Raw genomic sequence first — 247,111 nt, forward strand, 5'->3', positions numbered from 1 at the left:
TGGGTTTCTGGGAAAACTAATTTTTCTATTTCTTCAGTGATATAATGACCCTAAGAACTACATGGCTTTAGATTAGAAAAAGGTAAAAAAAACACAAAAAAACACAAACCCACCCTGACTGATGTGGTTTAATGGTTAGAGCATTGGCCCATGCACCAAAGACTCTTGGGTTTGGTTGCAGGTCAAGGGCATCTTCCATCCATGGCCTGGTCAGGGGCGAGTGCGGGAGGCAACCAACTGATGTGCCTCTCTTACATCCATGTTTCTCTCTCTCTACCCTCTAGACCCCTTCCCCTCTCTCTCTCAAAAAAAAAAAAAAATCAATGGAAAATATCCTCAGGTGAGGATTAACAACAATAAAGGTTAAACAAAAAAAAAAGTAAGTACTAGAAATTTATACAAACATAGCTTTAGTCCTATTTTTGTCCTGTAGGAAATAGACAAATTTGGTTTGCTGGGACCATGGCATTGGGCTGGGCAGGACACTGCTTTGCCCTAAGTTTATTGGTCTCCCGGGACTTGCTGATCTGAACAAACAACCACAAGAATGTCAGAAAAACCAAAGAAACAGGATCAGGATGCCATATTGTAGGAAGTGAGAGCAGGACAGATATGTACATTCATCAAATATTTCTGGTTCAGTTGACTTCCTACTGGGTATCTGATTAGAATAGCATCTCTCAGTTTGACGGGGTCGTGTGAGTCTTCCTGGCCATTGAGGTGTGGGCACACAGGAGGCAAGTCTATCTGTCTGGAGTAGTATATGACATTCCAGATATTCCTGAGTCCTTTTTCCTTATGACATAGTAATCAGCAACACTTGAGATATGGTATCTCCATCATTCTGAATGTATAAGTGACGACTATGAGCAGAATCCTCTGCTGAACCAGGATGGGTATGTAGCACTTGTTTTAAGCCATTGGTAAACATCTGGAAAGAATGAGACAGTAGCCCAGTCTGGTGTGGCTCAGTGGTTGAGCATTGACCCAGGAACCAGGAGGTTACCAGTTCGATCCTGGTCAAGGGCATATGCCTAGGTTGTGGGCTGGATTCCAGTTGATCAATGATTCTCTCTCATCATTGATGTTTCTGTCTCTCTCTCCCTCTCCCTTCCTCTCTAAAATCAATTAAAATTATAATAAACAGTGTTTTAGGTATTGCACATCATAGTGTCTCTGTCACAACTACTCAACTCTGCTCTCCTGTGGCACAAAAACAGTGGTAATACTATATAATAAAAGCCTAATATGCTAAGTGTCTGGTCGTCTGTTCAACCAAACAAAGCGTAATATGCTAATGATATGCTGAGGCCGCTCAACCGCTCGCTATGACGTGCACTGACCACCAGGGGGTAGATGCTCTGTCCGGTAGGTTATCTTACTGCTGGGGTCTGGCTGATTGAGACTGAGTGAGATGGGCTGGATACAACCTGAAGCCCTCCCACGGTTACTCCCCTCCCTGGTTGGCCAACCTCCCATATCCCTCCATGGCCCCGATTGTGCACCAGTGGGGTCCCTCGGCCTGGTCTGCGCCCTCTCACAATCCGGGACCCCTTGGGGGATGTCGGAGAGCCGGTTTTGGTCTGATCCTGCAGGCCAGGCTGAGGGACCCCACTGGTGCATGAATTCATGCAACAGACCTCTAGTATGTACATAAATTCATATGGCTGTGTCCCCCCAAAACATTATTTACACAAACTGATGGTCACTTGGCCCAGGGACTATAGTTTTCAAATCCCTGTTTTAAGTCACAGAGTTTTCAGGATTGTTACTGCAGTACAACTTAATCTATGTTGATATACTGGGCTGTGAGATGGACACCCCCAAATGAGATTCTTGGTTGTGTGTGTTAGCTATCCTGCTCCCTCTCAACAATCTTTCCTTTTTCTTGAAAAGCCTAATCTAGCTGACCCTGAGACTTTATGCTGTATAACTGCTACTGCATCGTAATGTGCCAAGTAAAGGCAGGTCTTTCTTAACCCGGATCAATAGAGGTCTCCAAGTCCATGGTTCTCATATATTAGCATGCATCGGAGGCCCCTGGCGGGCTTGTTAACAAAGGTTGCTGGGTTCCACCCCCAAGAGTTTAATTCTGTAGGTTGTAGGTCTGGGGAGAATCTGCCTGCTAGAGTATTTCATGTCTGATCTGAAAGATACTGGTCAAGTCCTAAGGAATAAAGAAGTGCTTCTCCCCTTCCCCTCCAAAACAAAACAAAACAAAAAAAACAACCACCACCACACACCAAACTTTAGTATGCCTATAAATCAGCTGGGGATCTTGTTAAAATGCAGATTCTGTAAGTCTGGTGGGGTCTGAGATTTTGATAGTGATAGTGGTCAGTATGAGTACACTAAAAGCTGCAAGGAGCTAAACAATTCTGGTCTTTTCTAGCCTCTGGGCTTGCAGACAGTTCAGGTGCTTAAATCTTGAATAATCTTAGATCAACTTTGGCTTCTCTCACACTTAACATACAACTTGTTAGCAAACCCTATCCATCCTAGAGTCACAATGTATAAAGCATCCAAGGACCTGTCAGCACCTTTTCTGTAACATAATGACATTGACCACCACTATCTCCGGGCTATATTGTTTCAACAGCCTCCAAATTGGGCTCCCAGGGTCTGCTCTTGCTCTACCCTGCCTCTCTAATGCACACTCTAAATTCTTTATATTGCAGCAAGAGGATTTCTTTAAAACACAGGTTGGTCATGTCACTCCTCGCTTAAAACTATGCATGCAGCCCCAACCGGTTTGGCTCAGTGGATAGAGCGTGGCCTGGGGACTGACGGGTCCCAGGTTCGATTCTGATCAAGGGCATGTACCTTGGTTGCGGGCACATCCCCAGTAGGGGGTGTGCAGGAGGCGGCTGATCGATGTTTCTCTCTCATCGATGTTTCTAACTCTCTATCCCTCTCCCTTCCTCTCTGTAAAAAAATCAATAAAATATATTTTAAAACTATGCATGCAGTGACTCCCCATTTCACTAGGCAAAAGCCGAAGCCCTTACAATGGCCTAGCAGGCTTTTCAAGACTGGGCTCCTTTTAAGTCTTTAACCTCAACTCCTACTCTTGTTGTAGCCGCTGTTGCCTCCTGGCTGTTCAACCCACCACACACACACACACACACACACACACACACACACACACACACACACACACTGGTGTCAGACCTGGCCCTTGGTGCTCCCTTTGCCCGGAAAATGCTTCCTTCAAGATAACTGCTTGGCCTTCCTCACTTCCTTCAGTGTTAGCTTGCGTGTCACTCTACTGCAAGGCTATTCCTAACCGCCCTGTTTATTTTTTCTGCCGCTTCGCTATCTCACATGCATTTACTTAGCTTCTCCCCGCGTGGAATGTAAGCTCCGTGAAGATATTTTTGTTTTGTTCCCAATCCCTAGCAGTGAAGCCTTCTTAACACAGAGTCATGTGACAGCACAGGTTTGAATGAATGGACAGACTTTGCAGCTGAAGTATCTTGAGGCCACGGGCTTGCGGTGGCTTCTCCAGGCTCCCGCAGCATGTACTGCTGCCAGCCGGTATTACTCATTTCAGTCTCCAAACAACGGGTTTGGTAGAATCCTGTTTAAATTCTTTTTTTTTCCATGGGATTTTTCATTTACTGCTGTCATACATTATGCTGCTTAATTTCCCACTGTTTATATTCCTTTTAATACATTTCCTTCCAAGCACTAGGCTCAGTTTCTGTTCACTGTCCTCAACCACACCCACCCCGCTCCTGGGTTAATTACAAGACTGTAGTAATTCTCTTGGAGGAAAAAAAAAATTGCTTATTTCATTAAACATGCTCTTAAAAGTTTCTGGTGCATTTAAAACAAGGGAAAAGGTCTACATCGCAATACTCGGGCCGACTGGATAAATGTCTTCTTAAGGCAGCTGACAATTATTTTTAATGAGCCTGGAGTTTTAAGACTTTTAAAAAGCCACCCATGTTGCTCATTTCCAACGTGTTCTAGAGAATTCCTAGGTTACTGGGTGACTGTTTTGTAGGGAAAGTTGTGTTTTCTCAAGACCTTTTGGGGTGTGGGAGTTGGCTTGGTCTGCACACACAAGGAATTCTAGGCGCTGGGATTGCACCACCCACCCCACGCACCCCTTAGTCGCAGAAACCTCTGCCACCCCACCCCACCCCCACCCAATAAGGGCTTTACACTCGACAGTAGCGGCCTCAGATCCAGCTGCTTGACACCTATTGTCCCCGTTTGGACGTCAAGCGATTTCGCCTGAAGGACCCCAGCTTCGATTTCGTTCAAAACTCAAGGCACCGCTCCGGTAGCCTCCCGGAGCCGTCCAGACCGGCCGCTTCCCTGAGCCGGCACCTGGGCAGGGCTGGTTGGCGGCCCGGGCGGGCGGAGGGGAGGGAGCTTCCCCACAGGCGTTCGCGCAGGGCAGCCGGGGCAGTCGCGAAGGACCCCGCCCGCTGCCTCCCCCGCCCCCTCGGCCCCAGAGGGCTGGCTGGCTAAGTCCCGCCCGCTCCCGGCTCTCCGTCTCACTAGCAGCGGCTCTTGGTGGAGCGGGGACGGGGCGAAGCGGCCTGCGCCCTCGGAGCGCACGACACAGCCCGGAACGCACCGCAACCCTTGCCCGCTCGGGATCTCCAGCGGCCTCCTCGCGCGCACGGTGAGCGCCACCCCGGACCGAGGCGTAGAAGGGGCAGAGGGCTGCTGCCCCGGGTGCCCTGTACCTCCGGCCCCGCTAGACCTTCGCCAGGAGCTTGGTCTTCTAGTCTCCTCCCCATCCCTGCCCCGCGGTCATTGCCGGGGCCCTTCTCCACCCTTCTCCGCCTCCTAGCCCCACGCTCTCTCCCCTCCCTGCCTCGGAAGGCGACGGTGCCCGCCGCCCTGCCCCGGGGAGACCGTTGCATCGGCCGTTGGCCCCGCCCCCAGCGCGAGCCCGGGTGGCCCGGGGCGGGTAGGCCGAGCCGGCGGCCCGCGCGGGGCGGGGCGGGGCGGGGGGGGGGCGGCGCGAGGCCGGGCCGGGCGCCCCGCTGGCGGGTCGCGCGCGCGCCTGCCGTCCCTTCCTGCCCTCGCGGCGTGCGCCGCCGCCCCGCCCCCACCGCGCGCGCAGGCTCCCGCCCGCTGCGCGTTTTGTCCCGCGTCTCGCCCCGTCCGCCGCCTGACTCGCCGCCCTGTCCTTCCTCCCGCTTTTTCTTCTCTCCCCTTACGGTCTCAAGATGCCCTCGGCCACCAGCCACAGCGGAAGCGGCAGCAAGTCGTCCGGACCGCCGCCCCCGTCGGGGTCCTCCGGGAGCGAGGCTGCGGCGGGGGCCGGGGCCGCCGCACCGGCTTCTCAGCACCCCGCAACCGGCACCGGGACCGGCGCCGTCCAGACCGAGGCCATGAAACAGATTCTCGGGGTGATCGACAAGAAACTTCGGAACCTGGAGAAGAAAAAGGTGCTGAGAGTTGGCGGGGGAGGGAGGGTTTGATGCTCCGACCCTGACTGCTCTACCCTTCCGTCTCGGTCTCCGGCGTTGCCCCTCCGCTTGCTCCCCCCCCCCCCCCGCTCCCCGCTTCCAGTTCACAGTCAATGGGAGCTTCGTGCCCAGAAAACGGGCTGGCAGGGGCGGTGCTTGTCACCTGACTCGTGGACTCTGGCTACTGCCCCCCTGCCGTGGGCCAGGCCTCGGGGCCTCGGAGCCTTTGGGAGTGGACAGTGTTAGGGTGGGGATCTGCCCTGTCGCCAGATGTAACTGAGGCCCTTTTCCCGGTCACCGAGGCCCGAATTCTTGGAGTAGGGCCAGCGGGGAGAGCGCGATCCCGGGCTGGGGGCTCAGGACTCGGCAGGCGGCCTGCCTCGTGGAGTCGGGCGGCCTGCCTCCTCCGGCCGGGGGTGTCCACTCCGTTACTGTGCACTCGAGGCCTGCTCAGTGCCCCCCGTCCCCCGAGGGAGGGAGTGTGCTTAGGATGGTGAACTAGAATAGCTTTTCGTCCAGCCCCTGGTGAGCGGGTCCCCGTCTGCTCCCCCGCCCCCATCGGATGGGCTCCCCTACGCTTCCTTCTTTGTTTCAATTGTCTAGGTGCCCCCTGAGCCTCCCGCTCAACTGGGTCCCGAGAACGCGGCCGGGGGCGGCGTTCTGTCCCCTGGGGACCCTGAGGAGGGGCGGGAGGGAGACGGCACCGCTTGGGATCCGTTGGGGGGTGGGCCTGGGTGTCCAGGGGATCGTTAGGTCTCTGGGCACATGGAGACGCGGCTAACATGGCGGCGGCTGCGGGGAGAGGGAAGCGCTTTGCTGGAGCTGCATTGTGAGCACAAAGCGAAAGCGGAGGGGGAGGGAGAGACCGGCAGCCGCCCGGCTGGCCTCCTCGACCCCCTCCGAAAACAAAACAAAAAAACAAGAAAAAAAACCCCAGAGCCACTCCGACAGTATTTTGGATTCAATATTTAGTCATTCTAGAGCACACCATGAGCTTCATCTTCAAGGCAACCTTTTGTTTTATGCTTTCAGCCCAGGACAGTGTATCAACTGTTTCAGGGGGACACACGTGTGTGCATGTGTCTATAGAGGGAAGGTTTAGGCGGAGGGAATGCAGTTCACCCCTCGTACGATTGGAGGTGAAAAGGGAGAAACAGATTCAGTACAGAAAAGGGGTAATTACATCAGTGACTGTTTTGCAAACTTTTTGTCTTTTACCTTAAAAAGAAAAATAACTTTGATTTGATAACTTATGCTGGTCTGTCTCTAGTAAAACTGATTATGACCTTGAATTTTGAGGAAGTCATTTAAAAATGTTTATTTTGCTAGCCATCTAATAGTGTTACTTAAGATGATGAGGCTAAAATTTGGGCTGTGGGAAATTTGGGCTTGAAGAAAGCTGATGATATATAGGTCTTATTTTAATGGCTCATTTAATGATTCATTTTACTTTTTTGAATTTTAAAACAATATTTTTATATTTGATACTTTGTCTCATCAGTATTGGGAATTTTACTTGGATTTCTTGGACATTATATTCAATTGAGAGATGCTCTCTAATTATGGATTTCTATCTTTTTTTCTGACCCTTTGTTTTGTCAAACAAGTGTTTATTATAAATGATTGCAGTCATAGATTTATGAATAGCAATAAGGCAACAAAAGTATTTTAATTGTAAAGTAGCTACATTCAAATATGTAATAGAATAACCATGGCCAAGGCCAGTATTGGTCTGAGTCGGCCATCTGATTTAGTTTTTGGCATTCTATTTGAAATTGAGACTTAGATATCTCTTAAAAACCCCTTAAAGCAGTAAATCTGTTAATATGGTTGATGCTTGAATGATTTCATTTTCAGATTTCCTAGGAAATCTTGATTCCTTTTAGGAATCAAAAGATAAATATTAATGATGTAATATTTTAAGTATAGACATTTATATTTTAATGACTAAAAATAATTCTTCAAAGGTATTAATATAAAGGTGCAAATAAACAGCTAGCTTAGTTGTGAAGTGACTGTTAGAGACTAGTGTTCAAGTGTATTGGAAAAAAATAGAAATCTAGTTTATAAGCCTTAGGAGTGCCTGAACCATGACAGGTCACTCCTGCATAGGCTGATATTACTATATGCTGTACATTGCCCACCTCTCTGCCCCTCCTCCCAAGTTACAAAGGAAAAAGTAATGTAAATATTACGGCGGTTATAGACTAGGCTAGTAAGTACTGAAAAATTCCCTTGAATGGGGATTTAAGAAAGTATACAAAGTAACAAATGTATTTCATATCTTTTCTGGTCTTAAGTGTTTTGGGTGCTAGATATCGGAAAGGTCAAATTACAGTTAAGTGAGGCTTTTTGATAACTCACAGACTTGGAGCTACGTATTTGTGAAATAAATTGTCAGTATTGATGTGACTTAATTACTATTAAAACTTGACGCTTTACTTTTGAGAAACTCAATACTTTTTTATATCTAGATGTTTTGGTGTATGAAAGGACTGAAGTGATTCATTTTTGTAATAGGGAGTGAGCATTCTTAATACACCTAAAATAGGATTTACTTTACAAACTGGTTTTGAACTTCGTTTAGAAACTGTTAGGGGATAAAGTAAGATACTGTGTATAACTGGATTTCTTTTTACTTCAGTCTACTTAGCAACTGATATTTGAGCTGTATTTGTCTTCTGGACAAAATGACTTTTTCCATGGGTTCTAAAAATCAAGTATCCTGACAAAAATGACTACCAGATATGTAGTATCACTTACATTAAGGCATAATTGCAATTTTTATTTCACTTTACTTAAAAAAGAAAGTTATTTGTTAATGTCCTAGTAAGCCCAGTCATTAGAGGAAACCCCAAGCATCTGTTCAGTGAGAACGCAAACTTAACATTGATGAAATACCATCCTATTATGTAATGCAACTAAATGGCCTGGTAGTTTTTGAAATTTGGGCTTATAATAATTACATGAATGTTTAGCAGAGAGAAGAAACGCAGCTATAAATTAATCTAGTGTAACACTCCATTTACAAATCTTTTAACTGATTAAAGTATAAATAATAATGAATTTTGAGTGATTGCCTAGTTTTCATCAGTTTATTGGTATAAAATTGGGCCCTAGGCTGTGAATGTTGATTTTTTATATAACTTTAATTATTATTTTTTAAAAAATATATTTTTATTGATTTCAGAGAGGAAGGGAGAGAGGGAAGTAGAAACATCGATGATGAGAGGGAATCATTGAGTGGCTGCCTCCCGCACGCCCCCTACTGGGTATCGATCCCGCAACTGGGGCATATGCCCTTGACTGGAATCGAACCTGGGACTCTTCAGTCCGAAGGCCGAGGCTCTGTCCACTGAGCGAAACCAGCTAAGGCTGCAAGATGATATTTTGAAATCAAGTCTTAATTTTAACTGTAGAGAGAAATCATTTATATGGTGAGATGTAATCAAATATGATGCAGAATAAAGGGTGTTTTAATAGATAATATTTACAATTGCTATACACTTTGTAAATATAATGGGATTAATATACATTAGTGACTTTGGTAGATGAAAGATTAACCAATGTTCTCTTGCAAAACAGCCTGACATCTATGTAACCAATATGTGACCAGATGTGTTGGCTAAAGTGTGCTGATTTTCATGCCACTCCCTAAAGTCTCCTTGATCTTTATATCTTTGCAGTTAAATAATAATCAGAAAAAGGATGCTTTTGTTAGGCTAACATTTCTTACCAGAGCATGCAGTGTATCTCTACTTAGAATTTTCAGTGCAGCTGTTGTACAGAGTTTCTTTTAAGTATTTGAAATAAAAACATTAACCATTTTGTAGGTAAAATCTTTTTTTGGGGGCTAACATCTGAAGTTTTTCTTGACAGTTAAGTCTCTGATGTGTTCTTCATTGATTGCATGAACTATTCCTCTGCAATGCAGAGGACAAGATTACTTGGTTTTGCATTTATCTTGTCTTAGAAAAAACAGGCATTTATAATGCCTAATTTGTTCTTCTTTGCCTGCCTGTGTGTGTGCCATACGGAAGTATTTAAATTTGAATTTGAAAAGAAGATGTGAATTCCCTCATGTGATAATAGGGGTATCTTTTTCTGGGATCAAGGCAGAATCCTAAATATTACAAGGAGAATGGGTTGTTTTAACCTAGCCACAATATTGTACGGTAGGATAATTCCTATGTGGCAGATACTGGTATAAAAATACATTTTGTGTGACTTAGATTAAACATACACTTTGTCATAATTTTATGTAATTTCTTAAATTACAGTTAGAATTAAAGATTAGTAGTGTTTCATCTTTTAAAAAATTAGTAAATACTTTTGAAAGGTTAACCTAAAACAATATGGCCATTATTTTATTACCATTCTGTTACAGAATTTAAGACTTTTTTAAAAAGCTTAAAGCCATCTTACAATTTAATCCAATTCATTTACAGGAGAGGAAATTGAGATACTTGTGTGAAATGGCCTGGCTTGGAATGGGTGAATATTAAGGTGTCTTGTAATGTTTTATGGGGGAATTAGAATTGTAATGCTCTGCAGCATAAATTTACTTTTTTAAAAAAAATATATTTTATTGATTATTTAGAGAGGAAAGGAGAGGGATAGAGAGCTTGAAACATCGATGAGAGAGAAACATCGACCAGCTGCCTGCCTCCTGCACACCCCCTACTGGGGATGTGCCCACAACCAAGGTACATGCCCTTGACCGGAATCGAACCTGGGACCTTTCAGTCCGCAGGCCGACGCTCTATCCACTGAGCCAAACCGGTTAGGGCAAATTTATGTAGAACCAAGTAAAGTAAAGCCTTTTACTTCAAATCCTTCAATTTTAGAGTTCTTTTGTTTTAAAAGCTGAAAGTAAAAGAAAAAGCTTCTCATTTCTTCATTGTTAGACCTTTATTAACACCTCATTGTTAAATTAGTGCAGTGGTTCTCAACCTTCTGGCCCTTTAAATACAGTTCCTCATGTTGTGACCCAACCATAAAATTATTTTTGTTGCTACTTCATAACTGTAATGTTGCTACTGTTATGAATCGTCATGTAAATACCTGATATGCAGGATGGTCTTAGGCGACCCCTGTGAAAGGGTCGTTTGACCCCCAAAGGGGTTGCGACCCACAGGTTGAGAACCGCTGAATTAGTGTTTGTAGGCTGTCCAGATAATGAGGTCCTCAGACTAGCAGTACAGGTAACGTCCTGTATTGTTGGGACTTTGTGTAATGAAATGAACTTTTTTAAGTTGAACTCTGAAGTTTCTCTTTATGCATAGGTAAGCCCCAAATGAACATTTACTAGTCTTTACTCAAGCTTGGTATGTTGTAGAGCAGAAAATTTGGGGAAAGCCTTACCAGTAAAAAGTAGGAGGAGGCATGTCAATTTTCCTATCTTAATTCTTATATTCAAGCCTCTGGATAATTTTTAGTAATTGGTTCCTTTTTCTGGAGTAAATGAGTAGTATGTATGTTGCAGAGAAGAATGCGAGGAGTAGTCGGAGAGTTTAGCTCAAGTTGGAATTGTAAATTGCTTGGCTTCTGCATATTTATTTTTAACACTAGCTATACCAGTGTTTTTGGTGGGTAGAATATAAGTGTAAAAACATAGATGGGCCGGCCCACAGGGCTCAGTGGTTGAGCCTTGACCTATGAACCAGGAGGTCACAGTTCGATTCCTAGTCGGGCCATATTCTTGGGTTGCAGGCTTGTTCCCCAGTAGGGGGCATGGAGGAGGCAGCCATCAGTGATTCTCTCTCATCATTGATGTTTCTATATCTCCCTCTCCCTTCCTCTCTGAAATCAATCAAAATATATTTTAAAAAACCATAGATGAAATAGACTTTATTGGGCAGAATTCAGAATTTCATATCTCCCGAGGAAAGGGGCAGGTGTGCTTTTTGACCATGCCCAGCTAAATTAGTCTGTTTCCTTTAACTTCCTTTGCTACCTATCGTCTGTATATTTCTTTGACATTTTTATATTGCCTCATGTTCTTCAAAATAGGTAAAGGTAGAGACTATTAATAGCATAGTGTGTCTCATGGCATATGATAAATATTTGCTATTTGATGAAGTCACATAGAAATATTTGTAGCTTCACCAGCAAAACCCTGTTAAAATGGATTAATCTATGAGGGGGAAATGCTTTTTGTATAGAGCTATTTATTGTTTCTCTACCCCCCATCCCTCATCTTCACTCTTAAATCTTTATTGTTGAACTTGTGTGTGTGTTTTTAAATGTATTTTATTGATTTCAGAGAGAAAGAGAAACATCAATGATAGAGAATCTATGATTGGCTGCTTCCTTCAAGCCCCCTACTGTGGTTTAAGCCCTCAACTCAGGCATATGCCCTTGACTGGAATTGAACCCGGGACCCTTCAGTCTGCAAGCCAACGCTCTATCCACTGAGTCAAACGGCTTAGGGCAACTTGTGTTTTTTTTTTTTTTTTTTTTTAATCAAAACAGCATTTTTTCCTAAAGGATTTTTTTTCTTTTTTTTTTTATTGCTTCAAGTATTACAAAGGGTATTACATATGTGTCCTTTTTCCCCCCCGCCCTTGACAGTCCCCTAGCCTCCCCTATCCCCCAGTGTCTTATGTCCGTTGGTTATGCTTATATGCATGCATACAAGTCCTTTGGTTGATCTCTTACCCCCCCTCCCTCCTGCCCCCCAACCCTCCCCGGCCTTCCCGCTGCAGTTTGACAATCTGTTTGAGGCAGCTCTGCCTCTGTATCTATTATTGTTCAAAAGTTTATAATGGTCTCTATTATCCATGAATGAGTGAGATCATGTGTGAGTAGGTGAGCAGAGCACACTTATTTTAAAATCTAGGTAGTGTGCCTGGCCTGTGTGGCTGAGCATTGACCAGGAGGTCATGGTTCCATTCCCAGTTAGGGTACAAGCCCGGGTTATGAGTTCATTCCCCCAGTGGGGTCATGCAGGAGGCAGCTGATCAATGATTCTCTTTCATCATTAATGTTTATATCTCTCTCTCCCTCTTTCTTTCTGAAATTAGTATATACATACATATTTTTAAAAAGCTAACAGTGTAAGCAAGATTTGTGAATAGCCTTAGGAAGAAAGAAATTGCCAATTCTTGGTATCTGCACAATTATAAATTACTAGAAATTTCATTGCTTGCCCCTTAATGCTGTTATCCAAATAGAAATAACTGAAATATACTTTATTCATTGGGAAAAAACCTTTTGGTATTAATTTTAAATAAATTGCAACTCACACCTTTTTACAGTGAGAGTAAATCATTTGGTTGTACTGACTTATTCAAATGAGTAGCTGGATTGAAGCAACTAATTAAAAAGATTATATAACCTTTAAGATTATAAATGATTATTTGCTTTTCAAATGCACAGCTTTAGACTTTACACACACACACACACACACACACACACTCACACTCACACTCTATACTAGTGGGCTGGTGGCACGGATTTGTCACTTTGAAAGGAAATTAATATGAAATATTTTAATATTGCTATTTACCCTTTCTCTATAATAGAAGTGTCAGAGGTGAAAGAAAATTAGTAAAATGTATATGAAAATAATACATAAATTGATTAATAAATAATATATAGCAACAGACATGATATTAAAAACAACAAAAACATGATATAAAAAAACAACACTGATAAAAAACAGTGACTGATAAATTGATTAAACTTATTCTAATAGTTCCCTGTATACCACATTAAGAGTAAAAACATTTTCAGAGTGCTTGACTAATTTCCCTTGTGAAGTATTTACAACGTTAACGTCACATGCTCTTTGAATTTGAAAGAAAGCAACATATAACTAACTGACCATGTCTGAAAACGGGTTCAGCTAGGAATATTCCTACCCTATCTAGAGTTTGTCCTTGTGATTTACTAATAGTTATCGCAAATGCTGGCATCATGGTACACTGTCTTTGAATTAACTTAGATGGGAGGCCAATGTCAGATGCCAATAGTTGGTCTTCAGACATGTTCTGTTGATGATGCTGCTTTCTTTCAGCTTCAGAATGTCAACAAAAACAACCAAATTCATGATCGACAATGATAGATCGAAACACGTACGGTTGGCGCCAGCAGGAGCTTTATATGTATCGTGCATGTGTGAGTCAACATTTATTTTTGTTTCTAGTGTGTATTATATGTACTGGCTGGCCAGCCAGTCAGTCACTTAGCCTTTTATATATATGCTAGAGTCCAGGTGCACGACATTCTGGGGGGAGCGGGCCTAAGCCAGCAGTTGGACATCCCCCAAGGGGTCCTTAGTGCTCCTGTGGAGGCAGGAGAGACTCCCGCCATTGCTGCTGTGCTCCCAGCTGTGAGCCTGGCTTCTGGCTGAGCGGTGCTCCCCCTTTGGGAGCGCACTGACCACCAGGGGGCAACTCCTGCATCGAGCATCTGCCCCCTGGTGGTCAGTGCAAGTCATAGCGACTGGTCTTTGTGCCATTCGGTCGATTTGCATATTAGCCTTTTATATAGGATATAGACACTCTCACCTGAGGATATTTTTCCCATTGATTATTTATTTATTTATTTATTTATTTATTTATTTATTTATTTTAGAGTGAGAGTGGAGGGGAGAGGGAGAGAGAAATATTAATGTGAGAGAGACATAGTGACCCTTTCAGTCTATGGCTCCGATGCTCTAAACTACTGAACCAAACCAGCCAGGGTATGCTTTAGACTTTTAAAATATAATTCAAAGTAGATGATGCTGAGACTCTTTAACATTGAACTTTTTGTTTTCCTGCTAGGGTCAGCTGCTTCCATTCATTCACACTTAACTGCATAATTACAGCCATGGACAAGGAATAAGGGTTTTTACGGGATTATTTTATATCATTTTTTCCTTTTTTTTTTTTGTTGGACAAAAAAGTCTTGTCAGATTAAACTCCTTGTTACTTACCAGCTTGAAAAATTATCTTACTGTTGGACCTTAGGTAGCTTCTAACTTGGCATCCTTTTACTGTTTTTAGTATTCAGAAATCCTGCTATCTGGATAGGTAGGTGTTCATTCAGCTTCTGCATTAATAAGTTTTCTAGGGCATGTGGAATGCTCATTTCTCAATGAAAATCTTTCAATTTTGGACACTTTTTTTTTTTTAAAGTTCAAAGAGAGGAAGGGAGAGTGAGAGAGAGATAGAAACATCAGTGATGAGAGAGAATCATCCATTGGCTGCCTCCTGCACAACCCCTAATGAGGAATAGAGCCTGACCCAGGCATTTGCCTTGCCCGGGAATCTAACCGTGACTTTCTGGTTCATGGGTTGACCTGCTGAGCTGTACATGTTCTTAATGTTTGAGGTATACCACCACTGTTTAATATATACTTTGTTTCCTGGAACAACTTAGACTTCTGCTCCATGATAGGACTTCAGCATTTGAAGATAGCTGGTATGGATCTTCTATGGATTGTATTATATGTTCTCTCTCCGGTTCTTTTAAAAATTGAGGAAACATTTGTTTCCTGACTTCTAATGAATTTTACCAGCAACTAATTTTTAATTGGTGGAGAGTGGACAGGCGGCACAGCCAGCTGCCTACTGATATGTGGACAAAGTCAAAACTAATGTTTCTAGGTGAAGAACAGGGAGTACAAGAAGTGGGGACTTGAAATGGTATCCAGAAAAGCCACTGAATGTTATGGAAAGTTGAAAGGAAAAGAAATATTTATCTTTTGTGTTTGTATTTCTTTCTACAGGTTCTTTCAGTACTGTAGAAGTGATTTATTTGAATGAAGACAAAATACAAAGTGTAGCTAGGTGCGCTTACTACTTTCGTTATTTTAGACTTCATTTTTAAGTATCTCTTGTATCCCAATTTGGAGATTTTCTCCCTCCTTAATTGAAAATAGGATTTACATATTTTCCTGGATAGCCAAATTTTCAGAGTTGTCTCTTTTTCCTAAATCTTGTTATGACGATTTACAGTTGTCTAGCTGAAGAATTATTTTTGGTCTCTCATCTCTGTTACTTCGTTTTATTTGTCAACTATTAAAGGTAATGAAAAAACGATAGATTGGGACTGGGCAGCACTTGTTGGGGTAATCATTTCTTAGTACCACATGAGGATGTAGTGTTTTGACATTTACCGGGTATAGTCACATCTCTATCAGATGGTTCCCTGCTTCAGAATCTTTGGGTAATCAGGGAAATGACCTGATCTTTGTCTTGCTCACATGTGGTGGTGTAAATGAATTTTTAATACATTCTGGACACTAAGTAGTTGAAAAAGGAACCGTAAGTTGAATTTTCACCCCTAGAGTGCTGGGGAGCGCGATTGCACTCCTGTTTTTCGCCAAAAGTGCGGGGAGCGCTATCGCTCTGCTCCTGCAGTGTCACTATTAGATGCTAGTAGTTCACTCTTTATTGACAGATGGCACCTAAGAGCAGAGAACTTATGATGCCGAATGTTTGTAGTTCTAAAATTGACCACTGCCTAATTTTTTACAGATCCTACGATTTTATGAAGTTTACTCAGATGTTGTAGCCCTAAATCTTCAAAATGGCGTCCAGTTCTAAGTCTGCTTTTATTAGTGATGATGATATTGCTAAATATATCAATTCTTGCTGTGAAGATGACAATTTTGTGGAAGATATTGGAGAAGGGTGTCCCTCTATTTTAACATTATATGTCTTGTTCAATTTTTTTTTCTACTAGTATTTTATAATACAATCAGCAAACAATATATGTTAAAGATGAAAACAAATGTAGTAAAGGTTTCCTTAAGTTTTTGAATATGTAACTTCATTTACTTGCGATTCATAATTTTTTTCCTAAACTGCTATAAAATCAGCAAAAATGCCTTGGCAATTTTAGCATAGTTCCTAGGATATTGGTTGGCACGCAAAGGGTTAAGATAGACTCTAAGAGGGCAGGTTTTGATTATCAGTATTATGGTAGTCTTTCTGATGAAGTTCTCTCTTTATGCTAGGAAAACAGCCCTTCTCCAAAAAAAAAAAAAAAAATGCTTAATATATATTTTATGTGGATGATATGAGTAGTTAACCCATCCGTCTAATGCCACCTACTGGGGTTCGAGTTCACAACCCAGGCATGTGCCCCAACTGGGAATTGAACTGTGACCTCCTGGTTCGTGGGTTGACACTCAACCACTGAGCCACACTGGGTTTTAAATTATGAAATGCCCTGGTCGGTTTGACTCAGGGTTTAGAGCATTGGCCCATGCTTCATTCCTAGTCAAGGGCACGTACCTGGGTTGCAGGTTGTATCCCGGGCCCCAGTCAGGGTGCATGCGGGAGGCGACCAATCTGTCACATCATGTTTCTCTCACATCACATATCTCTCTCACATCAATGTCCCTCCCTCCCTCCCTAAGAAAATCAATTGGAAACTGTCCTTGGGTGAGGATTGACAAAATAAAATCAATAAAAAAGTAAATTATAATGAAAAAACTAGAAACATGGTACAGTAACATAAAATCACAATAAGTTGATGTATGAGCTTTAATAGAATCATACATCTTTATTTTGGCTGCACAGAGGTCTTTTTACATACTTTTCTAATGATGGTATTCCATGAAGATTTACGTCGAAGCTTGAGTTTCACATAGTAAACTGCTTTTCATTTCCTTTTTAACCTTGTTCCCAGTTACTGCTGTATGAGAGATTGCTTTAAAACTTAACATCATTATATCATGCATCTGGATTCTGCCTTTCAGTGATTCAGACACACTGGGGTTGGTATCTTCTCCATGATGGCTGGGTTCTCAACTGGGGAACTAAGGCTTGTTTACTCACATGTCTGGTGCCTGGTCTAGGATGACTCCTAACACTAGCATTGTTGACCAGATTCTTGTACAAGACCTCTCTTCATGGCTTGGCTTCTTCATAGTATGGCAACCTCAGGCTTATTGAACTTATATAATAACTTGGGCTCTAAACATGATTGTTTTTAGTGACCAGCAAAGAAACACTGCTTTTATAACTCAGTCTTGGAAGTCATACAGGATCACTTTTACTGTACTGTTTTGTTTGAAGCCCACTCAATTCAATGACAGGAGAATTGGACTAGTTCTTAATGGGGTGGTGCCAACACCACATTGTAGGAAAGTATGTGGGACTGCAGATATGGTAGCCATCTTTGGAAAATGGGATCTGCCACAGACCTCTGGATTGGATGAATATTAACATTATTATGTAGAAAATTGGAGCTTTTCTATCACAGGATAGCTTGTCCTACTAGAGGTTAGTATAGATTCATATTTAAGAATTTTTATAGGTGTAAGTCTTGACACTATCCTGAAATGTGTCAATCTTAACATTTTATGTAGCATGAAATTAAAATTTTATAATACAAATTATATGTTCGTTGCAGAATATCTAAGTATACAAAACAAGGAAAAGTAAAGTAGTTCTACTTACAATTCTATCATTCAGGTATCATATTTGTTTTTATATATATACTAGAGGCCCGGTGCACGAATTCATGCACAGGTGGGGTCACATAGGGTGGCCTGTGGGGATCAGGCCCCAGCTCGTGCCCCCAGCCCCACAGCCCTGCCTGGCACCCCACCTTGGCCTGGTGCTGCCCCCTTACCTGCTCCACCATCCCGCCTGCTGGGAGATTGACCAGAGCTGGGCCCCCTGCCCAGCTCCCTCAGCACCAGGGAGCCGGGTGGCGGCCCCGTCCCCTCCCCCTCACGCTGCCGCTGGTTGCTGTCTTGGGGCGATAGGGCCCCCACTTGCACCTGCCTTGGTTTGGCTCCGCCCGCTCACCTGTTCCACCATCCTGCTGTGGTCCTGTTCTCGTTGGGGCCCATTGGGGCTGGCAGCACCTCCACTGCTGCCTGCTGCCAGCGCCACATTGCCGACGCCTGCCATGTTCCGTGCTGCCCCATGGTGGTCAGCGCATGTCATAGCGAGTGGTCAAACTCCAGGTTGAACAATTTGCATATTAGGCTTTTATTATTATAGGATAAGTATTTTTTTTTTTAGGAGTTTGATTTGACATCTATTTTGATTGGCATATATGTTTGAAGTTCTCAAAACATCTATATATATACTACAGGGCTGATGCACGAAATTCGTGCAAGGGGCTTGGCCCTTGTAGCCATGGCCTTCGCAGTCCTGGCTTTGTCAAGACTGGTTTGGCTCAGTGGATAGAGCGTCGGCCTGTGGACGCAAAGGTCCCAGGTTTGATTCCGGTCAAGGGCATGTACCTTGGTTGCGGGCACATCCCCAGTAGGGGGTGTGCAGGAGGCAGCTGATCGATGTTTGTCTCTCATCGATGTTTCTAACTCTCTATCCCTCTCCCTTCCTCTCTGTAAAAAAATCAATAAAATATATTAAAAAAAAAAAAAAAAGGTCGTCTGGCCGGCCAGTCTAATTAGCATATTACACTTATTATTATAGAAAAGGCTAAGTGACCCACCCACCCACTGACCGGCCGGTACATACGATGTGCACTGGCAGCTTAAAAATAAACGTTGACTCGCTCATGCGCAATACATAGAAAGCTCTGGCGGGCGCTAATCATATGCGCGTTTTAATTTTATAATACTATATTATATATACTGTTTTGATATGTAATTTTTTGCAGTAACGTAATTATCACATGAATCTTCTAATTAATTTTTTTCAATGTGCATGAATCTGTGCACCGGGCTCCTAGTTCAATGATAAAGTTAAGCTTAGGTATATAAAACTCTACCCTATGAGGGATATAGAGTACACTCAGTGTGAATTAATTTCTAGATTCAGCAACAATTTCCATGAAAAATGTATAATACCATAAAAAGGGAAGATAATAAATGCCAGGTAACAGTTTTCCTTCTCCCTCGTATTTTAACTGTGTACTTGTACTAAATTTCAGGGACTCCGTCTATGGGCATATGTTATATTATCCATATATTTTTAAATAGAAGAATTCTGATTATAATACTGTTACATCCTAAGTTGAAATTAAAAGCAAATCTTAACTAGCTTAGTTTTTTATTTCTTAAAAGTAACCTACCCTTTTAAAAACGAAAAAATATGGTTCAGGGTCAGAGGAGAGGGAATAAGTAGAAATCTAGATGAAGGGGGAGAATTTTAAAATTTTTATTTAAATTATATTATTTTGAATTGTTTTTAGAGTATTTTGAGGTAGCTGAGCATATCTTTTGTACCTGGGGTTAGGCTTGTCAGATCAGTGTAAAAAAACTTGATTTTTCACCTAATAAACTTGATTTTATACCTGTTTATCTGGAGGCTTATTGACTATGTGAAATAAAATAGTCCATAAAAGAATAAAATTAGACACTTTCATCTTCCTTTAAGTTTTGATGATCATCTTGGTTTTATTTACCTCCAGTAAAACTAACAAATTGTGGTAGACTTTTTAATTTGGGGTAAAATGGTTATGGTATTTTCTCTTTTCACCCATAAAACAATAATTGAATTCTTGACTAGGCTACATTACTTGAATATCTTTTCCTTGGGATTTTTACTAACAGTAGTAGCCTGGGAAACCTCCAGAGTTTTCATCTTAGCAAAAAAAAAAAAAAAATGATGACCAGAGGTTAATTTTCTGCCCCCACTCTCGCACATTTAATTCCATTTTTTGAGAAAATGACAAAGGAAAGCTGCTGACTAGTGTACTGCCTACAGATGATATGATAGCTTGAAGTATCTGATGTTTTTAAGGAAAATGGATGAGGCACATCGACAATAATAGGTACACGGGTCTATTCAGAAAAATACAACTTTATATTACTCGTGAATTCTTTTTATATCACTTATGTAAATTCTTTGGCAGGGGGAGGGAGGGACAAAAAATTTTAACACTTATAAAATATCTGATAGGCTCACTTGGGTATAAGTGGTTCCTAAGCAAATTGTGGCCCTCACCCATGTGGGCTGGAGGAACCATGTGTCTGGGTCGTCTGATCTATACTTTTTTTTTTTTTTAGAAACCTAAAGAATAAACAATGTTGTCAATGGCTTATGATATAATATTTGATACCATTTAGCAGTGGCTGGAGTATTTCTATTCATTTTTAGCTCACTTATGTACTAATTCAAACGAATATATCGAAAAAGCATATTTAGGGCAAGATTTGAGACAGACTTAGGATTATGTGGGTTTTGTTATTTTAAGCTAGTATATACTTCCAATATGGAATATACTTTTTTTTTTTTTTAATACAGGGCAAGCTTGATGATTACCAGGAGCGAATGAACAAAGGGGAACGGCTTAATCAAGATCAGTTGGTAAAGATGCTACATTTTATTTAAGATTATGTGTCCAATATTTTTAACAACAAAATTAATTTTGTGTTTGTGTTTCCAGTAAAGTTGTGTTTTGTCTTTGTTATTTTAGGATGCTGTATCTAAGTACCAGGAAGTCACAAATAACTTGGAGTTTGCAAAAGAATTACAGAGGAGTTTCATGGCATTAAGTCAAGATGTAAGTAAAAGGTGGTATATGTGTATGAAATACTAAAAATATGGAAGGCAGAAAATTTTGTTTCTCTGTTTTTAGTCTTTGTCATTACTATTGATAAGCTCTTCAAAGTGAAAAGGTTGGATCCAATTATATCTAAGATGCTTTCCAGTTTTGTAAAGTTTAACACATGAAAGGTAGATGCCTTTTTAAAAGGACTGACTTTCAGATATGACAAACTTGTGTAATAGTTACCCTAAGGTTTTCATTGGTTTAAAAAATATATAAGCATGGTAGGGATTTATTTTATATATTCCTTCATGTTTAATGACCATCTTACAAGTTCCTTAAGTATCAGAAAATGGGCTTGTTTATATAGTTGGTAACTATTTTTCCCATTAGGGATCTTAAGGAATGTGGCAGACTGATACATTGCTCTTGATCCAACAAAATGGTGTTTACCCCCAAACATCTTTTGATATGATAAAAGCCTTTAGGAACAGGACAAAAATGAAATACAAAGTCAAATAATGTGTTCAGAGTTGAGACCAGAAAATTAATCTTTCTGAGTTTGTGTTAACGTATTTGGACAAAGGCTAAGTGTTAGAATATAAAGTTGTCCCTAATTTGATGAAATGAATAAACAATTTATTATGTGACTAGAGGCCCAGTGCATGAGATTTGGGCACTTGGGGGTTGTCCCTCAGCCCAGTCTGCACCCTCTCGCAGTCCAGGAGCCCTCGGGGAATGTCCAGCTGCCGCCACTGTGCTCGCCAGCTATGAGCCTGGCTTCTGGCTGAGCGCACTGACCACCAGGGGGCAGCTCCTGTGTTGAGTGTCTGCCCCCTGGTGGTCAGTGTATGTCATAGTGACCAGTCATTTCGCCGTTTGGCCCATTTGCATATTACCCTATTATTATTATAAGAGGACCAAAGGCCCGGTGCATGCAATTTGTGCACAGGGGGGTGGGGGTTGTGGGGGACAATACCCGTCAGCCCAGCCTGCACCCTCTCCAATCCGGGACTGCTGGCTCCTAACTGTTCACCTGCCTTCCTGCCTGATCATCCCTAACTGCCCCCCCCCCCCCCCTGCCAGCCTGACCATCCCTAACCGCCTCTGCCTGCTAGCCTGGTCACTCCGAACTGGCGACCCCCCCCCCCTCCCCCCGCTGGTGTGGCTGCCCCACACAGCCTGCTGTTCAGTCATTTGGTCATTCCTCACTAACTCCCCTGCTGGCCTTCTCGCCCCACGCAGCCTGCTGTTTGGTCGTTACTACTACTGTGATGGTGTCCTGGACAATTGGCATATTCCTCTATTATTAGTATAGATAGGATGAGAGGCAGTACAGTACAAAGATTATGAGTTCTGATTCTGGAACCAGACTGGTTTGACTACTGATCCTGCCATTTTTATTTAATAATTGTATGATTTGGAATGGGTTACTTAATTTTTCTATTCCTTGATCAGTCTGGATTTTCCAGAGAAACAGAACCAGTAGGATAAAAAGAGAAGAATGAGACAAGGGGGAGGAGAGGGAAAAGACTCTCACTCTGCTTCTGTTTTCTAATCTATAAAATGGCAGTAATAATACTACTACCTACCTCATCAGAAGGTTGTGCTTAGAATAGTATTTGATGCATAACTAATAAATTTCATGCAAAACTAATGTATTTCATGTACTTAATATTCTTATTAAATTCAATTAAAGTTTGATGATATCTTTCAGAACCGAAGGAAATTTAATTTACATTCAAGTAGGGATTTGTTCCCCTTAGCTTAGGTCAGAGCCTCAGTCTTGATGAACCATGAACTCTGCCCAACTTGTTTTTCTGATACTATACAATTTAATAAATAATCTATTTCTGAAGCTACTATCACTATGCAAATGAAAATACTTGTGTCCTCCTTTGCTTTTATTTTAACTGGTGTTTTTAGCAATTATGTTTGGTACAGTATACGCACACCTACTTCCCTACTCCCTGTTTGCTGGATTATTATGAAGCAACTTCCAAATATATCATTTTATTGGTAACATTTCAGTAGCATAATACCTTCAGTAATATAAAAGATGTGTTCTGAAATTCTAACAACTGCTTAAAGTAGATCATGTATTAAACTCTCTTTGTTAGATGGGGTCACATTTAACTCATTGAGTGAAATACATCTTATGTACATTGGACCTGAAATGGATTGAATTAAAAGAGTCTTTAAGAAAACTTCTTTTGATGTCTTACGTTTATATTCCTATGCAGATTCAGAAAACAATAAAGAAAACAGCACGACGGGAGCAACTTATGAGAGAAGAAGCTGAACAAAAACGTTTAAAAACTGTACTTGAGCTGCAGTACGTTTTGGACAAATTGGGAGATGAAGAAGTGCGAACTGACCTGAAACAGGGTTTGAATGGTGTGCCAATACTGTCTGAGGAGGAATTGTCATTGTTGGATGAATTCTACAAGTTAGCAGACCCTGAACGGGACATGAGCTTGAGGTATGGTGGTATTTGATAGAAGTTTCTAAATGTTATTTTAAATTGACAATTGAAAGGTAATTAATTAGCTATTTATTATTATAAGGTTGAATGAACAGTATGAACATGCCTCCATTCATCTGTGGGACTTGCTGGAAGGCAAAGAAAAATCTGTATGTGGAACAACCTGTGAGTATTGCTGACACTTTATCTTCTATAACAATAAAAGTGTAATATGCTAATTAGACCAACAGCCGAATGACCTCCTGGATGAAGCCAGGGCTGCGAGGGTCTAGCCCCTTGCACGATTGAAATTTCTTTTGAGAGCCAAATTTTTTAAACTTAAACTATTTAGGTAGATACATTGCTATTAACTTAATTAGGGTACTCCTAAGGCTTAGGAAGAGCCACACTCAAGGGGCCACAGAGCCGCATGTGGCTCGCGAGCCGCAGTTTGCCGACCACTGGCCTAGAGTACCAAATTCTGACAATTTAGCCTTTTAAATATCTTGAATCTGTCTACTTCTCTTTCTCTTCTACTTTCCTGCCTTTCTCTTACCTAATGCAGTCTTCTAACTGAATCCACCCCCTATGCCTCATTAAAATCTTATACTGGCTTTATTTTAATTACATTTTATATACATTTATTTTAAGACCTTGTATCATAGGGCCCTTACCAGTCTCTCTAGACTCAAAGTTTCTTGAGCTTTTTCTTATTCCCTGTGGTTCAGCCACAGTGCATACTTGCATTTTTTTTTTTTTGTATTTGGCACGCTTCTTCTTTGTACAGGGCTTTGTAAATGCTGTTGCTTCTGCCTTGAAACACTTCTCTACTACTCATCTTCCAGATCTCAGCTCTTCCAGCACCTATACCAGGGAAGCCTCTGGTGGTCTCTCTTAGTAGGTCCAATCCATTGTACTTCGGTGTAGTACTTTTCACAGATGTAATTTGACTGTTTTTTGTGTTTGATAACTCTTCTTTATTGGGCTGTAAAGTTAGGGAGGGCAGATACGGTATCTTTTTTACATATCTTTTTCTAGCCCCAGTGCCTACCATGTTGACTAAAATTAATTAGATGCTATATTGAATGAATAAATGACAATTATCAGCTATTTAAAAAACTAACACAAAATCCATGAAGTTTAATACAAATAGGAGCTTTTGTTCCCTGTCCTATAATAAATTTCTGTTCTTGATGGGATTTAATGTTTTTATATGTTTTAGTAACAGTTGGTGAGATTTTTTTCTTACAATATTTTGTAGGATGTTGAATCTTCAAGTCAGGCAACCTCAAATAGTCTTAACATTATAATATTCTAATTTTAGATAAAGCTCTAAAGGAAATTGTCGAGCGTGTTTTCCAGTCAAACTACTTTGATAGCACCCACAACCACCAGAACGGGCTATGTGAGGAGGAAGAGGCAGCCTCAGCACCCGCTGTTGAAGACCAGGTAGCTGAAGCTGGTGAGTACTGAGGGGGAATGAGGTTTAGTTTACAGTCCTGGTTTTACTTTCCTTTGCCACCACCATAATCTGTATGCTGCTTTATAACATGAATTCTAAGAACAGGAGGAAGTTTTAACATAGTAGCTCTTAATTGACATTATACCTGACCCAGAAGTAAAACTGAAACTGAAGTAATTTATTAAAACTGAAATAATTTTTTCTGGAATAAATAGTAAAGAAAGTTCTTCCTAAATACATTATTGTAAGAATGATAAAGTATAGAAACTTATTGTTAACTATAAGTTTATAAATAAATTCAGATTAAGTGATGGTAAACTGTTAAAAAGGTTCCTTATACTCTTGTATCTTTAGAACCTGAGCCAGCAGAGGAATACACTGAACCAAGTGAAGTTGAATCCACAGAGGTATGATTTTTATATAATGCTGGTTTTCCCTTTCTGCCTTTCAAACAGAGGTCTCAAACATTTACTTTGCTTTGCAGTATGTAAATAGACAATTTATGGCCGAAACACAGTTCAGCAGTGGTGAGAAGGAACAGGTAGATGAGTGGACAGTTGAAACAGTCGAGGTAAGAGTTCTGTTACAAGATTGATTCATTTTTATGTCTCCTAAGAGCAAATTAAGATTGTTAGTCTTAGTACATTTATTGTAATAACCTCTTTACACAAGACTGTTAGGTTTAAAAGGTGATTTGTTTATCCCTGTTGAAGTTTAATAGAATCACTGATGCTGATCCAGTTTCAAAAAATTATAACCATGTATAACTTAAGGTTAGTGTATTAAAGTATGTGATTTGTTATTAGGTTGCTCTATAAAAACCTGGGTTCCCACATGGATAACGTTTAGAAAAATCCTACTCACAGGGGCTATATTGAAATGTCATCTTAGACTCCTCCTCTCCTTCACCTTAAGGTTGTTTGGTTACCAGGTTCTATTATCTCAATATTCCTTATAAAGGAAGATTATGACTTGCTCAGGCTTAACAGGTATGACTTCCCCTGGCTTAAAAAAGTCAAACAGAAGAATATATAAAAATTTGTAATCCTCACCTGAGGATATGTTAATTGATTTATTTTTTAAGAGAGGGAGAGAGAGAAAGAAAAAAGAAAGACTGATTGTGAGAGAGAAACGTTAATCAGTTGCTTCTCATAAGTGTCCTGGCGGGGAATCAAACCTGCAGCCCTTTGGTGCATGAGCCACCTGGCCAGGCAGAATATACATTTGATGTAATAAAGTTTAGTGATTTTTTCCAGTAGAGCAGGGAACTATTAAAAATGATAACCAGGAGAAATTATTAGAGCTAGGAAAAGGACACAGAGGGAAAGTGAGGTTTGGCTTTTGTTGCAGTTTAAGTGAAGTGATGGACCTTGACCTGTAATATTGGTTGAGAGGATGGAACGGTGGGAACTCAAAGCTTGATAATAATAACATTTTTTGAGTGCGGACTACACATTGGTTACTGAGATATGTATTTAATATAGGTATATAGGTTTACTTAATATAGAAGGCTTAGCAGTTTACACAAAAGGCATTCTTTTAGGAAATAAATAACTGGTAGTCTTTCTTTGAAACCAGTCTATAAAGTAATTGTGAAATGCTACATGGTAATCATGTGGAATGACAGCACATTAGAATTTTAATATTGATCAGAATGTTAAATTTGACATAATTGTGATCAGTTTGAATAACTACATTAAAATCTATTCTGTTTATAGTATAGATAGCGTATGTAGTTTAGGGATCTGTCCTGATGGTAATGAATGGAGCGCTTTCCTTCTACCAATCCACTCCCCTCCCCTTCTCCCTTTAGGTGGTAAATTCGCTCCAGCAGCAACCTCAGGCTGTGTCTCCTTCAGTACCAGAGCCCCACTCTTTGACACCCGTGGCTCAGGCAGATCCCCTTGTGAGAAGACAGCGAGTACAGGACCTTATGGCACAAATGCAGGGGCCTTATAATTTCATACAGGTATGTGCAGTTTAATGAAACACTAACAGAGTACCTAAGTGCTTACATTATTTAACTTAATTCCATTGTATTCTCCCTTGTAGGATTCAATGTTGGATTTTGAAAATCAGACACTTGATCCTGCCATTGTATCTGCACAGCCTATGAATCCAACACAAAACATGGACATGCCCCAGCTGGTTTGTCCTCCAGGTGAGTAATGACATATTTTTATGTGAGAAATAAATATAGGGTCAATGCTTTCAGGTTTTGTAAAGTTTGTAAAATTATTTTTTTCCTTTTAATGCTTGCTTAACTTTTAGATCTACCTTTTAATTTGATAAGAAACATTTTTTCCTATAATGCAAATGATATCTGTAGTTCTATATTTTTTTTAATACTTTTAAAAATCTATATATTTTATTGATTTCAGAGACATAGGGAGGGGGGAGAGAGAGAAAAACATCAATGATGCACATCCCCTACTGGGGATCGAGCGTACAACTCTGGCATGTGCCCTGACCAGAAATCTAACCGGGAACCTGGTTCATAGGTTGATGCTCAACCACTGAGCCACGCCGCTGGGCTTTTTTATTACTTTTTATTGGTATATAAAAATAGAAAAGTACATACAAATGTACATTTTGACGAGTTTTCATAAACTGAAGACATCAACACTCAAAAATGGAACATTATCAGTACCCAGAAGCCTATTTTTGTCACCTTTCAGTCACTGGCTACCCTTCCCCCTAGCTCCATGGTAATTACTTCCTGACTTATAAATCTATAGACCAGTTTTTCCTGTTTCTGTAATTTTTTTTTTAAATATTTTATTGATTTTTTACAGAGAGGAAGGGAGAGAGATAGAGAGTCAGAAACATCGATGAGAGAGAAACATCGGTCAGCTGCCTCCTGCACATTTCCCACTGGGGACGTGCCCGCAACCCAGGTACATGCCCTTGACCGGAATCGAACCTGGGACCCTTCAGTCCGCAGGCTGACGCTCTATCCACTGAGCCAAACCGGTTTCGGCCTGTTTCTGTAATTTATGTAAATGAAATTTTGCTTGGACTTTTTAAGTGTCAAGATTAATCTCAGAATAAAAAATAATAGAGGTGTTTTTTTCTGAAGAATGTTTGCAGCTTTTTGAAAATGAGCTTTAACAGTCAAGTGGGTAAGGGAATGCTTAAGAGAAAAGGTGAAGATAAAAAGACAGTTGAAGTTTCAGACTCAACACTAATCTTACACCATTATTTGAAACAGCAGCACTAAGTAGAGTTGGTACCTTTATTGGGTTAAGTGGATTGTTAGTGATTTTTAGTCTTGTTTTCTTCCCAGAGCATGTCAGCATTAAGGGCACAAAAGTGGAACTATGCAAAGTAACACATTTAATGTATAATTTTAAACGTTATATAAAAAGCATTGCTGAGTAAAAGCATTGTTTAATGACAGTTAATCTGGTAAGGTCGTTGGGATTTTTCCCAAGCAAAGGGAGCTCATCTTGGTCACATTTCTTTCTTTTTTTTTTTTTTAAATATATTTTATTGATTTTTGACAGAGAGGAAGGGAGAGAAATAGTCAGAAACATCGATGAGAGAGAAACATCGATCAGCCGCCTCCTGCACATCTCCTACTGGGGATGTGCCCGCAACCCAGATACATGCCCCTGACCGGAATCGAACCTGGGACCCTTGAGTCCACAGACCGACGCTCTATCCACTGAGCCAAACCGGTTTTAGCTTGGTCACATTTCTACCAAGAGTTAGAAAAAAGATGAAGGTTAGGTGTTAGGCCTGCTAGAAAGGAATTAGAGTTATTGGCATTCATTTTCTGAGCTCCACCGGAGGAAGAAAATACAGAGTTTTCTAAGCTAGTAAGTTGTGCTGAAGCACTCATGTAACTCAGGTAGATAAATGCTGAGTCCATTAGATCAGTGGTCGCCAACCTTTCGAACCTCATGGACCACCAGTAGTCTACGGACCACCGGTAGTGCACCGACCACTGGTTGGTGGCCGCTGCATTAGATTCTCCAGTAAGAACAGGCAATTTTAAATGACTAACCAAAGATCCTGTATTTTTTATTTAATTAATGTATTTAAATATGCTTCATTGATTTTTTTTTTTAAGGGAGGAAGGGAGGGAAGGAGGGAGGGAGGGAGAAAGAAACATCAGTAGGCTCCCTCCTGCCCACCTCCTACTGGGGATTGAGCCCAAAACTCAGGCACATGGCCTGACTGGTAATCAAACTGGGTGACTCCCAGTGCACGGGATAACACTCAACCAGGCAGGGTGAGATCCTGTATTTTTTATTTATAATCATGTTTGGTAGGGGAATGGAAAGATGGTGGAGTTGGCAATATGTACACTGAATTGAATATAGGCTTTTTAAAAGTATACTTACACTTTGACTTTTTGTGCCGAAACATTTGAGAGATTATATTGAAACTTGATAATCCTACATAATAAAAGCCTAATATGCTAAGTGTCCAATCGTCTGATCAGCCAATGTGTCCAATCGTCTGATCAACCAATCAAAGCATAAGATGCTAAAAATATGCTAAGGCCACTTAACCGCTCGCTCTGATGTGCATTGACCACCAGGGGGCAGATGCTCTGACCCGTACATTAGCTTGCTGCTGGGGTCCAGCTGATCTGGACTGAGCGAGATGGGCCGGGCACACCTTGGAGCTGTCCTCAGTCCCTCCTCGGCCCCGATCGTGCACCGGTGGGGTCCCTTGGCCTGGCCTGAGCCCTCTCGAAATCCGGGACCCCTCAGGGGATGTCGGAGAACCAGTGTCAGCCTGATCCCGCAGGCCAGGCCTAGGGACCCCACTGGTGCACTAATTCGTGCACTGGGCCTCTAGTGTTAAAATAATACTGAATATTATCTAAGGTCTTAAGAGTAATACTACTTTATAGTTAATGCTTTATAAGCATTTTTCATGGATAACACTGGTACTGATTCTTACCTATTCTGCTCTCTACCTTTTTTTTCTTTTAATTTTTATTGATTTCAGAGAAGAAGGGGGAGGTAGAGAGAGATAGAAACATCAATGATGAGAGAATCATTGATTGGCTGCCTCCTCCATGCCCACAACCCGGGCATGTGCCCTTGACCAGAATCGAACCTGGGACCCTTTAGTCTGCAGGACGATGCTCTTTCCACTGAGCCAAACCAGCTAGGGCTGCTCTCTACCTCTTTGTTAATATTTATTACTAACATCTTTACCTTTGTAAAACAGAATGAAAACCATTGTGAGAGTTGATTAATAATGACTATCAGTAAACACAATACTAAATTGTGTTTGAAATTGAAAGCTAAAATTCAAAGTATCTTCATGATTGCTAAGCAGTTTATTTAGAATCTGGCTATAGAATTTTGCCTTTTGCTACGAAGTAAAAGGTATTTAGACATCTTTGAAAAAATTTAATTTTGTATAACGATTATTTTTTTGGTCAATTTTTCAGTTCATTCTGAATCTAGACTTGCTCAGCCTAATCAAGTTCCCGTACAACCCGAAGCTACACAGGTGAGAGTGATAGAAATATTTTTGCAGGTTTGTTTTTAGCCAGTTCTTTAGTCAGTTTCTTAGCTTATGAAAGTCAGGTATGAATTTTATGAGTGTCCAAATCGGGCATGTGTAGCTTTATTTCCATGACTACATTTATTTTTCTTGGTGATGTATAAAATTTTTTTCTAATTCTTGTTTCTTTAGAATAGTTTATTATAATGAAAGAAGATGCTTTTAGACATAATTCTAAAATTTAGTGCAGATATTACCATTTTAGAAGCATTTGTGGGGACCTTACAACTGGACTAATGTTTAACTTTGAGCTCTAATAATACATGTATTTTTTGTAGTGGTTAGGTTTTATAGTCTACTTACGTGCATTTTTTTAGCCTTGCATGTATCTGAGTTGGCTTATAACACAAAGAAGCTTTGATTACTTTATCTCTGTGTAGGTTCCTTTGGTATCATCCACAAGTGAAGGGTATACAGCATCTCAACCCTTGTACCAGCCTTCTCATGCTACAGAGCAACGACCACAAAAGGAACCACTTGATCAGATTCAGGCAAGTTCTGTTACCAGGTCATATAAACTTGATGAGATGTTTATTCATGAATTGGGCAGAGGTAAATGACTTTTAATATAGTGACTTTCATTTTGGACCTAATGCATGTACTACAGCATTTTTATTTCATGAAATGGTTGAGTTTGTTAATACACATATGGGCAGTAGCCTTGGCTAAGTGTAGTTTATCACTAAAGTGCATCTATTCACTTTGTGTTTAGGCAACAATCTCTTTAAATGCAGACCAGACTACAGCATCCTCATCCCTTCCTGCTGCCTCTCAGCCCCAAGTGTTCCAGGCTGGGACAAGCAAACCTTTACATAGCAGTGGAATCAATGTAAATGCAGCTCCATTCCAATCCATGCAAACGGTAGGCAAATTAATTCAACCAACATTGAGTACCTAGTGTGTACTATTATGCTAGAGTTTCAACAAAAAGTCTTTATTTAACTTTGTGCTTGAGTCTGCATCTACCCTAACTGTAGGGTATATTTAATTGAACCTAAACTCTGATTTTCCTGCTTCCAGTGGTAGATTTGAGTCTTAGGAGTTATGTGTTTTACAGCTGCACCCTTTTGATTTGATTAACAAAATTTTAAACATGCAGAAAAACAGACCAAAATAATATCTATATATAAACATTGTTACGTAAATTTAACAGTTGTTTAAATTTTGCTATATTTACTTAATTGTTTACTGAAGCATATCAAAGTAAATTTCAGGCAGTCTGATACTTCACCCTATTTCTTCAGTAAACATCTCTAAATTGTAGTTTGTAGAAAATGATGATAATGGAAAATAATCAGTGGGATAGAGTTAAATCAGTGCTCATAGGAAAATTCATAGTGTTACATACTTAAAAATATTAACTTGTGATTGAAAATATCATAAAAATAAAATAACAAGTAAATATTCAACTAAAGTTGAAGTTTATAGAATTAATTTGTATAACTGATATTGTATCAGGGGTTTATGTCTTTATACAGATTTATCATTTATAATAGCATTTCCAAGGCTATTGATTATATGTCTTTAGATTTTTAAAATCCCCATTCATAATTCTCTTCTTTAAGTGCTGGATGGCATATATTTTTCCCCACATTGAAGTGCATTAAATGAAAGGTGTGTGTGTGTGTGTGTGTGTGTGTGTGTGTGTGTGTGTGTGATGTTTGAGACTTTTTTACATTTGAGGTAAAACCAGCATTAAAGTCTGCCATGTTAAAAGTGAGGAAATTATTAGCATAACTGGATGAACTAATCATTTATTTACTTACAGGTGTTCAATATGAATGCCCCAGTTCCTCCTGTTAATGAACCAGAAACTTTAAAACAGCAGAATCAGTACCAGGCCAGCTATAACCAGAGCTTTACCAGTCAGCCTCACCAAGTAGAGCAAACAGAGCTTCAGCAAGAACAGCTTCAAACAGGTAGGGTACCCCGCATCACGTCCTGGATGTTTCCCAATGCAGGTGTTGACAGTGTAGGACAGTTCAGACTTCAGAGTGGCCGCATCCAGGAAGTTTTGTGTTAGCATTAGACCTTACGGATTTTGGATTTTTGGCCCTGAGTTAAATTGAGTATGTATTTGCTATATGTGAATAACGTGCAGTATTATACCCATTTTCCTTTGGTCAGTGAGCTTTCATAGTATCTTTTTTATTATATGATTTTAGTGGAATTAAACTTGTTACTCAAATTATGATTAAATTTGCTTTTAATTGCTAATTTATTAAAGCCTGTTGGCATGATACTCAGCACTCAGTTATACAAAGCCAGAAAGCAGTAAGGAGTTAGTGGTGGCTGCATTTGGTTGATTGGTTGAAACAAAAGTCCTTGTTGGAAAGTATGGTTGTAATTTGGCCTGTTATCATACCTGTCACAGTAATAAAGTAGATAAAGATATTTTAGACTTGTTAAATTTGTAACACATGAAATATCTTTTTAGGTCTATGGTTATTTAATTTCTAGGACTTTAATTGGGATCCCACAACAAACTATAGCAAACCCTGCTAAAATCATAGGAGTTGTTATTACTTCGATTTTAGTAACTGAAATTTTCTTGTTATACCTGGATCAACATGGTAGATTTTTCAGTAATAAATCCTTACATAGCCCTATAGTACTCAGCATTTACTAATCAGCAGGGAGGTTAAGTCAGTCATAATCTGATAGAAATTTGCCAGTTATGCTATATGTGCTCAGCTTCTGAATAACTGGGCTTCTTGCTCTCAGGCTCCTTTAATTATTTCATTGCCATGCATTCATAAGTTGGTTTGGAGCAGGTAAATTTGGGGCCTTTTGACATTGTGCTGACATGCTTGCTATTTTGCCATTTTTTTCAGATGGTGTGATGAAATGAAAAGTAATTACTACATATTATTTGATTTGCTTAATTTTACCCCTTGTGCCAGTTCATTTCAAACTCCCTTGCTCTTACATTGTAACTTGCCTTCACTGACTGAAGCACTTGAGCTAGATAACCTTTCGTTAGCATTTTAAAAGACATTATTTATAAAGATTAACTGCATAACATTCAGACATTTTCAATAAAAAAGCAAAATCAGCCCATATATTTTGCTTATTTAAACTTAAACCTCTAGCCCAGTCTGTTCTTCACACAGTAGCCCAGAGTGATTATTTTAAAATGTAAATCAGATATCTTTCTCTTGTTCAAAACCTTTCAGTGACTTCCCATTTTATTTAGAAAAGAAATCCAAAGTCCTTGGTTTATAAGGTCCTTTATGACTTGGTCCCTGCCTTGATCCTGTGTACAGTAGGTCCTCGGGTTACGTCCGAGATACGTTTCTATGGTGCGACGTAACGCGATTTTCGCCTAAGTTGGAGCCCACCAACATAAGCACCTACATCACTCACATGGAGCACATACACAGCAGCAATGAAGTGAAACAGTAAAAAAAATTTAAAAGAAAGATAACAATTCCTTACCTTTACTTGTGGTAAATAAATAATAAAAATCATAAAGCACATATGTTGAAATGATGGAACCACGAAACGACGTACGTCGAGTCCGTCGTAACCCGAGGACTGTCTGTACATCCTGTTTCCTTCCATACCAACCACAAACACAGCAGGTTCTCTGCTCTTTCACAGCCTGTACACTTTCCTCCTTATTGCCTGAAACTTTCTTCCACTCATGTTTATGGGGCTTTGTTTATTGACCTTTATTAGGTTTTTGCTCAGATAGCACCTTACAGAGACCTCCCTTCATTGCCCTGTCTAAATATTTCACACTCACTTTAGTCACTTATTTATCCTACTATGGTTTAGTCTTCATCACTTATTACCTGATACTATATAGATGTTTTCACTTGTAAGTGTATTTTATTCACTTATCTCCCATTATTAAAATGTCCATCTGGGCAAAGGTTGTGCGTTAGTAACTGATACATCCCTGATGTCTAGGACATGTTTGGCATGTTGAGAGCACTCGATAGTTGTTGAACAAATCAGTGTGTCCCATCATTCCAGAAGTGTTGTTAATTTGAATTAAAGGAGAAAAGGAGTCCTGGTATTTTTAAATAAAGATCACTCTTTAATTGTTTTGCTTTGAGTTTCTTACAGTGAGATTTGACCAACATTAATTCTTAGTGATAAAAAGTGAGTCGAAAATTTGGTTCTTTGACCTACTTTCTACCCACATAAAAATGAATCTTTTTAGATAGACAATGTTACTTGTACTGGTGATAATTTGCTTGTAATTTTAAATTTTGGGAATGCAGTAAAAGGTAATTAATCTAAAGATCACATTGTAAATAACAGTGTATTTGTTCCATTCCATAATTGAAAAAGGAGTCATGATCCTTCCTTCCTTAGACATTTCCTACCCTTTTAATTGAAAAATACAATTCTATAAACTAAAATGTACTTAGGGTTTCTTGAGTATATAAAATAAGTCAGGTAAAGATGTTTGAGAGTCACGCCACCTTTGTGCCCAAGCAAGGGAGGTTTGGGCTAGCTAGAGGCTGTTGTTTTTGTTCCTGGGTGTAGGCCTTCCTGTGGTCTCTACTTTCCTCATCTCCCAAAGGTTTAGTTAGCACCCCGTTTTTTGCCTCCCCCACCCCGTGAATTATGAAAATTATGAACATTGGCATAATAGCAGAGATGTGCCTCAGTATTTAACATTGGAAGGTTCCTAGATCCCCCACTGTAGAGAGGGAGGAGGACGGGTGCAGAGTAGTGGGCCTTCTAAGACCTTTCATTCTAGCTGACTGCATGCTGGTGTATCATTTAACTGTCTTCAGAATTGGCTGCACTCAAAAGTGCTTGAAATGAATCAAGAATTAAGGGGGTACAGGTTAAAGGCCTCTGCTGGTTTATCTTTGTAATTGACTGAATATTGTAGCTTAGCTATGGAAACAGTTTTTTGTAAGTTGTCAGTAAATTTGAGGGAGATTTAAAAGAATGAAAGCTTCAACTACGAAGGAACTTTATAATGAAAAGAAATCATTAAATGCTATAAAATGATAATTTTACTGTTTCTGTATGTGAGATCTTCTGAATTAGTCTCTTGTGCTAATAGGCGATGCCTTTCAGATGTTTAATGAGATAGCTTTTTAAATCATTTGGAAGGATAGAATTGTGTGCTCACACAGTTGTGTGCTTTCAGAGATAAGGAATTGTTGGAGATTTTTATTCTGTTGTAGGAGCAAGGCAGGGACTTATTAATATGTAGTTTTCCCTATTAATATGCAAATTTATTTAAAGACAGAATTAAACTTTGAGGAGATTGTATAAGACACTTCTTAAGCCAGAAAGCATGTGGGAGAACAAATTGTAATGAGCTGTGTGTAGTGTATGTGTGTATACATGTTTTTTCCCTCTCTTTTATTATAGTGGTTGGCACTTACCATGGTTCCCAGGACCAACCCCATCAAGTGACTGGTAACCACCAGCAGCCTCCCCAGCAGAACGCGGGGTTTCCTCGGAGCAGTCAGCCCTATTACAACAGTCGTGGTGTGTCTCGTGGAGGCTCTCGTGGTGCTAGAGGCTTGATGAACGGATACAGGGGCCCTGCCAATGGATTCAGAGGTAAAAATTAACAACACAAGTTCATGCCCTTTCCTGATTTGTAAAATACGTAGAAATAGTCATGTTTTTGGGAAAGATATGTATCTCTCTGTATTAATCTCCTTTATAATTTAAAAACTTGTATATTTTGATACAGTCATTTAAATTGACATTGAGTTTTTTATGTGTCAGACCCATGCCTACTATTGTCCAATAAGGGATAATTGCTTTTCATATATTATCAGACCTTAGGGATATTTTTCTGGTTGTTTTTTTTTGTCTTTTCATGTGTGTATGTGCATGGATGAGAGAAAATTTCATCTTCTAATTCAGCGGTTCTCAACCTGTGGGTCGTGACCCCTGGGGCGGGGTTGGGTCGAACGACCCTTTAACAGGGGTCACCTAAGACCATTGGAAAACACATATATAATTATATTGTTTTTGTGATTAATCACTATGCTTTAATTATGTCCAATTTGTAACAATGAAAATACATCCTGCATATCAGATATTTACGTTATGATTCATAACAGTAGCAAAATTACAGTTATGAAGTAGCAATGAAAATAATTTAATGGTTGGGGGTCACCACAACATGAGGAACTGTATTAAAGGGTTGTGGCATTAGGAAGGTTGAGAACCACTGATCTAATTACTGCTCATAGAAATATATAAACAGATTGGGTCAAGTTAGTGATTAGAAATTAGAGAAGAAAATTATTCTCTTGTCCTAAATTTTAGGAGGATATGATGGTTACCGCCCTTCATTCTCTAACACTCCAAACAGTGGTTACACACAGTCTCAGTTCAGTGCTCCCCGGGACTACTCTGGCTATCAGCGGGTAGGTAAAGTTGTTTTAAAATATAAACCTGACTGAAATATACCAATGGAAGTGATTGATTTAGTTTCTTTTTAAAATATATTTTTATTGGTTTCAGAGAGGAGAAGGGAGCGAGAGGGGCATTGATTGGCTGCCTCTTGTGCGGGCGTGCACGTGCGCCCCCCCCCCCCCCGCCCCCCCGCCCCCCATCAAACCAGGCATGTACCTTGACCCGGCATTGAACCTCAACCTCCTGGTTCATAGGTCGATGCTTAACCACTGAGTCATACTGGCTTGGCTGTAGTTTCTTGATGGACTTGATTAACTAATTTGGGCTGATTTTTATACCTGTGGGTTTTTTTTTATTAAATTATTTTTATTGATTTCAGAGAGGAAGGAGAGGGAGAGATAGAAACATCAATGATGAGAGAGAATCATTGATTGGCTGCCTCCTACACACCCCCTACCGGGGATTGAGCCCACAACTCAGGCATCTGCCCTTGATCAGAATCGAACCCAGGACTCTTCAGTCTACAGGCTGACACTCTATCCACTGAGCCAAACCAGCTAGGGCTGATTTTATACCTTTGTACAAGGTAAAGATAGTTCATTATGGAGAATGACGACTTTTGCTTTTTTTAGTACTCAGTGTAGGTACTCATTTTAAGAACATCTGTTAAAAACGATTTTTAAGAGCAGAGAAAATATTTCATTGAACATTCTTAAGAATAATAGGAGTATAACAATACAGAATAATAATTATATTGAAATGTCTAAAAGAATAAGGAGTTCTATATTTTGCAAGTATCTGACTAAGAATCTAGATGGCTGAGGATTTAAAAATTACCGTCTCTTCTCTTCAGTACTAACTAGCATGTCTTTTAGGATGGATATCAGCAGAATTTCAAGCGAGGCTCTGGGCAGAATGGACCACGGGGAGCCCCACGAGGTAATATTTTGTGGTGGTGATCCTAGTTCCTAAGTGGAGCTTCTGTTCTGGCCTTGGAAGAGCTGTTCATAATCTGCATGTAGGTTACTTGTTAGGAATACATTTATCATTTCCAGACTTGTTGCAAGGATTAAATGAAATGCTCTGTTTCTAAAATTTATCTTGAACCCAAATTTAATTTTTTGAATGACTGTCCCTGTTACTATAAACTGTCTCAAAAACTAGAACATTTTTCCTCCTCAGAAGAAAATGTTTTTCCAACTGCAAATTATTTTTCAGGTCCTAAAACCTGCTAAATGTTTTTAGGAAGTACTTACTGAAACATTTTGTAAGACATTTTTGGAATGAGATTGAACATTTATATAAATTTATTATTCCTCTTTTATTTTTGAAACATGCATATTATATTTTAGGGCCAGAGACCCTCTAATGGCCAGATAAGCCATAGTTACATTTAGAGAACCATTTAGAAGTCATAGAACTAATTAAAATTTCAATGCCTTTTGGACCACTATTATATAAATACCCATTAGTTTCTGACTTAAACAAAACCTCCAAATTCCTAACTAATTAAATCATATTTAAAAATACAGCTTTTAAGAGTTTTTGGTTTTGTCTATTACTGTAGGAAAACTACTTCGTACTATTTGGGCAGGAAGTCAACCTATGTAACAGAAGTAGCATTTCATCTGATCTGAAGTTCTAAATGGTTCTCTTATTGGAAGGATGTAAATTGAATAGGTTTCCTCTAGATTTTGGCCATCACATGTATAAAATGTATATTTCGGAGGAATTATAAAGTACTTTGATTTTAATGCTAATAGAAACTGGCCAGCAAAAGGTGCATTTTTAAAAAATTAATGGATCACTGGGAAATTATTGACTTGAAATATCAAAGGATATTTGCATGTGAATGTGCGTTATGTTCATTTTCACCTTGTAGCATATTCTATGAAAGTTGAGTTTACTGGTAGCTAAAAATCTGTTTTAACAGCATGTAAAAAGTTACTTTATCTGTTACAAGTCATTATACAATTTTCAATGTTATGTAGTTTCTTTTTAAAAGTTTAGGTAATAAGGTCTGTTTTTCATTCTGGTGCTTTTATTAATTTTGATAGTATGATGTTACTTACTACTGAAATGTAATAAGCTAGAGTGTACACTAGAATGTAAGCTCCATGAGAGCCAGGTACCTTGTCTGTTTTCACTGCTGTATCTATTTCCAACGCCTGATGACAGTGCCTGGCACATAGTAGGCACTCAATAAATACTTGTTGAATGAATGAATGAATGAGTACTGGTGGAATACTCCATTAGCTCTACTCTCCTTTTAGCCAGAAAACATGAGCAGATTTGGGCATGACAACTTCCAGGACAGGTGAAACTTGAACACTGAAGAATTGACCTCTTAAACCTAATAATGTGGTGACAAGCTCCCCACATGCTTCTTGACTTCAGATGAAAATCTGCTTGAAGGCGAAACAAAAAGTATTTGAAAGAAAAACCAAATGCCATTTTTGTCTTCTAGGTCGTGGAGGGCCCCCAAGACCCAACAGAGGGATGCCGCAAATGAACACTCAGCAAGTGAATTAATCTGAGTCACAGGATTATGTTTAATCGCCAAAAACACACTGGCCAGTGTACCATAATATGTTACCAGAAGAGTTATTATCTATTTGTTCTCCCTTTCAGAAAACTTATTGTAAAGGGACTGTTTTCATCCCATAAAGACAGGACTACAATTGTCAGCTTTATATTACCTGGATATGGAAGGAAACTATTTTTACTCTGCATGTTCTGTCCTAAGCGTCATCTTGAGCCTTGCACATGATACTCAGATTCCTCACCCTTGCTTAGGAGTAAAACATAATATACTTTACAGGGTGATAATATCTCCATAGTTAACCGAAGTGGCTTGGAAAAAGCAAGATTGACTTGTGACATTGGATAAAGTCTACAAATCAGCCCTAGCATTATTCAGTGGTAATTGACAAAAACATTTCCCATGAAAGGAAGATGGAAGGAGGAGTTTGGTTTGGCAAAAAAACTGCACTTCACAACTTTTCCAGTTAAATGGAGCATTGAACGTTTAGATGCACATCAAATCACGCATGGGCCCTTAATCACATATATAAGGTTGGCTACCAGCTTTGACACAGCACTATTCATCCTTGGCCAAATGACTGTGGTTAAAAACACATGTAAATTGCTTCCTAACAGCTGACACTGTATAAGACAAAGCCGAAATGCAATATTAGGCTTTGATTGGCACTTTTTGAAAAATATGCAACAAATATGGGATGTAATCTGGATCGCCGCTTCTGTACTTACTGTGAAGTATTTAGATACCTTTTGAACACATAACATTTTCTTTGACAATGACTTTTGTAAGGATTGGTAATATATATCATTCCTTACGATGCTCATTGTCTGTCACTAATCCCTGGATCTTGCTGTTTTGTCACCTGAAGTGGTACAGGTACTGATGGAAATCTGTAATGGATAATCATAACACTCTTGGCCGTTTCCCTGCAGCCTGAAGGTTTTTAAAAGATAACAAATGCCTGCTGCTACCACCCTTTTAAATTGCTATCTTTTGAAAAGCACCAGTATGTGTTAGATTGATTTCCCTATTTTAGGGAAATGACAGTCAGTAGTTTCAGTTCTGATGGTATAAGCAAAACAAATAAAACATGTTTATAAAAGTTGCATCTTGAAACACTGGTGTTCAACAGCTAGCAGCTGTTCAGTCATGCATTGTGTTTCAAATTTTATGGTCATCTCCAGCAACTATTTCAATAGTACTTGTACTTAAATTTGTCTAACCCTAATTATCCTTTTCTCCTGGAGGAATTTATATTCAAAGTGGTGATTCCTTCCCTTAGATGCACAGGGAGAGTCACAGATTTCGGTGGAGATTGACAGTTTAGTAGTTTATGTACCATGCTGGAATATGTGCTAGCAGTTTGAGCACTAGTTCTGTGTGCCTGTGAACAGTGCTGCTTGTCATATCCCACTTTGACTTCATGGGGAACTAAGCCCACCTATTGAGCAAAGGCTACTAAGTTAATGGTATTTTCTGTGCGGACGTTACATTTTGTTTTCAGCCTTTAGCTAAGGAATTTTTTTCAGTAGGTGCTCAGCACAAAACTATTCTCAAACATTCATCATTAGACAACTGGAGTTTTTGCTGGTTTTAACCTACTAAAATGGATAGGCTCTTGAACATTCCACATGCAAAAGTTTTGTAGGGTGGTGGGAAGTGGGGGGGATCTTCAATGTTTATTTTAAAATAAAGTAAGTTCTTGACTTTTCTCTTGTGGTTGTGGTACATCATATTGGAGGGTTATCTGTTTACATTTGCAAATGAGTATTTATTTTGTTGGCACCTCCCCTTGTGTGCTTTAAAATGACATCTGCCTGGGATGTACCACAACCATATGTTAGGTGTATTTTAGAGGGATTATATAAAATATTTGTGGTTTATTGGGTAATCCCTAGATGTATGCTTACAGTCCTCTATAAAACTAAATTTGCTATCTGTGTAGAAAACAATTTCATGATATTTACAATCAAAATTGAAGTAAATAAGTTCTTTATACAGTGATCTCAATCAGTTCAGACATGGGATGGGGAGAAACTTTCTAGATTTCAAAGTTCTATGCATTAGTGTAGATGTGAATATGTAAAGGTGTTTGTTTATTTATATGTTTTTTAAAGAATTGTTTTTTTGAAATACTGTGTATTTTTTTTGGCATTCTACCATTGCAGTGTAAATGTAAAGCGTTTATGCTTCAATTCAGACTATATTTTTTAATTTGTTTTTTTATTGATTTTTTTTGGAGAGGGAGAGGGATAGAAACATGGATGAGAGAGGAACATCATCGATTGGCTGCTCCTGCACTGCCCCTACTGATGATGGAGCCCGCAACCTCTTGGTTTCTGGGTTGATGTTCAACCGCTGAGCCACACTGGCTGGGGCCAGGCTATATGTTATAAAGGAATTCCTATATAAAGGAATACCTCAGTATGAGGCAGAGAACTTTGTAAAGGTTTCATTAAGATCTGAGTTTTAGTTCTAAGTATTCTGTCTTAATATATTAATATACTTGTCCTGTCTGCAGAAAGCCTTTTGTTTGGTCAAATGCATATATTAGCAGAGTTGCAAGGAAATGATTGTCACATGAGTCATTGTAGTTTCTTGGTATAGCAAGACTCCATACATAGAATTTTTGTAAATGCACAGATACAGCCATCTCACATGGATAATGTGACCTTTTTAAAGCTTTAAGGTAGAATGTCATGGATTGCCTCCGTTAGGGCAGTTTAACTTTCAGATCCTAATATCCTTAAAGAATAGGGAAGAGTTTTTCCTGATCATTGTTGTCTTGATACTAAAATAAGTATCCTTTCAATATTCTTTTGATCAGTTAGCTTGTATAGTTGTTTTGCCTCATATATGCAACATGGGAGACTTACCCACTTACAGGAGACATGAGAATGTGTTTTATCAGAAGGCTCATGAACTGAGGTGCTTTGTTGACAACCAATTCATAAAATGTAGAAGGGAGTTGAGTAGTCAATCTTCTAATTGTCTTAGGAAATTTGTATTGTTCATTTTATTTTCAATAATATATCTAATTAGGGAGAAATGGGATACAGAGAAGCACTGAGTTCAAACCCTTCATTTCATCTTTAAGCTCCTGAATTCCCAACTCACTGAGTTCTTGTTAAGCCTCGTAAGTTTTGTTAACTATATTTAAAAGAGTCGGTGTTGCCCTTGCGCTTGTCCCTTCTAAAGAGGTAATGGGGAAGGAAAACCCTCAGGAAACTGAAAGTAAATTGTTAAGGCTCATCTCCACACCTTTTCCAATTTTGAATTCTACAAAAATACTGGAGAAGACTAGTGAATGTTTTAATTACATTAGGTTAAATCATTAAAGTCTGATTCCTTATTGTCCTTGAGTGAAGTCTGCCTTAGTTGTATATACCATTCAGCAAACCTTTAAGTAAAGATGTAATCCTTACACTTAGGAGAGGAAAAGCTAAAGACATCTCTTTGGTAGCTTTGATTTCTAAGAGGGCAGAACTACATTATTCTCAACAGGCTTTCAATACTTTTGACAGCTGCTCTGAAGCCTAATCGTCTCATGCAGAAGACTGGTTGTTTTGAGTTTACATAGTGAAGGTTCACCTAATCTATTAAGCCAATTTTTACTATTGTGTTATTTCTAAGTACTAGTTTTCTTTAAGTCCTGTGTTTATATTAGGAAGCCACTGAACTAAATCTTCATTGAGAAAATTGGGGTAGCCTTTGACTGGCATGCCAAACACTGAGCACTCATGGCAACAAAATCACTGTGGTTCCTTCTTTCACTGAACTGTCTAAAGATACTGATGTGGCATTGAAGTGTAGCAAATGCCACGATGGAGGAGCATGGTTGATGGTAGATTTTAAGGCCACGACTGATAGGATATAACCTAGTCAAAACCATCAGGCAAGACTTCATTGAAAGGGATGTTGAACTAAGACTTGAAGAATAAGGCAAAGAAGGTGAGAGGAAAACATGTCCAAAGGTCCAATCTCCAGTGACTGAGAATGCTGTCTGGCTCAAGTGAATACAGAGTTAGTTGAGAGATGGAAGAAGCACACAAGCCACTATAGATGTCTTCATAGTTACATGCCATGTTAAGTTTTATTTTGTAAGAATAGGTGGGGATTATTGAAGATTTTTGAGCTGTGTGTATAGGGGGAAGGATGGTGGGCCTCCTAATAAATGCCATTTTAAAGAACACTCAGTGCAGTGTTGAGAACAAAATGTACGGGTCAAGAGATGCCTGTTAACGTAACTCTTGTACTAAATGGACACAGTGTGGAGGGTGGTGAATGGATTCTACATATTTTATATCTGTACTTTGCTGAGTTCTCTGGGCCTTGGTTATCAGACATCATCTCTAGCTAATATTTTTTCCTAGATGACCTTTTAATTTCATGATTTTGACACAATTAGCATTTTAGTGTGAAATATGTCTAGGTCCCAAAACTCTCAAGACCATTCACAGTGTCTTCATTTGAATGTGGTGAGTATGCCAACTTGATCTCTTGATTAGCCCACATTCATCCAGTTGCTCAGAGCAAATACATCTCGGGACATCGTCTTTGATTTCCTTTCATACCCTATACCTAGTCCTTACGCAAATCCACATGGTTCTACCTTGAAAATATATCGAGTCACCTAGCACTTGTGACTATCACCGATACCAGTTTAGAAGTTAGCTGCAGTAGCTTGTAATGGTTTTCCCTGCTTCTACTCTTGCTATGGTTTTTGCATAGTGGCCAGAGCGAGCCTTTTAGGACAGATTGTCACTTCCGGTATCCCAAACTGCAGTGGTTTCCTGTCACACCTGGAGTTAAGCCTAAATCTGGCCCACATGCCCATTACCTGGCCTGATCTATCATTTTCTTTTTGCTCACTGGCCACACTGGCTGCTTTGCCAAGATGTTCACCAAGTTTGGGTCTTCACTTCATGTCCACCTTTAAAGCAGTACCTTTAATCACTTTACTCAATGTATAGTTTTAATACCACTTAAAACCTACCGGAAGCTTCACGAGGGACAGGACAGTGGTTACTGTCCCTTGTGCCTGGCATGGTGACTTCGCTGAGTAAAGAAGTCGGACTGATGGGTGATGGCGCTGACTGCATCGGCTTTAGAAGTGTCGATCTGGGGAACGTTTCAGGGAACAAGGGAAACGAGCCCGGCTTCAGACAATGAATTTGAGGTGTCCGAAGAGAAGTATCAAGCAGTTGAACTTGTTAAGTTCAACGACCTGGCCCAAGGAAGGCACGGGTGACCCTTGTAGCCATGTGCTTGGGCGAGTGGTGGGAGCTGCACCCGGGAGCTGGTTTCCGCAGAGCGCCCGCGTTAGGTGGCCGCGGGCCTCGAGGGAGCCGGCGAAGGAGCGGCCGCCGAGGGTGTGAAACAAGTCCAGGCTGAGGTCATCGGCGGGGGCTGGGTTACGTGAGATGGATGGGAAAGGTCTGCGGATGGAGTTTCCTCATCTTGTCAGTAAAATGCGAAGGTATTTAAATAAGAGGGTCGGTAAATTACGCAGATTCCAGAAACCAGAAGGTCTCGCATAACCAGGCTGTTAGGCAAACCCGGGGCTACTTACCAAGTGGAGTCCCGGACCTGCCCGGCACCAGCTGCCGGCACAGGGCAGCGCCGCGGGCGCGGCATCTGAGGGCAGGTTACCGTATCTACCGCGCCATAGCCGCCACTGGCAGAGGGAAGAGCCGCGCTCGCCAACGAGGTGGTAGCGCCGCCTCCCGGGCCTGACGTCATCACGCAGGGACAGGTCGGAGAAAGGCCCCCTCGGGCACGCGCCGCCTCCCGGCGCCGGCGGGGCGGGGCGGGGCGCGTCGCGGAGCCCGGCGAACGCGGGGGGCGGTCCCTGCGCCGTCCTCGGAAGCTGCTCGGGAGCACGTCCTCCTCCACGTGCTTCCGCCTCGCCGCTATTTGGGGTTCGCCAGACTCGGGACGCAGGTACTCCTCGCGGGGCGGCCGGGCTTGGGTGCCGAGGCCGGTGTCCGTGGGCCGGAGGAGACCCTGCCTCTGCCCGGCCCGGCGCTCCTGGATGACAGGAGCCTCCTCCCCAACAGGCAGCCACGGCGCGCTTCTCGGGGGCTGCCGGGCTCGCTCTCCACCTGCTGGGGACCTCTGGCCGGGGGAGTCGAGGTGATGGGGTGGGGGAGTCGAGGTGATCGGGTGGGGGCAGCCCGTCGGCCTCCGCGGACCCGCCCACAGGCCCTGACGCCCGCACGGGCGGACCTGGTTGCCGCGCTGGGCGCTGAGCGGAGGCAGTGTGAGTCCACGGCCTCCCACGCTTAGCTGCTCGCCGGTGCTCAGTCATTTCATGCTCCGCGCTCAGCAGTCGCATTCGGGACTTGGACTTGTTTACTAGCGCTCCTTGAAGGTGCCTGGCATATGGATGCCGTGCGTATGTGTCAGACGACAGATGAGTGAATGAAAAATAATCACCTTTTCCTCCTCCAAGGCCTTCCTCCTCCATTAAGCCTTTCATGGCAACAGCAATCTCAGACTTTAATCAGAAGTCAAGACTTTGGTACTGTTCTGGGCCTCCCAGGTAACGAGCAAAAAGCAGTCCCAATAACTATTATTGATGGATTATAACTCAGCAGTCCACATGGGCAGGTTAGAAAAACTGGAATGACCTCAGGCTTCCGAGTCAGGCAGGCAGACTTGAGTGTGCGTCCTGTCGCCACAGCTTTTCTTCCTTGGGATACTTGCTCCTTTCCTTGTCAAATGGGAACCACTGATTGCGACATAGGTTTATAGTAAAATAGAACTGCTAATGTCTATGTTTGGATTGGGGAATTACAAGGACAGTAAAGGCATGGTTAAGGTTCCATTAATGAGCTTTACATTTAGAATGTAGCAGACACTGGAGTTTCTAAGTAACATTTAAAATTTCATGTTATAAATGTGATTAACATATCCGATGTTTCTTTGGTGAATTTATTATGGTAATGATGTGATATTTTATTATATGTAATTACAGTAACTTTTGAGGTCTGCCTGGCATGTGCATTTTAAAAAGCAAAACTCAAAAAAAAAAAAAGAACAAAATAAGAATCACCCGCCATCGCAAATTTAGAAATAGCTACTTTATGTTTTGGTGTTTTCTTCCAGTCTTTTTCTTTCTTTTCTCTTTTTAAAAAATAATGCTTTTATTTATCGATTTCAGAGAGGAAAGGAGAGGGGAAGAGAGATAGAAACATGAATGATGAGAATCATTGATCAGCTGCCTCCTGCATGCCTCCCACTGGTCAAGCCTTCAGCAGCAACCCTGGGCCTGTTCTCTGACTGGGAATCCAACCGTGACCTCTTGGTTCAACCACTGAACTACACTGGCCAGGCATTTTTTACCCCCTCTATGTATTATGTATATGCATAAAAAACGCAGTATCATACTTAATCCTGCCATGTTATTCTGTCATGAGAATCTATATCCATATCTATAATAATAAAAGCTTAATATGCTAATTAGACCAGGCATCCTTCTGGCTATCCTTCAGGACGACCTTCCAGACAAAGCTGGGGCTGTGAGGGAAGCCGGGTCCCATGAGCTGGAGGGAAGCTGGTGCCTGCAGCCAGGGGAAGGAAGGCCTGATCTTGCACAAATTTCATGCATTGGGCCTCTAGTTTGTAGATAATTTTAATGATTTTGAAAAAGTTTTATTGAAAACTGCTTTATTATATCCCATAGATATACCATTATATAGTATAGTCACTATTTTTTTGAACATTGTTTTTGATTTTTAAAAAATATATATTTTTATTGATTTCAGAGAGAGGAAGGCAGAGGTAGAGTTAGAAACATCAATGATGAGAGAGAATCATTGATTGCCTGCCTCCTGCACGCCCCCACTGGGGATCTAGCCTGCAACCCAGGCATGTACCCCAGTAGACTGGAGTTGAACCTGGGACCCTTCAGTCCGCAGGCAAACACTCTATCCACTGAGCCAAACCAGCTAGGGCTGTTTCTGATTTTTTAAAATGCTCCTCCATATACTTGTAAATTACAGCTTTCCTGTTGATTTCCACGTTGAGGGAACATTTTCTTCACCTCCCAAGCCTCAGTTTCCTAATTTTAAAAAAATGAGGGTGATGTCTTCCCTAGAGAGCTGTTTAAGGGTTAAGATGTTACCTATAAATATATGTGCTGCCGAAGCGAGCACAATGTTACCTATAAATAAATGTGCCTAGTACAGTCCCTGGCCCCACGGGAGGCAGCAGCTAATGTTCCTCACCCAGAATCTGGTGCTCATGCCAGTGTGCTTCCTTCCATTCTGTTTTAGTGATAGTACTCACCATGCATCGGAAGAAAGTAGATAACCGAATCCGGATTCTCATAGAGAATGGGGTAGCTGAGCGGCAAAGGTCTCTCTTTGTTGTGGTTGGAGATCGAGGAAAAGATCAGGTAAGACCTGGTACATGCTTCTGACTTGCTGTGCAGTCCCCAAGAGTCAGCATGTTACAGGCCCTCTGGGGTTTTAGCACACAGTGACATTAAGGTCCCTTGACTTTCTTTAAAAAAAGTTTTTTTGTTGATTTCAGAGAGGAATGGGGAGGGATAGAGATAGAAACATCAATGATGAGAGACAATCATTGACCAGCTGCCTCCTGCACACCTCTTACTGGGGATTGAGCCCACAACCCGGGCATGTGACCTGACCAAAAATCGAACCCTGACCTCCTGGTTCATAGGTTGATATTCAACCACTGAGCCACACTGGTCTGGCTTGATTGGTTTTCTTTTTTTTTTTTTTTTTTTAATATATTTTTTATTGATTTCAGAGAGGAAGGGAGAGGGAGAGAGAGATAGAAACATCAATGAGAGAGAATCATTGATCGGCTACCTCCTACACGCCCCCTACTGGGGATCGAGCCCGCAACCCAGGCATGTGCCCTTGACTGTAATTGAACCCGTGACGCTTAGGTCCACAGGCCAATGCTCTATCCACTGAGACAAACCGGCTAGGGGCTTGACTGGTTTTCTTTAAGTAAAACGCCAACTGGGGAATCTTTCTTTCTTTATTTGTAAGTGATGAATACTCTATAGTTAGAATTATTAGCAGACAGGTTAACGACTTTAGATGCTTTGGGTGGTGGACTGAGCACAAGGTTAAGGGTGTGAGGCTTCTAGTCCCATCTTGAGCACTACTTGCCTTGTGACCTTGGGCACTTCCCTGGCCCTCAGTTTAGTTTCCACATCTGTCAAATGAGTTCTTGGGCCCGGCAGACTCAAAGGTCACTTTTGGTTCTGAGATTCTGTGACTTTTTCCTTTGGCAGGTGGTCATACTCCATCACATGTTGTCCAAAGCAACCGTGAAGGCTCGGCCTTCGGTGCTGTGGTGTTACAAGAAAGAGCTGGGCTTTAGCAGGTAAGCTCGGCCCTTTGATGCCCGGTGCTCCTTACGATTCCTGCTCCTTAGTTAAGTGCCAGGAAATGATTTCTTTACTTTTTTTTTTTTTTTGAGCCTTTTGATTGTTTCTATTACTCAAAAAAGCTCCGTTTTTAAAATTTATTTAGCTTTCTGACTCTGTGCTTGTGCCTTCAACACTTTCACAACGGTTTTCTGCTCCTCAGTAAGGAAAGCACGCTTGATCCTGTCATGGGCGCATTTAGCACACGTGGATCCACCGCGGACCCTGCTGACGTGCTTTTCGTGTTAGACAGCCCCATTAGAACGTTAGGGCTCACGGCACGCACCACAGCAGACGTTGGTGCTTTCCCAACCTTCTTGACGTAAAGTAAACAATTGTGTTACAGCCTCGTTTTGTTAGAGGCTGTCTTGTCAGACAGCCTCCGACGGTGTGTCAAATGCTGGACCACGGTGAGCACCTGAAGTCACCATCCCCGGAAGAGCAGGAAATGATTTCTTGAGTTTTACTGGGATTGTTAGTGGAGGTGCTGTCTCTGAGGACATTTCCAACTAGAGAAAATACTAGAGCTGGTGTCTGCCTTCAGTCCTGACAATAAGTTTCAAATCATTTTCATGCTCTTTTAAGTCCCCAGTGCAGATCCTTGCTTTCTGCATGTGATTTTTCTTCCTACTTTCCTAAGCCCATGTAATGCAAGCTCCCTTAATTGCCTTTTCTTACCTCAATTTTTCGCTCTCCCTCTTCCTTCCCTTTTGCTTCTAAGGGTGTCCCTCATCCCATGTTTAAAGCAAACCCCTTGGTCTACTCTGGATCTCTTCTCACACTGCTCTCCGGACCTGCACTTCGTTTCCTCTCCTGGACACTCTATCCCCCTTTGAAACTTTCTCCTTTTTCCTGTTAAACATGCTCAGCTTTCTCCATTATATATATATAAAAAGCTACATACCCAGCTTTATCCCTCGGTTTAGCATTTTTTCTCATTCTTATTGCCAAACAGCTTGAAACAGAGCCTGTTGCACTTCCTGGCCACCCTCGTGATCAAATTGTGCTCTTGGATATCATTGATGACCCGACGCCCAATGCGATAACGTTTCTTCCTCCTTCTCCTTCTTTTCAGAGCTCTTCCTCCGCTAGTTTACTGCTGTATTTGACCTGGTACTGCCTAATCTTGTTTTTTTGAAGCTGTGAACTTAAGACTTGGGGCTGTAAATAGCAGACCTCCAGCACAAACACACTTAGGTACCAAGGGAGTGTATTGGAGAAGAGGGGACAGCTCATGACCCTCAGGGGATGAGACCTCTGCTCTGCTTCGGGCTGGAGAGCCACCGTGCTCCCAGCCTTTGCTCATTCTCTCATCTCTGCATGTCTGCTCTGTTTTTTCCCACTTTAGCTCAGCTTTCTGTTTTCTTTCTTTTAAAAAAAAATGTTTATCTTGATTTGAGAGAGAGAGAGAGAGAGAGAAACATTGATTGGCTGCCTCCTGCATGCCCCCTACTAGGAAGCAAGCCTGAAACCTGGGCCTGTGTCTTGACTGGGAATCAAACCTGCAAACCTCTTGGTGCATGGGACAGCGCTCAACCAACTGAGCCACGCTGTCCAGGGCAGCTTTCTGTTTTCTGTTGTCCCTGTTGCAGACACAGACTTGAGTTTTATATGTAGAATCAGTCTTTCTCCCTAATTCTTGTGGAAAGACCCCGCTCCCCCCAGCCACAGGCAGGGGAGGTGGGTCGGTTACCTAGTAGAAACTTGGCAGTTCTACCAACAGCTCTGTGTGTGGAGGAGTCCGGGGTGCAGAATGCTGTCACTTGGCAGATAACCTCAGAAATGCCCTTCTTTTCTTACTCAGACCACCTTCCTGTGCTCGTCTCTTCCCTTTGATCTTTTTAAAAAAATATATATTTTATTGATTTTTTTACAGAGAGGAAGGGAGAGGGACAGAGAGTTAGAAACATTGATGAGAGAGAAACATCGATCAGCTGCCTCCTGCACACCCCGTACTGGGGATGTGCCCGCAACCAAGGTACATGCCCTTGAGCAGAATCGAACCTGGGACCCTCGAGTCCGCAGGCCGACGCTCTATCCACTGAGCCACACCGGTCAGGGCCCTTTGATCTTACTTTCTCCTGTGCTGAGCCCAGCCAGCATGTGTGTGTGATTCCGTCCTTGGGCCTCTTCCTTTATTCCCAAGTCTGCTTGTCTGATGCTGACTCTGAAGTCCTGTCTCCAGCTCTGGCTGCTCTCTGCTGTGGTGGAACTTCCTGCCTTCGCACCTGCTGCCACCGCTGCCTCTGCCATCGCCCGGGAATGCTGCCCCCTTCCCGGAGCTTTTCCTCGGTCCCGCAGCCCCGCCTCTTCAGCGCCTGTCTCCTCTTGCACTGCCTGTCCCCCTGACAGTGTTGTCTTCGGTTAGAACTGCCCTTGGGGACTTGCTCCCACGGTGTGGGAAGGAAGTATGGGTTCATTCAGGAAAGCTGAAGACATGGGCCGGCCCTCACCACGCCTTCCCAGGTGTTCTGGGGAGGGCAGCCTGTAGCTGAAGCAGTAACAAGGCCACTGAGGTTGGTTTCAAGCTCTGGCTCTGGCCAAAAGGTTTCGGTGCTCTCACCGCCGTGCTTTTAAAGTGACAGAGCAGGACGGCCGAGTTCACACACAGGCTTGCCTCTGTCTCCCTCCGAAGCCCAGCTTCTAAACCGCTCTGCTGCAGTGCGGCTCCGGTTTTCTTCCCCTTTCAGGGGCGGGGATCCGCCCTGGATTTCCAGGTTCCCTCCCAGCTCTGAGGGTCTAAGCCCGTGATCATTCGCTCCCAATTCTCTAGCCCCTCTGGTTAACTGGCTCTCCTGGGGTGGGGGGTGATTGCAGTCACCGGAAGAAAAGAATGCGTCAGCTACAGAAAAAAATAAAGAACGGAACACTGAACATAAAGCAAGACGACCCCTTTGAACTCTTTGTCGCCGCCACAAACATTCGCTACTGCTACTACAATGAGACCCACAAGATCCTGGGCAATACCTTCGGCATGTGTGTTCTCCAGGTGGGTGGCATCCTCCGGCCTGGCCTGGAGGCAGCATGGGGGGTGGGGGCTGCCTGGTTCCCCAGGAGGGCAGTGGGCAGCAAGAGAGAAGATTCACATGAACCCTCCTCCCCCAAGTATTATCAGCGGAACACTTGGCCACTTTCAAACAAACGATAATTCGTCCCGTATTAAGAGAACAGTTTCTACTTAAAGTGGCACTTGTCTAGTGATACCAAAACTGGCAGTGATGTTCTGTCACAACTGATTCTAACAGGCTAAAAAGCTGATAAAGAAAGCCCTGTGACCTTCAAGTGACTCCAGGTCTTTATGGGAAATAACTGAAAATTTTGGTGACAAGTTGGACTTGTTTTAACCAACTGGGTACAGACCTGTGCGCTCATGTCCTGTCCAGAGTGCTTGACTGGCATAACCCCCACCAACTCTCTCCTGCCCCTTCTAGTCCTTAAACTCCCCTACACACACACACACACACACACACACACACACACACACAGAACTACCTGGTGAATTTCTTCACTGGTATGTATTATTTTGTCTGGCAAGTTAATAGACTTTCACATTTGTCTTTGTTTTGAGCTCTCATGGTCTTTGTTTTATTCTTTGATTCACATGCACAAAAAAGACATTTAAGCACAAATCCCCACATTTTGGTATCTATTTGTTTACAAGTACTATTATGATTACATACATTATAAAGCAGACCTTACAAAATATAAACTAAGAAAATCATGACTAGAAGTTCTAATTTCCCCCCCTCTGCCTTCCAGTGGGTTGTGCCACCCATTGCTGGCTTGCATCCCACCTTGGAGGCCAGGAAAAAGCATTTTGCCTCATACTCTTGATTACTGACGCATAGGGAGTGTTAAGCTCACCACTGTAACAGTGTTACCAGTGGCAGTGACTATGGCTCCTTTAAGCAATGGCTCCCCCATGTGGTGTAGTTGAGTTTTGTCAGTTACAGTTTCCATCTAGAAACATCAAAATGAATGAGATGTTTCTGAAATTCAAGTTTGAATCAGTGAGGACTGGAGGATGGCTGTCCAAAACGTATGTTATCAGAGATTATTAGAAATACTTTTGACATATAAAACCAGGTACCCCTATTCTCCAGGGCTGGGCTCTCTTCTGTGGTCCCCCTAAGTAAGGGTAAGGGTGTGTGTGTGTGTGTGTGTGTCTGTCGGCGAGTTGAGTGAGGGGTGTGATCCTGAGCCTGTACTCTGAAGCCCTCCTCCTACTTCAGCACCTGGCCCTTGGTTAAGCTTCCGTGTGGGTACAACTCTGCATGACCAGCCCTTTCTAAAATCTCTTTCTTCCAGGATTTTGAAGCTTTAACTCCAAACTTGCTGGCCAGGACTGTAGAAACAGTGGAAGGTGGTGGGCTGGTGGTTATTCTCCTACGGACCATGAACTCCCTCAAGCAGTTGTACACGATGACCATGGTAAGTATCTGTTTTGTAATCGTGGAGGGTTCAAATCAATCATTTTTACTGTAGACCACTTTGAAGAATTCCTGTTGAGCAGCTAACTCCAGTCTCTGAATTTTGCATTTGCTGCTGGGCATTTGCAAATTCTATTCCAGTGAGATTCAGAGGCAATGCAGCTGTCAGAGAGTTAAATTTCTGAAATAGTAATAGCAGACTCATGCCAGTGACTAAATCTGTGTGTTACAAAAAAGGGGGCTGTGGACAGAGTTCTTCACTGGCCCTTATCCTAGTGGAGAATGAAGGACCATTTGCCAGTGTCCCCCCCCCCCCCCCCCTTGTTAAGAAGAACTTTGACTCTGGGAGGGGTAGTTTACTCCCAAAGCAGAGGACGTGGTCGGGGGCGGGATACGTCTCATCGGATGCCACGTGGGTGTTCCGAGCAGCAGGTTTGGAGTCCTGCTCACTGCCCAGCTGTTCGGAAATGGTGTTAGGATTGGCCTCAGGGTTTTGTGAGCTGCATTCATCCGGTGAAATGACTTTGCGCAAATCGTAGTACCTGCTTCCTGTCACCACTCCTCCTCCCTTACTTGTCACTATAGCCCCTCTGGCCGCCTTGAAAGTCCTCAGACATGCCCAGCACACTCTCACCTCCAGGCCTTTGCACTTACTGTTCCCAGGCGATGTCTGCATGGCTCACTTCCTCACTCCTTCAGGTCCCTGCTCAAATATCACCTCCCCAGTGTGGTCTCTTCTCACACCCTGTTGAGAATAGGGGGTTTTGTCAGTCCTCCTTTAACCTGCGTTCTTTGTCTTTAAACTGCATAAGAGCAGGGCCTTCCTTTTCTTCCTGGAAGCGTGCCTGGTCTGTAGTAAGCACTCATTAAATATTTGTGAATGAACAAATCACTCTGTGCCCACTTACTTGGCTGCCTGCTTATCACCTCAGAGGCCCTTCCCTTACTACCCCATTAAGTAGTATCCCCCGCCCCCTTTTGCTATCATTGCACCCCGTTTGCTCATTTGTAGCGTTTGCCAAAACTTGTATCTGTTTGCTCATTTGTCTCCCTCCAATCATGGGCTGTAAGCTCCAGAACAGAGGTCATGCTTACTAAACACTAGTGTGTGCCCAGCATGTCTGGCCATGGCTGGCATTGTTCGTATGTATTTTTAGTGAACGAATGGATGCATTTTTTGATGCTGGATAAAATGTGGACAGGGTCAGAGATGAGGTGAGGGGCAGTTTGTTGGAATAAGGAGCATGGCGCTTGGTGTCTGATCCCAGTTCCAGCAGAGAGCTTTGGCCAGTTCAGCGCATCGGGCTATGGAGAAGTGGGTTTGGTTTCCAGCAGCATCGCCGGCGCCTCCTTTCCCCCAGGGCTGCTCGACGGAGCTTCTTCCCGTGTGGACCCTGCGCCTCGGCCTCTGCGGATGCCTTTGTTAATGGATGTTCTCTCCTAGGACGTGCATTCAAGATACAGGACGGAGGCTCATCAGGACGTGGTGGGAAGGTTTAATGAGAGGTAGGTCTTTCGCATATTTCTCAGGCCTCTATTGTGGGGAGCCACCGTGGGAGGGATGTTTTATCTTGGACCCAACTGAGAGTTGGGCTTCTGTCTGAGGGGAGGTGGTACCGGAGCCCAAATGGTGAGACTTTGGACAGCAGCAGCCGTGAAACTAATGGAAAGCAGTGCAAGCGAGTGCGAAGCTGGGCCAGGAGGCCTGGATTCTGTCTCGCTCCGGCCGTCACCGAGTCCCTCTCCCTCTCCCCCTCTCCAGCTCTTAGCTAGCTCATCTGTCAAAGGGGTGATCTGTCTGGGTCACTGTTTCCCGAAATGCGTTTTGCAGAACACTAGTGTTTGTTTTTTTTAATTTTATTGATTTCAGAGAGGAAGGGAGAGGGAGAGATAGAAACATCAGTGATGAGAGAGAATCACTGATTGGCTGCCTCTTGCATGCCCCCTACTGGGATTGAGCCTGCAACCGGGGCATGTGCCCTTGACCAGAATCGAACCCAAGATCCTTGAGTCCACAGGCCGAGGCTCTATCCACTGAGCCAAACCAGCCAGGGTGAACACTGGTGTTTTGAGAGGGACCTTCTGACAAAAGGGTTTTGTGGTCCAGTATGTCTGGGGAATGCTCACACTGCTTCTCCTTTATGAAGAGTCACATTAGCCTGTTGTAGCCTCGGCCAGTCTTGCAGCAGCAGGGACCTTTTTAACGGATGCTTGCGGATGCTTTCCCACGTTTATTTGGCCACAGGGCCCTTTTACAGGGAACACGGGCTGCTGGCCACAGGGCCCTTTTACAGGGAACACGTTAGCAGCCCGTGAGACACCTTGAGAAACACGGTGGCCCCGAGCATTAGTTCTCAACCAAGCAGTAGTTCCCAAAGCCGTTTTGCCCGGGGGGATTTGGCAACGCCTGGAGCCATTTTGATTGTCATTTCTTGGGGGAGGGGTGTGTGGTAGAGGTGCTGCTGGCATTTAGAGGGTAGAGGCCAGGGATGCTGCTAAACAGCTTAAGCCACAGAGCAACAAAGAATGATCTGGTCTAAAATGTCGGTAGTGCTGAGGTTGAGAAATCCTGGCCTCGATGAACCCCGGGGCCTCCTGAGACTGACTCCTAGGAGGACAGGAAGTTATGCTGTGCTCCCCCGAAGCCTGTGAAAGTAGCGCGTGAGGCCTTTTTCTTGCGTTTGTGGGAGAAGTTTCAGTTTCATAGCCAAGCACGTGTTTTCCTACATGCAGGAATGTTTAGTTCTGTTTCTTTCTTTTTTTTTTTTTAATATTTTTTATTGATTAAGATATTACATATGTGTACCCTCTACCCCCCCCCTCTCCCCGCTCACCCCCTCACCCCCCCGTTGTCCGTGTCCATTGGTTAGGCCTATATGCTTGCATATAAGTCCTTTGGTTGATCTTTCCCCCTTGCCCCCACCCTCCCCTACCTTCCCTCCAAGGCCCGACAGTCCAATCAATGCCTCTCCGTCTCTGGATCAGTCCTTGTTCATCAGTTTATGTTGTTCGTTATATTCCACAAATAAGTGAGATCTTGTGGTATTTATCCGCTCTCCAGTTCCATCCATGCTGTGGCAAATGGTAAGAGTTCCTTTTTCTTCTTCCTCTTCTTAAAGAATACCTTTCAGCATTTCATATAATGCTGGTTTGGTGGTGATGAACTCCTTTAGCTTTTTCTTATCCGTGAAGCTCTTTATCTGACCTTCCATTCTGAATGATAGCTTTGCTGGATAAAGTAATCTTGGTTGCAGGTTCTTGCTATTCATCTCTTTGAATATTTCTTGCCACTCTCTTCTGGCCTGCATGGTTTCTGTTGAGAAATCAGCTGACAGTCGGATGGGTACTCCCTTGTAGGTAACTGACTGTCTTTCTCTTGCTGCTTTTAAGATTCTCTCTTTATCTTTTGCTCTTGGCATTTTAATTATGATGTGTCTTGGTGTGGTCCTCTTTGGATTCCTTTTGTTTGGGGTTCTCTGCGCTTCCTGGACTTGTAAGTCCATTTCTTTCACCAGGTGGGGGAAGTTTTCTGTCATTATTTCTTCAAAAAGGTTTTCAATATCTTGCCCTCTCTCTCCTTCTGGTACCCCTATAATTCTGATGTTGGTACGCTTGAAGTTGTCCCAGAGGTTCCTTACACTATCTTCATATTTTTTGAATCTCTTTTCTTTTTTCTTTTTCGGTTGGGTATTTTTTGTTTCTTTGCATTTCAAATCTTTGACTTGATTCTTGGGATCCTCTTGTCTGCTGTTGGAGCTCTGTAAAGTATTCTTTATTTCAGTCAGTGTATGCATAATTTCTAATTGGTCCTTTTTCATGACCTCCATGGTCTCACCATATTCCTTGAGGGATTCATTAAATTTATCGGCGGTTTCCATAAAATTCTTGACAAACCTTATAAACGTGGCCTTGAACTCTATATCCAGTCGTCTGGCCTCCTCCGTTTCTGCCAATTGTGACCTGTTTCTTTGTCTCCGCATTTTGGCTGCTTCCCTGTGTTGATAGAGTGGCCTGCGCGCCAGGTGTCCTGTAGGGCCCAGTGGCTCAGCCTCCCCAGTTACCTGGGGTGGACACTCTTGGTGCACTCTTGGTGCCTGGCTTGTTGTAGGATCACTGGGAGGAATTGACCTCCAGGCCAATTGGCTGTGGGAAGCAGCTGTGTCTGAAGTGGGAGAATGGACCCCCTCTGACCACTGGGTACAGTGGCTCCTGGATCTAAGGAGGTGCTAATTCAGCCCCTGCCTGAGGCCACACAGCAGGAACTTCGAAGAGGCTCAGCTGTGAAGCAATGCAAGCCGCTGCGGGGCCTTGGGCCTTCTCTTGGAAGTTCCGGGTCTGGCTGGCCCGGCTGCAGTTAGGTAATTATCAGGTTGCAAAGTTCTGGGGCATTCACATGCAAAAGCCTCTGCCGCAGCCCGGGTGGGGCGGGGTCTCAGGGAGTCAAAGGCCGTAGAAAGAAGCAATGGCTGATTCTCCGCGCCCGGAGTCGCGCGTCTCAGTGTCCCGGCAATGGCTGCAAGCACCTCCGAGGGAAATCTGCCCCCAAGTTCGCCCGCTGCCGCCTGAGAGAGCAGCCTCTCCCCGTATGAGTCCTGGGTCCCCAGAGACTTCGCAGAACCGGAGATCAGAGCAGTTGGGAGCTTGTGATTCAAAAAGACAGCCGCGTCCTCAGGTGCCACCCCCTTTCCGCGCGCGCGAGCCGCCGCGTACCTCTGCACTCAGCCTCCGCAGCTCCTCTGGCTCTCAGCGTGCTTTTCTTTTCTTCTAGTTGTAGAAATTACACTCAGCCAGCCTTCCTGTTGTTTTGGACGATGTTTGCTCCGTCCTTTGGGCTAATTTTCAATTGTTATGTGGGGCGACTATTTCCCGGTGTTTATCTATGCCGCCATCTTAGTTTTCTCCTTTAGTTCTGTTTCTTAAGGGAGCTTCCTGTCTTCCCTTTTCTTTATTTTTTCCTCCTGTGACAGCAGGTAAATCCATTTGTGCATGTTTCTCTGTGAGCGGTGAGCACAGGGCAGTGGGTTTGGAGGACCCCATTTAAGGGAGCCCTGGGACACCATAGTGTTAAAGGGTGAGGGGATGTGGGAAGGGCCAAATGGCACAGGGAACGGTGGCGGCTGTGCACAGAGGAATGCTTGTAAGCAGTCTCTCTCGAGAGAGTTCTCGGCTTTCTCTGCTGCAGGAAGCGTGTTCAGGCCCTGGCTGGTGTGGCTCAGTTGGTTGGGCCGAAGGGTTGTCAGTTGATCCCAGCTGGGTACATGGCCAGGTTGCAGGCTCAATCCCCAGGGGCATGCAGGGGCAGCTGATCGAGGTTTATCTCTCTGCCTCTCCGAAAACCAATTAAGAAAATAAAAAGAAGTATGTTCAGGTGCCCTGGAGAGGAGCTCTCTTCCCATTGCTGTCCGACTGGGTTTTGACTTTCTCAGATCCTGGTGCCAAATGATTAGCCACACTTTGCTGTGTAGACATTGTCCTCTCCCCCCAGCACCTCACTGTGGTGGTTTGCTCCTCAGGTTTATTCTTTCTCTGGCCTCCTGTAAGAAGTGTCTCGTCATTGATGACCAGCTCAACATCCTGCCCATCTCCTCCCACGCAGCCAGTATTGAGGCCCTCCCTCCCCAGGCCCCGGTGAGTAGGCCAGGGTCTGAGAATCTGGGGAGGCCGCCTTGTCTGTCAAACTCTCCTGGGGCAGCGGCAAACCTTGTCTCCTCTGGTAGGATGAGAGTCTCGGTCCTTCTGATCTGGAGCTGAAGGAGCTGAAGGAGAGCTTGCAGGACACGCAGCCTGTGGGCGTGTTGGTGGACTGCTGCAGAACCCTAGACCAGGTGCGTGGCATCCAGACGTTCCCTGTCCCCGAATAATTAGCACAGAGGGTAACTAATTCGCAGAAAGCAACACGCCAAGTCAAGGCCTGGCTCCTTCCTGGGGAAGGCGCTTTCTCTTGCTCAGACTCAGCAGGGCTGTTCCGTCTTGTCTGGGTTCACAACAGAAGTCCAGGGTTACTCTGCCCCCAGCCCCCCAGGAACAGTTGAGGCCTGTGAGAACTGCCCCCTTTTATTTGGCCTTGGCATCAGCCTGATTCTGCAGGGGCTGGGGGTTGATGGCTGGAACTCCGCCTTTCTCAGCTCACCTAATGCTGTCTTTCCACAGGCCAAAGCCGTCCTGAAATTCATCGAGGGGATCTCTGAAAAGACCCTGAGGAGTACCGTGGCTCTCACGGCTGCCCGAGGGAGGGGGAAATCGGCAGCCCTGGGACTGGCTATTGCTGGGGCAGTGGCTTTTGGGTAAGGGCGCCCGAGTCCCCACCTTTAGGAACTCTGGGCTCCGGGGAGCAGTGTGCGGGTTAGGTAGGGCTCAGCGGGCTCCTGGTGATTTCTCTGGGGGTTGGGCTCCTGCCTGGAAACAGCAGCACATCCCCGACTCTCAGCGGCGCAAACACACATGTGCAGGCAGACAGACACACTCCAGGGCCTCTGTGGTCACTTTAAAGTTGAACAAACAGTAAAGCAAAGGACTGCTGGTGAGAAGCTTTAAACTTCCCAGGACATGAGAATGTGTATGACCAGCGTTGCTGACTGAGGAAAGTACAGGTTTGACATTTTAATGATTTTGATCAATAGAGGATCTTGTTTGCTTCTGAGGAGCTGCCTTGCGTGCGATGTTACTTCTGTCTTTTGCCCTGAGTGGGAGGCTCATGCAGCTGCCAGCAGAGTACCTGCTTCCGGCTTCACAGACATCAGCAGTGGACCTAGGAGACGGTGTTCTCCGAACGCACCATCTTCTGTGGTGCTCCCAGTCGCTCTGAGCGTGGCATAGATGGAGAAACGTCCCAGTGGCTGCCAAGATCCTGAGCAAGTCAGAGCCAGCAGCCCTGGGCTGAACTCAGCTCCTGACTCCGAGTCCTTTGTTCCTCTTGCTGCTCCCAGGGTACCTGTCGGCCCCGTAGTTGTTAGCACCTGTACAGCCACAGGACACCCTCAGGTGTGCTGCGGCCTCGGCCCGAGTGCCAGTGCAGCTCCCTGGCCTCCCAGTTGGCAACGCGCTCAGCACAGCTAGTGGTCAGTGTGGTGCCGTCCCTCTCACCCCAGGGCATGGACCGGGAGGGGTTGCAGTCTGAGGGATTGTCCGCACAGCGCCTCTTAGTGCGTTTTCACGTGGCGGTAGCTAATTGCGGGACATGCTGCCTTCAGACTTCGTGGTTTCCTTCGTTTGGGAGGAAAAAATCCTCATGTCCGGAGTTGCTTTACTTTCCTCCTGATTCTCCCTCCCGGCCACCCCTACCTCCCACCCCCATCTCCATCATTGTTTGATTATTACCTGTGTGACTTGGGCAAACGAAAATGTGTTCTTTTTTTCTTAAGTTCCCCAAACAGTTCTTAGATTTCCTAGTTACTTAAATGCCTTCTTCTTTTGTTCACTAGGTACTCCAATATCTTTGTTACCTCCCCAAGCCCCGATAACCTCCACACTCTGTTTGAGTTTGTATTTAAAGGATTTGACGCGCTACAGTATCAGGTAGGAAGTCAGGATAAGAATGAATTTGGGCTGAGTGCCGAGTTTAAATCCAGGGGAGTCTTTAGAATGCATGCTTCTTTCTTACGGTTCCATTTCTAAAGCTTGTTCCCGACGCTTGCCGTTGGTTTCACTCTTCCCCATCAGGAGCATCTGGATTATGAGATCATTCAGTCTTTAAATCCCGAATTCAACAAAGCAGTGATCAGAGTGAACGTATTCCGAGAACACAGGCAGACCGTTCAGGTGAGGCTCGCTCCCCAACTCTGCTGTGTGGGGGTGCCCTGCTGGCTTCAATGGCTCCAGGGTGTTTCCTGGTATGGTCATTTATGTCCTGGGTAACCCATGTCTTTTAGACGGTGGTTGTTTTAGGGTAAACCTGTTGCAGATTTTTAGCCTCTTCTAAAGAAAAACTTTCAAACAAACTAACACAGCGGTTCTCAGCCTCGGCTGCACATTAGAGTCACCTGGGAATCTTTTTAAAAACCTGGTTTCTGGGCCTCATCCTCCGGAAATTCTGTTTCTTTGTCATGGGGTGGGGCCACAACATTAGTAACAAAGAAACAGAATTTCTGGAGGATGAGGCCCAGAAATCAGGATTTTAAAAAGATTCCCAGGTGATTCTCATGTGCAGCCAAGGTTGAGAACCACTGGACTAACATATGTGTGTAGCCAGATTGGAAAGTTGCAGTTTGACCCATGAAAATTGAGTGAGTGGGATGAAGATGCTGATCTGCTGAAAGAAGTACAATTGTTCTGACAGCAGTTCTGATTTTGCTTCGTTACAGCAGATTTTGAAATGGTGCATCAGTAGCTAGAACAGCAACCTTACCATTTCAAAGAAAAAGAACTTTGCAAAAATGGACTCTGAGTCTTAGTGAGTGGCCTATTTTCCCTTTTAAACTGTTTCACTGGAAGCTCTATAAACCTCCAGGGCTTTGCAAGCCTGAGTGGTCGGCACTTGTCTGGAGGCCGCAGTTTTGTTAAATCGCAGAGAAGCATCAGTGTGACTGGCTTGCAGAAGGGATGGAGGCCCACAGGCCCCTGGTGGAGGAGGTTCTTTGGTTATCGCTGGGGCTGGGTGGGTGGGAAGCAGGCAGGCAAACTTGGCAGTTTATGCCCTTGACCTTTCTGCCTGTTAGGGAGCTATGCCCGTGAAGGAGGCGTGCCTTTAAAAAAAATATATTTTGTTGATTTTAGAGAGGAAGGGAGAGGGAGATAGAAACATCAATGATGAGAGAGAATCATTGATTGGCTGCCTCCTGGACACCCCCTACTGGGGATGGAGCCCGCAACCCAGGCATATGCCCTTGGGCAGGGACCCTTCAGTCCGCAGGCCAATGCTCTATCCACTGAGCCAAACCAGCTGGCTGGCATGCCTTTTTATCAGAGTCCAGATTATAAATGATGTTAAGTGTTTCTGCCTTTTACCTAAGGATCTTAATTTTTTCGTAGAAGGTCTCTTTCTAGAATCTCTCATTCTGTACATTTCTTCCCATTTTGCCTGATTCCCTCAGCTGAGAGGAGGAAAGACTGATGTTGGGGTGGAGGACGGGCTGCAGGCAATGAAAATGCAGAGCCCTGTTAAAACTGAAGAAAAACACACAAACCAAAGAAGGAAAACCTCTCCCTAAAATGCCCTGGCTCAGCCCTTGCCGGTCCTTGGATTTTTAATCACAGGCCCTCTTGCGTTACCAGAGACCTTTGTCTCCAGACGGGAGTTTAAACACAGAATTGGTGACCTAACTTTATGAGGCTCCGTTTACATCCCTGTGAGGCCTCCTCCTTTGTGCTGGAAATTGGGGGGGAAAGCCACAAAAAACAAAAACACCAAAATGACAAAAAAACAAAAAACCAACCCACAAAGAATATTAGATTTAAGTCTGCTATGCCTCCTCTAGGGGACTGCTTTCTGCCTTTACAAATCCAAGACATGGGGCCCTGTTGGGGATGTGTATCCTGCTATTAGAAATGAGTGGGGTCACTGCCTCCCTGACCCGTCAACTTGTCATCTTCGAGCCAAGCAGTTACCGAATGTTACTTGTAATGAAATACCTCAGACGTACAGAAAAACACGGAGACCAACATAACACTCAGATGCCCGGCAATCCGGCTTAAGAAATGTTGACGGTTTCCTGTTTGCTGTGTTTGTTTCATATTTTAAAAGCCATTTATATATATATTTTTAAAGATCTAAAACATCACAGACATAGTTGATGTCCCTCTTGTACCCTTCCCCCTCCCGTTCTCTTCTGTCTCGCCCCTTAGTGACTATTCTGAGACTGGTGTGTTTCCTTTCAATTCATGTGTTTATACTTTACTACATAATTATGTATCCATAAATGGTAACATGCTATACTTGTCCTTTTTCAGCTTGCCTTTTTTACTCAACATTTGTTTTTAAGATTTGTCCAGATCGAAGCTTGTAGGTCTGGTTGATGTTAAGCACTGTGTGTATACACTGCAGTTTATTTATGTTTCTACAAGTGGGATGGTTGGGTTTTAGGGGTTATGTAGCTTTCCAGCTTTCTTGGATTTTGCCAAATTCTTCTTTAAATTTACCTTCACACCAGGCTTTTAAAAAAAATATCTTTTTATTGATTTCAGAGAGGAAGGGAGAGGCAGAGAGAGAAACATCAGTGATGAGAGAGAATTATTGATTGGCTGCCTCCTGCATGCCACCCACTGGGGATCGAGCCTGCAACCTGGGCATTTGCCCTTGATGGGAATCGAACCCGGGACCCTTTAGTCTGCAAGCCGACGCTCTATCCACTGAGCCAAACCAGCTGGGGCACCAGGAATTTTTTTTTTTTAGTTCTTGTTTCCCCAAGTCCTCACAAACACTGGGTGCTTACAGCTGTTTAAGTTTACCTGTGCCTGTGGAATGGGATCTCTGTTGCCTTCAGCATTGCCCTGATCGCCAGTGCTGCCGACTGCCTTTGTTTATGTTAATTGGTTATGCAGGTTCTCTCCTCATGCCCGTTTGCAAACTAAAAATAGCAGGAAGCCCTGATAAGACTGAAGGAAGGATATCAAGCTTATGGCAAGTTTGTGGCATTATGTGGCCAAGCTAATAATATAAATAAACGTGTGAATGTGTGTGTGTGTGTTAAGATAGGGATAAGTCTTAGAAGTATCCTGTTAGTGCAAGGAGATGTGGCCTTTATGATGATGGTGTCAGCCTGGTGCACGGTACCCAGCCCATAGTGGGTGCTTGAGAAATCAACATCCTCCCATTGGCCACCGCTAGGGCCGAGCAGTGCCTCTGGCTCACTGACCAGAGAGAGGCTTGGGGGAGGCATGAGAAGACAGGAAAGGGAGGCACCACCTACCACACTAGGCCAGGCCCTGGGCAAAGACTCCCACAGATTTACCTGACTTTCCTCTCCAGCAGCCATCAGCTAGGTGTCGCCTCCATTTTGCAGGGGAGGAATCAGGCTGCCTGTGAGTAAGTAGCCTGTCTGGGGTCACACAATTGGGCGTTGAACTGTTTGAACCCAGATGACCGATTCCAAGCCCAGTACATTTTTGCCTGGCCAAGGAAATGAGGGAACGAGGAACGAAAGAAAGGAGTGGGAAGGGGGAGAGGAAAGAGAGGCCTTCATGATGCCTCACCAGGGACCACCGCTGCGACACGAGGTGGCCAGGCTAATGATACAAACGTGTCTTTCCCCCAGTATATACATCCCGCAGACGCCGTGAAACTGGGCCAGGCTGAACTTGTTGTGATTGATGAAGCTGCTGCCATCCCCCTCCCCCTGGTGAAAAGCCTCCTGGGCCCCTACCTTGTTTTCATGGCATCCACCATCAACGGGTAAGGCACCTTGGGGTGCAGCCATCGCTCTTGATGTAGGTTCTTGCAGTGGCCCGAAACGAATGTGGCCCGGTGGGTAAGTCTGTTCCCGATGCCAGAGTCTTTGGGGCTGCTTCAGTCTCCTAGGACTCTTGCGAATGGGAGCTGACCTCTTAGTAATCTGCAGTAGCTCACTCTGGTCGGACATGAAAGGGGCCGCACACGTCTGAAGAACTCGGGTGCGAGTGTCTCCTCCTGTCTGTAGGCCTGATCAGGTTTTTAGTATATGGATGGCAACACCAATGTCTTATAGCTTAGAGCAGCCGTGGGCAAACTACGGCCCACGGGCCGGATCCGGCCCATTTGAAATGAATAAAACTAAAAAAAAAAAAAGACTGTACCCTTTTATGTAATGATGTTTACTTTGAATTTATATTAGTTCACACAAACACTCCATCCATGCTTTTGTTCTGGCCCTCCGGTCCAGTTTAAGAACCCATTGTGGCCCTCGAGTCAAAAAGTTTGCCCACCCCTGCCTTAGAGTCATAGCAAAACGTGGTGTTAAAGTAGCTACAATCAGCATAAGCCAGTGGGCTTATGATGGCTCGGGAGATTTTTTTTTTTAATTTTGAAATACTTAGTTCATGTTTGCTATAGAAAATTTAGGGAAAACAGGGAGGCAACAAGAAAAACCGCCAGCGACCTGGCCGTCTGGAGAGAGCGTCTGTCAGACTTTCCGTGTGCATTTCCTGTGCCTTTATTTTACCTTTGCGTTTGAACAAGCACGTAAACATAGTTTACATGTTGTTTTTAGTTTGCTTTTTTCCATAACTGAAATTTTCCAGGTCAGTAAATACATAACTTTAATATTGGAAATATTTTGACATGTTAGTCACATCTTGCAAAGATAATTCTATTATAGATTTATTATTGTGACTGCTTTACTGACACTGAAAATATTTAAATAAAGTGGACTTTACTTTTTTTGATAACAGCTTTGTTGAGATATAATTAATATACCACACAATTTACCCATTTAAAGTGTATAACTCAGTTGTTTTTTAGTATATTCACAGAGTTGTACAATCATTACCAGTCAGAATTAGAATGTTTTCATTAGCCCAGAAAGAAACCCCATGCTCTATAGCTGTCAACCTCCAACCCTCCCTCCCCTCTCCCAGCCCTAGGGAACCACGAATCTACTTTCTGTCTCTGTAGATTTGCCTGTGCTGGACATGGCTTATAAATGGCATCCTACAATCTGTGGTCTTTTGTGCCTGGCTTCTTTCACTTAGCGTAATGCTTTTAAGGTTCATCCTTAAAAGGTTTGTATCAGTATTTCATTCCTTTTTATGGCCAAATCATATTCCATTGTGTGTTTATAAACATCTTGTTTTGATGGACACTCGGGTGGTTTCTATCGTTTGGCTGTGAGGACTAATGCTGCTCTGAACGTTGCTGTACAGGCTTTTGTGTGGACATGTTTTCAGTTTTCCTGGGCATCTACCTCAGGAGTGGAGTGACTGAGTAAAATGGTAACTTTCTGTTTAACCATTTGAGGAACTGCCAGACTGTTTTCCAAAGCAGCTGTACCGTTTTACACTCTCACCAGCAGGGTATGAAGGTCCCAGTTTGTCCATATCCTAGCCAGCATCTGTCCTACGTCCTTTTTATTACAGCCATCTTAGTGCGAAGAGGTGTCCATAGGGTCTTCAGTGCGTTTCCTGTGGCTGGCGATGTGGGCGGCTTAGGCGCTGATTAGCCTTTGGATATCTTTGAAGAAATAGCTATTCAGGTCCTCTGCTCATTTCTAATTCTGTGTTTTTTAATTAGTTGTAAGGGTTTCTTATATATTCTAGACACAAGTCCCTCATCAGATATATGATTGACAGAATTTTTCTCCCATTCTGTGGTTTTTTTTTTTGTGTGTGTCACTTTCTTTATAATGTCCTTTGAAGCACAAAAGTTTTTAGTTTTGTTATGTTTATTCTTGTTTTTGTTTTTAGTAAATGGAATTCTTTTAAGAAAGTTTTGCTATGTGGAGTGTAGAGGGTGAAAAAATACTTCACAATTCCAATTTCTTGGTCATTCTTTAAAAGTAGCATTTGAGTAAGAGGAAGTGTGTGTATATACACAGTACTAAGCATTATAATAATGAGTACTACAAAATCTACACTAATAAAAGAGAAAAATGGTAATTGGCGTACGGCGATACCCTTTTCATTGGCTAATCAGGGCTATATGCAAATTAACTGCCAACTAAGATTGGCAGTTAACTGCTAACAAGATGGCGGCTAATTTGCATATGTAGGCACAATGCAGGGAGGCGAAAGGGAAAGCAGGAAGAAGCCCCCTGCCACTGACAGTGATCGGAAACCCAGGGGGGAGCTAAGAGCTGGGGGGCAGGGCAAAGGTGGCCCTGGGGCCGCTTTTGCCCTGCCCCCCAGCCGTGATCAGAGAATCAGGTGCCTTTGCCGCCCTGGCCAGTGATAGCAGGAAGTAGGGGTGGAGCCAGCGATGGGAGCTGGGCACGGTCGAAGCTGGCAGTCCCAGGAGCTAGGGGTCCCTTGCCTGGGCCTAAAGCGAAGCCCACGATCGCGGCGCCCCCCGCTGCCACTGCAGGTCCCCGCTGCCTGGGCCGGACGCCTAGGCCAGAGGCGTTAGGCCTGGGCAGGGGCGGAGCCTGCAACCGCGGGGAGCTGGGGGTCCCCTGCCCAGGCCTGACACCTCTGCCAGAGGCCTCAGGCCTGGTCAAGGGGCCGATCCGGTGATTGGTGATGGGAGGGTGATGAGGGTCAACTCCTCTGGCTGAGGCATCAGGCCTGGGTGGGGGGCGGAGCCGGGGATTGGGGGGATATGATGGTCCCCTTGCCCAGGCCTGAAGCCTGGGTCAGAGGCATCAGGCTTGGGCGGGGGGTGGAGCAAGCGATCAGAGGGAGATGGGGGTCCCCTGCCCAGGCATGATTCCTGGGCCAGAGGCCTCAGGCCTGGGCTGGGGCCAGAGCCAGTGATCGGGGGGAGATGGAGGTCCCCTGTCCAAGCCTGACACCTCTGGCGGAGGCGTCAGGCCTGGGCAAGGGGCCGATCAGGTGATCGGAGGGTGATGGGGGTCAACGCCTGAGGGCTCCCAGTATGTGAGAGGGGGCAGGCTGGGCTGAGGGACACTCCCCCCCCCCCCCCACACACACACCCAGTGCACGAATTTCGTGCACCGGGCCCCTAGTGTAATAATAAGAAAGAAAGCCTGCTGAGCCGTCTGTACTCTGGTCACTTGTGCTTGCGACGAAAGGCAAGGAGGAAATAGGATTGAAAAGTGCTGGTTCTGTGATCAGTTTGTAGATGATTTCTCCCCCCACCCCCAATTTTCTTCAAGTTGTTTCATGTCACCTTTTAAGTAAAAGCAGTAATCAGAAGAATGGCTTGGGTGGTGGGTTTGTTTAATCTTGATTTTCCAAACTGGATGTTCTCTTCGTTCCTTCAGGCTGTTACTTCTCACAGCAGCTCTGAGTAATTGACCATTTAACAGCCTTGGTTTCATTATGCCAGAGGCTTTACTCACATAGCTTTTCCAGTCCTTATTTAATCCATAGCCCGTCCTGTGCGGTGTGTAGCATAGTCCCCTGTGAGGACGAGGCTAACAGAGTACTTACTAAGTAGATGTGCCAGGACGGGAGCCACTGTGCCACCCGCCTCCTTGGGTGCCCTGTGCTGTCCAGGAGGTTCAGAGGTGAGCAGGGCCGTCCTTGGGGAGCAGGAGTCTGCTGTTCCTGCAGGATGAGGAAAGTGGTCCTTGTTCCCCCCCGGAGAACGGATTTGGGACCTTGTGCCTGATGGCCTTTGCTTTTGCTCCTAGCTACGAGGGCACTGGTCGGTCACTGTCCCTCAAGCTAATCCAGCAGCTCCGGCAGCAGAGTGCCCAGAGCCAGATCAGCACCACGGCTGAGAACAAGACCACAACCACGGCCAGGCTGGCCTCAGGTACCTGCAGCTTGAATGCCCTGCAGCGCACAGCAAGTCCTTTTCATTCTCGCTGGGCCCTTCCCCTTGTGACGTCATGGGTGGTGCCAAACCCTCCCACAATCAGGTTCACTCCCCAAGGCTGGAGGTGCTTTTCTCCATAGCGTGGCCAGCCAGTGACCAGATGGGAGCCTCGCGGGCCTTCTGGTGGCTGGGCCCGTGTTTGTCCCCATCTCGGGGCAAGGCTGCATTGATTTAGCGAGAGCCTTTGGGACTGTGTATGGCAAAGCTGCACATCCGCCAGAAAAGCTTAAAACCACTCAGTTCACATTCTCCAGCCAGGTTTGCGTGGGCGCGCTGTGACAAAGATAAAGTAGAACATTTGCCCCGCTCTTTTAGACAAAGCGTATTTAATCATTGTTTCTCACTGTGTGTGTTTCGGGAGCAGCGCGAACGCTGCATGAGGTTTCCCTGCAGGAGTCGATCCGATACGCCCCTGGGGACGCGGTGGAGAAGTGGCTGACCGACCTGCTGTGCCTGGACTGCCTCAACATCACTCGGATCGTGTCGGGCTGCCCCTTGCCGGAAGCCTGCGAGCTGTATCCTCCGGGGCCCTTTGCCCTGCAGAGGGGAGGGGGCGATGAAAGAACCACACGGGTTTTGGCCCTTCGTTTCGTGGGCTGCTGCTCTAGGGAACACTCTCAGTTTCCTGCTTTCCTTCCCTAACGTGTTTCTGCTCAGGACACGGGTTCCTCTTCCCAGGTGACCCTCGGAAGTGGGATGTCCGGTTTGGGGCTCTCTTTGCTTTGTTTTGGTTGCTTAACTCCTGTCCCAGCTACTATGTTAACAGAGACACCCTCTTCTGCTACCACAAGGCCTCCGAGGTGTTCCTGCAGCGGCTGATGGCCCTGTACGTGGCTTCTCACTATAAGGTAGCTGCAGCCGCCCCCGGGCGAACTTCAGCCCCGACAGTCCCCTCTCCCCTGGCTTTCCACGCCTTCTGTTACCCAGTGGAGTGCTCAGGTGACCATTCCACCCGACTTCACTGTCCTGACCTTGGCAAGGGCCGGCGACCTTGCTGGAGGGCGGCAGCGCCACTGTGGTTGACCTGGGGAGGTGGGAAGCAGTGCCCGTTTCAGCAGGGGCTTCTGTTTCTTGCCGTCTGCTCAGCTGACGGGCTCACGTGACAGCGCTTGGGACCTGCTGGTGCTGTCTGACCTGAGACCAGTCTTGTGTGCCTCTGGGCTATTTTTAAGGAGCAGTGAGTGAGAAGGCGGGATATTTGAATGCCATATAAACTAAAGGGCACGTTGGAAGTGTTTTGAGGGTCTAGGTGTCATTTCTATGAACCCCCTTTCACGGAAGGCTGAAGAGTTGGTGTTAGAAGTGGTGACAGGCTCTCTCAGGAGGAAGTTCCCTTCCCATCTGAGAAACAGTGCCAGCTAGGCAGTTCTTCGCCCCCCTGCAGCCTCAGCGCTCGTGGAAGGTGACAGCAGACACTGGAGGCTGAGTCCCATTCGGGCCATTTCGAAGGGTCTCGGGCTGGCTGCCCAAGACACGCGGGGGGCGCTGTGCTGGGTCTGGCCGGTCACTGGCTTAGGGAAGGTCGTTGACCCCGAGTAAAGGACATGCAGAGGAGCGGTTCTCCCTGACCCGTGCTTTGCCCACAGAACTCCCCCAACGATCTCCAGATGCTCTCCGATGCACCTGCTCACCATCTCTTCTGCCTCCTGCCCCCCGTGCCCCCTACCCAGAACGCCCTTCCCGAGGTGCTGGCCGTCATCCAGGTACAGAGCGGAGGCGTCCTGGGGCATTGAATGTGGGCAGCGCTCAGGTGTGGGGGTCAGTGGCTCAGTAACCGCGGTGGGAGCTGTCGCTTGCTGGGTGTATGGGGCAGGCGATGAGGGGGCATCGAAAGAAAGCACCACAGACAGAGCCAAGGCCCCGCGGTTCATGGGCGGTGACAGTCGGCACTGGCTCCTCCTGGGACAGAACTTGTTTGTGTTCCTCCTTCGGTACAAAGCGCATGGCGCTTATAACGTTAGAAGGCAGGTTGGGAAAACCGGTGTTCTGAATGCCTGGCATGTGTTCATGCGTTTCTGTACCGTTTTTCCTTCCCATAAACATGGGATCATAGTGCTTGGTAATCTGCCTTTATTTTCTTGCAGCGTGTCAAATATCTATAATTTGTAGACTTTTAAAAGGCTGCATTGTATTTCATTATATGCACATACCATGTTGTGTGTGACCGTCCTCCTGGCAGATACCCGAGTCACGGGGAACTTGCACTCTCTGTGCAGAGCTGCGTGAGCTGTGTCTTGGTGGGTGTGTGCACACACACACCAGGAAGATGTCGGTACTCTGCCTGGTTAGTGTCAGGCACCCACGGGTGTAGTGATGAAGCTTCCATTGGAAGTGGATGAGCCAGTTACAGGGTCAAGCCTGACCTGGAGTGGAAACAGCTGGCCTGGTCAGACCAGCGGACGCTGATGCTGTTCTGTGAGTGGGCTGTGGGCGGGGGCCGGCCTTCCTGTCTGCACTGCCCTGCTTCCCCCGCAGGTGTGCCTGGAGGGAGAGATTTCTCGCCAGTCCATCTTGAACAGCCTGTCTCGAGGCAAGAAGGCTTCGGGAGACCTGATTCCCTGGACAGTGTCCGAACAGGTGATGCGCTTCCCCTGGCCTGTCGGTGTGAGCGAAGCCGGCCCTGTCGGAGGGGGTGTTGTGTCGCTAAGGTGCTGGCTTGTGTCTCCCACACAGTTCCAAGATCCAGACTTCGGTGGCCTTTCCGGTGGAAGGGTGGTTCGCATTGCTGTTCACCCGGATTATCAAGGGGTAACGTGTCCTCCCTCCTCTCGGCAGCTGTGCTGCGGCTTGTTAGGGCAGGTGTACGTGGCTGTGTGAATGGGAAGCTGGTCAAGGGGCAGGCAGTCCAGTGCTGTGGGGTGTGTCGGCTGGGGCTGGGGGCAGACAGGATGATTGTATGTGCTCGCTCTTCCTTTGTTGTGAGGACAGGGGACCTGAGAACCAGATCTTTTTGTAATCACTTCCCGTCTCTTAGAAATCCCCACTGAGGAGGTAGCTCAGGGGTCCTTAGACTATGGCCTGCGGGCCACATGCAAATACAAATATTGTATTTGTTCCCGTTTTGTTTTTTTACTTCAAAATAAGATATGTGCAGTGTGCATAGGAATTTGTTCATAGTTTTTTTTTAAAAAAACTATAATCCGGCCCTCCAACGGTCTGAGGGACAGTGAACTGGCCCCCTGTTTGAGGACCCCTGAGTTAGCTGGGGAGACATCAGGTTTGGGCTTGCTGATCTGTGGGCCAGAAATCCCAGCCAGCCTTCTTCATGCTCGGATGGCTAATGGGCTGTTCTTTTTTTTTTTTTTAATATATTTTACTGATTTTTTACAGAGAGGAAGGGAGAGGGATAGAGAGTTAGAAACATCGATGAGAGAGAAACATCGATCAGCTGCCTCCTGCACATTCCCCACTGGGGATGTGCCCGCAACCAAGGTACATGCCCTTGATCGGAATTGAACCTGGGACCCTTGAGTCCACAGGCTGACGCTCTATCCACTGAGCCAAACCGGTCAGGGCTAATGGGCTGTTCTTGATGGGCTTAGGCCAGTGGTTACCATCCAGTGTTCTGCAGACCACTGGTGGTGTGTGAGGTCCGAAAGATTGTCGACCACTGGACTAGAACCTCTCTTCCTTGCCCGTTTCCCTCCGTGCTTACTCACAGATGGGCTACGGCAGCCGAGCTCTGCAGCTGCTGCAGATGTACTACGAAGGCAGATTCCCTTGTCTGGAGGAGAAGGTCGTTGAGACGGCGCAAGAAATTCACACCGTCAGCAGCGAGGTAAGCAGCTCTGGGCTGAGCTGGTTCCTGGAGGCCTCCCGGGTCTGCAGAAGCACCGTCGAGGCTAGTGAGTGGCCTGGGCCTGTGCGTGGAGCAGGCACATAGAGCTTTGGAGGAGCTGCTGCTTGCTTGAGCCTTACGGTTGCGATCTTCAGATCAGCACCATTAGCATCAGCTGGAAACGTGTTAAAAATGCAAATTCTAGAGTCCTGCCCAGACCTCCTGAGTCAGACGCTCGGGCGAGGCCCCGTAACGTGGTCTTAACAAGCTCCCAGGTGATGCTGATGCAGGTTCAGCTTCAAACGACCCCTCCCGGGTCTCAGTCCTAGGCCCGGCCTCGGAATCTGTCCTTCTTGGTGAGCGTGATTAACCCGGAGCTGGAACGCTTTCTGCACACACGCGTTGGAATTTCACATGTGCCCTTTGCGGGTGTGGGGCAGGGGTTATATTTATGGTCAGGCTCAGAGGTGTGTCACTTCCCAGTGACAGGCCTGGACCTTCAGCCCCACCTCCAGGACCTACCTTGTCTGTCTGTGAACCTGCTGGCGTGTCTAGGCCGAGTGGCTCTTCTGCATGCTGAGCAGTGCATGCTTACAGGGGCCGGTGAACTCAGGATGAGCCCTGGGCTCACTGGTGCTCCTCTATTTTGAGAACCTTGGGAACAAGCCAGGCAGCCTGTCCTGCTGTTCCCGCTCCGTCTAGAGCCCGGAGTGCAGTGCTCGGGGAGGTCACTGACCTTGCCCCCCTCCGCCGGGCGGCTCCCCTGCCTCCTCCAGGCCGTCAGCTTGTTGGAAGAGGTCGTCACTCCCCGGAAGGACCTGCCTCCCTTGCTCCTCAAACTGAATGAGAGGCCTGCAGAGCGCCTAGATTACCTGGGAGTGTCCTATGGCTTGACCCCCAGGCTCCTCAAGTAAGGGTTTGCCTGTCTCGTCAACCCTCCCCCCCCCCCCCCCCGTATCTGAGAATGAGGGTTCTGTGGGCTGTGCGCCTGGGTGTTTGTCGGACATGCGTCGACTCCCTGCCCTCCTGGCCCTTCCCAGCTTGGTCTGCCAGCTGCTCCCAGAGGGCGCGCAGTGACTGCTCCCTTTGCATCTTTGCAGGTTCTGGAAACGGGCGGGGTTCGTTCCTGTCTATCTGAGGCAGACCCCGGTGAGTAGGCGCCTAGCAGAGGGGCGTGTGGGTTTGTGGTTACAGTGGCGATGGGCCTGTCCTTGCAGAGCCCTGTGCCCCCGTGTGCCGAGCAGGTGCCCCCGCCTGAGGGCCACGGGAGCAGCTGTTCTCCCTGACAGGCACTGCGCTGCTCTCCCCGCTGCGCTGGGGCTCCGTGCCTGCCTGTGACATAGCCGAGGCCCTCGTGCACTTGCTCAGCGAGCTCTGGAAGCCTGTAACTGGGGCCTCCCTGGATTTCTTTAAAAAGATAAAAGTAGTTTTAGGGAAGAGTTCATGACAGAGCATAGAGGTTATTATGGGAGGGGAGAGTGTGTGACTCAACTACCCAGCCAGAACCCTGACAGTGTAACTGTTTTTTTCTGAGTGTTTTTGATGGGTGGGTGGTTGAATCTGAAGGTGAGGAGCCCGCGGATATGGAGTGCTGTCGGTGCTTCTGTTCAGTGAGTGAATAAGGAATGACAGCTATGAAGGTAGGGACTGAAGGTGGAGACAAGAGGGTGAGTGCTTGGAGTCAGTGTTTAGGGCAGCGGTTCTCACCCTGTGGGTCGCGACCCCTTTGGTGGTCGAACGACCCTTTCACAGGGGTCGCCTAAGACCATCCTGCATATCAGATATTTACATGACGATTCGTAACAGTAGCCACATTACAATTACAGTTAAGAAGTAGCAACAAAAATAATTTTATGGTTGGGTCACAACATGAGGAACTGTATTTAAAGGGCCAGAAGGTTGAGAGCCACTGGTTTAGAGGAATGAGGAACAGCCGGGGAGAAAGTCAGGGTTCGGTGTCACAGGCTGAGGTTAACCAGTGCTTCAAGAAGGGGAGTCATTTGCTATTCAGAGAACAGTTAAGATGAAAAGCAATTGGCTGTTGGACCTCCCAGCATCAGTGATCCCACTGAGAGCAGCTTCACTGGAGTGAGGGACCCACACGATTGGAGAGAGTGGGCGGTGAGGGAGCGGACGGAGCAGGTGCGTCACACGCACAGCAAAAGGGAGCAGAGAAACAGGGCAGCTGGAGGGAGACAGGTAGGCGGGCCTATCAGATGGGAGCTTCTGGAACATGTCCGTGTGCTGCAGGGGAGGATCCTGCAGAAACCACGCAAGGAATTATAATGGACAGGGAGAGTCTGGTTGCAGGAATACAGGCCTTGAGGAGGTGAGGGGGTAGGACCGGGAGGGAGGAGGAGAGGTGGCCACCTCATCCTTCCCAAGGGGGAAGGCAGGGAGTGTGGGTGCGGAAGGGTTGGCTGCTGTTGACTTGGGTGGAAAGGAGGAAGTTCTTTTCTGATTGCTTCAGTGTTCTCAGCGAGAGGAGGTCATCGGCAAAGAGGAAGGGGTGCTGGAGGCTTGATTTTGGAGGGTGCAAAGCCAGTATGTAGGGTGGTGCCCCTTTGAGAGGCTGAGGCTGGGATATACACTTGGAGTCAACTACAAGACGCGGATCATTGAGCTCAGTGCGGCCTCAGCATGGTCTTGTGCTGTGTGCTGCCATTTGTGACTGGATGCTGGCGTTTTGTTACACGGATGTTGAGATCCATTAGATATTTTTATGGTCTGGGCTTTGTTGTTCTGTAGTAAAAAGGGAAAACCTGTGGTCACCGTTTTAGCACCTAAAGAGGCTGTTCTTGCAAACTGGTTGCCAGCATGGAAACTCAGGGTTGCACACGTAAAGTTTTTGCTGTAAGGCACCGAAACACGTTGACTGGGTCGCGTGGAGTTTAAGCTGTGATAACTCTGCGTTCATCATCTACCTGATGTGAGCAAGTGGCTCACCTCCGTGGTCCAGGGCAGCTCTGCTCCGTTGCCATGGCATCTGCTGGGAAGTGTGGGAAGTGATGCCCGTGAGAATGGGAGGCGAGGGCACTTCTCCCGCTGGGGAAGAGGGAAAGGCCGTGGGAGCACCATGCTTCCCTCCGAGCTCTTACCCTTTTAACAGCGACGGCTACTCAGAGGGGGTTCTTGGTGCCGTTCTGTCTTTTCCAGAATGACCTGACGGGAGAACACTCGTGCGTCATGCTGAAGACGCTGGCTGAGGAGAGCGAGGCTGAGCAGGGGGCCTGGCTGGTGGCCTTTTGGAAAGGTGCGTCTGAGTGGAAGGGAGACGGCGGGCTGATGCGGGGTGAAGGGGAGGCTTCCGGACCCCTGACTGTGGCTGCACCCCACAGATTTCCGCAGGCGCTTCCTAGCTCTGCTGTCCTACCAGTTCAGTACCTTCGCTCCTCCCCTGGCTCTGAACATCATTCAGAACAGGAACATCGGGAAGCCCTCGCCGCCAGGTGAGCTGGGCAGGACGGCACAGGGCTGGTCGTGGGTTGTGTGGAAGGAGGTGGATGTGGTGGTCCCAGAAGAGGGAGGGCCTGGGAATGGAGGGATCGGCCCTAGGCCTGCATCTGCTGCCCTCCTCTGCCTTGGGCACCGTCACCCACGGTAGCTGTCTAAGTAACAGGACTCGGGGGTGACATCTGACTTCAGGGATGTCAAATAAGGCTATTCAGCTAGTGAGTCCTGGAACCCGACTTAAACCTGTGCACCAGGTAACTCGCTCGGTGCTGAGGCAGTGTCCTCAGGTGTGGAGCTGTGAAAGGACGTGCTGCCAGCCTTCTGTGGCCCGCACAGGGACGTGTGCTGGGGATGACAAATTCTGTTGGAATATATAAAATACCAGGAAATAGGAAGGCTCACATTAATGTGGGCTTTTTTTTTTTCTGTTGCTAACTGTGTGCACGTTGTTTTGCCAATTCTATTTTGACAAACCTGCTCCTCGAGCTGGACACTTCCTGTGAGGCGGGTCCTGGCAAGTGACAAGTGGGACAGGGTGTTAGATCCTCTCACCCTGCGGCCCCGAGCTTCCCTGGACCTGCTGTGTTGGCGTGGAGCTCCGCGTAAAGGCCCACGCCAGTGGTCCCCTACCTGCGTGGCCCAGGGAAGGGTTGGGCTGCCTGGGGCGGTCGGTATCTTACATCGGGGGGCAGGCGCTCCCCGGAGGCTGGTCTCCCGATCTGCTCTGGCTGAAGGCCGGCGGAGGAGCAGCGTTAGGGTGCCTGGGGATGGCCCTGACCTGCCTGGCTCGCCCCTGCAGCCCTGCGCCGGGAGGAGCTGGAGGCGCTCTTTCTGCCCTATGACCTGAAGAGGCTGGAGATGTACTCACGGAACATGGTCGACTATCACCTCATCATGGACATGATCCCCGCCATCTCCCGGATGTATTTCCTGAACCAGCTGGGGGACCTGGCCCTGTCCGCTGCCCAGTCGGTAGGTTACCTGCTGCCCGTGTGCCGGGATGTCCGGTCGAATGTTTTGACGTAACTTTGTGCATTGCACTCCTCGAGGTTCTGATAGGGGGTGGGAGGGGGTCTCCTCTCCCTGTGGTGCAGGCAGGGACACGGGCTCTGAGGTTGAGTCCTGAGCCCGGCCACGCAGTTGGCAAGGACGGCTGCATTCGAGCCCACATCCTTGGGCCCTGTTGCCGTGGCTCGCTCTCTACTTCAGCGGAGGCCGGGAGCACCCACACCTCTCAGCGCAGCTGTGAAGCAGCTGTTTTCAGGATAAGTCAGTTTGGGGGTTTTAGGAAGAGGGACCACTTCTCAGTAGTTCCAGTAACGAGATGAAAGAGAAGATTCCAGAATCACCGTGGGGGTTGATCACTGTGGTCCAGAGAGGGCAGCCCTGTCTCAGTGCTTGGATGGGCAGGGCCTGCCCTGCGGCCTCTCCAGGACTTTCCATCTTCCAGGCTCTCCTCCTGGGGGTCGGCCTGCAGCACAAGTCTGTGGACCAGCTGGAAAAGGAGATCGAGCTGCCCGCCGGCCAGCTGATGGGGCTTTTCAACCGGATCATCCGCAAAGTCGTGAAGGTACCCTTGGCCGAGGGCGGGTTGTGGTCCATTTGGAATAATGTGACAACCTGCTCCCTGCCCCAAGATGACTAGATCTTACATACGCTGCAGATCGTCTCTCACAGGCGCATGCGTACACGCACACACGCACGCACCCTGGCGAAATGGATCTGCAGCCCTATCTGCAGTGCTCTCTCCAGGGGGACCACTGCTGGGAGCTGGGGATCTGCAGTCTGTGTTGTTTTTTTGTTTTGTTTTTTAATGTATACAGTGGGGCCTTGACTTACGAGTTTAATTCGTTCTGAGACCGAGCTTGTTAAGGAGCTCGTTAACTCAAATTATTCTGTCAACTCAATGCAAAAAATCAGCCAAGAGACAGCTGGTATCTCAAAAAACTCGTTAGTCGGGACACTCGTAAGTCAAGGCCCCACTGTATTTTTATTGATTTCAGAGAGGAAGGGAGAGGGAGAGAGATGGAAACATCAATGATGAGAGAGAATCATTGATCGGCTGCCTCCTGCACACCCCCTGCTGGGGATCAAGCCTGCAACCCAGGCATGTGCCCTTGACTGGAATCGAACCCGGGACCCTTCAGTCCGCAGACCGACGCTCTATCCACTGAGCCAAGCCAGCCAGGGCGTGCAGTCTGTGTTTTATACTCTTGCCGTGAACACACGCTGCCTCAGCTATGTTGAGCTTGTGCTCAGGACGGGGTCCCTGCTGCTGCTTCATCTCTGCTTTCTGGCCGTTGTCTTTGCAGCTGTTTAACGAGGTGCAGGAGAAGGCCATTGAGGAGCAGATGGTGGCCGTGAAGGACGTGGTCATGGAGCCCACGATGAAGACCCTGAGTGATGACCTGGTATGCCGCTGCCGAAGGCCTTGCGAGCGCTGAGGGGGAGCCCCGTCCCCTTTAGCGGGAGTCCGCGGCGCTGACCGTGCTGGTGGTGTTGATCTTGGGTGTGGGCGACCTTCGCTCCCTGCGTGCCCCTGCCCTGGATGTGCTGAGCACACAGGGGCCTGCTCTGCCTCCCACTGAAGGCTGTGTGTGCACGCAGGCCAGCTGCTGCTGTGAGCTCGTTGGCCCTTGTAGGCTTTTCAGGTGCACCCTGTGCGTGCATTAAGGGCTGCCTCCTGCGTGGGAGTAGGAGGTGTCTGCTCATAGGGGTGATACTCTGCGATTGGTCCCCTGCTTAACTGACCTGCTCTGTCTCTGGGACTTTGCCCGCAGGATGAAGCAGCAAAGGAATTCCAGGAGAAACACAAGAAGGAAGTGGGGAAGCTGAAGGACATGGACCTCTCTCAGTAAGGCCCTCTGCTGCCCGGGGGCAGCGAAGGCTGTGCTTTGGCTTCTGGCGTGTGGAGAACCTGCCGCAGGTCTCCTGTTCCTCACCCGGGCCCCGGAGCCCTGGAAGCTGTGTTTCATGGGTCACCTTAGAAGCACTGAGAGCTAAAATCCTCCTCCTTCACTGTTCGCTGTGCCTCGCTGGCCTTAGTCCTGTAGTTGCTGGGCCATTGCTGATGGTGGCTGTTGGACACGGGAGTTGGGGAGGTGGCCAGGAGGTCGCTGGGCAGGGTTCCAGGCTCTGCTGCCAGCTGTGCAATATCAAAACCTTGACTTGCCGGGACTGCTAGATCCCCCAGAGGTGGGCGAGGTGGGCGAGGTGGGCGGGAGAGGCACAGTCCCAGGGTAGGCGGCACGTTTGGAGGTGGGAGTGAGCAAGAAGGTGGTGGGCTGACAGGAGGCTTCTTTGGTGGGCAGTTAATCAGAGTCAGGGAGGAGTTGGGTGCCGCCTCTGGTGCAGGCCTGTCCTGTCGTGGCCCAGCTGGTGGGCCGCTGACCTCTGCCCCCTGCAGTGCCTGTCCTCTGGGCCCTGCAGTGCCTGTCCTCTGCCCCCTGCAGTGCCCATCCTCTGGGCCCTGCTGCTCAACGCTGATGCAGCTCGGCCTGGCGTTGGGGCAGGATGTGTCTGACGGGAATGTTGTCACTGTCCTGTTTTCTTGTAAGCATTCCCCTTTTCTTTTGAGCCGGCTCTGATATTTTCTCTATTTTTTAGATACATAATCCGTGGCGACGATGAAGAGTGGAATGAGGTCTTAAACAAGGCTGGGCAGAACGCTTCGATCGTCAGCCTGAAAAGGTGGGGCCTCCCGTTGGACAGACACATCTGGCTTCTGTGCTTCTCTAGTAACTTTCCTTTGGAGAGAGGTTAGAACAGACTCTGAGAGAAAAGTCACGGTTCTCTCCTCTGCGGGGGCGGCTTTGGTAGCACCTGCTACAGGCCAGGCAGCAGCCCTCGTGTTCCCTGGACGGCGGGGAGTCGGAGGGGACAGTCCCAGAGCTGCCAGGGACTGAGCGCTGCCCGTGGGCTTAGCGCAGCGTCCGTCACCCACAGAACAGCACGGGTGGATGTTTGTCACCATCACTGCTGTGACGATGAAGTAACCAAGGCCGGGAGGTGTATCGTAACTTCCCAGGAGGCTCACAGCTGTAAGGGGCAGGGCCGGCGCGGGGCCAGGCTTGTCCACCGTGGAGCCCGTGGCTATAGCTGCTGCGCTGTCCTCCCAGCCAGCGGGCCTCAAGGTCTGGGGTCTTAAAGTCCCTTTATAACAAAAGCTATTGAAGGATCCCAAAGGGTTTGTGGGCTATTTATATTTTCGATACTAGAAATTTTAATGAGAAATTTAAAAAATGTGTTCATTTAGAATTAATGGTCCAATACTGGATTCATGATTTTTGGTGGTTTTAAAGTGGCATGGTTTTACCTTCGCATTTATCTGGCGATCCTGCAGTCTTTTATGCTGTCATATGTCTTGTAGCCTCTGGAAAACTGAACAGTTGTGAGAGCATAGAAGTGAAAAAGGCAGATAATGAATTAGCATTATATGAACATAGTTTGGGCCTGGGCACCCCTGGCAGGGTCTTGGGCAGCCGAGGTGTCCCGGGGCCACTCTTGGGAAACCTCTGTTCCACGTGGCGTCTCGGCGAGGGTTATGTTTGTGGATGGCCACGGTTTCTGGCTGGCACCTTCGTTGGAGTTTCCGTGGGAGAGAACGTGTCCTCCCTGCCCGGGGCCTCTAGAGATGAGGCTCCCACCGCTGTTGGGGGCTGGTGTGGGGTGAGTTCGTGCCATTGCCAGTTACCGGCTGGTCCCCTGAACAGTTCATTTGGAAACGTGGAAGGAGGAAGTCCTGTGACTGGGAGCCGTGGGTCCCAGGAGTTAGATGCTCGCTCTGCGTCTCCGCACGTTGTGGGTCTCGAGGGAGCCGGTCGGTGTGGCTCACTCCCACGTGCTCTGAGGTGGCGCAGAGCCTGTGCAGCGTGTGCTGGCCTCCGGTTTGGGCAGAGTGGCAGGTGCAGCAGGGCCCACGATGGCTGTGGCCTCGAGTGAGGCCCTGACTGGCACCGACGGCCATGGGCGTGCATGGCCCGGGGAAGGCTGGTCCAGGCTTACAGAGCGTGGCCGCTCCTGCCGTTGGCTGGGCTGTCCCTGCCGGTGAGGAGCCGGGCGGTAGCTCCGTGCTTGAGGGCTGAGTCCATGCAGATTTGTGCTTTTGGAGGTAAAACTCTGACCTCTGTCACTATATATTCTTAGAGGCCTTGCCTTCCTTCCCTTTTCCCTCGTGAGTGGTCACTTCATTCAGGTGACGTTACTGGCCCTGAGGGCACTGTTCACCCTCCCGCATAGGGAGGTACTTGTGCCCGAGCCTAAGGGGCAGGGAGGAGTGACCCGGGCTGATCTGTCCTCGAGGAACCCGCTCGCCACCGAGATGTGTAACCCGAGTTGGTGCTCCTCGGGCTTTCTTCTTATTCAGGAAAATAAAATAATAGCGGCCCCTCAGGAAGTTGTGTAGGGTTTGCCTGGAGTCTCACGCTTTGTGTTAGGGTCCCTGGGACAACGTGTCTGGTTTCCAGGGTGATCCTGAGTGGTGAGTGGTGGGAGGGAATCTCCCTGGCGATGCCTTAGAGTTTTCTTGGGGTCTTGGGAGAGGGGAGCGTACAGGACTCCGAGAGAACGCAGACTTCTGATACTAAGACGTGGATTTCTGCCCTGGCCGGGCGCTCAGTTAGTTGGAGCGTTGTCCATACACCTAATGTGGGTCCGATTCCCAATCAGGGCACATACCTAGGTTGTGGGTTCAATCCCTGGTCAGGGAATGTACAGGAGGCAACTGATCAATGTTTCTCTCACATTGATGTCTCCCTAAAATTAAAAGAAAGAGATGTGGATTTGTCCCTTCACCCACAAGAGCCCAGTGAGGGCAGGGGCCGGGTTGCTGTGCTGTCCCCGGGCCCTGACGCTGCCGGGCGTGCTGACAGGCCTGCAGGGACATCCGTGTCTGCCTGGGTCTCTCGCTGTTTCAGGGGATGGGACCCCTTTTCAGACCCAGCAGAGCTGCCTGTGCACCTTTCATTCTTTGTCCTTTACTGCTGCTCTTTCCCCTCCAGTGACAAGAAAAGGAAATTGGAAGCGAAACAAGAGCCCAAACAGAACAAAAAGTTGAAGAACAGAGACACGAAGCACAGAAAGGACATGAAACTGAAACGGAAGAAATAGTGGCAAGAAGCTTGGGCCTCAGCAGCTGACTCGCAAGGAGACACCCTGACTCTCTGAACCGACTCCGGCTGGACTGGGCCGCGGCCCCGTGGAAGGCAGCGTGGGCCGTCAGCCCCGCGGCCAGCCTGGGACTCGGTGCCCGCGTGGGCGTGGCTGGAAGCACTCGCTGCCGAGGGGGTCGGCTCGGACCTCGCCAGGGGCCACCCTCTGTCCCTGCCGGGGTCTGCCTCCTCCCAGCCCGGCCTGCCTTTCCCATAAGTTCATGTTTTGTGTTGGGTCCGGCGTTTTCCCTTCCCACGTGTGTGGGAGCCACGCCGGCTCTCGTCCCTCCTCAGGCGTTGAGTGCGCTGAGTGGTGATGCCCGGAGGCTGCCGCTGGAGCGCGGGCCTCGTCATGGACTTTTCCCGGCCCCCGGCCTGGGCCGCGGGAGCCTCCGGTGGCCGTGGGGTGCTGCCGTCACTCCTGGCTCCCGCGGGTGGCCGCCAGTGCCCGACCTCCTGACTCAGGGTGGCTATGGCTGTCGAGTCCCCAAACTTATTGCTTCATCTATTCGGGGAAATACGTTGGGAAAGACTGCTTCCCTGGCCAGGGTGAGAGGGACAGAGGGTCTGTTTTTAATAAATAACATCTAGAAAGCTGCCGCCTGTGGTACTCACTGGCTCCACGCAGGGGACGGTGCGTCTGGCCCTGTTGGTTCTGGGGGTCTTGGCTGCCGGGAGGCTGTGGGGGCGCTGGAATCGAGGCCGAGGTGGGGCAGAGCGGCCCAGGCTGACATCCCAGGAGCCTGTGGGGCAGGTGGCTGGCCCGGCTGCGCTCGCTGGTCGCTGAGGGACGTGGTGTGTGCCCGGGGGCCACCCGGCTGTGCCTCTTCCCCCAGCTCCTGTCAGGTGGTGTGTCCCTTCCCTCTGTCGGGGACACATGTGGCGGCTTCACACGTACTTTGGTACGTCTGACGGCATCTACTTTCCGGTCCCAAATCCGGTACTTTACTGAAACGGCCCCGAGGCCTCTGTAGGGTTGGTCCTTCTCCATGTCGCCCAGGCAGTCAGCTCAGTGGTGCTGTGGTCTGTGTCTACTTTGTGGCTCCCTGGCCACATCCATCTCCAGCTTCTACTCTGTTCTTATTTTTACCTGAAAAAATGCTTATGCTTTGGTGACTAATGTTCCGTGCTTTTTCATAAATTTAGGTCTTTTGTGAGTCAAAATAGATTCTTTCCTCAGCCCTGACACGTAACGGGGGTCCTAGACGGCCAACGCACGGACGGGGAAGTGAAGGGGAGCCTCTGGATCCAAGAGGATTAGACACGCGGCCCGGGGACTCGCGGCCACAGGGGAAGAGCACGCTGTCCCCTGCGCCTGTGTCCGTGGCCAAGGGGCCTTTTGTCTCCTGGCTCTGCCGCTTCCTGCCTGAAGACCCCCGTGAAGTCTGCGTTTGCTGAGAGAGGAGAGATGAAAAGAACTCTGATCCGTTTTTCTTAGCGTGCCTGAGCCTGCCTGTCAAAGAGGATCTCCTTGGGAGAGCGGCCGAAAGCAGAGTCAGAATCCCAGGTGGGCTGAGCCACGCGGCCCACGTCCCCAGGGCTGCTCTGCTGGGCCAGGTGCAGGGAGGCGCCCCGAAGCCGACTGCCTGCCTTTGACACTGGCTCTGCCCTGACCCTTTCTGTGACCCCTCCCCGCTGCCTCGTCCACATCTGGAAACGGGAGTGACCATGACAGCACGCGCTTAGCCGGGGTGAGGGGAGAGCCGAGAACAGTGCCTGGCAGACAGCAAGTGCGCGCCACGTTGGAGTTCTGCGGCCCAGAGCGGCAGGGGAGCTGCAGTTACCACCAGTGCTGGCGACTGAATAGGACCGGCTTTGTCCTGCACCCGCCACCTGAGCTAGAAGAGGAGCCCCCCTGGGGAGCAAGGAGCGTGCATTCGCAGTCAGACCGTCCGGCCGCACATCCTCCAGCAGCTTTGCTTCTCAGATGGCCGTCCCTTTTGCACACAGAAAGCAAGCGGATGTTTCGCCTGCTGTGCACAGTCCTGGTCCTTGTATTTGCAAAGCAAATGTTCCCTAAACAGGTCTCTGCACTTCACAGCCGTGATCTTGGGTTCTCCTCCAGACCTGAGAGCACGCCCGCCTCCCCAGGCCTCGCCATCTGGCCCCCAGACAGTGACGTCTGTAAAGCTCGCCATCTCAGGAACTCTCACTTGTGAAATGAATGCTGTCACCAGGACGGGAAGGGGCTGAAGATGCCCCAACAAAGGAGGTTCCTAAGTGGTCTCCATCCCTGCGAGTGGAGCCGGGAGGGGCTGGAGGGGCCGGTGCTGGCCTGCTTCAGTGTCTCCACTGCTCATCTGGCCCGCAGTCCCCAGCGCCCAGGAGAGGACACAGGGGGCTGTGAGGCTGGGGGAGGGGAGGAAGTGAGTGACTGTCACCTTGGAAAATGTGGACTCATTATCTGTGGACTCATTATCTGAGGCCATTACGCCAGCCGCCAGCCCTGGGCCAGCCTCAGGCCTGGAGGAGGGGTGGGGCTGGCATCCCCTCGGGCCCTCCGACCAGAGCGGAGGGGGTGTGGTCATTCTGTAAACAATTGGTTAGAGTTACAGTGTGTGGGTTCTGCAGAGGGTGAGGGTGGGGGGGGCAGAAAAGGGGAGGCTTGGGGCTTTCTGTTGCCTGAGGGGGCTCTGAGGAGACCGCCCAGACTGAAAGGAAAAGGGAGCCCCAAAGCGGGCGGGCCCAGGTGGAGGAAGGCCGGCTCAGTGTTGGCCTTGGGGCCCTGGTTGGACTGGGGCCCGTCTTGGATGAGGAGGCCCAGGCTCCAGCAGCAGAAGTGCGAGCTGGTTGCCCGGGGGACGGCTGCAGTAGGACGGATCCCTCCGTAGAGAGAACAGACGCTCAGCCCCTGGTTTCCCAGAACTCCTGCGAGGAGAATCCACTTCCTCCCCAGCCTGCTGGGCTGAGCGCCTGGAGCTGCTGGAGGGCACCTGGCCCCACACTCGGAGCAGTGCCTGGTAGGAGGCCTGGCCGCCAGGAGAAGGTGAGGTGACCACCTCCATTCCCATTAGAGCCGCCTAGTCCTTTGGGAGGATGTCTGATTTTCCCCTAATTATTGTTTTAAGTGCTCTCAGAAGAGTGTGTTCCTGCTGGCTCAAAGGGGTCCTACACCTTGTAATCTCATCTTTGCTTTAACTTGCCCTCCGTCCAAAAGAGAGAAGGAAATGGCGGAGCCCCATCCAGGACCAGCCTCCTAGGTCTTGCCTTGGGCGAGGGACTTGTGGGGAGGGTGGATGCAGACCCCTGAAGGGCAGCCCCTGCCGATGGGGAGGGCTGGGCCAGGGGCAACCTCCTGCACAGGGCCTCTGCCCGGAGGGTGGTGTCGTGAGCGCTCCTCCTCCCCCTGTCCCCCAGAGGGCGCCATGTGTCCATGCAGGGCCCTCTCCCTACCACTGCCAGGGCCCAGGCTGGGCCTCTAGCTGCCCCATCTGGGCCAAACCCAGTAAAGCTGGGAAAGGGGCATTTCCTGGTATAGACCCCAGGAGGTCTTCATGTTGTCCCCCCATTCCCACAGCCACTCGGTCAGTATTCCCAGTGACCTGAGCAATTTGCTTTCCTCTACAGGCAGGGACCCTGGACTTGTCACCTGAAACAAACTGGGTCCGGGAAACCCTTGGGCCCGAGTCACCGGCTCACTGTCTCTCTCCATTACCAGGTGGCTCAGCAGATTCTGGAGGGACAGGTGCTTACATCCGGCCAGACCAAGATGGAGAAGGCCTGCCCCACCTCACTGGGCCCACAGGTTTGAACTATGCAAGAGTTTACAAGCAACTATTAGGACGACCCCAACAACAGCTCCCACACTGGGGCTAGGGGAGGGGGTCTGGGCTCAGGGGAGATCAGAAAAACCCCTAAACCCCTGTAGGTGTCTTACTGTCATCAGGCCCTGGTCCCTCCAGGCAGACACCTCTGTCCAGTCAGTGGCACATAAGTGCTTAACAAATGGGAACCATCTTATGTTACCAGCTGCCTCATTTGACAGAAGGAAACTAAGACCTAGCAAAGGAAGTTCAGGAAAACCTCGGTGTAAGGGACAGATTCAGGTGAGGGGGTCCCTTAAAGCCGGAAGTCCTTTACATAAGAAAGTAGGTTTACTGATCACGTATGTTAAAAAATTGACGAATCAGTTTATCTTTTTTTACTACATAGGCATGTTTGTAGAATTATAATGTATGAAAAGTTCAGTTTCACAGAAAAGTTCCCTGTATGTATGCTTGATTTTAAATTTATACTGAATAGGCCTAGTCAGTGTGCGCTTTCACCACGAGTAAACGAACGCACCGGCTGGGGCGTGGCTTAGTGCATGGGGCACATGGCGGGACGCCTTGAAACTGCCGAAAGCCAGCCACAGAACGCCAGAACCAGTCACTGTAAGCGATGCGGTGTGGTCACGTGCTAAGCATTTGCTGCACATTGTTTATAAGCGGTGACTCTTGGGTTTAAACATGGAGACTATAGTTGTAGGTATGTAATATTTGTGTCAGTGAAATTACTCGTGTTTTTTCCAACATATGGCTTATTCGCTAAAATTTGTTAAAAGTAACAGTGAATAACAAAAAAGTAGCCCTGTTAATTTAATTATAAACAAGTCTTGGTTAAAAAGCATTTTAAAATTAACAGGATGTTAATTTTCACATGACACACGGATGAGAAGTTTTCTCCTTTAAATCGAGGGTTTCCTGTACTTGTTCCATGCCATGGAGTTGGCAAGGGCAGGACCCAGGCTCAGGTCCTGGGTGAGGCGAGTGGGGGCGGGGGGGGGGGCACTGCAGAGCTTTTGGTGGGTTTTTTCTTCCTGAATGACCAGGGAACCGGCTCTGGGTTCTGGTCCTGCTCCTACGTGGGCTTCTCCCAGTTCTGAACTCTGAGCAGCTCCCCCCGGAGCGATGAGGCCAAGGCCATTGTTCAGGGGGGTTTATTGTTAATAAAACCATGGTACATTTACAATAGTGACATTAATGTACAGTTACAGTATCATACAATATTATAGCAATAAAATACGCCTCTTCCTTTGTACATCCAGCTCAAGCAGCGAGTCGAAAATATTTCCCAGGATCGCAAGCCCCGGCGGCTTTCCAGGCGACCGCGGCGCCACCTGAGTGCCCAGGACTTTAGGTGAATAAATAGTTTCTAAGGTGCGGCCGGACAGCTCAGGAAGGCTACACCCGAGTAGGCTGTCCAGAGCGCCCCCCAGTGTCTGGTCCATAAATATGACGAGTGTCCAGGCCTGACGCTGCGTCTCCGCCCCAGCAGAGCCCGGAGCCTGCAGGTGTCGGCAGGTAGGAGAGGGGAAGCCCTTTCCCCCGAGCCCTCCCCTCTCCCTGGTCCTGCAGTGCCCCGTCCCTTGGCCCCCCGACACCTGCAGCTCCCAGTCCAAATTAAAGGATGGTTCACTTGAGAGATCTGCCTGAGGGTACCCTTAGGGCTCTGCCTCCTGAGCCCACAGAGGCAGCCTGACCCTAGGCCTGGGGTGTCAGGCCCTAAACCCAGCAGCAACAACAGAAGCCGAGGCCACCAGGCTCCGTGGGAAAGCTCGGAAGGCATCAGCTGGGGAACTGCCTTCTACCGCTAACTGAGCAGGTTGGCGGTCCCCAAAAGAGGCCCAGAAACCAAAGAAAACGGAACTCAAAGTGACCCTCTGTGCAGGCCCCCAGGCGGCCCATAGCCAGCCTTTCAAAGGCATGACCTTGAGGAAGTTCAGAGATTGGATATTGAGGAAAAGTATTGGCTTTGGAATGAGATGGCCTGGGGCCCAAACAGAGTGTATCTTCTATACATTCATAGGAGGCCCAGGAGCCAGTCTGAGCTCACCGAGGTCCGGGGTCTGCTGTTCAGAGCAGAGGTGAGTCAGGATCAGCCACCACCGCGAGGGGAGAAGGGGTGCACAGGTGAGTACACAGTGGCTCCGCCTTCTGGCCACAGCTGCCCTCTGCCCGTTACTGGTTGAGCAAACAGCTCTGGGACAGAGGGGTTGAGGGTGCAGCTGCCTAGCGACAGGTGGGCACAGGGCACATCTAACTACCCAGGGGCAGACAGACACCAGAGGATGTCTGAGGAAAGAGGTCCTAGAATGAGCCCTGCCCAGTGGGGCCTGGTACGTCCGTAGGCTCTGGCTACACTCTGTCCAGATGCCCAGGAGCACTCGCTCCCAGCCTATCCCAGCCCAGATGGGGCTGGGGGTGCGGACCCCACCCGCCTCACACCCGGGAAGTGATGTAGACGGAGTGCACGCGCTCAGCCAGGGTGCTCTGCAGGTCCTGCAGCGGGTCCAGGCCCTGCACCTTGCTGCTGCGGCCATAGATGAGCTGCCGGAAGGAGTCCTGCTCCAGCAGGGCCTTCATGTGCTTCAGGAAGAAGCCCTCACAGAACAGAGCCAGTTCGGGGGCGTTGTGGATCTGTGGGGACAGGGAGAAGGGGTGAGACCACAGCCTCGCATGCCCCTCCCCCCCAGGCCAAGGCCTGGGGGGGGGGGGAGCATGTCCTGTCTCTGCAGCTTGAGGTGACACCCCCTTATCGAATTCCTTCCCTAAGCACCTCCTTCAGGTTGGACTGACTGGGTTCCAATCCCAGATGCACCACCGGGAACGTCTCTGGTCTCCTGCCTGTGTCCCACGGGGATGGTGTTGAATGGCCTTATCCCCATTGGATTGGAAGCTCCCTGCTAAGGCCAGGGACGGTCCACTGCTGGCTGGACATGAGGGGTCACGAGGTAGATGCTCAGTAACTCTTTTAACTCGGCAGATACAGGGGGACCGCTCTGGGCGCCAGGTTCGAGGTCACGTCTCCGCAACGCTCTCTTAGGGCTGATGCTCTAGTCTGGGGGATTCAGAGAAGCCAAGGAGCCAAACAAGCAAGGAAACGCCACAGAGTCAGTGCTGGGAGGAAGCGGGTGGGTGGCAGCTGCCTCGTGAGGAGCGGAGCGCGGGAAGGAGCTCCCAGAGGAGGGGTGGTTCTCACAAGAGCAAGAGCGCTGGAGTAGGAACCAGCTGAGGGGAGACAGGCGGCCGGAAGACATGTGGGCAGGGCCCCAGGGGCCTCGGAGACCTTGGTGAGGGTAGGATTTTGTTTGCCTAGAGGCAGTTTAAGGAGAGGAGTGACAGAGGCGGGGGACTGTGGGTGAGCCAGGATGTGTGGAGGGGAGGCCAGCACAGCAGTCGGAGAGGTAATGGTGGAAACAGTGGAGGGAGAGGGCCTCGCTGAGGGAGTTTTTCTTTAAAAAAATCAAATGTAACTCCTGAGTCTGAGCCGGAGGTCATGCTGTTTGCTGAGATGGGGCAGATTAGAGACCAAGTTGAGGAGAAAAGCAAGGCCCCGGGGACTGGATCTGACGCAGGCCCCGCGCTGCATGTGGCCCCACGGGGCAGCGGTGACCTCGGGCGCCTGCGCTTCCTAGCCGGGGCGGAGCGGAGGGCAGGGCGTGCGGGTCCTCACCTTGGCGTACTTGTAGGTGTTGACGGCGCTCTCCACGCTGAGGGTCTGGGAGCACAGGATCTCGCAGTGCCGCTGCAGGGCGTCCAGCTGGAACAGGCTGGCAGCCGACAGCAGCTGTGGGGACAGAGCACCTTGGGCACGTGGGGCCGGGCCTGTGGCCCAGGCATCACAGAACAGCAAGGTGCTGTGTGCAACCAACCTCCGGGGCCCGCCCCCACCAGCAGGACACTCCCAGGGCCTTGGTTTATGGCTGTTCTAAGCCAGCTGAGTATTTGCTGGGACACCCGTGGTGCAGGATGGACAGATGCTGGCTGGGATTTCTGACCTTGGGCGTCTGCAACGCTAAACTACACGCTTTGTCTACATGGCCTTGTAGCCCGGTACCCCGGCAGCAACAGGCCCGTTTTCTAAGAGGGAGGAGGTGAGGGGGAGGCCCAGCCATCTTCTAGTCCTCCAGGGCCGACCACCCCCACTGGGAGTCCCTTCCTAACCCCCAGGTGTGGCCAGGAGGTCAGGCTCCATGGGTGCATCATTCCCCAGCCTCTCAGAAGGGCCCTTCCTGTCACACACAGGACCAGTGGAGAAGCAGGAGGGCCTCACAGAGGCCACCTTCCTCCCCTCATCTCTCCAAAGGCTGAAAGTGGGCTCAAGACCTGACAGGTGGGCACTGGGTCCCGTGCCCGACCGAGCGGGCCAGAGCCTCACCTCCAGGATGTCGGCGGTGGGGATCTGCATGGATTCCGTCCCTCCGTGGTACAGATACTGCATCATCATCTGCAGCGAGAAGAGGTGTGTGAACGCCAAGTGGACCTGAGTGCCCATGTCCCCTGAGTGCCACTCCGGCTGCTCCCTGTGGACCCCAGCCCGGCCCCGTCCACAGATCCTCCAACTCCCGCTCAAGCTGAGACTCCAGTGTGCATCTTCGCTGGAGAGCAACCTCAGAAGTCAGCCCAAGACCTTTCTCTCCTGACTCCCGTCCGGGAGGGTTCCTCGCGCCCAGGAGGGAAGATCTAGTCACAGCCGGACACTGAGGCCCGAGGAGGGAAGCTGGCGTGGCTTAGGCCACTCAGGCCCCGTCACTCCCACACCAGAGTCCCCCCAGTGCACCAGGTACCATGCTGATCACCCCTCCTTTGACCTAAATTCTAAATACGGGGCTGGGACGGAGGGAGGTGGGTCTGAGGGTAGCAGAAGCCGGCCTCGGCTCCCCTGTCTGTGCTGGGACTCCTCGTGGAGGTAGCGCCAGATCTGCGCCCTCCTGGAGTTGTTCCCTTGCAAAGAGAGCACAGAGCTTCCGGAGTCGGCCCGAGGCGATGGGGCCAGCGGGGGAGCTCCGTTCAGTTCTGTGAGGTCGGAGTGGCAGCCCTGCCCTCACGCTGCAGCCTGGGGAGGTCCCAGCTGGAAGGACAGTGTCCCTGGCTGGCTGAAGAAACGGCTCCAGCAGGGAACTGGCAAGCCTGTGAGTAAACAGCTCTGTTAGGACGGGCCCCAGGCTGGGAGGCACCAGTGGGTCTAGGGAAGGAGCCCAGCCTCTGGGGTGAGGAGCAGGGAGGGGGCCTGGCCAGCCCCATGTCAGCCCAGGGCAGGCCCGGGAGACAAGTCCCTCCCCACTGAGGAGTGGGGCTCCCCTGGTGGTCTTCCCACGGCACGTGGTGCCTGCCCCTCACCATCTGGGCACCAGCCAGATGGCTTGGCTATCAGGGCAAAACAAAAGGCCCAGGTGGGCAGGTGAGAGCTCCCAGGATTCTTTGCTAAAAGACAGCCTCAGGGCAGCCCCTCAGCCAGAGGGCCCCTGGGCGTGGGCTGGGAGCTGCAGCTCGCTCCTGGCCTGGAAGGCAGCTGCATGTGGAGAGTTGGTGTTGACAAGGCCCAGCCATCTGTGGTGCCTGGAAGACACTAGAATGCAAGTCCCTAGAAGCCAGACCAGAGCTGCTCCCTTGGGGCCTTGCTGAGGGACTGGTGGCCGCAGGCAGAGGTGGATGAAGTTTGCACAGCCTGGCACTCCCCAGGGAGGATGTCTTCGGGGTGCTCCGGGAAGGGCCCCCTGCTCCCCAACCCCACCTGTCCCACTATTTCACGCCCTGCCTCCTGGAGCCCAGGGGCCCTGTTTCCTGCCGTCTCCCCAGCACCCGGACGAGTGAGGGCACGAGGGAGACGACCATTTCAGATGGGGCTTCTGGGAGACGGGCCTCTCCCTTTAGGTCACGAGCCTGTGCTGTGCAGGGCCAGGACCCCCACACTCGTTGCTTCTGGACCTCAGTCTAGAGACCTGCAGCCGCCACTTTCCAGAAAGGAGCTCTCAGTCCAGCCTGTCTCCTCCCGACCTCGCCTGGCAGCCAGCTGTGGAGCTTCCATTATGCAACCTCTGCTGTTCTCCAAAGCGCAGAGATCAGAAGACCTGCCCTTGATCTCCACCACAGGATGGACTCCTCATGCCCTTTTCTGCTCGGCCAGCACGGCTCGGGGGACTGATGCAGCCGACACCGTGAGTCCCCACCCGTGTGACCACCACCCACCTCAGAGGTCGGGGTTCCGCCCCAGGTTCTGCGTTGCCAGCAGGCGCTTGGGCCACCTCCCTGCTGCGGGAGCTCGCTGAGGCCCGAGGGCTCGCACACGGGCCACGCCTGTTCTCACACGTGTCAGTGTGCCCAGGCCCTGAAGCTACCACTCCACCATGGAACGGCTACCGTGGCCTGGACGCTCCGGCCCGGCCACTGATGCAGCAGGACACGGGCTGCGGTGGAAGGCTGCGACTGACTCGCGGCTGCCCCCCAAAGCGTGCAGCACCGAGACCCACCCACCTGGAAGATGTGGTACTTCATGTCGCTGATCTCGATGGTTTTGCTGCTGTCGCCATCTTGTTCTGATTTATTGGTCATCAGCGTCTTGAACCTGGAGCAAGGGGACGAGACAGGCGGACGTGACTTCCTGTCACTGTGCGCGACGGCACCATCCATCACCTGACCGGTCACCGGGAGAGGGAGCGACTTAGAAGTTACTGCCGTGCTCCCGGAATAATCCTCAGCGAGTGACACTTTACATCTCCCGGCTGACAGCTGGGCCCAGCCCTGCTCTGTCCCCACAGGAATGACCATGACACCTGTGGCCAGAAAACTGACTTTCCATTCCAGAATATTTGTTTTCGAATAAAGACGACCTTGGTGCTCCTGGCCCCATGGCTCCTGTGGGCGGGCGGAGGGGGCTCTGTGATGCACGTTGGTCACCCAGGGGCTGGACCCACCTGTTGGAAGCCGTCACCAGCAGGACTTTATGTGCATAGAACAGCTTGCCCTCCACGAGGAAGGTCACATCTGACATCTCCTTGTTGTTCAGAAAGTGAGGATCTGTGCCGAGGAAAGAAAGAAGGGAGTGACCGAGGAGCCCACCTCCGGGGTGCGAGGGGGTTCAAAGGGAAGAACAGGCCAGGCCCTGGTGCCTGGGGAAGGAGAACAAAGGGGAGAGGGAGGGAGAGGAGGAAGGGCCGTGAGGCAGGGGCCTCACCTAGTCGGGCCGGCAGGGTCTTGCGGATCTCTGGGATGCTGGGGATGGGGCTGCTGCCGTAGCAGTGCGTGAAGATGGCGGCCAGCTGCTGGATGACGGAGTCGTTCTGTGGGAGGCAGAGAGCCCGTTAGCCTGCCCGCGGTGGCGTGTACGTCAAGCTGATTTCAAAAGCCCAGGATTCGAGCAGCCACTGTCTTTTGTTCCTTCTGGATCTGCCTTGGCTCGATGATGCCTATTCCTTCGCCACTGCTTCCCCCGATTGCTTTTCTGGCCAGGCTCCAGCCCAGACAAATGCGTGGCCTCTGCCCTCAGCAGCCAGGCAGCGCAAGTTGGTGTGGGCAGGTGTGCACCTGTGTGCGTGGGGGTGTCCCCGTGTCTGTGTGCCCGTGGTCAGTCTGTGTGTCTACGTGTCTGACCTGTGGTCTGGCTCAGGGCTGCCGGCTCTGGAACGCAGGCCTCCTGAGCTTGGGGTGGGGCCTGCCCGGCGACACTCACCTTGCTGGTCTTGAGGATGTTGAACATGAGCTGCAGGCCCTCGGTGACCAGCTCCTCGTTGTACTCCTCCTCCTTGAGGGAGCCGAAGTCCCGCAGGAGGCTCTGCACCACGGAGTACCGCGACTGGGAGAAGGAGGTCCTCAGGGACTCGATCCAGACGTGCAGCTTCCAGGGGACGCCTGGGCCAGGGAGAAGGGCCGGTGTCATTCCCTGCGAGCACTCCCGCCCAGACCCCCGAGCCCGCCCCACATGACCCCTTTTTGGGCAGGCTGCCTTGGGATGAGCGAGAGCACCCCACCTGGGCCTGGGCCCCACCCTGCGTGCTGAGCACCCTCTCAGCGCAGCCGTGGAAGGAAAGCGCCCGTTCTCCCTGACAGGCCGCCCTGAGGGGTCAGAGGGAATCCAGGTCCTCAGCCCAAATGCAAGGCACCTGGCTCTGAACGTCTGCAGCTCAGCCTGGGGCCACACTGTCCCACTGCCCGTGGGCCTGGAGTTCCGGGGGAGGACGCATTCATTATAAGCAGGACATACGGGCCCCACGCCTGCCTGAAGCCTGAGCTGACCCTGCCCCATCACACGCTTCCACCAGCGCCCAGGGCACGGCTGTGAGTGCGCATCCCATCAGGCGTGTCGGTGGGGCCACAGCAGGTGAAACTGCTTTGTGAAGGTCCTGACAAAACTAGCACTGTGCCCGGTAACTGGAGAGAGAACCGTGGGTCAGAGGGATCGATGGCTTTTCTGGACCCGCTGTAAGTGGCATGAGCATCCTCGGTTGACTGACTGCAGGGGGTGTGATCCACCCCATTTTACATTGAGGATCCCTGGCCGAGTAGCTGGGAGATGGCAGCCCGGCCTCCTGCTCTCTGTCCCGCACTGTGTGTGTGTGTGTGTGTGTGTGTGTGTGGCCCCGTGACAGGAACACGCCGTCTTGTGCTGGGGGCTCACGGTGAGCGGCACCAGGCTGTGCTTCCTGCACGGAGTCGCCTGAGATGAGCATCATCAGCGATGGCCAAGGTGGCCGGCTATGACGCGCCCAGGTCTGTGTGACCGGCGTCCCCGGAGGAGCAGCCATAGCCTGGCAAACCTGGGAATGAGGGAGGCTGGCGAGGGGCCGGAGAGCGTCTAGCTGACCAGAAATGTTGACCTGGTCCTATGAGGCTCACAGTGCTGCCCCTCCCAGGGCCTGACCAGGCCAGTGGAGGCCGAGGGCTCGAGGCAAGACGGGTCCCTGCAGAGGAACTGCCTGGGGCCCAGGGCCTCTCCCGTCCTGGCCGCCCACACCAGGCCTGGGCAGGCCACACCGCCCCACACTCAGCTGCCCTGAGGCCTATCTGCTCGTGGGCCCTGGCCTGCAGGCCTGCTGAAGAGCAGAACGTGAGTGTGAGTGTGTGTGTGTGTGTGTGTGTGTGTGTGTGTGTGTGTGTGCGCGCCCCGGGCCTCACCCAGTGCCCTCAGCTCCATGGTGATGTCCACGTAGCCGTGCTCCGCGCTGTAGTACATGGCCTCCTGCAGGGCCTTCGTGCGGGTCCGGCTCAGCCGCACAGGCCCCTCGCCGCCGCTGCCCTGGCTGGACGCGTCGCTTTCTTCCACGCCCTCGGCCAGGATCTCCTCCAGCGACAGCACATCCGCTTTGGCCTGCTGCGGCTGCGTCAGGAGCTTCCGCAGGACGTTCCTGTGGGCCAGGCACCAAGGGGATGAGGTCCCGCCACGGACGTGTCCACCGAGTGCCCCGCGGCCTGGAGGGCCTGCTGTCCTGGCTGTGTGACCTCAACCATGTTGTTCCACCTCTCTGAGCCCTGAATGCTTGTCTGCAGAACAAGGCGTCGAGCACCCTCTCCAGGAGGTCACCTGGGCCAGTGACAGCCTCAATGCCGAGCCTGACCACAGCAGCCAGAGACAGCGTCCACCTTCCACGGGGTGTCCGCAGCGCAGCCGCGCTCATACGGACTCCCTCCCACTAACAAGAATGTGAAGACGAATGTCGTACAGAATTCGTTCACGTACGAATGTGTAGTGTCAGACCTGCCAGAGCGCGTCCCCCTACACTTGGCACTGAAGCCTGGGAGGTCCTGTGAACATTCATTTAGGGGAGATGCACACACCTGGAGGCCACAGTGGGCAGAAGTGGAGACCCAGGCCCCAGGCTCGTCCCGTCACATCCTGCGGCTCAGGCCTGGGGCGGCTGGGGCAGGGGCAGGACAAAGGTCACCTGGGGGCTCACTTCCTCCTCTCACCCCTCCCCACTGATGGAGGCCAGGCTGTGCCAGGCAGCCCAGCTCACGGCCTGGAGACCTCCTGCAGGACCAGGGGCACTCCAGAGAGTGAGAGGCAGGTGAGGAGGCTGCAGTGGGGGAAATACAGTGCTGGGTGGGTAGAGAGGCCGTGATGTGCAAGCTGGCAGCTGAGGGTGAGGTTGGTTTAGGGGGCGAGTGGGGGCAGGGCCAGCAGGTGCAGAGGGAAAGCCTGGGGGTGGGGGGAGACCGCAGTGAGGGCACAGTCTGGCTCTGAGAACAGTGTTTGGAACGGGAAGCAGGCGTCCACCTGCCCTCAGCCTTCTAATAACCTTCCTGTCTCCCCCTCCCCGGCGCTGCCTAATGGCTCTGCCCTCAGCCTGCTGCCGCCCGTCACCCCTGGGCAGGCGTGGCCCCAGGAGCCCGGCCACCATCTGCCCTGGGCAGGACGTGGCCCCCCTGAGCCCCCGGAGCCTCTGCGTGGCCGAGCCATCTGCTGGGTGGGAGCGTCGGGAGCCACTTGGCTCCAAACCTCCACCGGCACGGAAGGGCCGAGGCCCAGAGGCGGCCCCACAGTCCCAGGCTCCAGTCCCAGGTCTGCCAGGGACCCTCCCGCTTCTGGGCCCCTGTGCCGGATCCCCTTTCTGGTTTGGAGAGATCTCCAGCCAAGCTCTTCTGCTCCCCACTGGGGAATCCAGGCTCCCGAGACCTGGTCTGTGCCCCCCCATCACGGTGGGCAGGAACCCAGCGGGTACCTGTGGCCGTGGGCCGCCGAGTGGCTGAAGCAGTTCATGTCCTCGTGGAGGGAGGAGGCCATGCCGTTGGCCTCGAGCATGCTGAGGAGGGGGTCCGCGCCTCGGCTCAGCAACAGGCTGACCAGCTCGTAGTTCCCTAAGGGACAAGGCGGACTGAGCACGTGCCCACCATGCACTGCACTGTGCCAGACCCGCCTGGGCATCGGGCACGGCGATGCGGCCAGAGGGCCCAGCGGAGGGGCTTCAAGGTCCATGTGTGGGGGTGACATGGGGAGGGGCAGTTGGGGATTCTTGCTGGGCGGGCAGGGCAGCATGTACCTACCAGCCGCAGAGGCGAGCTGCAGGGGCGTCTCCGCGTAGCTGTCCTCGCCGCTGTTCACCGCTGAGCCCTCCACGTGGGCGCCGGCGTCCAGCAGCAACTGTCGGGGCACAGGGAGGACACGTAAGGGCGGGGGACTAGGGGGCATGTGCCTCAGGAGGCTGTGGGGTCGGGCTCCACCCAGCTCACCCAGCAGCCGAGGAACCAGAATGGCAGAACTCCAGGTGCCCCTCAGGGCTCCATGTTTCTAGAATCTTCGCCTCCACCCTGCGGCCTTGGCCCAAGCCCCTAAGCTGGGGGACCTCTGAGCTATTCCTGCAGTGACCCTCCAAGAACTCATGCAGATGAGCAGCACAGAAAGTACTGAGGGAAATGGGGGCTCTGGGAGGCAGCAGAGATGTGGGGAGGCCTGGGGGTCAGAGTCCGAAAGAGCCGAGTGCTAGTGCAGGCAGCTCAACCCTGAGCCTCAGCCTTCCTCATCCGGGAAATGGGAGGGGACCGCTCGCAGCATTGCTGGGATTGAGTGAAATGGGGCGCCCTCTCTGCAGGGGCTCAGTGACCGGTGAATCTCGGCGTTCTCATCAGGTTCAGTGAGCTCCCCGAGGCTGGGAATTGGTGGGGCTGTGGGACCTCCTTGCTGCCTAGGACACCAGGAGGCCTCCCCAATCTGGGCAGGCCTTGCCAGGGGCCACGGGGCAGGGTTAACAGATACCAGGCCGTTCCAGCTGAGCTGGGCCAGCTTTGCCTTGGGCAGGGTTGGCGTCTGCACGACTCCACCAGGTGACTCTGAGCTCCTCCTCACCTTTCCTGACCGGCCGCTCTGGAGGGAGCCACCTCCCCGCCTCCACCCAAGGATTCTGGAGACCAAACCCTCCTCAGAGCCTGTGCTTGGCAGAGTCTGGGGAAACCCCGCCTGCCTCTCCCCTGGAGACCAGGTGGGGGGGCCAGGCTGACCCCAGCCTTCACTGCAGTGTGTGCAGAGCTGGGGTGCCGTCAGCAAGAAACCAGTCAGGCACCAGTGCCAGAGCCCGTGCACCAAGGCGGCAGGAGTGGGGCACTGCCCATTGGGGCGAAACTGGGCACCAGACCAGGCAAGCCTGGGCCAGGCTGGACCTGTGCTCAGGTCCTCAGGAGGCACAACCAAGAAGCAGGCAGATGTGGCAGCCGGCCTGGTACCCGTCCGTTACCGAGTGCCCTACAGGCCAGGCTGCGAGGACGATGGTGAAGAGGCTGGACATGGCCCTGCCCTCAGAGGACTCACACTCTAGTGGACAGCGAAGGTGTTACATGACCTCCCGGGAAGGAGTGTCAAATCCTGGAGGAGCAAAGGAGTCTGGGAGTCGAGCGGCAATGTGGCTGGGTTCGATGCTGCTCTGCCACAGCTTCCCCTTCTAGGCCCGAATCCACACCTGTCCCAGCTACTGAGCCAAGGTGGCCAACAACAGGGCTTGGCTCGACAGGTGAGTCTTGCCTCCGGAAAGTGGCACACTGGGCCGTTAACGGGGAGAGGCAGACCTGGGAGGGCGCCGTGACACAGAGGCAGCTCTGTGGGAGTTCATGAGGGCGTAGAAAAAGCGAGGGATCAGAATAATGATGGAGAGAGAACAGCACATGGGCACAGATTCCAACAGGCCCTGAGACTCACCCAGAGACATGGAGATGCCAGGCAGGCCCGGACTGCTTGGACCTGGGCCTTGTTCCTGAACCGCCCCCCGGCCCCTGTCCCCCTATCCTCACACTAAGTCCTCTCCTCGAGACAAACCAGGTGGGGCTCTGCCTGCCGACCAGGTACTTAAGCAGCACCTCTGGTATCCCAGATCCGAGGCAACGGCTCACTCCTTGAGGCTGAGGCTATGCTTGGGGCCCAGCCCATGGCACTGCACACCTGGCAGGAGCTCACCTGAACCACAGAGATGTGTCCATGCAGCACAGCAAATGTCAGCGCAGTCCAGTGCCGGCTGTCGGGGTGAATGGAGGGGTGCCTGGGAGAGTTGCTAGGAACCTGGGAAAATACCACAAACGATCAATGTTTCTGGGTGAGTGACATTCCCGGGCAGGTCACACAGGCACCTGAGTGAGCGAAGGGGGTACCCTGCAGGGATGGTGACTAGGAATTAACTCGGGTGCTTTCCACATTCCATTGGTAATGTCTCCCTGGAGCACCCTATGGACAAGGCTCAAAAGGATGCTCAATTAGTGATGTCTGCCCTGGGCAGAGGGAGCACTTGATGCCTCAGAGCAGGGGTCCTCAAACTACGGCCCGCGGGCCACATGTGGCCCGCCGAAAACCTTTATCCGGCCCACCGGGTGTTTTTGCCACCGCTGTGTGCATAAGAATTTGTTCATAGTTTTTTTTTTTTAAACTATAGTCCGGCCCTCCAATGGTCTGAGGGACAGTGAACTGGCCCCCTGTTCAAAAAGTTTGAGGACCCCTGCCTCAGAGGAAGGCAGAGCCAGAAGCACTTGGGGATAGGGATTAGGTCAGCCATGGGCAAACTACGGCCCGCGGGCCGGATCCGGCCCGTTTGAAATGAATAAAACTAAAAAAAAAAAAAAAAAGACCGTACCCTTTTATGTAATGATGTTTACTTTGAGTTTATATTAGTTCACACAAACACTCCATCCATGCTTTTGTTCCGGCCCTCCGGTCCAGTTTAAGAACCCATTGTGGCCCTCGAGTCAAAAAGTTTGCCCACTCCTGGATTAGGTTGATAAAAGGTAAAAGGCACCAGCAGGATTGTGGCCATTCTCTCCTCTCAACTCCCCCACTTAGCACCCTCCTCTCAGAAAGCCCAAATCTTTGCTAACTGTGATTGCCATGCACCTTGGATTTCCAGTCCTGAGATACCTCTACCCAGTTGTTCAAAACTCTGCGGCTGATGGAGACCCTGGGGTGCTCTCTTGCTGGGCTAGGGGCCTGGGTGTGGCTCTGGGGCTTACACACCTGGATGTCCAAGTTTGCTCCAGCATCGATCAACATCTGGACCATGGCTTCGTCCCCAGCAGCACAGGCGTACATCAGCGGCGTCATACCCTACGGGAGCCAAAGGCAGAAGCGAAACTATCAGGAAGCAGAACAGGGGGACGTATTCCACAGGCCTCTGCCTCAGAACCACAGATCCAAGGGTCCTGCTTCCCCTGCTGCTCATCCGAGCGATCCTGTGCCTGGTGCTGGCCTCCCCTGGGCCTGCTGGGCACGCGGCACCGGGAGGGCAAGGAGGGGCATTTCCACGAGCACAGGCCGTGGGGCCAGACGCAGGTGCGAGGCCTCCTCTGCCTCGGGGAGCTGTAAACTTTGTATGCAAGTTACTTGTACCCCTCTGTGCCTGTTTATCTTTTTTTTAAATTTAATCTTTTAAAATATGTTTTTATTGGTTTTTGGAGAGAGGAAAGGAGAGGGTGAGAGCGAGAGAGACATCGGTTGCCTCCTGCACTCCTCCCACTGGGGATTGAGCCAGCAACCCGAGCACGTGCCCTGATTGGGAATGGAACCGTGACCTCTTGGTGCATGGTCCAGCGCTCAGCCTCACACGAGTGACACAGGGCTGGGCAGTTTCTGCATCTTTAGAATGGGAAGAGCATTCCTCACAGGGTGGGGGTAAAGAGTATGAACTACTCTGTACAAATTGCTTGCTACAGGTGGGATTACCTTGCCTGGGCTAAGTAATTAACACAGCACTATCACTGCTGCTACATTGAACGGCCATCGCCCCGCCCACCCAAGCCCTGTGCGCGCCGATCACCCTGTGAGCGGTTTACATGCATTATCTCATTTAGTCGCCATGACACCCCAGCTAGGAGGCTCTGTTCTTGTCCCATTTTACAGGTGAGGGGCAGAGGGGGATTACGTGCCCACAGCCTCACACGAGTGACACAGGGCTGGGACGAAAGCCAGGACCCGGGCTGTGAAGCTCACCCTCTGCAGCGTCTCCTGGGAGGTGGAGATGCTTTACCGCAACGTCTCGTGCTCCTGAGACGTTCGAGCTCTCCCGGAAGCTGAGGCCCAGCCCTCCCGGGGTGCAGGCGGGTGGCGCACGGCTGCCTCCTGGCCGAACCCTTCTCCGGGGCCGGTAACAGCAGAGGCCGCGGTGGGAAGAGCTATTCCTCAGCTGGATCCTGGCAAGCGCTTGCCTGGAGCCCGCGCTGTTATTTATTAGGTTATTTGTGTGTAGACAACATCCCCTGGCCTCGTAAATCCGTGCCTCGTGCCCAGAGATACAGAAATGGCCTGAGATTAATCACGGCGCGGGGCTGTCTGCCCACAGGTCACTGTAAACACCAAGGCCGAGGGACACGCAGGACCGGCCTCGGAGACACGCCACCGCCGCAGCGGGGACTCGGCGTCGTTTCACCCCCCGCACGCCTGGCTGCCTCCCCCGCACACGCCTCCCCTGCACACGCCTCCCCCGCACACGCCTCCCCGCACACGCCTGGCTGCCTCCCCCGCACACGCCTCCCCTGCACACGCCTCCCCCGCACACGCCTGGCTGCCTCCCCCGCACACGCCTCCCCGCACATGCCTCCCCCGCACACGCCTCCCCGCACACGCCTCCCCGCACATGCCTCCCCCGCACACGCCTCCCCGCACACGCCTCCCCCGCACACGCCTCCCCGCACATGCCTCCCCCGCACACGCCTCCCCGCACACGCCTCCCCCGCACACGCCTGGCTGCCTCCCCCGCACACGCCTCCCCCGCACACGCCTCCCCGCACACGCCTCCCCCGCACACGCCTGGCTGCCTCCCCCGCACACGCCTCCCCGCACACGCCTCCCCCGCACATGCCTGGCTGCCTCCCCCGCACGCGCCTGGCTGCCTCCTCTGCACGCGCCTCCCCCGCGCACGCCTCCCCCGCACACGCCTGGCTGCCTCCCCCGCACGCGCCTCCCCCGCACACGTGCACACGGGTTCGAGTCTGAGGCAGGCCCGGAGCCCTGTGGGAGAAGCTCCTTTTTCTGGGTCGGCCCGTCCCTACTTGAGGAGCATGAAGCGGCTAAACCGAAAGGTGCTGACTAACAGACTCCAGGGATCGTCGTCAGCATGTGGACAACAACACCCAGAACGACCGCTTCCCGAGCACTGGCCATGTGCCAGGGGCCAGGTCCCGCCGTGACCCTGCGGGGCAGCACCGTGATCCCCGAGGTGGAGGGGAGGGTGCGGAGGCTGAGAGAGGAGCTTGTCCCCGTGCCACGCTGTGACATGGCGCCCAAGCCCAGGTGTGCCTGAAGCCACAGGCCGGGCCTCGAGAGGAAGACGCTCCCCGCCCGCCCCCCACCTCCCATCCCCCCCAAGCTGCCCGCACAGAGGAGCTCTCCGAACGCACCTGGTCGTCCATGGTGTTGACCCCGTCCGGGCCCAGGGCCGCGATCGCCTGGTGGATGAGGTCCGTCCTGCCGCAGTTGAGCATGCGGAAGCCCAGGTCCTGGCTGAACTTCTCCGTAGCCGCTCGGGCATCCAGCCTCCGGAAGGAGCTGAAGCAGCACTCGGGTCTGCGCAGGAAAGACCGGCGTGTGTGAGCGTGGCCGTGTGGGGACGCTCTGCCCGGACACCGACTCGCACGGAGCCGTGACACAGCTGTGCCCGGCGGGCGGGCGGACGGGGTGGGTGGGGAGGACCGGGAATGGCCAGCGGAGCAGCAGTGACTGGCCTGGTCGTGCTCAGTGACACGAGCACACACACTCCTGCTGGTCTATGGCCATGTTACAGAAGTGCTCTGAGCTCCGGGGAACGGTCCATGGCCGGGAAACAATGTGCCCTCTGGAATGATCTCCCGGGGCTGCCCGAGGAGCTGGCCTGGCTGGGGCCACGGAGAAGGCCTCGCCGGGGTGGTGGCCAAGTCCCAGTTCTGAGCATTACAGTCTCTCCCCTCGAGGCTTCTTGGTGAGGCCAGAGGACGGAAGAAATGACAGGGAGCGGCCAGAGCCCCAGTGCCATCGAGCACCCTACCAAGGGGACTCCCAGGAAGCCCAGCACCTCCGCAGGGCACCGCGGGCTTCCAGAGGGCAGCTCGGCTGCAGCCGTGTGAGGCCAAAGTGTCGAGAGCGTAACTTCCAGAAGGAGAGCGGGCGTCCGCCATGAAGACAGAGGAGGCCAAAACTAGGGTTTGGGCCGGTCAAAAACAGCAACAAAAGATGCAAGGCTCTCACGGGCCAAGCACGGCCACACGGACCTTCCCTGGGGCCTGGAGACCCACCCAAGAGAGGCACATCAGAAGGAAACGAAGAGCCCTTGCCGGGGCCACATGGACCTCCGTTCAAATCGGGGCACGGCCACCTGGCTGACCGGGTGCCTAGGGGCAAATCACCTCAGCTTCTCCACCTGTCACATGGGCACTATAATACCCTTTCCCTCTAGCGCTGCCATAAGGACCGAGTGATGCACATAAAAGGAAGGGCCCAGCATAGCGCCTGCATAGGACGTGCTCAAGCAAATGGCAATTACAGGAAGAGAGGAGAGGACCCACTTCCGCCGCCACCCCCAAATATCCCAGAGCGCCAGACGGTGAGAGCTCGCCTGCCCTAACCCAAGGGTGCTCTGGGTACCAGACCCACGGCTGTAGGAGAGGCACCCAGAACGACAGCTCTAACAGGCTCCAGGAGACGAGGGAGGGGGTGGCCAGGGGTGGCACGGGAGCCGGGGCCCTCCCGCCTCGCTCCCCCTGATCCCGTACTTGAGCTGCCGGGGCTCGCAGTCCAGGCCGGGCAGCAGCAGCCGCGCCGCCTGCCGGATGTCGCCGCTGTCCACGGTGAGGCTGCGCCGGTGCTCTGCGTAGGTGATGGCCACGCGCATCCACTCCATCAGCGGGGGCAGCAGCATGAAGGGCCTGCGAGGCAGCAGAGAGAGGGTCAGGCCCAGGCTCTTGCCTTTCACCAGGACACACCAGACCACGGGCGCTCAGGGTTCCAAGCCCACCGACCCGTTCCTGCCTCCTCCTGAGCACGAACCAGCTCACCTCTGCCCATCCAGATACCACTGATCCTTCAAGGCTCAGCTCCGGAAACCTCCCCAGACCCCTGTCTCCAGAGGAAACAGTCCCCTCCTGCTCCAGGGCCCCTCACAACTCTCTTCCGACAGCCAATGCGTCTCCTCCTGACGGAGGCTCCCGCTTGGGGAAGAGCCTCCCTCATCCCTGCTTTCTCCAAGCCACGCCCAGCACAGCCCGCACACAGGCCCCCAGGAAACATCTGCTGAAGGCTGAGCATCAGGAGCTCAGTCTAGGGCACCCAAGTTCTCAGCTTGGGACCGAGCCCTGTTTCTGCCCAGATAAGAATGGCCTATGATTTCCAAGGGTGTGATGCTCACGCGTCAGAGTGGGAAGCCAGGAATCCACGGGGAACGTACAGATTCTAAAAGGACTGACAATCCATTTGTGAATGACCCCTGTTTGATTACAAGTGTCCACTTGAATTCCCGCTCAAATATTTCTGGGTTTTACAGTTCTCCCATGATAATGCTGCAAGGCAAGCTCAAAGGCACACTTGTACGCATCAGTCCTTTTCATCCAAGGGGAAGGTTTCACCTAAGCCACCAGCACCGGGAATGAAGTGTAAATGAGAAAAGACTTGGGGGATTTGCCAGCCATCTTTCCCCATCGTGGCCAGCAGCCAAGACAAAGCCCGAAGTGCAGCTGCTCAGGTGGCATCTCCCAGCCGCATGCGGGGAAATCCAGAGGGAACTTGGGAAATCGTGAAGTCTAGTCAGATGGGGCCGCGATTCATTCTGTTTCGGGCCCCTCACAGCCTGGCACATGAAAAAAATTCAGCGTCGATAACCTCGGTGGCAGACGCTGGGGACGGGCTCATTTGGCCTCTAGTTCTCACCCGCGGACAAGCTGTGTCCTCCTCAGAGTCACTCCTGGAGGCTCAGCCTCGAGCCTGCTCCTGAGCCGTTCCGGTGATTCTGTTGGTGCCCAAATCCCTGTGTTAAATCTCTTCCTGCTTGAAACACCTAGGGTGGTTTCTGCTTCCTGAACTGAACACTGATTAATATTCCCAACATGCAGAAACCCCCTGGGTCAAGGTGGTTCCTCTGCCTCTGGGGTGGTGACTGGTGGCCACCTGCCCCCAAACTGACCTCTTCAGGCCTTTCTCCTTGGCCTACCCGCCCCCCGGGCCCGTGGTCCATTGGAAAGTAAGATGACAAGCAATTCATGGGTTTTCTCGGTAACGTGCTACCCTTGGCCTGTGGGTTCCTGGTCACTATTTCCTTTCCGGTAATTTCAAGCCCACTGGGCATGCTGAGAAGCGCTGGCCTGCTTCACTGGACATTCTGGAAAACCCCATAAAAACTCCCTGGGCCGCAGCTGCGCCCTGACTCCAGGGTGAAGGGGCCCCGGAGGAGAAGGCTGGGATGGCTGATGTTTGCGTCCTCCCCAGCGTCTCTGCTGTGCTCCCTCCCAAAGAAAAAGGCTGTGTCCCTCGGCTGCGCCCGGCGAAGCCTCTCAGTGCCAGCGTGCACGTGTCTGCAGGGCCAGGGCCCGAGAGCAGGGCAGGGTGAAGGCACCCTGCCGGTCTGGCAGCCGTTCCCAGAGCTTCGGTCTCAGGATCCCCTTCGATCTCTTACAAATGATGGAGGCCCCTCAAGAGCTCTTGTTCGTGCTATCCTATTGATAACTACTGTGTCAGAAATTGAAACTGAGAAAATGTTACAACATCTGAATACACCAGCTCAGATCCCATCAGATGTCAGTGAGAAATAACAAAACTGCGTGTCACATGCCTCCGGAAACACTCTTGAACCCTCATAAGAAACTGAGAGTGAAAGGCAAGTAACACGTCATAATGAAAATAATCTTGGCCCTCTGAGCTCCCGGAAAGTCTGACACCCCAAGCTCCCCGGCCCCATTGGCGGAACTGCTGCCTTAGATGAACGTGGCAGATCCGAGACAGGCTGCCCTGGGCTGGCAGGAGCAATGGGTGTGGGCTGGACTCGGGCCCTGTGGGCACGCGGTCTAGCTCGCCCTGGAATGGCGCATGGTTTGCACGCATCTGAGGGTCCTACACGTGTGCCTTCTCTGCCGCATCCTCACTGGGAGAAAGTTCCAGTGTCCTGTGAACTGGCTGTGCAGCCTGGGGCAGATCATTACTCTCCTTAGCTTCTTTTTCTACTAAAGAAGGGTGTTTTTCACCCACAGATATGTTTATTGATTTTTCAGAGAGGAAGGAAGGGGTCTGGGGAGAAACATGGATGTGAGAGAGAAGCTTCGATCAATTGCTGCCTGTACACGCCCCAACCAGGGATCGAACCTGTAACCTGGGTGTGTGCCCTGATCAGGAATGGAACCCACACCTTTTGTTTACAGGAGGACAGTGTTTCTATTTTCCATTGTGGAGCCCTTCTGCTGTTACTTCACAGACTGTCCAGTGACCAAGAGCATGGCCTCTGCAGGGAGACTCCTGGGTGGGGATCCAGTGCAAGTTCCCTCACCTCTCTCAGCCTCAGTGCCCCATCTGCAAAATGGGTACAACTCCTAGGACCACCTCACAAGCAATACGTCTGTGTTTGGCATATGGTAAGTTCTTGGTAAAGGTTAACTGTTATTGCTATTTTAGTGTCTGTTGATAGACAAAGTACATAATAGTAACAACAACAACAAAAGGTTATGGGAATCTGGTCCAATGAAGTGCTCAGGTCCAGCCAATTCTGTCCCCGCAGGCCCCCAAGCAAGTATAAACAGGGAAAGCCTGCCAGCAAGCTGCTCATCACCTACACCAGTGGTCGGCAAACTGCGGCTCGCGAGCCACATGCGGCTCTTTGGCCCCTTGAGTGTGGCTCTTCCACAAAATACCAACTTCTGCGCATGGGCCACGAAGTTTTAATCGCACATGCGGGCACGTGGTATTTTGTGGAAGAGCCACATTCAAGGGGCCAAAGAGCTGCGTGTGGCTCGCGAGCCGCAGTTTGCCGACCACTGACCTACACCATCCACCTTATAAGGGAAGAAAACAAACGGGCCCGCGATGTGGCCTGTGACCTGGAAACCATTGCTGGTGGTGCAGGCACACGGCCTTGGCCACCAAGAAGCCCGCACCGGGGAAGGACCCGCCTCGGGCCGAGGGGCCTGAACTTGCGAGGTGCCCGTGGGTGGGTGTGGAATTACTGCGTGGGGCCTGCCCCTCCTGCGCGCACCAAATGCTACTGGCGGCCTAACCTACAGAGCCCCACCGTTCATGCAAACACATGCGCTCAGTCCCGGCAATGACAAGCAGAGCCACTTAAAAGGCAATCGACTGGTAGCACTTGTCTTTGTGCATAAAAAAGCAGCTATTGCCATGGGGGTGGGAATCCAGGAAACACACAGATGGACAAGAATCTTCGACATGCAGAGGGCGAGGGGAGGAGAGAGACGCCCAGCCTCGAAGGTCACAAGCCGGTTCGCCCAAGGTCACAGCCAGCTCAGCAGCAACATGGAGACCAGACCCACACGTCATGACTCGATGTCTCTTCATCTCTCCTTAAATTAATCATTTTGATGAGCCTGAGTCTACCAAGCCCATGGCCTCATAAGGCCCTTCCACAGGGCCAGGTCTGCAAAAGCCATTTTCCCTCTTTAAAAAATGGAAAGAGAATAAACTTCTTAAGGCCTTGGCTTTAAGAGGTCCCTGCAGCCTGGAAAAAAAAAATAAACCCTGCCCCACTCAGCAAGCATATGATTTATTGGGATTACAGTCCTATAAGCGGTGTCTTAACAACACAGAACAGGAAACGCCTCTGATTTCCAGCTCAAAGGAGGCTCTGTTCTTTGGGGGAGGTGGGCAGGGGCCTTGGGGAAAGAGTCAGGTTGGCAGATGGGCCACGCGAGCCCCAGGCATAAGGCCCTGTGCCTCTATCCCCCACCGGCGGGCCGAGTCTGGGCCAGCAGCTGTGTGCCCTCTGTGCCCGCCCACAAGGACGTGTGTATGATACTGGGGCAGGCCCCGGATGTGCCCACTGACTGGGCAGGGCCTTGAGACCTGGCGGAGCTCAGCCCTGAGAAAACTGGGCTGTGGTTTCTTAACTCCCACCTTTGGCTGGGAGCACAGAAGGCTCTGGGGTGCGGGCGGGCCTGGCTCCCAGGCCAGGAGGGTTTGGGGAGGTCCAGGATGCCTAAGGCTGGCTCCCTGACAAGGTTTCCCCATCACCATCTGAGCCCAGCCCGAGCTATGAGCACACTTAGAATCACACAGGGACCAGCCAGGCAGCTGCAGGTGAAGATCAGGGAGGGGGCGGCCAGGATGTCTCCCAATTCTTCCCATGACTTGGCCCCACCTTCAGTGGGAGCCACTGCAAGCCTGGGGGTGACTGCCCACTGCAGTCACCTTCTCACGGATCTTGCTGTTCCCACGCCCCTCCCGCCGTGCTCTCTGGGCCGGGCTGTGTGGCGGAACCTGCGAAGATGCCACACGGTCCCCAAATGATGGCACAGGCAGAGACTTCTCTGGGAAGGTCAAGGTCCAGAGAGCCACCGCGGCCTAACACAAGCCGGAACGTCCACGGAGAACAAAACGAACGTTGTCCCACTGAAGTCAGACTGCACGCCCAGAACAAAGGAAGCGATTCTAGTCCAATTCACATATTGGACTAATTATTCTTCTAGAATTGCTTGGTAAACCAGAATGGTTTGGCTCAGCTGGTGTCAGAGCTGGGCAGGCATCTTTCTTCTGACCCCCAGGCCTATCTCCTCCAGCCGCCGCTGCCTCAGAGCCTGGAGCTAACCCCCGCCCCCCCACCATCCCCGTTTGAGGACAGGTGACTTCTCTTAGAGCCGAGCATAGGGCTTTCTGTGGGGAAAATACGCTTTTCTTATTAAAGCTCATCTGGTACAGATTAGAGGCAGTAGATAAACCTCCACTCGTCCACATACGCACACGGATATAAATTTAGAATACAGCCAAGCCGGGACCAGCTGCCTGTGACTTCCCCGCCTGTTCCCGGGGTTGCCCTTCAGGCCCCCGTGGAGCCTAAAAGTGAGCACTGGAATGGGAGGTCGCGTGTGTGACCATCGGGACATCCTGGACTGGCCCCTGGGCCTCCAGGAATAACAGACAAACACTAACAACTGCTGTTTACAGAGCATTTACTGAGCACCTGGCACCGTTTTCAGCCTCTTGAACCTCTGGGCTCATTTACCTCTCCTATCTACGGTATGAAGCAGGTACCATTACTGTCCCCATCTGATAGATGGGGAAACTGAGGCCGGAGAGGTGTAATAAGCTGCCCGAGGTCATGCCGAGCTGGTAAGTGGCCAAGCTGGGATGTGGTCCCAGGCAGAGCGCCCGCCCCTCAACAATATACTCCACTGCCACTTAGGCGAGCCGATCGGCCTGCCTTCCAGCCTGCACCTGCCCCATCGCCTTCCTCTTAGGGGGAGGAGCACCAGGCACAGTGATTATATAATCTGTCACCCTAATGGGCCCCTTTGAGAGGGACGAGGAGTGCTACTACCAACACCACCAGGCAGCAGGTGAAACGAGAGCCGTCTCAGGCAAACGGACCATCTGGTCACCCTGGTGTGAGGGCACCCAGAGTGCCAGGCAGTGGGAGGCCGGCCCTGCCTGCCCACCCGGGAGGAGGTCTCCACTCGCCCTCCAGCTAAGGGCATTCTCACAGCCCTCAGCCCATCTTATTATTATTTTATTTGTTTGGCTTTTGTCTGCTGCCTCCCCGGGCTGCAATTTCTCCGAAGGCAGAGACTGTTTGCTCACTGCTGTTTCCCCCCCTCAGCACAGCAGCCCACGTGAAACCCAGTCTCCGAGTGTGTAAAGGTGCGGCTCAGGTCACCCTCCCGGGGCAGCGCCCTCGGCTGCCCCTGTTTCCGGGGGGTCTGCTCTTACTCCAGAATTCTGGGTCAGGCCCCTGAACTCGTGAAATGGGGAGCCGCTCTGTCTTCCACTCTTGGAGGCTTGAGTCGGCCTGGGTGCTGGCAAGTGGTTCTCTTTAGGAAAAAGCACACACACTGCCCAGACAAAAAGATGACCACCTCATGGGAGAATTTTCTGCGGGGCACGGCCTCCTGGGGCGGCGAGGCAGCCTCTGGGAGGGCAGCGGGGAGCTGGGATCGAGCCTCTCAGGAGGGAAAGGGCAGACGTGGTTCTGCACATGTCCCTGTGCCCTTGGGCCCTGGTGGAGGGGACACAGCCATGATTTGGTAACTGGGCTTGACTCCAGGGTGGCATCTCATGTGGGCGGGATGGTAGAGATTCCAGGGGAGATGGCACGCAGGCCACTGCCCCTCCACCCTTTCTCACGCCCCCCCCATCCTTTCTCACACGGCAGGGAGGGCTGTGGGTGCTGTGAGGTCCGGGGCCCCTGACCCAATTCTCAGGCCAAAGCTCCCAGCTCAGCGGCTGGGCGGGCGAGCAGCTGGTCCAGCAGGCCGGGTATCGCTGCTGCCCACACACCTGGAATGCAGGCCTCTCTCCTCTCTGCTGGGGTGCGGCTCCCCCCGCCCGCAGGCCACACCTCACCTACGGGGCTCACTGCTGCCATGCGCAGGAGACAGGCCTCCTGCAGCCGTGCCCGGCGTCTGCGGTGGCTGGCAGAGACCACACACTCTCGCACCATATGGCAGCCAGACAGAAGGCCTCCGACCTGTTCAAACGCACGGCCCCCCAAGGGCACTGTCACCAGCACCCGCCTCTGCCAACGAGGCAGGCGTGCAAGGACCGACCCGCGGGCTGGGCGGCTTCATTTACCCCCGACGCCTGCTGCGCAGCGGCTGAGGCTTTTGCTTAGGGTTTCCGGGTCGGAACTCCTGCCTGGATTCACTGAGTGAAATCACACAGCACCCGCCTTCCCCACATCCCGCAGTCTAAGGCAGAGAGATGACCTAGTCACACTGTCAGGTAAAGAGTCCCCAGAAACTTCTAGAAGGAGGAGGGGCATGGGCCTCTGGAGGCCTAACAGAGATGCACAGTGAAGGGGGGAAATTCCCGATGGCAACAACTGGCTTTGACCCAACCAACCAGAGAAAGAGGAGAAGATGGTGCGCGCTCCTGGGCCCCGACCCTGCTTTCTGCACCCACATCCCAGCCGCAGCCTCACGCAGGACCCCGGCATGGCCTTCTGGCAGCAGCGCCCCCTGCTGGGAGGTGCGGAGGGCCTGGATGTGCCGGGTAAGCACGAGGCCACTGTGCACAAACGGCCCTCTCACGCATCCACCCCGCGAGGCAGGACTCGCCATTGGTCTGCATTTTACAGACGTGGAAACCGAGGCTTCGAGAGGTTTGGAGACGTGTCTGAGGTCACATAGCTCGCCCATCTGACTCTTAAAAAAAAGATTCTCGGGTCTTTCACGAGACCACACTGACCCCCACAAAATGCTGAGCCTGCGCGGGGGGGCGGGGGGGAGGGGGGGGGCAGAAGGCTCCCCCCAGTGGGCCCACCTCCCGCTCCGCCCAAACCCCAGCTCCTGCATCCACAGCCCCATCAGCCCCGATGTCAGCGGGAATGGGAGGCTGGGCTGGGCCCCGAAGTCGGGGTGCACGTGGACCCCTAAAGAGCCTTCTCCCCCAAATCTCAAATATTCAAGTAGCAAGCGGGGCACGGACGGCTGTCGGAGGCGGCTGGTCTAGTGGGAGGAGGAAAGCTAAGAGCTGCCTGTCAGGCAGCAGGAGCAGGGAGCTCTCGGCCCCAGCCTCACGTCTGGAAAGCCAACCCCTCAGCCTCCGAAGGGACCTTCCTTAAGAAAGGAAGTTCAGTTCTCTGCACAGGGATTTTCCAGCAGTTCTGCAGACAAAGGGGATTGTTGCTGCCGGGTTAGAAAAACACTCCAAACGAATGAGGCCCCGGGGCCTGGCAGTTCCCCCTGCGAGGACCGGTGGGCCCAACAATGGGGCAGGAAGTCATATGCAGCGGGCAGCTTCCCAGGGCACTTGTCAGTGGGGGGGGGGGGGGGGGGGGGGCAGGATCCTGTCCCGTCTCCAGCCCGTTACCTGGCACCGCCACTTCCTTTGTCTGCCCCAATCCCTGGCCTGTTCCTTTTTGGATGCTGGACAGATAGATGCCCACCCTCAGGCTGGCCACCCAGGACCAGCGAACTCAAGTCTGTTGGAGAGGAGGCTCTGAGTCGTTGCGATTGAGCTGCACCAGCCATGCTGGGTCGAGGGGGTGCTGACCGAGAGACCCGGCTTCCAGCATCTTGCCTTCTCGCTCCTGGGCGGCGGGAGGGTATGTCACCTTGGATCGTGCGAATTCACTGTGTTATTATAACCAGGCCTCCCCGCCTGGACTCACATCTGCCTCTTCCTCGCTGGGCCCTTGGGTGCCCTGCTGACCCTTTCTCAAGGCCTCGGTCTGCTCACCTGTAAATGACAGCAATGGCTCCCTCCAAGAGCTAATGTGAGGGTCTGTTAGACAGCTGTGCATCTAAAGTGCTTTACAAACTGCAAAGCTTTGTCTAGATCAGCTGTGGGCAAACTACGGCCCGCGGGCCGGATCCGGCCCATTTGAAATGAATAAAACTATTGAAAAAAAAGACCGTACCCTTTTATGTAATGATGTTTACTTTGAATTTATATTAGTTCACACAAACACTCCATCCATGCTTTTGTTCCGGCCCTCCGGTCCAGTTTAAGAACCCATTGTGGCCCTCGAGTCAAAAAGTTTGCCCACCCCTGGTCTAGATGCTTCTGGCCCAGGCAAAAATAAACCAGATCACATCACTCCCAAGCTTAACACTGGGCAAGGACAGCCCACCACGCGTAGGTCTGTGGCCAAGCCAACTAGAAAGGGGCCCGATCACCCGAAACTTCAGAAAGCGCTCCACTCACTCTTGGCCTCTGAACCAACAGGTGGATAGAACCCAGTTTTTAGTTCTTTGAAATCCTTGGGTGGTGCGTTATGATAAACCTACAGTCTGTGCATGTGTTTGTCCAAAACAGTCCTCACTGCATTCGTCCTCTGTGACATCTGGTCTACCTCGTCTTCTGGCCCCGGCTACTGCCAGGGCTGAGTGAAGAGGGAATTGAGGGCAGGGACTGAAGAAGGCATATATGAGAGGGAGGGGAAACCTGCCTTTGAGGGCTTGTGATATTTAAAGTCACCACTGCTTTTGGGTTATTTATGCATTAAACAAGATTTAGTTATTCTAGTGCTTCCATAGGTTTGTGAAAAGTAATTATACCAACAATAGCAGCTACCATGTGTGAAGAGTTTACTCTGTGTGCTACGTCCTTTAAATACATGACCTCATTTGATCCCACAAAAACCTCTGGAAGTAGGTCAAGCTACTTTCCATTTAAAAAGCTGGGGAAACCGAGGCCTCAGAAGTTAAAGAACTTCCCCAAAGTACATCACTGGTAAACGGCAGAGCAGAGACCCCGTATTACGGTCGTTGACCCCAAAGCATCCAATCTTCAGGCTCTACAGCCTATCTCACTAACGGAACAAAATATTTTACTGCCCTACTATGTGCTAGGGACTGTTCTACGTGCTAAGGACACAGTGGGGACAAGGCCGACCCATGATACTTACATTCTAGTGACAAGTAACTAAGCAAATACTAAGCAAGGCGATTTCGGGAGGAGGAAGGCACTCTGAGGCTGATGGAGAATGACTGGCAGCAGGAGGGCCACCTTCCTGGGTGCACTGCAGACCACAAACAAGTCACTCCAGGGTTTACTGGGTGGGCCAGTCTGGGGAACACATGCAAACAAGTCCTTAAGTCACCCAACAGCTATTCTTCTTTCTTTTACTGCCATTTTGGGAAAACAGATGGAAATTTAATGCAAAAAAGGAGACGAGGAAAAGAGAAAAGAGCTTAACGTTGCAAATCTTCTTGAAATGGCATTTAAGGGAGCCAGTCAGTAGAATGAAGCCACCAGTGCCATCATCTCTATTATCTGATAAGAAAACACTTTCGCAAGCTGAGCAAAAGCTTAACGAGCCCCCTTCTTCAGACTGAGCACACGGCCTATCCGGGGCGCTTCCTAGTTATGTAAAGTGCTCATGGGGAACCCCCCCCCCCAACCCACTGCATCTGGAAAGGAACAGAGAGGCGCCTCTGTCCACGCTGTGTACCTCACTTGTGTCGGGGGCATTCCCCAGAACAGGGGACTCCCCCAGGGAAGTAGGCACTGCTCAGATCCCCACGTTACACGGGAGGAGACTGCGGCTCAGAGGTAAGGAGTCTTGCTCCGATCACAGCCAGGGCGCCTCTGAGGGTGCTCAAAGCCCCCCAAGAAGCATTTACCTCGATAAACAAGTATTAGTGATGACTTAAAAAACAACAACACACCTAATTTTTTCGTTTTTAAAATGTAGATCCATTTGTCATGAAATATGCACTTTGAAACAAGCAAAGTCCTTCCGGGACTTTCGCCGCCCATGCCGCCCTGCCTGTGGCTGTCTCCTCGGCCCGGTTACAGTCCCAGTCTGTCCCGATGCCAGCCCCGGCTCCAGCCTTTCCAAACATCCTCCTGAATACGATGGCGGCGAAGATGGCGACGGCTGACATACTGTGCGCCAGGCACTGACTACTCTAAGTGCTTCACGTGTATTAACTCAATGAACCCCACAATGCCCCTTGAGGCGGCGCTGTTACTCTCATGCTAAGAAGAACAGGCTGAGGCACAGAAGCCAAATGACCCGCCCAACTACTGGTCAGCGGCAGAGCCGGCCTGGATCCGGGCCGGCTGCAGGGTCTGAGGGCCGACCTAGGACATTTCCATGCACCAGCCTCCTCCGCCACTGTCTGCTGGTTTGTGCTCATTTGTCCCCTTCTCTCCTGTCCTTTGCCTCCCTCATTAGGCTGCAGACTCAATCACATAAGCCCCTCTTCGGAACACTTACACCCCTTCCCCATGGACCCACAGACACGCGGGAGAAATGTGAGTTAGTAAGTGAAACCCTTACGATGCTATCTGTCTCTATCTGTGCTCTGTGATGCGAGCTACAGTTAGCAGTGGTATTTGAAAGTCGTTGCATTATTAATTATTATTGTCAGTAGCAGTGGTTATATTAGTAATATCAATAGCGGTATTAGCAATTGTATGAGCAGCAGTTTTCCTAGCCCAGATAACACTTGAGACCACATTTTAAGAAATGTCATACTACATTGGAGAAGAAAGACTACTCGGGACATCAATCAGAAGAGGCGTCCTGTCTTTAGGTTGACATGGCCCCACGTGTGTCCGCACTCACACCCCTCGCTGGGCCTCCTGTGCAGCACACAACCTGTGTATCTGTTCTGAGCGGCCCTGCCCAGGCCTCTTTACCCAGGCCTCCCTACCCCAGGCCTCCCTACCCCAGGCCTCCCTACCCCAGGCCTCCCTTCCCAGGCCTCCCTACCCAGGCCTCCCTACCCCAGGCCTCCCTACCCAGGCCTCCCTACCCCAGGCCCCCCTACCCAGGCCTCCCTACCCCAAGCCCCCCTACCCAGGCCTCCCTACCCCAGGACCCCCTGCCTCAGGCCAGGAAAGGGCTGGAATGCCATAGAGAAAACACTAGAGTGGCAGCCAGCAGGCCAGGATCCTGGGGCTCTTCAACCACTAGCCTCCTGCCGATGGCATCACCTGCCAGAGCCACAAGGTCTCGTCTGTAAAATGAGTGGATGGAGCAAAAAACGTGCCTAAGATCCCTAACGGTGACATCACTGCCATCCAAAGAGGTGGCAGCTACACTGACGGAGGCCAGTTACCGCCCAGACCCTGCCCACAGGGCTTTTCCTCAGAGCACCAGCTCACGTGATTCTCTACCACCTTTCCTGGTAGGTGTGAATACCCCACTTTAGAAAAGAGGCAACGGAATTTCTCAAGAGCCCAGGAAGAGAGCCAGGAAGCAGAACAGGGGGACATATTCTGGCAGACCCGAGACCGAGGCCAAAGCCCACATTCTGAGCCTCACTGACCCCTGTACATCAGCCCAGGTCAAACAATCCCCTGCCTCCTGGGCCAGGCCTTCCCCATCTGCATCCCAGCCCCCCCCCCCTCCGGCCCCGCTCCCCCTCCGCCCCCCGTCGGTGCCAGCCGCCTCCTCATAGGCAGGGAGGCAGCCACCGGTCAGTCCACACACACAGGCACCCGGCCCACCAGGTGTGCAGCCCAAGGAAGATCCCTACCGCTCATTGTTCAGGGCCATTCTCGGGGGGTCCAGGTTGGGGTTCTCCATGGACTCCATCTGTGGGCACCGCAGGAAGTAGTAGAGCGTGTGGAGGGCGTCGGGGGACCAGGTGATGGGCTGGGGAGGCTGGCGGGCCTGACGGGCGGGGCTGGAGCCAGGACACAGGGGGCGGCGCCCCTGCATGTGGTGCATGGCTCGGGACACCAGGTCACCTGCAGGGGGAGCAGAAGGGAGGAGAGAAAACGAAGTCTGAGTTCATGGCCCACATTCTCCCAAGAAGGCTTGTAGCTAAAGCCTCGTAATTACGGTCTAGTCTGGGCGGAGGCGGAACCTGTCACCCAGACACACCGTGGCCAGTTTCCCTTTCACTTTCGGTCTTGCCTACACAGGCAACGACACACCTGGCGGCCCGCCCTCCACAGTGCAGGCCCCTGTGGTTTCTTTTTCGACATCCCCACTCTCTCCAACACCCCACGGGCCTCGCCCCAGCTCTCTGACCAAGGGAGTCCTTCTGGGCCCCCTCTCCCAGCCTCCCACAACCAGTGCCAGACGCAGGGGACGCCCCGTGCTGCCTGGTGCAAGGCCAGGCACTTCGGCCAGGAGGCTGCCTCCATCCCCTTCGCGCCAAGCAAAAGCACCACCACCACCATCCGCCGAGCACGCTCTATGTGCTCAGCATTCACCTCCCTAGAAAGAGGATTTGATGTGATCCTGGGGCCACACATTATCCCCACTTTACAGGTGAAGAAATGGAGGCTCATGCGGCAAACACTTACTGACCCCACACATTTGCCTGCTCACAGGGGGGCCACCCAGCTGCGGTTCACTAGCCAAGGTCAGGTGGCTAGGCAATGGTCTGCATTGGAAACCAGGCTGTGAGCTGAGCTGTGGCTTGGGCTGTGGGGTCTCAGGGCCCCACGTCCTGTGCTGTGTTACTGCCCAAGTCCAGCCTTTTCAATATCCCCCCAGCCCGGGCAGGAAGCTCCCATCATTGTGTGCGGCCACAATGCTGAGAAAGGATGGGTGAAGCAGCCCCAGGCACCTGCGGGCCCCTCGGTTCTGGGACAAGTGGCGCCCTTCCATCCTCCAGGCCTGGGAACACAGGCGCCTCCCCTGGGGGCCAGCTTCCTTCCAGCTGGACATGGCTGACCCCGAGGGGGGAGAAAGATGCAGGTTTTAATTTGGCAAGTAAAGGGTCATTCAATGTATGGCAGAACCAAGTCATTCATTTATTCAATTTATCATCACTCGACAGCTTCTGAGAGTCTGGTACTCCGTTCCACGGTGTCCCCGGCACCCTGCCTGGGATCTACTGTATAAGAGGTGCTCAGCAAACACTTAGAGAATGAAGAAATAGCCTTGCACCTGTTTCATTTCAACATACAATGTTGGGGCAGGGGCTTGATTTGAGCTCATTAGTCGCCCAGTTCTCCCACGACAGCCATAGCGACGATGTGTGGCTTCTATCTGAGCAGGGACAATGGCACCCCTGGAACTGATCTCCACTGGGAAAGAGCGTGTACCCTACCCCAAGGTCCTCACTCCTCTCCACACGCCTGGCTGTTCGTCCCTGCGGCTCTGTGCCTCCTGACCCAGCGGGTGGAGGGCAGCAAGTTACTGACAAATGGCTCCCATCCCCAAGACTCTGATTTGATGGGTCTGGGGCAGGACCCGGGCACCTGTACTTTGTAAAAGTCCCCCTGGCAGATCTACTGCCTGGTGGGGTCTGAGAATCACCAGGTAAGTGGGTGAGAGCATAGATCCCAAAGTCAAGTCAGGGCTCTGCTACTTCCAATCTCACACGCATTACTGAGCAGAGCCTTGGTTTCCTCATCTGCAAAACGGGAGTCATCACAGCAAACCTCAAAGTTGTGCGGATCCCAATAAATAACAGGAGGAAAGCACTCAACATCCTGCACAGCACAGAGTAAGTGCTTGACAGAGGTTAGCTACACCCCCATCACGATTCCCGGCCTCTTCCTGTCATCCCGCCCTCCTGCGGGCCGTTCCGTGGCTCTTCCTCCCAGGACCTCTGTGTGCAGTCAAGCGCTGCCCCACATTTCCCAGGACAGGAGGCCGGGTCCTGAAATGCCAGCTCCCAGCCCTGCCCCCGGGCTCTGGGTGGTAGAAACCGGGACCGACACCCCCCCACCCCGCAGCCGCCTCAGCACAGCTCGTTGTACCAGCTGAGTCGGCTGCCATGAGCCGAAACCTGGCTCCCGCCTCCCCAGACCCGAATGCCATCACTTCTGGCAGGACCACGGGGCCAAGAGGAGGAGAAGTCACAGAGCCTGCGCTTTGCATCCCAGAGAAATCTCGTGGAGATAGCATTTCCGAGGCAGACAAAGTGGACGTCGTCATCATTAATCACGTTTATGATTGTTTTCTTGTTACTGGTGCAGAAACCGTTGGTAACACAATTCCAGCCAGAATGCAGGCAAGAAAAAAAAAATCCAGGAAGAAATGGGAGCGTCGCGGAAGGGCTCCCTAACTGGAACAGGGAGGCCCGGAAGGTTCGGGAAGGCCGTGGAGGCAGCAGGAGATGGGGGTCCCTGCACTTCTTGGCTCCAAGCCCAGCTACGTGTCATCAGTCTCTCTCAACAACCAGACAATCCCGATCGGGCATCTAAAAACGCACACTGCTCTGCACCCCTCATTTATGGCCAAAGAGAGCCGCTCGCGTTGGCTGTCCTCCCAGAGGGCTTTTCCTCCCGGCCCCCTGAGATTTTCTAGGCTTCGTGATAGACATGAAGAGAGAGAAAACCTCAGTCAGTCTTTACAACCACCCCTTAGGGGAGGCATTTCTGTTTTACAGATGAGGAAACAGGCTCACAGAAGTGAAATGATCTGTCCCAGTTGCACAACTAGCCTGTGAAGCAGCCAGGCCTGGAACTGGGGGCCCTGTGTTCCAACCACTTGCCCTCGGCTGCTGTGCCATGGCCACCTAGAGCGTGGTCTGCAGACTGTTACTGGGTCACAACAAGTTAATTTTAGAAATTTCAGAAATTTAAAAGCAGCAACAACTCCATAGCAATGCCTATCTAACCTAATAATAATAAAAAAAGTTGGCTTGCGTTTTACATGTCTTTTAGTTTACTTTCCTGGACATTTATTGCTATTGTGTTTTATTACAGTTTCCGTCTGCAGCAGGGGGCAGGGGGGATGAAACCCCCAGCTAGTATGAGAAGCCTGGGCCCAGATTGGACACTCGGAGCTGCTTCTGGAAACTTCTTGGACTTGAGAATCACTTGATCCTAAGCTCAATGAAACCTCAGTCTGAAGCTCAGAAACACCCACGGGGCGTGAAAAGCCCGCCCTCGCTGCTAGTTAATCACGAGAGCCTTGATCAGAGGTGCTGCAGGTTTCACTGTGGTCTGCCCACCCTCATTATGTGCCATCCAATAACACCAATAAAGCCAGCAGAGAGTCTGGAGTGCAGCAGGCTCCTCCATCTGGCTGCCTTTAAAAAGAGGGGTTTTGTTTTGTTTGTGTCTTATTTTCCCTCCATTGACATTTTCATGGGTAGAGAGGGACAGAGGAACATACAGGTGCCCAAGTTCCTGTGCAGCTGGACCTGATGCAAGAAAGAAACTTCTTGACCTACCTGGCAGGCTGGGCTTGGCAAAGTGCAGGGAGCTGATGCCTGTTAAACCTGGGGTAAGGTTTTAGGTACAAGGTGCTCGGTGCCAAGTATCGCTAACCTCATTAAGATCTTTAGTCTCGGAGAGAGGAATTGCAATATCTGCCTCCACCTTGTCTCCTCCCTCCTTCACAGCGGGATGAGCAAAATCCCTGGTTTCAGAGCGAGAGGGAGCGCGGGCAACTCGGTGCACGACACGGACTGCTTGGTTTTCGGTGAAAAGAGGCTACGGGGCTGCTTCTTCCCTTTGCCCTGAGGAGCAGCGGGGCCAGGATGTGGACCGCTCCTAATGCACGTGCACACACGCATGTGCACACACACATGTGCACACGCACACACACCCCTGGCATCTGGTACTGTTCTGATCACTGGGCTACAGGACAGAAGGGGAAAAGCAGAGTCTCTATTCTTATGAAGCTGACAGGCCAGATGAAAGGTGACAAACTATTTACATGGGAATAGATGATAAATGTCAAGTGGCGATCAAGGCTTTGAAAAAAACCAAAGCCATAAGAGAAGAGACAGAGGAATGAGAGTGGGTGCTCATCCACGCAGGGTGCTCAGGGAAGGCCTAATAAGGTGCCATTTGGGCAGAGACTTGCAGAGCATTAAGGGGGAAAGGTCACAGGCACAGGGAACAGCTAGTGCAAAGGCCCCGGGGTGCGAGGTACGTGGCCACGAGGCTGGGAATCAGGCTGAGCACGGTCATCTAGATAAAGCCAGATCAAATATTTGATCGTGGGCTACAATGAGGATATAGATTTCACTGAGTGAGCCTGGAAACCATAGCAGGCACGGAGGGGATGCTGAGCAGATGGGTAATTTGTGTTTTAATCCAATTTGTGTTTTAAATGGCCCTGGTCGGGGCTGAGTTGGTAGCCGTGGAGGTGGTGCACGGGGAAAACTAAGAGCTGAGCGAGCTTCAGAAGGTAGGACCGCAGGACTCTGTCTCCGGAGTGAGGAGTAAGGACAAGCCGTCCCCTGAGGGAGGCTTCTGAGTGCCCCCTGGCCTGCAATGGACACAGGCCGCGTAGGGAAGGACAAAGGCTCAGGGCTCAGGGCCCAGCCTCGGCGTCAGCTGCCCGAATGCTGGCGGCAAGGCTGCTAGCCACGTCCAGGGAGCCGCCGTCCCACGTGAAATAGCTCTGCAACCAGCAGGCGTGTCGGGAGTCGAGCCCACGCCCTGATCCTTTGGCTGCCTGACTTGGGGGAAGTCACACTGCTCCTCTGAGCCTTTGTCACCAGGACACATTTTGCTGAGCTGCTCTGAGGAGTAAATGAGATCATGTGAGTGAGGTGCTCCATGGGGTACCTTGCGCACAGTAGGTACTCAATGTTTAAAATGCAAAATAAAACCAAGGTGCCTTCCGATGGTCTGAAGGATGAGTGCATCCCTGCCTGTCTCGGGGCGGGAGGGTTTACCAAACACACCGAGCCCGCTTCCCGCACGTCCCTCGAGGGGCACGGACCCAGGTGGCCGTCCTGCCATCCCCCAGGAGACAGAGCCGGACGTCTGCCTTTCCCTCCCGGCCCCAAGTGCTGATCTGCTCTGTGACCTGGAGCCAGGCACCTTGTTTCCTATCCTGGGAAGGGGAGGAAGAAAGAAGGGAGGAAGCTGCGTCCTAAAGAAATAGAAAGGTTTGCCATTCACTGTTCAGGGGCCAGAAAACTCCAAGAAATTATAAATAGAAAAGGCTGAGTGAAGCGCCATCTGCTCCAGCCGTGCGCTAGGGCCCCTGGGTGTGTGGCTGCCGCCGGGTGGTCGTGGCCTCAGGACACAGTGAGGGAGAAGTAAGGACGAAGAATGTGCAGTTTGATTTCTCAAATAACTGGGTAGTGACCTTGACCGCAGAGCCCTGAGGTCCTGGCGGTGCCAGGGCTGCTAAAGGGCTGAGGTGCCCTCCTTCACCCAGAGCGGCTCTGTTTTGACTTTCCCTTTCCCATGTTGAGGTTTAAGGGGTGCTTTCCTTTAAAAACAATACAGGTGGTAAATTCACTACTTTGGGGGCTGGCAGGTAAAATAAATGAGTGAAACAGGCCACCTCTAGAATAACGAGGTACGTGACAACGTAGGGGGCACATGTCCGCTTAGCTGCCCACAGCCCCTCCCCCGTCGCTGCCACGCAGGAGTGGGGCCCAGTGTCCCCAGATCATCTGTGTGCGATGAAGGCCCCACACGGCCAAACCACACGGGACCGTGGGCCACCAGTGGGCGACCTCTGGACCGGGAGGACCGAGCTTCCAGGGAAGGCAAGAAGCGTGAAGATGGAGGAGGCCGGAACCCAGAAGCCAGCCTCATCCTCGCCTTCTCCCCGGGAGCCAGCTGGAGGGGGTGCCCCACGTACTCAGCTCGGAGATGCTCCCCACGCAGGTGGCCAGGAGGGACTGCTCCAGGGTCCGGAGCTCCAGCTGCGCGTAGGCATCGGCGCGCTCGTCCTGGCCCAGGGACCCGCCGTTGTAGGGGCTGAAGTACGCCGGCAGCGAGAGGACACCTGTGGGGAGACAAGACAGACAAGACAGAAGGTCACCTCAGGGAAGCAAAGCGAAGCTCTCAGCAGAGCAGGGTCAGTGGCAGAGGTCAAGGCTCCACTTGGGGACGGCCGACTCTCACCGTGGACAGCGCTGCAGGGCCAGGGCGAGGAGTGGCCAGCTCGCAGGTGGCACTGAGCCAAGTGGAGACGGGGAGCTGCACAGGGAATGGCTACGGAGGCTGGTGGGCCACACGGGAACTCATTCACGCCTTCGCTTCTGCTCTCACTGAACACTTGCAGAGTGCCTCGCCCGGTCCCGGTGCGGGGCGACTTTCAGGGTGCCGGGGTGACAAGGAGGCCTGGCTCTGTCTTCCCAGAGCTCGGGGGACGGCTGTGTCAGGGTCAACCTCCACCTGGCGGCCTAACGGGCGGCACCGCCCCAGCCTCTCACTTCCTGTGCTGCCCCCTTCCTTCTTCAAGCCACCAGAGGCCCTGGGAGAAACCACAGAGAAAGATGCTGCCTGCTCCCCTCCTGAAGGGACCGTCCTGTCCCAGCCGCTGGCCAAGCCCAATTAGTGTTTTTCATTAGCACTTCAGCGGCCGAGGAGCCGAGCTGTCAGCATCAGCCCCCCGGGGGGACAGCCGGTACATTTCTCCGACTCACTGTGTGGCTTCTTAGAAAGCACCAGACAAGCAAAATCAGCCCGGCTTAAAATGACATGTGGGTTCTTCCGAGCATGTGGTCACAGACATTCCCACCGTTTAGTGACGGCTGTTTCTTTGATCAATGCCTCTTTGTCCACCCACCCTGATTTTTTTTTTTTTTTTAAGGAAAAAACCCACAGGAATTTAATCAGTCAGTTTTGAGGAAATGTGTTCAAATTCCTTGAGATAACTGGAGGCCCCGGGATGTGGCCAGATGTGCATTAGAATTCCCTATTCTAAACCCAGAAATGGGACGGGGATGAGGACAGCCGCGGGGCGTGCAGGAGAGCCATGGAGACAGGGCCTCGGAGCCGGGCTCTGTCACTTAACCGGGCAAGTTACCTCATTTCTCTGTGCCTCCGACCGCCCCCGCGTGTGTTAACTGGGGATGAGGAACGTGCGCCGCTTGCAGTGCGGCCCTGAAGGGGAACTGAGTTGCTGCCCATCGACCCTGGGACAGCGTGTGGCTCAGAGGAAGTGCTATCATCTCCACCGTGTGCTGGGGATGCAGGCTTTGCTCACACTCTCTCATTTTTCTTTCAACTGGGTAGGCACTGCTGTCTCCATGCTACACACTGGGAGATGGACGTGCAGAGAACTGAACAACTTGTCAACTAAGTAGCAGAGCTGGGATTCGAACCTGGTTCTGACCGACTCTAGGTCATGCACACTCAACCCTCTGAAAGCCCGGATCCAATGAGCACACCTCCCAAGCTCTCCTACCGTGCTGAGCCCTGTGTGTCCCTTTCCTGGGTCAAACGCACATGGCAGGCCTCCTCCTCCCCCAGATCCTGACCACTCTTAGGTTCAGCCGCCGGTCAGCCCTGCCCTCCCAGCGTGCCCTTCCCTTGACCCGGCTCCCTGCCCTCCTTGCTGCCTCACTGCCGCTAGGCACTGCCCATCTCCCTTTGCCCCTTTTGATGGCAGCGGCCCCTCCCATCACATCCGGCTCACTGACTTGGCCAAGCACTTCCTCAGAGCTGTTTCCAGTGGGAGGCGGAGGAGGGCATGACTGGGATCCCCCCTGCCCTGTTCCAAAGCAGAAACTCTCGCTGGGAGCGAAGTGCCCGTTAGGAAAAGCTGGGAACATTCAGACAAGCGAACCAGGGAGAACATCACGCACACACACCGCGAGCTAACCCCACGGACAGCCCGACACCGGGAAGGCTCCTGCAGGCTCTGTCCCCGGGCGGGCTGGCTCCTCCTCTGTTCTCTGTTACTAATCTCCAGGAACCACACAGGGGACATGTGGGTCACATCTGCAGTGCTTACAGCAAGGGAATAGGAAAGTCAGCTGATTTGTCAAAGGATTCCCAGAGAGAAATGTTCTGTCAATGGATCTAGTAACAGGAGCTGGCAGCTCCATTAATAATAGTTCCCATGTTCCCAGTCATCACCCACCCACGGGGATTTTCACTTAATACTGTGGCAAAAGTAATTATGAACCGATTATTAATAATTGATAACAGCACAGCTTTTGCATAGTACCTTTTGGTCTTAAGCGGCTTAAAAGCACTTCCTCAAAGTGCTTTATTCCTCGAGTAACGTATTCCTCCGGGGAGGTTGGTAGGGCAGTCATCATGGTTAACAGTCTCGTTTTCAATAACTGTTAGTGAGGGCTGACTCTGTGCCAGGCACTGTGATAACTTACCTGCATGATCACATAGAAGCCCCCAAGACTTTGTGAGGTACCCATCCTACCCATCTTACAGGTGAGAAGTCCAAGGCTCCCCAAAGTTAAGTGACTTGCCCTAAGTTATGGAGGGTCGCAAACTGACCTGGGGCTAAAATGTCAATCTCTTGATTTCTGAAATAAAATGATGTGCTACTCCCCATGTCCTTTAGTTAAACTGCACTGGAATATCTGCAAAAAGAGGGGTTCAGCTTGGGTCTTGGTTTGATAACTTCAAAGACCCAGAAATATGACTTTCCTTCTAATGGGTCCACAGGCACCTCAGGCCAAGGTCCCTGGAAGTCTCCCCTGAAACTTGAGAGAGAGAAGGCTGTCTGCTTCTGTTCATTCTACAAGCAGTTCCACAGTTTGTCTTCCAAACCCGCTCCTTAAGAAAGTGTTTTTTTACGTCAATTGAAATTCTCCTCTCTCCCACATAAGCCCGCTCCTCAGAAGTTCTCACTGGAGATGGAAAATATTTGATTTAAAATTCTCTTAACACCTCGAGGCCTTCCTTGCCCCACACAAATTCCCAGCTGTGTGATGCAGACCCGGGGCAAAGTCACTGTAAAAAGAGATTCCAAGAAAAAAGAAAAGGAAAAGAAAGGAAGGGCCTTTTTTTTTTCTATTTAGTAAAATCCCTAGGAAAAAAACTGCTTATTTTAGTTAGTCATGATGAAAAAGAAAGCATGCTGGAATGTTTCTCTTGACCCCTTTATCAGTCAAACAGACACCCCCAACCAAGGCCCGTTGAGCTGTGTAAGTTACAGAGAACCCCACACGCATTGCTCAGGTCAGGATGGTGAGATGGAGCCCCGAGGGTGAGGCAGTGAGCGCACCCAGCCACCCTGTGCCTCCTCCCACAAACCCAGCCTTTCCGAGGAAACAGTGCCGCCCTCGTGTGCCCCGACTGCATGCGAAGCCTCCACATTTCCCAGCGTGTACACAGAACCATCCTCTTCCATCACTCCGTTCTTCCCAGCCTGGTTGCCCAACCCTTGTATCTGGGAACTCATTATCTCATTCCCCAAAGTGCTGCCTCCTCCTCGGCCCATGCCTCTCCGAGTACAGCGAGTGCAGCGCCACAGCTGCCCAGTTGTCCAACGACAGACCTGTGAGTCATCATCCTTATCAACTCCCTCCCTGCTCCCGCGCATCCAATCAACAAAGTCTTGCTCCTTTTCTCCCTTAAAATTCCAAGTACCTGTCCCCGCTGTGCCCCAGTCCGGCCACGTCTGCCCCCCTGGCTGCTGGGGCAGCCTCCACCTGTCTCCTGCCTCCAGTCTCCCCCCCTGCCATCCTTTCCTCCCTCCGGGCACCTTCCCCTGGAGCTCGCCCTCTTCCAGGCCTTCCCCACTGCCCCTGGGAAGAAGCTTAAACTCCCTTCCACAGTGAAGCAATGCTGCTCTCATTTCTTTCTCTGAAATTTAGAAATGAAAATGATTCTGCCAGTAAACGGGGAAATTCCCAGCACCTCCCAGGAAGCCAGTCGAGCGGAGAACCTGCACACCTGACTGCGTTTCTCAGCGCTGCTTTCCCAGCCTTGGCCCCTGGGCTCGGCTCCAGCTCTGGGTGTGGAAAAGCAACAATTACGGGTGATTTTCCACCAGCGCCCAGAGGGGGCGCCAGTGAGTTAGATGGGGCCCCGCTGTGCAGAACCCTGGGAACCCCGCCTTCTCGCTGGTGGTTGCCAACCAGGAATTCAACCTGGGTTTCAGCTTGCAGAGGCGCTGGCTTCTCCAAGCCAGCACCCAGCCAGAAGCAGATGGGCTGCACACAGGCTGACAAACCGGACTCTGAGCGCAAAGGTTTTCCAGGAGCAGGGCTTAGCCCGAAGGCCTATCAACAGGCGCTGCTTCTTTCTCTCCTCTGTGCAGCCTGGGGGCTGACTCGATGGCTTCTCAAGCCTCCTGCAGCTTGGGGACCCCCCACTCCCCTGGCTCCTCTGTGTGCTCTACCGTCTACCCCTCCACGCCCGCCCCCCTTTCACCCCTTCATTTACCTTCTGAGCTGTCAACAACAGGAACGAATAGGCCAGATCTTGTTTTTACCATTTCTTACAGTTTAATTCCCCAAACAGCTATAACACCCTCCCCTACTCGCACACAATGTTAAATGTAAAGAAAATATTTCGTGTGTGTGTGTGTGAAAACTGGATCGATTTATAGTTCAGCTTTTCTGAGCAGCCATCAAAAGCCATCAAGACTGTAACATAACTGTCCCCTCAACTCAACATACCATGACCGGCTCTGTCCCCAGAGTTGTGAACGTTCTTTTTGGGCCACTGTGACTGCAGTGGGCCCAGCTACCTGTGCAGGCCTGTGTGGCTAGCACCCTCTCCTGCCCCTGCCCCCCACAATTCCCACCAGATACCACCTCCCTCCCCCCCCCTCCCCCCAGGTCAGGGAACCTCATTTGTGAGGACAGCAAAGGCCACGCCAGCCTCCTGCTTCCTTAGAATGAGACCGGGATGCGGAGGATTACTCCTTTATGGCCCTGGTGAGGAAACTTGGCGGGGCGTCTTCTGCCAGTTTTCTTAGGAACTGGAAGCCTGGGCGGGGTTCAATCCATAAGCTTCTGAAAATAAAAGTTATATTGCCCCACTGAACGGCTTCCAAGTAGCCCACACAATCCAACTCTTTTAATTTTTTTTTTTAAAAAGCGTTTCCATTCTCTGATCTGCAATTTTATATATAGTATGTCTAATGCTCAGTTGTATGTTAGTCATACAAAGTGCTGAAAACTTAAAGCGCCGACATTATTCAGAGAGACCCAAGTGAAATAGAAGGGCTGTTGATTCTAAAACAACCTCACTGAATGGAATTTCTCCTGAGATTCCAAATCCAAAGAAGTTGGTGTGTGTGTGTGTGTGTGTGTGTGTGTGTGTGTGTGTGTTGGGGGGAGGGCGTTGAGACAAGGGGGAGATGAAGGAAATAAGAAGAAAAGCCTGGCAGTGGAATGAAATATGCCTGACTGGTGAGCTGTCAATCATCCATGTAAAAATGATTCATCAAGAATAACTGAGCACAGTCGGAATGGCTCAGTGGTTGAGTGTTGACCTATGAACCAGGAGGTCAGGGTTCAATTCCCAGTCAGGGCACATGCCTGGGTTGCGGGCTGGATCCCCAGTGTGGGGCATGCAGGAGGCAGCCGATCAATGATTCTCTGTCATTATTGATGTTTCTATCTCTCTCTCCCTCTCCATTCCTCTCTGAAATCAATAAAAATATATTTAAAAATTTTTAAAAAAATAATCGAGCATGGGACCACTCTACAGTGAGACCCAAGAGTTCAAGTGAGGAGAAAATGTTGGGAGGAAGGGAGAAGGGTGGGGTGGGATCTAAATTGAGATTGGAAGCAGGTTTTAACTGCGGGTTCATAATGAATGGGGAGGGGTTAGCACACGCTTAGGAGTATTCTATGCCAGGAATGGAGGAACTGGCATTTGAGCCGCCACAAAGACCCTAGCAGTGGTTTTATTACTATTAGCTAGCAGGTAGTATATTACTGCCCTATTTACCAACGAGGGACGCTGAGGTTTAGATGGGCTAAGGGCACAAAGCTAGCAAAGGGTGCAGGCGGGAGTGAGACCCAGCCTGTCTGACTCTTGGGTCCACAATGGTAACCACTGCACCACACTGCCTCTCCCATGGGGCTCCCCCTATTCGAGCCCAGGGACAGAATACTTCCTTCACCCCCACCCCCGCCCCCAGTCCGATGAGCACTGCACTTCCCCCCTTCTTGAAGGTCAGGAAATGGGAAGCAAACACAATCGAGGTCTGGGTGACACCTCACCCTGGCAAACGATCAGAAAGACGTGCGCTAAAGGTGGTCTTCAGTTAAGTCAGGCCCAGGGCCGAGCGCTCACCAGGAAACAGTAAGTAACAATGCACATCTGAGACTGCCAGGGAGTCCGGGCCAGAGAACCCAGGGCGAGCGCAAAGGCAACACGCTCACTGCCAGCACCCAATTCTCTCTAAAAAGGTGGGAAAAGGCAAACCTCACCACGGATACTGGGCTGGACCTCACCTCCCTTTGGGTCCTTGGCCGTCTCGGGCCTGATGGGGGTGGACCTGCTTGGGGAGCTGGTCTTGGGGCTGCCTCTTTCCCCTCCAACTGGCAGCCCCTCTGACCTCCGACCTCAGGGCTGGCTGTCCCAATTCTCCAGGGGCTCCAAGCAGGGTGAGGATTTAGAGGGCAGATGGGGGCCACTGAAACACTGTATAACAGCCCAACAAAGCGGGGGGGGGGGCAGTGACCCCAGAATCCCCACTACAAATACTGGGTCCTTGGCTTTTGGTGATTTGTTTAATTAAAGTACATGTCAGCCTGTCATAGATCCCGAGGGTGACAGTGGGGGCTGTAGAAGAACAAGCTAGTAGGGATCACAGATTGCCGCTTCATTTTTTTTTCTGAAGAAAGAAGTATGAACAGAACACTGTGTGCCCACGGCCATTTCTCCCCTGCCAGAGTGAAATGAAGCCGGTCACCGAGCAGCTCAATGCCAGGAGTTAAACCTATAGGTGAGCTCTGGCCACAGACACCACACGGGGCAGCGAGGAGCAGGAAGCTCGCGGCCAGCTACTGAGCTCTTTCCCGCGGGAAAAGCTCTCCAAGGGGCTTAGGACACTTTTTAAGAGATTCTGGTGGCCTCTGTCCAAAGTTTTGCTCCAACACATCAGGGATTTGAGTGACTCAGGAAGCGAGAGTCTTAGAACTGCTGCCTCTTAAAAGAAGAAAAATCTACCACGTGACTATGGTCCTTTGTCAAATGTCATCCTCAACTTGTGTGTGTGTGTGTGTGTGTTTGCGCGTACGCACAGTGATTCCTGTGAGCCAAGGGCAACCTTGAGCCACTATGGTATAAAGGCAACACATTCAAAACACACACACACACACACACACACACACACACACACAGTAAATGGAAGATGTGAGGATGGAGACAGATGGGTAAAGTCATCATCCTAAAATATCAGGCTTTTCCCCACCAATGCACACTGCCACAAGGTAAGAGTGGTTCCCTCGGTGCCAGCATTGTAAAAAGGTTTGGCACTACTGTGCTTCCTAACCTCTGTAAGTGAATGAGCTATCTTGGTGTATAAAAGTGATTACAGTAAGGGAAATGGGGGATGGGAATGATGTATTTAGAGGAAGAAGAGAGTGATAGGATGTTTCTTCAGAGCGAAGGAATGTCCACAATTTCTAGTATGGCAGATAATTAGTTACTGGAAATTAAATTTTTAAAAAAATATATATTTTATTGATTTTTTACAGAGAGGAAGGGAGAGGGATAGAGAGTTAGAAACAGCGATGAGAGAGAAACATCGATCAGCTGCCTCCTGCACACTCCCCACTGGGGATGTGCCCGCAACCAAGGTACATGCCCTTGACTGGAATCGAACCCAGGACCCTGGAGTCTGCAGGCCGATGCTCTATCCACTGAGCCAAACCGGTTAGGACTGGAAATTAAATTTTTATATATATATAAAAGGGAATGTTAAAAACACACACACTATAATCTACTTACTTGTAAAGAGCCAGAATGGAAATCCATCGAACATAAAAGATAGCTATTTCTCATGGGAGAATTTTAGATGAGTTTTTCCCTCCATTATTCTTCATCCTGTTTTCTACTGATTAAATAATGATTTATGAAAGTCAAGTTCTTATGCTGTCCACCTTAAACTTCTACAGTGCTCTATGTCAACTATGTCTCAACACAAATGAAAAATGTGTTTTAATACAAGTAAAGGCATTGTTACAACTACTGCAGGCTCATGGAAGCAAATAAGGAAAATCTGATTGTTTTATAGAAATACTACTAAAAAAATAAGATAAGGGACAAGGGTAATTCTTTTGGAAGAAACCTGGGCAGACACCATTCTACATTGCTAACCAGGAGGTGAAATTTTGTCCACATGCCTCATGCCAAGAACTGGCCCTTCTGAGAGGCAGCCCTTCACCTGGCAGGTGGGGCTGACTCAGGCTGGCTCGGGGCTGCATCAGCAGTGGGACTTCCCGTGGCATCTTGCCACCTCCGGGCCCAGCTGTGTGCTCACTGCACCGAGACCGTGTGATCATGACACAGCCACGCGGCCACCTGCACCTCCGACCCCTGCCACGTGCTGGGATCTGAGAACAGGTAGGGCGGGGGAAGTTCTCACGCCACATGGCCAGAATCACCAGGCGCAGAAAAGGAGCCTCCCACAGCCAGCACTGGAGAGGGAGTACAGGTGGGCCGGGAGGTGGGAGAGGAAGCAGGCTCGTGCTGGGAGTGACTCCTGGGCTGCACCCCAGGCTAGGGAGCAGGGCTGCCGGCAGGAAAAACTGAGTAGTGGGCCAACTGTCAGCCCAGCGGGCTGGAGAGGAGTCACTGAGCACAGGCACCCACAATGAGCACAAGAAACTCCTTGGGGTTTTTTATTTGAAAAAGATACAAGTGCCACAAGGTCTGGGGCAGATGGCCAAGGTGTATATTACCAGAGCACGAATGCGTTAGTCAGAACTGCACAGCGCTGGAGCCCTTCTGCAAATGGAACCTGTTTCCACGGCTTTGGTTTCCATCTCAAAGGGCTCTGACCATCAGATGATTTAACAGCATGAGTCAGAGGGGTGAGGGCTCAACACGCAGCTTTGCCTCTTATGAGCTGTGAGGCCATGGACGAGTTTCTTACCCTCTCTGAGCCAAAATCCACTCGTCTGTGTCTTTGTACCTAATAATAGCTCCTGATTTAGAGGACTGAGAATTAAAAGTAAGCATCTGGCAAAATACCCGACACCCAGAGAGCATGGAGTGAATGGAACTGTCCTTTAAATGGCCGTGCTGAGTCCTGGGGCCAGTGGCTGTGGGATACAGCCCTATTAATTACTTATTAGCATCAGGAGGGGTGATGGGCCCAGGACAAGCTACCCTCTTATTTTCCTAAAGGCCACGGTGGTCTATGCTGGTAAAGAATCATGCTTGCCCTGGCTGGTTTGGCTCAGTGGACAGAGCGTCAGACTGCAGACGCAAGGGTCCCGGGTTCAATTCCAGTCAGGGGCGCATGCCCGGGTTGCAGGCTTGGTCTCCAGCTGGGGGCATGTAGGAGGCGGCCGATCAGTGGTTCTCTCTCATCATTAATGTTTCTATCCCTCTCTCCCTCTCCTTTCCTCTCTGAAATCAGTTAAAAAAAAAAAAAGAACCACGCTTTACTCAGCACAGATGGGCCATTTACTCTGCAGTCATTCACTCACTCATTTACTCCATAACTGTTTATTTTGATGACCTAATAATGTACCAGAAGTGGCTGTGCTCTGGGGACATAAAAGTGATGTCTGCAATCTCGTGACAGACGGCACACCAGCCAGCTCAATACTGCACGGACTACGACAGGGTCAGTACAAGGGGAAGGGTCTCTAAGCCAGACCACCTGGGCTCAGTGTCCAAGGAAGGTTCCTGCAGGGACTGAGAGGAGAGGCTCTGAGTGATGGGTGGAGCCTGACAGGCCTTCCAGGAGGGACCAGGGTGGACAGTGCCAGTCACAGAGTCTAAGGGGCTGGGACTCTGTCCTGAGGGCAATGAGGACCCCCTGCAGGGGCTTCAGCAGCTGAGAGGCAGGGCCGTGCGTACATTTAGACAGAGAAGCCAGGCAGCCATGTGGGAAGGGGGTGGGAGGGTAGGTGACAGAGCCCACGGAGGCGGTCACACCTCCTCCTTTGCCGTGGATCTCACAGCCCCAAATCCACCCAGGCTGCCGCATGGGCTCTCGTATCAGTAACGCTGCTCATTCCTGTTCGCTAAGCTCTAAGCACTTACACATCAGAGACAGAAGTAGCAGATGATATGTTTCGGAATGAAAACTCATTAAGAGATCATTCCTAAGCCTAAATAAGCGGAAGCCATGTTTGACCACCTTTAAAACTGGTGATGTTCCTGGATCAACTTGAGGCCGTCAGTAGATTTCCATCTATCGGGCTCCAAGAGGGAACTCACCCAGGAAGGGGGGGGGTGTACAACTCGTGCCTCAAGTTCTGGGCCAGAATAGACGCCCCAGCACTGAGTGCGCCAGAGACACCAGGGCCCAGAGGTGGCATCACCCCCTTCGTAACTCACATGGCGCGCACCCGCACATACCCGCCTGCCGCACAGAGTGGGCGGCCTGCAGGCAGTTAGCAAACCCGAGACACAGAGAACACATCCTCCAAGGCCCGGGACCCTCTGTGTCAAGGTTGACTGATGGCGTCAAACTCGCAACACGTCTCTGAGTAGGCTCCGGGAATTTTCTCGCTGCAATTCCCATCATTCATTCCCTTAGCCGAGGGTTCGTCATACGCTCATTCGCTACATGGAGCGCGGAGCTAGGGATGCAAAGGTAAGACCCAGGAGCCTGCTCAGAGGGGAGGAAAAACACGCAACGAATTAAAACGCAACCTTCCCCAATGCTGGAGGAGGGGCCTGCAGAAGGTACTAGAAGTTTGGAAGGAGTCTGAAGAGAGGGCTTGCTTCATGGGCAAGGGAGGGAAAGGAACAGGATGTGTCAGAAAGCCCTGCTTCCTCCGAGAGCCGCAGCGGGACCTTGCAGATTACAAGACGCCAACAGTCTCCCGGGCATCTCATGGCTGAGCGACGTCACGCAGCACGGGAGGGAGTTGAAGGGGAGAAGGGGGCTCATTGACAGAAAGGAGGTGCCGGCAGTACCCTCGTTCCCAGGATGGGGACATTCTGAACCTCGCCGCGTCCTTCCCAGGATCTTGAAGGACACCATGACCTTTCTCCGCTAAGATATACGAAAAGTCACCGGAAGCTTGAAACTGTGCTGACGCACTCAGTGACCTATCCAGTGCCATTCCTTCTCCTCCTGTAGGGAAGGTTACGTGATATGAACCACCTTCCCCAGGCTCCCTACTGCGATGCAACCTAGTTATGGACAATGGGATGAGAGGGTAGGTTACAGAGCCCACCCTCTCCTCCCACCCCTCAAAGCAAGCCCTAAGCATCGCGTGGGAGGTGAGGAACCCCATCTTCCACCTGGGCCTGCTAGAGCGGTGACCTGAACAAGGCCCTGTAACAGCAGTATCCTCGTCTCATTCTTAATTTGAAAACCAGGTCTCCCCAGAATGGAATTAGAGCTGCAGGAAGATGTGGGGGTTTCCTCACAGGTGTCTGGATTACAGCCCCTCCATCTCAGAGGGCTTGGGGAGAAGTCCTCTCCTCCAGGCAAAAGTCAGGCCCCTCCAGGGCTTTCCACAACCCAAACGGGAAGGTCTCTGGCTCAGGCTTCTCTGTCCCGCTGCCTGGGCCCGGGGCCTGGGTCTGCCTGCGGAGCTGGATGTGACCCTGTGTGCTTCAACGGCAACTCTGGGCTTTGGCCGGATTCCCTCGCTGTTTGTTTTACAAACTCCTACTTATAGTCTCAAATTAGGCTCATTAAAAAGCCAGCTCCCCATAGGGCTGTAAATGTCACACGGACAAGCAGAGAGTGAGTTTACGAGGCCGGCGTGCGATCTGCCCACCAAGGCCGCGTTGGGACCCAGTGGAAACACTGAATCAGCCTGTTGGGGCAGAGCCCCCTCCCGGCCCCTCCCCGATCGAAGGCCGCGGGCAGCAGGCCAGACGAGAGCAGACAGGGCATGTCCTTCCAAGACAGCTGGGCCGCATCTTCCTTGGATCTGAGCTGCACTGACAGGGGAAGGCACGCTGCCACCGCGAAACCCTCCGCTCCCTCATCCTTTTCTCACTTTTTCATTTGAAGCACCCCGTTCTATTTACATTCCCCCCACAATCACCACTGTAAGCAGAGGCTGCTGCCAGTGAAACCTTCCCCCCCACACACACACACTCACACACACACACATACACACACACTCACACACACACTCACACACACACACTCACACACACACACACACATACTCACACACACTCTCCTGCCTTGGGCAGATTAACCTTCCTTTCCAGGGGGTGTTTCCCCTGCCTGGGTGGCCTCCATTCTGGTTCTAGCTCTCAGAATTGCCACCTCTGCTGTGCAGCGGATGCCCCTGTGGGGGGTCGTGCCTGCCAGGTGGAGGCTGGGTGAGTGCGGTGCACAAAAAAGTGGTCTCTCACTCCCCAGCATGTCTCATTACCCGAATCACTGACCAGTCAGCATGCCCCAACTTACACCCAGGCGGAAGCAATATGTCACCTCGGAGATCTAACCGTCCACCTCTCGAGCCGCCTGCCAGATGGCGAAGGTGAAGAAGAATCAAAACCTTTTAACCTTCTTGGCTAAGGTTCAGAAGCTAACGTCTCCATCCTAGGGCTTGATTCAAACATGCACAGATAACACCTCCCCTACCCCTGCCCCCAAGTACACGAGCAGAACACACCGTGTATTAATACAGCCAAGGCTGGAAGGACTGCAGAACCTACACAGCCTCCAATCGCACTCGTGCACCCACTGCCCATCTTTAATCTGCTGCCCTTGTGTCACCTGTTCTCCCCCCACTCCCACCCAGTACATATAGCCCCTCTGATCGGGGCTCTGGCACTCCTCACACACCCTAAAGTAGCTATCTGAGGGCACAGTCCCACTGAACACGCACTCACTTCGTCCTAAGAGGGCCCATGGGTGGCTCGGACTGCTAGAAAGTTCTTATTTAATTCAATGCTGTTGTGTTGCAGCTTCTACTCCCCCCCGCCCCCCACCCCATCCTGTGTACGTATCAGTAAGCCTATCCCACCGTCCCACCGCTGCTTTGGAAGAAAAGAGGATGATCCACACGCCCCTTTCTGAGTTCTGAAAGGCTCATGATTGCAGCTGCAACCCTGGTGTCTCTCCCATTTTTGTCCCTCCTCCTTCTACCCAGTGACTGGTCACCACCTTCTTCCCAGTGGCTCCTCTGACCACAGTGCAGCGATTGTGAGCATCAGCGGGCTCCTCCGTTACTTGCTGCGTAGCCTCGGCCGCGGGACACCTTCTCTCAGCCTCAGTTTACAGGCGGAGATCTGTAAAATGGGGATAACACCTACTCCTGAGAGTAAGAGTGAGGATCCAGGAGACAACACAGATGTGAGCTCAGGGCAGTGCCGGGCACAGAGGGTGCTCTTGTCTGGGCCATTGTCCCCACAGGCTCGTTATGGTCTAACACCTGGCCCTCTGTCCTTCTCCCAGGGTACTCAGGCTCCGAGAGGGAATGGTCAGTGCTACCGACAACCTCTCACTAGATGGCCAGCTTATGAAGAGCAGAAGCTATAACTGTCATCTTATCTTTCCAGTTGTGAGAACTTGGTTGATGCTTAGTAAGTAGGGAAAACCATGGTCAGAAAACACACATGTATTTGAGCTTTAAGCCTTTGTAAAAACTGGACACTCAATATTAATGCAAACCAAAATAATGGCTTTGGCTTTAGATGTTACAAGTTAAAGAAAAAAAAAACAAAAAAAAAAACGTATCGGGGACACAGTCTCCTCCAGCCGCACAGGGAATGAGGAGACGGCCACCGGGAGGGCAGACGCCCCAGGGCAGAGGCCAGCCGGGAGCTGGCTGCTCTGGCGCAGACATTAGAGCAGAACAGAGAGAGGGCGGGCGTGTCCGTCTGGCCTCCCAGCCCAACCCTCCCTGGCGCGGTCCTGGTCCTGGTCCTGGTCCTGGTCCCAGTCCAGAGGACAGAGCACTGAAGTGTGGTCTGCAGGGTCCCAGGAAGTCTGTAAACAACAGCTCTGACGCCGCCCTGGGTTTGCAGACCGCAGCGCCCACCCTGCTGGCCCCCAGCGTTCCTCCTCCTTTGCCTTAAAAAGAAGAGAGGGAGACAGAGAAGAGGCGGGAAGTGGGAGAAAGAAACAGAGAAGAAAGTGTCCGTCTGAAAAGTAAACACACGTGCTGCCCGAGTGCTTTGAGCGTAGAAGCCCCGTGACACTGCCATTAACTACAAGATTTAGAAGAAGCCACTGCCGATTTGATTTTTATTTCAAGTAAACACTGGAAATGGCTTGGCAGAGCCCGCTGTCCTCCACCCGGGGGCCCAGCTCTGGAAGGGGCGGTTTTAACGGAGGGGCTGTCCCACGGGAATGGTGAGCAAAACCAACCGCCTCCTTCGGGAGCCGGCGAGAGGAGGACTCGGGGAAGGACTCTGGGGGTGATGGTGTCCTGTCGAGAGGAGGACCGGAGAAGGGCTCTGGGGGTGATGGTGTCCTGTCTTAGCGTAAGAACACTGACACTGCAGAGGTGAGCAGCTTGCCCAAGATCACACAGCTGGTAAGCAGCGGAGCCCACACCCTTCCCTGCGCCACTGTAGGGAACCTGGGCCCAGCACACATAGGTCAATACTGGTGTGTTTTCACATTGAGATGTAAGTCACATATCATAAAGTTCACCCTTTGAAAATGTACGGTTCAGAGGTGTTTAGTGTATTCACAGAATTGTGAAACCATAACCACTATTTAATTCCAGAATATTTTCATCACCCTCCCCCCCCCCCAAAGAAACCCTGTATGCAATAGTCACACCCCATTCTCCATATTTACCCCCCAACCCCCAGCCCTGACACACACACACACACACACACACACACACACACACACACACACACAGCTTTTACATTTCCCTGTGACGACCATTCTGATCAGAGAAAGGAGAGGCTGGGCCTGTGAACCTGGGGACACCACAGTCCACTCCTGCATTCGAAGCTCACAAGTTCTCCAACCACCCCAAGGGGCAGCACAGATCAGTGAAGGAGAATCCGAGGGCCACACTGAGGTTCAAATGCCGGGTCAGTTACTCACCAGGGCTGCCGGACAAGTCCTGGGCCTTTCTGTGGTAAAATGGGCCACCAATACCTACAGTGCCTTACAGGGTGCTATGAGGGCCCAGTGAGTCTAGGACAGTGCCTGGAACACAGGACAGGCTGAGAATGGTCCCTGGAGCCGCAGGGTGGACAGGGAAGGTCTAGTGCATGGATGATGGGGAAGCCTGTCCCCTCAGGACCCCTGGATGATGGTTGCTCCCTCCCTAAAGCATCGGTAGCCATTTATTGGACTGTTTACACCACCACCACCCTGTCCCAAGGCAGGGACTAAGGGACCCTGCGTGGTGTCCACCTAAAGCTGTTGATTTGACTGCCTCTTCTAGCCCCTTCCCTCTTATTTTTATTACAAAACTTTAGTATATATTTGGCTCTTCTTTCCCTAATTTCTGAAAATTTTCTTACAAAAGAAATGTCCTGGATACCCTAGCAGCAATGAGCATATCTCAGGCCCAGGTCTGGTTTCCAACATCATTCTCCAATAAATGGACCCAGAGCCCCTTGGAGAAATGGCGGATTCTAGAGATGGGGCAGGAATATACAAGATGAGCATGTCGTGGTGCCCAAAAGTAAGAGAGTGCTCAAACAACAACAACAAAACACACACACACACACACACACACACACACACACAACAATAACCCCAAACGATGGGGGCATGGCAAGGGATGCAGAGGTCAACTTAAAGAGCTCCCAACGGCCCAAGCTGAAGCAATTTGAGCCACAAAATAAATAGCAAGTACTGGATTATAACCAAAGTATAAAATAAATGTCCATGTATCCATGTAATGAATGATGATGGACTGACTGAATAGCCAATCAAATCTTTCATACAAAATAATCCCAACTAACTTACGTAGATGCATCCTCCTGCAGGGAGGTGAGCATAACCTCCTTTCCCTGACGTTTGGGATGTGCAAAGTGACTTCATCCAAAGGAGTTCAGTAGGAAGGGAAGGGCCAGAAAGCGGGGTGGGGGGGGGGGGGGAGTATCTTTCCGGTCAAGAGGCCTGGCAAACATGATGTCGGCCAGGTGAGAAGGGCACCTCCCTCTGTGGGCTTCCTCTCCCAAACCCATAATCCCAACCTAATCTCGAGAAACTCCCCAGACAAACCCAAATTGACGTCTATCCTACCACATACTCAGCAAGGACTCAGCTAACCCCTCAAGCTCACCAAGAACAATGGAGGCGTGAGAAACTGTCACAGCCCAGAGGAACCGAAGGAGACAGGACGGCTAAACGTTATGTGGGATCCTGGGCAGACAGACAGACATAGGTAAGAACTAAGGCAATCCTAACAAGCATGAGAGCGAGTTAAAGAGTTGTGACAAATGTAAGATGGTAACAGGGAAATCTGGGCCTGGGGTCTTTGGGAACTTGCTGTCAAATTCTTGCCACTCTTCTGTAGATCCAAAACTATTCTAAAATAAAAAGGCTCATTAAATATTATTAAATATGAATAAGTAAGTCCGTAAAAGAAAAAAGAATGTCCCAGCAACATCATGTGGACTTCCCTAATTCCCTTCAGCCCCCATGGAAATCTGCAGCCGCTCATCTCTCACACACTTGTAACACTTGGTGGCATCGTATCTACTCACTTACATAGCCACTCAAAATAGCAAACTTCTGCTGAGCCCTTACTGGGGGTCAGGCACCGTGCTGGGTCTAAAAGACGTAATGGCTAAGCAAACAGGTGAGAGGGGAGACCCTGTGGAGCTGACTTCCTCCTTCCGAGGCTGGGGAGGCAGCTGATACCTGCTGGATGAAGCGTAGATTCATGCATTTAGAGGCCACCTCTGAGTAGCCGTTAGACAGTTAACAAGGCTGACAGCCTTTAGGACACTGGGCTTGGTGCATTAGGATTTTTTCCCCAAATCCTTTTTCCCTTTCTCCAGATTACAAAGGTAAATATAATTTTTCCCCCAGCTCATTTTAAAAAATTGTTTTTCAATTACAGTTGACATTCAATATATTAGTGTCAGGTGTACAGCGCAGACATTTTATATAACTTACAGAGTGCCCCCCCTCCCCCAGCTAAGTCTAGTACCCACCTGGCACCATACACAGTCATTACAATATTATTGACTATATTCCCTGTGCTGCACTTCACATCCCCATGACTGTTTTTATAACTGGCAATTTGTACTTCCTAATCCCTCCCCCTTTTCACTCAGTCCCCAGCCCTCTTCCCATCTGGCAACCATCAGTTTGTTCTCGGTATGATTATTATTTTAAAGCCAGAAAGGGAAAATGAATAAGAAAACATTTCCTACAGTCTCACCTCCCAAAGATAACTATTATTAATACAGTATATCTTTTCTTCAAAAGTCTTTTTTTGTGTGCATATATTTAACATATCAGATTTTTTTTTTTTTTTTTTTACAGCTAGGATAATAATGACATTATTTCCCCCCTAAACACTGGATCCTATACTTTGTGGACATTTTTTCAGGTCAGTATGTTTGGCTAACCATGTACTTGAAGATCTGTGGAGTGTTCTCCTTCCCAAAGGTGAACGGTGCCAGATCTGAAGCCGACCCTGCCTTTCAGAAGTCCAGAGATTCGGCAGGCCCAGGGCACCTGAAGCAGAGCCTGGCGGGGTGCAGGTTCTTCCTCAGCTTCCTACTCGCCCCAGCAAGGGGTTTCCCCTTCCCTTGGCCCCTCCCCTGCGGCGGTGGGGGCAGGTGAGAGCCTCTCCTGGGGGAGGTGCCCAGAGGGGCCCTGAGTCAGGCTGTGAGAGCTTCCGGAGTGAAATCACGCTGCGGAGCTATTTGTGGAGCTCTGACTCAGGGAGGCAGGCGGGAAGAGACGGGGGCTCCATCTCAGGGGGAACCAGTAATAGCTGCTGCTGAGAACCTCTGAGTTGTCCCTTCCCTGGCCTATCTAGAGCAGAGGCTGTAACCAGAACGTCAGAACCCTGTAAAAATCACCCAGGGCTTCCCCATCAGGGAAGGGAGATTCCTGGGTCACTTTCACTGATAACAAGACTAACTACTAAGGTGAGGCCCATGCACACCCAGGGAGGCACTGGGCTGGTTCCCCCGCCGGAGGAGAGATGCAATTTCCTCTTGCACAGTGCCAGCCCCGTGGGAACACTTGCACGGCCAGCTCTGGCTCTGCCTCTCAGAAAACAAGGCCAAGGTGCTGTGCATGTAATCGCTTCCTAACGCAGTGCTAAGCGCTGGGGCCATTCAGGTGACGACTGTCTGAGGAGGCCCAGGTTACAGGGTAAGGTTCCCTGCCCAGCACTCTCCTCCTTGGCAAACTCCTTCTGGCAGGGGAGTTATCTAAGCAATGGCAGGCACATAGCAGATGCTCAATAAGTGTCTTCTGGGGAAAGAAATGATTGCTGTCAACTGGCTGTTGGACTGTGATCCGGGGTAGGTTATTCAACCTGTAGACCTCAGTTTCTCCATCTGTAAAATGGAGACGGTGTCTTCTCTCTAGTCACGCAGCGGTTCTCAACCTGTGGGTCGCGACCCCTGAAAATACATCCTGCATATCAGATATTTACATGACGATTCATAACAGTAGCAAAATTACAGTTATGAAGTAGCAACGAAAATAATTTTATGGTTGGGGGGTCATCATAACATGAGGAACTGTATTAAAGGGTCGCGGCATTAGGAAGGTTGAGAACCACTGCGAGTGGTTATGGCGGCAGCTGAAAGGTCAAATGCACATAAAGCTCTAAGCCCAATGCCTGACACATGGCAAAAGTTCAATAAACCAATAAGCGGACTCTCTGTTGTCATCATCAGAGGTGAGAAAGATGCTGGGCCCTTCCGTAGCTAATGAATTAGCCTTTATTCACCAGCCCCACAGGAAGGAGATGACAGAGCGGAAGATCAAAAGGAACGGGTGCCTGTGAGCCCACCTGCCTGGAAGGATTTGCCTATCAGAGTCATCCAGGGCCCGGCCAGAGCGGGGATGGACCGGCTTGCGTTTTGCCCATAAGCCACACACCACGGGTCCTGCTGACAGCACTCCTAGGGAGCAGCGACAAGCAATCCATCACTAATTGCCATTTTGCAAAGCTTTTCCTGACCCAGGCTGCTCAGTCCAGCTAAAGGCACTAATTAGCTGCAGGAGGTCAGCTGTTAGATAAGGGAATAGTCTTTGCATCCCAGGTAACAGACAAAGCCGGGAGGACAGAGGGAAGCCTGTCCCTCCCTGTCGCAAACCCTCCAGCAGCCGAGCCCTGAATGGAGAGCTGTGTGGCCAGAGCAAGAGGAGCATCTGGTTTCTGCTGCCAGGCCCAGGGGCAGGCCGCCTCCAGAGGGGAAAGAAGTGCCCACAGTGCAATGAAGAGAAGGGAGGAGGTCCCCAGTGGGGAGTCCCTGGAGATTATTGTTGGCAGAGGGAGATTAAAAATGGGAAAAGAGACAGAGGCCAGAGAAAAGGGGGTTGGGGGGCGGGGGAGGGGGACGGAACATAAGAAATCAAAATAGAGTTATTTCCCTGGAAAGAACAGGTCATTTGGAACAGTCTCTTCACCTGAAATTGAAAAAACTCATTTGGAAATTACCGAGAACATATGGAAATTTTCTCCTTGCTTTGCTCTTGCTCTAGAAGTCTGGCGAATGCACACCTGTCTTCTACCTCTGCCTTGTGCGAAGGGCAGACAGAGCAGGACTTGGGCGTAATGGACTTTTTATGAAAAAAACATTCTTCCTGATTTGGGCTGGTTCGTCTGCTGGGTTTCAGAGAGCTCATTTCTCGGGCTGGAGAAGGGCCTTGTCGCCCTAGATTTCCCTGAGGGCAGCGTCCTTCAAGGACCCTTCTTCTGTCTTCAGGATGGAGTAAGCAGCAGACTATAGGTAGCGGGCAGCAGGGAGGACCCGTTCTCTTTTGATCTTTTCCCTGCACCCCTCCCCTTAATTTACTGATTTATTCCGGGAGGCCTCAGGGCCCAAGGCCAGGCCTTGGTCTCCAGGGGAAGAGGTAGTGATTGAGATGCGGATACATCAGGCCTGTTGGCAGGGCTGGGAGGGAGCAGGGAGGGTAAAGAGACAAAGAGCAGAGGAGGGGGAGAGGAACGAATTCCCGGGGGCTGCAAGCGCCTCTCCTTGATGGATTAGCACCTTCCTCTGCCTTAATCACTCTGGACAGCCTCTGCCTCTTGGGCTGTCAGACACAGCCGGGAAGCCCTCCCCTCCGTGATTCGGATTCTCCCTGCCGTGGAAATGTTTTGGCAGCGATTATCTGTGATCCTCAAGTTTATGAGAAAGTTGGATGTAAACACCAAGACTTAAATCATTTAAATTGTAGGAGGGAAGCAAGCTGTCTAGTGTTAACTTACGGAGTCATGGCCAAGAGCAGGGGGGCTCTGGGGACAGATCATCCACCTCTGAATCATTCTGGGCCAGTTACTGAATGTGCGTGTGCGCGTGCGTGGGCGTGGGCGTGTGTCTGTGTTGGGGGGGTTCCCATCTGTAATCTAGAGTCCACGTCACCTCTATAGGGCTGCTACGAAGATTAAATGGGCTCATGAATACAGAGTAAGCACTCAATACTGGTTGTTTTATACCGATGACCATGACTACACCCTCCTGATATAGCTGGACGTTCTGATTTTCTATCTGTTTTCTTGTTATCTCTATAAATTCCTTTGCTGAGTAATTTGAGTGTTCTGATGAGCACAACATGTCCTTTGAATGATCATTTATATAAATCTGTACTTGCCCCGTTCAGGCTGGCTTAAATGGGGACATTTCTCCCCCTCTCGCCCCCCCCCCCGCCCCCGCCCCAAGAAGACCCCAGTCTGCACAGTGGAGAAGCCAGGGGGTCCTCTTAGAGGTTGTTTGGGATCTCCGGTCCCTTCCCTAAGTTGCAGCTGTCTATGGGGAAAGGATGTGACAACTGCAAAGGCCGAAAGAAGACGCAGTGAAACCAAGCCCTCAGCCAAAGGGATAAAATCCTGCAAACACCGCCGTCCACAGCCAGGCCAGCTCCAGCTTCCCTGCATGTCTGTCTCTCTCATCTTATGTGGCGAGAAAAAGTCTGCCTTTGACTTTCTGAGCCCTCCTGGCTTTCTCAAGGCGGACTAGCAGGAAGCCGGGGCATCCCCGGGGTCAGGGCGCTGTGGTTACCATCCTTTGGCACCTGAGAAGCCCGGTCAGGATGGGACAGAGCAGGCCACTCCTACCAGAAATACCCGGTCCTCCCCCAGGAGGCCAATTTCCATCTTCCTATCCATCTCCTGTGGTCCCTGATACTACCTGGTCCAAGAGACCATTACTGCTCATTCTTTCTTTGTGCTCGATTCCCAACAGAACAAAGAGAAGGATCCTGTAAAACCTGGAGACCAATCCTGATTATGCCACTTCCCTATGCAAAGCCCTCCTCTGCGCCCTCCCCCTCTCCCCCAGCACTACACTCTGAGAAGGTCTTTAAATGGGGCTCAAAGCCCCATGTCATTCCCCACACCCCCACATCTCTGGCCACACTACAGTTCTTGCAGTTCTCAAAAATGCTAGGCACGAAGTGGCCACAGGGCCTTTGCACTTGTTCCTTTTCCTGAAATGCTCCTTCCCGGGTCCCTGCACGCCTAGCGCCCTCACCTTCTTTAGGGTCTTTCACAAATGTCACTTTTCAGTGAGGTCTTCCCTGACCGGTATCTGCCCACTCCCAAGCTCTCTCCTGTCACATCCCCTGCATTATTTTTTCCCCATAGCATCAACTCACCATCAAAACCACAATGCATTCTACTACATTATTTTATTTTCTTCCTTCCCTGAATATTTTGTAGTCTCCCTGAGGCAGGGCTTTTGCTTGCTTTATTCATTGCTATAGTCTTAGCATCTAGAACAATGCCTGGGATGTAGAAGGTGCTCAATAAATATTTGTTGAATGGGTGAAGAATTACCCTAGGATCCTATTCATATTCACCCGTGCATTCATATAAACTTTAATCCGGTACCTGCCATATGCCAAGGACTTACAGATACAATTCCCTCCGCCTACAACAGCCTGCGAGGGGCGGTCCGAGCCCCGCTTTATAAATGAGCAGAGGCAGGGAAGCCACGCGGCTGGCCGACTGCTGTGTCTGGTCTCATTACTCATCACATCCTATTGTGATCATTGGCGTCTGTTTTCCCTCCTGGACTGGAAGCTCCAGGGCTGTGTCTGGCCTCTTTATCACCATGTTCCTGGAGCTCAGGACAGTGCGGGTCCCCAGGAGACGCTCCCAGAGCATCTACGGAATAAAGGCATCTGTAAGGAGTTGGGGGGACTGGCTGCCTCACCTTGTACCCAGCTCCTGGTTGCTTTCCCACCCACAGAGCTTTTTAGAAGCGTGTCTAGCAGTTTAACCTGAGGCTGAGCTGACCAAGAATTTACTCTCAGGTTCCTACCTCTGTCCTATCTCATCCACTCTCACCCTGGGCTTCCTGCCAGCAAAGAACAACCACCCAAACAGATTGCAAGACAGGCCTTTTCCTGTAGCGCTGACCTGTGCAGGGTACCAGGTAAGGCTCTCTGACAAGGGGTGGGAGGAGCTCTCCCCTCGAACCCCTTCCCACCTCACCCCGCCTCTGGGCAAGGATCACTGCCGGGCAAAGGGCAGGAAGGCATTCTAGTCTGGACTGACCATTTCCCCAGAGAAACACGCTGTCCATCTCCACGAGGCGAGAGAGACAATACTGGATAAAGAGGCCAGAGCCTGGTGGGCTGAGTTAGCACTTAGTAGTCAGGCAGAGTTTCTGATTTCAGTTACACAATTTCCTCACCACAAAAGACAGTTAATGGAAGCAGAAGACTTGCTAATTCTTAAGAAAATCCTCATCACCTCAATTGCTACTCATTACAGACCTTTTCCCCGCTGGGCTTCTGAGAACAGAGGAGAAGGAAAAGGCTGTCTGTGTGGCCCCCACCCCCTCACTTAAAGCTTAGAGCCAAGCGAGCTCTCAAAGAACGCCCCCCCCCCCCCGCCCGCCCCAGTTTCCGAAGAACCCACTTTATCTGCCTGCCACGGAACCAAGCTGCTGACAGGAACTTCTCCAAGCGGGACGCCAGGACTCAGGATCCGCCCATCCACCTGGCCAGCAGAGGCACAGGGGGCCCCCTGTCAGCGCCGGGTAATCAGAGACCGGGAAGGGTTCCTAACGGTACAGTAATAGAGCACCGAGCAGGGTTTCGGTTGCTCATCTCCTGCGCCCCCGCCTGCCCCAGGACCCTGCTCCTCAACGCTGGGTGACACCTTCAGAGAGGCCAAGGTCACGGGGCTTGGGGCCGAGAGGGAGGGAGCTGCTGGGAAGAAAAGGCTTTGCAGCCAGAGTTGCCTTTTCTCTGCACGAGTTCCAGGTAAAAGGACTCCAGAGCCAGACAGTGTGAGTTCTAGCCTCTGCTCCACCAGGAACTGTGGGCCTTTGGGCGAATTACTTCACCTCTCTTTGCCTCAGTTTCCTCGTCTTTGTAGTGGGAGTAATGGTTAGGAACCTCCTTCACGGGGGGGGGGGGGGGGCGAGTTAATTTCTCTGTTCTGAAGTTAACAGGGGAGTCCTGGCCAGGTAGCTCAGTTGGTTAGAGCATCATCCCGATGCGCCAGGCTTGCGGGTTCGATCCCCGCCAGGGCACATACAAGAAGTAACAGTGAATGCGTGAATGGGCAGAACAACAAATCAATGTCTTCCCCCCCCACCCCCCGCCTTCCTCTCTCTCTAAAATAAAAAAAAGAAAGAAAGAAAGCCTAACAAGGAGAAGCAGAGTGTTATCAAACATTCCATGTGCACTCCCAGGGGAGGAGGGTGGGGAGAGGCGGTGGCGGCTACCCAGGGACAGTCCAAGGGTGTCTCCATCATCCTCTGAATTCCACCCAGATGACACCCTGCTGCCCAAGCACCAGGGAAGGCCTGAAGAAACGGGGGACGGGGGATGGAGGACGGGGGAGGGGGTTCTGGAAGGATATCATGAAGCACTAGGCATCTTTCTGGGAGGCCAGACTTGAGACAGGAAAAAAGCCAGCAGGCTTGTCTTGTGTCCCCACGCCCAGAGCGCCAATGTGGGTCATTATTACTGCTTTTAAAAGATCCCGCCAATCCTGCATTCTTCCTCAGAGAGACTGTAACTCTGGCTATCTTTCTTCTAACAGGTACCCATTCTAAGAGCCAAGGCTGAGTTTGAGTCAGACACAGGCCATGCCCCGCCCCGCGAAGGCCGGTGAGAAGCTAACCCCTTCTTTGGTGTCCTGTGAAGAATCCACAGGTGGAAAAAAACCCAAGAATCCCTGGTGGATCTCGCCTCCCAGCCCCTTGTTTGCGTGGACAAACGAGAGAATCTCAGCAGTCACGGTGCCCCTTAGCCAGGCTCTGGAATCCCCACGTCCCCGGCTACAACTTCGCACGGCCTTTCAGAAATGAAACCAGGGTTCACTCAGGCGTGTGACGCTGCCTTCTCCTTAGGACTGCACATCTGTGAGGTGTCCCTGTGTCACGGTGAGTCAGAGCTGGCCACGCCCTCCGACCTCAGGCAATTACTGAACCAAGGGGACACCACCTCCCATCCCCAGGAATTCCCAGGCGGCTGTGACTCTTGGAACCGTGTTGTCTGGTCTTCACGTGAGATGATGACTTCGGGGGCTCAGTACACAGTACCTGACACACGGGGTGGTGGTGGTGATGACTCGGCACACACCTGCCTGCCACGCGCCCCTCCACCCAGAGTTCAGGAGCGGGAGCTGTCGCTGGGCCACAGCGCTTCCTTTTGGGAGCAGAGGTGGCAGGAGGGGTAGGAACACCGGGCCAGTGCCACTGCGCTGGGGTCAGAAGGCTGTGGGACGGATCCAGGGAGTCATTGCAGGCTTGTGAGCAGGTCTTTGCACTGAGCTGAGTGGTTCCTGTGGGCCCCGCCCCAGTCAGTCCTCACTATAGGACGGGCACAACCATCACCTTCATTTTCCAGGAGAGGAAACTGGGGCCCAGAGAGGTCACACTGCGCGGCCACGTTCACGAGCCTGACCCCAGCTGAACCAAGGCCAGGAGGAAGGTGCCCTGGCTTCTCCCGGACTAGGGTGCCTCTCCCCTTCCCCCAGCTTCCCTTTCACCCCTCACCGCCCCCTGCCCGGTCCAGCTCACAGGGAGCACACATCAGGGAGCCTGAGGAGGAAGCAGAAGGAAGGGAAACACCAGGTGGAACTCGGTACCTTTGCAGGAGCCGTCACACGCCCGTGGCCTCACACATGTGACAACCCTGGCTTCTCAAGAGCACCGGAAGCTGCAGGCACCAAACGGGAATAGCGGGGTGATATACAACCCCCTTCAAGTCCTGCCTGCCAAGGACTAGCCTCACGACCTCAGGCACATCAGCTAACACTGCTCAACCCCACTCCACTCATCCAAAACCCCCTTCTCCCCCTTCCCGCTCCCCCTTCCCCTTCCTGGTCCCCTTCTCCCGCCTCTTCCCCCTAACAACACAAATCACTACCATCTATGAGCACCGACCACATCTGTCACCCTTGCGCAATGCTTCCCATTCATAATACCTCATTTAATTCCCAAGAATAATCCCGGGAGACAGATCCCAGCCTTATCTCCATTGTCGGGATGATTATCTGTGAAAACGGGAACAACGACATCTGCTCCTATCAGGCTCCTATGGAGATCCAATACGGTCATTTATGGAATGTGCTTGGCACAGGCTCGGCCTTTGAGAGGTGGGAACCTGAGCCCTCGGACAGCCCTGAGGTCAAGCATCAAGTCCGGCCCCAAGGAAGCCCTGAGCTGCCCAGAGCCGGGCTCTCTCTGCCAGGACACACCCAGCCCAGGTACAGGTGCAGTGACTCAGCAGAGCACATCCGCTGTTTTATAACAACCCTAGAAAACCCCTCCTGAATGTGCCTGAGATCCTTCTGTACCCTAGGAGGGGAGTGGCCGGTCTGGAGGACGGATGGACCCAGACCTTTGGCTCTGAGGGTAGCACTGCAAATGGCCCCCCTACCTGTTTCTTCCCTTGCCTGCCCTCCACCAGGCCCTGCCCAGCCCTGGAGACACCAAGGGAAGCCAGACTGGCTTCCGGTTTAGCCGCCGGCCGGGGTACCAGAGGCCAGGCCAGGCTTGCCCGGGGAGCCAGACGCTGACCTCCGGAGATGTCACTGTTGACCAAAAGAGGTGTTTTCTCTTTTTTTTAAAAAATCCCTTCGGGTTGTTAAATGAATAAATAGCTCTAAAACACCCAGGAGATAAGAGGACTATCTATCAGGACTCCCCCTGACCTCTGAAAGCTCAGTGTGAGACAAGGAAGCTGGCCGAGGCTGGCTGGCGGTGGGAAGAGCAGATAAACAGCGGTTTGACCAGCAACACAAAGAGACGGACAACCCTGCACATTGCTAGCATGTGACCAGAAGAATCCACAGCTGGGCCCCCCACACAAAATGCAGGATAATAAAGCATTCAGGAAACAGGCATCCCGTGGCCTTCATTATAACCGAATGAGCACTTACTTTGTGCCTCTATTAAGCCTTTTGTTCAGATCAACCCATTTGATTACATCCACTCCCCAGCATCGTGGGTTAAGAGCTGGTTTAGTGTCCGGCTGGGTTTGTCTCAACAGTCACCCCCCCCCCCGCCCCAGCCTCCCCACCCCCACCTGCCTGGCCGGGTGACCTTGGGCATGCTGCTTAACCTCTTTAGGGTTCAATGTCCTCATCGGTAAGACTGGGATCCTCAGACCTGCCTTATCAGAGCGCTGTGAACATTAGGTAAGTCCACACAGCGCTGGACGGGGTCTGGGACACCGGTCCCCAGGCAGTTACCTATTGTTATCATCACTGTCAACAGCCCAGTGACTGGCGGGTGTCCTCTCCCTTTCATACGTGATAAACACGGAAACTTCCCACAGTCAGACCCGACTCAGACTCATCCAGTTTCCTCGCTGCACGGTGCCTGTGCCGCCGGTCCCAGAGCCGATGCGCTTTCCCGCACACCCGTTCCATTCCCAGGAGTCACCCTCCCCGCAGAACGCTTCCTCCTAAGGGACAGAGAGGCTCCTCCGAGCAGATTTCGTTCTGAGAGTTAAATTGTGCTTGGCTTTATTTGTAGGGAATTGGTTAAAAGATCTGGGAGCCAGGCAGGGCTGAGGGCTGAGGGGCGCTGGTGAGCTCCCCTGTAAGGCTGTCCCCGAGAGTCCCACTGTGCGCTGTGGGCTATAAGGCAGGCGGGGAGGAACCTCACCCTGCGATGCCGCAGGCACAGAGCACACGGGCCTTTCTCATCCCGCGGCCCCACACCCTGTGGGGTGTGGACTGGTCTTTGCTGTCCGTTCCCGGCCATGTGTGTCCCTCAGCAGCCCTCCTGCACAAGTGGCAGTGAAGGACAGACCCCAGGCTTCTTGCTCCCCCCTCCAACACCCCAAGTGGGTGTCCTCAATGCTCCCAGAGCACTGCCTGCCTGAGGCTGCCTCTGTCCCACCCACACCTTCAGGATCCAGCCTTTGGGTGGCAGATTCCCCGCCAGACACACTGGAAGCTGGAGCAGTCAGTCTTAGGGCCCCGTGCCCAGCGCCATCTCAGGGATTGGCACAAGCTCCAGGAGGATCTGAGGGGTGTGGGTGGGAGGCCCTGGACCAGTCAGGAGTCCGAGCCTGGTTCTCAGCCCCGTCTCCCTTCCTCAAAGAAGAGAGTTCTGTTCAAACAGAGACTCTCCAGCCAAACAAAAGAGTGAGAAACCAGTCGGGCAATTATGTGGGTTTCTTAAACAAGTTCAACAGGAGTGGCCAAGGCTGGGCAGGCTCCCGTCCAACCTGGGACAAAAGGGCTTCTTGTTTGTTTTGGAAAAGGCGAATCTCCTCTCCCTAAACCTTGTTCCCCGTCTTCGCGCACCCAGCCATCGCACCCCGCTTTGCGCCCTGCCGCCCCAGAAGGCCGCACTGATTTCGTTAGGTTTTACAAAGCCCACATCTATGTTACACAAGTGAGTTTCTTTGTACTGAGCCTCGGAGTGCTCAACAAATGACTTTTTGCCAGCAGCTCGGTTTCTTAAAAAGCCGGGCCAAGGCCTCCTGTGTGACTCAGCCTGGCCTGCTGGCTGGTGGAGCTGTGGCAGCCACCGACTCGGCCGCCCGGCAGGCTTCTCCTAGCACCGCAACCTCCGCCCCCTCGCCAGTTCTGCGGGAGATGAACGCTAGAGATCCAGTCACGGGGACTCCAGGTCCACTGGGCCAGAGAGCAAGCTGAGAAATTGCCGCCATTGCCTCTCCCCAGCACTCAGAGCAGCACTGAGACGCCTCTGCTCAGCACTGTACACGCCTCATTTCATCAGGCCTCCCCACAACTCCGCGGGAAAAGCGCTTCTTGGCATCGTTTTGTACTTAAAGAAATAGGATCAGAGGTGCAGGGGAGGAAGAGAAACTTAAATGTGAGCAAGGTGACAGGCATGTAGTATGTGCTGGGTGCTCACACGAGCACAGGGAGACAGAAGGGATGCAGTGGGGGGTGGGGGTGGGGTGGCTCAGCTTAGGATCCCGCTGTGGGAAAACCCAAATCCACACACAGGGGACACTGAGGAGCAATGGGCCATCTTCTCAAAGGGTTAACTGCAAAACAAAACAAAACAAACTTCCTCGCTACCTTTAATTATGACTGCATTTCCTTTCCACATCCCTAGAAACCACGACAGCTGTGACCCCAAGGAGGAATTGTGAAAAAGAATGTGAGCTGGGACTGTGGCCCCGCCAATTCGGAGGTGGCTCCGCCTCCAGAGGGACCTGCAGGCAGGCTCAGGCCTCTGTGTGCTCACAGCACCCCCCTCCGCTCGCTCAGGACGCAAAACAGGTGACTCCGTTCACAGGCATGGTTTTGATCAACGAACGCAATGCACAACTTTTTAAAGAGGGACACAGTGAGTTTGGGGCTATTTCAACAGCAAAAACCATGGACGTACTCATGGCCTGGTATCTATATAGAAAACGCTAAAAACAATGGTGCGCTACATAAATATAACAATACGTGCAGGTGGCAGGACTCGCACACCTGCGGGTGTGGGCCACGGACGGGAGTTGGGACCAGCGGGACCACTGCGAAGTCAGGGACGGAAGCTCGGCCTCAGACCTGCAAGGCCGTGCCTGGAGGGACACATCTCGGAGTCCGGCCCCCGACCTGCAGCCGTGGACACTGTAGGCTAACACAGGTCCCCAGGAGCGCCTGGGAGAGCTGGTAAGAAGTGGTGAAATACTAGCTTTACACCAAAATCTCCATAGTTGGGTGAGAACTTAAAGCAGATTCTACCAAAACAACCAACTTAACGGCCCAGGGGATGGAACGCACTTTGGGAATATCCTCTAATATACAACAGGGCTGTGCGGCTCAGGCCCACACACTGGCTCGAGGGCAGGCCCATGACCTTCTGAAAAGGGAAAGCGGTTTGCACCTGTCCCCACCTGAACACCGAACTCAGAGTCTGTCCCAGTCGGGGAAATACTTTGTAAGTGTCCGTCACGGCACACCGTCAGCAGAAAGCCATTCACAGCCCTGCTATCCAGAGCTGGCGGGTGCTGGTAAGGTGAGCCCTCGCTGGGGACAGAGCTTCTCAGCAGCCGGATGACGTCCCGGAGGACTCAGTGATAACCTGAGCTGGCCCTGGAAGAGGACCTGGGAAGCACAGGCACCGAGAGGCAGGAGCAAAGGCAGGAAGGAGCAAGCTGCCCTGGAACAGAGAGAGGAGGGATTGTGGGGAGTGGGGAGCCGGGCGAGGTCCGAGGAGGCAGAGGGTACCAGGAGCCCGCATCTCATCCACTGGCAATAAGGAGACACTGACGGTTTCAGTGGGAAGACGGGTCCCCCTGGTCTCCGTAAAGAGCTGTGCGAGTCCTTTAGCACCACCAGGCTGTGGGGTTCACAGGGGTCAAGGGGTTGCTCCCAGAACCCACGAAAAATGCCCAGCCCGTGGTGCACGTACAGTAAATACCTCCCCAGTAAAGAAACGATAAATGTGAATCCAGAATCCCCTTCTTTCTGGCCCAAAGAAGCAAGGGTTTCCTGTGGGAAAGGGGACTTGATAGACTCAAATGACAGGGTTGAAACGGTTTCTCAAATGACCCCCAGGGCCAGCTCTCTGCTCCAGCCGGAGGACACTTAGCTCTGGGATAGGAGGAGCAAAGACACTTCACCCTTCAAGTCTCCACACCAGTGCTTCCCGAGCCCCAGAAACCTTGACTGAGATTCCCCCTCTAGGAGGGACGGCACCAACCCCAGCATCTTCCTGGAGCCCAGAGAGCAGGGGTCTCCCTGAATAAAACTGCAGCTGCCGCGACTGCGTTCTGACCACGTGCAAGGCCCTCTGCAAATCCCCCTCCACTCATTTAATTCTCGGGATAACGTGGAGAGGTAGCAGCCACCATCCCCACCTCACAGATGAGAAAACAGGTTCAGAGAGGTTAAGCAACTGACTCAAAGCCACACAGCTGATGAGGGGCAGAAGAGGACCCACACCTGACATCAAAGGGCATGTTCTTAATCTCTATGCTTCCCCCCTTCTGAACCTCTGACGTCACACCAAGGAGGAAGGTGCCCACGGCGTGGGCAAGTGGAAGCTGGTAGGTTAAGAGATGAACATTCCACCCTGGCTTAGGAGCAGGGGCGGGCCTGGCTGTGGCAGAGAAGGTAGAGCAGCCTCTCTGAGACCAGGAGAATGGCTCCACCCTTCTTCTATGACAACCAAAACCAAAATAGAGGCGGTGTTGGTGGGCGTGGGCTCCGCGCTCTGACTTCAGAGGGCTTCACTCCCGAGTGAATCATGCCTGCTGGGTGATGGGCGAGGTGTCTGCTCAGACAGCTGAGTGTTCTGCTGTGCCTGTGAGAACCCCGGGGGAGATGCACAGAGAAGTACAGCCGGAAACACACACACACACACACACACACACACACACACACACACACACACATATGCACATGCACACGCACCCCATGCTGCATCCTCCCAAGCACCAAGGGGCTGCTGGGGGGACGGGCTGAGCTCAGGTACCCTGTCCTCCTTCCCCTCACGCTCACAGTGGACCAGGTGTCCACCCCTCCCCCCCCCTGCCCCCCCGCCACAGCAGGATGTCAGGTGACCTGCGGGCAGCCACATTCCCTCTCTGAGCTGTAAGAAACGCATGATCTAACCAAAAGGGGGAAAGGAGAATTCTTCACTTACTTTATCTCGTATTATATGCATCTTTATAAGACCCCCCCCCCCACTCCCACCCCCCAGGACCCAGTGCAATGCAAGCAGGTGACTATGTTCTTCCAATTGGAGCACCACACAGATGTAAGGTATACCGTACACCAGCGGGACTTTAACACTCCCGCTTGGTTTATTCCTGGAAGTGGCCACACCTCTCCGCCTGCTGGAGCTGACTTCCCTTCAGGAGTAGGCACTTCCTGGGGTCTGGGCAGCTCCCAATGACCACTCCTCAGTCACAGTGGGAGGGCACCATTGGGATGGCATGACCCCAGCCCCAGCTGGGCCACGGGTGGGCCACTGACCCTTCCTGGAGAACGTGGACCCAGGAGTAACTGGATTCCTAACCTCTGCACTTAGGGCATCCCCTGCCTCCAACCACAATATACCCCTGCTCACAAAGAAGCTCATGGAAGAGAAGAAAGCAGAAAGGAGAGAGAGAGAGAGAGAGAGAGAGAGAGCGAGAGGAGTGAGGGAGAGAGGCTGTGTGTGTGTGCGTGTGTGAGTGTGTGTGTGTTTGTGCTTCCGGTCCTTGATCCCAGCACCAGCCCAAGGCTCAGCTCTCCTGCCCTTGGGCTCCATCTGTTTCTAATAATCCTCCTTTTTTATTTCCACCTTATACTCAGATATATTTTTACAATTTGCAATCATAGGAGTCCTCCTTAACCTAGTGCCTGGGTCAGAGGAGGCTTGGGGCGGGGGGCCCTCCTGGGGACCAGAGGACCCTGAACCCCTGGACCCCTCCTGCCTCACTCCAGGCAGCTGTTACCTGCCCACGCCCAGCTCAGGACCCGAATCCACCCTCAGTCCACAAGAGGAAGAGCTGCTTCTGCAGCTGCCACGGGGCAAAAACCTCCCCCGAGCTCCCTCCTCCACAGCCAATGGCCATCCCCACCCTAGGGAAGCCCCAGCCCCAGTTATCTCTTCAGCATTCTTCCCAGATGACAACAAGCCTCGCCCGCTGCTAAAGCCAACGCCCGCCCGCCTGTGTGTCCGCCCAGGGCCTTCCAGGCCTGGGAGCACCACTGCACAGTCTCCCATTTCATCGCCGGCACCTGGTGGCCCTGGGCCAGGAGGCGTCAGGGGCCTCACTGCACCGGCTTCCTTCAGGAGATCTGGGAGCGGTGCTCATGATCCGCCACGTCCCTGCCCTGCCCCTCGCAGAGAAGCTGCCCGCACTGATTCCAGGGGCCGCCAAGGAAGCCAAAAGCCCTGGGTTATCTGGGCTCCTTCCTGCCCGGGAGCACTGGCCCTCCCCTGGAAGGGATCAGCCGCTGTCACCACTCCCTCAAGGAAGGCTCCTGTTTGGTACTGAGGGCACTTGAGATAAAACTGCTTTGTCTCGCCATCGCCCCCTCGGCCTTCAAACTACCACACTACCTCCTCCCACCCTCCCCTGGTGAAGCTCGCCCGTCCTTGCTCACGTGGATCTTAAGGGCACTGGCCGGTGGACTTGGATTTTCCCACGCGGTATAGTGACAGCAGCACCCGCAGCTTAACAAGCCGCGCCTTAAATGACTGGAGAATCATCTGGACGCTGAAGAAGTGCCAGGTACCCAGCTGATGGTTTCATGAACCCCACAACCACCGGACAGGGAAGGTACTATTCTGTTTTTCAGGTTACAGCGGAGTAAGCTGAGGCTCAGAAAGTGAGGTCACTTGCCCAAGTCCCACGGCTGGCGGCTGTCAGAGCCTGGAATTGGATCCCCCACCCCCCAAGCTGAACCCCCCTCCTCATGACCACAAGCTCCCAGGCCCCCATTCCTTCTGCCCCCAGAATGAGGGGCATCTTCTACTAAACCACCTGCTTCCCCACGTTCGTCTACAGAGGTGACTATGAGAGCCACTAGCCACACGTGGCATCGAGCACCTGAAATAAGGCCAGTGATTATCAGAAGCTAAATTTGTACTTTAATTTTAATTAAATTTCATTTCAATAGCCACAAGTGGCCAGTGGCTACCCTACTGGACCGCACAGGTATAAAATGATATTTTGTATAATGTACTTCTATACATAACATCCCATTCAACTTTCAGGCAAGCAGGGAAATAAAATTAACCCCATTTACAGATGAGAAAACTGAAGCTCAGAGATTTGCTCACGTCGAATGGGATTAAACACTTCACTCTCTAGGCTCCAACACTATTTCCATTACATGACTTTTACCCCAACTTGACCTCTGACCTAGGGGCCAGGAGAGACGTTCCTGACTGAGCCCCATTCTGGCTCCACGGTTACCTTGACACCTCGCTGTCCCACCACTCCTTCCCTACCCTGGGAAGTAAGAGGGACAGATGCACGTAGAGGAGGGTTCCAGAAGAGTTTGGGGCATGGTCTCCTCAGAATGAAAGGACAGGACAGTCAGGGTTCAAGATCCTCTAAGCTGCTGTGTGGTCCCAAGTTGCTTTTCTTCTTTTTTTTTTTTTTTTAAAGATTTTCTTTGCTTTTTTATAAAAAATATATTTTTTTATTGACTTCAGAGAAAAAGTGAGAGAGCGAGAGAGATAGAAACATCAATGATGAGATAGAATCATTGATCGGTTGCCTCCTGCATGCCACCCACTGGGGATCGAGCCCACAACCCTGGCATGTGCCCTTGACCGGAATCAAACCTGGGACCCTTCAGTCCGCAGGCCGATACTCTATCCACTGAGCCAAACCAGCTAGGGCCCAAGTTGCTTTTCTAAAAACGAGGAAAGTGAGGCAGAAATTAGACACATTCTTTTTCTGGGACAAGCCATACTGGGGGAGCGGGGAAGACTGTTCTTAAGGACAAGCCAATGCCTCCTTAAGTGAATCCCAACTCCCGATCATTTCCTACGGATCGCCCTAATCCTCAGGACGTCACACTATTCGGCCAAAATGGTATAACCCACTGGGTGGGCATTAAGTCCCTGCCAACCACCCTGGCGATAACCCAACACTCATTCCCATTCCCTCGTGAAATCCAATCGGCGCGTTTCCACTAGCTGGGATGCCCACACTGCAGTCAGTTTAAAATCTCGGGGTGGGGGTGGGGTGGGTACGGGGACATCTACAGCAGAAATAAATCACACGGGGAACCGTCACATGGAAAACGCGAATTTAATGAAACACAGACAGAAAATAAACCACTTGCCCAGCCGCTGGTGGTCAGTGCAGTGTTATTTCCCCCCCTCTGGTCCCCGGTGAATGCCCTCCCGGTTCTGGGAAAGGCTCCCTTTGGCCTTCCGAGTGAGGCATGAAGGAATACTGCAGCATTTCAGCCTTGGGTTGCTCGCGGAGAAACAAACCCGTTTTTGTCATATAATTTTCTGCACCTCCGCTGTAATAACACATCATTTGTGGATCTATGCTAAAGCAAACACCATATGGTGGCTGTGTAAAAAGCTGTCCGGGGTTCTGACCTTCGAGATGTGAGGGGTTTGTTTGGGAAAAGGAGGCTGGGTGGGGAGAGAGTTGAGTCGGTAATGGGACACGGTGTCGGCAACCTGTACGGTCTGACATTTGGAGGCTCAAAGGAGGAAAACTAGGCTGGTGTCAGGTTCCAAGCACTCACGGCAAAGTCGCCAACGATTCCTTCTTTTCTCCCCCAAGTGAAAAATGTTTCTCGAGGTCTGTTTCCCAGTCTTACCACACACACACACACACACACACACACACACACACACACTCCGGAGGGGATGACACGGGGGGAGCCACGGGCGATCCACAAGGAAAATCACACCCTGGTGAGCTCTCCGTTTCTCCAACTGTCACGGCTGTGGGCCTGCAAGAATGACACAGGCCTGGCTCTGCCTGCCGCCCAAGATCTCTTGGATTGCTTGGAATCGCTCCCACACCACGGCTCCCCCAAATACAGGGGCCACTCATGGTAACCCAATGCCTTCTCAGTAGCTTGGCTGCCTACCCACAAACTTATTGAAGAAATTTAAAAATTCTAAATACACAACAAGATGTCATTATTGCCCACGCATGAAATGATCCCTAAGAGCGAGTGCGAAGAGCAGCAGGCCCTTGTCCCGTAAGCTGGTCTGGTTTTTTGGGGAGGAGAGGTCTGGAGACTGACCCCTCCATTCTGACTGACTTGTCCATGCTGACCTGAGTCAGCCGAGTCCATTCCGAACACACACGGGGGACGGCTGTTCCAGAATAGAACAGAACCCCCCCAAAAAACGAACCCGAGAGCCACGAGTGGCCCAGGAAGGCCTGGCTCCTTGGCCTCGGAGGAGAAGCACATGACGGGAGCACGCAGAATGGGTGCTTGTCGAAAGCATCAGAGCACCCGAGTGTCCAGGGGCCCCTGGGACCCAGGAGAAGAAGAAGAGCCCCGAGACTAGAAGGGGCCACAGGCCGCAGCCCAGGAAAGAGCAGGCTTGTCGTCCACACGCCCAGAAGAATCAGGGAACCCCTGGACCTTTCTGTACGTGTCTGTGTGAACACAGTGAGTGGTCCCGCCAGTCGTGTTTGGCTACGGTCATGTTGCTGAGGAACTAAAATTTTAATTTTATGCAATATCAATCAAGATGCAAATTTAAACAGCCACCTGAGGCCGGTAGCTACTGTGTTAGCACAGTCCTAAGATCAATCCTCAAAGCACTGTTCAGGAAAAGCCCCCAACTGTCTCCAGCAAAACTATCTGCCAGTTACTTTTTTTCTTTCCTTCCACAGCCACTGGGACCCTGGCTCAAGCTCACCCTCACACCAGGACACCTGGCCACAGAACCCAGGAGGCTGGCAAGCAGCTGCCTTCTAGCCTAGACGGACCTGCTGCCCAGAGGGGACACCCTCTACCCGAGGGTTGTTAGCAACCCTGTGAAGCCCACGTCCCTCCAAAATGCATCCTGCCCAATCGTGGGCCCCGCTGCCTCACTCTTCCCAGTGAGCCCCAGTCCCCCTGGGAGGTGAGGCGGGAACTGAGGCAGCACCCAGACTCTGTTGGGGACCTTCAGGCAGTGCTCTAATGACCCCAGAAGTTCCCGTGTCAGGGCTCCCCTTAAAAACCCCAACCTGGCCCTGACCAGTTTGGCTCAATGGATAGAGGGTCGGCCTGCGGACTGAAGGGTCCCAGGTTCGATTCCGATCAAGAGCATATACCTTGGTTGCAGGCACATCCCCAGTAGGAGGTGTGCAAGAGGGCAGCTGATCAATGTTTCTCTCTCATCGATGTTTCTAACTGTCTATCCCTCTCCCTTCCACTCTGTAAAAAAAAAAAAAAAATCAATAAAATATATTTTAAAAACAAACAAACAAAAAACCCCAACTTGCCCGCCGGTGTGGCTCAGTGGTTGAGTGTCGACCAGGAAGTCACGGTTCGATTCCTGGTCAGGGCACATGCCAGGGTCGTGGGCTTGATCCCCAGTAGGGGGCGTGCAGGAGGCAGCCGATGATCGATGTTTCTATCTCTCTCTCTCCCTTCCTCTCTGAAATCGATAAAAATATATTTAAAAACACACAAGCAAACAAAAAACCCCAACCTGCTCTGTCCCATAAAAATCTCAACTCTTCATCTAAAGATGAAGTCCCACGGCATACTATAGGGATTGCCATGTTGTCCTATAAGCCTTACGTCACTTGTTCCGGCAGCTACTGATCACTACTGTATCCCCCCCCACCCCCACCCCCACCCCTGCTCCCTTCCTTCCCAGAAACAAGCAGACTTCTCCTCTCTGGGCATGTACAAATTCAGCCTTTTGCTTTGACATTCAAGGATCTGTAGGGTATCCCTGTCTGTCTGTCTGTCTGTCTCCCACTCTCTTTAAGCAGGCGGGCTCTAGCCTGGAGCCTTACAAAATGGTGACATTCAAATACTCAGGAATATAACCATCGGGTGGCTTTTCAGTACTCGCTGGGTCACAGGGTCATGTTCACCGCTGACCTCCGAAGCTCAGCACCCCAGAGAACGAGCATTCGTCAATGAATTCCCAGAGGGCTTCTCCATAATGAACTTGGGAAAAGAAAAGAGATCCTTGCTAAAGGTAAGGCTGGGAGCTACTGCTTGCTCGGTGCCTCTGCCCAGGTGCAGAGTGGACGGAATTACACCCACCATCGGGCGCTTTGAGGCGTCCCCATGTAACCCCCAGAGGCCTGGGGAGCCCATGAGGACCGGGGTCAGGTGGAACGGGGAGAAGCAAGCCCAGTACAAAATGAGGATCTTCTGAATTCAATAATCCATCGGGTCCCAGACGATACAGTGCCTGGACTTGCAGGGCGGTGTACTAACAGCTGAATAATACATTCGCCAGGTCCCCCCTGCTGATCACTGTGTAATTCAATGCGGGGTCGCCGAACAGGGCACCCCAGTGCACACCACAGTTCTAGAGCCCCGAGGAGGCAGCAAGATCCCCAGATCAGATCCCGCGCGCACCCCCCCCCCCCCATAGAACCCCATCCAGAAATACCCTTTGGCATGTTCAGGGATAAATCTGGACGGATAACAAGGCAGTAATAGTTTTCCTAAAGGGACATTTGGCCCAGCATTGCCTCCTGGGAAGAGTTCCATCCTAGTGACTTATTCCATGGGTTTTCTTAAACATCCTCACCCCTCATCTCACAGATATAAAAACAGATGCCCGCAGAGACCAAGTGGCCTGCCCAAGGCCGCACGAAAGCTGAGGGGAGACCGAGGCCCACAGCCACATTTCCTCCAAACGCCTTTTCCTGGCTGAGCTTACAGTGCGCCTACGTTCAAATGATGTGTCATAAGGCAGCGCACATCTTCTGTCTCAATTGCTCTCACCTAGGCTTAATAACCTAAGAGATTTTCTAGAGAAAAGATGTAAGTTAATGTGGAAAATGATATACGGCCGGAATGGCCAACACACCAGCTGAGTACACAGAATAATCACTGTGGACACTGAAAGTCCGGGTTTGCCTGAGAGGTACACATACAGATACTTAGGATTCTAGTGAGTGGCCTGTTTTTCTCATGCACTTGAAGAAGAATTTAACTTAAAAAAAAAACAACCTCCCCACTCCCTTGGAATTTTGGTATTTATATCAGTTGCATTATGTAAAAAAATGTACTTTTTTTTTTCCTCTGGGAAACCAGGTTGATGATAAAAAAGACCACAAAGGAAGATAAGGATTGCTGACAAACAATGATTAGATTCCCGTCTTACAGATTAATAGAGAGGATGGGAGGGTCAGATACAGAATCAAAACCCCGGGAGAGAAGAGGCCTCAAGAAAAACTGATGCCTACTTAGCTGTAATGAGTTAATCCACTCAGACCTCCTGCCTAACCGACATTATGATAAATTTATCACTGTCATCACTGTCACTCTTTTCAAACACTATCACTCAGGCGCCTCTGGCTCGAGCCCCACCCCCCTACCCCCCACCCAACGCACAGGCATTTTCACAGATTGGTGAATAAGCTGCATTCTTCTGGCTTTTAACAAACACCTCACAGTGCTGCCTGTACCACCCCCCAAATTAAATCAGACTTGTTGCCACACAGCTGCAGCTCCTGGCTGCCAGCATTTCTGGAGGATAGCAGGGCTTCCGACTTAGCAGGGTGGGCTGCTGGCTTTCACAGGGCCCTGCCAGCCCCCGAATGCCACCACACCACCCCTGGTACGGTGAGCCCGGCACCTGACAAGAAAGCCAGACAGACTCATATCTTCATCTGAAAAAGCATGAAGGCGGTCGTTCTCGTGACCGTTCTTTCACTGGGAAGTAAAGGAGGGCCGAACATGCAACGGGTCAGCTGCTTGGCACTCAGTAGGCCTTCAATAAACGGTGGCATTACTGAGGGCCAAGCACTGCGCGTGGGCTCTCCCTCTCGGGGGTGCAAAGGCACTTCTAGAAAGTCCTCCTTCATCACCACTCTTGCCATCTGATATGGTTATGTGTGTGTGTGTGTGTGTTTAATATATTTTCATTGATTTCAGAGAGGAAGGGAGGAGAGAGAGATAGAAACATCAACGATGAGAGAGAATCACTGATCAGCTGCCTCCTGCAATACCCCCTACTGGGGATGGAGCCTGCAACTGGTCATGTGATCTTGGCCGGAATCAAACTCGGGACCTTTTAGTCCGCAAGCTGATGCTCTATCCACTGAGCCAAACCAGCCATGGTTCCATGCCATCCGGTTTTGGAAGCTATTATGCCGTGAGTGATGTCAAGGGCTTGTACTCCCAGGATCTCCGATCTGGGTGCTTGAGGAACCCGAGGCTCGGAAATAAAGGAACCTGCCCAAGGTCACAGGTCACACTGCTGTGAGGGAGGCAAGATGTAGACCTCAGCTGGCCTAACTGGGTTCCCTCTTTTCTTTGTTTTCATGGGGCTCAGATCCAGCGAAACAGACAAGAAAGGAGGGTCTGGAGACACGGTGCTCTTGCAACAACGCAAACAGAGGCGCACAGTGAGGCTGTGGGCATCTTCCAATTTTACCTCCAGCGGCTGTGAGGCCCAGCCCAGCCCCTCCCCACAGCCTCTCCCCCGGGCATTTTTCTTCTCCGCCAGCCTTGATAAATCACAAGGCGCCCCCGGCAAGGACTGTTTCTTCCTCTCAGCTTTGTTTGGTGCATTGTCCCAGCAAGGCTCAAAGAAAGGGCTGTTATTAATGGTGACAATAATGCAATACTGTTTTCTCAAGAGCCTCCGAGAGGTCTTGCCAGACCAATGCCATGCTACTTCCTGCCGCCTCTCGCGAGTGGTGTTCACCTGTGAGCCCCCAGCGGCCCGCGGCACTGGTACCAAGCGCTGCCCTCCACATCGTGTTGCCCGAGCTCCATCTCACTGGGTTTGCAAAGGCCTTGAAACCGGGACAGAGCAGGGCCCAATGCAGCACGTCCGAAGCCAGCAGAGAACTCACAGGGGAGCCACGGGAGACAAAACCAGCCCACGGGGATGATGGGCCCAGGGTGGTGGACTGAGCTCAGCAGCAGCCCAGGGTGGGAGCTAAGCACCAGCCTTTAGCTGAGTTCGTTGGTCACTTTCTCCACCTCTTTCAGTTTTTGTCCTGAAGCTGATCAAAGAAACCAAATAGAAACTCACAGCCAGTAGTCAGCTACAGGGCTCTCCCTGAAGAGGCCCAGTGGAGGGTGTCATGCACTGGCCACTCTTCAGTGCCCCCTGGGACACTAATCTGCTTGGGGTGTGCCTAGGGCTAGTGCCCTGGGCGGATGGGCACCTCTGCTGGACTGGCATTGCAGGGTGAGACCTGAGGCTCCAGACCAGACCCCTCCCGCCTCAGCCTCAGCCTCAGAATCCAGGGCTCGCCTTTGCTCTCCTCTAAATACTCAGCCTACAGATGTCACAGCCCCTCTGCCCTTCGTTGTCCTTGGCCACCGGAAGCAGGGATTTTAGCCAGCCGGCAGGGCCGGGAACCAGGAGATGCAGAGCCAGTTTTTCCACGGATCAACGCGGGACCTCACCAACTCCCCTTAAATCCTTTGACTCAGTTGCTTGACCTAAGAACAAAGGAAAGGGCGAGCTGGCCTACTGCTCCTGAGGGAGGCTCGGGACGGAAGAACAGAAGAAGGCAACAAGTTTCAGAGGCAGGCCCTCTCCAGCCGTGCAACCTGAGCGCGCAAATCGGCTCCCACGCTCGCTTTCCACTCCCCACTCTGGCTGCGAGGGAAGATGGGTGGGGAAAGGCCGTGCCAGCATTGCTACAGTCTGAAGTCACCAGTGGGTCCCCTGGTGTCTCGGGGACACTGTGGCAGCTCTCAGTCCAAGCAGTGAAGCTCTTAAACCCCAGAGGGGTCCCTTTCGCCAGGAACTCCAAGCTGACCTACCAGCAAAAGGGCGATGCCCTCCGAGCGAGGAGGAGAAAATACTGATTGAGAAGCGCCGAGGGCCGGGACCTAGCCCTACCTCTACCACCCGTTCCTCATGGGACCGTGAAGAAGCGATGGCTCCTGCCCGGGCCTCAGGTGCCTCCTGTGGGAGCTGAGCCAGCCGATCAGGGTCCCTCCGGGCGGACACTGTGTGCCTCTATGGAGCAGGAAAACAGCAGTGTGTCTTGTTATTTCTGAGCAAAAGCCCCAATTGTTCTCTCTGGCATGAACTCCTCTCTCTAAAAACCACCGCCTCTCCCCTCCCTCCCTGCCTCCTTCCCCTGCCACCCCCTTCCTCTGAGGTCCACAAGACTGTTACAGAACATTCATTTATTTTTCTTCCGTGCTTGGGCTGAAAACTCTGATGACTAAGCCATTGAATTTTAATATGCTACTGTGCTCTTTGGAGGAGCTCTTCGTTTCCCAGCCCCCACCGCTGCCGCACCCCCCCGCCCCGCCCCCCCAAGTCCTCTGTGGACATGTGGTAGTCGTTAGGAGCAGTTTGATGGAGTTTAGGTTTGCAGAGTACAGGAGAGGCGGGGAGGGCTGGAAGCGAGGCATGATAAATGGACACAACAGTGCAGAGAGAGCTACTCAAAAAATAAACATAAAGCTCCTTTTGAGTGAGCCCACTAAAATCAAATTCCAAAAAGCGTTTCCCTCCCCTTTTTGGGGAGGGGGTGGGGCGGGTGGAGGTAGGAAAGGGAAGTTCTCTCCGTGTCAATGAACTGTTCTGAGAAAGAAACAATTCTCTTTATTGGCAGCAAGCAGGAGCACACACCGGGTGCTGCCAGCACATGTCATGAATGCTAAGTCCTCCAACGCCGGGGGGCGGGGGGCAGCGGCCCTTGGCAGAGCCAGCCAGCCCGGCAGAATTCCATGGAGAAACCTGGGTCACCGCAGAAGGGGGCAGGCTCAGCTGGCCAGGGACTCCCCATTTGGGCTCAGTCTTGCTGACTTGCAGTCCGAGGGGACTTCCACAAATTCTCTTTCCTGGACCCCAAGTTCAGCCTCTTGCCCACCCCTAATGGCATCACTTCCTGTCTCCCAGCCCACGTTCCCATCCGTATAAGCTTGGAAACCCTGGACCTGAACTCTGAACACAAACTGGGTAGCCCTGACACCAGAGGTCCCTGTGAATGATAAATGGACACAACAGTGCAGAGAGAGCTACTCAAAAAATAAACATAAAGCTCCTTTTGAGTGCGTCGGGAACAGCAATGATGTTGTGGTTATTGAAACAACCACGCCGCCTTTATTTAGAGATGCAAACCACCGCAGGAAGGGGTACAATGACATGAGATACGGGCTACGCATGCCCGTCCTTCAGCCACAACAAGGACAAAGCCATCGGCGAGGGGCAAAAATCACGCTGTTGACTCGGGCGATGGGGAGCTGGAGGCCTTCTCACAACTCTTTATACTTGTCCGTACGTTTGAAAATATGCGTAAGAAAGAGAAAGACAACCTTAAGCACCATCCCAGACTCCAGGGGTAAGATTTCCCTGGAGCTCTTCCCCAGTGTGGGGGCTGTGTAAGGGAACTGCCCTCCAGCACCTCCGGAGCATTTGGGGCTGGTTGCATGTGCCTGTTACACAAGAGCTTGGCCAACCAGTTGCTACCAAAGAAGGAAGCATCAGTTCGTATGCTTTCCAGGAGGCCATGGGGACTTCCCTTGCAACTCGCCTTCCACGTGGGGGTTTTATGGGGGGGATCTCCTCAAGGATCTCGTAGGCGCATTCTTCAGATGACGCAGTGTAAGGCAGCTAAGGAAGTGATAGTCACTTCTTGCCCAATTTACAACTGTAGACCCAGATGAAAGCCAAACACATCCACCCATTCTTTTTTTTTTTAAATTAGCAGCTGACTTTTCTTCCTGCTCAAGTAAACACCTTCAGGTGACCACAGCCAAGAAACACTCTCCCCAGAACTCCTGGAATGAGAAACCCGAGGCAGGAGGGGTCAACACTTTGAGAACCAGCCCTTTCCTCCTCAAGGGTGCTCCGGGCAGCCAGAGGAACGCCGTTCCCCGGGAATCCACTGCAGCAGCTTGGAATCAGGAGGCTTGGGGTTTGAATCCTGCTCGGCCACGAGCCAGCACCTCAGGCAGCTCACTGAAACTTGTGGCTCCTCTACTGCCTCATTTGTAGGATGGGGGTAGTGCCAAGGGTCTTGAAAGGCATCAGAAGGCTGAGCCAAGGGTGGGCGAGTAGCCTGTATGGGTTTCCTAGAATTGCTGTGACAAAATACCACAAACTGGGTGGCTTTAGGCAACAGAAATGTAATACCTTCCCCTTTGGAGACCAGAAGTCTGAGATCAGGTGTCAGCAGGGCCATGCTCCTTCTGCGGTGCCGGGTGGAATCCCTCCTGGCTTCGTCCTCCCTCCTGGTGGTGGTCCCCAATCCTTGGCATCCCCCGGCTTATAGATGAGCATCGCTCCCTCTCTGCCTCCCTGGTCACGTGGCGTTCTCCCTGTGTCTCTGACTCTGTGTTCAAATTTCCCTCTGTTTATAAGGATGCCAGTCATGTTGCATGAGGGGCCCACCCTACTCACCAGGACCTAGCCTTACTTAACTAATCACATCTGCAAGGACCCTCTTTCCAAATAAGGTCACATTCGGAGGTACTAGGGCTTGGAATTTCAACATGTCTTTTTGGGGACACAACTCAGGCCCGACGCTGCCCTCGAAGGCTTATCGGAGCAGTAGCTGTCCTCCGTGTCACCTGTCAGCCACGGCCGAGGGGAGGAAGCGACCAGGCACGTTCAGTGGTTCATGCGCCGGAGAATTGCCCATTGTGTCAGGAGCAGCCTCTTCTCTTTCTGTGGTTGTTGCTAAAAGGGGGTTTGGTTTTATGAAACATGCTGTGGTTTTCATCAGGAAGTGCCCCTAGCTGGAGCCGGAGGATGGGAGGGTTGCTGCACGCCAGTTAAAGGGAGAGAAATGCTTGGCTGTGTCATGAAGGGCAGATCTGCTGAGGGCCACAGCGGATTTGATTTGTCCCCAGGGTTTTACGTCTGTAAATGTTCCCTGGGTCACCTCTCTGCAGCAGCACCTGAGTCTGGGTGGTGGGAGAAACAAGGAGGAAGTAGGGGAACTGAGTCACTGTTCCCCCGTGATCTATCCCAGAGGTCGGTAAAGGGTCAGACAGGAAACATTTTATGCTTTGGGGGCCATCACAACAGTGGGGGTCTCTGTCACAACGACCCAACTCTGCTACTGCATCGTGACAGTGTAAATGGGTGAGGCGGTGTTCCAAGGAGACTTCATTGATGGACACTGAAATTTGAACTTCATAGAAATTCTATGAGCCATAAAACATCGTCTGTCTTTTGCTTGTTTTTAAACCATTGCACTGTACAGACGGTTCTCAGAGGGCAGGGTTTGTCCCGTGGGCTCCAGCTCAACCTACACACTGTCGAACAGCACAGACTGTGTTCTTCCCAGCACGTCATGGCCGTCCCATCACCAAGACAACTTTACATTCCCCGACACATCTTCACAGGCGCAAGGGACCTGATCCTGTTGATAGGCACCCTTGACATGATCCCCATTTTACAGATGAGGAAACCAAGGCTCCTGGAAGTCAAATGCCCGGTTTGCAAGTGGCAAAGCCAGACCAAAACTTACATCTTCTGACTCCTTGTCTGGTACCCCAGCGAACACTCCACATCACCCGAACATGCTCTGAGCCAGCTCCTTCCCCACGGATGTCCATGGGGGCCCACAACTCCCGGAGTCAGCTTGTCATCCTCCGGACCACTTTTCCAGGAATTCTGCCACAACTGGGGTGTTGGTGCAGAGCTGAGCTCTCTCTGGAACCCCAGTGCCCTAACTAAGACTCGGTGCAACACCGACCTCAGAGGAGGATGGCCAGCGAGCAGCTTCCCGCGGCTTCGGCTGCATCCACACCCAGCGAGGAGCGCTGCGGCCTAATGACCCCCTGAAGCATCTCATCGGCGGCTCCTTTGGAAGAAAAGAGGTTTCCTTGTTCGTTTATGCCGGGAGCTGACAACCAGATGCTGGGGGCCAGGCACACAAGTAAATGAGTGAAGTTGGGGGATGCGGGCCTACAGCAAACTGGAGAACATTTGCTTATCTGAAGGGGACAGATGCTACTCGGCTTCCGCCGACTGTTGCCAGATTTGGAACTCTCTGGATTTTTGAGTGACAGCCTAAGAATTCTCCCTTCCAAAGAATGTTGGGTCAAAAGATACCCACAGGCCACCAGGTGCAGCCTCTGCCCTGAGGACCGTCCCTAGACTATGGGCAGCTTGTGCTACTTTGTAGTACAAACACAGGGTTGGTTCTCTTTCCTCAATCAATGCTCGTTACTGGAACCAGAGGTAGGCGGGTTTTCAGGGAGGACACAGGGAGAAACAAGCAACCGCATGACCCGAGCAAAGCAATACAGAAAGAAAGAAAAAAAGGAAAAGAAGCTCAGTGTTTGGAAGTAGATGAACACTGAATTATTCAAGACAGGCTCAGCCCAGGGCAGAAATAAAAAATAAGTCCTTGCCAGTGTCCTGATTCAGATGAAATTGAACTTGACGACACCCTGTCTCAAGACACCTTTGATGGAAATGAAGATGCTAATCAGTGATGCCATCCTGCCTGGTGATGGATAGTGCTCCCTCTTCCAAACCGCACCTGTGCCCTTGAAGCCCAGAAAGGTGCCCGGCGCGGGTCCAACCTCCGGCCTCCGGATCCAGAGGAAGGAGGTCCGGGCTCGGTGGGTACCCTCCGCCTGGCCCACCCTCTAAGTATTCTTACTTCCAAAGAAGCATCAGGAGTTCGTGCTCTGGAGTGACTAAGACCCAGGGGCCTCACACTTCCTGCTGACTTGATACCCCTTATTTAACCTTGCCAAGCCTCGGTTTCCTCATCTGTAACTGAAGATAACAAAGCACCCACGCTTCACTGGGTTGCTGGGAGGATTAAATAAGATAATGAATGTAAAGCGCTTAGCACAGTGCTTGGCACACGGTCAGAATTCAGCATGGAGTTGGCAGTGGTGTATTTGCTTGTTGGAACCTTTTATTTTGAAATAATTATATTTACTGGAAGCTATAAAAATCACACAGAAGGGTCCTGTGTGCCCTTCACCCAATTTCCCTAGATGATTACATCTTAGAGAATTATAGCACAAGATCAAAAGCAGGAAACTGACATTGGAATAAGGCGTATGTATTGTTCTATGCCATTTTACCACTAGTGGATATGGCTTATTTTTATAATTACAACATTTTATAACTTACAACAATCATGAGAGGCACAGGCCTGTGGTTAGTTCCAGACTGTCTGGGCTCTGAAGCTGGTTTGGACATTGCTAGCTGTGTGACCTTCAGCAAGTTACCTAACTGCTCTGTGCCCTAGTCCCCTTATCTGTAAAAGGGGAACAACAATGATAGCATTCTTTGACAGGGTTGTTAGGAGGATTAAATAATTTACTATATGTAAAATGGCAGTACCAGGCAGGTACTTAAGTAAACACCCCAAGATTTTTAGCAGTTACGGTTGCTCACTATTTTTACTGTTCCTGGGCCCGGGCAGGGAGGGAGAGAGTACTTTCGGCCTGACTTCTGTCTGTCACAGGGCTCAGACCTCTCCTTCCCTGATTAAGGGTCATGATGCTTTATAGAAGTGAGCCCAGGACACGCTCGGGGTCTGCTTTTGTTGTTTTGTTTTGGAATGAAGCCATGTTGCAATTTGGAAGGAACACTCAGGCAGTCTAGGCCTGAGCGTGTGTTTGGAGGCCTGGGGTCTCTGTTGGGAACCTCGGCTGACTCTAGATTCACTGCTTTGGGGAGTAAACAGGAGAGGGACATGGGAGGGGCAGAGCTGGCCGGAGCTGCTGGCCTCTTCCCCGCATAAAGGCCAGCACGTGACCCCAGATAACACTATCCCCGAGAGCTCACACTTTCTTGGAAAGACTCCGTCCATCTGAACGGTGGTCCCCGAGGTGGGCTTCAGAGCTGGGTGGCACCAGCAGATCTTGGAGGAGATGGAGGAACAAGACCCAATCCTGACAACGAGCCGGCAGGAGGAGAGAACTGAGAGTGGCCTCACGGTCCGGCTTCAAGGTCAAAGTTCCTAAGAACATACACCCCCTTATGCACCAGTATTGGAGCAACGATGTAGAAAAGAGGAAGGAAGTCACACACATTCAGCTGCATGAAGGGCATCACCCCGCAACAGGCCGTTGCTATGGGAGAAGGGATGACCTCATCAGCTCCCAGCTCCCATTTATTAAGCTCCTACTTTGTGCTGGGAGCACGCGGTGCTCAAACCAACTGATGATGCGGCACCTTCACCCCACCGTACAGTAGGAGAACAGAAGGTCAGAGAGGCCAAGGTCACAGCTAATCAGCCACAGAGCCAGGATTCAAACGGGGTCTGTGCACTTCCGCATGGGAGCTCTGAGCCACCTCCCCACGACCCCAGCTCCTCCTAGCCTGGCTCTCACGGTGCCCTTTATCAGTGCCGTGACCCTTGTGGTTGGTTTGGTTCTTGTTGCATCCCTGCGCCAGGCAGTGGATTTACATTAATCAAGCAAGCAGAGCACAGTGCACCTCAGCTAGATAACATTAGAAAAGAAAAAGGTGTTATTTATGTTTTTTTGACAGGTAGGTCTCACTGAGTTCTCGTTGAGGTCCAAGTGTAGAACCCCAACACCGTGCACGCGTGCCTTGGCCATCCCTGGTGTGTTCCTGCTCTGGAAACCCTTCCTGCTTTTCCACGTCCCGCCTGCTCTCGTGTTCTCCACAGGCTGCCCGTCCTTCCAGACTGGTGGGCGATGATGTCAGTGCGGAGGACTGGACCAGCAGCCCTGACTGTCTGATCCTGCCTGGGGCCCCAGGCCCAGCACTCTGAGCCTTGTGGAGGGGAAAGAGCAGTGACTCACCTGCACTCCACACTGGCCCAGCCCCATCAAGATCCCTCATTCCGCTCCCCGGGCCTGAGCCTCCTTCCCCTCCTTCCGTGAGGCACACAAACCATGCAGGCCTACCCACACCCGACCCTGACTCCCTCAGCTCAAAACCCAACAGGAAAAGTCAGATTCCATCATTTGGAATCTTTCTGGCCTGGATCCAGGGCAGCATTCCTGACTCAAGGCCCACAGGGCTGCGGCCCACAGGCTGAGGCTCTGCTGGAGGGGGGCGGGAGGAAGGGGGAGTCCGAGATGCAGGCATCGTCTCACCCTCTTGGAATTAGGGCTATAGATTCTGACAAAAGAAAAGCTGGTAAACACCCCTCGCATCCCTGCTTCAAAAACTTCACCTTAGACTTTCTCGGTGAAGGGGAAACTGTGGGGATGACGGCATGCAGAAGCTTCTCCTGAACACTGGGCATCTTTTCCTTTTATTCTGCCCTGACAGAGGCTGAAGGAGTACCCGGATCTTTGATTTCCTGCCTAGCAATAGTCACAGATGACACAGGTACCAACTGTGGCCATGTGTTATTTTTATTTTTATTTATTTTAGAGAGAGGAGAGGGGGGAGGGGAGGGAGGAGGAGGAGAGAGAAAGAGAGAGAGAGATCGGTTGTCTCCCATACATGCCCCAACCGTGGATTGAACCCACAACCTGAGTATGTGCCCTGACTGGGAATGGAACCCACAGCCCTTGGTGCATGGACAATGCTCCAACCAGCTGAGCCACACCGGCCAGTGCAACAGCCCAGTCCACCAGAAGTCACCTCCTCTTATGTGGATTCCAACTCTGGGCTTCCCTTTCTGTCTCATTTTCTGTCGGCTTTTACTAGCCTGTATGACCAGTTTTCCCTGGCCTAGTGGGTCTGCTTAAAGGTAGTTGTTAATTATGCACCACAAGAACACCAAAACTTTCGACTCAGAAATGCTTGTGAGATCGGCTACATAAACCTGCCCCTATGGGGTCACCTGGGAATAGCCTCATCATCTTCACAGGTGGGCAAGGCCATGGCCAGGGAAGATGCCTGACTGTCCTGCTAGAGGTGACACAGGGGGCTCCTGCCGAGTGGTGGAGAGAGGAGACACTCAACCTTCCAAGTAAGGCCACTGTCAATCACTTGAACAGAGACCTTTCCACGTTTAGTGCAGCTACTCACTGAGATTCCAGGAAATACAAATGGCATTTGCGCACGACCAACGTGGGAGGGCTTTGAACTGACCACTCAGGGTCAAAGCCTTTGTTTCTTAGGGAGGGGACTTCTGAATGATGCCAAAAGCCCTCAAATAAGAAAAATGACATGTTCAACTAGAAAATATTTGACATTAATGAGAGCCATGTCAAAATTCCCGACTCAGCCTGACTAATAATTCCCAAGACCCCATTGTTGAAGGGTCCCGACCAATTGGAAAGTTTTAAAAAGCATTTAAAGTAGACCGCCTTCCTGCTCCCCAAAACTTAATTAGTTATTCTTGGCTGCAAATAAAACTGATGCTGGTACTTACTTAAAGCTATACTTTATAATCCAGTTACTATTCTTAAGGGAAAATATTAATGTACAAAATCCTTCTTGGTTGTATAGACCATGTGGAAAAAATATAGGGCAACAAGAAAGATTCTTCCACACACACACTCTCTCCCACCCACCCCCATGTCCCTCCCCCACACAAGCCTGTCATTTCATCTCTCCGCTTTATTGGCATGCACATCTGGATTATATAAATTTCAAGTATGGCTTTCAATATTAGTACTGCTTAGGGTTACAAACTTGACAGATCTCGAATGCCAGGATGTCAAATCAAATTAGCCTGATCGGCCGCAGGAGGGAAGGGGCAAGAAGGATGTACAATTGGAGGCCTGCAATAATAAACAACAGCCTGCAGCGGGGCCGTGGTTCCTTGTCTGGTTGACACAGAGGTTTCAGAAGTGACCCAATGAACTCTCAGATCCAGGATAACGCTGACCTGCAGATCTGCATTTCCACCCTTTACCAGAACAGTCAGAGGAAGTGAGCAGAGAGGCTCATGGGGGTGTGATAATTCACCCTGATTTCCACAGGATCCTGAGATTCTCAAATGATTCTTGTCAGAGCGATTCCACTGCAAGGCAGTTTTGTGAGTGCTGTCCCAGTGGCACAAACTAGATGAAAAACAGCTTTCAGGATAAATCTATCACCCTGGATCTGTTAGACTGCTCTAACTCTAGCCCGAGAGCTGTAACCACTGGGTGAGGGCCGGCTCAGGAGATGTCCAGTTGGCTGAGGATGTGTTTAAAGGCTCAAATGAAACAACCTGGATGCACAACGCTTGTTGATCCAGGGTCTCATAAAGAGTGTCTCTGAAATACTAAATTTGACCTTGGTTACTCAAACGCAAGTTTAACAGCCCCCACCCCCCGAGGCACCTTCTAGCATGGCATGACCCTGGTATTTCAAGAGAACAGTGAGTTGGTGAGACATTGAGTATTTTATGATTAAATCTAAAAGTGACTGTTACCTAACTCCTAGGGATTGGTTGATACTAAGCCCTCTACTTAATAATCATTACCCCAACTCACAGATAAGGAAATGAAGGCAGGCCAATGTGCTCTGATGCCCTGAGGGAATGGCTGAGTGTCACCAGCCCCTGAGGACAGACAGCGGACCCAATCTTGTCCTCTTTATGACTTCTCGCAGTATCCTTAGCAGCTGAGCTTGTCGGAACACAGCTTACTGCCTGCCAGGTCTCCCACATGTCCAGTACCCGAGGGGGAATGGACACTTCACAGGCGCCTTCATGAGCACTCAATCACTGTGCACGTCCGGCCGTGTGCTGGCATTTCCAAGCAGGAGAAATCAATGCCAACTTGGAAACACATAGGAGATGTGTACGAAGTCAGGCCACCACCACAAACAGGCTGGGAAGATGCCCAATGATCCCGGCCGCTAGGGACATGCAGTGGTCTTCAAAGACCACAGTTAACCTCCAGGGTGGTCTAATGTCTGACAAGGGCTTGTGAAAAGTACGTACAAAACTGCAGCTCCATGGGTATGGACGTGGGAGGGGGGAGAAGATGTGCTTTCTCCCTCATGTTCCGACAGTCAGTGGGGAAGACTAAACAGAAGCCAGGCATCATCCTGCTGCTTCAACATGCAACCTGACAAACGCACCAGCCACCTCCTTATAGGGGGAGAATGAGCATGATGGGGCACTGTTTCACCCATCAGCATTGCCTCTGCCAAAAGCTCACTGCCACTATGTCCTCTGCATGTGTTCTGTCATGTAATTCCATGAAGAATCTTATATATATATTTTTTAGAGGCCAGGTGCATGAAAATTCGTGCACTTGAGGTGGGGTGGGGTGGTCCTTCAGCCCGCCTGCACCCTCTCGCAGTCCAGGACCTCTTGGGGGATGTCCACCGGCCAGCTTTCTGAGGTAGGTTGCTTAAAGTCTCTGAGCCTGTCCTCATTTATACAACAGGGTGGTTGTGAGGATTAGAGTAATGACATCAAGTACTCCCCTTAGTATCTGGCCGGGTAGAAGTCGCTTAAATTGTCCATTGTAGTGGAGGGCTTAATGTAGTCTTGTCTGGAAGGGTTGAGGGATCATGGTGTGTGGGCAGGTCCCATTAGACATGCCTATTAGGTTAGTAATAGGGCCCTAAGGTCAAAAGGCTTAGGACAGTTGTCCTGCCCCTCCCCACAGACCTGGGTGGGAAAAACAATCTCTGCCACAGATTCTCCATCCAGGCTCTGACACCCCTTGTGAGCACACCTAGCAAGCGTTTCCTAGACCTTCTCACTCAGTCGACCCTAGTTCCACCCAGTTGGCTCTCAAATCCCATCTGCCCCTTGGTGTGGAGGCCACTCCGCTCTTGGACGATGGCGCCCAGCTCTGCTCTGGCATGAAACCACCTCAAGTTCCCCTTTTTAGCATAGCTGCCCACACCCAAGCCTTGGATCTGCTCTCGGATCCAGGGTGTGGCTCGAATACGTACATACATCATGCTTTCCAACCACTTAGAAAAGCCTCTGTACCGCCCCGGCCCTCTGTGCAGACAATCCTGTGGCGATCACCAATGCTTTGCCAAGCAGGCTTTCCAATTCTAGCCTGGCCTTCTGTGACTGCGTGCCAGGCAAGATACTGAGCCCCAAAACCCAAGGAATGTGCTTCCTTAAGAAAAAACAGATGATTCCCAAGAGCCATTTGCCACAATGAAGGTGCGCCGCCTAATTCTAACAGATCATCAGCCAAGGGCAATGATCTTGGATCATCTGCTCATTGGTCACGAGTGGCCTGAGGAGGTCAGAGTTTTCCAGAAGCCAGGCCATGGCTGCCGTCCGGCCCTGTAGTTGCTATTCAAAGGCACAAAGGTACATGGTAGGGTTGGGACAAATTGCCCGGTCAACCTTCTAGTTCTCCAGAACTGTGTGTTTCTATTCCAGTCTAAACATAACACTGTTATATAGGTACTCAAAAAGTTATCCTAAATCAATCATCCGGACAATGTACAAATATTTTGCTATCGCTGAAGCTCATGGCAGTGTTGACATAACAGAGAGAAAGCTGTAACCAAAATTCCCAGCAATAGGTGAATTACATCAATCCGTTCGTTACACAGAACATCCAATATAATGAAGTATTTTATAAGGCATTAAAAACAAATATGGAGAAAAGCTAGATGTATTAACTTGGAAAGCTATTTATAATATATTAAATGAAAAGCAGGTTATAAAAACAGTATGAAAGATGTTTTTGTAAAGCGAATATCTATAGGCACATTAACATCTTAAAAATACAATCCCCAAAAGATGAGAAATTATAGTTGACTTCAGTATGCTTCTATTTGATGATCCATATTTTATTGTTATTATTTTTTTGGTTAATCCTCACCTGAGGATATTTTTTCCATTGATTTTTAGAGAGAGTGGAAGGAGGGAGGAGGGAGAAAAACTTTGATGTGAGAGAGATACAGGCACATCGACTGGTTGCCTCCTGCATGTGCCCCATCCAGGGCCAGTTTCAAACCTGCAACCCAGGTATGAACCTCCTAACCTTTGGTGTGCGGGCTGACACTCTAACCACTGAGCACGCTGGCCAGGGCACTGATCCATATTTTAATTGTCTACATTGGAGAAATCAGTTGTATAATAAAAGTTATTTTAAAAGTTTTATTTTGATTAAAGAAGTAGCTTCTGTCCATTTAGCAAGAGTAAAAATATATAGAGAGGAAAAAAATACCATCCCATAAATTCCAGCTTCATAAATTTGAAACTTAACCAAAGGCAACCAGCGGTGACTTAGGGCCTGGGTCAAGACGGGAAATCGTCTCTAAGTGCCCCCCAGCCTAGAGGGTACCATCCAAGGTGGCCCTGGAGGAAACTATTTTTTTAACGTGGTCTTTCAACACCAAAACATTTCCCCGAGAATAAGGAGAAGCTGCTAATAGGAAACTTAGTCCACGGGCCCGACATGCTGTTTGGTTCCTTACTCTCAGCAAACACGCTTCAAACTGGTTTTCTTGTCTCCCAGCGAGGGCCCCTCCAGAGCCAGAAGAAAGGGAGAACTCTTCGCCCGCCGGTTTTATGGGAGTTGCTGAGTTCTCTTCCGTCTTGGCAAATCTAAAGGAGGGCTTCCCTGCCTGGATTTATCATGTCCTGGTACAGAGCTTCTCAAACTCTGCCGTACACGCAGTCGCTGGGATCTTGTTACCACGCAGACGCCGATTCAGGCGGTCCGGGTGGGGCCCGGGAGCCTGCATTTCTAACAAGCTCCCAGCGGACGCTGCAGCTGGTCCAGAGGCCACATGCGGAGCAGAAGGGCCCTGTTCACGATTCTGGGATAGAAGCACTGAACTGAGCCCAGGGACACTGACCTTAAATGAGACAATGGGCCATGGCCTGGCATGCAGGAGGGCCGGAGGGCAGCCATGGCCTGGCTTCTGGAAAACTCTGACCTCCTCAGGCCACTCGTGACCAATGAGCAGATGATCCAAATGGAACCCTAAAGGACCTCAATGACTTAACATTCCTATCAAGATGGGCCATTTACGGCAGTTTCCAGAGGGATCAGCCCCAATGTCCGGGCTGCCTTATGGGAACTCTTTGTAAAACCAGACACACCCTTGGGTGCCTGAAGGCAGCAGCAAAGATTTCATTGAGAAACGGAATATACAGGGATTCAGGATGGCTTCTAGGAAGCTGACACTAGAAGGGAGGTGTGAGTGTGAAAGACAAAGGTGAGAGGCCACACGAAGGGTAGATTAGAGAAGGATGAGCTGGAATCAGGGAATGGGCGATGGAACAGGAAAGGTGGGGAGCAGAGGACAATAACACTGGTGCGAGGTGGACCGGAGAAACACTGCTGTGCAGCCAGAAACCTGTCCCTGAGGACCCTGAACAATGGCAGCCGGCGCGGTGCCTGCACGCAGGCCTCTTGAAACTGTCTGGCCCGGGAGGGGCGTTAATGAGGCTGGGTGGCGAGGCCACTCCATTTTTCATCACTGACACTCAGCCCAGGGCTCCGGTCAGTTAATCAGACTCCAACTCTGCTGTGTATAAACACCTTCCCTTCTCACTCAGCCAGGGAGGCAGGTGCTGCCGATCTGGTCACGGTCAGGCGGACAATCTGATAAAGCCTTCCTGGGGTTGAGGTGGCCCGAGAATAGACCCGGCATAATGAGACCAGGCCGAGGGGCTGTCAGGCAGCCCAGGCGGAAATAACAGGGCCGCTGCCAATCAAAGGGAAACCCAGCGGGGGTGCCGGGTGGGGAGGGGGCAGCTGCTGCAGGAGTGGGCGGTGGGAGAGGGGAGGTTTCCCCGAGGCTGGCTGGTGACTCTGGCAGGGCCGCACAGCTCATTATTCCCGCCCCAGAGCTAGGCGGGTGTATCGATCACTCTCGGGGTCCCCCGGGGGTTCCTCATTATGCAGCAGGACCCGGCATGTGCTCTGCTCTGGCGGTGACCAAGGAACATGGCAACGCATCCTTGCCAACAGACACACAGGTTGGCCTTCCCCCTTCCCCCTCCTCTAATTATCTTGCAGGCCTCTTAACCAGGAAGGCACAGAAATGGACAATGAAAAGGCCACACAAGGCTTTGTACTGTACAAGCCGTCTCGGAGGCCGGAGCAGGATGGATGCCGGAGACAGCAGAGGGGGGAAGGCAGGGCTCCTCTCTCTGCTCTTTGGTCCTGCTACATGGGCACAGTCTGCTAGATTTTCTCAGGGAATCCAGGCTTTTCAGGAGCTGGGCAGAGTTGACCAGCCCCGCCCAGCCCTAGACGACAGCACCCGGCCAGCTGGCCTCTCACTGCTTTTCAGGAACGTGGACCCAGGACACAGTGAGGCAATGACTCTTCCGATCCTTTTATTCCAGTTTCCTCTTTAAGCCTAAAGTTGTCCCCATTCCCTCCCACCCCCACTGCAGCTTCTATTTGGGATGACTGGAACCCCATGGGCAGCCTCTGTCCTTGGCCCACGTGTACCTGGGGGAGGGGAGGGGCTCAGCCTTTTGGCACATCCCCCCAAATAAATTCAACTCCATAGCCAACAGTATTGAAGGTTTCTTGGGGGTAAATCACAGGAGTGTCCATTGCACCTTCACAGAAGGCAACATTATACACTCTCCCTTTGCATCCCTCTGTCCGCCCCCCACGATCCTTTCCCGGGGCCCCTGGGTGTCCCACTCCAGGGTTTGGTTCTCACCACCCCGCACCATTTTCAGGCTGCCTCTTCCCTTCCCTCACTCCCAGTAAACCAACAGCCATTTACTGTCCTCAACATGTCCCCTTGGAGGCTTAAAAACATCTTCCTGGGCATCATGCTACATGAAAGAAGGAAGTTTCAAATACCGCAGGATTCCATGCACATAGTAGTCTCAGTGATGAGAGCAGATCGGTGGTTGCCGGGTGGGGAGGGGGGAGGGTGTGACTGAATATGAAGCATAGCAGGAGGGAGCTTTGGGGGGATTTTGTTCTATATGTTGATTGTGGCGGTGATTACACAAGTGTATACATGTGTTACACCTCACAGAACTGTATATCCCCCAAGGCCAACTGTACCACATGATAATTTAAAAAATATATGCACCAACAGAACTGATCTCCTCCTGGGATGGAGGTGGGGAAATTCTGCAATTATGAATGATTGATTGATCCCAGTCACCAAAGAGAGACACTTCTTCAAAGCTTTACCACAACACACACAGCCTCTCTGCCCAAACAAGGGCCTCTCCGTGCCTTATTTGCCTTTCTGGACCCCCATCCATCATATGCACTGTGACTGGTACCCAGAGATCCTCCCAGCAGGCTGTTCTCCCCCACCCCACCCCCACCCCCCCACTGTCTCCTGCAGTCAGAGTAACATTCTAGTCAGGCCTTTCTCTCTCGTGCACCGGCCTTCTTCCTCTCTTCAAATACACCAGCTTGTGCCTGTCTCCAGGCCTCTGCACCGGCTCTTCCCCACCTGCCTTCTGTTCTCTCAGGTCTTAGCTCAGACATCTCCTCCTCAGAGAGGTCTTTCCTGAGCCCTCAATACACAGCTGCTCAAACCCCTCCTCACTCTGTGTTTCCATGATTGTTGTGTTTTTCCTTTTAGTTTTTCTTTTTCCAAAACTTCTCACTAGCACTTGTCTGTCCTCCCTGCAAAACAGTGAAAGGAAGATGCGGTTCCACAGCCAGAGGACCGTCTTGCTCACTATCGTGTCCACATCACCTAGAATGTGCCCTACAGAGCCCAAATCAAGCGAACAGGCCACAAAGAAGGCAGAGCTGGAACAAAATGGGGAAACGAGGTGGGGGCAAGGGGAGAGGTAGACTCAGAAATCTGTGAGTTCTCTTTTGTCATTTTCCAAAAGTTTTACAAATATTTCCACTAATTTCCCCCAACATTTGATGATTAAAATTTTCAAACATACAGCAAGGTTGAAATCATTTGAAGTCGACAGTTGTGAACACATCTAGATCAGAGTCTATCATTTTGCTATACTTACTTGTATTATCACTGATCTATCCGTCTGTCCCTCTATCTATCCTTTAACCCACTGACGTTTTTGGCACCAATTTCTATTCAATCATCTAAAAACGCTCCATTGTATCAACAAGGAAATGAATGAGAGATAAGGGTACTCTTTGGAGCTGCCCTTAGTGCAAGAATAATCAAAGATCTCCAATAGCTGGGACCCTAGAAAGCCATGCGCTGCTTCCAAGTTCTGAACGCTCTGATCGGGTCTGAAAGAAGCAAACAGAAGGACAGAGCACCAGGTGTGCTGTATTCTCACTGTGTCATTAGTCTTCTCAGTCATGTTTTTAGCCCAGGAGGAGGGTGAGGTGGGAGGGGGTGATTAGGGACTCACAGGTCCGCAGGGGGATGACAATGAAGGATGACCTTCAGCCACGTTCCCAAGGCTACTGCCTTAGAAGCCAGGCTTCTGTATTGCAGCAAAATCGCTCCTCGGGTGCACGAGGAAGGTGGAGGGAGGGGCTGTAGCAGCACATACTTGGAAATGCTCCCTTTATTGCCCTGACATGAAGCACAGTTTTCCTCTGGACACTCTGCATCTGGTCATAACATCAGCAGTGACCTTGACCGTCGCTCTGGGGTTATTCATCACATACCCATCCCTACCCCTGCCTTCACATGGGAACCCAGCAACATGGCCATTTTTACTGGGGTCACATGGGCTGAATGAGATCTGCTTTTCCAATTTCGACATCGGCACAGCCTGGAAAACTGGCTCTGCCCTTGAAGAAAGTGGGTCGATGGCATAAATCTATGGTCCGTCGAGTTCAGATGAGGATGGAAAGAGCTAACCAAACACAACGCTGTATTCCAGGTACAGGGGACCTGCTTGTCAGTTGAAAGTCCTGTAGCGTCTTTCTCATCTTCCCTTAATCCCGGGGTCCCCACTCTCTCTGGTTCCACGTTCAGAATCCAATGAAAGGTCATGACCTTTCATGATCTTCTCCCCAGGAAAAATTAAGTGCACTTCAACATTAACACCCTGCAACTGAGTTTAGGGGTTCACCATATACACCCACAATGCCTCTAAATCCCAACATCCATGGTTAATGCTGATGTCAGGCTGACTAGGCTGGGCTCTGTGCCTACATTGTCTTATTCATTCTCATGGCAACCCCTTTATCACTGTCATTATTATCTCATTCTCCAAGGTATTATCTAATTCTCAGCTCTGCGGGCTGAGAAAGGCAAAGCAACTTTCCTCCTGGAGCTCTACAACTTGTAAGCAGCCGAGCTGGAATCTATTGAGGCCTCATTCCAGGACCTCGAGGAAACTCAGGGCCTTTCTGAGATCCCACAAACCAACTCTGCTCAGGCCATAACGGGAAGCCACCCTGACCCCAAGCTGTCCCCTCCATACAAATGACTTTATCAACTGATGACACAGTCCCTCCTGGCAGGCTGGCCAGAGGGGCATGAGCCAGGAGCACAAGGCCATGGGGCCTGAACAAGGGGGTCCGGGGGCAGGTAACTAAAACCTGAGAGAGGGTGCACTGATCCCCAAAGCAAAGAATATCCCATAAAGAGCCAGCTCCACAGCGGATGTCAAATTGAACCCATGGGGCCAATTCAGGCCAGAAGTGTGTTGCTTGGCCCACACAGCTTTGCTTTTTTTTAAAAAGTTTAAATTTGAATAGCTTTTAGGCAGGCCTGCAGCTGACTGTAAGCCCCACTATGCCCCATAGTCTTACCTCCAACATCGTCATTGAAACGAATTAACAGAGATGAATGGCCTCGTCCCTGAAGACATTAGAGCGGGACTCCTAAATCACAGCAAATCAGTTGTATCGACCCCACAATGGACTTTTGATACTGGCCCCCCAAACGCTCCCTCTACTCCCTTAAACATTACAAACCCCAAAGCCCTCATCCCAGACTTTCTCCCAATACCAGTGTCCACGCTTGCTCACAAACTAACACTTCGCTAAGCATGCCAGTGAGAGCCAGCAAACAAACAGGTCAATGTTCGCTCACTCCATTTCTGTTCTCCTAAGGTCAGAAAATGTGTGAATAAAAACACTAGGGCACTGAAAAGTTTTTAGTCTAAAAATTTTCCTACTCAAAGATTAATTAAAAAATGGATTCATTATAATGGCGGTTAAAAAATGTGGTCTAAAAACACAAAACGGAACGGAACCTAGTCTTCTGCTGTAGCTTGTATTATTCCCTGGTCACTAAGAGTTAAAATAGTTATGCAAGCTAATAGCTTTTTACCAAAATATAGCAAGAGAAAGAGGCCATTTTCTATCAAGAAAGCACATATAATAAGATCACACTTATATTTTAAAGGCGCATGCTACATAGACATACAAAGACAGGAAGGATACACAATGAGATACACCACCTCACACCCGTCAGGAGGGCTACTATAAAAAATCAGAAAATAACAGCTATTAGAGAGGATGTGGGGAAACTGGAACCCTGGTGAACTGTTGGGGAGCAGTCTTGTACTAATGCTACGGAAAATAGTATGGAGGCTCCTCAACATATTAAAGACAAAACTAGCATGTGATCTGGCAATCCCACTGCTGGGTATAGATGTAAAATAACTGAAAGCCGGGTCTGGAAGATAGGATTTGCACATCCATGTTCACGGCAGCATTATTCCCAAAGGCAGAGAAGCTGAAGGAACCCAATGTCCACTGATGGCTGGATAGACGTGGTATTACATACAATGGAATATGATCCAGCCTTAAAGAGGAAGGCGATCCTGTCACATGCTACAGCATGGATGACCCGAGGACATTATGTTAAGTAAAATAAACCAGTCACAAAAAGACACATACTGTATGATTCCACTTATATGAGGAATCTAAAGTAGTCACAGTTATAGAAATGGAAGGTAGAGTGGTTACCAGGAGCTGAGGGAAGGGGAAGGTTGTTTAATGGGTATACAGTTTCAGAATTGCAAGATAAAAGTTCTGCAGACCTATTTCCCAACAGTATGAATATATTTAACATTATTGAACTGTACACTAAAAAAATGGTTAAGGAGATATATTTTATGTTTTTACCACAGTTAAAAAAATATTTTAAAATGGCCCTGGCCAGGCAGCTCAGTTGGTTAGAGTTGTCCCAATATGCCAAGGTTGCAGGTTCAATCCCTGGTCAGGGCACATACAAGAATCATTCAATGAATGCATAAATAAGTGGAATAATCGATCTCGATCGCTCTCTCTCCAATCAATAAAATAAAAACATACTTTAAAAAGGAAAGAAAAATATTTTAAAAATTACAAGATAGAATGAATACTGCTGAAGTTTGGGTGTTTCTCAGGAGTAGGATCATGGAATACACATGCTCTCTCTGTGTGGCTCTAATATTTTTTGCAATGACTGAACCATATCAGACAAAAACTAGCGACTGACAACCCTTCAAAAAACAAATGTATAGCTTAACAGGGTCTGAGGATATGGGATGGGATTATACATTAATAGGAATTGCCTGGGTGAGGTGCTACACTTTGCTTAGGGCAGCTGGCAAAGAGGCTCCATCTGAGGCTGGCAAGAAAGTTATGCTTATTTGAGAGAAAGAGAGAGAGATCCAAATATACTCACATAAGGGGGCATACATACTAGTATAAGTAGCCATGAAAGACTGTCAGACTGAATGAAGCACTTTCTTAGCCCTCTTTTCTTGTTTTACATTGGAAAATTAAACATATACATGATTCTATTCTAATCTTGGTTTTGGTTCTATCTAGAACAACGCTTGTAACTGTTCCATTGCTTGTATCCAGAGAGCCCCCGGTGAATCCCACACCTCTGCATTGGACCATGAGGTGCTCATGCATGTGTCCTCCTCTTGAGTTTTTGCATTTCTGAAATCAGAATGCGGCTTGTACCTTATGTATACTCTAAATGCAGACCTTCTGACTCCCCCTGCCCCAAAGCCATTTCTAAGTGACTGAAGAAAAACAGCACTTAAACAAAACCACTGAAGAAATATTACCCTCGGTGCACTATATATGGAAATCCATTGGTACCTGGAGTAACATTTAAAAATTTTTAATAGCAATGTGCATAATGTGTTAGGAAAAAAAATAACAAGCCTATCAAACCTGTCATTATAGAGATATTATTATTCAGAAAAAGGCTGGATTTAAAAAAAAATTGATTTAGAGAGAAATGTTGAGCACAATATAGTGAAGTGGTATTTAGATGCAGGCAAAATCATAAAATAATTTGGAAATCATAAAACGATTAAAGTAGAGAAACAACTGGACGAGGGCATGTATCTGCAGAGTGGGATTGGATTTGCTCAGTCCTAGCTGTGATCAACAATTTGTGTTCTGCAGATGGCAGCTGGAGTCCAGGGTTACACTGTGCCCACGGAGCAGAGACGATATCTAATTCCTCCCTGACCCCGGCAGCCCATGCCCATCCACGTAACCCCAGGAAAACCCCTTCTGAGCTTCACAGGGGCGGTGCTTCTGTGTAACAGGTGATCACGGTCGGAGAAAGCAGAGATTTTAAGCAGCTCATTACCCACATGCGGCCGATGGGAGAATCATCGATACACCCTCAAGGACAGGTGTAAGCCTTTCAGAAAGGCTTCAGCGGAAAACAGTGGAACAAACGGAAAGTGTGTGCCAGAGAGGCTGGAATACCTGCGACTTGAACACAAATGGGCGAGCGTCCCCGGGAATTCCACAGCCAGGACTAACAGCTAAGATGACCAACGTACGCTATTTCCCATGTTCACTCTCTGAAGTGCTATAAATGGAAACAGTTACACATTTCCCCCCAATAAAGTGTTCGTATTCTTCCTTCTAAGATGTAGGAGACTAACATGTGTTTAAGACCAACTGAGGAAAACAGCATCTTCCAGCCATTGTGCAAACCCGGAACCTTCCCCTGCCCAATGGAAAGGGGCCGTGGTTCCTGGCCCCCCGGCCCCCCGCACAGGAGACCTGGTTCTCTCGTCCTGTGTGCATGTCAATGAGCTTAGATCCAAGTCAATGCCACAGTGATCCCCAAGGAAACGGGCTAAGCGTTCCTAACAGCCAGCTAACTTGGGGGTCCTGAGGACAGACAGTAGGGTCTTTGTCTCATTAGGTCAGAATCTGCTTTGATGTCTTCATCCTGAGTGGACCAGCCTCTGCTTCCCAACTGGCCTCTCACACTGGGGTGAAGGGGTCTGTACACCCGCCCCCATCCCCCCCGGCCTGGAAGGAGCAGTGGGGAGACCCTTTGTCACGGCACACGTGGGCTGTCAAACTGGCAGCTGGACTCTGGAAGGTCACGGGCTGGGATGGAGAGGACTCCCTGCTCCCTGAGGGCGGCACACAGAACGGAAAACTGTTCCTCCAACTGGTCTTGATTGTGTTTATTTTTTTAAATTGTTTTTTAACATGACTTTACACAAATGGGCTTTCAGTGGGGCAAAATGGTCCGCCCAAGAAACATCCCTACTTGAAGCTAATGCACGTTTGGGGTTTTGTTTCTCTTAAGGACTTACACAAGCAATACAAAGGCACCACTCCAATGAACACACTAGGAATCTGAGCTCCATAGATTTATAACATGTCTAAAACATGGGCCATGCATACTAATGTGCTGAGTCCCAAGCCCAGCCCACATATTTTCTAGATCTCATGATCTGGGGAGGGCTGGAGGCAAATCTAAACAGGCCTCACCTCAGGTACTTCGTTCTGCCTGGAACCCTGGTCTCCAGTCCTTGGGCTCATCAGCAGGGCTGCATTCCTCTGTTTATCTCACAGCCCCGCTCCCTCCCCAGCAACGACAGGAGGCTGAGCCGCGACATCTACGAGAGGACTGTAGCCAGGACTTCCTTGGAAATAGGGGAAAATGGTCTGGAAACGACAATAAGGAGAGCAAGGGAGAATCCTGACCTACATCCAGGCCCCGTGTACACAGGGTGTGGGGAAGTAGGCAGCCACTGTTAGAAAAGGCGGGGAGGGGTGCAGGGGACAAGGGGGGACACAGTGATGTCCTCTGCACACAGGCAGGTTTCCATTACAGCGAGGTGGCAAAGAAAATGTTAAAGAAAAAAAACACAAAACAGCCTGGACTTCTGAACAACTCTGACTTACTCAAAGACCTAGAGAAATTTACTACCACTCATAAGTTTTAAGAAGACTTTCAATAAGTTAGGCTTTTATTCATAGACTAGAGGCCTGATGCATGAAATTCGTGCAAGGGTAGGCCTTCCTTCCCCCGGTTGCCGGCCCCAGCTTCCCTCTGGCACCCGGGACCCGGGCTTCCCTAGCAGCCCGGCTTCATCTGGAAGGACGTCTGGTCCAGTTAGCATATTATACTTTTATTATTATAGATATGATTTAGCTTTACCATGAGCAGGAAACACCTTTTAATAGTACAGTGGTCCTCCTTATCCATGGGCTCACCTTCCGTGTTTTTAGTTACCTGTGGTCAACCGCGGGCCACCGAAACGATTAAATGGAAAATTCCAGAAATAAACAATTCGTTAGTTTCAAACTGCATGCTGTTTTGAGTAACATAATAAAAGCTCACGTCATCCCGATTTGTCCTGCCCGGGAGGTGAATCATCCATTTTTCCAGCGTTTGCACACAGGATTGCCACCGCTACTGGCCGGTCAGTTATTTAGTAGCTGTCTCGGTTATTGGAGCCACCAATACTTGTGCTCACGTAACACTTATGTTACGTAAGAATGCCACATTCACGTAACTTTTATTACAGTGTATTGGTAAAATGGCTCTATGGTATTACTAGTTGTCAATCTCTTCCTGTGCCTAATTTGTAAGTTACACTTTATCACAGGTATGTATGTATGTATAGGAAAAAACAGTATATATAGGGTTGGGGACTATGGGTGGTTTCAGGCATCCACTGGGGGTTTGGAATGTATCCCTATGAGTAAGGGGGACACCGTATTTCACCAAGGCAGGGGGTTTAGTTCTGGCACTTTACGTACATATTCGTGTTACAGCCTCACTTGTTAGCCTTGGACCTGGCACATGGCAGGTGCTCCGTAACTTTAGGAATGAATTTGCTTGCCTCTCTGAAGCCTTTGTACCTTGTGCTGCTCCCTCTATAGTCTTTTCCACTACATGCTTTTTAACACCTTGCTGATGGGTCAGCCGATAAGTTGTGTTTCCGCGTCCGAACCCTGCCAACTGGTCACCAGATATAACTCGTGTCTATGTTTCAACGTAAAGAATGGCAGCCACATTCCGGTTAATGTTTTATAATGTGATTTTGAGTGGAGTACCTTAAAATGACAGCACAACCACACTGGAGAATTTTCAAGGTGAGTGTAAGCAGTCTGTCAATTTGTTTCCATCTCCCTCAGACTCAGAGAGGCTAAAGGACTCGCCCAAGATCACACGTGGTGTGTACGAACCGGAGCCAGAACCCATACACATCACGGAACATATGTCCACACTTCACTGCCACATGAATGACCAGACTCAACCACTCATAGCGTACCCTTCACATCAAACTCAGGTCTTAATTTCTACCTTGAAAAATTACAGAAGGAAATTTGGTGGGGATGGGAATCTCATCTCTCTCTTTCTTTAAACCAATTACGTTTAAAAGCCACTTTACTTTCTGGTCTTCCCATAAAAAAGTGTTTGGCTTGGGCACATCAAAGCAAAGAGTTTAGCATTTCCTACATGCAACCAGGCCTGCATAAATGTTTCAATTAATAAAGAATCCTGTTCTAATTCTATTCTCGGTACTTCCTCACCCTCTTTCAAATTCCGGCCCTTGAACGGTTGGGAGTGATTGAAGATGCAGCTTCAGGTTCCTTGGGAGCTCTTCGGGGATGTCTGCATTAATCCTCCGCACCGTGCAATGCAGAAAAAACATTAAGGAAAACTGTCTGAAGTGAAAATATGTACTTAATTCCCACTACAGGGGATGGATCTCTTTAGCAGATGTTTTTCTGGAACGGCTGGTGATTGTAAAATAGGAAGAACTAAAAGAATCAAAGTCAAGGTTGGTAAAGAGAAGGGCCTGAGCAGGGGCCTGTGCTGGGAGGCAGGAATGGCATAGCAATTAAATTTCCAGACTACTGCTTATGAAAAATAAGCCGTCTTCGGATCGTTGCTAGGGCACGGCTATCCACGGTGGTCATGGACCACAGAAAATGAACCCAAGTTGAGATATATATATATATATATATATATATATATATATATATATATATATATATAATAATCATTTAAGCAAGACATTCCTGTGATGTTCGAGCCAGGATCTCGGATGGGATCGGGTTCCCATGCTTGGAAGGACTGTGTGTTTGGAAAGTCCTGATGGGATAGTCCTGGAAAACAATGAAGGTGGTTGTTTGCAAAGCCCAAGGAAGCGGCAGCCCTGCAGGTCTTGCTGCATCAGGGAGCTGCCAGCCCCCCACTCCCAACGGGACCACGTTTTAGGCCAGTAATGAGCCCTGCCTGAAGCCTTCAGGGGGAAGGCGCTTTGCCTTGGCAACCGGCTTTTCTTTTCCTCGGCTCAAACCCACAGCAACTACACTCTGGGTCCTGGTGCCACGGGCCTGTTGAGTCTGCTCATCCGGGGGCCCCATCCTGCCCTGCCTTGCTCTTTACATTGTAAGTTAGAGGGGCAGGCGATCCGGGAGGCAGCAGAGTCTGCCCAGGCTGGCATCCTGGCTCCACCACTTACTCGCTCTCAGAAGTGGGGGGCCCGCTCCTTAACCTCTCTGTGCTCCAGTTCCGTCTCTGTAAAATGGGAATAATAGTACTACCTCCTTCACGGGACCACTGGGATGACTAAAGGAGACAGGAATAAGACAGGTGCCATGGTGCCCGCACAGCCAGCGCCCTATGCCGCCTATTCATTGGGGTTGGGGGTTGTGAAGGGAAAGGATGCATGTGCCCTCAAGGGAAGGAAGCGCTTTCTTTTATGGCTTTAAAAAATACGTTGTTTTCTTTTGGAGGAGCTACTGACACAGCCCCCCGAATCTAACGGGCAGGCCCAGGCGGTGCTAGCTCAGCACAAATGCCCTCGCATTAAGAATCATGTCACACTCCTGTCTCACAAGTTGTGGAAACCCAAATCAGTCAGCATTCAGCTCTGGGGGGTGGGAGACATGCGGAAGGCCTTTCAGTTTCCCAAGCCACCATCAGAATGAAATGCTCTCGAATTTACATTTTGGAATTCCATTACAAAACCCCGCCATTGAGCTGGTTAGGCTTGGCGGCTCCACCCCAGAAAGAGTGATAAAAGACCATCTTGGCAGCCAGGCTCCGCGTTTGTCCGGTGCTATAAATCACTGGCTATCGGATGGAGGGGAGCTCATTAATATAAACGAGGAGCCTGAGAGGCACCATTAGCATGCTATTAATTTGCTTGACGATCTACAGCAGGGTGAGAGCAGGCTGAGCCATCCGGCATGGCGTGCTCAGGAAACGATCTGGTCCCGTTCATTTCTGTCCTGGGCTTGCCACACGTAACTGGGCATCGTCAGAGCTCATCCATCTCCTCCTAGCTCAGTGGTTCTCAACCTTCCTAATGCTGCGACCCTTTAATACAGTTCCTCATGTTGTGGTGACCCCCAACCATAAAATTATTTTCGTTGCTACTTCATAACTGTAATTTTGCTACTGTAAACAATATACAATTATATATGTGTTTTCCGATGGTCTTAGGTGACCTCTGTGAAAGGGTCGTTCGACCCCCAAACGGGTCGCGACCCACAGGTTGAGAACCGCTGTCCTAGCTTCTTCATCCTTCCAGAGAAGGAAGTTGGGGCTGGGGGATGTGCACAAACTTTTGGTACTCAATAAAGATACCCAATGAGAAGAGATTTTGTGTTGCAACAACCCCATTTAGGATTGTCCATGTTTCTACCCTTTTGTTTCTCCTTCTGCTCTTTCTGGTTCCTCCGTCAGTGAATGTGAATGAAACACTCTTTTCCCGTTGGGCTGCCTTTACTTATACACACATCCATCCGTCTATTGGGGAGAAGGGTGTTCCTTTTCATCCCAGTGAGTAGATGCGACTGTCTTCGATCTTTGCCATTCACAGGGTGCGTGAGGGAAGGGGAGGGGATGAAGAACTTTATCTACGTCTCTGTGATCTCGTCTTTCTGTCCAATTCTGTTCTGATTTCTTTCCGATGCCCATTTCTGTCTGGTTCGTCTTCTGGCCTCCAAAGCTGTCACAGAGGAGCGGCCCCCAGACCTGAAGGCTCTGGCAGCGGCGTCGGTCACCTGGGTCACTGTGGTCAAGCAGGACATGAGGCAGAAGCAGCCGTCCATATGCTCCTAAAGACGCCTCCTTTCCTGTGGCTACTGCTGCTCGAAGGACACCCACCCACCCACCCCATCATGCCCGCAAATGAATTAAACACACACACCAATGTGTTTTCATGTAAAGGGATTACAGAGATGGGCCTGGGGGCCTGAAATGGATCTTCCACTGCTCATCTTGACTATGTCAAGACTTAAAAAAAAAAACACCTAAATCCATAAGTGTGCACTTTTCCTGCCCATCAGAAAGCTAGCATAAACAATGAGCTCAAGGAAACTGGTTCAATCACACAGATCAGCAAAGGATGAAAGCCCAGCCTCAATGCTGCAAGGAGCAGGAATGGGCTGACGAGCTCCGCTGTTCCCACGAACATGCTTGTTTCAGCATCACCCACCTGCTGTGATCCCCGGAGGACGCCACCTCTGAGTCCTCGGAACCCCTCAGCTTCTCCTCACTACAGCCCACGCAGCATGAGAAAACATGTCAACATGCCCCACGCTCAGGATACAAACCCTGGCAAATGTTAGAAAGTTAAGAAAATGAAAGTCGTGTGTTTCCAACCCTTGAAATAATCACTAGTAACACACGTAGGTATATTTCCACACACGCATGACATATGTATATTTTCACAGAACTGGGCCATGGCTTATAGAATTTCCTGTCCTCACCCTCTTGCCACCAGACTGAATATTTGGTAAGCATTTCCTTATGCCATTGTATTTCCTTCAAAAATGTACCCTTTGCCTGGCAGGTGTGGCTCGGTGGTTGAGTGTCGACCCAAGTCACAGTTCAATTCCCGGTCAGGGTACATGCCCAGGTTTCAAAAGCTCAACCTCCACCCCCACCCCCACCTCCATCCCCCTGACCGCCGTAGGAGGCATCCAGGAGGCAGCCAATCAATGATTCTCTGTCATCATTGATGTTTCTATCTCTCTCTCCCTCTCCCTTCCTCTCTCTGAAATCAATAAAAACATTAAAAAATGTGCCCTTTAATGGCTGCATAAATGTCACCATACCCAAGTGCTATGATTTATATAACCATTCTCAGATCATACAGACAGCATTTTAATCTCTCCCTAGCTTCTTTACTAAAATTAAACTCTTACCCTCCTATCTCAAATCCATGACCAGGTTCAAATCCACTGAAGGGCATTTCGCTGGGAAAACGTGAGAGCAGGAATTCTTGCATGAAAATCTCTGCTATGAGAAGGCCCTTTTGGCTCCCAAGGCCTGAAATCAAGGGTTGGCCTGGGCTGGCTACTTCTGTCACCAACTTGTGTCAGTCAGTGGGGCTGTGGCCTTTGAATGATTCAGTGTTCTTGGCCTTGAAAATACATCAGGGCAGCAGGCAAATCAAGATGCTCCCTGTGGCTACCCAATGCTACGGAGCCTCCAGGCCTCAGAAACGGGACCTCTTGAACCCCGTACCCAAAGCCTCAGTCAGAGGGAAGCTGGGACATTCGTGGCAGATGGGTTTATTACCCAGAAGGCATTGCAGATTCACCAGGGGGTTCTGGGCTTCTGGGGGTTGGGGTCGGCAGCTGTCAAGGCCCCTGTTGTCAATGGAACCACATCTGTATTTCTGCATCTTGGGGTGTTGGTGCTTTTGTGGAAGGGCAGGGTTAAGATCAGCACCCGATAAGACACCTCCAACCCAATTTCCTGTCTCTGGCAGACTTATTTCGGATGAGTTTCCTTCCCAGCATTCCTGCCCTCAGGTCTCTGAAGGCGGAGGCCACAGGGCACGCTCTCAGATGGGAACCAAACAGAGAGGCCACACAGTTAGCGTCTCCCCCTCCCCACTGTCCCACTTAGGAAGATGGCAGGGTCAGCTCAGCTCACTGTCAGGAGGGAGGGCTGCAGGAAGGCACAGGAAGAGGTGTCAGGGTCACCTGCTGGGCTGAGCAGTTTCTCGGAGCCCAACCACAGGACTGCCAGTCACCAACCCCCGGGGCTGTCACACTGGGCAGCCCCATCTGACAGCTTACAAAGGTTTCCTTTCTAAGGCCACCTTCCATTTGTATTAACCAGTCAAGTACGTGCCACTTTACACTGTGATAAAGGATCAGAAACAGCCTCCTCGAATCTAAGGTGATCGTAATCGCCCTGGCTGGGTGGTGCACCACAGGGTCAAGGGTTTGATTCCTGGTCAAGGGCACATACCTCGGTTGCAGGTTCAATCCTGGGCCCTGGTCAGGGCGCGTGCAGGAAGGGAAGCAACCAGTTGATATATCTCTCTTACACTGATGTTTCTCTCTGTCTGTCTCTCTCCCCCTTTGCCCCTTCTACTCTCTCTCTCTCTCTCTCTCTCTCTAAAATAAATAAATAAATAAAATAAATGGAAAAACAGCAACAAAAATAAGGCAATCTTAATCAACTGCCGGGAACACAAGGGTGGACAGTGTGGAAGCGTCCTGTCTAAGGAAGAACAGATCAAATGGTTTTCGTTTTGAACTTCCCACTCTAAAGCACACTCTTTACCCTTTGCAGCGGATTTACGCTTTAAATGCTTGTAACTTACATGAACACCAACATAAACACTTGGAAGGAAAACAAAATACTGGTAGTAAATACTTACATCAAACGAACTATGTACCTGCACCGCTGCAATCACTTCATATGAAAGAATTGCTTTAATCTTCCTACCAACCCATGAGATAGGCATGATTCCCACTTTATAGACGAGAAATCACAGAGGGTTCAAGTAACTAACTTGTCCACAGACACACAGCTAGGCAGTGCTGGGGTCAGGATCTGAACCCAGGCAGTGCAACCGCAGAGGGCTCTTCACCAACCACCAGGCGGCAGTGGCTCTGCCGATTGGCACTGGGGCTGCCATTCTCTTCTAGGGCATAGGCCCCCGAGTGAATGTGGGATGGGACCACCAGCCCACACGCTCTGTCAGCCTGAGTTTCCAGGTGCCTCTCACCGTGGACTTTATGGGTCATTGAAGGGATTTTCAGGAGAAATTTTGGCCGCGTGTGCCGACATCAGAGCCTGCCAGCCGGGTCAGGGTAAGGCTCTTCGGAACAATGTCTGGCACAGCACTAAGCACGGACAACTGGCCTCCACAATGGAAGACACACCTCAGGCTAAAGAAAATGTGGGCTCTGCATGACGACACCACATACGTGCAGCTCCATCTAGAAGAGGCCCTGCACGCCCTGGCTGCAAATCAGGGGTCTCCACACTCAACTTGGCAGCACGCACCCGAGACCGCGGTGGCCTCTCCGCTCCTCCTTGGCCGTGCTCCCCTGAGGCGTGCGGGTGGGGAAGCCTGTACGGAACGGGCTTGCTCCCACGTGCACACGTTCTCGGTCACACACGGCACGCTCCCTCTCCTGACAATGGCACTGTGAGCTTCAGATCGTGTGGGTCTGTCCCTGAGACTTACTCACTGTGTGTTCACCACTCTCGTTTCTAAGGGGCCATAAGCATGGGTTATAAGCATCGTGTGTGTGTGATGCCTGTCAATGAAATAAGGCACAGAAGGGGCTGAGAGCAGGAAGGACTCCAGATAAGCACCATGCCTGTGCATCTGCGTGTGCGTGTGTGCATGTGTGTGCGTGTGATGCTTGTCAATGAACTGAGATAAGGCATAGAAGGGGCTGAGAGCAGGAAGGACTCTAGAGTAGTGCCTGTAACACTGCTCATCCGAATACTGATGACTTTCAAGTTGAACTTCCTACTTACAACTTTATTTGGGCATCTCACAGATACCCCAATCTCAGCAGGTCCCAAGCCTGCTCCTCTCCCTGCGTGCACACAGGTGTGATATTCTGGGAAGGAGGGCCGTTCCCCGTGGTCCCTCTCCTCAGCGTAGGTCCTGAGGGAGGATACAGTCAGACTTACAATGACACAGTCCTGAGGGACACCACGTGGAGAAGTCATTTCTCTGTTCCCCAGCGGCTCCATGCACGGCCGATCCCTGGCACTGCCCTGGGTTTCTGACCTCCTCTGTCTTGTGAGAAGACACTGTTTCTTCGCCCCCTGCCTGTCAGCTGGCTCCAGGAGCCTGGACCGCACCCTCGTGGGTGCTGGCAGGCCTCACACACACCCTGGCCTGTCAGGCCCCTGAAGGGCTGCCTCGCCCCTCAGAGTCGTGACCTGCGAGGTGAAGCTGGGCAGGACCACAGCTCTTCATGCGACAGACCCAGGACGACACAGTACCAGTGCTTCTAAATTTACCTGCCGCTGAGAGGTCTAAAAATACTGCAGGCGATGCTTAATCCTGCAAGCAGCAGGGGGGCGTGGACAAGGCCTCGCCTCAGCCGTCCTCAGCTCCAAACCCACCCAAATCCACTTCTAAAAGCAAACCCTGTGCCTGCCGTGCAGGTGCCGCTTCCAGCCCATCCCTCCGCCACTCCCTGAAGCTGGTCCGAGAACCTTACCTAGGCAGCAATTCTAAAGCCGATATTTAAGAGAGAGGGAGCACACGCATTCCTTCAGGGATAGTGGCTGAGGTTGCTCTCAGGGGACTCGCACCATTTCGAGCCTAGAGTAAAGGAAGCAGCGAGCACCGAGAGGGAGCAGTCAGCTACGACTGGGTGGCAGGATGTTTAACCGCTGAGTCATCAGAGAAAGGGACTCACAATGACCCTGGGCAGCAGCAGGTGGTTCTGCCTGGAAAGTATCTTCGCATCGACTGAGCCCGCCGATGCACACAGACCAGCTGCCTGTTGGGTTCAATCCCGGGGTCCCAGGGAAACCCACGTCCCCCACTCATTTTCAGAGGCTCACTAAGAAGTGAGAAACGCTGCCCAGGTCCTGAAGCTGCATGTTCACATCTGCAAAATTGGGCGCGTTCTCTCCACGGTGGGGTGGGGGAGGGTAACCACCATCAGGGGTCGCCTCGAGGATCCTGGGAGATGGACCGCAGACATTCCACAGGCTGAACAAGCCTCTGCCGCATCGGAACCAGGTTCTGGCTTTTGTCTTGAGGAGTGTGCTCAGTACTTCCTTCTTTCTAGATGCAAAAGGCCACTCTGAAAGGCCCCCCGTATCACATGGCTGTGTGGGCCTCAGACTTCCCTTTTCCTTCTTCTTCTCCCAGCCGACCTATGGAAACTCAGCCTCCCAGAGGTGCTCCTTTATCTCAGACCGTGCTCACAGCACAGCTCACGTGTTCTGAGCACTTGCTATGCGCCACAGCTGCGCACGTGTGCTTCATGACTTGGAACACGGAGTCCTCTTCACAACCCTGTGTCACAGCTTCTGTTTATTCTCCTTTCCAGGAGGAAACTGCCTAGCACGTGGCAGAGCTGGGCCTCAAACACAAGCCTAAGTGATTCTAAAACCCATGTTCTTAACAACAACAAATATATACCCACAGCCTCGCAGCCACAGCAGAGAGGACTGGGCACATACCCACTAAAATCAAATCGATATTCTTTTAAAAAATATATATTTTATTGATTTTTTTACAGAGAGGAAGGGAGAGGGATAGAGAGTTAGAAACATCGATCAGCTGCCTCCTGCACAACCCCTGCTGGGGATGTGCCTGCAACCAAGGTACATGCCCTTGACTGGAATCAAACCTGGGACCCTTCAGTCTGCAGGCCGACGCTCTATCCACTGAGCCAAACCAGCCAGGGCAAATTGATATTCTTGATTTGGAAATGGGCCAAGGACCGGAAGGGTTAACAATAGCTCACTGTCAGTGGAGCACTGTACACGGGAGCCCAGGAGCATTTTCTCGCTGAAGGGGCTCCGAGCCTTCTGTGCAATGAGGTCAGCAGCTGGAGAGCGGCTGGCAGAGGGAAGAGCAGTAAGAGGAAGACCAGACACCCCGAACGCACCCGGCGGAGGGCTGGCTCGCAGATGGAGCATCTTATTGGCTGGCTCCGGAGCACCCCAGCTGTCTCCTGGGTAGGATGTGGTCTGACCACATTCTTTCAAGTGTCTGCTCGCTCCTTGCAGGCCACCTGGCTCAGAAGGCGAGCCAGCACCTGCGTCACTATCAGCCTCATCAGAGGAGCCAACCTCCTGGCTAAGAAGCTCCCTGGTGAAGTACAGGCCCTACCTTCCCTGTAAACAAGATAGTCATTGTAACCAAGGGCCTCTGACAGGCGATGTCTAGAGAAGGCAAACACCCTTCAACACTCTTAAACGCCCCGGGAGGTAGGAGTCAGAACCACACGCGCACTCACAGACGATAGTATCAGCTGTGCCGCGTCAGTGGGGACGATGCCACTGTGAGCACTCGCCTGCCTCAGTTTCCTCATCTGTGACACAGGGTCAGCAGGAGGGCTTTGCAACACTGGCAAGTGACGTAACGTGTGTGAAGCACTCAGAACAGTGACTGGCATACAGGTCATTAAGGTAAGTGTGAGGCCCTTCTGAGCGGGGCCCCGGGAGACAGGCCCTGCCCTTAGGGGCTCGGCTCAGAGAGACTGAGGGAGATGGGGAATTTACAGGCATGACTGGCCCCGTCATGGTCCCCATGATTCTCATTTTGCCACGTCCCAGCCCATCTCTCCAAATGACTTCTCCAGAAAGGCTGCCACGTATTATCTTACCCTTCTTTGAAAGAAAAAAAAAATGAAGACTGGAAAAATCCCTGCCAAAAGAGTTCAAAATTCCACATTAAAAGGCGGCCTGCACTGGAGCGAGCCTGTCTTCTGGGTAGTCTGCGTCTGCAGGAGGCCCCGTGAGCGGCAGACACTCTAACTGCGGGCACAAGCTCGCCTGGCATTTGGAAACCTAAGTGGGACCAGATCCCCGATCCAGGAGCCCCATTACCCCAGAGCGAGGTCCTAACTAAAATCAGTGGTCTGAGGGGCCTGGCTTTCACTGGGTACACACACCCAGTGCAGGCCGCCTGGCTTCTGCGAGTGGAGAGAAATCAGTATCTGAAATGACCTGTGTCCAGCGCGCTCCTGACCTGGAGCTCGGAGGGTCTGAGATCTAGCTCTCTGAGGTTCACAAACCCATCTCTGGGAAACGCTGAAACAATGGAAAGCTGTGCTTGGGCAGCCAAAAAGCTTTGGGGAATACAGCTCCAGATATTCACGAGAGGAATGGAAACAATTAGACTGATTCCAGGGACGAGCTCTGGGTTCCCGTTTTCCTGTCTCGTCCCGATCCAGCTCCCTTCTCCATTTCTCCTGCCCTTCCCCAAGTCACGGCTCAGCAGCCACAGCAGAGAGGACAGGGCACATGCCAGCCAGCCATGGCCCTGGGGCTTTTTTCCACGGTGAGTCCAGTCCAGTTCTTAAGGGCACAGGTCTCCTTAAATCCAGTTTCCCTTCATATTAGCAATAACAAAAGCTGCCATACCGCCTGGCAGAATCTCAGTGCCTCCAACCTACAGCCGAATTCCAAACACCTGCTGCAGCCCCTTTCAAAATCCCACCTGAGATGGCGTAGGATTTTTCCCAGCAGTTTCTACAGCAGTTTCTAACCAACCAGTGCGAAGCTGCTATTTAGACATCTGCAGTTAAAGTTTTAACGAAAAAATGTTTTGCTTTGACCAACACCTGACACGACCAGAACCAACTTTGGGACCAAGTGACCACATTTGTTAGAACAGGGCTAAACATGGTGACGTCACTCAGCTTTCCCCACCCAGCGGGATGGAAACTACTGCTCCAGGCCCCGAAGGGCGCTCCCTGGGGCGGGGGGGAGAGCCACACAGGCGACACCTCAGCCGAGGGCAGCCTACATGAGGCTGTGTTCTGTGGTCAGCCCCACGGACTCTGGCTACCACAGTCACGCTTGTCACAGGGGTATCTGAAAAGCTGCAAAAGGCTTCCTTGTATACTTTTAACTGGAAACCTGCTGGATAGACAAGAACTCCTTAGTGTAGGTAAACACTCACTTCCTAGAAATGGTTTCATTTTAAACTCAACTCCAGGTCCAGTCCAGCCGATGGCCTGGGCCTTCTGATCCTTCGGGAGGCAAAGACACTCTATGGATCCGCTCCAACTTTCTGCTCACTTGCTCCCCCTAAACCCACTGGCGTAAGTCAGGGGCCTGGAGCAAACATGTGTCTGCCACAAATATTTCATCATCAACTACTAATGCACCACGTGGGGGAGGGTGGAAATAGCAAGGCCGGGTTGCTGTTTCCCCTGGTGCTGCTGAAAGCCAACTTCACAGATAATCTGTGAGCCCCTGAATAGAGCTATTTAAATACGCTGTGTACTTGAACGTGATAAAACTGCAACAGTAAAAACTGCACACAAAGTTTCCAAGACTAAATAAAGAAGGCTCAGCTAGGCTTATCTTAGTTGACAACATTAAGGATATACCAAGGACTACATGTGCCTCAGGCAGTGGTGAGACCCAGGGTGTGTGAGCCCTTCAGGACAGTGGTCCGTGAGGTCCGGAAGGTTGGCGACTGCTGGTTTAGGACACAATTCCCAGCCTCCATACGCTAATAACCTCAGTGGGGAAGCCCAGAAAGGCACGCGGGAAAGAACTTAAAGATCTGGGAATAACCCTCAGTCGCAATCAGTATCAGCTCTAGAATCATCATGCAGGAGAGAGGTTAACTGCAGAAACAACAGGGCTATTCCAGTCAGAAACACGTGGGCGAAGCCTTGGTATTTCACCGTGTGGGTTCTCAGATGTTTAATAAAAACACTCCTGTTCGTGGTTAGGTTACACACGTCACCCATGACACCTCTTCAGGCTGATTGACTTGGTTTAGGCAATCCTTGCCCTCTGACCCTGCCACCCTTTGCTCAGAGTGTCATCATAGTCATTCTGCCCCAGAGATGATAACATTCTTTTTTTTTTAATTTAAGATTTTAAAATTGATTTTGAGAGAGAGGAAGGGAGAGAGAAACATCCATGTGAGAGGGGAACATGGATCAGCTGCCTCCTGCATGCCCCCAACTGGGGATTGAACCCCCAACCTAGGTATGTTTGGTCGAGGAGGTGATAGCTACTTGCCATTTCCATACTAGGTCTTGCGATTAAAAACAGGTGCCAGAGTGACAAAGATCCCCACCCAGCAGTGCTTTCTCAAGTCTATTTCTGCCTCTTCAGGAAATGCGAAACCTCGGCCTGGCTGTGGGATCCGGCCAGACCACTGGGTCGGCCTCCAGAGGTTATTAAATAGCACGGCCCCGCCGCCAAAGCCTTTTGAGGCTTGGCATGTCAGGAAGGGCTCCCCTGTGGGGACCGCTGGCTGTCCCTGTCGCAGATCAGAATTTCCAGCTCTGCCCCTCTTCAGCTTCCCACCCCCTTCTGCCAAGAAGGTACACGGAGGCGCAAAGACCAAAAGCAGGAGTCAGGAGGCCCACGTCCAATCTGGGCTCTGCCTCTACCGACGTCATCCCTCCCAACTCACACTCCACATCTGAAAAGGGCGCTACTTGGGCCACACGTAGAGGCCCTTCTGGCTCTAACCTCAGACTCAAGGTCCATTTTCGGAGCTTTGGTATCATGTGCTCAACCCCTGGCACAGAGCAAGTCTCCTATCAATGTTTACAGGAAGAGGGGAAGACAACGGCTCCAGCCAGAGGAAGGTCTGAACCTGGTGGAGAATTCAAGGTCCCCAAGGCAGACTGGGAGTTTGTGTACCTTCCAGAGTGTTCTTCCCCCAACGAGATCCTCTGATAATGGGAGGAAATCAATGGGTCCAAAGTCTGCTGTTTACCAGTGACGTGACCTTAGGCAAGCTGAACTCTCAGTGCCCCAGTTTCCTCCTTTATAAGATGCAGATAAGTAGAGGACTCACAGCTAGGGTTGTTGGAATAAGTACAGATGCCTGTAAAGAACTTAGAACAACGCATGACACATAGTAAGGGCTCAAAAGTTAGCTATTACTGCTCTTCCTGCTAAGTCTAGTCTTTGACGTATGCAACTCAGAAGGGAGGGGATTCCGTTGCCTCCTCAGATGATGGATAAGTGGTGCTGAGTGGCTGATAGTGAATGAATGAAGGAATGAATGAATGAGATCAAACCAAACTTCCTCCCTTCCAGGTCTTCCGCTTCTCTCTACACTAGCCAGACTGATGGGTTAGAATGGTTTCCTCCAAAGCTGGCTTTTACATGGAGGTAAAGGAATCTGTATGGTGGTGAGTATTCTGTGCTGCACTTGAAGCAGGAAAATACTGATTTCTAAGTTGATTGGGAAAAGCTAAGTATGTATTTGTTAAACCGTACAGCACCCACTTAAACACGACACAGAGATACAGTCAAAAATAGATAAAATGGAATACTAAAAAAATGTTTAAATAGTCTAAAGGCAGGAATGGGGAAAGAGAGGAATAAAAAACGAGGGTGGGGACAAGCAGAAACCAAACATCAAATAGTAGACCCTATTTCTAAATGTATCAATAATTATATTAAATGTAAATAATCTAAACACACGAGTCAAGAGAGATTAGGAGGCTAAAAAAACAAAATTGCAACAAAGTGCTGTTTACCAGAAAAACTCACTTGGTATAGGTCATAAGCCAGTCAAAATTAATGTATGAAAAAACAGATTATACAAACAAGTATCCAAAGAAAGCTGAAGTGGCGACAAGGGATTTCAGATAAAGTAGGCTTCAGAGCAAAGGCAGTTATCTATAATAATAAAAGCATAATATGCTAATTAGACCAGACAGCCGAACGACCTTCCGGACATCCTTCCGGATGATGACCTTCAGGATGAAGCCAGGGCTGCGAGTGCCGAGCCTCTTGTACGAATTTCGTGCATTGGGCCTCTAGTTAGGGATAAAGAGGAACATTACCCAGCTGCCTTGTATATAAAGCACCGAGAAAATGATGTTGCTAGTGGGTGATGGGAAGATTCTCTCCGCCCCCCGAGGACGCCATCCCCCACAGCAGCCAGAGAGGCGCTGCCTGGCTCTCACTGCCAGTCCCAGGTACATTCAGTTTCATCTTCACTTCCTCCCAGTTCCCTTCCAATCTCAGGTAGCTTTGAGGGAGAGCAATCCCAAAAATGACAGGAGTCCTCGACCTTGCTGAAAAAGCCATCCGCAGCCCAGGAGTATACCTCTCGTTCCTTGGGGTAAATTCTCAACTAACTCTATAGCATTATACTATACATGGGGCTCTACACCCTGTTAAAAATCTGGGGCAAAAAATTCCCTTCCTTCTACTCCTCCCTCTCTCCTAGATATATTTCTCCCAAGAGAAACTATATAGAAAAAAACAACAAAACTTTAAAAACCAAGCGATCTTGCCCAGGAGGAAGGGTTCTGGACTGTGTTTTCTGCTTCTACACCCTTGGCCGAGTGTGGGTTAAACAAGCTGCGGGTGGAGTATGTGTATGGCTAGGATGCACTCTGTCTGCCGGCTGGCCTCCCAGACCCAACGCCTCACCGTCTGTTTAACACCTCCAACCCCCACGCTGCTGGTGCTCTCGAATGTGTCATCTTGTACAGTGTGTGAAAATATTGAGATCACGGTGGCCTGAGCAGCCCTGGACAACTCCGACTCTGCCCCGTCCTAGAGTAAGGATCTGACTGCTGCCGGGGTTGCAGACAACAGCTCGGTGTCAGAGAAGTCAGACAGATGGAAGTAGCAGTGGGTCGCACGGGCTGGCAGGAGGCCCACCCAGGGCCTTCCTTCTGGACAGGCCTTGGCCTCGGCAGCCAGGCAACCTTCCTTCTTCCCAGGCTGCAGCTTCCTGAGTGATGAAGGCTGCTATCAGGGGAGAACTCGATTTCTGACTGTGAGAAATCCTGCAATGACAGTCTCCATCCAGACACTGGGGTGAGGGATGCGGGCTTTGGTTTTGCCCTGTGCTTGCGGGGTGGCTTGGGGCAGGTGGCTTCCCCTCTCCAAGCCTCTGTTGCTCCCTCTGCCCTCCTACTGGTGGTGTGATGATGAAATGAAACAATGTATGCCAAGTCCTCAGCACAGAGTCACTGCTGAATAAACAGTTCCTAGGATGACTGCCACAGGATCGTGCATTGCTCCTGGGTAGAAACCGCCCCTTTTGTGTCCTCCATGGTGCCTACAAGATGCCGGCCACAGGGCAGCCATTCAAGAAACCCTTGTTGGCTAAACATTCCGACTCTCTGGATCTAGTTAGCTGTAGGCACTTCAAAAGGAACACTGAATAACACCCCTCCTTGTCTGGCTTAGTTCTGAAATAAAAAGCAAATTGGCCACCAAGCCATCCAAGATCCTGAAAGCATGTGGTCTCTGAGGGTGTCACACCGTCCAGTTGCATCTGCAGCGGATTGAAAACAAGAATCTGTGAGATGAACTTGTCTAATGTTTGACAACCCACAGCTTGGAGCAAATGGTCTCACTAAAACTTGAAGCAGGTCAAGGTGCCATTGAGTTGGAGACAGATTGGAAGAAAAGAGAAGTGGCACTTCAATTCATCTGGCATAATTTAAGGTATTAAAATTCTGTCTTCATGATCGAAATGAGCCCAGCCCCCAGCTATTTAGGACCTACACGACTCTCTCCCTATAATCTGAATATTTAAGAGGCCTTCAAAAGAAGTGCTTTTCGTCCAGAGAAGAAAGGTTACCTTAGAACAAATATACACTGAAATCAGTAACTACCATAAATAATAATTGCTTTAACAGTCGTGACAAAAGATATTTGTGAGCCTCTTGTTCTCATTAATGGTCGGTTGAAACGCTCTTCAAATAAAAAAGTTACCCCTTGCCCAGCCTACTGTGGCAGATGTGTTTCTCTCTAAGACTGGCTTTTCCATTCTCCTTTTCCCTCTGGACCTCCCAGTCCACTCCCAGCCCCAGCATCTTGTCTGCACAGCAGCCACCCTTTCCTCTTCTATCCGCAGCCCACTTAGGGTTCTCAGACCATGAATGCTCCCTAGTCCTCCCTCCCAGCGTGGGTAGCAGCTGCTGGCCTCCTGCGACCCATTGATTCAATGGTGGGCACCTGACCTAAGTTGGGCCAATCAGAGCCCAGGAGACTCGCATCAGGACTTATGTTTGAGCCCTCCCGGAAGCTGACCTGCTTCCTTTGCTATTAGGCTTGAAAGCTGGGGCTGCTGCAGGCAGTTTATAATCACAAGGGAAAGGCTGCTGGAGAAGGTGGCCAACCCCGGTGCAGAACCCCGTGGAGGGAGTAAACAAGAGAAAACAGGGTCCCAAAGACACCCCTAAGCCCTGCAGCCAACCTTCCTTCAGGACTTCTAAATAAGCCTGCACACTCCACTCTGGAGATCAAGCCTGCAACCCGGGCATGTGCTCTGGCCGGGAATTGCATGGTGACCTTTTGATTCATAAGTTGACGCTCAACCACTGAGCCACACTGGCCGGGCCAAAGGGTGTTTTTTAAGGATGACAGAAGGTAAAGTGTTTAGCAATATACCTGGTATATAGTAAAGACCCAATTGTGTTAGCTATCACGGCTGTGAGATCAAACGAGAAAGGATGTGAAAGCACCTTGTAAAAACCACAAAGCACTGTACCCACAGTAGAGAGCATCATCGTCACCAGCTCTCACTCCTAAACTGGCCATGATAATAATGTCAAAGTGTGTGGTCAAGACAATAAACTCAATGAAATGAATTCAACCCATAAATGATACCTGGCCAGACAGAGAGAGAATTGTCAGTGGGTACAGGCGTATAAACCCCATAACTGTCATTTCACCAACGGTTTAGCGCACTCCCCAGGAAATATATCGGGGCTGCTCGCGGAAAATGCTATCAATAGCGACTTATCCGAGGTCCCCTGGAGGCCTGGCGCGGTTCCCAAGCTACGAACAGCCAGGCCCCTTCTGAACTTTTCCAGAGCAACATCTGCAAAAGTGCAAGTTCAGATCCCTTCCTGATTTTCCAATTTCTTTTAACAACTTCACAGGCAGGATGAAAATGTGCTGCTTTATGAATGAGAAGTTTCAGTTGCTGGACTTGGCAGCAGAGATTTCCAAGAAACCCAGCCGCGAGGAGTGCCGCCTTACCGCGGACCCCTCCCCGTTCCACTCACACATCCCATAAAACGAGGGGGCGCTGGGTTTCCACGGCCGCTCGCAGCTACGGGACGGCCGGGAAAAACCAGGGAGAGGCCCTCCAGGTGTGGGAGGAAAGCGTCCCCCCTCCACCCCCCACCCCCAGACAGAAGGGACATGGGTGCTTCTTCAGTTTGGAAGCTTTAGAAAACACACAGAACAAGCCTCAGAAGTGCCCCCCGCAAACACACAAAAGGGTCACTTCAAATAACCTGAGTGTGGCTTCATGTGGAAAAAATTAAAGCTTGAAAATCGGGTCCATAAAACGTAAGGAGTCTTGGAAAAACAACCCCACTGGATCTCGCAGTCCTCGTTCGGGAAAATAGATAGATTGTTCTCGGACTCTCTTTTCTAACTGCGGCCTGTATACCAGCCGTGTGTGTTTTGGACCCTTTCCCATCCTACCATGATTTCCTGTCTCAGTCTGGGTCCCATGGTAACTGGAGAAATTTGGCGTGCCCGCCCCATACGCAACGACTGGCCGCGCGAGGGGTGCCAAGCGGGTATCTTCTTCCATAACACACTTCTCTCGCTCTCTTCTGGCTCTGTGGCAGGGTTACGCTCTTGCTCATAAACTCTTACGGATAAAATCTTCAGTTTACAAATGGATCTCCCGCCAGCCTCTCTGACCCATCTCCCAGGGACGTGAAGGCCTCGTACCACACCCATGTAGTATCCAAAATTCCACGGCACAGGGCAGAGGGGCTGTAAAGCTGCTGGGCTAACAATCGATGGTCTTGCCATTAGCAAAAGTGTCAAGTAGCTGAGTAAATACAAAATCCCATTTACGGGGTGGACAGAAGTTATCTTGGGAAAGTATTTCCTGAGTGTCCCATGGTCACACTGATGGGAGGCTCATGTGTTTGATGTCTGGGGGCTAATTTCTGTTTACCTTTCAGATCTCAACCCAACGGACACCACCCCCAGGCCCGGGATAATCCTGTGCCCCCACCTGGTTTAGGGGCCCTGGGCTTCCAAGTTTAGCCCATAAAAGGCTGCAGTACAAATGCTGCTTTAATTCTTGCTCCCCAACTTCTCCCTGAAGGGCAGGGACTGTGACTTTTCACCTGTATGCTGGCACAACACTTGACCTCCAGTAGGTGTTCTGGAAATGTGTGCAGCATGGCCTGTGGGCAGACCTAGCCCTAGACCACATCACAGTTCAGGGGACTGGCCTTCATGACCTCACTCTGCCTCCTGTTTCTCCACTGACACCCACCAGGTACAAGTTCTACCTTCTCGACACGAGAAAAACCATTCAGATTAAGGTCAAAGAGACACATCATTTAAGTATCCCCCCCCAAATTCCCCACCCCCCAACTCGATACTCATGCTCCCGCCTCGACCTAAGGGATTAAATAAATTATAATAGTAGCATTTTAGGCAACCACAGTGGAGGACTGGTTTTTGTTGTTGTTTTGCTTGTTTTTGTTTTTAGCAAGTGGAAGAGGTGGCTACTGCCCTGCTTCTGAAACCTGGCACGTGGGCAAATCCCATGTCCAGGGCACCCCCACCCGGGGCGCAGGCCCAGCGCAGCCAGCTCTGCAGCAATGCCTCTGTTGATTTTGTTAATAGAGCAAACAGACCCTCTTTGAAAGAGAAGCAAGGGCAGCAGAACTCTGCTTTCCTGCCCATTTCCTCTGCCTTATTAAGCAAGAAGAACTGGTTTCAGTAAGAAACCCTGAAAGCCACGGATGGAACAATCGCAGAAGTGTGTGCGGTGGGTCCCAGGGCACGGAGGGCACGGGACACACAGGAACCCCAGTCAGCACCAGGCAAAAGGTCTGCGTCTCCAGGTGAGAAGCAGGCAAAGGCTCTGAAGTCGAATACTACAATGATAAACAACAAACAGCTTTACCCGATTACGTGCTAACTGTTGTCCAAATAGTTTACACATGCTGTCGTTTATTGCCTCATTTCTCTTAACACAGGGACACGAGGATTGCCATGTTACATTTAAAAATAAAGAAATGGAAGCTCAGACAGGTTTGATAATGTACCCACCTCTAGAAGTTAAAAATCAGGCAAAACTAAGGGATGACGACAGAAGTCAGAATCAGGGAAGGGCCGTGAGGGCCTGTGCTGGGATGGGAGTGTGGTGGGTCTTGATCTTGACCTGGGTAGGTTACACAGGCGTGCGTCCGGTAAAACCTCATCAAGCTGAATGACACTTAAGATCCTGCACTGCACACACGGCAATTTAAAATCAGGAAGAACGAATCACGCCTCTACCTCAAATCACACAGTGAAGGGTCCCCAAGTTGAAGCCAGGTCTCCCTCACTTCAAAACCTGTGCTCTTGCCCTGGCTGGTTTGGCTCAGTGGATAGAGCATCAGCCTGTGGACTGAAGGGTCCCAGGTTTGATTCTGGTGAAGGGCACATGTCCAGGCTGCGGGTTCGGTCCCCAGTAGGGGGGGGCGTGCAGGAGGCAGCCGACCAATGATTCTCTCTCATCACTGATGTTTCTTTCTCCCTCTCCCTCTCCCTTCCTCTCTGAAATCAATAAAAATATATTTTAAAAAAAACAAAAAACCTGTGCTCTTACCTCCTCTCCTGTGTGAAATTCAGAAGAGAATGGAGGTCACAAGAATGGTTTGCACCCCGATGCGGGGGACCTGGAAGCACACAGACGGTGTCTCAAATGCCCTCGGGCTTCCCCTTTCCGTCAGCAGAGGGAACTGCAGGTAAAGCAAAGCCACAGGCCAAGGCCATGCTGCTGGGGGAGGGGGAGGGAGGGTTGGGGGGGCAGTGAAGGCAGAGAGGTCTAAGCTCAGACCAAGGCAAACACCAGCAGGTCCAACCCACAGGGTTCCTTCCCTGGGAAAGCCAGGCCCCTGGCGAACGCGAAGGTTCCTTAACTCAATTCTAATGAAAGCCTTCAGAGCTGGCACGGCGAGGGCACAAACAACCCCGTCTTTGTTCTACTCTTTTTGACACACACGGGAGCATGTGCCCAAGCCCCGCACCGACCTCAGAAACAAGGCACCTTCAACGTCCCTGCTGTCCTGAGGGCCCGGGGTGGAGGCCACTTGGCGGAGGCCCAAGAGCACAGGCTGGGGGTGTTTTGCACAGATGACAGGGAAGCTCAGCGGCGTCACTGGTGGCCCCTGGCGTGATCCAGGGGGTTCACGGGATGATGATGATAATAATACACGGATCCAGTGAGAACCAGTCGGACTTTAACCTCAGGTGCACACTATCACGATGTGACTTCACCTCCAAAACAAAAGCCAGGGCCTCGACAGCCTCTACCTCTTAACCACAGCCTCCTCCCGCCCCCAGCTCATCCCTTCCCCTCTCCCCACACAACTTAGCCATCGCTGGTTCCCAGCCCCTCACTTTCTCCTCCACACGGTCTTACTGTGCCGGTGAGACATCCTTCGGGACAGTCTCCAAATTTAACCTCATAAAAACTGTATCATGTTGAATGCAATCTCCTGAGACTGATTGACCCCCCTGCTTAAGTTCACTGCTAAGGTTCATGCAGCTCCTGTTTCTTCTCCCCTGCATTCAGTGCCAGCTGAGCCCGTGTAACTCGTGAGCAGCTTTGCTTACATGTTTGCATTTCGCTTTTACACCACCACAAGGCAGGTGTTGCTGTCAGAACAAAGGACAAAACAAACAGGCGGAGGGGCCTGCCCGGTATCACACTTTAAAAAGTCAGCTTAGCGGGGTAAACCCAGATGTGTCGCCAAAGCCTCTTCATCTTCCGGCTGTAATACTCGGTGTGCTCACCTCACATATGAGTGGGGTCTCTCATCATTCCACCAGGAGGGTCCCCAAAGACACCCCCTGACACACACACACACACACTCCAAATAGTCGTCACTTCATACCAGGCACTGTTTCAAGCATTTTAGAAGATGTGCCTCAAGATGTTTATGCAACCAGGGAGGCCTGGAAATGACTGATTTAAGCATTTCCTGCCCGAGCTGGTTTGACTCAGTGGATAGAGCATCAGCCTGCGGACTAAAGGGTCCCGGGTTCGATTCCGGTCAAGGGCACATGCCTGAGTTGCGGGCTCAATCGCCAGTAGGGGCATGCAGGAGGCAGCCAATCAGTGATTCTCTCCCATCGTTGATGTTTCTATCTCCTTCTCCCTCTCCCTTCCTCTCTGAAATCAATAAAAAATATATTTAAAAAATAATAATTTCCTGCATTTTAAGGAGGAGGGGGAGGTGTGTGGGCTCATGTAACAGGTATGTATGTATGTATGCATGCGCATGTGCATGCACACACATGCGCGCACGCACACACACACACACACACACACACGGTTCTTTGTAGGGGTGAAGGGCCATGCTGGACATGGCGGAGAGCACAGCATGCCCAGCCAACAAAGCAACTCTTTTCGAAGAAGAGTCCGAGTTGCCCATTAACCAGGAGTGATCTGTCAGCGTCAGGGAAGCCGCACAAAGGACACGGTTTTGTCAGCCTGGGAGGTCCCGCAGAGGGGCCCAAGTTATGCAAATGACAACACATAATGCAATATCCTGGCTCCACATCCTTCCTTCGTCTTGGGGGCTGGTACCTCCCTCAGCAGACCCACCTGCAGAAGGAGAGTAGGGACCTCATCGTTTCTCGATGGCCTTGGCTGCCCCCTGATTTAAGTCCATCTCTGGTAGCAGCTGTGATGAAAATAGTCAGATTCCCTACAAATGGCTCCAAGCTATTTGGCTTTCATTGCAAGTGGCAGATTTAGCACATTCTGGGTGTGGGCAAAAGAGTGGCAATTGCCTAACTACATGGGCCTTTCACACCACAAACTAATCCTATAGAAACAATCCAGCTCTGATTACACTGTTGGGCTGGGTGGTGCCGGTGACACAGCCCAGACCAGCAGGAGGAAAGCGGGCTGGTGGTTACCTTGTAAGGTACTAAAATGACAACTGCACAGATTCACGCTCTTCACCCCCATCATCCTTGGAAAGGAAAAAACGAAGGGAAGGAGGGAAAAGACCATGTGGAGGCCCATGGTACACAATTTAACTTAGACATTCACATGAAAGAGCTAAGATCCTCTGAATCACTTCTTTTGATTGACACATAATACATCCTCAGGTAGAAAATGCAAACAACACATGAAGGAGGAAACACACCAATGCCATTGCCCGGATGTAAGGATGATGAGTGTGACACCGACATTTTCTATCTGGGGGCTGCTGTATGCCAAGCCCTGAGCTAAATGCCTCCCCCCCACTTCCTCTCACTTAATCTTCACAACTACCATGCTGGGCAAGTTCTAGCATTATCCCCATTTTGCAGATGGAAAAATTGAGGCACAGAAAGGTTAAATAATTACCTGTACAGTCTAGGGAAGTGAGTAGTGGAGTCAGGGTTTGACGTCAGGTTCCCGGTGTGAGCAAACATCTCTCGGACCCCGCTACCCATCCAAGAGGCCCCTCTTGGTCCTTCTCTTCCCAGGGGACACTCCTTTCAAAGCCACTCTCCTCCAGGATCCCACTGAGGGTTCTCTTGGGCTCATTCCTCAAAGCGAAGGATGTGAAAAGACCACAGGGCATGGGAAGCACTAAAAACCTTAACCTCTTGGGTAAAATTCCAATTCCAAGGAGCCACCAATTCGGGCAGTGGCTCTGCTGGTGGCAGCTGTCCAAATGGATGCTGACAGGCCAGCTTCAGGCCAAACTCCTCGGAAAAGAGCTCACCTCACATGGTGGCAGCTCCAGAATGAAAGTGAGCTCACCAGCGCTCCTAGTTCACTGAAACCAACATCCTCTGGCTTATCAAGGGTCCATCAACAGCCAAGAAGACCCTTGGAGGGAAAAAAGCAGGACTCAAGTCCAAGTCCTACTCAGTAGCAGGGACAGTAGCCACAGGACTCCCCGAAGCCCGATTCATCTTCTTAAAAACAGCAACCGTGTCTACCATCTGGAGGATACTGTATGTATGGCTCAAGGGAGAAAATGCCTAGAAAACTTTGTAACACATGTAAGCTCTTACGATGTGGCCAGCATCCTGCAAAGGGCTTTCATACATATTTGGTCATTGTGCTTAATCCTCACAAAATCACCATTTCCCTGACAAGAAAACAACTCCAGAGAGGCTAAGTGACTTGCCCGAGGCCGTGCAGCTTGGAAACCATAAATCCTGAGCCCGTGTTAAGGGTTCAGAGGTTAGAGCCACAAGAATCAATGGCCTTCGTCTGCACTTCCATGAATCTTTTTGTTGCTGCAAACAGAGGCCGTTGAGCGAGCCTGGAGAATGGTTGGGGTGTGGAGACCTGGGACAACCCAGAGGCTGGCCCCGTGGCCGCCCGCTGACCCCCTCTAACGCGTGTGTCCCCCGGGGCTGTCCGTGCGGATGGAGAAGTTCTGCTTCTGTGTCATCCAGGGTGGGAGGCACCGGCCTCACATGAGTAAGCACTAGAAATGTGACTTGTGTGACGAAGGACATGATTTTTCAACCTTACTGAGTTGTATTAAGTTAAACTGGAAAGAGCCTCACATGGCTAGAGGCTGCAGGACTGGGCACAGCCGCTCCCCTCACACATGGCAGGTCAGGTCTCCCGGGCACCACACGGCAAAGGCTGCAAGAAAACCCGTACTTCCCTGAAGAGGCCTGAGTGTGAATGAATCAAAGGATAAGTCCTCCTCGCCCCAGAGCAAGCATCATGGCTGTGATCTTGGAACCTTCACTGCTGGAAGAGGGAAATGGCCCATTCGAACACAAATGGCCTCGCCTCATTTCTTCTTTTTCTTTTTAAAAGACAAAATTCAATGTGTAGAGGGCCCCCAATCACTTAGGGAAGGTTGTCACTTTTTTCTGGTGACAAACTCCCTTGGCTTATGATGACATAAGGGCTAAAATGTGGTGGAAAGGAAAAGCCAGAAGAGTAAAGAAGAGGCCCAGCCCTCTCTAAGGTGTCATAAATCGAGAGGAAATAGACTCAAGGAGCTAACAGCTTCCAAACGCTCTTCCCCTGGAACTATTTTAAGCAGCCAACACAGCCTCTCGGAGGTTATTTCATTCACACCCACAGAAGAGAAGCTTCCAGGATTATCTTTAAAACACGCAGAGAAACAAATACCCACGCCTCCGCCGTCCGCAGGCCGGCCAGGTTGGCCGTCCCACTGGGCGATGTTACTATTTTAAGGCACCTAAATGGCTCGGTTGTTCAGAAGCAGTGAGGGACGGGCTTGCTTCAGCTCCTCTCACCCATTCATTTCTCTGCTCAGGAAATCGCTGCATACACTTCATCCCCACCCAGGCCACTCAGGGGAGGACAGAGGCGGCGGGGCGAATGAGGACTCTTGGAGCCCAATGGGCCTCGGCTTGAATCCTGCTGTCATTTACTAGCGATGTCCCCTGGACTTCTCTGAGCCTCAGCTTCTGCAACTATAAAATGGGAGTAAAAGAGTCCACGAGACACACAGGGCATGTGCCTGGGTGCTTTGTAAAGGCTCATGGTAGGTATGCCCTGGCCCTCAGAGCTGAGAACTCAGATTTCTTGCTTTCTCTGGCTGGGGTGGGGAGGGGTGGGGTGGCGGGGGACACAGCACGCTGGAGATTAGGGAATCTGGAGTCAGGCTGCCTGGGTTCGATTAGTCTCTACCTCTGATTAGCTGTGTGACCTTGAGCCTGTTCACCTCTCCAGGCACAGCTTCCTCTGAAAGATGGAGTTAACGGTACCCACCATATTTACCAGTATTTACTGTTCTAGATCTTTCTCTGCCCTTTCCATGCAAACCTAACAATTCAGGCTTCTTTTGCGTTTCTTCCATGATCCCTCCAGGTGAGCGATCCCTCCAGGTGAGCGAGCCAGAGCAGCACAGCTGTGGGGGGCGCGACAGTCACCCCCCTGGGTGGGGCAGAGATGAGCGCTCCTGAACAATGACTCTTTCACCACTAGTAACAGCAAATGTCTGAGCACCCTGAGCCCAGACTTCCCCACGAACTCGACCCACATGGTCTGGGCCCCATTCTAGACCATTCATATCCGAATTTCTGGAGGCAAGGGCTTAAGACACACACATACACACACACACACACACACAACTTTTTTTTTTTTAACTCTGTGTAGAGAGTTAATGTGAATCCAGGGTTAAAAGTCACTGAAACAACTCTGTGAGATAGGAACCAGGTAAACCCATTAAACCGAAGAAGAAAACGTGGTTCAGAGACTAAGCAGCTGGCAGTCAGGCAGTGGTAACTCTCCCATGTCCCACCCCTGAGCCACCCTGTCACCATTCCCCTTCTGAGCAGCCGAGGCCAAACCAGCATCCAGCACCTCGATACTCCCAACCCCTTTCCGAGATGGCCCCAGGCCCCCGTGCCTTCTCCCAGCACCCACGAAGGCTCTCCTGGCTAAGTTTCTGACCTAGACTTCACCTCCAAGCATCCGAAGCCGCCTGAAAGAGGCATCTCACCTTCTTAGAACTGAAGGACACACACACCAAGTCCCAGGGGTCCACAGAACAACTGGACCCAATTAAACAGACCCCAGGCTAATGACAGGAAACCACAGATTTGATGACCTCCATTAGAGGCTGCTGGCTGCCTGTGAAGAAGCTAAAAAGCAATATTTCGAGTCTCTGAAGAACATCAACCAAAGAATTAGAAGGCTGAAAATTAAATCTCTCCTGCCCCAAGCCCTACCCAGCCCTGCCGGACCCTGCCTACCCTGGGTAGGCCTGAGAAGGGCAGTGTTTCAATTCATCATATGATTAAGCGCGTTCAAGGCGCCCTTTCCTCCCAGCCAAGGAGACCCGGAGGCCGAGCTCCTTCTTGACCTCTCTCTGTAGTAAGTTTGGGACAAGGAACCAACTTCGCACTCGGGCCTCTGGCTCCATCCTGTGTCTTCCTCGCGTGGCTGTTCCCCTTTCAGTCAACGGCCATTCGTTCTTTTAGCTGCTGAGACCATGACGCTTGGTGTCCTACGAATCCCTCCCATGTCCAAGCGGTTGACACCCTGGTCCAAGCCTCGGTGCTGTCTCACCTGGATGACTGCAAAGCCTCCTGAGTGCTCACCTTGCTGCCACTCAATGCCACAGTCCACTTCCACCACAGCAGAGAGGGTGAGCTTGCTACAGGGCCAACCAGATCCGGCCACTTCTGTGCTGAAGGCTCTCCGGTGGCTCCCAGCAGAACTCAGGATTAAAGCCAAGGAACCGCATGATGGTCAACGAGGCCCCACCTGGCGAGTCACCCCTCCATTCCCTCTCCAATCGCATCTCCTACTACACTCCCCGCACCCCCACGCTCTCCCCACCCACCACCTGAACCCACCAGGCCTGGCTGGCCTCACTGTGAGGCCTCCAGCATGCCTTACCCTTCCTCATTACCCATCGGCCTCACCCTCCTCGCCTTCACGTCTCTTTCATTCACTGTTCTATCACCAAGACCTGGAAGAGTGCCCGGTGCACAGCCAGTCCTCAGTAAGGATTTGCTGAATGGGCAAGCAGATGTACCCCACACTAAACTCGGGGCCTCACCCCTGTTCGTCTCCAGAACCTTCCGCTGTCACCACCATCCGTCTCCTCTGAGATCCATGTGGTGGGAAACACAGTGGCCTTTCCTGGGATACTGCACAGGCACCCACCGGACAGGCGGGGCCACGGGGTGGCCTTTTCAGAGGCAGCTCCCCCCACTCCGAGGGGCCCTCACACCTGCTACCGAGTTGGGTCCCCGCACAGCTCTGGCCTGCCTGCCTGTCCTGGGAGGACTGTATCCAGAACAGCTGCGAGCCGCTTCCTTCCAATCGGGGTCCCCCGTGCAGCCTGACTCACTCAGCGGCCGAGATGCGTTTAAAGCAGCAGCACCAGGCCCTGGTTTGCACAGAAACCACTGTGTGGGGCCGTATGTCCTGTCTTCTCCAGGCCACTTTCTTAATTCTCAACACGGGGACCCGGAGGATGGGTGCTCCGTGGGGAAGAGGGATGAGGAGCCACCCCCTTTACCGAACCTGCCATGGGGACTCCCCCGGCCCCGCTCTACCTGGGTGACTGCGAAGTGACCAGGGCTCGGGGCCCATCCACCTCGAGCTCCACGTCTCAGGCTTCAGACGCCCTGGCGGCCTGTCACCCTCACTCACTCCCGCTTCCCTCCCCTTTGAAGAAGTGGCCCTGCCAACTGCAACAAGCAGCATTTAAAAATATCCCGCTGGGCCCCACAGCCCTGCCTTCTAAATGCCTCACAATGCCTGTCTCTGTCCCACACGGTATGAAGAAGGGTGTAGCATACTTAATTTTTTTTTTTTTTTGAGCTGCTCCCCTGCTATAAATACCCGAGTCTGGGGAGGCGGGCTTCAAACACCGGCGGTATGAAGTCACCTCGGAGCCAATCTCACCGCAGCGCAGGCCTGCAGGGCCTGGGCGCAGCTGTCGAGCCCCGAAGTGTTGGGTCGGCCAAAAGTAGACAGAACTCATCCTTCTGACAAAGGGCGGGGAGGGGGGGGGGGGACTCTAAGTACAATAATCACAGTTAATCCCAATATAAAAAGGATGGTGCTTAGTCCTCCGACCCAGCCAGGTCTTCGGAGAACGCGTCCAGCTCCATCTGGGGTGTTTCTTTCCCAAGGATACTAATTACAGGGCTCGACTTCGGGGAAATGATTTCACAGGGTCCATGTGGGGTCTAGAAACATTATCAGAGACAGAAGGGCCCGTGGAGAATCTGGTCCAACCTCTTCACACCACAGAGAGAGGAGCAGAGAGCCAAGGAGATGCAGTTATTCACTCCGGGTCATGGAGGGGCCAAGCTCTGATCCAGAACTTTTGGATCCAAATTCTTCGCTCTCTGAACCGACTGTCCCAGACGCTTGTGCACACCCACTCGGTGTGGGGGGTGAGCCTCGGCTTGTGTGTATTAACAACTCTCCTAACAGCAAATACTGATTCTCATATTTTAAAAGATAGAGACTTAAGTTGTTTTCTTGTGGTTTTTTTTTTTTAACTTTCCACAAAAGGCTGGCCTCAGTTATAGGGATGATTTTCATGCACTGAAAGGCCCGTTTTGACTCTTCGTGGCCCAATTTAAATTCCCCCACCCCTAACCTTGTATCTGTGGTATTTTCAAGTTCAGCTTTCCTGGTTAATTTTTCCATCGTGGGCCTGACCCCGCCCCCCAACCTCGGCTCACTTTGAGAAAGCAAACAATGGGCCCCAAATTATGAACCACAAACAACTACAGATGTATTTTTGCAAAATGTTCAAGATGTCCCTTTTCAAGTGACAAGAAAAATTCTTTATAACAGTAGGGTCAGGAAAAGGACTAACACCCTAGGTTCTGAGCTAAGCCACGACGATCTCTCACACTTTATTCTTGTCGGTGGAATTCTGCTGGATTCTGAGAAGTCCAATCCAGGCGGCTCGTGCTACAAGGTGGGTCCACAACAGCGAACATTTAGCACGACCGAGATCCTTATTATCAATGCTCTGGAAACACCTTCGCCGAGAATTAGAAAGTGACTAATCCTCTCTGAGAACTGAGCTGCTGTTTTCCAAAACTCAAAACTGGAACCTGAATGTATCAATGTATCTGGGGCCCTCTTACTGCATCTGCGTTATGTCCCTTCCCACCTCCATGTTCGAGAATCCTGGCTTTGGCCAAAGTCCATCCAATGGCCTCATTTAATGAGTTTGTCAGCCCTGAGCTTCGTCCCGTCCTGGGGTTGCATTGGCCTGAAATGCTACGTTCGGGGCCATGGAAGAAATGCCAAGTCAGAAGCCAAAGTCAGCAGACGCAGCAGAGCTCATCGAAGCCTCGCTCTCCATGCCCTCCCCACCCAAGTCTGCTCGGTGAAAGCCTTCTGTCGTTTACTGGCGTTGCTAGGACAGCGGGCTGGGGGCATTTTTGAGGTCAAGCTTTCAATCAACCAGAGGGGTGATGGGAGGTCTGGGACTGTGGTTAAGATGAGCTGGGGAGCAGACACACTACATTTCTGAATTATAAAAATAAGTTTTGGAAAACTCTCTTCCTGCACTCTGGCAGGCTCCGCAACATCTGGATAAAAGATGTGGGAAAGTTTTCCTTCTGACGGTCTTATCTGCCCTGCTCCTCTGCCTTGTTCGGCCTGAGCCTCCCAGCCCAATGGGGTAACTTGCTGTTTTCCAAAACACACACTTTGGCTCCAGGTCTTTGCTCACACTGCTTGCCTCTTTCTGGAAGCCTCGCTGTTCTCTGTGCCATCTCCCTTCCCTGTCACAGCTCCCCCGGCCCCAATCCCACTGCTCACGTGCCACCTCCTCCCCAAAGCAGCCCTGACTCCCTCCCAGCCACCTGCCCCGGGCTCCTGCCTCTCTTCTGAGCTCTCCAGGCACCGAAAGCTTCAAGGTGCCCATCGATGGGATGGACATTCTATCTACCATACAGAGGGGCTTGGGAAGATGAGATGAAATAGCTGATGAAAAGCCGCCACGACGGGCAGTGGCACACAGGAAGGGCAGGTTGTCGGCACAGCCCCTGGCGTCTGAATGCAGGGATCACACGCTTCCTCGTTAAGGACCCACGTATGTGCTATGCTTTCCTTACTAGACTCTCAACTCCGACGGGCAGGACCCGTGCTGGTCCTCCCCCCGACGGTCGGCAAGTGGTTGATTAATGTGGCCAGCGTGGCATTTCCCAGGCTCACGTGGGCTGTGTTTCTTAAGCTTCTCCTCCCAGTTCGGCATGCAGCTCCAAATATACCGCCAAAGTTGCAAAACCATTTAGGCCTTTTTTTAAAACAAGCAAGACGACCACAGAGTGTGTTTACATGACAGGCCAGCAAAACACAAAACACCTGCCGTCCTGTGGCTCCGGACTTGGCAGCTGCAACAAGCGGGGTCCGATATCCACCGCGGCTCCCTGGGGCCTGGGGCTTCGCGTTTGCACTGTCGCTGTCATCCTGGCGGGGAGGGCACAGGCCCGGAGGGAGGGGCCTGATCTCAGGGCCCACTGCCAGCTGCTTCCTTGTGGGAGCAACCGAGCCATAAAGGAGCAGGGTGCTTTTTCCAGAGTCCATCACTTCCTCCTATTAGTCACCAAGGAAAGCCTTGTGACGAATACTCGTCACCCTGGGATTCGGGTCACGATCTTTCCCCCTGCACTGGAGACTCCCTCTTTGGCAAGAGCAAACACGACCAGTGCATCCTACATAAGTTTGCAAAAATATAGCAATAACTCGAATTAATATTTTATGGGGGCAGGCACAGTGCAAGGCCCCTTACAGAGACTCATTAAATCCTCACAACCATCCTCTTGAGTTGGGTATGCTTTCTAGTCCTACTATTGAGCAGTGTTTTTCAACCAGGGGCGATTTTGCCCCCCAGGGCACATGTGACAATGTCTGGAGACATTTTTGATGGTCAACACAGGCAGAAGAGGGAGGGGGATGCCCCTGGTATCTGTGGGGAGGGGCTGGGATGCTGCTGAGCACCCTACCATGCACAGGACAGGCCCACGGCAAAAAAACACCAACCGATCCAGTCTGTAGTGACCAGGCTGAGAAATCCCACTACAGAGGAAGAAACTCCAGCACAGATGTTAAACCACCTGCCCAGGGCCACACAGCTCAGGAGTGAGGGAGCCAGGAATTACACTCTTACTGTGAGCTCTGAACTCTAAACCGGCAGCAGCTCTAAGCACAACCGTCCTGACCCCTCGTTTCATGGTCGAAAAATGGAGTGACTTGCACTTTGGGACCTAACACAGACTTCAAAGCCAAAGCATTTCAGCTGGTCCCTCTCTCCCCACGGTGCTAGCACTGAGGTTTCACCAATGGCCTGACACTGTAGCGGACTCTGAGCACATCAAAGTCCCCTTCATAAAGGCTTTTTTTGCCAACTCCAGAGCCAGAGTTCCCGAGACCAGGGGTGTGTCCACCTTCCGGAGCTGACTCGCCCCTCGGGGAGAAGATGATCACAGTGGAGTCTGCAGTCTCTCCATTCACTAAACTTATTGATCACCCAGCAGCCGACACACCAAGGCCCTCCCTGGGCAGCAGAGCTCCATGCCCCCTCAGGAGCAACAGCAATGGCTCCTCAAAATCAATACCACCTACAGGGCGCACTCTGGGACGGCCAGCAAGCAACACTGAAACAGCAGCCTAGCATCCTTTGGAGGAAGGCCCATGCCTGGTCTTCACTGTGGTTGTGAAGATTCACTGGGCTACTGGACTTAGGCTAAGGGCCCGGACACAGCCAGCCATTGACAAGATCTATAATAAATCCTGTTATTGCTATGAGTTTGACCCTCACCACCATTGGAAGAGGGTCAAATGCTGTCCTGCTCTTCACCACCTTTGTTTTCATGATTCTTCACACACACACACACAAACAACGACAAAAACCAAAAACCAACACAGGCTTGGGCTTGAGCAATGTGGGGCTTGGTTCTGGCCCGGCCATGACCGAGCTGTGAATTCTGGGCTCCCGGAGATCCTTCTGTGAGAGGCCATTCCATTCACTGGATCTTTGTGGGGGCCCGGCGAGAGCAGAGATGGTAAACAGTCCGAGGTGTTGCACAAAGACCGGACCTGTTATTATAGCTGTACAAGTGTGGAAACGGAAGCCAAAGCATCCACCCACTGTCCAAACCTTATGAGGTAGATGCTGATGGGGAGGTGGGGTAAGAACCAACCCGGGGATTAGCAGCAAAGTGGCTGTGGCCTGTTTCAGACCCTTGGGTGTTGTTGATGCACCCGGCATGTCTCGGCAGTGAGTGCCCTGGTTCTATTCTCAGATTGGAGGCAGGTGGGATGGAACACAGACACGCCTCTCATGAGCAATAGTCAGCAGCAGAATTGCCCTCTGGGGCAGCTCTGCAGGCAAGGAGGGATTGGAATTGCTATTCTCAGGGGAACTGACTGCTTCTGATTTTCAACTCAACCCTCCTGTGGATTTGTCATTTGCCTATTAGACTTCTATGAAACCCCCTCTTTGGGCATCTCACACTGAAGGAACCCCCCACCCCTCACCATTTACATTTACTCATCACAGCTGGCCTGGGGTACCCTGCTAGAAATTAGGGTATCAAAAGGCTGAATGATGTCTCTGTGGTTTGGGTACCCCACCCTTAACTCTATTCATCAAGAACATGACATTCCCTGCCAGGGTGGAAAACAGGGAAGGTTCTTCCAAGGGGGAGAGTGCTTTCAAATTAAATTTCTGGAATTAAACAACATTTTGTATGGGATGCGCCATCAACTGCCTAACATTTACGGAGGATCCACTCTGCCCAACAGTGTGCGGCACAGGGAGGCACGATGCCCGCCCGTGCGCTCAGTCTGATGAGAGAGACAGACACAGCAGGAAATGGTTCCAGAATCCGCTCAGGGTGCTATGGAGATGCCAGGAAAGGTGGCTCTTCCCGGCGGGGGTGGAGTCAGGGCATGCTCCCTAGAGGAAACAGAACTCCACCTGTTCCTCTAACTACATAGGCTGAGTTGCATTTCTCAGACATTCAAGGAGGGCGGGGGGAGGGGAGGGGAGTTAAGTTTTTATTTCCAAAGCTTGCTCTGTTTCAGTTTTACCCTCCTTCCCCCCACCCTTGGCTTCAATAAAATAGTCCGAGATGGGAAGCTGCCCTCCTCCCTCAGACTACCCAGATGTGGAAACTGATTAAACAGCAACTAGCAGCTCCATTAACCCTTGGTCCTTCTGTTGATGACCTCAGTGGCGATCCGTCCCATAATCTCCTCGCTAACTGGGTCCTACCACTAGGAGTTTTCATCCCTGCTAGAGATGCAGCCCTTTTATGTCTCGGCTGCAACCATTTGTTAGGATTTGCCTCAGCTGATAACTGAATAGTTCAGGAACGTTCTCAGTCACAATTTTTTGCCTAGAGGTACTGAGATAGCAGCAGTTTTGATATATCGCCTATTGCTAATGAAACTTCAGAGAGGCCTTCCTTGGCTGACATTAAATTAGTCCCAGTCATATTATCCTACTTAGTAGGACCTACTACCTTGGCCTTTTCGCTTTCTTTTCTTTTTTTAAGTAACACTGATAAAAGAGCATATCCCTATTTATTTTTTGTCTTCTCCACTAGTTTGTACGTTTCATGAGAGGAGGACCACTTAATCCACAGCACTTTTAACAGTGGAGGGCACAGGGCCAGGGCTCCATAAATGTTTGTTGAGTGAACTATTGTTATTCATTGAGCGTTTACTATGTGCTATGGTCTTTAAACCTCTGATCTCACCTAATCCTCATGCAAACCTTGAGTTAGGTGCTGTCATTATCTCCCATTTTACAGATAACAAAATTGAGGCTTAGAGTGGTTAAGACATTTGTCCCAGGTCACTCATATAAGTGGCAGAGATAAGCTTCGAACCCTCACTGTGATTCCAAAATCTGCACTCTTTGCCACGTTGACAGAGTGCCCCTCATGCACATCCTGGTTACTGTTCTGGAGTAAGGCTGTTCTCACCAAAATCCTATCATTTAACCCGGAGCTTCAGAATTGAAGAGAACTTTCTCAAATGCCCTGTAAACTCATAAAAGCTTAGTAAGAAAAAATGGCCCAGAAGGAACCCAGAAGTGAGGCCCAGCATCAAACTCGAATACAGGGATGAGAGAGAGAGAGAGAGAGAGAGAGAGAGAGAGAGAGAGAGAGAATGAGAGGAGTTTCTGTACTCTGCCAACTCCATCTTTATAAAGACTGCTCTATTAAAGTGGACTCTCCACCTCCCATAAGGAAGCCACAAAGATATCATCATTTAATGACACTGCCCTGGGAACATGGACATCGATACCAAGTGAGCAAGTGACATATAATCCCCTGCTGCGCTATGAGATCATGTTGTATAAGCACTACAGAACTTTTATTGCCCATCTCGGGCTGAGCAAAACCATATTTGCCCAGCACTCTGAGTAATGGACAGGCATAGATGGAGTAGAGCCCTTAAATTCCTGGCTGGAACACATTAAAAGTTTAAGAGCCCTATATAGGTGAGCCAGAGGCATGTGCCCATGCTATAGAATTAGCAGGCACAACAGCAATAAATACATAATTTAAAGGGAAGACCAGTAGGACTAGAACAGTGGTTCTCAACCTTGGCTGCACATTAGAATCACCTGGGAATCTTTTTAAAATCCTGATTTCTGGGCCTCATCCTCCGGAAATTCTGTTTCTTTGTTACTAATGTTGTGGCCCCACCCCATAACAAAGAAACAGAATTTCTGGAGGATGAGGCCCAGAAATCAGGATTTTAAAAAGATTCCCAGGTGATTCTAATGTGCAGCCAAGGTTGAGAACCACTGGACTAGAAGATGAACCAGCACTCTCCTTCCCACGTGTAGCCATTTCCCACTTAGTCTTCAGCTGTGGGGAACTTTGCCGAAAGCCTTGGGCTTATTTTCGTATAACAGAGGTTTGGATCGCTCCATTTCTTTCCTCAGCAGTTGATGCTCCCCCTCTGAAGTCAGCTTTCAGGCATAAGTAATTCATTGCTCCGCTACTAAACATTCATTTCACTTGGTCTATAGAGACTCAGTAAACCAGCCTAGTTATTGGTGACAGAGGCCACCTCCAGGTTTTCATGTGTAAAGAATGAGCATCCATGTTACTAAGTGGAAGTGAATCGTCACCCCGCCTGCAAGGGAGTTCCCTGGGGACCAGGGAGCGCACAGAGGGAGATGCTTGCTCGGATCATCCAGGGAGCTGTGCTGTCTGTCTCAGAGAGTCTGCTGTCTTAACTAGCATCACTTAAGAAGGATTGCTTGGGGTGGGGGAGAGCGGTAGGGAGGAGGTCAAATCATAGGGTCACAATCCCATGTCAAGAAACTCCCAAGGAGCGATGACACTAGATAAGAAATGGCCCTTTCGCCCTAACCGGTTTGGCTCAGTGGACAGAGTGTCAGCCTGCAGACTCAAGGGTCCCAGGTTCGATTCCGGTCAAGGGCATGTACCTGGGTTGCGGGCACATCCCCAGGGGGGGGTGTGCAGGAGGCAGCTGATCGATGTTTCTCTCTCATCAATGTTTCTAACTCTCTATCCCACTCCCTTCCCAATAAAATATATTTAAAAAGAAACGGCCCTTTCGTGGAAGACACCCATGTTTCAGCCGTTTCTGGTCACCCCGCATTTTCAGGGGACCCTAGAGAGGCAACTGCTCTTACTCGCCACGATCTGTCCTTAGAAACGCTGAGAAGCTCCTGAGCTGCAGGGCACCAGCTGGTGGGTGAAGGGCATGTGTTTGTTGGGCACCTATCAGTCCACCTTTGTTCTAGTTTGGCTTATGGTGGCTTATGGGGTTAGGGCCTGGGTCTTCTCTCCGAGGAGTCTTTACTTCTTTGACTGTAGCCTGGGCCTCCCCTCAGCCAAAAGTTCAGAACTCTGTGCCCTGGGCTATGACAACGGATGGAAATCCCCCTGCCCTCCACACTTCCTCTCCGGGAGTTGTTCCCCGTGTTGATGCCACAACCCTGGAGGGCAAAGCACAACTTATCAGCTGTGATATCATCAACTGAGATTCTGGACTGACCTCAACTCTGACCTAAGAGGAGGAAAATTAAAAGGCAAACGCTCTGCCACCCCAGGCATCTCCTTTGGCCGTGCCAGAATTAAAAACAAAACCAAGGAAAGCCCAAGTCAGCCATGCTAACACATGCAGACTGTCCTACAACGAGGCCTAAGAAGTCAACTGCTCTCCTTGGAATTGGGACTAATAAAAACAAAGCTGCTTCCTTTTCTCCAGTGGCTAAAAGCCTGCTTGGGTTCCTGTTCTAGCTCTGTCACTGAACATCTGGGTAACCTTGGGCAAATTACTTCACTGCTGGGTACCTTAGTTTCCCCATCTGTAGAATGGGGATAATACTATAGGTACCCACCTAAGAGGGTTGCTAGGATTACCCGAGTTAACATATAAAGTGCTAAGAACAGAGACGGAAACATTAAGTGCTAATTTTAAATTTTAGCTATTATGCTCATGCTAAACCATGTTTAAATGTAACTCCCTGTATGCCTTTTCCAGTACCCACCGGACCTCTTCCACTGAATGCTCATTTGCCACTGAAAGCTGCCCCCCCAAATGGCCTTCCAATCAGATTGCTAGGATGACTAGCCATAGTACCATTCTAAATAATTTATGGTTTGCTGACTCCTGAAACAGGAGTCTGGTAGGCAGTTTGCTGTGGAGCCTGTCACACCCTAACCTTGCCAGGGAGAAGGTCAAGTGCTTCCCTTCCACCCTTTGCAGGAAGCCATGTCATCATCCTTCGGAGAAATTTAACTACCCAGTGGTTTCTTCCCCAGTCCTGACACCCTGCAGTCGCCCATCCCCCACCCCCTTTCCCCATAATGTGGTTTACTGGGTCATCTGTGTTATTGTTCCGGTCAGAAGAGCCCTTAAGATTGTGCATTTAATACAACACAGGGCTTTCATCAATTGCTCACTTGGGTGGGAACAGCTTGGAAAGTCAGGCCCTGCGAGCCAGGGGATGGTGCCCTTCCTGGGAAGAGGATCCAGGAATGCCCGGGTTCCATCACCCTGGGCGCACACAGGGTTAACCCACCACGCTACGCTGGGCGCATCCTTCAACCCAGCAAAGCCCAGGAAGGCAGCACCGGTCCGGGGCTTCCTGCTCCCTTCCTCCCACCCCACTTATCCAAGGCTCAGGTCTTAAGAGTTCGGACCTTCTGGCTGCTACGAACAGGCTGGGGAGACCCTGAGGCCAGAACCACAGTGTGCCCAGCTGTCGGGAAAGACGCCACCTATAGGTCCCCTCCAGCAAGGCAAAGAGCGTCACTTCAAGAGGGGTTCAGAAATGGCTCGGTCAGGAGGCTCAACTCTCCCAGAAAGTGACACTGACACGCGGCACGGGGTGGAGATCAACCCTCCACACGTCGGTCGCCAGAAGCACAATCTCGGGCCAGAGCCCTTTAATGAACTCCTCCATCCACCGATCAAACGCTTTCTCTCAGGCCCTGGCACGCCCACCAGCTTCCTCCTAAAATATTCGCCCCCCGGGTCTCTCCCACCCTGCCCTTCGGCGGCGGGGCCACTGGCGCACTTACCGTTGGCGTTCTTGCCGCAGATGAGGTGCTCGTAGGGCTGCAGGACGCCCCAGAGCTCCGCGTCGTTGTTGATGACCATCTCCAGGGCCTCGGCGGACACCTCCCCGCCCCCGGCCCCTCCCCCGTCGGGGCTCTGGCTGGCCAGCACGCGGGCCCGGATCTCCTCCACCAGGTTCTCCATGCACGCCGTGAGCGAGATGGCCGCGTACTCGTGGATGCGCACGGAGATGCGCGTGTCCACCATCCAGCGGAAGAAGCGGCCCACGGAGAAGGTGAGGCCGCAGCGCGCCGACTTGCCCCGGCGCAGCCCGTCGCCCGCGCTCATGCTGTACAGGGACAGCGCCTTGACGGCGGCCACCGCGCAGCTCTCGGCCAGCGCCCAGCTGTGCACCAGGCGCACCGCGCTCTGCACCTCGAAGCGGGTGCACTTGGCGTGCAGGACGCTCAGCCGCTGCGCCTCGCGCGCCACCCGGATGAGCGCCCGGCGGAGGAGCCCGGCCAGGCGCCGCACCGCCTCGGCCGAGAAGAGGGGCGGCCGCCGGCCGCCGGCGCCTTTGCGAAGCACCCGGGCCACGTCCCCCTCGGTCCAGGGAAACTCCTCCAGCTCGGGGAGGCGCGGGCAGCGCGAGAAGAGGTCGGCCACTTCGGGGTCCTCGGGCAGCACCGTGTTCACCGTGTCCCAGCTGTTGTGGCGGCTGTTCATGGAGCCCGAATAGCACCACCAGGCCGCCCCGCGGTGCTGCGGGGCCGAAGAGTTGAGCGCCTGCGAGTTGGACTTGGAGGACGAGAGGCTGAGGGAGCGGCACGAGTCCCCGGCCCCATACCCGGAGTCCAAGGTCAAGTCCTCCAGCGTCTTCAGAGTGGAGCTGTACGTCCCGGCCATGGGGAGCTTGCCGGGGGCGGCCTCGCCGAGCGGGGGGGCGCTCACCACTCCATGCTCCCTTCTCCAAGTGGCAGAAACAAGCTCTAGGCTCTCCGGGGCGCCCTCCTTCTCGACGCTGCGGGACTCGGCGGCCGCATCGCCCGGCGGCCGCGGGGAGGTGGGCGAGATTCGCCGGGGCCCGGCCCGGGGCCTCACGCGCCCGGCGTCGGGACGCAGCGCTGTCACAGGAATGGCCCCCTCACTGCTCCTCAGCACTCCCGCTTGTTCACCTCAACTTCCCGCAAGCGGAGCGTCTGTGCCCGCAGACAAGGAACCCCGAGAGAACAGGGCGGCGGCGGCGGCGGCGGCAGAAGGAGGCGGCGCCCCACGCGGCGCGAGTCTGGGACGAGCCGGCGAGGAAGCGCCGGGCAAACTTCTGCGGGGCGAGCGCCGCCTCACAGCTGGGTACCTCGCAGCCGCCGGCATGCAAATCAGTCGGGGCGGCCCACCAATCACAGGCCGCTAGGGGCAGGGGCTGAACCAATGATCTCTCGGAGAGGCGGTCACTATGTAGATTTCACTCCGCGGCGGGTGAAAACCCAGGGAGGCGGAGGCGGGGCGGGAGGCCGAGAGTCGGGCGCCGCGGCTGGGATGGCGGTGGAGGAGGGGGAAGGAGAAAGAGCGAGACGGCGTGCGGGAGGTGGGGTGGGGGGAAGGAGTCCGAACGTTAGTCTCGGGACCTGACGATTTAAAGAAACATGGAAAGGAAAAGCCACTCTGCGCTGCCCGCCTTCCTGCCGCCCCGGGGTGGCGTTCGCAGCTCTTTTGTCAAGTCCTCCGCAGCCGAACACGGGCGCCAGCGTTTGGAGAGTGGGTCTGGGGTGGGGTTGGGAGACCGGAGAATGGGGGAGGGGGCCCAACCCAGACGCCCCACTTCTCTCCCAGACTTTCTTCCAAGCCCCTCCCGTTTTCTGAGACGAAACTCCAGTCGCGTTTGGAAGGAGGTGGGACGCCCCTGCTCGCTCCGCCCCCCAAAATCCGTCAGGTTCTTTGCATTGCTATCTAGGCTCGGTCCAGAACAGAATTTCTCCTAAACTTGGAACCTGATACATGGACCGGCAGCAGGAGGTCTGCGATCCACCCACCCTCACTTGAAATTACACACGCAGTTTTCCGAGTATTGCTCCGGGGAGAGGGTCCTAAATGATCAGATTCTCAGGAGTCCGCGCCTTCCCGGCTACATCTATCTGTACAATAGTGCCTGCTGTCGGGTGCGAATGTGTGGTTATTATAGGAGGCATGAGAAGGGGAGACGTGTCCCTAGCACTGACCTGAGTTCGAACACCTGGCTGAATGCACCACCTCTAAATGGTGCGCCCAGGGGCGAGCCGTATGTCCCCCCAGGACTTGGTTTTCTCGGCGTGGGAGGAGGGTGAGTGCTGACTTCCAAGCAGCGCTGTTGTGAACCTGTCTCAGGGTGTGTGCCGAGACGGCCAGTCAGCGCGCTATTCGTTCTAGCAGATTCACGCCCAGCCCAGCCCGTCCTGCCGCTGCCCAGTAACTATTCACATACACGTGCACAAACGTGCACTTGCCCCATCCTGTGGAACCGCAAAAGGAGATTGTGCACGCGTTTCTCCCAAGTCAACCTTCGTGCTCCTGAATGGCTCCTTTGTGCAGTTGTGACCTTGGGCCGTGAGTTGGATACGAACTCGAAATGTCTGGTTTGTCTCCTTCTTAAATTAATGGCCCTTTCCCTGTGAAACTAGCCCCCCCCCCCCCCTTTTTTTCCTTCTTTTTGGCAGTTCTGGCTTAATAGTTCTTCTGAGAGTCTTTATTTATGCAATATCGCCTCCTAGTGGTTGGAACTGGGAACGGAGTCAAGAATGGAAATAATAGGAAGGAAAAGTTCGCAGGGGCCAAATTAACAGAGGACACAAGATGTGACTATATCTTGTAGAAGTGAGATAAGAAGTCTAAGTAGGTAATTGGGTTCAACTTGTCAAAAGTGTGAAAACAAATTTGATGCAATTCGAAACTTATTAGGGAAAATATAATATTAAGGCAAATGTCGCCCTCTAGTGGAAATTTAGAGGAAATAAATTCCCTCATGTTTAGTCTTCCCTGCCCCCTTCTTCTCCCTCCCTCCCCCACCCCCACCCCCCCACCCCCGCCACGGCTATTTTTTTCTGTTTGTTGTGCTGCCCCTTGAAAGTAGGAAACTTATTAAATGAAAAGGTTATCTGGGAAACACAGCCACTTTTCAGAATCCCGTGGATGCTAAACTGCACCACAAGGATTTGTTCAGAAAATTTCAGCTGTGGGAAATGCTACTGGACAAACAACGGAGTTTCATTAATAAATTATAAGGAAAAAAAGACATGATAGTAAAAGACATATCAACCAATCACAACATGGGGAATTTATTTGGAATTTTATTTTTATTTAAAAAAAACCAATAAACATTTGACCTCATGAAACAATTGGAAATAGAGGCACACTGCCTAGTTTTTCACTATTACAAAATCATTGTTCCCTTTTTGATGTGTTAATGGTAGTGAGGTTATACTTATTCAGTGTTCTTATCTTTGAGAGACACATCCTGAAATGTGTTTTGTAATTTCCTCCATTAAAAAAGGAGGGAGAGCCGAAACCGGTTTGGCTCAGTGGATAGAGCGTCGGTCTGTGGACTGAAAGGTCCCAGGTTCGATTCCGGTCAAGGGCATGTACCTGGGTTGTGGGCACATCCCCAGTAGGAGATGTGCAGGAGGCAGCTGATCGATGTTTCTCTCTCATCGATGTTTCTAACTCTCTATCTCGCTCCCTTCCTCTCTGTAAAAAAATCAATAAAATATATTTTTTTTTAAAAAAAGGAGGGAGAAAATCTTTATGAAAAAGTCTGGTAAGGGGCTGGAAGGTTATAAAAGATGAGTGAGACTGGAATCTCTTGTCTTCCACATATTCCCCAAAGTAGTCTAGAGTCTACTCCAGAACTGGAGGTACAAAGTAAACCCGGAGTGTGTCTGTGTGTGTGTGTTGTGTAATGGAGGAGAAAGAAAAGGAAGAGAGAGAGAGAGAGAGAGAGAGAGAGAGAGAGAGAGAGGCAGTGGGCAAGATACACTGAGTCATCTTAGAAATGAACCAACTGATTGATTTCACTTAATCTTTTGGGAAGTTGGCAAGTGGGTGAAGTAATAAAACTTTGGATCAAGAAAAAAAGAAGCCCTAACTGGTTTGGCTCAGTGGATAGAGCGTCGGCCTGCGGACAGAAGGGTCCCAGGTTCGATTCCAGTCATGGGCATGTACCTTGGTTGCGGGCACATTTCCAATAGGGGGTGTGCAGGAGGCAGCTGATCGATGTTTCTCTCTCATCGATGTTTCTAACTTTCTATCCCTCTCCCTTCCTCTCTGTAAAAAATCAATAAAATATATTTTAAAAAAAAGAAAAAGAAAAAAAGAACATGGCTTCTTATACGTGTGTGTGTGTGATTAAAGCAATCTTCTATTAATGTGTTTAATCTTAAGAATGCAAATTATATTAAAAGAAAAGGCAGAGTCACCCTAATTCAGGCCTGGCCCAAACATAATCTTTGGAGAAAAACAACTGTCACGTAGCTGCAAAAGTTAAAAAGGACATGATGAAACCATAGCAAATATTGGGAGACTTCCCAGAGGAGTGAGCAATGAAAAAACAGATCTGGGTTTGCCCATGCCAAAATTATATAAGGGCACATGCTTGGAATAACATTTAGAAATGTTACCTTGCGCAAGGTCTCAATTCTGTTTCTGGAGAGTAGGGGGCAAAAGACCCGAGAATTTTTCTTAAAAGTGAAGGGGTTATAATCCCAATTATGTAAGTACAGACAGAACACTGTTATGAGAAAGGTAGATCATGGCCTTGACTTTGGAGAGGGGTCAAGTTTTAATTTAGTTAGTGGATCATTGGAGGCACATTCTCTCAACCAACATTTATCGAACACCTCCTGGGTCTGGAACTGTGCTAGTTACCAGGGAGGTGCATTGGACAAGCTCCCTGCCATGAAAAAATGCCTGGCCAGCGTGTAGAGACAGGCACATGAGACTAGCTATTTTGCAAAACATACTTTGCAGAGCTGCTCAAAAACCACAGATCGAGGGCCAGTGCCAGTTCTTTGACTCACCACACAGGTTGACGAATCTAGAGAAGAATGGTACAAACACAACGAACGCATAGTGAAGTGGAACAACAAATTGATCTTTCTCTCTTTCTCCCTACCTCCCCTCCCCTCCAAATAAATACATAGATAAAGAAATAAAATAAAGTGTTTTGTTTTGTTTTTTAAAGAATGGCACAAACACCAGGAGGGAACTATTCTGTGCAATGCAAAGGTGCTGGTAGGTAAACAAATAGGCCATGGTTTGGAGACCACTCAGTTGCTGAAAAAGGAACTGTTGGTGTGAAAACCGTGACATCATCTTTTCATTCCATGCAACCCAGGTCCCATGCTGACACGGGTGCTGTTTCCTGGACCTCAAAGATTTGGTGGTTAAATCGGGAAATTTTGCATTCTGTTTCTCCCTATGGCATATACATGATGCACAATCTTTTATTTAATACTATATCCCAGGCTTAACTGGGCAGAGAACTCTCCCCACCCCCAATTGCTATAAAGCTATTGGGACTTTTCCTTGAACTTGAAGTAGAAAACACAACAGCCATCTTTTACGTGTCTGCTCAGACAGTGGCGGTAGGGCAGGGCCCTTGGAAGAAATCCAGATAAATCCCAAGACAGGGGAAAGTTCACCATCTGACCCCTTCACAAAGCAAGAAGTGAGGGTGGGGGTGGGGAGGTGGTCAGGTCTCTCTGGGGAGGGGGGGAGAGTTGGCATTACTGATTTATTAGTTGGTATTACAGACACAGCCATTGGGAGCCTGGGTTTTAAGGGCAATAATTTTAAGGGATGGGCTGGAACTTCAAACTCCAGAGCTGAATTAAAAACGACAGGTCAGGAAACCCAGGGACTATTGCCAAATCCCCACATCTGGATGTTCTACTAGCAGATCCCCATTGTCAATGAACTGCACGTGTGCTCCTTATTTATGGAGAATTTCTAGAGTCAAGTATGGCGTTCAACTCTGCAATATTTACCAAACATTCATCTTTTAAGACTCACTTCACATTCTTACTACACCTCCTTCCTTGGAGGTCCTGACTCAGTAGCTGGAGGAGTGACTGGGGGAAAGTATTGTAAACAAGCATTCTCCCCTGCTTCTTATCAGGCGAGCTTGGGAACTAAGGCATTTGCCTCTGCAACCTTAAAGTGCCAGGGGACTGGTTTAAAAAAAAAATACTGATTCTCGACCCCACCTGCAGAGATCCAATGGGACTAGAGACCAGGAGTCTTCATTTCTAACTGGTGGGTGTCAGGCGATTCAAATGCAGGGAGTCCAGGAAACTTGCTCTGCCATTTGCCAGTCCGGGAAGTTCCGGTGTTCCCAGCAGGTGGCGCTCTCGTTCATTGTGCTAAACACACACACACACACACACACACACACACACACACACACACTAATTTCTTCACTCATGAGCTGGATTTTTAGAAAAGTTCTAAATATCCCAAGTGGGTAGATCTAGGGGAAAATAGCTTATGACTATTGGTGAATTCCTTCCAAAGTCTGGAGATGTCTTTTAAGCAGGGAGGCGCAGGATTAGGAATGAGTATAGACGGCCCCACCCACAGGACAGCTGGATTGCAGTTGGGACCAGAGAAAGAACAGGATCCTCAGAACTCAGCAGTGGTCTCTTTAGCCTTCTAAGCGCTGGATTAATTTGAAGACAACTGAGGCTACACATATGGTGGGAATATGTCTTAACTTAGCACCAAAGGGTTAAAAATGGAACCCTGTTTTAGTCCTTTTAAACAACACTCCAGTTCAAAGCAAGAAATCCACTTGGGATTGAAGACATTAGTGGGCATTATGGGTGACCCCTGTCCTATATAATAAAGAGCTAATATGCAAATGGTCATCATGCCCTCACACCATCACGCTGTAACTGCTCAGACACTCAACACTGGGGAGAGAGGCATGGGGGCCTGCCAGGCTGTGGCCTGGGAGGGGGACAAGCCATATGCCATGCAGTCCTGGGTGCCAGCGGCTGCGCCTGTGGCCTGGGTGCCTGCAGTCAGCCAGAGGGTGGGAAGCCGGTCCCGGTGCCTGCGACTGGCTGGAGGAGGGAATCCTGGGTCCTAGGTGCGGGGCAAGGCAGAGGTGGTTAGGGGCGATCAGGCAGGCAGGCAGAGGGGTTAGGGGCGATCAGGCAGGCAGGCAGAGGTGGTTAGGGGCAATCAGGCAGGCAGGCAGAGGGGTTAGGGGTGATCAGGCAGGCAGGCGAGCAGTTAGGAGCCAGCGGTCCTGGATTGTGAGAGGCAGTCGGACATCCCCCGAGGGGTCCCTGATTGGAGAGGGTGCAGGCTGGGCTGAGGGATCCCTCTCGCCCCACCCCCCCACCCCCGTGCACAAATTTTGTGCACTGGGCCTCTAGTATTACAGATAAATACCAGAGCACAGAAAGTTTTCTTGGCTTCATTTGGTCAGCAAACCTGTAAAAAAATCAAGATTTGTTGACCTTGAGTTGAATGATCTTAGTTATACACTTTAAACAAACTTTTTATTACTGAACATTACAAACATGCACAAAAAAGAATTTTATAATGAACCCCTTGTACCTTTCACTCAGCTTTAATAATTATCCATGTATAGCCAACCTTGTTTACCCTGTCTCCTACTTTCCCTCCTGACCCCAGGATTTTAAAAAAGTAAATCTCAGACATCTAACATCGAGTGATGTCCACCTCAGTCTTTGTCTGCGGGGCTGACTCAGGGGTTTGGGGCAGTCCTAATGGGGCCACATTTAACTTTAATTCTGATAGTTTCACATTAAGAACATATGCCCCAGGGTCCAAAAATATAGTCCCTGATACCAAGGTAACACTTACAAATGTGGGCTCTGCTCTAGATTATGGGGTTCAAGGCACATTTAACTAGGTATTAGTTTCTCCTCCTATGTGAAAATCACCATATTATCAGTATGAACAATTACTGTTAATCCGTTTTCTCAGTTTCTGAATGGATGCTAATACGCTCCAAACTTATATCGCAGGGTAGTCCAAAGATCATTGTAGGGTGTAGCTCTCTAATAATTATCTTTCCTGTGTATGGTTTGTGGTTTTTAAATCATCACTGTGCCCAATGTTAGAAAAGGGATGCTTTTAAAGTTTACATTAGGAATCTAGGACAGCAACTTCATTTTTAGCATTTACATGTTTTTCTTTGTTAACAATGTGTATTTGGAAAAATAAAATGGCAATAAGTAACAACGGCCAGGGCTGACCCGCACACCCTGTGCGAGGGATGAATGATTACTCTGACACATGTTTCTGTGAAAGAGAGGGTTAAGGGGTTGCCTGGCTAGAGAAAACAAACAGCCCCGTTTGCCTGCCTCCTCAGGTTTTTATTGTAACAACAGCTTGATCTAAAATTAACTATTAGATACTATCAGTAGGGTAAGCATCCTTGAGAAGCCAGTGCATCTGTAGTGTCCTTTAAGCAAGGATGTCTAAAGTCTAAACATAAAGATTCCAGTAAACACCTAGGGGCTCAGACTCGTTTGGAAAAGTCAAGGCAGGGTCTGACTTTCGGAAATTGCTCCTTACAGACTTTCTGACCAAGTCCCGTGCTTCTCCACAAACAACCATAAACCCAACACTTAAAATATACAAAGCAGGAAGTGAAAGTTTTTTGTTTAGTCCTTAATAGTTGGGCCTTCCAGAATCTTTTCTTGAGTTTGACATACATCTCTCTCTCTTTTTTACACATTTTATCTTTCTGCACAAACTCACACACACAAACTCACACACACACTACACTCCCCTTCCCCCTCCCCCAAATATGGGTTAATGTAATACATATGTTCTTCAAGATATCATGTGAAAATAGATAGTGGACATCTTTCCAAATTAGTAATATATTTTGCTGTATGTGCAGTATAGTATATCTTGTTAAGGACTGAATGGTATTCCATTGTGTGGTGTACCATGATTCCTTTGGTTAGCCTTTTATCAAAGAGCTTGTCTTCCTTCCTTCCTCCTATCTCCCTTCCTTTCTTCCTCTCTCTTCTTTCCTTCCTCTCTTCTCCCTCCCTTCTTTTTCTTTGTGTATTTCTGTATTTCCTTATCTTTCTGTCTTTCTTCCTTTGCTTTACAATGCTGTGATAAACCTTGTGCATAAATCTTTTTCTATCCATGCCATTATTTCTATATAATATATTCCTAAACATGGGATTATAGCTCACAGATTATGCACTTAAATGTTTTAAAAGATATATTACCAAATGCCCCCTTCTCCCGACAAATGTTATACCAGGTTACATGCTGCCTCCTCAAACCCTAGTTCCCTTCTAAGGTTCAACTGAGGTTACACTCTCCTGGCTTCTCCATGAAACCTTCCCTAGTGGTCCTAGCCCTTTGTAATGTGTAACTCCCTTACCACGTAGTGCTCTTGTCTGTTTCATACATGCTTGCTGTTAAAACAGTGTACTGGTAGAAAAAACCAAGATGGCGGCATAGGTTAACTCCGGAGTTTGCTGCCTCGAACAACCACTTCAAAAATATAACTAAAAGACAGAATGGACATCACCCAGAACCACAGGAAGGCTGGCTGAGTGGAAGTTCTACAACTAGGAGGAAAGAGAATAGCATACCGAGACTCAGAGGAGGCGCAGTGCTGAAGTAAAATACTAAGGTGCGGAGTGCATGCAGAGCAGGCTGGTGGCTGAGGGTGCAGTTGTCTGTTTCAATCGGGAGGGAGTCTCAGACTCTGAGCTCCAGATCCAGGGGAGTCTCTAGGGACCCAGACTCAAACGGGAGAAGCGGGACTGTCTGGCTTCGGTCAGAACTCCAAGGCAGCTTTCTCTCCAAGGTTTGCAGTGGTTGCTGGGACTCTGAGAGGCAGAGCCTCTGGGAACGGGACTGAGAGCAGCCATAACTGCTCACACCGCCTGCCCTGTAGATCCCCTGGGACCCGCCCTGCCCAAGCCCTGCACAGAGGCATTGCCGGATAGCCTCAGGCAAAGGCTAGATTAGCACCGCCCTAGAGATCCAGCACAGAAGTTCCCCCACTGCAGACACAGCTGATTCTCATAGCCAGTTGGCCTGGAGGTCAAATCCCCGCCAGTATTACCTACAACAATCAAGGCTTAACTACAACAAGACTGCGCACAAATACCACAAGGGGGTGCACCAAGAAAGCATAAAAAATGTGGAGACAAAGAAACATGACAGAAATGGAGGATATAGAGCTCAAAACCACACTTTTAAGGTCTTTCAATAAGTTTCTAGAAACTGCTGATAAACTTAATGAGATCTACAAGAAATCTAATGAGACCCTTGATGTTGTGATAAAGAACCAACTAGAAATTAAGCATACACTGACTGAAATAAAGAATATTATACAGACACCCAACAGCAGACCAGAGGAGCGCAAGAATCAAGTCAAAGATTTGAAATGCGAAGAAGCAAAAAACACCCAACCGGAAAAGCAAAATGAAAAAAGAATCCGAAAATACGAAGATAGTGTAAGGAGCCTCTGGGACAGCTTCAAACGTACCAACATCAGAATTATAGGGGTGCCAGAGATGAGAGAGAGCAAGATATTGAAAACCTATTTGAAGAAATAATGACAGAAAACTTCCCCCACCTGGTGAAAGAAATAGACTTACAGGTCCAGGAAGCGCAGAGAACCCCAAACAAAAGGAACCCAAAGAGGACCACACCAAGACACATCATAATTAAAATGCCAAGAGCAAAAGACAAAGAGAGAATCTTAAAAGCAGCAAAAGAAAGAAACTCAGTTACCTACAAGGGAATACCCATACGACTGTCAGCTGATTTCTCAACAGAAACTTTGCAGGCCAGAAGGGAGTGGCAAGAAATATTCAAAGTGATGAATACCAAGAACCTACAACCAAGATTACTTTATCCAGCAAAGCTATCATTCAGAACTGAAGGTCAGATAAAGAGCTTCACAGATAAGGAAAAGCTAAAGGAGTTCATCACCACCAAACCAGGATTATATGAAATGCTGAAAGGTATCCTTTAAGAAGAGGAAGAAGAAGAAAAAGGTAAAGATACAAATTATGAACAACAAATATGCATCTATCAACAAGTGAATCTAAGAATCAAGTGAATAAATAATCTGATGTACAGAATGAACTGGTGATTATAATAGAATCAGGGACATAGAAAGGGAATGGACTGACTATTCTTGGGGGGGAATGGGGTATGGGAGATGTGGGAAGAGACTGTCCTATGGATGAGGACAGTGGGTGGGGAGTGAGGGTGGAGGGTGGGGCGGGAACTGGGAGGAGGGGAGTTATGGGGGGAAAAAAGAGGAACAAATGTAATCATCTGAACAATAAAGATTTAATTTAAGAAAAGTGTACTTTGTTAGGCATATCTAATGAACGAACTTTATGCCCTCACCCCAAGGCTCACCTTCTACTTTCTCTGCTGAAGACTTGGATTGGCCATTTCTCCAGAGATCCCTGGTCCCACCTCTGCGGTAACCATCCCCTGTTATAGTGCAGTAAAACTGTTGTTCACCTGTCTGATTCCGCACGCCCCCCCCTCCCCCATTTCACTGTAGGCACCTCGAAGGCAGAGATTTCATTTAACTGCATAACCCCATTTCTATTAGCACAGGCCCGTGGGAAGCATTCAAGATGTTGTTGAGTGGGCGCCTGAATGGCATTGGTCATGTATGCCCAACAATGTGATTGAATTATTTCATGGGTGTATGTCTGTCTTCCTTTCAACCACTTTGCCTGTTTTCTTTTAAAGACAGGACTCCTGTTTTATAGCTCTTCCTCACCTTCTCCCTTTAATCTAGACCAGCTGTGGGCAAACTATGGCCCGCGGGCCGGATCCGGCCCATTTGCAATGAATAAAACTAAAAAAAAAAAAAAGACCGTACCCTTTTATGTAATGATATTTACTTTGAATTTATATTAGTTCACACAAACACTCCATCCATGCTTTTGTTCCGGCCCTCCAGTCCAGTTTAAGAACCCATTGTGGCCCTCGACTCAAAAAGTTTGCCCACCCCTGCTCTAGACTCTAGAGCCTGGCCTGGTGTTAATGCAGAAAGGTACTCAATTAATGTTTGTTTCACGAAAAGCAGCTGCGCTACACTGAAGTAGGCAGCGTTCATGCCTCAGAACCAGAAGTCTCTCTCGCCTTTGTAGGGCTACACACGATTTCGCTGGTTAAGATTGGATGGCAAAGGGTTTGTAAAGTCACAAAACACTACAATGTAGAACAACACTCTGTCTTCAGAATGCATGATTGAAGAGCCAGTAGATTAGATAGAAACAAACCAGATTGCAACCAAATGCATCATTTAGGCCAGCAACGGAGAAAACTCACCCCAAACACTTAGTCCCCAATTGAAAAAGAGCAAATGAAATAGCCCTTCCCATCACCTTAAGACCTCACGCCCCAAATTCTTTTCCAGGGAGCAGAAGAAACACAATCCCTCCTCTTTATTCTTGCTTATTGTTAATGTGACATTATGTAAAGTGATGACTCAGATTGTGGCGCCCTAAAGACAAGAGTAAATGCCATTGTATATGGCATGAATGGGTTGATGTTACAACCTGCTTTCTGAAATTCTTCAGAAGCAATTAATATAATAATACTGATTAGACAACTCTGTCTTTGCTGTCATTTTTTTTTTAAGACTATTTTTTTAGGGCCGTTTTAGCTTCACAGCAAAATTGAGAGGAAGGCACAGAGATTTCCCATATACGCCCTGTCCCCACCCGAAAAGGCCTCCCACATTCTCGACATCCCCACCAGAGTGGTACATGTGTTAAAGCAGACGAACCTGCAATGACGCATCCTCATTACCCAGCGTCCATAGTTCGTTAGAGTTTACTCTTGGCGTTGTACATTTTATGGGTTTGGACAAATGTATAATGTCATGTATCTACCATGACAGGATCGGACAAAAGAGTTTCATTGCCCTAAAAATTCTGTGTTCCATCTATGCATCCTCTCTCCCTCCACACCTTGGCAGCCACTGATCTTTTTACTGTTTTCATAGTTTTGCTTAATCCAGAATGTCCTGTAATTGGAATTCATCTGTCACCTAGTTGGAATTCACTTTCCAAGTGTCGAAGAGAGGAATGAAACCAGCCCTCTCTCAGACGTGGTCCGGCCCTCTCTCAGACTTGGTCTGGAAGCCAGTGACTGAAGGGCACCTAGTGGAACTCTTGGGGTATAGTCTTGGGGACCATGTCTCTTAGTTATCTGCCATCTGACTCCTGGCTGTTTCTACTGTTTGATAAACTGGGCCTCCCTGGAAGCCAGGAGCTCCAGGCAAGCTGTGTGGGGACATGGAGGTGCTGGCTGATGGTTAGTCGTTAAAGGGATTCCCCACATCATTATCCTGCTTCTCATTTTCTCGAAAAAGAATAGCATCTTCAGAAAGCAAGCCGCTCATTGTTTGATCAGCGTGGAATGGCCCAAGATCACGTACACTTTCAAGAAGGAACTATGCCCGTGGTTTTGGCTAACCACAGCTAAACGTGGCCCAAGAAGAACCTTGCCGAGAGAGCACTAATAAAGTGTGAGATACAAACATCAATATCAGAAAAAAAAATATCTGAAAACAAACAGAAAACAGGTGGGGAGGTTTTCTGCAAGTTATCCCTGGCAACCTGGCAACCAGGCTTTAAGGAGATGTTACATTTCAGAACCAATCACCATCCTGTGTTGTGCAGCGAGGAGATACCTCCAGCTGGCTGCAGGGGTACAAGCCACTGACCTTTGGCGCATCCCTCTTGGATCAAGTTTAGTCTACAGCAGCGAGTACCACAGAAAGCAGCGAAGGTGGGAGACATCTGTTCTGGCCATTGCCTCCCAATCTGACTGCCGATGGAGAATTTCAAACCTTACCTAATATCACATCTTGGAATTGGTGATAAAGAAATAAGAATGAGCACAGATATTTAGCAACAAAAAAATCCATTGCAATATTGCTAGTAATTGTAAAAAGATAGAGGTATTGTTTAACAATAGCTGACTGCTAAAATAAAGAATAGAATATCCATGTCATAGAATAATATGTAACTATTTAAAATGATGTGGTAGAAATATGTCTTATCTTAAAATACGTTCATGATATAGTAAATGAAAAAAAAAAGAGATTATAAAACATGTATGTTTTGATTCCATTTTTTTTTATAGAAATAGAAAACTTAAAATACTAAAGTGCTGCCCTGGCTGGTGCACTCAATGGTTAAAGCATTGTTCTGCGTACTGAGGGGTCATGGGTTCAATTCCTAGTCAAGGGCACATACCTGGGTTGCAGGTTTGATCCCAGGTCCCGGTGAGTGCAGGTGTGCGAGGCGGCCAATCTATGTGTCTCTCACACTTCTCTCTCTCTCTTTCGTTCTCTCTCTCATCTTCTCTCTCCTTCTCTCTTCTTCCCTCTGTCTGTCCCTCCTTTTCACTCTCTCTAAAAAAAAAATCAATGGAAAAATATCCTCCAGTGAGGATAACAAAACAAAACAAAAAATACGAAAGTGCTAATGGGGCTCAAGGTAGATAAAGCAGATGGGATGACAGATTAAATTTGTCTTTTTTAAAACTTGTCTGCATTTTCTGATCTTTCTAAAATGAGTTTGTATTGCTTTGTTATAATAAAGACAATACACTTTAAAAATAGAAGTACAAGGCCTGGCTCTATGTAGTATCATGGAAATAATGAATGAACCAAAGGTTACGTAATATCTAAGTTTCTCCACACGGCAATTTGTGCTATTGTGATGTGTGATGAAATGTTTTAATAGCATATTTCACATCACATTGTAATTTATCGGTTTACCTGTCTGCCTCCCCTTCAGCCCCAGCTCCTCCAGGAAGGGGATTGCTATCATTCATCTTTATATCCCTAGCACAAGGGTCAGGAATCTAGTAGGTGATGAGTAAACGCCGAATAATTGAGTGAGCACCCACTGAAGAGCGTTGAAAAATTTCAATTTTTGTTTCAAGGCATGGTGTGCACAACACACCACCTGTTGTTCTCTAGCTGGAATGTAGTCGACGTACTTATTTGTATGTTGAGAACAAACTTTGACCTGAAAAAAAAAGCAGTGGTTCCTCAAACCTAGATAATGACCATAAATATGGGGGAACCCTACCCCCAAACAACCAAATCGGAATCTCCAGCTGTGAATAACACCATGGCAAAAATCCAATCCACCAAAGAAAGTCCTTGAGGCAAAATTAAAGTAAAAGGTCAAGGACCAAGGGCTGAAAGCAAATAATCCCCGTGTCGTGAATGCTACATCAAAGATGTCATCAAATCTGGGAATCCTTTAAATATATTTTTTATTGATTTCAGAGAGGACGAGGGAGAGAGAGAGAAAGAGAAAGAGAGAGAGAGAGTGAGAGAAACATCAATGATGAGAGCGAATCATGGATCAGCTGCCTTCTGCACACCCCACACTGGGAATTGAGCCCGAAACCTAGGCATGTGCCCTGACTGGGAATTGAACCACGACCTCTTGGTTCATAGATCGACACTCAACCACTGAACCATGCTGGCTGGGCTATTCCTTTAACTCTTGATTTCATATTTGGCAACTTCTAGCAAATCTTCAGAAACAAATTAATGCTAATGTGATAAAGGACATAGGTGTGAGGATGACGTGTCCCCCTTCTAGGTCACATGTATATTTAATAGAGGCCTTCTAGAAATTGTTCCTGAAGCCAAAGAATTCTCAGGGTAGATATTTTGGACCCTGCAGGGGAAATGCTTAAGGCATCAATTGCTCAGCTGGCTGAGCTGACAGCTGCTCCCAGTCGCCTTATCCCCTGTTAACTCCCCTAGAGAGGCTGCAAAAGCTAAATACTGCTGTTCCGGCCTTCCTTGCAGCGAGGGGCGGCCGAGCAGCACAGTTCTAGCCAATCAGAAGTGGGCGGCTGTCTATTGGGGGTTTGGGTCTAAAGATTTTGCTTTTCTCATAAAAAGCAAAACGTTGATGCTGGTACCCCCCCAGAGCCACGTCCTGCCCTCCACCAGGTGCCTTCAACCGGATACCTAGAGCTGTCGAAGGCATTTGTGACCACGAGGAAAAGGCCAGAAGAATCAAAGAGATGCCGACCCAGAGATCACTGAGCATCTGACCCCATGCCGGCAGCTGCCCCCACGCCCAGGTTTGTGTTTGTTTTTTAATATCTGAAAATAATGTTTCTTAAACCGCTGTTCGCCAGCTGTCAGCCAAAGCCTTCCTGATTGAATAACGCTGTGGACTTATTCAGTAACATACCCCCGAGGGACATACAAGAGGAAGGATATACAAGCTCTCACATAGGAGGCACGTGTGTCACGGTGACAGCGAAATACAACAAGGATCCGTACCAGCTCGTCCTGTTGCCCAGCCTTCACCAGGGGCATGGGGCCATTTCCGACCTCAGGTTCCTTGTGAATCAGCACCTAATCTCACAGCTTCCCCTTAAGGAAATTGGCACATGACAGGGTTGGTAACATGCCATAAAGAAGGCAAACTTTCCCTGGGGTCACGTAAAATGTAAATCGTCCTGTCCTCACTCTTCCCAGGTGGCTGCTGGGAGGGTTGGATTTTGCAGCCTCTAGTGCCAGGTAGACCCTCTTTGATCTTGAACCTGGAAGGCTGTGCGCCTGAGCACCTTGCCTGTCCAAGGACTCACTGAGTTCAAGTCAATACATCCCCCCCTTTCTGGTTAATACTGCAGCTCAAGTTCAGAAGGAATCCGTCTCAGTCACTGAACCTTAGCTGCAACAGTCTCACCAGTTAGAGTGAGATCTGACTTGTGTCTCCTCTTTTACTCCGTGACGTCAGTTCTTCTGATGAGAGCAAATGGTTCCATCAGCAGCGGGATTCTCAGAGTGAAAATAATGAGTCACAGAGAGGTTTAACGGTTTCCCCGGGACACACAGCTTGTTAGAGTCCAGAATAGAGATTGAAATCGAGGGGGGTGGAGGGGCTCTGATTCCTGGGTCAACACTCTCTACACTTCAGGCAGCCCCTAATCTACATGGCTGGCCTTGGCCTCTAACAGGCATGGAATTTAGCCAATAAGAGAGTCTGATGGCGTTAGAAGCAAGAACCTTTCAAAATTGACTGCTCAGGACTTCCTGACCTTGTGAAGGAGAGAATAGTTGGCACTGTGGTTTTCTGTGCACACAGAAGTGTGACTGCTTAAGTCATCTTAGCGTAACCCTTCATGTTGAAAGTTCAAGTACAGAACTACTGAAATACCTTAGATAATTCCCTCTGCTTCTTGCCACTTCTCTGTGAGCTAGAGAGCTAAAGTAAGGTGCAATACCTGCAATGTTTGAGACATAATTGAATTTGCTTGAGGATTCAACCGTTCCTCTCATGCTTCAGCATATGAAGAGAACTATCGTGAATGGATGACTTGCCTCTGTTTAAGGGTTCTCTAACGTGATTACGAGTTTTCTGGGGGAGGAAGCCATCTTTTTATAGAGAACAGCCGGATCCTATTTTGGTACCTTGCAAACATTTCAATGTAACCCAGATGGTAGCACATCCTTGCCAGGCTTTCTGCCCCTTCCTGGTGAGGTTTCCTTCTGGCTGGTTCCAGCTCCCACAGGACTGTTGGGCTGGCTTGAAGCAAGCCTCCTTTGCAGGGACCTGCCCCTAGCATTTGTAAGGACCTGCTCCTAAAATTGTGTAGGGCCCAGAGCAGGGCAGGGATAAGAGGGGGGCTCGCATAGCAATTGTCTGACTAGTTAACTATTAAGTAAAATTTGTACTATCTTCCTATCTTGATAAATATACCTTCATAACAACCTAGAAGGCCAAGTTGAAATTCACATTTTCCTCAGGCACCCCCCCGCCCCTTTCTTTTCTTCCTATGCCCCCTCCTCTACCATCTCACAACACAATCATGGACATCCCAGCATGTCTGGGCTCTGAACATTCACCCTCAGATAACGACCCCTCGGGGCAAACTTAGCCTCAGGGCTGTGTACACCAGCAACATGGGCTGTAATCTGGAGGATGGACCCGGGGACAAAGCTTGTGCAGGCTGGACGTGGACTGGGGCCCTCTGGGAAGGGTGCCTGGGGCCTGGGCTAGAGGGAGGGAGGGCGTGGTCATCCTCAGACCAGCAGCAGCAGCAGCACCATCATCCAAGGGCTTGTTGGAATTGTACAATCTCAGGTCTCCCTCTTTACAAGCGCCCTGGAGGACCCCAGTCACACTGTGGTGTGAGTAGCACTGCTTTAGGCTAGGGCTTGGAGTCAAGTTTAAGGGAAACATTACCTTTCACTATATTTCTCTCTCTGCTCAGTAACGATGCAGACATGCAAAGCGGTCATGTTTTCTTTTTTTAAAATTTATCTTTATTGTTGAAAGTATTACAGATGTCCCCCTTTTCTTCCCCATTGATCCCCTTCACCCTGCCCCTGCACCCCCCAAGCCTTCACCACACTATAGTCCATGTCCATGGGTTATGCATATCCTATATAATAAAAGCCTAATATGCTAAGTGTCTGGTCATCCGTTCAACCAATCAAAGCCTAATATATGCTAATGATATGCTAATGATATGCTAAGGCCACTCAACCGCTCACTATGATGTGCACTGACTACCAGGGGGCAGATGCTCCAACTGGTAGGTTAGCTTGCTGCTCGGGTCCAGCTGATCAGGACTGAGCAATATGGGCTGGACATGCCCTGGAGCCCTCTTGTGGTCCCCTCCCTGGCTGGCCAACCTCCTGCGTCCCTCCCCAGCCCGATCATGCATTGGTGGGGTCTCTTGGCCTGGTCTGCGCCCCCTCGAAATCCAGGATCCCTTGGGGATGTCAGAGAACCGGTTTTGGCCCGATCCTGCAGGCCAGGCAGAGGGACCTCACTGGTGCACGAATTTGTGCATCAGGCTCCTAGCATGCATATAAGTTCTTTGGTTAATCTCTTCCCAGGCCCCCCACCCCCTTTCCTCTGAGACTCGTCAGTATGTTCCATGCTTCCATGTCTCTGGATTTATTTTGTTTGTCTGTCTATTTTGTTCATTAGATTCCACATGTAAGTGAGATCAGATGATACTTGTCTTTCTCTGACTGGCTTATTTCGCTTAGCATAATACTCTCTAGGTTCCTCCATGCTGTCTCAAAGGGTAAAATTTCTCTCTCTTTTTTTAGCTGCATAGTATTCCATTGTGTAAATGTACTATGGCTCTTTTTCTCCACTCGTCTACTGATAGGCACTTGGGCTGTTTCCAGATATTGTAAATAGCACTGCTATGAACATAGGGGTGTATATAACCCCACAAGAAAAAAACAATCATTTATTGAATCAGACATTTTCTGAATATTTGGAGAAAGGAGCAACATAACAACACATAACAATATTGAATCAGATTCTTTTGTTCTTCAAAATCCCCTCGGTTATTTCTAGGTCTCTCCCCTTCCCCACAGGCCAGACCCATACCACTTGACCTCAACAACTTCAAAAATAATTCCTTTTGCTTTACTAGGCAGAACTCTCTCCACTGCCCCAGACTCAACTCCAGCCCTCGCCCCCCGCTGCCGCCCCCCCCCCCGCCGCCCCCCTCCCCCATTCCTTAGCAAAGAGCTCATTGATGTCTCTGCTTGACCCCATGCCTGGCTGTCTCTCCCCATCACTGTCTGCAAGGAGGAGAGGGGTGCATGATTCATACTAGAATTCATTGATCGAAATTATGCTTCCACTTGGGCAAAAGTAGCAAATATGTACTGTGAAATTCTTTCTATGAGATAGATGTAATAAAAGCTATTTTTGATCACTGCCTACTGATTTACACAACTTAGTAAAAATTACATGAGAAGGAAGCAAACAAGCTTGAATGAACTATACAGTTTTATACAGTTTTTTAAGCATGGCTTCCAGTGGTCTCTGCAACGTTCTGGCTGCTCAGATTGTTGTGTATACAGCAACTGTATTCCTTCGTTTGTAGTGCAATGGCCCATCAGGGCAACAGAACATCTTGACTTGAGTTCACTTTGCTGCTTTATGCCAGGTGATGACCCAGCACTTTCCTCTGTTTAAACTATGGTGACATGTCCTTGGTGCCCTACATCTTGACATCAATTGGCTTTACCTGATGCGCATGTGGCAGGTGGTAAGTCTACCTGAGTAATCTCTCATCATTAACCTCCCGGTGAAGTTACCTCCCAGTATTATTATGAGATTTTCACAATGTCAAACCAAAGTCTATTTAGCGGTGTTGCCAAGGGTGAGTTGGAAGGTTTTGGTGTTACCATAATCTCTTCTTGCCCTAGCCACCCCAAATTAACTACAAATTATGTGAAGAAGACACTTGCCTTGCCCAGCCGGCATGGCTCAGTGGTTGAGCATCAACTTATGCACCAGGAGGTCACGGTTTGATTCCCGGTCAGGGCACATGCCCAGGTTGAGGGCTCAAACCCCAGTGGAGGGCGTGCAGGAGGCAGCTGAAGTATGGTCTTATAATTGACAACAACAACAACAACAACAAAAAGAACTCTAGGTATAAATGTGGGAACGTTGCTATTATTTGACATGAGATCATGCCAACCCAGTGGCAGCCACACGTGTTTGACAACACATTCAGGTTAAACGCATTAGAAGTTACCAAGTTTATAATCAGGAATGCAAATGCCTGCACGGAGCGGTCATTGCGTTACTTGGCCATCCCAAATGTGCTTCTATTAATTTTTTAAATGTGATCTTGAAAATAAAAATACAAAATGCAAAGGTTCTTGAAGAGAATGTGTCGGCCTCTGAAAATAGGTCCCTCATGATCTGTTTGAGAAACAGTGAAATTACAAGGCATAGATTTATACTCACCTGTTTTCTATATGCTCTTTCTTTTACTGCGGGGCCTTGGGGAAAAGGGCCTAAGCCCTCTGAGGCAGTTTCTGAGTTTTAAAATTGGGAACACTGTCTCATGGGATTGTTGTGAGAATTACACATGACATTGGATCTGCCACGCCTGGTACACCTGATAGAATAGCAAGGTGTAGGTGGAGCAAAGCACATCCTATCTAATAAAAGAGTAATATGCAAATTAACCATCACGCTGCCACAAAGATGGCAACACCCAGTCCTCTCAGCCCCACTGGAGTCCCCCAGTCCTGGGGGAGTGGCTGCTGAGAGTGGGCAGCGTGGGCAGCCTAGTGGAATGCTTGCTTCATCACCGTGGCGTTGAGGCAAGCGTTCCACCCCGGCTGCGGATAGCCTCTGGGCAGCGGCATGGAATGGCTGGGGGGTGGGGGGTAGGAAACGCTTGTGTCATCGCACCGGTGATGAGGCAAATGTTCTGTGCCCAGCCACGGAGAGCTTCTGGCCAGGCCAGGTGTGGAACACTTGCATCATTGTAGGCTGGGCTGAGGGACCTCCCCTCCCCCCCATCCCCCACTCCCCCCCCCCACCCCCCGCATGAATTTCATGCACCGGGCCGCTAGTGGGACTATAATCAGGGGAATATCAGTCAGATCAGGCATTGCGTTTCTACTCATGTAACCCTGGGCAAGTGACCAGTTCGAATTTTGATTTTTTTTCTCATCTATGATGTAGAAATGGTATCAGTATCCTTCCCAACTGGATTGGGAGAGCTGGTGCTTGTGGACATAACCTCAGTGCTATGTATGGCAGACCTCTTTGCTCTTTAGTTTCTCCCATCTCCCACTTCTCTCTCCATTTGCCTCCCCTCCCGCCCCCACCACCTTGCCCCATAAAATACACATTTCAGGTGTTGCCTACATTCCTTATGAACCCTTGATGCTTTGTGTCGATAGAATTTTTCCTGGCCCTTCTTTTAAAAATATTCTTTTTTTGAGACAACTAGAACATTGACTCCTTGACAATTTTCTTATGGATTCAACTGCTCTATCTAGTACAGTGATGGAGAACCTTTTGAGCTCGGCGTGTCAGCATTTTGAAAAACCCTAGCTTAACTCTGGTGCCGTGTCACATATAGAAATTTTTTGATATTTGCAACCATAATAAAACAAAGACTTATATTTTTGATATTTATTTTATATATTTAAATGCCATTTAACAAAGAAAAGTCAACCAAAAAAATGAGTTTGCGTGTCACCTCTGACACGCGTGTCATAGGTTCGCCATCACTGATCTTGTACCTTAAGCTAACGGATATTGAATCCACTGGATGCCAGAAAGAAGAAATAAATAGGACAGTTTAGCCTGTCTTTCTACTCCTAAACATATTTCACAATTTGCCACAGTCTCACACATTTTTAAAATTACTACTAATCCCCCATTACTTCTAGTACAAAGGATTTGCTAAGACCTTTTAATAACCTGACAAAGAGACTTATAGGAATATTACATGATGAAAAGTAAGCTTTCATAAGGCTTTCCTGATACACATAAGAGATTAATGCCATTATTGCACCGTTACCTTTTAAATCCATCCATCAATCAAAGTTACAGTATGTGAAATACTTCTCATGTGTTCAGCTTTCTGTTGGACTTTGGTTTCAAAAAGAGAGAAGGTTTCATGAAAAACAACTTTATGTCACAACTGTACTCCGCAGTTGGCAAATACACCAGACAAATAGCGTATTGCATTTGCCAGAGTCAATGGTCATTGATTTCTGCGTGTGTCAGCAGACATTTACTGGTTTGAGGACTCGAAAATATGAAGCTAGGCTTTTTACTTCTTTGAGCAGGAAAGTAGAGTATCACCAAAGAGGGTAAACCTGGGAGTCTGTAGCTGGGTTCTAGTCATGGCTTTCTAACTAGCTTCAAACCCCAGATACACAGGTATAATCTCTGAGGACCCTAAGTATTTATCCCCCCAGGATTTATTAAGGTATACTTGACAAATAAAATCTGTATGTATTTAAGGTGTACAAATGTTGCCATGGACATGGGGTTGTGGATTTCTCTTGGAGACCCTGATTTCATTTCCTTTGGGAATATACCTAGAAGTAGGATTGCAAGATCATATATGGTAGTTCTATTTTTAATATTTTGACGATCCTACTGGTTTCCATATGGCTGTACCAATCTATGTTCCCACCAACAGTGCACAAGGGTTTCTTCCCTTTTCTCCACACTCTCACAAACACTTATTATCTCTTGCTTTTGTATAGTAGCCATCCTAAAAGGTGTACAGTGATATCTCACTGTGGGTTTGATTTCCATTTCTCTGATGATTAGACATATGCAGAACCTCTTCATATATCCGTTGGCTATTTGTATCTCTAGTTTGGAAAAATGTTTATTCAGGTCCTCTGCCCATGTTAAAAAAAATCAGGTTATTATTTGTCCTTTGTTTGCTACTGGGTGGTAGGAGTTCCTTATATATTTTGGATATTAACCCCTTATTTTTATTTATTTTTTTTTAATCTTTATTGTTGAAAGTATTATATAAGTCCCCCCTCTTCCCAACTGACCTCTTCCAGCCTGCCCCCGCACAGTACCCCCAGGCCCTCACCACCCCATCGTCTGTGTCCCTGGGTTATGCATATATGCATACAAGTTCATTGGTTGATCTCCCACCCACCCACCCTCCCCTGTCTTCCCTCTGAGGTTTGACAGTCTGTTCCATGCTTCTATGTCTCTGTTAACCTTTTATTTTTAAACTGATGACTTGAGGGGGATGGGTGGTTCTAGAAGCCCAGTCTATTGCCCTTTGGGGACAGATTCCTGCCAGTGTGATACTACTGCAACCTGGAAAGCTGGCCCCTAGATGATAAGTTCCTAGGGCAGGGATCTTGACTGCTAATTAACTGTTACCCCTCCTCCCCCGCCCCCACCAGTGGCTGCACCTGTAGATGCCCAATAAAAACCTCTTGAATGCTGAACAACTGAGGCCTGGCTAGCCAGCAGACTTCCATTTCCAATTCAGACTTAGCTCTGCTGGTAGCTCTTAAGCTATGAATCTAAAAATTCCTAGCCAGCACACATGTGGAGAAACCACAAAGGGAACGAAAATCTGCAATGACAGCTTCCGTTGATGTCAGGTTGAGATTCCAAGACTCCAATCCGCCATCTACAGGTTGGATTATTGATGATATACCCAAAGAGCGTGACTTACCCCTAAATCCCCGTATGTTAAACAAAGATCTTTTCTCAATGGAACAGATGTCTATTGTATTGATGCCGCCCTACTTGATAATAACTGACTTCCCCAGTGGGTCCCTGACTCTCTCTTCCTCTTTCCTCCTAGCCTCAGCTGCCACCAGCAGTCACATGGGCCAGTGGCAGTTTTCCATGGGTCCAGATATACGATCAAATCCAAGGAAAACTAAAGGGAAGGCAGAGATCGTGTTTCTTGTGCACACTGTTCTCAAATTGAGAAAGTGCAACCTCGGCTCCACTCCCAGAGATCCAGTTTAACTGGATGTTCCATAACTAGGCTGCCAATGGGCTGGACCCATCCCAGGAAGGGTGGGGAGAGTTACAAAAGCCATCCCTGCCCTTAGCACAACCCAGC

General features: G+C 50.2%; 3 protein-coding genes and 1 pseudogene across 7 annotated transcripts; 2 read left to right on the forward strand and 2 right to left on the reverse strand.

Annotated features, from left to right (window-relative positions):
• Positions 1-4,464: 4,464 nt before the first annotated feature.
• Positions 4,465-40,302, forward strand: CAPRIN1 (cell cycle associated protein 1). 4 transcript variants are annotated; one of them, XM_081098844.1, is made up of 20 exons: positions 4,508-4,639; positions 5,193-5,414; positions 13,456-13,556; positions 20,603-20,665; positions 20,775-20,861; positions 23,090-23,328; positions 23,414-23,496; positions 24,635-24,772; positions 25,127-25,179; positions 25,257-25,343; positions 26,586-26,741; positions 26,825-26,933; positions 30,189-30,250; positions 30,685-30,795; positions 31,017-31,166; positions 32,073-32,223; positions 35,651-35,845; positions 36,566-36,666; positions 37,531-37,594; positions 39,123-40,302. In XM_081098844.1, the coding sequence occupies exons 3-20, from the start codon at positions 13,497-13,499 to the stop codon at positions 39,185-39,187; spliced, it is 1,974 nt and encodes a 657-aa protein (XP_080954970.1). In that variant the 5' UTR covers positions 4,508-4,639; positions 5,193-5,414; positions 13,456-13,496; the 3' UTR covers positions 39,188-40,302. The 4 variants fall into 4 exon arrangements, with proteins under 4 accessions (XP_080954968.1, XP_080954969.1, XP_080954970.1 ...); XM_081098842.1 differs by lacking the exon at positions 13,456-13,556 and having other exon boundaries at positions 4,465-4,639; XM_081098843.1 differs by lacking the exons at positions 13,456-13,556; positions 31,017-31,166 and having other exon boundaries at positions 4,465-4,639.
• Positions 40,303-45,009: 4,707 nt separating this feature from the next.
• On the forward strand, positions 45,010-82,359 carry NAT10 (N-acetyltransferase 10). The gene is made up of 29 exons (XM_081098986.1): positions 45,010-45,140; positions 47,477-47,598; positions 48,472-48,563; positions 51,424-51,595; positions 52,915-53,037; positions 54,481-54,542; positions 58,550-58,664; positions 58,754-58,861; positions 59,187-59,320; positions 60,458-60,551; positions 60,696-60,794; positions 64,226-64,362; positions 68,195-68,319; positions 68,747-68,897; positions 69,134-69,230; positions 69,969-70,085; positions 70,858-70,959; positions 71,056-71,130; positions 72,044-72,160; positions 72,937-73,070; positions 73,261-73,309; positions 75,317-75,413; positions 75,499-75,609; positions 76,413-76,585; positions 77,064-77,183; positions 77,926-78,024; positions 78,394-78,467; positions 79,220-79,303; positions 81,613-82,359. The coding sequence occupies exons 2-29, from the start codon at positions 47,491-47,493 to the stop codon at positions 81,719-81,721; spliced, it is 3,078 nt and encodes a 1,025-aa protein (XP_080955112.1). The 5' UTR covers positions 45,010-45,140; positions 47,477-47,490; the 3' UTR covers positions 81,722-82,359.
• LOC308524159 (large ribosomal subunit protein eL34-like) lies at positions 48,705-50,859 on the reverse strand (annotated as a pseudogene). The gene is made up of 2 exons: positions 50,773-50,859; positions 48,705-49,024 (listed from the first exon to the last, which is right to left on the reverse strand). The product of its transcript is annotated as a large ribosomal subunit protein eL34-like (transcript).
• Positions 82,360-86,664: 4,305 nt separating the features above from the next.
• ABTB2 (ankyrin repeat and BTB domain containing 2) lies at positions 86,665-223,594 on the reverse strand (the record flags this gene model as incomplete). The annotated part of the gene is made up of 17 exons (XM_081100433.1): positions 86,665-88,160; positions 89,197-89,310; positions 89,902-89,970; positions 91,998-92,088; positions 92,438-92,540; positions 92,698-92,803; positions 93,193-93,371; positions 94,635-94,864; positions 96,179-96,314; positions 96,501-96,597; positions 98,398-98,499; positions 99,442-99,531; positions 101,820-101,985; positions 103,167-103,319; positions 115,533-115,746; positions 121,520-121,666; positions 222,712-223,594. 17 exons carry the CDS (start codon positions 223,592-223,594, stop codon positions 87,963-87,965), a joined length of 3,078 nt encoding a protein of 1,025 aa, XP_080956559.1. The 3' UTR covers positions 86,665-87,962.
• Positions 223,595-247,111: the final 23,517 nt, after the last annotated feature.

The sequence above is a fragment of the Myotis nattereri genome (genome assembly GCF_964212035.1).
Source record: "Myotis nattereri genome assembly, chromosome: 9".
NCBI lineage: Eukaryota > Metazoa > Chordata > Mammalia > Chiroptera > Vespertilionidae > Myotis > Myotis nattereri.

Bases quoted from the DNA above. Each gene is read 5' to 3' on its own strand.
- CAPRIN1 (XM_081098842.1), top strand. From the start codon at position 5,193: ATGCCCTCGGCCACCAGCCACAGCGGAAGCGGCAGCAAGTCGTCCGGA. The intron at 23,497-24,634 runs GTGAGTATTGCT...TTCTAATTTTAG, and splicing joins ATCTGTATGTGGAACAACCT to ATAAAGCTCTAAAGGAAATT. The intron at 24,773-25,126 runs GTGAGTACTGAG...TTGTATCTTTAG, and splicing joins AGACCAGGTAGCTGAAGCTG to AACCTGAGCCAGCAGAGGAA.
- NAT10 (XM_081098986.1), top strand. From the start codon at position 47,491: ATGCATCGGAAGAAAGTAGATAACCGAATCCGGATTCTCATAGAGAAT. The intron at 73,310-75,316 runs GTGAGTAGGCGC...TGTCTTTTCCAG, and splicing joins TCTATCTGAGGCAGACCCCG to AATGACCTGACGGGAGAACA. The intron at 76,586-77,063 runs GTAGGTTACCTG...TCCATCTTCCAG, and splicing joins CCCTGTCCGCTGCCCAGTCG to GCTCTCCTCCTGGGGGTCGG.